Here is a 254357-nt window from a genome sequence, read left to right as displayed (position 1 = left end):
TGGGTGGACTGGTAGAGGTTGAAGGATCAGCTAAATACCTTAATGATCATAAGAAATCCAAAAATCAGGCCAGAGTAACACTGAACTACAAAACTACCACAAAGTTCCAGGAACTGTCAATGAATCATCTTGGAAGAGGCAATGTCAAGCATCCATATGTCTTTGATAAAGGAATAGCAACACACGTCGTCACAGGTATCCTTTATGGGGCACAAGCCTTCTTTGTCTTTGACCGTGAGATGTCTGAACAGGAAAATCACCAAGACATTCAGGGCAACTTGAAGGTGATGATCAAGAAAATCCCTTGCCTCGCAATAGAAGGGGAAGGTTCCTTGAAAATGGAAGACAAGGACATAGCGAATGTTGAGAAATTCTCCTGCAAATTCCATGGAGACTTTTTACTGGAGAAAACTCCAACATCCTTTCAAGATGCCATACAAGTCTACCAAAGCCTGCCAAAATTGCTGGGGGCCAATGGAGAAAAAGCTGTACCAGTGAAAGTCTGGCTGTTGCCACTGGTAAGTTTAGATTCTTCTGCTGCACAACTTGTACGTCAGATAAGTATAAGATTAGTGCAGGAATCCCAGAGTGTCCTGGAGGACTTCACTGAGCTGGAAATGAGGTGCAATGACGCAATGAGAACCCCCACTGCACAGCAGTTCCCACAGATTGGTAAAAAACTCAAAACTTTTAAAGAATTTTGCTCTGAGTTCAAGCTTGAATTCCAACGAACTTTGGCAAAGAAACTTCCGTCAATCCGGGGAGGAGGGGAAGAGGAGGCTGTGCTCTCAGAGATCCTGAAGAAGAGACATTCTTCTCCTTTCAACAGCAAAAACCTCCATGAGTGGATGGACTGTAAAGAGAGAGAAATCTGCATCTTAAAATCTTACACCAAAATGATGAAAAACACCAAGATCATCCCATCTCAAAATGATCTTCATGAGGAAATTTTCAGTGCAAAGCATGCTGTGTGTTTTGTTTTCACCTCACTGGGAAGTGCTGAACCGTACCTCTCAGCTTTATCAAACTACTTAAAAGAAACACCCAAACGAGACGACCCCCAAGATCCACATTGTCATGACATAGAGAGGGAACAATGGTACCTTTCAAACAAAGTACTTGATGCAATGACACATAAAGCAAAGGCATTCAGTGATTTTGCAGAGGCCAACAAGGAGAAGGAGAACATAAAGTTCCTGACAGTAGGTTTAACAAATGAGACGCAGAAAGGTTCAAGCATCTACCTTTATAAAGGCGGCCATTCTGTCAGTGAGAACTTTGAGCCGCCTTCAGAGCCTGAAACAGTGACAACAGGTGATGTAACCCACAACAGTGTGACACTAAAGATTTGTCCACCAAGATTTGGATCAGAGAACGTCACCTCCTACTCTGTAGAGTACTGTGTCAGTGGAGAGGATGGATGGCAACAAAAACCAGCACCAAAGGCGGAAGAAGTCACAGTGAGCGGCCTGACTCCTAACACAGAGTATATGTTCAGATGCAGAGCAGTGACCTCAGTAGGTGTTGGGCCAGCCAGTGAAATCAGCAGCTCCATTAAAACCTTACCTTGCAGCCCTCCTGGAAAACCTCAAGTTGAAACAAACTCAAGTGAGGTATCAGTTAGCTGGGAGAAACCTGCAGAGATTGGACAAGATGTTCACATTTTGAGCTACATCGTGGAGTACGCCCAAACAGACAAAGGGGTAAAAGATGAAGATCTCCGGTGGAACCACATAATGTCAAGAGCTGAGAGGGTGATCATTTCAGGGCTTCAGTCAGAGACAAAATATGCTGTTAGGGTCAGATGTGATTGTGGTGTAGCAGGCAGAAGCAAAGAAAGCATCACTGTGAATGTCTGTACAGCAAAACGTGAATTTGCATGCCTCGCTGAATTCCTGAAACATATCAGCAAGAGTACAAATTCTGAATCCAACTCACTTTACAAACTGCCCCTGAAAGAAGAAGATATGGACATAGATGGTTGCCGCAGATATAACTTTGGCAAAGAAAGTATGAGACAAAATCGTACCATAATGCTTCTTGGAGCAACCGGATCAGGAAAGTCCACTCTCATCAATGGAATGATCAACTATGTTGTTGGCGTGGAGTGGAAGGACAATTTCAGATTTAAATTAATTGATGAGGATCAGTCAAAATCACAAGCTGAAAGCCAGACCTCTGAAGTCACTGTGTACAAAATCAACCACCAAGAGGGGTTTAAAACCCCCTTCTCTCTGACCATTGTGGACACTCCAGGCTTTGGAGATACAAGAGGAGTCAGAAGAGACAAAGAGATCACAGAGCAAATCCGGAGGCTTTTCACCTCTGTGAATGGAGTCAGTGAGATTGATGCAGTGTGTTTTGTTACTCAGGCCTCTCTTGCACGACTGACAGCAACACAACGATATGTGTTTGACTCGGTGCTCTCCATTTTTGGCAAAGACGTGGCCGAGAACATTCAGATGCTGGTGACTTTCGCAGATGGCAAGCAGCCACCGGTTCTTGAAGCAATAAATGTCTCTGGGGTTCCATGCCCAAAAAATGACATAGGGCTTCCAGTTCACTTTAAATTCAACAACTCTGCATTGTTTGCAGACAAAGGATGCATCAGTGAGAGGGCCCATGATGAGGATTCTGATGAAGATGACGACAAGTTTGATCAAATGTTTTGGAACATGGGTGCCAAAAGTATGGAGAAGTTCTTCACTGCTTTGGGGAAAATGACAACCAAAAGCTTGCTAATGACCCAGGAGGTTCTGAAAGAACGCAAGCACCTTGAAACAGCTGTTGAAGGTTTGCAACCGCAAGTTAAAGCTGGATTAGCAAAGCTTGAAGAAATTAAGACAACAAAAGAAAAAATTAAAGAGCATGAAACGGTCATGACTTCAAATGAAAACTTCGAGATTGAGGTGGATATCATTAAGCCAGTCAAAAAACAGCTCACAAAGAAAGGAGAGTTCATTACCAACTGCCAGAAATGTTCAGTGACATGCCACTACCCATGTGGAATAGCAAATGATAATCGGAAACGTGACTGTACAGCAATGGATGGGGCAGGGATGTGCACTGTCTGTCCTGGAAAATGCATCTGGAGTGTGCATTTGAACCAGACATACAAATGGGATTATGTTAAAGTCAAAGAGAAGCAGACAGTGCAGGAGTTAAAAGAAAAGTACGAAAAAGCTACGAAAGAGAAGCTGACTATTCAAGACTTGATTGAGAGGCAAGAAGAAGAGATTGTTCGCCTTCAAGAGAGGATAGTGACCCTCATGGATCAGTCATCCCAATGTATAACTCGTCTGCAAGAGATCGCCCTCAGGCCCAATCCTCTGACCACTCCAGAGTACATTGACATGCTGATTGAAGGGGAAAAGTCAGAGGCCAAAGAGGGTTACCAGGCCCGAATTCAGTCTCTGGAGGCAATGAAGGACAAGGCAAAAATCATCTCCAAAGTAGCTAAAAGAGATAAGCTTGCAAAAACAGAGGAGGAATTGTCTGAAGAAAAACAGAAGAAGCAAGAAAAAGGCTTCCTGAAAAAAGTTGCAAATTTCTTTGGATATTAGGGAAAAACAAGACAAAAGGTCTGCAGCCATGTTAGCAGCATTGTGAGGTTGTAATGCAGGTGGTTTCCTATGATTGGATCATTTGAAGGGATTGCTGATGAGGGACAGCTGATAACAACCTCCCCTTCCCCTCTTCCACTTCCAACAATGGAGGCCGTTCCTCAGCAGTTTGGATTTGTGTTTATTGTGAGTGATTGTAAGTAGAAGCAGCATGGGTGTTCAGACTAGGAGCTTCTTGTAAACTTATACTGTAATAAGTTGGGTTGTTTTGGGGGTGGGGGTGGGGGGAGGGGGGGTCTGAAAATTGAAAATAATGAATTTCATGGACTAATTCATTGTAAAATGTAAATATTTCAAACTAGTAGTAGCAGTTGGTAGGAGTGAGAAGCCCTTTTCTTTTGCAATCATTTTTCTCATGTTTTCAGTTAGGAGGTTAGAGCTTTGTCATTTATTTCAATTTTGGGTTTTTGTAGGGAAGTTTAGGGTTTGGGCTTAGAAAGCTTTTGTTTGTTGTTTTGGGCATTGCTCATCTCCGAAACTTTGTTCAAAAACATAAACTGCTACTACAGTATGCTATGTTATGTCAAGGTTTCCCTTAGAAACGTAATAAACTGAAAATCATAGCATAACTGAAATCACACAGTGCTGTTTTAACTACACTCTATCATACAGGAGAATACACTGATTGAAAGATATTACAGTGTTTATGATTGTCCTATATTTTAACTTGTGATGCATTTTGGGGTATTTGTCTCTTTTATTGCTTTTTGTTGCCCAATTGTACCTTCAGTACTAGAAATGACATGTAAATAATCACAATGAAATTTGACTATTAAGATGTCAGTAATAGATTGAATTGTTATGTGACTGAGATGTGATAATAAATCAGTTTTGTTGGATATGTGTTATTTTCTCTCTCTCTTTCTTTTTCTTATTGGCTCAGACTGTTTACTACAGGTGATGTTGATATTTTGAGGCCAGGTAAAGGTTTCATATAAGTTTAACTTTCACATAGCACAAGTGCAACTATTTTAGACCTTCTATTGAATGTTATTATTGCTATTTGTGTTGTTGAAATACTTTTAAGTCTACATATTTAGGTTCTTGCTTGTACAGTTACTGTGCATTCAGTTATATGCTTGCGAGCTTAATTTTATAAGCTGTAAAGCAAAAAGAAAAAAGATAACGCACAGGTGTTTTTGTGTCTTCATACTTACAGACTTGACAAGTTCTTTTTAAGAAAATAGAGGATCTCTAAAGAGAGAGGTTGGGACATTCAACTTCTCTAATCAGTTTCTTTGAAGGTGATACAACCTATACAGTTGGCTTCATAATTACGTCACCGTACTGTGAGTTCCGAGTTACTGTAATTACCAGTTTTAAACTTGTAAGAAGGATTCACATCAACATCTAACTTGTAGTTACGATGGGGACACATGTTTCAATGAAATATGTTTCCATGACACTCTGAACACGTAACACTTTTATCAGAGAGGTGTTGGGCTGGTTTTGAATACAGGATATGTTTCTCAGTATTTAAAAACATCTGGAGAATCTTTTTTAAAAAGTGATCAGTTTTTATAGTGTAGACCATATTGAACAAAATATTGATAATGAAAGCAGTAAGACCACCTGTATTCTGACTGTTCATGATCATGGTCTCAGATTTAAGCCATCCATACAAAAGCAACACCAAGAGTTGTTCAGCAGATTTCGCCATTTCGCTGCATCAAATGCTGCAAAACTGAAACATTTTCAACACAATTGCTTCATATTGTTTCAGTACCTCAGAAAATACACTTTGACATTACTTTTAGTACTTTTGCACTGTTGTGTTGGTACTGTAACTGAGATAAAACATGTGACTTCTTCACCTCTCAGAGGAGCTAAATGTGTCTAAAGACACAAACTTTTTTTTGTCTAAGAGATAATTTAGAGGCGCTTTCTCAAAAACTCAAATACTTTTCTGTCCATCTGGCTCAAGAATTTAACATCTGCAGCACAATAAGATGTTTTTTCAAGTTATTGGTTCTTATTTCCTCAGTCAAACAAAGATGGTCACAAATAGTGACACATCTCCTCACTCTGCTTTAAGGACAGATACACACATGAACACCTTGTAGTAACTAAGACAGGTTCACAGTTTTTGTGTGTCTTTCTAGTGTGTCTTAAACCAACAGTCAGGAGCCCAAATGAACAGTGAAACATGTTTTTCTTGCTGTAATCATTCCTCCTGTTCATACTGACCATTAGAAGATCCCTTCATAATGCACTTACAATGGAAGTGATGGGGGACAAAATCCACATTTGTTGTGCTGTTTCCAAACTGTCAGGTTACATTTCATGGAAATAAGTTTAAAATAATGAACAAGACATCTGGACTTTCTCTATTTAATATAATGATGCAGCAAAAAAAACACATGCAGTCTTAGTCAGTGTAAACATTGACATTTTAACAATGTAAAGTCAATGTAAATGTGTCGGAGTTAGCTCAGTAGTTAATTTGCACCTGCAGTCCTGACACGACTAAAACATGACAAACAGATAAAACACTTCATATATAATAAAGCTGCAATCAATATAAGAGGAAAAGAAAAATTGAAGAAAATGTATCACAACTCTTTGTCCTTAAACAATCTTCAACAATCAATATAATCAAACAGGCATAAAACTGAGTCAATCTATAAAAACATCATTCATGAGTACATATCATATATAGTTACGTATATAGCTTCATGCACAATATATATGTGATACTGTCAGATTAAGAACTAGTTTAAATCAATAACAATTTAATGTTACAGAAGATGTCAAAGCAAGTAGGAGATTTAATATTTCAAATGTGAAGCATGAGAAAAATGCAGGTGTAGTTTTGATTGTTCATCTGGTGTTGTGTATATATGTGAGATGTATCATTGAATCATAGTACGTCCACACTGCAGCGGGTACATTTGAAGACGCATCTTTTTCAAATATTACCTGAAATACAAACTGTATCATATTTGATTCATAAATTTTCAACATGATATTAGGACAAAATAAAGTACATAGGCTAATGTTTTTATGCTGCTTCAATCCATTTAATTCTCATCTTAGTGAGTAAGTAAGTAAGTAAAAGTAAGTAAAAATAAAGAAATTGCAAAATAAGTAGCTTGGTAAGTCACGTGAGCTGCAGCTCAGAGGCAGACATCTTGAATTTGGTAAAAAAGGGATCTCTACATCCTGCATTGCTCTGATGATCCACTAGAGGGCAGCTAACATGAGCCTGATTGTAAACAATACATCTTTCAGGTAATCATTGATCTTGTTGATGATGTAGAGGTCTCTGAAACTCATGTATCAAATATGATACAAATGGCTTTATAGGCTTAATTATTTGATGTAATCCTTATTTATTTTCATGGCCTCTGGAGGAGTGTCTCTCCTCTCTCTCCTTTAACCATGAACTCTGCTTTTTCTCTCATGGCCATCAGAGACTGAACTCGTTGATTCCATCCTGGTTTGGCCTCAGATTTCTCTCCCTCAATAAGCATGTCAATGTACTCTGGAGTGGAGAGAGGATTTGGCTTCAGGGCTATCTCTTTGAGTCTATTTAAACACTTTGCAGACCTCTCCATTAATGTCACCACCTCCACCTGGACACGATCATATTCAGCCTTCAGTTTTTCAAACAAAGCCTGAACAGGCATCTCAGCCTCTGTGACTTTTAGGTACTTTTCTTTCAGCTCTTTCACTGTTCGTTTTTCTTTAACCTCCTTATAGTCCCATCTGTACTTCTGATTAAAATGTACATTCCAATAACATTTGCCGGGGCACTGAGTACAGTATCCACCTGATCCCATTGATGAACAGTGTTTCTTTTCTGCATCATCTGCATAGGCACAAGGATAGTGGCAGGTATAGTGACACTGCTGACAATTGGTGATGTAATTTCTAGTATCAGAAATATCTACTTGAACAGGCTTTTTGATGGTGACTTCAAACGCAAAATTCTCATTTCTGCTGATCTCTGCCTCATGCTCTTTCAGTTTTTCAGTCGTCTCTTTTATCTCCTCAAGCTTGGCTAACCCAAGTTTAACCTGCTTCTGCAAATTTTCAACTGAATTCTCGAGCGGCTCTCTTTCTCTGAGGACCTCCTTCGTCATTTTCAAGCTTTTAGTGTCTATGTCATTCAACGCAACAAAAAACCTCTTCATACTTCTTGTTCCCATGTCCCAAAACATCTGATCAAAGCCTCCATCTTCATCATCTTCATCTGTGTTTTTAGCTGCAGATGATTTGTTGTCTGCAAATAACGCTGAGTTATTGAATTTGAAGTGAATTGGCAGCCCGTCTTTTGTTTTAGGACATGGGACACCTGAAGCATTTATTGCCTCTAGAACTGGTGGGTGTTGGCCGTCTGCGAATGTCACCAGAACCCTGATGTTTTCTGCCACATCTTTCCCAAAGATTGAAAGCACAGAATCAAACACATACTTCTGTGATAGTGTGAGTCGTGCTAAACCAGCTTGAGCTACAAAACACACAGCATCAATTTCACTGACACCAAGTGTAGCAGAAAAGAGATTATGTAGCTGCTCTGTGATCTCTCTGTCTCTTTCTATGCCTCTTGCATCTCCAAAGCCTGGAGTGTCCACAATGGTCAGAGAGAAGGGGATTTTAAACCCCTCTTGGTGGTTGATTTTGTACACAGTGACTTCAGAGGTCTGGCTTTCAGCTTGTGATTTTGACTGATCCTCATCAATTAATTTAAATCTGAAATTGTCCTTCCACTCTACACCAACAACATAGTTGATCATTCCATTGATGAGGGTGGACTTTCCTGATCCAGTTGCTCCAAAAAGCATTATATTGCGATTCTGTCTCATGCTTTCTTTGCCGAAGTTATACCTCCGGCAACCATCTATGTTCATATCTTCTTCTTTCAGAGGAAGTTTATAAAGTGAGGGGGATCCAGAATTTATGCTTTCGCTTCCATGTTTGAGGATTTCCACGAGTCGTGTAAATTTTGTTGTGCAGACATTCACAGCGATGCTTTCTTTGCTTCTGCCACCTCCACCACAATCACACCTGATCCTGACAGCATATTCTGTCTCTGACTGAAGTCCTGAAATTATCCCCTTTTCAGCTCTTGACACCATTTGGTTCCACTGGAGATCTTCATCTTTCACCCCTTTCTCTTTTTGAGCGTACTCCACAATGTAGCTCAAAATTTGGACATCTTGTCCAATCTCAGCAGGTTTCTCCCAACTAACTGATATCTCACTTGAGTTTGTTTCAACTTGAGGTTTTCCAGGAGGGCTGCAAGGTAAGGTTTTAATGGAGCCGCTGATTTCACTGGCTGGCCCAAAATCATTTGCATAGTGACAATTATCATGGTAGGAATGTTGACACAGCTGACAATTGATGTAATTTCCAGTACCAGAAATATCTACCTGAACAGGCTTTCTGACGGTGAATTCAAACTCAAAATTCTCATTTCTGCTGATCGCTGCCTCATGCTCTTTCAGTTTTTCAGTCATCTCTTTTATTTCCTCAAGTTTGGCTAACCCAAGTTTAACCTGCTTCTGCAATATTTCAACTGAATTCTCAAGCTGCTTTCTTTCTCTGAGGTTCTCCTTTGTCATTGTCAAGCTTTTGGTGTCTATGAAATTCAGAGCAATAAAAAAACTCTTCATACTTTTCATTCCCATGTCCCAAAACATCTGATCAAAGCTTTCATCTTCATCATCTCCATCTGAGCTATTTGCTGCAGATGATTTGCTGTCTGCAAATAACACTGAATTATTGAATTTGAAGTGAACTGGCAGCCCGTCTTTTGTTTTAGCACATGGGACACCTGAAGCATTGATTGCCTCTAGGACTGGTGGACGTTTGCCGTCTGTGAATGTCACCAGAACCCTGATGTTTTCTGCCACATCTTTGCCAAAGATTGAAAGCACAGAATCAAACACATACTTCTGTGATGGTGTGAGTCGTGTTAACGCAGCTGAAACTACAAAACACACAGCATCAATTTCACTGACACCAAACTCAGAGGAGAAGAGATTACGCAGCTGCTCTGTGATCTCTTTGTCTCTTTCGATTTGTCTTGTATCCCCTAAGCCTGGAGTGTCCACAATGGTCAGAGAGAAGGGGGTTTTAAACCCGTATTGGTGGTTGATTTTGTACACAGTGACTTCAGAGGTCTGGCTTTCAGCTTGTGATTTTGACTGATCCTCATCAATTAATTTAAATCTGAAATTGTCCTTCCACTCTACACCAACAACATAGTTGATCATTCCATTGATGAGGGTGGACTTTCCTGAGCCGGTCGCTCCAAAAAACATTATAGTGCGATTTTGTCTCATGCTTTCTTTGCCGAAGTTATACCTCCGGCAACCATCTATGTTCATATCTTCTTCTTTCAGAGGCAGTTTGTAAAGTGAGGGGGATTCAGAATTTATGCTTTCACTTGTGTTCACTTTTGTTGTGCACACATTCACAGTGATGCTTTCTTTGCTAATGCCAGATATACCACAGTCACATCTGACCCTGACAGCATATTCTCTCTTTGAATGAAGCCCTGAAATTATCCCCTTTTCAGCTCTTGACTTCATGTGGTTCCACTGAAGATCTTCTTCTTTCATGTCTTTGTCTGTTTGAGCATACTCCACGATGTAGTTCAAAATGTGGACACCTTGTCCAATCTCTGCAGGTTTCTCCCAGCTAACTGATATCTCACTTGAGTTTGTTTCAACTTGAGGTTTTCCAGGAGGGCTACAAGGTAAGGTTTTAATGGGACTGCTGACTTCACTGGCTGGCCCAACACCTACTGAGGTCACTGCTCTGCATCTGAATATATACCCTGTGTTAGGAGTCAGACCGCTCATGGTGACTTCTTCAGCTTTTGGTGCTGGTTTTTGTTGCCATCCATCCTCTCCACTGACACAGTACTCTACAGAGTAGGAGGTGATGTTCTCTGCTCCAAATCTTGGTGGACAAATCTTCAGTGTCACACTGTTGTGGGTTACATCACCTGCTGTCACTGTTTCAGGCTTTGAGGGCGGCTCAAAGTTCTCACTGACAGAAAAGCCGTCTTTATAAAGGTAAATGCTTGAACCTTTCTGCGTCTCATTTGTTAAACCTACTGTCAGGAACTTTATGTTCTCCTTCTCCTTGTTGGCCTCTGCAAAATCACTGAAAAGCTTTGCTTTGTCCCTCATTCTATCTGATACTTCTGGTGAGGCGTACCATTGTTCCCTCTCTATGTCATGACAATGTGGATCTTGGAGGTCGTCTGGTTTGGGTGTTTCTTTTAAGTTGTTTGATAAAGCTGAGAGGTACGGTTCAGCACTTCCCAGTGAGGTGAAAACAAAACACACAGCATGTTCTGCACTGACAATGTCCTCATCAAGCCCATTTTGAGATGGGACGATCTTGGTGTTTTTCATCATTTCAGTGTAAGATTTTAAGATGCAGATTTCTCTCTCTTTACAGTCCATCCACTCATGGAGGTTTTTGCTGTTGAAAGGAGAAGAATGTCTCCTCTTCAGGATATCTGCAAGCACAGCCTCCTCTTCCCCTCCTCCCCGGATTGATGGAAGTTTCTTTGCTAAGATTTGCTGGAATTCCAGTTTGAACTCAGAGCAAAATTTTGCAAAATCTTTAAGTTTTTTACCAATCTGTGGGAACTGCTGTGCAGTGGTGGTTCTTATTGTGTCATTGCACCTATTTCCCAGCTCAGTGAAATCCTCCAGGACACTCTGGGATTCCTGCACTAATCTTATACTTATCTGATGGACAAGTTTAGCAGCAGAAGAATCTAAACTCACAAGTGGCATCAGCCAGACCTTTATTGGTACAGCATTTTCTCCATTTGTTCCCAGCAATTGTGGCAGGCTTTGGTAGACTTGTACGGCATCCTGAAAGGATGTTGGAGTTTTCTCCAGTAAAAGGTCTCCATGGAATATGCAGGAGAACTTCTCCACCCTTTCAAAGTCCTTGTCATCCATTTGGGGGAAACCTTCCCCCTCTAGTGTGAGGCAGGGGATTTTCTTGATCATCACCTTCATGTTGCCCTGAATGCCTTCATAACTTTCTTCATCAGACACCTCACAGTCAAAGACAAAGAAGGCTTGTGCCCCATAAAGGATAGCTGTGACTACATGTGTTGCTATTCCTTTATCAAAGACATACGGATGCTTCACATTGTCTCTTCCAAGATGATTCATTGACAGTTCCTTAATCTTTGTGTTTGCTTGGTACTTCAGTGTTACTCTGGCCTGATTTTTGGATGTTTTACTATCATTCAGGTATTTGGCAGATCCTCCAACCTCTACCAGTCCACTAAAGAAACTTGCCTTGAGGGATGCTTCTACATGTAATGCTGAAAATTTATCTGCAATTGATTCAGATGCAACTATGTCAAAATTTTTGTAGTGCTGTGCTCTTTCTTGTATATTCTTTACCAGGTCATCATGGTCCCACAATGCCATGCCTGCAAAAGAAGGGGCAAAAATCAAGATCAGCTTTCTTTGATGAATGAATGAATGTTCTGCCATTTCATGTCCCATCCCTTATGGAATTATAAGACACCTTTAACAGACATACAACAGAGAAGTGGTCACTGCTGATCACGAATCAGTCTAGGTGATCTAATAATAAAAAGCAATAATTGTTCATGCCTTATGTTTTATTCCTGAACTCCCATGCATTCACTAAATAAGTCAATAATTTAAAGGTCTCTTTTTCAAACAACCATCTCAGATCATGGTTGATGACTAGACAATGTGAGTATCTCATATCCAGCAACTCACTTTTATCCTTTATAACACTAAAAAAAAGACAAAAAATTCATCATTTTCTATTTCTTGTAGATCACACACAGGGAAAAATCAACTGTTTTCCTCCAAGGCAGTTTACCAACCCATTTCAATGTTCAGAGTGTTTTGGTTGTTCGTGGTTTTGGTTGTTGGGTAGTATACATTAAGTATTTCTACATGTGAATTCTTACCAGGGATGAGTGAGTCATTGCGGCAGTCATACAGCATCCCGAGGCTAAAAGGCCGGCCGAGTGCTGCCACCTCCATTGTCCCCGCGGCGCCGGAGTCCATTGCTTAGTGTGAACTGGAAAAAATGGACAAGAGCTTGTTAGTTCTCCCTGTTGTCTGTCACCTTGTAATGTGGCTGCAACACGAAGGTACTGCAGAATCTATCAACACTAAATAAAATAATAACCATAAACATACACTTATGGGATAAATATTCTTTGAGATATCACAAATACAGAGGGTCTTAGGACTTTCTAAGATTTACAAAAATCCACAGAGATACAGTGGTATGGAAGGCTTCCTAAATGGGTCAGTGGTAACACAAAAGAAAGAAAATGGAGGGGAGCTGTTTGTTACAGAAAATGGAGAAAATGTAATTGGCTCAATGTGTGTGTAAATCCAGACTAGCTGCCCATCACTTTTTGTGTTCCTTGTGCCTTTAAGTTCCTGCATATGTGCTCATGTTGAACAGATAAACTGCTCTGAATCTAATATCTCTAAAAGTATTAATTGGATTGCCATCAAGTTTTGTACAGAAATATGTGCTCCACAGAGGATGATCCTGAGTCCCCTGACTTTTCCTCTAGCACCATAAGAATTGTTGGATGAGTTGTCAAGAAATTAGTTTCACACATTCATGTTCCCCTCAGGATGTAATAACTTTGATCCTGACTTTTCATCTAGTGCCATCATCTGGTAAAAATTTTAATGCGTTTAATACTTTGGTTTATGACAAAATACATGCAAAACTAATGACACTTCCACCAGCAGTTTATTTATTCAAGTGCAGGCCTTAATAGAAGACAGAGAGCAACATAACACTGAAAAATGCCCATCATACTCTAGTATCCCAGAGCACAAGGTGACTTTATCAAATGTCTTGTTTGTCCAACAAACAGTCTAAAACTCAACGATATTCAGCAGCAATCTACCAACACAAGCCATCTGGTGGAAAGTGTTACTTCTTTTTAAGTAAATCTTGTTTATAAAATAAAAAATAACATTATTATCATCATCAGCGATCACTCAAAGTCGAGTATGATGGTCCTCCTAGGGGGTCCTTATTGTGGATCTTCAAATGACTAAAGAGGCCAATTCTGGAACCACAAACTTTCTTGTGGTGTGGGAATTGATGTGAGGTGCTGGCAGTGGAATGTGAGAGAGCCTTTTTGGTGGGGACTCTCTCTTTTCATTGCTGCTGCTTGACTCTGGCAGGTCCTCATGGAAAGTGGCTCCTTCATGTAAACTAGGTCTTCCCAGTTAGAGCTGTTTATGTGGAATTTTTTGAGGTTGTCCTGATGTTGTCCTTGAAACACTTTTTCTGACCTCCAGGTGCTGATTAACGAGCATTGAGTTCTGAGTAGAGGACGTGTTTTGGGAGACATGTATCAGGCATTCATATTAGATGGCCTGTCCATCTTAGCTGGTGTTTAATGATGGTAGTGGCAATGCTGTTGATGTCTGCTCCCTCAAGAACACCAATGTTAGTGTGCTTCTCTTTCCAGTCCAGGTCTCTGCACCATATAAAAGTGTGGACAAGATAACTGCCTTATAGACCAGCAGCTTGGTCTTTGAAAGCAGGTCAGAGATTTGAAAGACTTCTGCAGAGCTTTGCAAAAGTCCCACTGGCACAGCAAATACGATGGTGTGCATCGCTGTCGATGTCTGCCCTTGAGGAGAGGTGACTTCTGTGGTAGGGGAACTGGTCCACATTTTCAAGGCTTACAATAACAATTGTTATTGTTACCAGGGGTGTGGAGGTGGCCGGTGGGGGCTGATGGAGAACCTTGGTCTTTTTTATGTTCATGGTCAAACCAAGGAGTGTGTACATCCTGGCAAAAGCATCAAGCTCACTGAGGATCTTTTTCTGTGTGGGCAACAATGGCTTTATTATTTGTGTATTGCAGCTCCACGATGGATTGAGAAAGATCTTGGAATTGGCCTTGAAACTGTTTAAGTTTAGCAGCTTGCCCTCTGTTCTATAGATGATCTGGACACCAGGGGGTAAACTGTGACCAATTAGGTGGAGAATGGCATCCTTGTTTTACACCAGTTTCTGCCTTGAAAGATTCAGTCTCACTGCCATTGGAGAACTGTTGCTGACATGTCATTGTGAAGAAGCCTCAGAATGCTAACGACATCCACACTTCGATAGGATTGTCTAGAGGCCAGGTGGTTCACAGAGTCAAATGCTTTGGTAAGGTCGATAAAGGCCATGTATAACGGTTGTTTTTGTTCCTTGCATTTTTCTTGTAACTGACTGGCTGTGAAGATCATGTCAGGTGTGCCATAGGCAGGATGGAAACCACACTGGGATTTGTGAAAGAAAATTGAATAGTAAGTTATCATTTTATAAATCTTTTGTATATATGTTACAAACTATAGGGTCAATGTTTGTTATCAGCTGAATGTGATGTAATGCCATTGTCCTTTTGGGGATACATGCTGGTGAAGAAGTCTAGTTGAACTCTTGAACTTGTTTCTATCTGAAGACTGCTTGCTGGCCTCTGGGGTTAGCTAGAGATGTCTTTGTCTGTTTCAGAGACTGTGTGGATCATGAGGTACCTAGACAAGCTAAAGTTGAAGGATGTCCATGTTTGAAGTTATTGATTGACCATGAGGTCTCTGTTAAATTGTATGACTATACTTGTTTGTAAGGAGGTGTAACAGTTTGTGGAAGTGTCCATTTAGGGACCAGACTGTTTTTAGCTTTGCTTCTGGAGAGGTATAAAGCTGTCTAGTTTGGGTTTACAATCTTTAGAGAAAGGACTGGCTTTAGGGAAAGGACCAGTTGAACAACATGATTTCTCTCCAAAAATACAAGATGATTGTATTTTTGTTTGTGTTTGGACATTTGTATAATTGTTACTGATGATGTGATGGATTGTACAGTTGTACAGTGTCTACAACTGCTTCAACAAGTAATAATGTTTAATGCTTTCTTTATGTCTCCATGTGCCTCTTTATGAAAGAAACTTTCCCCAACAGATTCAAGGAGGATTTTTTCAGATAGTGGGAGTAGTTTTTTTAAGAGAATGCGGGCAATAATCCTCCTAGTTGTGGTCTTGTTTTGGGATGTCTGACAGGATGTTGTCTAGACTGGCGAAGAATGCTTCGTTGATGTCCTTTTGTGAGTCCAGAGTGGGAGCATATGCACTCACAACAGTGGCCATCTGGTTGCTGTCCAACTTTAGCTGAACAGTCATTAGGTGTTTGATGATCCCCTGGGGCAATTCCGTAAGATAGCTGACCAGATTATTTCTGATGGCAAAGCGAACCCCATGTATCTTGGATTCAACAGCAGACTTTCCTTTCCAGAAGAAGGTGTATCCTTCCTTTTCCTCCCCCAGTTGTCATTCTTCTGCCAATCTGGTCTCAGATAGGGCTGCAATGTCAATGTTAAACCTCCATAATTCCCTTGTTACAAAGGCTGTTCATCTCTCTGGCCATTAGCTCCTTATTTCCATGCAGTAAATCAAACTTTTCATAAAGCGATAACGTGTCTTTCTATCATAGGCAGAGCAGACGGTCACAATAAGCCTGATAGCATCCTGCTACACAACACAAGAGCCACAGACTCTGAACAAAAACCCACAGTAGCTTGCATCCTGCTAAAGTCTCCTTCTAATCTAACAGACAAACATGAACAGACGTCTTGTGCTGCACCTTAACTTGTTCAACGAGTCACCAAACAAACATTCACTGGGGAAAAGTGCACCGCTAACATCAGTTAGAAGACTAGATAGTTGGGATGTGCAGAGAGCCCAGTATTTGTACTTGTATCTATATTTGTTGAGGTAGCAAAATGATTTATATTTGTAATTGTATTCGAATAAAAGTGGAAATAAGTTTAAAAATACAGTTTTTGTTTTTATTACGCTTTTAATTTCAGGAGACTAAAGTGTTAAAATACGAAGGAGGTCCCCGAACCCGAGTCTCCCAGATCATAGACACCCATAACACAGAGACGGCACAGCATGTAACGTGTAGGGAAGAACTTCAAAGGCAATTATTGCTTCGCACTTTTCATGTATTGCCTATTTTTTTACAACCTAACTTTGTGGAAAGGAGAAGGGGAACAAAAGGTTATGGAGAGTCCCTTGAGAGCACTTCGCTTGTGTCAGTAGCTCAGCTTTATCTCTGGGGAACACCCCCCAACTCTGGGAATGATGTCCAAATAAAGAAATGTGTGTCATGTAGCAGGTGGATGTGACTCCTCTAGTTGAGACCTGTTGATAGACGTAACAGAGGAGCAGAGGAGAGAGACTGAGATAGCGATGTAACCGACCTGCGCACTGAAATTTGACGTTTTTTTTTTCTTCCCGAAAACAAATAATTTAAAAAAATATTTGTTCAAAATAAATGTTTGTGAAAAACCCACTATTTGTGCTTTGCCAGATAACGTATTTGGATTTGGGCCCATCCCCACTAGATGGCTAATTAGCTGCTCAGCTGCAGCACATTAAACAGCATCTAAACATACCTGCAAATGTCACTTCAGCTCTGTTAGATGCTGGTTTGTTACAATGTTACAATTTCATTAATCTGACGCCTTTATCCAAAGCGACCTACATCTGAGAGTTAATACAACACAAGCAAGGATCTAGTCAGGAGAAAATTATGCAAGTAAGTGCCAAAAAGCTAAATGCACAGTAGCAATGCATGGAGTACATAGAAGCAGATTGTGGAGGTGTTTGCGAAAGGGTCTTTAGCCTTTTCTTAAAGATTGAGAGGGACACTGCAGATCGAAGTGTCCCTGGAGTTTGGTAACTCATTCCACCATCAGGGAGCTACATAAGAGAAGATTCTGACTAGCGACTTAGGGCTCTGTTGTGGTAGTAGTATCAGGTGCCTTTCATTGGCAGAGCGTCATGAGCGGGAAGGAGTGTAGACCTGAATGAGGGAGTTCAGGTAGGTGGGAGCTGTTTTACTTGCTGTTTTGTGAGCGAGCATCAGGGTTTTAAATTTGATGTGGGCAGCAACTGGGAGCCAGTGGAGGGATATGAACAGCAGGGTGACATGTGCTGTTTTGGGCTGGTTGAAGACCAGACACACTGCCGTGTTCTGGATCATCTGCAGAGGTTTGAACGTGCATGGACACCTGTCAGTGAGGAATTGCAGTAGTGAATGTGTGATATTACCAGAGTCTGCACCAGGAGTTGTGCTGCATGCTCAGACAGGTAGGGTCTGATCTTCCTAATGGTGTACAGTACAAATCAACACAACCAAGCAATCAAGGCCATGTGAACCTTATAGGTTAGTCGTTGCTTTTCAGTACCACTGCTAACAACACACTGTCTGTCCATGCCTTGTAGCTACAGCAGTTTGTTTACTTTGTCTCCATTCCATATGGTGTAATACTGGCACTCAGCATGCTAGCTGCTGTCAATCAAACACAGACACCGAAATGCCCTTCCAGCTCATTTTCTTCCTTTGTAATAATAAAAAACTATTAACAATAAAATAAAATAAAAATGTTATGACATTATTGGGATGTGTAAACAGGATTTCATTTGGACATTAGGAGAGAATTCAACTTCGAGTCTCGGAGAGCATTGCAGTAAGTAATATCTTAGATTTTGTTGCAAAGTTCTCTGATAGGATCAATCTTGGATCAATTTAGCAGCTAAGGTGCAGGATTTGTCATTGATGGTCCCGTAATTCTATTTCAAAACCTAATTTGTCTTTATGACCATCGAAGAGATCATGAATATATAGAAAACATTAACACAGTTTGTCATTTACCTTACATGTATTCTGTAGGCACTGCAGAGCAACATGTTACTATGGAAGTTCAAAGTATCCAAAATCTGATGTTCCTTGATGTCTTCTAATTGGTGTTAACAGCAAAAACCTGCATGGAGTCACAAAAACAGGTCAGGGCATCAGATTATCTCTCATTTACATGCTGTTGTTTTTTTTCTGTTGTAAATTAAATCTTGATTAAAAGACAGTAATGTACCCTGGAGTTAGAATATCTTCCAATTTGCCACTGTCTGAAATTGTCAAATATTACTCTGATTACTATGATAGTGTTACATTTACCATTGTTATCACGGAAAACTACACATGTGCTGTGCTAGAATGGAAAACTTGACATGAATCGCAACAGTAACCGAGTAATTGAGTCAATTCTTTTGTAAATAAACACATTTCACATTTTCTCTTTGGGATCCTGAGAACCTGACAGTTTGGAGATGTAAAGGTTGATTTACTTCAGTCCAGCAGCTGATGGTCATGAAGTACAGAAAGAGTCTGTACATATACTAACAACATTTGCAGTCTGCAACATTTCAGCTTCTCCACTAGGATTTGTTGTACATTAACTTCACTGTTTAATGCTATATTACATTAGAACAGCACTGCAAACTGTAAGCTATAAGAAACCTGAGGCATATTAAAAAATAATACTCTATTAATATTTAAGCTGAATTTCAATTAATGACACTTTAAAGTCTTGTCCATTTTAAAGTTGATGATGATGATGAATGAATAGTTTATTTCGGTCCTACATTACAAGGAACAAAACAACAACTTGTGTTGTTATGCAACTGACAAAACATCATCATAAATCCCACAGATCAAAACCCATCCATTTCACACAATAAAATTCACACAGTCAATGACCTAAGAAGGAATAGGCCAAAGCCCACAGCATATTTTTGCCTATCCTATACAATCTATAAAATAACCCAGAATATCAGCATTTGTAACAAGACGCACACGCACACACACACACACACACACACACACACACACACACACAATGTATTAAAGGAGTAGAAAGGAGTGTGCTGGTGAGATTAAAAAACTATGGGCCCATAAAGACATGTCACCAAAAATAAATTAAACAATAACATCTAAAATCAAAGTTTATCAATGAAGAAAAAATATATAACACATAAGCAGAGCTTATAAAAAGAAAATAGCTGAAAAGTGTACCAACATGCATACACACACAAGCAGTGTGCTATAATGCTGTTCCTTAATGAAAACTGATCTAAAGATACAATATGTTCCAAATATGGAACCAGATATTTCACTGGATGTTTTAGTTATAATGTGGCAATCATCAGCAGTTTAAAGTGTCATGTGACATGGTCATTATCTGTTGCTGTTTCCAAATCGCCTTATATTTTTGGTTTTGGCAATTTAATTTGGCCTAATTAAACAATATATTACAAGCTACAGTCCTCTGGAAAAGTGGTTTAGGTCTGTTGATATGGAGACTGAGTGTAGTCAGAAAATCAGGTCAGAGAAAATTAAGTCAATGGACTTTATTAAAGGGACATAAACAGCAACATATTTGTGAGCTCCAAATTATTTAAAATAATGAGATGAAATCAGTAACACCATACATGCAGATACAAGTTTCGATCAAGTTTCATGAAATATAAATAATCTTAGTTTTAATCCATTCAAACAATTAAGACATGATCTTTGAATTTTGCATTGCTGTAAATATATATGATCCAGGGTTAAAAACTGTGATACCTGAATAAACATGGATTTAAATGTACACTGTCTGAAGAGAAGATGAATATCAGTTTCATCTCTGCGTCCAGCATTGGTTTAGCCTAGCTTAGCACTAAGACTGGATCCAGGGGGAAACTGCTAGCTATATTGGAACTTTTTATATGACAGGAATTAGGATGAAGCTCAAACTTGGCAACCCCTCTGAGGACAGAACTGTTGAGACGCCGCATGCAGTCACATCACCCAGCAGTTGTTGGCCAACGAATAACATCAAGGTTAACAGCTGCTAAAACCATAATGCCTCCTTTTCACATGTCTATTTCTACAACCATTCAATAAACAAGATGGAACATGTTAATAGTACAACTTTGGAGTTGTTATTTACATTAAGAAAAACAAACTACAAGTGTGCAGATTCTACATCATTAAGACACAATGACTTAAAAAAGTAAAACTTACATAATGTACATAAGATAATAAGTAAGCAGGAAAAAAGAAAATTGTCACAAACATAATTGAATGAGAATAAAAATACAAATTCAAAGTATGAATCACAATATCAATGTAAGAGCATTGTTGCAAAAGACAAAACAAAACAAAACAAAGAAAACCAAAACGTACAGTTAAAATGAATTAACGCCTTTAATTAAGTTCCTAAAAATATAGTGTTGAGCTTCATTTCACGTATTTCTGTGAGATCAGGTTGTGTACGTCAGGATTTATTTGTGACTGAGTGATTGATGATGATTTAAGTCTGTTTTCATGCACTTTGTCGCATTTTGCTCTTATCATTGACTTTACTGCCTCAGCCAAGTGTATTTTTCAGCATTTCCACTCACAAACTGAAACTGAAGTGTACCTAATGCAACTTGATACCATCGACAAAAAAATATAAAAAAATTGAAAGGAATTTGGCTTTTATGTGTTTTATGTGTTATGTGTCATTTGGTAGTATTACATGTTTCAATTGTGTTGACATTTTTGTGATTTTTGTGACAAATCCTGTCTTTAAGTGACAAGAGCAAGAGCTGTATACATTTAGGTTATTTATAGGGTGTATGTATTGTGACATCTGTGGCTGCCCCAACACCTGCTGAGGTCACTGCTCTGCATCTGAATATATACTGTATGGCAGGCTTCAGACTGTTCACTTTAACTTCTGCATTTTTCGCGTCTTCTCCAGCTGTTGATGCTCTTGTTTGTTGCCATTCAGCCTCTCCACTGACACAGTACTCAACAGAGTATGAGATGATGTTCTCTGCTCCATATTTGGGTGGAGAAATTTTCAGTGTCACGCTGTCCTGAGTTATTTCACTTGGTGTTTCTACTTCAGGCTTTGACGGTGGCTTAAAGTCCTCATTGACAGGAAAACCTTCTTTATAAAGGTAGATGCGTGGACCTTTCTGTGCCTCATTTGGTAAACCCACTGTTAGGAACTTAATGGTGTTGTCCTCCTTGTTGGCTTCTGCAAAATCACTGAAGAGCTTTGCTTTACGCCTCACTTCATCATCCATCACTTCATCACCTCTTGAAAAGAACCATTCCTTTTCTGCGTTTTCAGTTTGTGGTTGTTGAGTATAATCTGGGTTGTTTGACAAAGCTGAGAGGTACGGTTCAGCACTTCCCAATAAGGTGAACACAAAACACACAGCATGTTCTGCACCGACAATTTCCTTATACAAGTCATTTTCAGATGGAACGATCTTGGTGTTTTTCATCATGTTGGTGAAAGACATGAAGTTGTAGATTTCTTTCTCTTTACAATCCATCCACTTGTTCAGGTTTGTGTTTTTGAAGAGAGAAGATTGACTTTTTCTCAGGATCTCTGAGAGCGCATCCTCATCTTCCTCTCCTCCCCGGATTGATGGAAGTTTCTTTGCCAAGTCTCGTTGGAATTCCATCTTGAAATCAAAGCAAAGTTCTTTAAACATTTTAAGATTTTTGCCAACCTCTGGGAACTGCTGTGCAATTGTGCTTTTCAGTGCATCATTGCACCTCATTTCCAGCTCAGACATGTCCTCTAAGAGATTCAGCATTCTGCGTACTAACGGTGCACTTATCTGTCGTACTAGCTGAGTAGCACCTGAATTTAGGCATGTCAATGGCAACAGCCAGACCTTCAGTGGTACAACATTTTCTCTATTTGCATCCAGAAGTTTTGGCAGGCTTTGATAGACTTGTACTGCATCCTGAAAAGACATTGGGTTTTTCTCAAGGAAAAAGTCTCCATGGAATTTGCAGGTGAATTTCTCCATACTTGTACTGTCCTTGTCTTCCATATGTAGGTTCCCTTCACCTTCTATCGAAAGGCTGGGAATCTTCTTGATTGTCAACTTCAATTTGCCTTGAATGTCTTGAAGATCCTCCTCTTTAGACACCTCACGGTCGAAGACAAAGAAGGCTTGTGCCCCATACAGGATAGCTGTGACTACATGTGTTGCTACTCCTTTATCAAAGACATACTGATGCTTCACATTGCCTCTTCCAAGATGATTCATCGAAAGTTCCTGGAACTTTGTGGTAGCTTCATACTTCAGTGTTACTCTGACTTGATTTTTGGATGTCTTCTGATTCTTCAGGTATTTGGCAGATCCTTCAACCTCTACCAGTCCAGTCATGAAACTTGCCTTCAGGGATGCATCAACATTAAGTGCTGAAGATTTGCCCTCAGTTGATTCAGATGTAACTACCTCAAAGTCATTGTGGAAGTGAGGTCTTTCTCCTATATGTTCTAACAGATCATTGTGGTCCCACAATGATATGCCTGCAAGAAAAGAGAAAATCTTATCTTTCTTTCTTAACTGTAGACAATGAGAAAATCTTTTACATGCCAATGAGCCAAAAATGTGAAGATAACTTGTACTACTATAACAATCTAATCTGATTCATACAGGCAGCAATTTAGTTGATAGTCACTATGAACTTATTTAGATGCTAATTGTAATGTTTGGAAATAAGAAGTGATAATTTGTAAAGCATACAAATAATAGGTAATAACTTATTAACCTGCATCATCATCCTGATGAGTTATCATCAGAGCTCTATAAAGTTTTTGTGTTACAGCTTGACGAGCTAGAGGGCAACTGCCACTTAGAACCAGAGCCGAAGCCCAGCCTGCTATTTGGAGAGAGACACACTGAGAGCAGGCTGAGCAGGCAGAGAGTGGGAGAGTTTCTGCCAAAAACAAGCACCAATACCCAGGGAGACATGAGAGCAGCTGCTCACTAACAGCTCTGTGTGTTTACAGCAGAGAGAAGGAGGGAGGACAGACGTCTCACTCCACTACTCTGTGCCGCTACTCTGCTGCTGCTGCTGCTGCTGCTGCTACAGTTACGGAGCAGACACTTTCAGTTTATAATTGTCCAACTAAGTATTGATAACAAGCTTGGTATTTTACAAATTAGAGTTTTTTTATTTGATGAACGTGGGCACTAATACACAAAAATAAACTAAATGGGTTGTAGGAACATCCACATTTATTAATAAACCTTGTGATAGGGACACCACCTCCCAGGTTATTTTTCTTAATTGTGCTGGGAGGAAACACAGACAGTTTTTTTTATCAATCTCACATCTGAAGTAGTGTGTCATGATACAGGGATCTAATTCTCTGCTTTAAATTGAAGCCACAGACAATGCCCTGCTGATAAATCCATATTTATTTAACTGAAATGGTTAACAAGTGAATAAATGAGGTATCACTGCAAACAGCTAAATGAATAGTCAACCAGAATGAGGGTAATATGTTCTAAACAGTGTATTATAAGTTGTAATTATTCCATGGTCTGGGTGAATACTGTTTTCTGATTGGCTGGCAGGTGTCCATTATAACCGTTTAATGCACACGTTGTTCAGCTCAAGTTTAATCACCTTCTAAATTCATCCGCTACCCAACCCACAACCATAGCCACATTAAAGAGCACAGCTGTCAAGTTTTGAAGAATGGGACGCAGCAGAGGGAAAAGAGATGGAGACGAAAAAAGAAACCAAGCAAAAAATGGCAAAAGGGACTGACACCTAAAGAGCTTAAATTGATAGAGGAAGAGAACGATGAGATTAATACAGAAAAGGCAACAAAATAGGCAGTTAATATACTGAGAGACTTTCTCTACCAAAAACAAAGAAACACTGATTTTGAGACATATGCTGCGGTTATGCTTAATGACACCTTAAATGAATTTTATGCCTCAGTCCAGGCTGGTGGCCAGTACACTGTGGCAAGTTGTCATTACAATTGTAAGCTCTTGCTTCATTACCTTTCGAATTTGAGTGCAAGACTTTCACCAAAAATGTGCGAATGCTTTTACTTTACATTGTTGGCAAATGACCATGGTATAAGCAGGATAATCAGCCTGATAATCAACTTCACATTGGGTGGTTCTTGGCCTCCATGTTGTGCCATAAAACCATTTAACGCACACCAACTCATTGATTATACCTTACATGACTAATGATGAAATGTCAATGATAATGTAACTGAAAGTTAGATGAGGCTGAGGTAATTTAACGGACCAACTTCTCTAAGAATAAAACTGGAGAGGTCAATTCAAAAGACACAAACTAGTAGTACCAAAAGTTGTGACTTATGACTTAAATATTCAAAGTTTCAAAGTACATTTAGTATCTTTACATGTCAGTTCTTACCAGGGACGAGTGAGTCATTGCGGCAGTCATACAGCATCCCAATGTTAAAAGGCCGTCCAAGCGCAGCAACACTTATCGTCTTGTTGTGTTCAAAGTCCATGGCTTATTCGTAACTGGAGAAAACTGACAACAAAGAGTTAATGTTTTACTGTCTGGTGTATCACCTTGTAACATTGCTGCAACACAGAGGAGCTCCAGTGAGGTCAAGAGTAAATCAAAACATTTTCTTACTCCAGTGAGTTAAAATAAATCTCTCGCCTTTTATTATGAGTTTCCTTAACCCACCAGAAAAAGAAAAAAATGTCTCGAAATTATGATAAGTGACATTTTCAACTTTAATAGTTTGTGCAGTGACCACTGAGCTACCGTGGGGTATGTCATAAAATATTTATGAAAACAACTACAATATCTGCCTGCAATGAAATCACAATGGGAGCCAATTGATCAAAGAACTAAATTTAAACCTCATATAGTGAAAACATTTTAATCAATCAATCAATCACTATTTGTCTATATTTCTGTCTAAAAGTCTATGCTGAAAATGACCCTCCTACTGGACTTCAGCTCAGGTGGAAATTGTATTCCACTCAATCCAAAATATTTAAATCTAGTGGTTTATTGAAATGTTTCTCAAATTGTAATCAATCCCTGTTTCCATACCAATGTTTCCCTTGTTGGTCGTATTTATACTGTGGGAAATGACTGAGGTGACTGCTTCCATTCCAAGCAATAGGCAAGTTGGGCATCGACTGTCCCACCTCACAGAAAGACAAGGGTGAAATGTAGTGTTTCAGTGGCCCAATCCAATAAGAATCTGAATGGTTACCCTGCTCACAGCTTATCAAGCAGAGCTTCTGAAATATAACGCCTTCTGGATAGAGATTCTCCCAGTCTTTATATGTATGTAAATATATGTCTTTACAGATCTCATTCTCTTTCTGTCTAAAGGTGCTGTTCAGGGATAAATAAGTTTATTTATATTGTACCTTGCAAGAGCAGAATATCACAAAGTTTTTCAATATAAAAACAAAGCCACAGGCATACAACACTGACTTAAGAGGAGTAAAAATATAAATTGATAAAGATGACTACACAAAGGAAAGTCTAAACAAGTGGGTCCTGTATGAGTTCTGAAGTTCAGGAGGAGCAAGGAGCAACCAACAAACCCCGATAAGAGGAACTTGGGGACGTACTGGTGACATAGAGCTGCATTATATCTCTCATGTAGACACACACCTGATCATGCAGAGTTTTACAAGTGCTCACAAGAACTGAATTTGATGTGGAACAAGTGAAAAGAAATCAAGATCCATGCCATTTGAGACCTTTTTGATGACCTGGTCAAAGGCTTCGCAGCAGCATTGTAGGATACTTGTTAGTTGTCCAGGCATGTAACAGTGCATTATGTAATAACACCACATGATGTAATAACTTGGAAAAATGTAAAAATGTTCACTTTTTTATGTAATAACACCTGCATTTTGTAATAGTCTCCAGTTTTTATAATACACAGCTTGAATACAGAATATAATACATTTTCCTGCACTTGGGGTCCACCAGTGTGGACATCTGTCTCTATCTCAGCTTGAGACACAAAGGGCTGGAGTTTAGCAATGTTACTCAGCTAGAAGAAAACAGAAACAGGACTGGACCGAATAACTATTTAATTCAGACTGGGGAAAATATTTAACAGCAATCTGACCCAGACACCTTTAGACTGACACATCACTATCACGTCACTTCAGCTGTCATCAATCAACCACTAGTTGTCACAGTTAGCAAGGCTGTTGTCAGATGTACAAATTCCACTTAATAAAGTAAAATGGCTTTTTCAAAACTAAAAAAGAAATATTGAAAACCATGCATTTAAGGATAAAGGGACTGAGAAATATATGTTAATTTTGTCTGAGGGAAATACAAGACCATTGTGCCTTATTTGCAATGAAACAGTGTCCATAATGAAGAGTGGGAATGCAAAACACCACTACGACACCAAACATGCCTGTTTTAAACAAAACTATCCCAAAAACATGGAGATAAAAACCACAAAACTACATCAGCTGAAGTTGTGACATCAAGACTCCAGCAGAATAATTGTAAGATCAAACATTTTCAACACTGAATGTAGTGAAGAAATCATTAATGAGCACTCACACCAGTGTCTCCTGTTCATCGCACCTTTTATGCTCAAGTTTAGGGATTCCGTTACAGAGAAAAGGTGTCACTTCCCTCATTAATGCACAAATGTCTGTTCGGAGTTCTGTTTTTTCTGAGTTTTTGTTCTGAAATATCATCATGTAATGCACCCTTACACATAATTATCAGCAGCAGCTGAGAGACTCAGAGAGGTTGGAAAAGAACCACTCCAAGACTGACCCAGAGTTGGGACTTTGATTAATAGCCAGAGTGGGCCATTGGGACCTGAAATTCATTGGCTGGTGTTTGTATATTTTATGGAGTAATAAAAAATAATAATTTATCTTTCAAATTGAGTACTGCAAAGATTTTTGGTGCCAAATATCAATATAATTGTGTAAAAATAACAAAAAACTCGAGGCTCATGAGATAGTAAATAGCATTTTATTAACCCATGCATACAGTAATAGACATACTGCAGTAGTAATATCCTGAAGATCTGTGGTAACATCATGACCATGATCATGAGCTCTTGTATAATTTCCCTAAGAAAATTCCAGTTTTCTAATACGGTGGAAATTCTATATTAATTACAAAAGCATGGCCTGTAAATTGAGGAAGTGGTTCTTACCTCACAATAATGTCCACCAACAGGCAGAGGAAAATGCAGAGGAAAATACTTATTCATTTTTAAAAAATGCCTGTAAATTTATGAAGCACCCCTTAGCTCACAATTACACAATAATTTCCACTAAACAAGCAACAATTTTTTAACATTTACTCAACATTTACCTTTAATTACCTTCAATTGTACAGGAATTCTCTCTACACAATTACCAACAGTATACTATTGTGCAAATATAATTTAATTAACCAGGCATGGCCTCTAGATTTCAAAAGTAAAGTAAAAAGAGCTGATAAAGATTTATCATTACTTGTATTATGTAATGCAATGCACTTCACTTTGGAGGACAGGTGGGGATGGACACTAGCACCTCAGCTCTGTGCAGACCAGGATGACTGTAGTTTCTGCACAGGGGGTCTGCCTTAAATAAAAACTAAAATGTGTAGCTTTTTCCAACCTGCTATATAAATCAGTCATAACCAGTGACAGGGGGTATAAATTTAAGTGAGGCCAGATGCCCTGCATATACTACACATTTTATTTTCACTAAAATAATGAAAAAAAAAAAATAAATACAAATAAATGAGTACTTACTCCAGTGGCACTTGGCTCTGTGAAGGTGCCTCTCTGTGTTTTTGTCACACTGACTGTAGGTGGCAGCAAAAGCTCTATTAATGCCCAGAAGCGCATCAGGTGGTCATACCTAGGATGAAAACCTGCATAATACAATTTAATCACCATTTAATCTTCCTTTCTAACAATGCCTTACACAAGTGTTTATTCATTAATCAAAGTCATTGTCAGTGTAGTCTTGACATCTTACCCTTTGAAAAAGTGAATATCCCCGTCTGAGCCAGCAAAACGGTGGATGCCAAACCACTGCTTCAAAATGAGTTCCTCTACCCGTTTCCTCAGCTTGAGGAGGAGAAAAAAACACCGTGGCGCCTGGATGCCTGGTTACAAAAGCTCAGATGTGCACGACAAGATGCTGTGACAGCTTGTGGAGCCTTCAGGCTTGACGTGAAAGACGCGATGATGTCATTTTTGGCGTGCGCACCCTCGTGCCGGGGACACTGCGTTGAGTATAAACCAAGCTTTATTCTTGAATCAGATTATTCAGATTCATATAATAAATTTCCCAATTTTAGACTGTATTTCATTTATTTAGACACTAGGTTTTTGTATGACTGCTTATGATTAGACGGCATTTAACATTTGAGAGCTTTTTCTGTTAAATGAAAAAAAAAAAATTTGGTAGAAAACATGTTTATATTTCTGAAAGGAAGATATCATTTATTTTGAAACTCAGATACTATATCAGCATTCATAAAGAAATGTTTAAAACGATGCTACTGTGGGAGTTCTGACAGCACAGCTTTATGGCTTGTACACAGAGGCTGAAAGAAGGGTCTATCTGCAGTCTTGCAGACTTACACTTAATTTCAATAGTGAGCAAATTACTAGGTAATTAAATTAATATTTCTAAATTATTTTGCACTAAGTGATTGCAAGTTCATTTCAATAGTTGACCTATTACTGGGTAATCGTTATGTAATTGTACATGTGTACCTGTAATTTACTGGGTTACCAAACTCCACTGCCAAAAAATATAAACAAGCATACTGAAAAATGTATAGCTCATAATAACAGTAATGTATATATTTTACTAATGACCATATTAACATATCTTGAAATATTCTGTCTCAGTTGGCTAAAAGATCAACTGGTCTCTGTGGCCACAGGTCAGACCTCAGATTACACAGTACAAAATCTGAATTGATAAAACAATATTAGTGTACTTACAATGAAAAGATGCGTGCTCCATCGAGACTGCTGTGTGCTCTGTTGAGGCTGCTGTGCTGGTTCACTATTTATATCCTCTCTGCCATGACAGGTGTGACCAGCCTATGACACCATGTATAAGAAATCAGGCTGATTCTCCTCCAAAACTGCAATGATAAGGTGGAGTTTCTCTTTCAGAAAGGATTGTGGCAGAAGTATGGAGGCCCTGAGGTGCTTAACACTACAACATTGGACAAAACAAATACCAAAATACAAAACACCAACATCATTTTTGCTTTTGTGTTTTCTGTTTTGTTAATGTGTTCTTTGCACTTAGGACTACTGTGCTGAAGAGAATCAGGCTGATTTCCCAGAAAGGGTGTGATAGGCTGGTCACACCATTTCACTGCAGATAAGATTTAAAGACTGAGGCTAGCACAGTAACTTCAACGGAGTGCACAGCAGCCTCAACTGAGCACACACACCTTTTCATGTAAGTACATTAATACTGATGTTTTTCACTTCTGATGTTTAAATCCCATTTATACTGCATGTCTTTTTATATTGCCTTGTCTTTGTCTTATGTCATGTCTTAATGTCTTTTTATCACTGAATCACTTTGAATTGCCCTGTTGTTAAAAGGTGGTATATAAACTTGTCTTGTGTTGCCTTAAAAATAAGGTGGATACCTGTTTAACTTTCTAAAAGCAAAGTTAGAAAGTGGCGGTGAATTTCCGTGGCTGGAAAGCAGGACAGTCACAAGAGTAAACTAAGATGTTGTTGCCTGTGTCCCCATTTCAGATTGAAAGATGGACCCTGATGCCAAACAGACGGTACAGATGGCGGCGCTCGGCCGACCTTTTAATCTTGGGATGCTATATGACTGCCGGAAAGATTCACTCATCCCTAGTAAGGATTCACATGTATACTAAATGCATCACAATAGACTTTCTGCACAGCACATATTTGGACTTGCCACAATATTAATGTGACTCTATTACTGCGATTTTTGCAGTACAAAACAGAAATCATTGATATTGTTAGTTACACCTGTGTTTGACAAAAAAAAATATCTGCTGTGAAAAAAGTCAATGATAAAATTAAAAGTTTCCCTGTTTTAAGTCATAAGCCACACCATTTGATAGTTTGGTTTTATTAGATGAGGTTGTAAGATATCCTTCTCTTGCATTTTTACTACCACACCAGTACAGTGGAGGGCAATGGAAATGTATTTTTGATCCTCAAATAATAAATAAAAAAAATACCTCACCATGACTGCTAAGGATCAAAAAGAAACCATGTGTTAATCACAAACTGAATGTTGAAAACTACACTGAAAAAATGGTACTTTGGACCAAATTTTAAAAATTACTCTAATTTGTTACAGCCAAATGTATTAGTATATCTTAAATTATATCTATGATTTCATTGAAACCTTAAATTTTGATTTAATATCAATCAAAAATATTTCTTTTGCCAAAGACAAAAATGCACATTCATGCAATGAAAAACAAAACACAGAGAGACCATACAGCATTTTTTACTTGGTTACAACCTAATTTTTTCATGTTAGAATTACCTAATATTTATGTTTACATCTAAGTATAGTTTTTTTTTTACTTTTGAATAAACTAGTTAAAACAATCTAATTTTGTTACAGGCAATTGTATTAACTTTTTTGTTAAATGTTTGATTCAGTACAAACTATGATTTTTAATTATACCTTAATCAATACATTTTATTTAGTCACAAGCCAAAATGTTATGTAATGTAGGTCAATACATTAATATCTTTTGCCTTTTTACAACTTAAATTTTTACCATAAACTAAAAAAGCTGAATTTGCTATGATAGAAAAGTATAATTTTCACTTCAGATAAAACTAAAAAGATGTTGTTATAGTCAATGTTTAATTTAGTTTAGTTACTATGAATAAAAACAGAAATATTCTCTTCAAAACCTTTAAGTTTATTGTGATCTCCTTTTAAAATATACATTGCCTTTTCTGTTACGTACTACAAAAAAAGAAAACCACTCCAAAAAATAAATAGAAACCGCAGTGTTTTTTGCAGCCAGTAAAACTAGCCAGTATGTGTAGTATAAAAGTAAGTATAAAATTAAGTAAATTATTATAATATGCAACCTTTTTGTAACCTTAACCACATAGATTTAACCACATCTGTCCTTTAAAACTTGAGATATATAATCTAATAGCCTTTAAGTATAACAATAGAGTTTCTAACAGTGTTAAAACTTGGCTATCCTTTGATAAAATGACCAGAATGTATGAATGTCACATTATTTTGGACCATTACAAATGCAGATCAAGAGACCAAAAGAACTAACCAGGGAAAAATACAGTTCAATTGCCGGGGGTGCAATTTATGAACAAAGGTTGGTCTTTTATGCATAAGTCAGTTTAATAAAAAAAAACATTACCATTACTAGTACTATTGAATTGCTGGTCATTGTGAATTTAGTATTATTCACATTTTCAGTGTTTATTATCAGTGCCACAATAATTATACCACAGAAAGAATTCTTAACGCCTGGGCCACACAGCCGTCCTCTACCTGAGCAGGTCTAGGCGTCGCTGAATTGTGTCCACACAGACAGCTGCTACTACTGCTGCCAGCACTATCGTTCTACATAGGGTTTGACTTTGATGATGGCCATGAAATAGAGTGTTTCATATCATTTCATTATAAATTTCATCTATATTTAGTTCAGATGGTAAAAGGTTAAGAAGCGTGTGCTCAATTGTGAAAAATATATAAATAATATGTGAGTTGAAAGAGGCCTTCTTTCTGATGGGCATGGTGGGTCTGGTTGGGGCTACTTATGTGTCAGCCACATACATGCCTCACACAGGACAGGTTTTTTTTATTGATTATATTGATTATTCCCCCAGTTAAACCCCCGCTGTCACTGATCCAAGTGACCAGATGAAACCAAGTTCCCCAAATGAGCCAAACACACTCTAACAAACAAACCTCCAAATTGTCAGGAGAGAAACTGACAACAAATAAGGAAAGTAACAACACCAAATCTCTGCCTGGAAGCAGGTGAAACAACAGGCAGGTGCCCCGTTTTGAACTACTATCACAGAATGCAAGCAAGCGAGTCAAGAAAAGAACCTCCATGTGTAGGGCTGTGTGGAGACCTTTAGAGGGGCAGGTGCTCAAAGTTAAAAAGGGGCACGTGGAACAAGATTCTAGAACACCATACACCAACATAATTTATAGCATGACCTGTTGAATTATAGCAACTAATATTCAAACAGAATGTAACAAGGGATCTTACAACAAACTGCATCATACTATATCACTGTTCCCCTCCTGATGAAATCAGAGGGGGATAGTGTAGATCATAAACTGTGAGAACTGAGGTTTTGTCTTTGTAAGAGCAAATGAATGGCAGGATTAAGGCTTCAGTATTTTTGTCTGAAAGACTCAGTTTATAATGTTTGACTGAACAGCAAGACGTTTAGCATATACATATTGTTTCTAAACAAAGAATATGCTTTTGATATGGCGACAATCTCTGATCCAGAGCATGACATGTAGCTCTTCAAATCCCACAAAGACATGTTAATAAACTACAAGGCATACAACAACTGGGATGGAAAGGGGAGAATCTTTAAAGGCTGTAAAATACGGCTTCAAATAATGGAGGCAGAGTTCAAAAGTAGTGCAAGAGACAGTTAGACACAATCATGCAGCTATAAAGTCTTATCTTAAAAGACACCGACAAGTTAGATGCAAGCAGCACATGGCTGCCACTTCAAAATTATTTGAAGTTAGATCTTTTTTTCTGCAAAAGTAAAAAAAATATTCTGAGATCCATATTTAATGGCTCAAAGCAACAAGGTGGATAAATATTAATAAATCCTTGGGCACCGTTTGCGGTATTTCAGAAATTGAAATTGATTGGCTGAAATACCTTATTGGATCTGAAGCACGTGAACACGACAACATTGCTTGGCATGTTCTAAAGACCTGCACTGATATTGTAGCTCCTGTGGTCACTATACTCAACCTCTCTCAACCTCTTTAATGAGAAGTCCGTGATTCCCACTTTGACCATGTCCACTAGTATCTGTGTACCAAATAATGCTTCACCAGGCTTCCTGAACAACTACTGCCCTGTATCCTTTATCTCAGTGATCATGAAGTGCTTTGAGAAGCTTAATAAAGACTACATCTGCACCTCCATACGAAACACCACATAGCCACTACAGTTTGCTTGTCAACCAACAGATCTATCCCTCTGTGCCTGGATTTTGGACTTCCTGATGAACAGAACTCTGATTGTCAGAGTGGAAAATCACACCTTTAACTCCCTCATCCTCAGCACAGGTGCCTCCCTTAGTTGTAAAATTTGTCTCCTGCTGTACTCCCTGTACAAAGTAGACTGTGGGGATTGGAACAGTTCCAACTCTATTGTCAAACCAATGATAAGCTGTGATAGGCCGGCAATGATGAGAAGGCCTACCCGGAAGAGGTGGGGGACCTGTCACAATGGTGCAAAGATAACAACCTCTTACAACCTTCTTCGTGTGTTCTGCACCTTTCAGGCCATTTAGTGGCAACACTCAGTACTGGAAATCTTGAAATATTCAATACATTTAGAAGTCAGGACCTGGGCATACTAAGACAAATGTCACAAACACTTTCCAGTACTAGTGTATACATTGATAGGTTAACAGTGTTGAAGGTGTTTTTTTATACTTAAAATCATATCATATAACATTCATCATCATACGGTACCTGTTACTCAGACTACATTTTAACTTACCCTTTTTTTACTTTTATTGAATTAAATTTACAAATAGTTTTATTGAGTGAAATTTCTTTAAAGTAACAGTATTTTTATTTGAGTAAAAATATTCTAGTACTCTTTCCATCCCTGTCTATTGTTGGAATGGTGAGGATCCTTTCTAATCCTACTAGCTGTGGTTCTGTACCTTCTACTATTTAAATCCTGCAGATTGGGGAGTGTGGATCCGTTGGTATGTGCAACCAAGCGAACCACTTTCTCTGTAGGGCTCCACGATCTTGAGTAGAGCAGTTTCCATAGTGATGTCTCCTGTTAGGATGTTTTCCACAGCACAATAGTAGAGGGTCTTTAGGGCCCCCAGAGAGGTTTTTAGCATTGCACTTACTGAGCGTTCCCCTATCACTTCCAGGCAGGCCTTATTGATGTGTGCAGTGGAGGGGTTTAGAGGTGTGATATACCCACACTTTTCACCTGATTTTGACTGTCCAGAAGTCCAGAATCGAGACACGGAGGGAGGAGTTTAATCCTACGTCCATTAGGTTAGGAGTCAGTTTGGTGGAGATTATGTTATTGAAAGCTGAACTGAAGTCTATAAACAGCAATCTACCTGTTCAAGTGGGTGAGGGTAGGGTGTAGTACCTGGGAGTCATCTGTAGATCTGTCAGTAAGCGGTCAGTAAGCAATTTGGGTTGAGGGTGCTAGTATTTTAAATCCTGCATTGTTTAGATCCATGTTGACTAGCATGAAGTTTTCTTCCTCTCTACCTTTGCTGGCACATTGCTGCATTTCTCAATGCATTACCGCTACCTTTAGATCAGTGGAATAGTGTGAAATGACTGGTAGGACTGTGTACTGCATCACCCGCATGCACATGAGTTCAAAAACAATATTGTTCTTCACATAATATAGTATATTTTGTGAACAGATTATCTATACTTATAAAATATTATGTCCAATATCCTGTAGAACTGTTAGAGAAATGAAATGGGATTATAATTATAGAATACATGTCTCTTTCCAGCTTTATAGGAATGATTTAAGGTTTTTTAAATTCTGCCAAACTTTTTTTTATTATTATTTTGTTGAACTCTTCTCTTGCAGGCATGACATTGTGGGACCATGATGATCTGTTGAACCATATAGGAGAAAGACCACAGTGCTTCAATGACTTTGAGATAGTTGCATCTGAATCAATAGAGGACAAATCTTCATCACTAAATGTTGATGCATCGCTGAAGCTAAGTGTATTGTTTGGACTTTTAAACACTAACGGATCTGCCAAATACCTGGAAGACTGTAAGAAATCCAAAAATCAAGCCAGAGTAACACTGAAATATGAAGCTACCACAAAGTTTCGGGAACTATCGATGAATCATCTTGGAGGAGTCAACATAAAGTATCCTGATGTCTTTGATAAAGGAGTAGCGACACATGTGGTCACAGCTATCCTTTATGGGGCACAGGCCTTCTTTGTCTTTGACCGTGAGGTGTCTCAAGAGGAGAATCATCAAGTTGCTGAGGGCAATTTGAAATCCATGATCAAGATGATTCCCTGTATGAAAGGCGATGAGCCCTTGCAACTGAATGATGAGACACTTGCAAAAGTTGAGAAATTCTCCTGCAAATTCCATGGAGACTTTTTCCTTGATAAAAATCCTGTGTCTTATCAGGATGCAGTGCAAGTCTATCAAAGCCTTCCAAAACTTCTGGGTGCAAAGAGAGAAAAAGTTGTACCACTGAAAGTCTGGCTGTTACCACTGGCATGCTTAGATTCAGGTGCTACTCAACTAGTACGCCAGATAAGTACACTATTTGTACGCAGAGTGCAGACTGTCATAGAGGACTTCTCTGAGCTGGAAATGAGGAGCAATGATGCAATTAAAACCATGATTGCACAGCAGTTCCCAGAGGTTGGCAAAAAGCTTAAAACGTTTAAAAAAGTATGCTTTGACTTTAAAGAGAAATTCCAGCAAGACTTGGCAAAGAAACTTCCATTAATCCGGGGAGGAGAGGAAGAGGAGGTACTTCCGAATCCTTTCAACATGGACAAACTGATGAAGTGGATGGATTGCGCAGAGAAAGAAATCTACATTTTACAATCTTTCATCAACATGATGAAAAACATCAAGATTGTCCCATCTGAAAATGATCTGCATAAGGAAACTCTCAGTGCAGAGCATGCTGTGTGTTTTGTGTTCACCCCATTAGGGAGTGCTGAACCGTATCTCTCAGCTTTACCAACCTACCTAAATGAAACAGACAAACCAGTTCCTCTTGAAACAAAAGAAGTATTGGATGCAATGAGGCATAAAGCAAAACTCTTTGGGGATTTTTCTGAGGCCAACAAGGAGAACAAAAACATTAAGTTCCTGATAGTGGCTTTACCAAATAAGGCACAGAAAGGTTCAAGCATCCACCTTTATAAAGACGGCTTTCCTGTTACTGAGGATTTTGAGCCACCATCAAAGCCTGAAACAGTAAAAGAAAGGCACATAACTCACAACAGTGTGATGGTCAACATTTGCCCACCCCGATTTGGAGCAAAGAACATCACTTCATACTCTGTTGAGTACTGTGTCAGTGGAGAGGATGAATGGCAGGAAACAAGAGCATCAACAGCGCTATATGTCACAGTGAGCAGTCTGAAGCCAGCCACACAGTATATGTTCAGATGCAGAGCAGTGACTTCAGAGGGTGTTGGGCCAGCAAGAGAAGTTCATCATTCAATTAAAACATTACCTTCTGAGGAGCCAGAGACAGAATATGATGCCAATTGTAAGTGTGGTATACCTCTAAAAAGTAAAGAAACCATCACTATTCATGTCTGCACAAAAACATGTGAATTTCCGGAGGCAGCACAGAGTGTCCTGGAGGACTTCACCAAGCTGGAAATGAGATGCAACAATGCAATGACAACCACCATTGCACAGCAGTTCCCACAGATTGGCAAAAAGCTTAAAACTTTTAAAGAACTCTGCTCTGTGTTCAAGCTGGAATTCCAACTAACCGTGGCAGAGAAACTTCCATCAATCTTGAAAGGAGGGGAAGAGGAGGTTGTGCTTGCGGACATCTTGAAAAAGAGACATTCTTCTCCTTTTAACAACACAAACCTGAACAAGTGGATGGATTGTAAAGAGAAGGAAATAAGCATCTTAAAGTTTTTCACCAAAATGATGAACAACACCAAGATCGTCCAATCTCAAAATGATCTTCATGAGGAAATTGTCAGTGCAGGACATGCTGTGTGTTTTGTTTTCACCTCATTGGGAAGTGCTGAACCGTACCTCTCAGCTTTATCAAACTACTTAATAGAAACACCCAAACCAGACAACCTTCAAGATACACATTGTCAAGACATAGAGAAGGAACAATGGTATGCCTCACCAGAAGTATCAGATGCAATGAGGAACAAAGCAAAGCTATTCAGTGATTTTGCAGAGGCCAACCAAGAGAAGAACATAAAGTTCCTGACAGTAGGTTTAACAAATGAGACACAGAGAGGTTCAAGCATCTACGTTTATAACGATCCCCTTTCTGTCAATGAGAACTTTGAGCCGCCTTCAAAGCCTGAAACAGTGACAGCAGGTGATGTAACCCACAACAGTGTGACACTGAAGATCTCTCCGCCCAGATTTGGAGCAGAGAACATCACCTCCTACTCTGTAGAGTACTGTGTCAGTGGAGAGGATGGATGGCAACAAATACTAGCACCAAAAACTGAAAAAGTCACAGTGAGTGGCCTGACTCCTAACACAGGGTATATATTGAGATGCAGAGCAGTGACCTCAGTAGGTGTTGGGCCAGCCGTTGAAGTCAGCAGTCCCATTAAAGCCTTACCTTGCAGCCCTTTTGGAAAACCTCAAATTGAAACAAGTGAGGAGGTTCTGAAAGAACAAAAGAACCTTGAAGTCATTGAAAGTTTGCAACCACAAGTTAAAGCTGGATTAGCAAAGCTTGAAGAAATGAAGACAACAAAAGAAGAAAATAAAGACCATGAAACAGTCATGACTGAAAACATGATTGAGGTGGATATTATTAAACCCGTCCAAAAACAGCTCACAGAGAAAGGAGAGCTTATTGCCAACTGCCAGAAATGTTCAGTAACATGCTGTGCATCAGTGGATGGAACAGGGATGTGCACTGTCTGCCCTGGAAAATGCATTTGGAGTGTGCATTTCAACCAGATATATAAGTTGGAGTATGTTAAGGTAAAAGAGAAGCAGACACTGCAGGAGTTGAAACACAAGTACGAAAATGCTACTAAAGAAAAGTTGTCTATTCAAGACTTGATTGAGAGGCAAGAAGGCGAGATTGTTCATCTTCAAGACTGGATAGTGTCCCTCATGGATCAGTCAGCTCACTGTATAACTCGTCTGCAAGAGATCGCCCTCAGGCCCAATCCTCTGACCACTCCAGAGTACATTGATATGCTAATTGAAGGAGAAAAGTCAGAGGCAGAAGAGGGTTACCAGGCCCGAATTCAGTCTCTGGAGGCAATGAAGGACAGGGCAAAAATCATCTCCAAAGTAACCAAACGAGATAAGTTTACAAAAACAGAGGAAGAATTGTCTGAAGAAAAACAGGAGAGGAAAGAAACGAAAGGTTTCCTGAATGAAGTTGAAAATTTCTTTGGACTTTAAGAAAAAACAAGACAAAAGGTCTGCAGCCATGTTAGCAGCATTGTTAGATCATAATGCTTGTTAGAACCTAAACAAAACTGGTGGGTTGATGAAAAATTCAGAATTTAAAAGCATAACTGAGCCATGGTATGGCCATTAGTATGTTAAAATAATTGCAATTAATGTATACATTTTATATTATCATAGCAAAATGCTAACATTTTTAACATTTCAAGTTATCATTGTAAAGTTAGCAAGTTAGCATGATATCTTACATGTTACCACTAACACTTCAGGTTTGCATGCTGATTGGAATTCTGTGTCTCTTGAATGTACCAAATGGTTTTGTAATTGGACAAGAATCACACTGACCTGCATGATATGTTTGCAGGACCTGAATGTTTTGTTAAATATGATAAATTGCTTCTTATCTATGTTTTATGTCATTTAATGACCTCCATCAGCAGGAGCATTGGTGCCCTTAGTTGTTGGCAAACAGATGTTTGGAGGAAAATAACAGTGAAATTATTTAGAATATACTTATAATAATTAGCATAATTGTAATTTTATACTAAAAGGTTATGATTAAAGACATTTTGCAGTCACTGTAACTTTTTTGTATTTAAGATGTTGGTGTAGATAAATACAGTTATACAATTGCTGTTTATTTTACATGAATAAATTCTTGATTTGGTGTAACTTTTACACATTAAAGCTGCAATCGGATCAAACCGCAGCACAGATGGCAGAGCTTCATGTGTGCACTTTATGAAGTTTCATTGCTGTGTTTAGATGGTATAGATAATATTAAGCAGGACAAATGAGCTCCAAGTATCAACATTTCTCAGTAGAGTATGGGGAGCATCTCCAACCACTTGCATCAAGAAACTGTCCATTTCTTGCCAATGGTTAATACAGTTAGGGAGGCACAGAGCTCTTAAATAATCTGAAAGCAACCATATGCTATGACTCATAGTCATTTGTTGTGGTATTTTATTTCTAACAGATCTCTCTCTTCCTCTTGCTCAGCCTGTATATTCAGTGTTTATATGTGTGATGAGCTGCAGGTGGTGTCCTATGATTGTATCATTTGAAGGGATTGCTGCTGAGGGACAGCTGACAACAACCTCCCCTTCCCCTCTTCCACTTCAACAATGGAGGCCGTTCCTCAGCAGTTTGGATTTGTTTATTGTGAGTGATTGTAAGTAGAAGCAGCATGTGTGTCCAGACTAGGAGCTTCTTGTAGACTTATGTTAAGTCATTTTTTGGTCTAAATTTTTAAAATAAATTTCATGGACACTTTCATTGTAAAATGTAAATATTTAATACCAGTAGTAGCAGTTGGTAGGAGTGAGAGGCCTAATTCTTTTGCAATCATTTTTCAGTTAGGAGATTAGGTCAGAGCTTTGTCATTTATTTCAATTTTGGTTTTTGTATGGAAGTTTAGGGTTTTGTCTTAGTAAACTTTGGTTTGTTGTTTTGGGCATTGCTCATCTCCAAAGCTATGTTAAAAAAACATAAACTGCTACTTTTTGAACTTTGATAACTGCATTGCTGGCCAATCTCTATCATACAGGAGAATACACTGATTGAAAGATATTGCAGAGTTTATGATTGTCCTATATTTTAACCCATGACACATTTTGGGGCCTCTTTTCACTGCTTTTTGTTGCCCAGTTGTACCTTCAGTACTAGAAATGACATGCAAATAATCACATTGAAATTTGACCATTTAGATATCAGTACTAGACTGAAATGTTATGTGATTGATATGTGATAATAAAACAGTTTTGTTGGATATGTGTTGTTTCTCTCTTTTGTCTTTATTTTTAGCTCCTCTTTACCTTAAATGAACCTTATTTTTCTTATTGGCTCAGACTGTTTACTGCAGGTAATGTTGATATTTTCAAGTAAGGTAAAGGTTTCATATAAGTTTAGGTTTCACACAGCACAAGTGTAACTGTTTTAGACCTTATATGTAATGTTAGGATTGCTTTTTGTGATATATGAAATACTTTTAAGTCTGATTACTTAGGTTCATGCATGGGCATTTGTGTGTCTTCGTACAAACAGGCTCTAAAAGTCTTTTTTTTTTTTTTTTTAAAAAAGGGTCTGTAGAGAGGGGTTGGGACAATTATAAGACAGGCTCACAATTTTTCAAGTCTGTCTTTAAACAACAGTCAGGAGCCCAAATGTTTTTCTTGCTGTAATCATTCCTCCTGTTCATACTGACCATTAGAAGATACCTTCATAATGCACTTATAATGTAAGTGATGGAGGACAAAATCCACAGTCCTCCTTCTGTGCAAAACTGTATTTAAAAGATCTGAAGATAATTTGCAGCTTCAGCGTCCAAATGAGTCAAATCAAGTAGATATCTTTCAGCGTTACAGTCTTTGTAGTCCTTCTTTTTGTTACTATACTTCCACTGCAGCTCAACAAGGAAACACTGTCCGAGGAAACACAAAGAGGGAATTTGATGCTAAAAGGAAGTGAATCTTTTAGCAGGATCCTTCACCTGAATACATGGCTGACATCGGCGTGCCTCACCCATGGGATAAAGTTTATTGACAATTTCAATATCTTCTGGAACTGTAAAGCCCACTTTAAACCTGATGGGGTTCATCCCAACATCACTGGATCCAGACTCCTTGGCAACAATCTACGTCATGCCCTTCGGACACTAAACACAAACAAAAATGTATGGATAAGTGCGAGGAACAGTGCACACAACAGACAGCCTGTATATCTCCCCCCTGACCTGATAACTGAAAAGAAATTGCACTGTATGTTTTTAGTTGAGACCTGGCTAAACAGCACTACTGGTGTAGCAACACTGATAGAGGTTTGTCCTCCAAACTATCATTTCTATCAGTCAGTAAGTCAAAACAGGAGAGCAGGAAGAATTGCAGCCATTTTCTCTACACAGTTTGTCTGATGACATTTATGTCATTTGAATATCTTGCTGCGGAACTCAAGGAAAACAGAAATATCAGTACTTGTCATTAGATTATATCAGCCACCAGGATATTCTTCACTATTCCTGCAGGGATTCTCAGAGCTGATCTCACTTGGTGTCACTAGATATGATGGTTAATCCTGAATGGAGACCTGAACATTCATATTATTAAAAAGAATGAATCCAAACCTGTGGAGCTTATGAATTTAGTGGACAGCTTTGAACTCACCCAGCATGTAAATTAAGCCAAGTAATAACAAAAGGTTTAAACATTGATAATGTTTCAGTATTTGAACTACTTATTTCTGACCATCATTGTGTGTTCTTTGACGTCAATGTAACCCTAACAAAGACTAAAAGCTCATTTTTGGTTCAAAAGAGATTCCTAGATGACAAGGCTGGAACAATGTTATCTAATATTATGAGATCACTTGAGCCATATAGTTATGACTGCACTTTAAATGACATGGTTGAAAATTTCAACAACCTTGTTATCTGCTTTAAATCTGTTGCTCAACTAAAAGTAAAAAAAGAGAACTGACAGAATCTCCTCCTGGTTAAACAATAACAGTGTTAATGAGATCAAGAGAATCTGTCGGGCAGCTGAAAGAAAATGGAAGAAAACTAGACTCACAGTTTACTGTAATATATAAAAAGAAGCCCCTCCTTCCTTAGAATTGACTTTATGGTCCTCATCTTTAAATACAAAGCCCTTAATGGACTAGGACTGCGCTACATCGCTAACTCCCTTGTTAACTGCCTTCTGCCCTCAAGAACCCTGTGATCATCTGCTGCTGGTTTATTGCAGATTCCAGCAACAGCCAAAAGAAAATTGGGGATGCAGCCTTTGTCAGTTATGTCCCCAAACTATGGAACATACAACCGATAGATATCAGAGAAGCCAGCTCACTAAATCTTTTTAAAAGAAAGCTAAAAAACGTATCTCTTCACCTCTGCCTTTAACTAGCTTTTGTCCCAGCTTTGCACTTATGCTCTGCTGCACTTCTTTTAAAATGCTGAATTTTACTTGATTTTATACATTCTATGTATTCTATGTTTTAACTTTGTTTTTATTTTATTAATTTTATTTTATTTTTATTTGTAATCTTATTTTATTATGTATTCTATTTTCACTTTATCTTATCTAATATCAAAATATTTTATTTTACCTCTTACATACATTTACACGTTTTAATGTTCATTTTATGTCTTTTATGTCTTTCTTGATATGAAGCACTTTGTGCATTATTATTATTGTTATTATTATTATTATTATTATTATTATTATTATTATTATTATTATTATTATTATTATTATTATTATTATTATTATTATTATTATTATTAATAATAATATTAATATAATAACAACAATAATAATAATAACAATGATAACAACAACAACAATAATAATAATAATAATAACAATAATAATAATAATAATAATAATAATAATACATTGTCAAAAACAAAATTCATTGTGTTTGGTAATTGTAAAATCAATTCTGAAATACACATTACATACTCAGTTTGGAAATGGTCTCTTATAGTAAAGTCATTAGACCAGTCTCAGTCCATGTTCAGAATCGCATAATAATATACTATTCATACTAATTATGATATCAGACCCTGCAAACATGAAAGTGAAGGTAAAAATAACCTTCACTCATGCCCATTTTATAATCCCCCACCACATGCCGCCCCACCCACCACAAGATAAGAGAGATAAGATAAAAACTTTATTGTCCATTCACAAGAAAATGTGTCTTGCATCACAGGCTCCAACAATCATCAGAGTAACATAATACATCATAAAAGAACAACATGACCTTTACCATATGGTTAGGAATAGGTCAGGATTAAAAGTATGAAATGCATATTTTCCTACCAATTTCCTAGACAGGTAAACTTTATTTAAAATGCATATTTTTTCACACAAGTGATGAGACAATGAGTTCAACGTATATCAGAGCCAGTGAAACAGTCATGAAAACTTCGAGATTGAGGTGGATATCATTAAGCCAGTCAAAAAACAGCTCACAAAGAAAGGAGAGTTCATTACCAATTGCCAGAAATGTTCAGTAACATGCCACTACCCATGTGCAATAGCAAATGATGATGAAAAATGTGGCTGTGCATCAATGGATCGAACACGGATGTGCACTGTCTGTCCTGGAAAATGCATTTGGAGTGTGCATTTCAACCAGACATACAAGTGGGATTATGTTAAAGTCAAAGAGAAGCAGACACTGCAGGAGTTAAAAGACAAGTACGAAAATACTACGAAAGAAAAGTTGACTATTCAGACTTGATTGAGAGGCAAGAAGGCGAGATTGATCACCTTCAAGAGAGGATAGTGTCCCTCATGGATAAGTCATCCCAATATATAACTCGTCTGCACGAGAACGTGAAATCAAGGGGGCAAAAACAGGAAGGGGTGCTGCATTCAGACAGGATCAAGAAGGTCAAATCAGCAGGGGTCAAAGGCAGGAAAGACACACAGTTGGCATCTTGTTGATCAAGGAGTTGTTCCCAGACATCACTACATTATCAAGTCTCTACCCAAATGTGTATTTTCTTCTTCAGGAGGAATTGTCTGAAGAAAAACTGAAGAGGAAAGAAAAGAAAAGTTTACTGATTAAAGTTGCAAATTTCTTTGGACTTTAGGAAAAAAACAAGACAAAAGGCCTGCAGCCATGTTAGCAGCATTGTGAGGTTGTAATGCTTGTTACAACCAGAACAAAACTGATGGGTTGATGAAAAATTCAAAAAGATATGAAGCACTTTGTGCATTATTATTATTGTTATTATTGCTATTATTATTGTTATTAATATTAATATTAATATTATAACAACAATAATAACAACAACAACAATAATAATAATAATAATAATAATAATAATAATAATAATAATAATAATAATAATAATAATAATAATAATAATAATAATAATAATAAATTGTCAAAAACAAAATTCATTGTGTTTGGTAATTGTAAAATCAATTCTGAAATACACATTACATACTCAGTTTGGAAATGGTCTCTTACAGTAAAGTCATTAGACCAGTCTCAGTCCATGTTCAGAATCGCATAATAATATACTATTCATACTAATTATGATGTCAGACCCTGCAAACATGAAAGTGAAGGTAAAAATAACCTTCACTCATGCCCATTTTATAATCCCCCACCACATGCCGCCCCACCCACCACAAGATAAGAGAGATAAGATAAAAACTTAATTGTCCATTCACAAGAAAATGTGTCTTGCATCACAGGCTCCAACAATCATCAGAGTAACATAATACATCATAAAAGAACAACATGACCTTTACCATATGGTTAGGAATAGGTCAGGATTAAAAGTATGAAATGCATATTTTCCTACCAATTTCCTAGACAGGTAAACTTTATTTAAAATGCATATTTTTTCACACAAGTGATGAGACAATGAGTTCAACTTATATCAGAGCCTTTTTCATGTGAACACAGTTGATTAGAAATTTGGGGATTTTAATTTGCTGTTTGTGTAAACTGGCTTGTTGCAGCAGTAAAGGAAACAATGATTTACAGAAAACATTTAAAGATAACATTTAAAGTTTACGGTTCTCCTTTCCATAAAGGATGTCACTGGGTTTGCAGGGGTTTATTAGGTCAAAAAACATATAGAAGTTTCTCAACCAACAGGAGATCAAGTAGTCTTGAAACTTGAAAAATACAAATCATCTAAATTGTCATTATGAGGTTTTCGCCTGTTTTATTTTACTCTTGATTTCAATTTGTTGCAGCAACAAAAGGTGACAGATGACTAACAGTTTGGAAAGCAGGAGAGTCACAGGAGTGAAATAACCAAAGTCCAAATTAAACAACCACATAGGTCGATCTGAACTCCAGAAGGACTCATTGGAGTGTTTTCACAACAATCCTTTGAAGCATAGTATGATGCTCTCCAAAACCATTATGAGTCACTGTTAAAAAATAATGATGTTTTATGATGTGATCACACTGTGGTTAAGGTCTGGTTAGGTTTAGGCACAAAAACCACTTGGTTAGGATTTTGTTAAAGATCGTGATTTTGGTGAAAATGATCATTTGAAATGTGGTTAGTACTTTCTTAAATTTAGGCAAACTTTGTCATCATTGCAACAGTACACATCACAATATGGTTTGACACATGACACTCGCAGTTGGAAACAGGAAGCGAACAGTGGTCTCCTGGTCTCTTTCCACTTTTTGCCTTATCAAGGAAGTCTCCTTATATTGAGACACAGGTCATCTGAACTGTGTCTCTTCTCCAAGTTATAATTACTATGGCTGCTAGATGGGGTCTGCCACTCAAATATAACTATAGGTTGTTTTTGGCTGCTGAATTTACAAGCTATATGTTGTTTTTCTTGGGTGGACAGGCTCCAACTAACATTGTTTTCCCTACTTTAGACTTTGAGATGGATCCTGAAGCCAGTAGAATGGAGTTGGCAGCACTTGGCTGGCATTTCAGCCTCTGCACATAAATATAGTTCTCTCCAAGCAGCTCCTCTGCCTTAAAATCGCAGCATTTTGATAAGTTCCAGTTTTGTCTCAGGGTTTTGCATAGTATCAAATCAGTTTAATGAAGTTGTCGAAATCTGAACTGTGACCAACTCATGAAAAGATAAGAGAGATAAGATAAAAGCTCTCTTACATGTGCCAACAATGATCAGAGCAGCATAATCCATTGAAACTGTCTTCTTACAAAGAGATATTCCTTTGTTATCTGTTGTTTATTTTAACCACTAACATTTATCATTATCACAGAGGTGGAGTACAACTGATAAGTTTTTCCCACCCTGTACATCATGCAGGTCATTTCTGTGAAATCAGCCTGCTTCTCTTCAGTACTGCCTCCTATTCATGAATGGACACAATTTTTAAAACCAATTTGTTGTAACACACCAGTGATGAGACAATCAGTTTAAATTATATTAGAAGCTTTTTTATGTGAACATAGTTGATTATAAATTTGGGAATTTCAATTTGCTGTTTGTGTAAACTGGCTTGTTGCAGCAGGAAATGAAACAATAATTCACCGAAAATATTTAAAGATAACATTTAAAAGTTTACTTTCGATGAAGCAGAAAAATACAATAGTTTTTATAGTATGTCACTGGGTTTGCAGGGGTTTATTAGGCCAAACAACATATACCTTTTTTATATGTTTTGTTTTACTCTTGATTTCAGTGGAGTTTGTCTTTGTTGCAGCAATGAAAGGTGACAGAAAACTGACAGTTTGGAAAGCAGGAGAGTCACAGGAGTGAAATAACCAACAACCAACTCCAAATTAAACGACAACATAGGTCAATTGTACCTGCACTCTGGAACGACACCTTGAAACAGCCATTGAAGGTTTGCAACTGCAAGTGAAATCTGGATTAGCAAAGCTTGAAGAAATGAAGACAACAAAAGAGCATGAAACAGTCATGACTTCAAATGAAAACTTCGAGATTGAGGTGGATATCATTAAGCCAGTCAAAAAACAGCTCACAAAGAAAGGAGAGTTCATTACCAATTGCCAGAAATGTTCAGTAACATGCCACTACCCATGTGCAATAGCAAATGATGATGAAAAATGTGGCTGTGCATCAATGGATCGAACACGGATGTGCACTGTCTGTCCTGGAAAATGCATTTGGAGTGTGCATTTCAACCAGACATACAAGTGGGAGTATGTTAAAGTCAAAGAGAAGCAGACACTGCAGGAGTTAAAAGACAAGTACGAAAATACTACGAAAGAAAAGTTGACTATTCAGACTTGATTGAGAGGCAAGAAGGCGAGATTGATCACCTTCAAGAGAGGATAGTGTCCCTCATGGATAAGTCATCCCAATATATAACTCGTCTGCATGAGAACGTGAAATCAAGGGGGCAAAAACAGGAAGGGGTGCTGCATTCAGACAGAATCAAAAAGGTAAAATCAGCAGGGGTCAAAGGCAGGAAAGACACACAGTTGGCATCTTGTTGATCAAGGAGTTGTTCCCAGACATCACTTGATTATCAAGTCTCTACCCAAATGTGTATTTTCTTCTTCAGGAGGAATTGTCTGAAGAAAAACTGAAGAGGAAAGAAAAGAAAAGTTTACTGATTAAAGTTGCAAATTTCTTTGGACTTTAGGAAAAAACAAGACAATGCAGCCATGTTAGCAGCATTGTGAGGTTGTAATGCTTGTCACAACCAGAACAAAACTGATGGGTTGATGAAAAATTCAAAAGTCAAAAGCACAACTGAGCCAATAGTATGTTAAAATTATTACAATATCTAATGTATGCATTTTATATAATAATACTAACATTTTTAAAATTTCAATTATCATGCTTAAGTCAGCATGTTACATGTTACTACTAACACTTCTGTTAACATTAACAAGCTTTGTTGGCCAAATGGAAATATTGACTATTTGGTGGAAATTAAATAAATTCTTAAGGGATCATGAATGTAACAAATGTAAGGTCAATCCATCCAACAGTTTTGTAATTGGACAAGAAACACAGTGATCTGCATTATATGTTTGCAGGACCTGAATGTTTTGTTAAATATGATAAATTGCTTCTTATCTATGTTTTATGTCATTTAATGACCTCCATTAGCAGGAGCATTGGTGCCATTAGATGTTGGCAAACAGATGTTTGTTGGTAATAGTGAAACTATTTAGAATATACTTATAATAATTAGAATAATGGTAATTATATGCTAAAATATTATGATTATAGACATTTTGCAGTCACTGTAACTTTTTTGTATTTAAGATGTTGGTGTAGATAAATACAGTTATACAATTGCTGTTTATTTTACATGAATAAATTCTTGATTTGGTGTAACTTTTACAGATTAAAGCTGCAATCAGATCAAACTGCAGCACAGATGGCAGAGCTTCATGTTTGCACTTTATGAAGTTTCATTGCCGTGTTTAGATGGTAAAGATAATATTAACCAGAACAAATGAGCTCCAATAATTATCAGCATTTCTCAGTAGAGTATGTGGAGCATCTCCAACCACTTGCATCAAGAAACTGTCCATTTCTTGCCAATGGTTAATACAGTTAGTTATGACCCATAGTCATTTGTTGTGGTATTTTATTTCTCTCTCTCTCTCTCTCTCTCTCTCTCTCTTGCTCAGCTTGTATATTCAGTGTTTATATGTGTGATGAGCTGCAGGTGGTGTCCTATGATTGTATCATTTGAAGGGATTGCTGCTGAGGGACAGCTGACAACAACCTCCCCTTCCCCTCTTCCACTTCAACAATGGAGGCCGTTCCTCAGCAGTTTGGATTTGTGTTTATTGTGAGTGATTGTAAGTAGAAGCAGCATGGGTGTTCAGACTAGGAGCTTCTTGTAGACTTATGTTAAGTCTTTTTTTGTTCTAAAATTAAAAATAACAAATTTCATGGACTAATTCATTGTAAAATGTAAATATTTAATACTAGCAGTAGCAGTTGCCCTTTTCTTTTGCAATCATTTCTCTCATGTTTTCAGTTAGGAGATGAGGTTAGAGCTTTGTCATCTATTTTAATTTTGTGTTTTTTTTGTGAAGGAAGTTTAGAGTTATGACTGAGTAAACTTTGATTTGTTGTTTTGGGCATTGCTCATCTCTGAAACTTAAAAAATAACTGTTACGTTATGTCAAGGTTTCCACAGACTGGAAACAAAACAAATACATGTAGAAATCATGCAGTGTTGTTTTAACCACACTCTCCCATAAGATAAGATAAAGTAAGATAAGATAACACTTTTTTGATTCAATGTGTCACAACAGCAAAGATATACAGCAGATAAAAGTTACCATCAGCAACAACAAGATAAAGTGCATTAAATAATAAAAATAGTTATAAAAGTAATAAAAACTGTGCAACACAGTCAGAGCTGTCTGATGGCTGTTGGCACAAAGCGAACCGTTCCGTTTTGTACCTGGGGGGAGTGTGAGCCTCTGGCTGAAGGTGCCACAGCTCCTCATAGAGGATACAAGAGAATACACTGGTTGAACGATACTACAGATTTTATGATTTTATTTTTTTTGCCCAGTTGTACCGTTGATACTAGAAATGACATGCAAATAATCACATTGACATTTGACTATTAAGATATCAGTAGTAGATTGAAATGTTATGTGATTGAGATGTGATAATAAATCAGTTTTGTTCTTTATTTTTCTTATTGGCTCAGACTTTACTGAGCCAATAAGACTTTACTGCAGGTAATGTTGATATTTTCAGGTCAGGTAAAGGTTTTATATTAGTTTAGGTTTCATACAGCACAAGTGCAACTATTTTAGACCTTGTATTGAATGTTATTATTGCTTTTTGTGTTGTTGAAATACTTTTAAGTCTGCATATTTAGGTTCTTGCCTGTATACTTTGTTTTAAATTACTGTTTAGTTATTTGCTTGCAAGCTTAATTTTATAAGCTATTAAATAAACCTATACAATTGTCCACATAATAACATCACCATACTGCGAGTTCAGAGTTACTGTTATTACCGGTTTTCAACTTGTAGGTAGAATTCACATCAACATCTAACTTGCAGTCATGATGGAGAAACCAACTCACCACCTAATAATCCAGAAGTGCCTGAAAACTAAACATATGTGATGCCTCATGTTGGCAAACGTCCATCTTTCAAGGTTACTGAACCACCTTTAATGAGTTCTATCTTATTGTCAGTACACAGTATTTTTAAACCTCACATGACCAACTTTGCATTCATAACTGTCTTGAGTTGTTCAATAACATGAACTCTCACAAGCTGTCAACATGAGAAATATGTACTAACTGTACCATCCATCTCATATAATGTGAAGGCAGCATGAGCCTCAAGTAACAAAGCAGACTAGTAGACACAATATCGACCTTTCAAAGCAAATGTGTTATGGAAACACGTTTCAGTGAAATGTGTTTCCATGGGCTGGTTTTGAATACAGGAAGTGCTTCTCAGTATTTAAAAACATCTGAAGAATCTTTTTTAAAAAGTGATCAGTTTTTATAGTGTAGACCACATTGAACAAAAGATTAATAATGAAAGCAGTAAGACCACCTGTATTCTGACTGTTCATGATCATGGTCTCAGATTTAAGCCATCCATACAAAAGCAACACCAAGAGTTGTCCAGCAGATTTTGCCATTTCACTGCATCAAATGCTGCAAAACTGGAACTTTTTCAACACAATTGCTTCATATTGTTTCAGTGCTTCAAAAGCTAAATTTACACTAAACACTTTTACTTGTAGGATTTATACACTGAAATAAAACATGTGACTTCTTCACCTTTCAGAGGAACTAAATGTGTCTAAAGATGGAAACTTTTGTTTGTCTAAGAGATAACTTACAGGTGCTTTCTCAGAAACTCAAAATACTTTTCTGTCCATCTGGCTCAAGAATTATAACATCTGCAGCACAATAAGATGTTTTTTCAAGTTATTGGTTCTTATTTCCTCAGTCAAACAAAGATGGTCACTAATAGTGACACATCTCCTCACTCTGCTTTAAGGATAGATACACACATGAACACCTTGTAGTAATTATGAGATGGAGGACAAAATCCACAGTCCTCCTTCTGTGCAAAAATATATTTAAAAGTTTATCTGAAGCTAATATGAAGCTTCAGTGTCCAAATGAGTCAAATCAAGATGATATCTCTCAACGTTACAGTTTTTCAACAAACAAAGATCAATGTATTTAAAAGTTTTCTTTGAGCCACATTCTGTTTATAGTGTTTTCATTGTGTTCTGGTGGTGATGTAACAATTGGTAAAGTTGGTTGGTTGGTAAAGTAATATTGTTGTGCTCTTTACTTTAATATAAATGGATTTAGTACCTATACATGTAAACCCTTAGTGGTAGTATGAAGCTGGTGGTAGCTATGGTGATTTCACCAGCTGGCCCAACACCTACTGAGGTCACTGCTCTGCATCTGAACATAAAATAAAAAAAATAGCCCCAAAACTAATGCTAGGCCGAGAGCCAGGAGAAATATAGCTAGCTACACTGAACACAGGAAAGCTGATAAGATTAACCAAAACCTGAGAAATAGTCCAAAAACCACTGCTAGGCCAAGGACCAGAAGAAGAGATGCTGCTCCAGACACTATCCTGACAGGGGACTCTATAACCAAGCATGTAAAAATGGCAAGAACTGAAAATCTAACTGTGGATAGTACATCTGTCAGTGAGCTAACAGATGCTGCAAACTATCCTCTCTACACATCCAAGTACTGAGCCAACTGCAACTTTCATACTAAGGGTGTGCCCGAATACAAATACATTATCCGGCAAAGCACAAATAGTGGGTTTTATATGAATTTTTGTTTCATACAAATATTTTAAAAATTATTTGTTGGGAGTGTCATGCAACTTGAGTCCCCAACCTCTGACAAATATTTATTGAACTGTCCTTGGCCATGGAAATAGGTGAATCTGCATGCTAAAAAAGCCTCAAGTTCATAGGACAGATTGAAAATCACCCACTTCCTTTCAGAATTCCAACGATGGCTGTGATCCTCTGCAATGAGCCTCAGCAAGCCTTATCCTGAGAATACAAAAGCAGAAAATATGTATCATGCTCTTAAAAGTACCTGCACACCAACAGGTGTCAACGTTGTTGCCTGTATTTTTTTCAATGTATACAGAAAGGCAACTTTGCCTCCAACCCTCACAGCAGTGGCAGAGGGGAGCCATGAGGCTGCCGCTCTTAAGGAGTGCAGTTTGCCGCTTGAACAGGAACTGAGCATGATCAAACTTTGCCTCTTTTAGTGCAGGGACATTAAGGCCTAAGACTGTCTGACATTAAGGTTGGGGCCAGAACAAGCTGTTCTTTAAATGTGATCAACAAAATCTTAAAACCATTTGTCAGACAGATATGTTGGATAGTTGCTTGTAATTACCGTCAAATACTATTTATATACAGTAAATCCCATGGAAAAGTCTGTAGACAGTTGCTTGTTATTACTTTCAAATAATGTTTATATGAAGTAATGATTATTGAAATTATGTTTTTGTATGGATAATTCTATGAATTTACAAAAGAATACTGTATAAAACAAGCCTTTATTTAAATTAGGTAATTTTAAAGTATTTCTTCAATGTTTTTAATTTTTTTGTGCAGATTTATACATTTATTTAACACCCTAGCAATATTTTATAGCGTAAGGCTCGAAGGGGCCAGGGCTGGGGGACCTGCACAGGAGCCTCGAGCCTTACCTGCGTCGTCGTCGTCGTTTCTTCGGCCGTCTGTAGACTTACATGCAAGTGATTTGACTTTCAAGGGTATTCCATAGCTGTTAATTGAAACTCACTGTAGTCTTCACTGTTAGTAGACGATGGAGAATTCGGGGGTTGTGAGAAAATTTTAAGGAGACCAATTGTTTGGGGGCCAAGGTCAGATTTGTCGTGTGTGGTGCGTTGTGGGCTGTTGCATGAGTGAGGCTAACCCTTATAGAAGACTGGGCCACGTTCAAGGTCCTGCCGCCCTGGACCACCACACCCTGCATGCTGCCCTATAGACGGGACACAAGGGGGCTGCATACTTACCACCTGACCGCCGCAGGCCATTTGTTAACACCGCTAGGTTGCCCTAGCCTGGCCAGTCAGGTCTGAAGATCCTAGGTCTCGTGACTTTTAAAACTGGGTTGTGGAGCCTATGTCGCCTGTGTTCCATACACCGCACGACCGCGGGAATTGCTGGTTTTAAGCTAAAAACTAAGCAAAAGTAGTGGTTTTGAAGGCAATTTCCTGTGCCCTGTACACCGCACGACCTCAGGAAATGCATGCTATTTGAGAGAGCCTAATTTGTAGATTAAGATTTTGTAGAAAACTAATTGTTAAAAAGGCAAGATTCTGTGTTCCATACACCGCACAACCCCAGAATTTGCCATTCTAGACCTATGTAAAGAACTATAAAATAAAAAAGATACTGTTTTTAAAAGCAATTTCCTGTGCCCCGTACACCACACGACCCCAGGATATGCCATTATACTTACCATTATACTGCAGGAACGGAAACCAGTGTCATGCTGAAATTCAGTTTGTAGGTGCCTTTATAAATAGAGAGTAAAACTATTATTTTCTACTTTTACAGCAAAATACTGTTACAAACAGTGTAAATTCACAGTAACTTGTGTATTACTATTAATTTGAACTTTTCACAAGTGGCATATTTACAGATTTTTACCGTAAACAGCAAAATGTACGACATACTACTTGACACACTATTGTGTGACTACTAACAGTGAGGACTACAGTGAGTTTCAACTAACAACAACAACATCTGAATACTCAACAACTAGTCAAATCACTTGCATGTAAGTGCACAGTCTATTGGCAGAAACAAACACATTACTGTTCTTGGTTTCATTACATAATGTTTGTGTGGTACCTGTGTTAGTGAGGAGCTTGGTGGCCTCCGGTAGCTTCTCTGTGTAGACTCCAGGTTCATAATTATCCATTTCAGAAGTGAATGGTGGAAAACTCTGGCAGCACAGCCTTGAATAGCCCCAGCAGTGCGATCCAAACCGTTGACATCTTTCTACTGCAGAGCAATGACACTTATTCACGTCCTCTAGCATGTAGTTCTCTGGGACATAAAACAATGATGCAGTTAGTTATACATGTGTTTTTAGTCAACCACCTTGTTGCAAACATGTCTGCCTGGATACAAAGGTTAGAAGGTAGTGCAGGAATATATTCATTTTTTTAACCTGAGACATGCTTTAACCAAAGATGGAACATGTCACTGTTGAGTAGATTTGGTTTGTCAAAGACAAACTTTAACTAACTGACTGCTAACAGTGAGGACTGTGGTGAGTTTAAATTTTAAATATTTTTTCCACAAACCTTGTTACTTGACATAATTACTCAGACAGTATTTACAACAGTGAATAAACAGCCATTTGAATTGTGACTTCAAATGTTAAGACAAATTATAAAACTTCAAAGTGTTTCTTTCAAACCATGTCTCACTTTATTAACATTATAAATGAATGATGCTAAACATTTGTACACAATTATAAAGTAATAGAACAAAGCATGGAGTTTATTCAGGTAGCTAAACATTCAAAAGTCATTTAAAATGTCAATATTCAAACAAGTAGTGTAGTCTGTCTGAACATTGTACACAAATAAAGACAAAATATATCAACATGCTCCTCTAACTGTTGCATGTCAAAAAATGCTGGGACGATTGAACTGGAAAAATTATATGGTTAAAGATCAATGGGACAGCTTTAGTGGGTGTGTGTCAGTAGCGTAAGAATCTGATAGTTTGGTACAGTACATCTGTAATTGTTGCCATGTACTAATGCTCACCACATTACTATGAGTAATCAAGACTAACTCAGTGAGTAACTGAAAAGTGTGGCTAACAGACTGATTGTGTGGGTGGGTGAGAGGGTTCGCTGCCCCATTCAAGAGTCCATTAGTTTCTTTAGGAGACACACAAGGGTTGACTGGTGTCATCTTTCTCCATCTTTAGTGAAAGGATGGGTTGCCTCTCAGTGTTTATCCCTGTGAACCACCTGCAAAACAAAAACAGTGTGTATCATAAACTGTAGTAGTAGTATAAATAGCACACTTCAGTGTTGCATCCATCCGGGAATGCAACACTGAAGGACTGGGATATTGCTGCAAATTGCTGATGTGTTTCATATAGGTCACTAGAGTAATAAATTGACAAGTACACAACACTACACAGACAGCGATGGGATATTATCGACATAAAATTAAGTTATTTGGGCATGTTGTCATATAACACAAAGTAAAATGAAACTCACTGTGTAATTTAGAGCATCAGAATCAAGTCCAGCTCCGCTCTCAGAAATGTTGACTTGCTGCTGAAACAAGACATTTTAGCAACAGTACAGATGTGGTAGTTAGCAAGACTGATTTCAAAACTTAACTCCAACATCTTCAGTCCTATGCCTTTTACATTTCAACGGAATTAAATTCACTTCAGGAAAACAATTTGAGCAAAAACTCCAAATCGTCAAGATTGGTCAGTAAGTCGGAAAGAATCTCAAAGAATAGATCACAGGCTTAAGGAAAAAAATATATACCGGTAAAATACCTTTTTGTTTGATGTTGTGATCGGATGACACGGTACCAAATCGTTATCATGACAAAAGCAAGGGCATATAGCACAATTCAAACTGATTGGAAATGTAATGTATTTTGACAACGCTGCCAAGCAAAGCAAAAAGGAACTTACCTGGTGATTTGCTGGATGAAGATGGGTGAGAAAAAAAAAAAAAAAAGTCATACGCCGCTGTCCAGGTGCACATGTGCCAACTCTACTGAGAGCTGCTGCCGGCTGCTGCTACAATAGTGTGATCACTTGCAATAATTACACTAATTATCAGCCTTGACATACAGTATTACATACACACATGCTCACACTCACACAGTTTGGACATAGGGATGAAGGGACTGTTTGGTACAACCCCAGAAGTTAAGAGATATTACAGCACCGTAATGTAAAGCTGTCTGTTCCCTTTTACTCAGCATCTACTGATCACTGTCTGTCTCTCACCCCTCCTCTCCCTTTCCCTCCCTCATTTTTAGACCCACTAGTGTTCTGTTTATTTTCTTACATGAATAGGTAATTGGCAAAAAGCAAATCTCTTCATTTACATGCAATACAATTTAAAAGTTAAACCAAGTTTAACCAGAGTCGATGGTTGTAACCGTCATTGTGTTAATAAAATGAAAAACCACAGTGAACAGTGTGGAGGCTGCTGAGCAGGAACCCACACGGCCCGTCTGCTGCAGGAAAGGAAGTGTTGATTCGCTGTCAACAGTTTTATATGAGTCCTAATAACCCGAGTTTTTAGAAAAGGTGCACTTTACAGCTGGGGAGGAATGTAATAAAGTGCAATTGTGAGGTATTTTACATGAGTATTTCCATTTTATGCTTTTTTATACGTCCACTCCACTACATTTCAGAGAGAGATATTTTACTTTCTACTCCACTACGTTTACTTCACAGCTATAGGTACTAATTACTTTTCAGATTTATATTTTACTAGTAAGGCTGATGATGTATTTTATATTTGAAATACATTTAGATCACTTTGTAGAGATCTATTTTCACTTTGACATATGAGGGTCTTTTCAGTGTACAAAAGGTCACATTAAATCCCCTTTGACTCCATGTTTTGAAAAGTGAAACATGTTTTTTCTTGCTGTAATCATTCCTTCTGTTCATACTGACCATTAGAAGATCTTTTCATAATGCACTTACAATGGAAGTGATGGAGGACAAAATCCACAGTCCTCCTTCTGTGCAAAAATGTATTTAAAAGTTTATCTGAAGCTAATATGAAGCTTCAGCGTCCAAATGAGACAAATCAAGTAGAAATCTTTCAACGTTACAGTCTTTTTAGTGCCAAAGTCCCTCTTTTTGTTACTATACTTCCACTGCAGCTCAACAGGGAAACAATGTCCAAGGAAACACAAAGAAGCAGATATCCACTTGATATGACTAACTCAGACTGATGAAGCCTCATATAAGCTTCACATCAACTTTTAAATGACTGTGTGGACACATTGTGGATTTTGGCCTCCATCAATTACATTGAAAGCACATTTGAAGGATCTTTTAATATCCAGTATGAACAGGAGGAATGATTACAGTGAGGAAAACTTCTTTCACTGCTCATATAGACACCTGACTGATGTTTTAATACAGAATTAAAAAATTATGAACCTGTTCTTTAAGTCAGATATGCAAAAATAAATAATTATGTAATATTAAAAGGAAAAAAAATAGGCTATACAAGGCATAATTTTACAAGAACTTTGCATTCTTACTGATTGTTTTAGAATTTTTCTAGTAGTATATAATATCAGAGAAAAAAAACCTGAGCCACCACCATTTTATTTAAAAATAAAGTGTCTTAAATCATTTCAAAGGGCTTTTACAGTGCTTCATTCTTTCTTTCAAGATCAGTATTATGTTGTTTTATCTACTAGATGTCACTCCTGATTGAAGAATTAAAGGAAAAGCATCATGTTGCCATGGTGACCATAGATGGCATTGTCTGGATCCCTTTGTGTTTCATCTGAATGACCACAGGGTGGCGGTCTTTCTCTTTGATTTTTAATTTCAGAACTCACCATGAGGTACAGTAACTACTCGGCCACAACACAGTTCAGTTCCTGTCTCAGTTAAATCCATCACACAGCCATAATGTACGCTTCTTTTATTGTTGTTATGCCTATTTAAGACTGTAAATAGATGTTGTTGTTTGGTGATAAGTTTGCAACTTCTTGTCAATCTTCTATGACAAGATATTAAGATATTATCAGGACTTTAAGGGCCTTTCATTGGGAAAGATCAAACTGTTCAGAGTTAGTTAAAGTTAGAGTCAGTTCAGAGTAAATATGGGAACTGTTTAGATGATAGAAAAGCAGCAGAACAAACATTTCTTAGAATAACATTAAATGTATCCCAGCTGATTATGAAGCTTCTTAAAGGAACAGTCTGGCTTTTGTCTGGTTTGGTTTCATGTATTATTCCATTAAAAGTAGATTTGAGAATAACTTTTCAGAAAGATCTAATTAAGCAAATACGCTGCTCTTTGTGTTAATGTAACGTGCCATGTTAGATCAAATTAGTTCAACTAATTCAAAATATAAGGCACCACAACACTAAGACCTAAATTCCCTAACCCTAACTCCAAAATTGTTAATTAAATAATACAATTAAAATACAATTACTATTATTGATTTCCAAAAGCTGTTTGTGTCAAAGTTAAAAACTTTGAACTTCAGTTCAAAGACTCAGATTGCAATAAAAACAAATCAAACTGAAAATAACAAAAATATATATACAAAAAATCTGCACCAAAATGTTTTACATTGTCCAAAAATTGAATTTTAAAAAGAAATAATAGACCTTTTCTTCTATTTTCACCTTCTTTTTTGTTTTTTTTTCCTTTATTTGACAGTTGAAAGTGCAGAGAGACAGGAAACAGGGCAGAGAGAGGGGCATGATAGCTGGAATCAAAATGCAGATGGTATGGTTTTGTGCAGTGGTTAGCACTGTCACCTCACAGAAAGAAGCTTCTGGCATCAGACCCGCTGGCTGTGTGAGGTTTTTCTGTGTGGAGTTTGCATAATCTCCCTGCAATGTTCCTTTTCCCCACACAGTCCAAAGTTCACTAAAAATAAACTAACTCTAAATTGCCTGTGAGTCTTAATAGTTGACTCTGTGGGGGCCAAACCATCTGTTGCAGGACTCCTTGTTCTTCTTGTTGCTGAAGATAGTTCTTTATGACTCTGGTTGAATGTTTGGGTTCGTTGTCATGCCTACAAATCCAGAATCTCTGAATCTGTATATTGTTCATTTCTAAAGTTTTCCTGCTGAGCATCAGATGTCTCCTCCTTCACTATGAAGTCATTTTCAGTGTTTATGTACTGGAGGCTTCAAGTTTCCACATCACACTTGTGTAAGTTGCATATTGGATCATGATTGACTCCAAACTAGTTGTGATGTCATAAATCCTGCTCGTAGGTAAAAGTGTTAAACTGAGATTTAAGGTGATACAGAGAAACTTTCAGAACAAACTCAAACATCCAACTGAAGGAAAAAGAAGAAAACATATTTTTAAGTTGAGGGGGATTTTAAGGTTATTAGTAACAATCTGCTTTTCAAATACAAATCAAAATGTCTACTATGAAAAGGTCTACTGTCAGACAGCAGCCTTATCTGTCCGCCGCAGGGGCTGATGGGAGGTTTGAGGAGCTGTTAGAAACCACGTGGCCCTCGTCTGATCTCACAGCTCGTCCTTGTTTGGCCTCAGCTGCATCAGAGCGCCACTTCTCCCCAGGTTCACCAGAGGAAACACCACTGCACAAAATGCTTTTCCTCCCAGCTGCTGCTCTGTGCTGTCTGTGTTCAGGTTAGTGTTTCCAGCCAATCAAGAGCCAACAAACTCAACCTTTAACAAACACTGTCACACTCACCTTCATCTGTGTGTCTGTTTCTCTACAGCGCTGGTCGCCATGGCAGCAGAGCTGATTCAGGATGATTTGACATTGACCAGGAGAGCTGGTGAAAAAGTCTCCTTCAGCTGTGGAGGAACTGACCAGTGTTACAGTGGACGCCCATTTGTATACTGGTTACAGAAGAAAGACACAGAAACATTCACATTTATTCTTGATATTGACATGACGAATGGTAACATAGATAGAAGTTACAATCATTCTCAGAAAGATGATTTCTCAGCTGTAAATAAACAGAACAGCAGTGAGTTGTTGATCCAGACAGTTAAACTCTCACATTCAGCCACCTACTACTGCCTCTGTGAGAAAGTTGATACCCACAGTGAGAAATGATCCCTGCAGCCTGAACAAAAACCTCCAGATGAACAGATGTCAAACAGTGTTTGTGACAGGAAGAGAGCAGTAAACCACAGCCCAGGTTCACATATTTCACCTCCATCTCAGCCAGAGTCACTAACAAACTGAGCTGAGGACTAAATGTTTGTCTGTTGGTGTCAGGATTTTGATTTAAACATTATATTTCATTGATATTATTTATCAGCTATTTCAGCAGGTTTCCTGTTGTTCCACACAGTGAGAACAAAGGAGCAACACAGAAGCACAATGATACAACAAGATGAAGACAAACAAACAAACAACAATATAACACAGATAAAAGATATTGGAAAGATCAAAAGTTAAACTTTAGTAATTTTTTATTTAATAACAAAAATTGAGAAAATAATAAATAGAAAAAGATGTTTGACAGAGTTGAAAGTTTGAGATGAAGATAAAAATGGTCTTCTTTGACCTGCTGCTGGAATAAAGTTCATTCCTCCTTCACAATAATAATCTGCTGTTAATGAAAACACTTCCTGTGGCTCTTTCACAATAAAAGGCTTCAGGCAGGATTCTTCACGTCACATCTTTGAGCAGATTTCAACAGATAATTTCACTTTAGTAAAAGATTCAACACAATTCTTGGATTTATGACAATTTCCCCTCAACAGAAATGTGGTAAATGTAAATGGATTTTGCTCTGTGAGCAGCTGAGACTGTCTTCACAAGAGAAACGACAGCAGACACTGTTTTTCTTTTAACACGACCACCATCATTTCCTAACTTTAACCACGTGTTTATTATTGTAACCATGACGACACAGCTCCCCTCATCGTAAGGAGGAAGTCATTTTAACCAAAACCATGATCTTTACCTAAACCTAACTAAAACTGAACCACAGGTTCTGATGTTTACTGTCCATATTCTAATACAAATGGCTCCACTACAGCATTTACTATTAGAAATTTAATCCTTTATGTGATTCAAAATGTTAAACATCAATTGATTGACAAACAAGCAAAAACTACGGCTCCTATTAAAATGTACCTGCATGGCAGCACAGGTACTAATGTCATCCTAACTTGGTTTAGTTCATAATACTCAACAAATCTCCTCAAATTTGAACTTTACAACTTTTGAACTTTGATCAAAAACAATAATATTTTATTTTAGTCCATCATTCTTATCTAAACATCTGGAGTGAACCACACAACAAACTGTTGTAATGTTAAGTTGTAGGGAAGGATTTTACACCTGCATTTACTGATGTTTTGTCCACTAGTTTTCATCAGAAACAAGTAGTGACCAACACTGACACATCATCAGCTTTTAAGTTGATATGTTGAACTTGTTAGCAAACACTTGCTTATTTCCACATCCAGCAGTTACGGAGCAACATTATCATTCATTTGGAGTCGTGTTTCTGTCCACCTGGTGAATGTAAGTCCAATATTCACTCTCTTTTAGCTCTGTTTTTACTCTCTACCAACTCCTGAGGGAAATATCAGGCTCTTTAGCTGCTAAATGCTCCACTATGTTCAGCAGCTAGTCTACAGCTAACTGTGTCTGTTTGCCGTTTGGTACTGAGCAGGTAGTGTACAGTGGTTTTTTACAGCTTTTTCTCTGAAAACAGCTGCCTGCTGCGGCCCAAAACGACACTATGAGAGCGCTGAGAGTGAACCAAAACAGTAAAGTTGCAGCCGGACAGATAAACAATGAACTGAAACTCACTATAAAGCTCCGTAAAGCCGAGAGGAGCTGCAGAGTCACTGATAATTCTCTGTAGGTTCATCACTACGAGCCACGACCAACACATTACACACTGACACATCATGGTTATTATGAAAAATATTGATTATAGCAGCTTTAAGTAATTTGCATCATTACAAATATCAGTTTGATTTTAAATGAGTTCTTAGTTGAGTTTAAATGTTGACCTGATGGTGGCGCTAGAGGAAAAGTCAGAGGATCAAAGTTATTATAATTCATCCTGAAGGGAACATGAATATTTCTACTAAATTACATGACAATCCATCCAATAGATGAAAAGATATTTCAGTCTGGACCAAACATGTCAACCTGCTGGTGGCGCTAGATTCAAAGTTAGAATCAATCAAGTCAAATAAATAATTGAATCCTCTGGGGACCGTGAACGTCTGCACAACATTTCATGAACAATCCATCCGTCCTTTGATCCACAATCAGATCCAATCGATCTGCACTTAAGTGGTGGAGCGACCAACCGACTGACATTAGCATCCATATAGTCACACTGCTAATGTGGCTAAAATCAAATAAAAGAAGAGACAGTCATGTTGATATGAACATTAGAGAAACACATCATGGAGATGAAATATGATACTGGTTCATAATTTGGATTCATTCACCTCAGCTGACACATTCAACAGCAGACAGGTTTTTGTCACAGTCTCATTCACTGTGAGCGGCTGGGACTACGACATCTTTGGCTCTGGAACTAAACTGTATGTAGGTAAGACTAAACTTTCATTTTCCTTCAGTTGTTTTATTGAACAAGTTGAAAATGTGTTTTTAGTTTTAGTTTCTGCTGCTTCAGGCTTTACATGTTAGTTTTTTCATATTTAGTAGAGAATTCTTGATGCAGCCATTCTTCCATAAAACAAATCAATAACTCCTGAAATGAGCTTCAAATCTCACTGCACACCACAAGTTCTTCTTTATTTATGCATCACATCAAAGTTTTTTTACAGCCAAAAAGTCTGATATCAGTAATGTTACAAATAAACAGTATTTAATAATCTCACTGATTCAGCAGCAGCTCCTGTTTATTAAAAACAAGATGATATATGATGTGAAACATCATTTAATAAATGTTCCTAAATGTAATTTTAGAAGCAAATAATGATAAATATATTGTGTGTTAAATATACAGTATATATTTGTAAATGGTAAAATGTATCTCATGATAATTGTGTGTTTATGATGATAAATATGTCTTTTAGTGGAAGATAAATTAATGCATGAAGGCAAACTCATTTTAAATGTGTGATTAAGCTAAATATAATTTATAGATAAAATGTATAATTGTATATCTTAATTCACATCTAATATAAATCAAATTGTTATATGAAATCAACATGATGTCAAATATATAATGTCAAAAATATTTTAGAAAGTGTTTGGTAGAAAATATAATGAATCAGATAATTTACTTGTTATAATTTAATTATATTTATATTATTATATTATATTTTATTTACATATCTGAACATGTTGTGGTAATTGTGTTTTATATAAAAGCTAAAACTCTTTAAAAAGTTGTTAAAAGTATTGATGTATTGTGTGTCTGATTAGAGTAAAGTATATGCTGGTAAATATACTTCATATAAAATACTATTATCATTTACAAATGTAAAATAAATATAATATATTTTAAAGGAGTAACAAAACTATAATTAAAATTTTACTGAGACAAAAGTCATCATATTATATTATATTATATTATATTATATTATATTATATTATATTATATTATATTTGAAATACATATGTACATATTGTGGTAATTGGCTTTTATGTAAAAGACAAAGCTCTTAAGTTAAAATTATTGATTGATTCTTACTAATTAAAGTATATGGTGGTAAATATATTTAATATAAAACACTATAATCATCAGCAAATGTATTTTATATGAGGCTGTTATGTCATGATATATTTTATATTTTATAAACTCTATTATATTAGTAACTAATGTTGTGGTAAATATTGATAAAGTGTTAAATGATGTTTTAATCTTTATATATGACATATGATGAGCTTCCATGATGCTTTAGTTTGATATGATTATTGATACAGTGTCCAGTAGATGATGTTTGTGGTGTATTGATGAGTAGTTTAGTGATCATGTAGTTTCCAGGATCAGACTGAATGCAGTGCAGTGCTGTAAGCTGCTGTTGACTGTGTGAATGTGTGTCTGTGCTGCTTGTTGCTGCTGTCAAACTTCAGATGAGCAGGTAGTGAAGCCCGTGGTGAGCGTGTACCCAGCAGCCCACCTGGAGGGGAGGAGCTCCCTGCTGTGTCTGGCCTCAGCCATGTCTCCTCCTCTAGTCCAGTTCTCCTGGAAAAGACAGAAGAAGAGCGGCACGCTGGAGGATCTGACCCCTGCTGAGGGAGAGCAGCTGGAGCTCAGAGAGCCGGGACGCACCGTCTCCATCCTGCTGCTCCATCGGCAAGAGAACAGCACATATAAATACCACTGCTATGTCAAGCACGAGGGGATAACAGTGGAGGCCCAAACAGAACAAGGTAATGAAGGCTTGGTGACTGTGTTCAGCAGTGATTCAGCTTCATCTGGAGATGCTGTCAGAGAGAGCAGAGGAGCAGAGCACTGACATTTGTTTTTTTCCTGTTTCAGAGGTTTCTGTTCTTCCTCCACCTGTCCCGTCTCAGTACCAGGTGAAGCTGCTCTGTGTGCTGTACACAGTGCTGATAGTGAAGAGTCTGGTGTACTGCTGTGGAATCTCTCTGCTGATGATCCTCAGGAACAAGGGACCTTCCACCAACTGCACACATGCTGACTGACTGTTTTCTGCTCGTCTTTTCTCACCATCACATCTCATCAATTCATCTCATTTATCACTTTGATCAGTGTTCAGAAATGTCAGTAATGATGTCTTTTGGTTGGTTTTACATTTTCTCATTGAAAATAGTTTAGACACAGTTGTCCTGAAAACATAAATACATATATAAACATATACAGTATATTTGCAGTTGCTAAGTATACATTCTGTAGAATATTAATATCTTGATGCTCTAGTTTAATTGCACTTTTAATCGTGACTTATATAATAGTGTAAAATGAAGTTGAATCATTAGCTACTTGGTAGATATTTAAGTGCTTACAGTATTTTTTCTTTCTTGTGTATTTTCTTTTTAATACATTATGCAGAGGGTGGCAGGTTTGTCAAAGTCATTCAGAGTAACATTCTCAATAAACTGAAACATCACAGTTTCTGTCTTTTATAATCGTCCATGTTTTCATTGATCTCAGTTTGGTTTCAAATAATGTAAATCATCGGACACAGAATCCACTATATTGGCCAAGTTTGTTGATACCTACAAGTAATTTGACTCTTGTCGTCAGTAGATCTCAGTAAACTTTCACATAGTGCTGAAAACAAATATACAGGAAGATACAAAGAAAAGTTTACAGCTAAACAGAAACAACAAAGTAAAGAGAAGCAAACATAAACATAAAGTTATTAAATGCAAGCAAGTAGGTGTGGTGTGCCAAGAGGTTGGTATCATCTTGTAATATAGTTTCAGTGTGGATGTACGACTCTACGCTGATGAAACTGTTGTTTACACACATGAAGAAACAGCAGAGAGCTGCTTTGAAGAGCTGCTATAAAAATGATCACACAGCGGCTTGATTAGTTTGCACTGAAGCCTGAATGTTGTCAAAATGATGGGTGTGTTTTTTGATTTCTTTCTAAATCACCAAAATACTGATTAGCTCTTGCAGTTTTATCAAGACAAAATTAATTGGTACATTTTCACATGATATGACTATAAGAAAACTAAGTTAATTTAGATTTATACAACAGAAAGAAATAGAAAAGTGATTCAGTGTAGAAAAGATGACTTGTTTGTCTCAGTGTGGTTTGTGTTCTGCTGCTCTGGTTGATGATAACAAATGTCGGATGTATTTATTAAACGTTGAAGAGAGGAAGTGAATGTTAAAAATGTTCTTACAGTGTGAATTTAAACACTCTGCAGGCAAAAACCTCAATTTAGAAGAAGATGAAAGATTTCAAAAACACCACAATTTAAAAATGTGTTTGTTTTATGAACAAAAACAACTTCATAAGAGAAACTGATAATCAAACAAACAGCAACAAGAAAGTAAAACAAATATTAATTATAAAATCTATATTATGAAATAATCTGTATTAATTATTAAATTAGCACAAGTAATTACATACAATATTAATAGTATTATTAATTTGGGTTTTGTTATTTAATGAGTCATTTATTGTAATTAAGGTGGAATATGTGAGAAAATGAACTTTGTTCACACCAACATACGTATATGTGTATATGTGCACTTGTATTTTTGCTAAATGAGAAACATTTCTTTGCTCTCTTCATTAAAAATGAACAGGAGAGGGGTTTTTTTTACATACATCTGATGTTTCTTTTTGTTTTGTAAATACATATCACATATGCTTGTTTGTGTTTGGTATTCAATAAAAATATAAAAAATATGATTTAAGTTAGGTTCTTAGTATCAAAATTATTACAAAAAGTATTATTAGTATTATCTATTAGGACTATTACTATTCAACTGTTTTATTTTTATCTATTTGTTTAAACTTATTGAGTAATGTATTTGTGAACTCAGTACAGACTGTGGGACCTGAGCAGACTGCAGGAGTTTGAATGTCTCCCTTTATTTAATGATGTCAGTTTCTCAGCTCTGAGTTTAGGATTTCAGCTGCTTCTCTCACACATTAATAACACAGATTAAAACTGAGACAGCGAGCGCTGAATTCATACTGAAGTTCCTGAAACGATTCTTTAACCAGAGTCGATGGTTGTAACCGTCATTGTGTTAATAAAATGAAAAACCACAGCGAACAGTGTGGAGGCTGCTGAGCAGAAACCCACACGGCCCGTCTGCTGCAGGAAAGGAAGTGCTGATTCGCTGTCAATAGTTTTATATGAGTCCTAATAACCCGAGTTTTTAGAAAAGGTGCACTTTACAGCTGGGGAGGAATGTAATAAAGTGCAATTGTGAGGTACTTTACATGAGTATTTCCATTTTATGCTTTTTTATACATCCACTCCACTACATTTCAGAGGGAGATATTTTACTTTCTACTCCACTACGTTTATTTCATAGCTATAGGTATTAATTACTTTTCAGATTTATATTTTACTAGTAAGGCTGATGATGTATTTTATATTTGAAATACATTTAGATCACTTTGTAGAGATCTATTTTCACTTTGACATATAAGGGTATTTTCAGTGTACAAAAGGTCACATTAAATCCGCTTTGACTCCATGTTTTGAACAGTGAAATATGTTTTTCTTGCTGTAATCATTCCTCCTGTTTGTACTGATCATTAGAAGATCTTTTCATAATGCACTTTCAGTGTGAGTGATGGGGGACAAAATCCACAAAATCCACAGACTTCCTTCTGTGCAAAAATATTAATAATTATAATATATATAAGTTTATCTGAAGCTAATATGAAGGTTTTTATTCTCCTTGTTTTGTTATCCAGTTGTGGAGAGCAACTTATAGAAAAATCTTGGCTTCCACCAAAGGCCAGGTTGTGTAATTTTACAAAAGAAACATTTAGCAAAAATAAATAAATAAATAAACAAAAACAAAACTCAGTACTTTTTCCAGTACAGAAAACACATCACTGAAATTGTGACAAAAGCGGCACAAAAAAGTCGTTCAAATACGTCACAAATACAGCATAAATACGGCAGTGGCCCCTCTATAAACAGAGGAGCACAAAAACATTCACCGCACTGCCATGTAACATATCAGTGCTAATGCATCAAATTTAGCAGCCTTTTCAGTTCACAAAAAAGCAACGTTCATTTTCCTTTATACATTTGATGAACAAATACAAAACAGTAAAACAGAAATAAACTGTTTCATACCAAATTCACGGATAGCAAGCTATGCTCCGCATGTGTGGCTTTCAATCCACCAACATCTGCAATCCTACCAAAACAATCGCACAACATGTGGCTTTTATATAAGTGCATCCAACATCATTAAATCACTATTTTACAGAGTCATGCATAACAACCTCAAAACAAGATAAGGTACTTGAGAAATAATCTCACAGTTGGAACCAGTGGCTATTCTCAGCAGAAAGTAGTGCGTTATGTTGTACTTCCTGTATTTTTCCCAGCGTTCCCTGTCCACTCAGCAGGCATACCGCTGCACTAAACGATAAACTCACACACCCTGCTGTCCAACGTTAGCATCCCCAGCTAGAGAGCAACAGTGGAGAAGTTCTTCAGCATGGATTTCATTTCCGTAAATATTATTATTTTACTACCTGGTTACACCGTCTTTTTAGTGCCAAAGTCCCTCTTCTTGTCACTATACTTCCACTGCAGCTCAACAGGGAAACACTATCCAAGGAAACAAAAATTTGAAGACTGTAAATGTGTCAGATATCCACTTGATATGACTAACTCAGATTATTGAAGCCTTATATAAGCTTCACATCAACTTTTAAATGACTGTGTGGACACACTGTGGATTATGGCCTCCATCAATTACATTGAAAGCACATTTGAAGGATCTTTTAATATCCAGTATGAACAGGAGGAATGATTACAGCGAGGAAAGCCTCTTTCACTGCTCATATAGACACCTGACTGATGTTTTAGGACAAAATTAAAAAATTATGAAGCTGTTCTTTAAGTCAGATATGCAAAAGTAAATAATTATGTAATATTAAACAGAAAAAAAATAGGCTATACATTGCATAACTTTACAAGAACTTTGCATCCTTACTGATTGTTTTAGAATTTTTATAATAGTATATAATATCAGAGAAAAAAAAAAATGAGCTACCACCAATTTATTCAAAAATAAAGTGTCTTAAATCATTTGAAAGGGCTTTTACAGTGCTTCATTCTTTCTTTCAAGATCAGTATTATGTTGTTTTATCCACTAGATGTCACTGCTGTTTTGACAACAGAATTAGAGGAAAAGCATCATGTTGCCATGGTGACCATAGATCGCATGGTCTGGATCCCTTTGTGTTTCCTCTGAATGACCACAGGGTGGCGGTCTTTCTCTTTGATTTTTAATTTCAGAAGTCACTATGAGGTACAGTAACTACTTGGCCACAACACAGTTCAGTTCCTGTCTCAGTTAAATCCATCACACAGCCATAATGTACGCTTCATTTATTGTTGTTATGCCTATTTAAGACTGTAAATAGACGTTGTTGTTTGGTGATAAGTTTGCAACTTCTTGTCAATCTTCTATGACAAGATATTAAGATATTATCAGGACTTTAAGGGCCTTTCATTGGGAAAGATCAAACTGTTCAGAGTTAGTTAAAGTTAGAGTCAGTTCAGAGTAAATATGGGAACTGTTTAGATGATAGAAAAGCTTGGCAGCAGAACAAACATTTCCTAGATTAACATTAAATGTATCCCAGCTGATTATGAAGCTTCTTAAAGGAACAGTCTGGCTTTTGTCTGGTTTGGTTTCATGTATTATTCCATTAAAAGTAGATTTGAGAAAAACTTTTCAGAAAGATCTAATTAAGCAAATACGCTGCTCTTTGTGTTAATGTAACGTGCCATGTTAGTTCAAATTAGTTCAATTAATTCAAAATATAAAGAAAACTTGTATTATTATTAGTAGTAGTAGTATTAGTTTTCGTATTATTAATTACACACTGTATATACTGTTTACACTGAACATTTGTACATTCTGGTCAATATTTTGTACATTTCACTTCTTTCCCTTCAATGTAAAATTTAAACCTGTAGCAGCTCTTCTTACTTAGAATTTATTTGACATATTTCATACTGTAAATTTCTTTCTTTTTTATGTTATTCAGGATTACTTAATTCTGTGTATATTTTTGACTGTTAGGCACCACAACACTGAGGTAAATTCCTTGTATGTACAAACCTGCTTGTCAATAAACCTGGTTCTTATTTTGATTTTGATAAAAGCAACTCCAAAATAGTTAATTAAATAATACATTTAAAATACTATTACTATTATAAATTTACAAAAGCTGTTTTGTTTCAAACAAAGTTAAAATGAACTTCAGTTCAAAGATTCAGATTGCAACAAAAACAAAATGTACACAAGATTCAAACTGTAAATAAAAAAAACTAAACGTTTCACTTTGTACAAAAAGTGACAATAAATAAATAAATAAATAATAGACCTTTTTTATACTTTTTACACCTTCTTTTATGGGCATTTTTTTCCTTTATTTGACAGTTGGAAGTGCAGAAACAGGGCAGAGAGAGGGGCATGATAGCTGGAATCAAAATGCAGATGTCATGGTTTTGTGCAGTGGTTAGCACTGTCACCTCACAGAAAGAAGCTTCTGGCATCAGACCTAATGGCCGATCGATGTTTTTCTGTGTGGAGTTTTCATAATCTCCCTGCAATGTTCCTTTTCCCCACACAGTCCAAAGTTCACTAAAAATAAACTAACTCTAAATTGCCTGTGAGTCTTAATAGTTGACTCTGTGGGGGCCAAACCATCTGTTGCAGGACTCCTTGTTCTTCTTGTTGCTGAAGATAGTTCTTTATGACTCTGGCTGAATGTTTGGGTTCGTTGTCATGCCTACAAATCCAGAATCTCTGAATCTGTAAATATTCTTCATTTCTTAAGTTTTCCCGCTGAAAATCAGATGTCTCCTCCTTCACTATGAAGTCATTTTCAGTGTTTATGTACTGGAGGCTTTAAGTTTCCACATCACACTTGTGTAAGTTGCATATTGGATCATGATTGACTCCAAACTAGGTGTGATGTCATAAATCCTGCTCGTAGGTAAAAGTGTTAAACTGAGATTTAAGGTGATACAGAGAAACTGTCAAAACAAACTCAAACATCCAACTGAAGGAAAAATAAGAAAAACATATTTTTAAGTTGAGGGGGATTTTAAGGTTATTAGTAACAATCTGCTTTTCAAATACAAATCAAAATGTCTACTATGAAAAGGTCTACTATCAGACAGCAGCCTTATTTGTCCGCCGCAGGGGCTGATGGGAGGTTTGAGGAGCTGTTAGAAACCACGTGGCCCTCGTCTGATCTCACAGCTCGTCCTTGTTTGGCCTCAGCTGCATCAGAGCGCCACTTCTCCCCAGGTTCACCAGAGGAAACACCACTGCACAAAATGCTTTTCCTCCCAGCTGCTGCTCTGTGCTGTCTGTGTTCAGGTGAGTGTTTCCAGCCAATCAGGAGCCAACAAACTCAACCTTTAACAAACACTGTCACACTGACCTTCATCTGTGTGTCTGTTTCTCTACAGCGCTGGTTACCATGGCAGCAGAGCTGATTCAGGATGATTTGACATTGACCAGGAGAGCTGGTGAAAAAGTCTCCTTCAGCTGTGGAGGAACTGACCAGTGTTACAGTGAACGCCCATTTCTATACTGGTACCAGAAGAAAGACACAGAAACATTAACACGGATTCTTGATATTGACACGACGAATGGTAACATAGATAGAAGGTACAATCATTCTCAAGAAGATGATTTCTCAGCTGTAAATAAAGGGAACGGCTGGGAGTTGTTGATCCAGACAGTTCAAGTCTCACATTCAGCCACCTACTACTGCGCCTGTTGGAAGTATGATACCCACAGTGAGAAATGATCCCTGCAGCCTGAACAAAAACCTCCAGATGAACAGATGTCAAACAGTGTTTGTGACAGGAAGAGAGCAGTAAACCACAGCCCAGGTTCACATATTTCACCTCCATCTCAGCCAGAGTCACTAACAAACTGAGCTGAGGACTAAATGTTTGTCTGTTGGTGTCAGGATTTTGATTTAAACATTATATTTCATTGATATTATTTATCAGCTATTTCAGCAGGTTTCCTGTTGTTCCACACAGTGAGAACAAAGGAGCAACACAGAAGCACAATGATACAACAAGATGAAGACAAACAAACAAACAACAATATAACACAGATAAAAGAGACAAATAATGGAGAGATGAAAAGTGAAACTTTGTTAACTTTTGATTTAATAACAAAAATTGAGAAAATAATAAATAGAAAAAGATGTTTGACAGAGTTGAAAGTTTGAGATGAAGATAAAAATGGTCTTCTTTGACCTGCTGCTGGAATAAAGTTCATTCCTCCTTCACAATAATAATCTGTTGTTAATGAAAACACTTCCTGTGTCTCTTTCACAATAAAAGCCTTCAGGCAGCATTCTTCACATCACATCTTTGAGCAGATTTCAACAGATAATTTCACTTTAGTAAAAGATTCAACACAATTCTTGGATTTATGACAATTTCCCCTCAACAGAAATGTGGTAAATGTAAATGGATTTTGCTCTGTGAGCAGCTGAGACTGTCTTCACAAGAGAAACGACAGCAGACACTGTTTGTTTCTTTTAACATGACCACCATCATTTCCTAACTTTAACCACGTGTTTATTATTGTAACCATGACGACGCAGCTCCCCTCATCTTACTTAAACCTCACTAAACCTTAACTACAGGTTCTGATGTTTACTGTCCATATTCTAAGACAAATGGCTCCACTACAGCATTTACTATTAGAAATTTAATCCTTTATGTGATTCAAAATGTTAAACATCAATTGATTGACAAAAAAGCAAAAACTACGGCTCCTATGAAAATGTACCTGCATGGCAGCACAGGTACTAATGTCATCCTAACTTGGTTTAGTTCATAATACTCAACAAATCTCCTCAAATGTGAACTTTACAACTTTTGCACTTTGATCAAAAATAATATTTTATTTTAGTCCATCATTCTTATGTAAACAACTGGAGTGAACCACACAACATACTGTTGTAATGTTAAGTTGTAGGGAAGGATTTTACACCTGCATTTACTGATGTTTTGTCCACTAGTTTTCATCAGAAACAAGTAGTGACCAACACTGACACATCATCAGCTTTTAAATTGATATGTTGAACTTGTTAGCAAATACTTGCTTATTTCCACATCCAGCAGTTACGGAGCAACATTATCATTCATTTGGAGTCGTGTTTCTGTCCACCTGGTGAATGTAAGTCCAATATTCACTCTCTTTTAGCTCTGTTTTTACTCTCTACCAACTCCTGAGGGAAATATCTGGCTCTTTAGCTGCTAAATGCTCCACTATGTTCAGCAGCTAGTCTACAGCTAACTGTGTCTGTTTGCCGTTTGGTGCTGAGCAGGTAGTGTACAGTGGCTTTTTACAGCTTTTTCTCTGAAAACAGCTGCCTGCTGTGAACTGAAACTCACTATAAAGCTCCGTAAAGCCGAGAGGAGCTGCAGAGTCACTGATAATTCTCTGTAGGTTCATCACTACGAGCCACGACCAACACATTACACACTGACAGATCATGGTTATTATAAAAATATTGATTAAAGCAGCTTTAAGTAATTTACATCATTACAAATGTCAATTTGATTTTAAATGAGTTCTTAGTTGAGTTTAAATGTTGACCTGATGGTGGCGCTAGAGGAAAAGTCAGAGGATCAAAGTTATTATAATTCATCCTGAGGGGAACATGAATATTTCTACTAAATTACATGACAATCCATCCAATAGATGAAAAGATATTTCAGTCTGGACCAAACATGTCAACCTGCTGGTGGCGCTAGATTCAAAGTTAGAATCAATCAAGTCAAATAAATAATTGAATCCTCTGGGGACCGTGAACGTCTGCACAACATTTAATGAACAATTCATCCGTTCTTTGATCCACAATCAGATCCAATCGATCTGCACTTAAGTGGTGGACCGACCAACCGACTGACATTAGCATCCGTATAGTCACACTGCTAATGTGGCTAAAATCAAATAAAAGAAGAGACAGTCATGTTGATATGAACATTAGAGAAACACATCATGGAGATGAAATATGATACTGGTTCATAATTTGGATTCGTTCACCTCAGCTGACACATTCAACAGCAGACAGGTTTTTGTCACAGTCTCATTCACTGTGGGAGGAGATGAGTACGGCATCTTTGGCTCTGGAACTAAACTGTATGTAGGTAAGACTAAACTTTCATTTTCCTTCAGTTGTTTTATTGAACAAGTTGAAAATGTGTTTTTAGTTTTAGTTTCTGCTGCTTCAGGCTTTACATGTTAGTTTTTTCTTATTTAGTAGAGAATTCTTGATGCAGCCATTCTTCCATAAAACTAATCAATAACTCCTGAAAAGAGCTTCAAATCTCACTGCACACCACAAGTTCTTCTTTATTTATGCATCACATCAAAGTTTGTTTACAGCCAAAAAGTCTGATATCAGTAATGTTACAAATAAACAGTATTTAATAATCTCACTGATTCAGCAGCAGCTCCTGTTTATTAAAAACAAGATGATATATGATGTGAAACATCATTTAATAAATGTTCCTAAATGTAATTTTAGAAGCAAGTAGTGATAAATATATTGTGTGTTAAATATACAGTATATATTTGTAAATGGTAAAATGTATCTCATGATAATTGTGTGTTTATGATGATAAATATGTCTTTTAGTGGAAGATAAATTCATGCATGAAGGCAAACTCATTTTGAATGTGTGATGAAGCTAAATATAATTTATAGATAAAATGTACAATTGTATATCTTAATCCATATTTAATATAAATCAAATTGTTATATGAAATCAATATGATGTCAAATATATAATGTCAAAAATATTTTAGAAAGTGTTTGGTAGAAAATATAATGAATCAGATAATTTACATGTTGTAATTTAATTATATTTATATTATTATATTATATTTTATTTATATATCTGAACATGTTGTGGTAATTGTGTTTTATATAAAAGCTAAAACTCTTTAAAAAGTTGTTAAAAGTATTGATGTATTGTGTGTCTGATTAGAGTAAAGTATATGCTGGTAAATATACTTCATATAAACACTATAATCATTTAAAAATGTAAAATAAATATAATATATTTTAATTAAGTAATAAAACAATAATTTAAATTTTACTGAGACATCATCATCATCATATTATATTATATTATATTATATTATATTATATTATATTATATTTGAAATACATATGTACATATTGTGGTAATTGGCTTTTATGTAAAAGACAAAGCTCTTAAGTTAAAATTATTGATTGATTCTTACTAATTAAAGTATATGGTGGTAAATATATTTAATATAAAACACTATAATCATCAGCAAATGTATTTTATATGAGGCTGTTATGTCATGATATATTTTATATTTTATAAACTCTATTATATTAGTAACTAATGTTGTGGTAAATATTGTTAAAGTGGTAAATGATGTTTTAATCTTTATATATGACATATGATGAGCTTCCATGATGCTTTAGTTTGATATGATTATTGATACAGTGTCCAGTAGATGATGTTTGTGGTGTATTGATGAGTAGTTTAGTGATCATGTAGTTTCCAGGATCAGACTGAATGCAGTGCAGTGCTGTAAGCTGCTGTTGACTGTGTGAATGTGTGTCTGTGCTGCTTGTTGCTGCTGTCAAACTTCAGATGAGCAGGTAGTGAAGCCCATGGTGAGCGTGTACCCAGCAGCCCACCTGGAGGGGAGGAGCTCCCTGCTGTGTCTGGCCTCAGCCATGTCTCCTCCTCTAGTCCAGTTCTCCTGGAAAAGACAGAAGAAGAGCGGCACGCTGGAGGATCTGACCCCTGCTGAGGGAGAGCAGCTGGAGCTCAGAGAGCCGGGACGCACCGCCTCCATCCTGCTGCTCCATCGGCAAGAGAACAGCACATATAAATACCACTGCTACGTCAAGCACGAGGGGATAACAGTGGAGGCCCAAACAGAACAAGGTAATGAAGGCTTGGTGACTGTGTTCAGCAGTGATTCAGCTTCATCTGGAGATGCTGTCAGAGAGAGCAGAGGAGCAGAGCACTGACATTTGTTTTGTTTCTGTTTCAGAGGTTTCTGCTCTTCCTCCACCTGTCCCGTCTCAGTACCAGGTGAAGCTGCTCTGTGTGCTGTACACAGTGCTGATAGTGAAGAGTCTGGTGTACTGCTGTGGACTCTCTCTGCTGATGATCCTCAGAAACAAGGGACCGTCCACCAACTGCACACATGCTGACTGACTGTTTTCTGCTCGCCTTTTCTCACCATCACATCTCATCAATTCATCTCATTTATCACTTTGATCAGTGTTCAGAAATGTCAGTAATGATGTGTTGTGGTTGGTTTTACATTTTCTCATTGAAAATAGTTTAGACACAGTTGTCCTGAAAACATAAATACATATATAAACATATACAGTATATTTGCAGTTGCTAAGTATACATTCTGTAGAATATCAATATCTTGATGCTCTAGTTTAATTCCACTTTTAATCGTGACTTGTATAATAGTGTAAAATGAAGTTGAATCATTAGCTACCTGGTGGATATTTAGGTGCTTACAGTATTTTTTTCTTTCTTGTGTATTTTCCTTTTTATACATTATGCAGAGGGTGGCAGGTTTGTCAAAGTCATTCAGAGTAACATTCTCAATAAACTGAAACATCACAGTTTCTGTCTTTTATAATCGTCCATGTTTTCATTGATCTCAGTTTGGCTTCAAATAATGTAAATCATCGGACACAGAATCCACTATATTGGCCACGTTTGTTGATACCTACAAGTAATTTCATTCTTGTCGTCAGTAGATCTCAGTAAACTTTCACATAGTGCTAAAAACAAATGTACAGGAAGATACAAAGAAAAGTTTACAGCTAAACAGAAACAACAAAGTAAAGAGAAGCAAACATAAACATAAAGTTATTAAATACAAGCAAGTCGGTGTGGTGTGCCAAGAGGTTGGTATCATCTTGTAATATAGTTTCAGTGTGGATGTACGACTCTACGCTGATGAAACTGTTGTTTACACACATGAAGAAACAGCACAAAGCTGCTTTGAAGAGCTGCTATAAAAATGATCAGACAGCGGCTTGATTAGTCTGCACTGAAGCCTGAATGTTGTCAAAATGATGGGTGTGTTTTTTGATTTCTTTCTAAAACACCAAAATACTGATCAGCTCTTGCAGTTTTATCAAGACAAAATTGATTGGTACATTTCCCTATAATATGATTATAAGAAAACTAAGTTTATTTAGATTTATACAACAGAAATAAATAGAAAAGTGATTCAGTGTAGAAAAGATGACTTGTTTGTCTCAGTGTGGTTTGTGTTCTGCTGCTCTGATTGATGATAACAAATGTAGGATGTATTTTTTTAAACGTTGCAGAGAGGAAGTGAATGTTAAAAATGTTCTTACAGTGTGAATTTAAACACTCTGCAGGCAAAAACCTCAATTTAGAAGAAGATGAAAGATTTCAGAAACACCACAATTTAAAAATTGGTTTGTTTTATGGATAAAAACAACTTCATTGGAGAAACAGCAACAAGAAAGTAAAACAAGTATTAATTATAAAATCTATATTATTAAATAATCTGTATTAATTATTAAATTAGCACAAGTAATTATGTACAATATTAATAGTATTATTAATTTGGGTTTTGTTATTTAATGAGTTATTTATTGTAATTAAGGAGGAATATGTGAGAAAATGAACTTTGTTCACACCAACATACGCATATGTGTATATGTGCACTTGTATTTTTGCTAAATGAGAAACATTTCTTTGCTCTCTTCATTAAAAATGAACAGGAGAGGGTTTTTTTTTTACATACATCTGATGTTTCTTTTTGTTTTGTAAATACATATCACATATGCTTGTTTGTGTTTGGTATTCAATAAAAATATAAAAAATATGATTTAAGTTGGGTTCTTAGTATCAAAATTATTACAAAAAGTATTATTAGTATTATCTATTAATACTATTAGTATTCAACTATTTTATTTTTATCTATTTGTTTAAACTTATTGAGTAGTGTATTTGTGAACTCAGTACAGACTGTGGGACCTGAGCAGACTGCAGGAGTTTGAACGTCTCCCTTTATTTAATGATGTCAGTTTCTCAGCTCTGAGTTTAGGATTTCCGCTGCTTCTCTCACACATTAATAACACAGATTAAAACTGAGACAGCGAGCGCTGAATTCATACTGAAGTTCCTGGAACGATACTTTAACCAGAGTCGATGGTTGTAACCGTCATTGTGTTAATAAAATAAAAAACCACAGCGAACAGTGTGGAGGCTGCTGAGCAGAAACCCACACAGCCCGTCTGCTGCAGGAAAGGAAGTGTTGATTCGCTGTCAACAGTTTTATATGAGTCCTAATAACCCGAGTTTTTAGCAAAGGTGCACTTTACAGCTGGGGAGGAATGTAATAAAGTGCAATTGTGAGGTACTTTACATGAGTATTTCCATTTTATGCTTTTTTATACGTCCACTCCGCTACATTTCAGAGGGAGATATTTTACTTTCTACTCCACTACATTTATTTCACAGCTATAGGTATTAATTACTTTTCAGATTTATATTTTACTAGTAAGGCTGATGATGTATTTTATATTTGAAATACATTTAGATCACTTTGTAGAGATCTATTTTCACTTTGACATATAAGGGTCTTTTCAGTGTACAAAAGGTCACATTAAATCCCCTTTGACTCCATGTTTTGAACAGTGAAATATGTTTTTCTTGCTGTAATCATTCCTCCTGTTCGTACTGACCATTAGAAGATCTTTTCATAATGCACTTTCAGTGTGAGTGATGGGGGACAAAATCCACAAAATCCACAGTCTTCCTTGTGTGCAAAAATATTAATAATTATAATATATATAAGTTTATCTGAAGCTAATATGAAGGTTTTTATTCTCCTTGTTTTGCTATCCAGTTGTGGAGAGCAACTTATAGAAAAATCTTGGCTTCCACCAAAGGCCAGGTTGTGAAATTTTACAAAAGAAACATTTAGCAAAAATAAATAAATAAATAAACAAAAACAAAACTCAATACTTTTTCCGATACAGAAAACACATCACTGAAATTGTGACAAAAGCAGCACAAAAAAGTGGCTCAAATACGTCACAAATACAGCATAAATATGGCAGTGGCACCTCTATAAACAGAGGAGCACAAAAACATTCACCGCACTGCCATGTAACATATCAGCGCTAATGCATCAAATTTAGCAGCCTTTGCAGTTCACAAAAAAGCAACGTTCATTTTGCTTTATACATTTGATGAACAAATACAAAACAGTAAAACAAAAATAAACTGTTTTATACCAAATTCACGGATAGCAAGCTGTGCTCCGCACGTGTGGCTTTCCATCCACCAACATCTGCAATCCTACCAAAACAATCGCACAACATGTGGCTTTTATATAAGTGCATCCAACATCATTAAATCACTATTTTACAGAATCATGCATAACAACCTCAAAACAAGATAAGATACTTGAGAAATAATCTCACAGTTGGAACCAGTGGCTATTCTCAGCAGAAAGTAGCACATTATGTTGTACTTCCTGTATTTTTCCCAGCATTCCCTGTCCACTCAGCAGGCATAGCGCTGCACTAAACGATAAACTCACACCCTGCTGTCCAACGTAAGCATCCCCAACAAGAGAGCAACAATGGAGAAGTTCTTCAGCATGGATGTTATTTCCGTGAATATTATTATTTTACCACCTGGTTACACCGTCTTTTTAGTGCCAAAGTCCCTCTTTTTGTCACTAAACTTCCACTGCAGCTCAACAGGGAAAAACTGTCCGAGGAAACAAACATTTGAAGACTGTAGATGTTTCAGATATCCACTTGATATGACTAACTCAGACTACTGAAGCCTCATATAAGCTTCACATCAACTTTTAAATGACTGTGTGGACACACTGTGGATTTTGGCCTCCATCACTTACATTGAAAACACATTTGAAGGATCTTTTAATATCCAGTATGAACAGGAGGAATGATTACAGTGAGGAAAACCTCTTTTACTGTTCATATGGACACCTAACTGTTGTTTTAAGACACAATTAAAAAATTATGAAGCTGTTCTTTAAGTCAGATATGCAAAAATAAATAATTATGTAATATTAAAATGAAAAAAAAACTGGGCAATACAATGCATAACTTTACAAGAACTTTGCATTCTTATTGATTGTTTTAGAATTTTTATAGTAGTATATAATATCAGAGAAAAAAAACCTGAGCTACCACCAATTTAATTAAGAATAATGTGTCTTAAATCATTTCAAAGGGCTTTTACAGTGCTTCATTCTTTCTTTCAAGATCAGTATTATGTTGTTTTATCCACTAGATGTCACTCATGATTTGACAGCAGAATTAGAGGAAAAGCATCATGTTGCCACAGTGACCATGGATGGCATGGTCTGGATCCCTTTGTGTTTCCTCTGAATGACCACATGGTGGCGGTCTTTCTCTTTGATTTTAATTTCAGAACTCACCATGAGGTACAGTAACTACTTGGACACAACACAGTTTAGTTCCTGTCCCAGTTAAATCCATCACACAGCCATAATGTACGCTTTATTTATTGTTGTTATGCCTATTTAAGACTGTAAATAGACGTTGTTGTTGTTTGGTGATAAGTTTGCAACTTCTTGTCAATCTTCTATGACAAGATATTAAGATATTATCAGGACTTTAAGGGCCTTTCATTGGGAAAGATCAAACTGTTCAGAGTTAGTTTAAGTTAGAGTCAGTTCAGAGTAAATATGGGAACTGTTTAGATGATTTAAAAGCTTGGCAGCAGAACAAACATTTTTTTAGAATAACATTAAATGTATCCCAGCTGATTATGAAGCTTCTTAAAGGAACAGTCTGGCTTTTGTCTGGTTTGGTTTCATGTATTCTTCCATTAAAAGTAGATTTGAGAATAAATTTTCAGAAAGATCTAATTAAGCAAATACGCTGCTCTTTGTGTTAATGTAACGTGCCATGTTAGATCAAATTAGTTCAACTAATTCAAAATATAAAGACAACTTGTATTATTATTATTAGCAGTAGTATTAGTTTTAGTATTATTAATTACATACTGCATATACTGTTTACACTGAACATTTGCACACTCTGGTCAATATTTTGTACATTTCATTTCATTCTCTTCAATGTAAAATTTAAACCTGTAGCAGCTCTTCTTACTTAGAATATATTTGACATATTTTATACTGTAAATTTCTTTCTTTTTTATGTTATTCAGGATTACTTAATTCTGTGTATATTTTTGACTGTTAGGCACCACAACACTGAAGTATATTCCTTGCATGTACAAACCTGCTTGGCATTAAACCTGGTTCTTATTTTGATTTTGATAAAAGCAACTCCAAAATAGTTAATTAAATAATACATTTAAAATACTATTACTATTATAAATTTACAAAAAGCTGTTTTGTGTCAAACAAAGTTAAAATGAACTTCAGTTCAAAGATTCAGATTGCAACAAAAACAAAATGTACACAAGATTCAAATTGTAAATAAAAAAACTAAAAATGTATATTAAAAAAACTGCTCCAAAAAGTTTCACCTTGTACAAAAAATGACAATAAATAAATAAATAATAGACCTTTTTATTCTTTTTACACCTTCTTTTTTGGGCATTTCTTTCCTTTATTTGACAGTTGAAAGTGCAGAGAGACAGGAAACAGGGCAGAGAGAGGGACATGATAGCTGGAATCAAAATGCAGATGTTATGGTTTTGTGCAGTGGTTAGCACTGTCACCTCACAGAAAGAAGCTTCTGTCGTCAGACCTGCTGGCCGATCGAGGTTTTTCTGTGTGGAGTTTGCATAATGTCCCTCCAATGTTCCTTTTCCCCACACAGTCCAAAGTTCACTAAAAATAAACTAACTCTAAATTGCCTGTGAGTCGTAATAGTTGTCTGTTTTAGCTCCCTTTTCCATCTACAAAAGATAAGTAGATATACAGTACTGTATATTTAGATTTTAGGTACTAGTGTAAAGTGAGGATCTTTTAATGCCATGAATAGTTTTTATTTATCAATTAACTTGATACAAAGTTGAGTCAACAGCAGAAAGCTAAAGCAAATCAATATTTGCTGTGTGCAGTTTTGCCTTTAAAACAGCAGCAGTTCTCCTCAGTTCACCTGCACACAGTTTTTCAGGCGTCTCAGCTGCTTCTGTGTCTTCATGTTAATCCCAGACTGACTCCATGATGTTGAAATCAGGACTCTGTGGGGGCTCTCTGTGTGTGTCTCCTCCTTCACTATAAAGTCATTTACAGTGTTTGTAAACTGGAGGCTTCAAGTTTCCACATCACACTTGTGTAAGTTGCATATTGGATCATGATTGACTCCAATCTAGTTGTGATGTCATAAATCCTGCTCGTAGGTGAAAGTGTTAAACTGAGATTTAAGGTGATACAGAGAAACTTTCAGAACAAACTCAAACATCCAACTGAAGGAAAAAGAGGGAAAACATATTTTTTAAGTTGAGGGGGACTTTAAGGTTATTAGTAACAATCTGCTTTTCAAATATAAATCAAAATGTCTACTATGAAAAGGTCTACTGTCAGACAGCAGCCTTATCTGTCCGCCGCAGGGGCTGATGGGAGGTTTGAGGAGCTGTTAGAAACCACGTGGCCCTCGTCTGATCTCACAGCTCGTCCTTGTTTGGCCTCAGCTGCATCAGAGCGCCACTTCTCCCCAGGTTCACCAGAGGAAACACCACTGCACAAAATGCTTTTCCTCCCAGCTGCTGCTCTGTGCTGTCTGTGTTCAGGTGAGTGTTTCCAGCCAATCAGGAGCCAACAAACTCAACCTTTAACAAACACTGTCACACTCACCTTCATCTGTGTGTCTGTTTTTCTACAGCGCTGGTTGCCATGGCAGCAGAGCTGATTCAGAAAGATTTAACATTGACCAGGAGAGCTGGTGAAACAGTCTCCTTCAGCTGTGGAGGAACTGACCAGTGTGACAGTGAACGCCCATTTCTATTCTGGTTACAGAAGAAAGACACAGAAACATTCATACTGATTCTTGATATTGACACGACGAATGGTAACATAGATAGAAGGTACAATCATTCTCAAAAAGATGATTTCTCAGCTGTAAATAAAGGGAACGGCTGGGAGTTGTTGATCCAGACAGTTAAACTCTCACATTCAGCCACCTACTACTGCGCCTGTAGGAAGTATGATACCCACAGTGAGAAATGATCCCTGCAGCCTGAACAAAAACCTCCAGATGAACAGATGTCAAACAGTGTTTGTGACAGGAAGAGAGCAGTAAACCACAGCCCAGGTTCACATATTTCACCTCCATCTCAGCCAGAGTCACTAACAAACTGAGCTGAGGACTAAATGTTTGTCTGTTGGTGTCAGGATTTTGATTTAAACATTATATTTCATTGATATTATTTATCAGCTATTTCAGCAGGTTTCCTGTTGTTCCACACAGTGAGAACAAAGGAGCAACACAGAAGCACAATGATACAACAAGATGAAGACAAACAAATAAACAACAATATAACACAGATAAAAGAGACAACTAATGGAGAGATCAAAAGTGAAACTTTATTAACATTTGATTTAATAAATAAAATTGAGAAAATAATAAATAGAAAAAGATGTTTGACAGAGTTGAAAGTTTGAGATGAAGATAAAAATGGTCTTCTTTGACCTGCTGCTGGAATAAAGTTCATTCCTCCTTCACAATAATAATCTGTTAAAGAAAACACTTCCTGTGTCTCTTTCACAATAAAAGCCTTCAGCAGGATTTCTCACATCACATCTTTGAGCAGATTTCAACAGATAATTTCACTTTAGTAAAAGATTCAACACAATTCTTGGATTTATGACAATTTCCCCTCAACAGAAATGTGGTAAATGTAAATGGATTTTGCTCTGTGAGCAGCTGAGACTGTCTTCACAAGAGAAACGACAGCAGACACTGTTTGTTTCTTTTAACACGATCACCATCATTTCCTAACTTTAACCACGTGTTTATTATTGTAACCATGACGACGCAGCTCCCCTCATATTAACAAGGAAGTCATTTTAACCCAAACCATGATCTTTACCTAAACCTAACTAAACCTTAACTACAGATTCTGATGTTTACTGTCCATATTCTAAGACAAATGGCTCCACTGCAGCATTTACTATTAGAAATTTAATCCTTTATGTGATTCAAAATGTTAAACAACAATTGATTGACAAGCAAACAAAAACTACGGCTCCTATGAAAATGTACCTGCATGGCAGCACAGGTACTAATGTCATCCTAACTTGGTTTAGTTCATAATACTCAACAAATCTCCTCAAATGTCAACTTTACAACTTTTGAACTGTAATCAACAGGAATATTTTATTTTAGTCCATCATTCTTATCTAAACATCTGGAGTGAACCACACAACATACTGTTGTAATGTTAAGTTGTAGGGAAGGATTTTACACCTGCATTTACTGATGTTTTGTCCACTAGTTTTCATCAGAAACAAGTAGTGACCAACACTGACACATCATCAGCTTTTAAGTTGATATGTTGAACTTGTTAGCAAACACTTGCTTATTTCCACATCCAGCAGTTACGGAGCAACATTATCATTCATTTGGAGTCGTGTTTCTGTCCACCTGGTGAATGTAAGTCCAATATTCACTCTCTTTTAGCTCTGTTTTTACTCTCTACCAACTCCTGAGGGAAATATCTGGCTCTTTAGCTGCTAAATGCTCCACTATGTTCACCAGCTAGTCTACAGCTAACTGTGTCTGTTTGCCGTTTGGTGCTGAGCAGGTAGTGTACAGTGGCTTTTTACAGCTTTTTCTCTGAAAACAGCTGCCTGCAGGGGCCCAAAACAATGCTATAAGAGCGCTGAGAGTGAACCAAAACAGTAAAGTTGCAGCCGGACAGATAAACAATGAGCTGAAACTCACTATAAAGCTCCGTAAAGCCGAGAGGAGCTGCAGAGTCACTGATAATTCTCTGTTGGTTCATCACTATGAGCCACGACCAACACATTACACACTGACACATCATGGTTATTACAAAAATATTGATTATAACAGCTTCAAGTAATTTGCATCATTGCAAATGTCAGTTTGATTTTAAATGAGTTCTTAGTTGAGTTTAAATATTGACCTGATGGTGGCGCTAGAGGAAAAGTCAGAGGATCAAAGTTATTATAATTCATCCTGAGGGGAACATGAATATTTCTACTAAATTACATGACAATCCATCCAATAGATGAAAAGATATTTCAGTCTGGACCAAACATGTCAACCTGCTGGTGGCGCTAGATTCAAAGTTAGAATCAATCAAGTCAAATAAATAATTGAATCCTCTGGGGACCGTGAACGTCTGCACAACATTTCATGAACAATCCATCCGTCCTTTGATCCACAATCAGATCCAATGGATCTGCACTTAAGTGGTGGACCGACCAACCGACTGACATTAGCATCCATATAGTCACACTGCTAATGTGGCTAAAATCAAATAAAAGAAGAGACAGTCATGTTGATATGAACATTAGAGAAACACATCATGGAGATGAAATATGATACTGGTTCATAATTTGTATTCGTTCACCTCAGCTGACACATTCAACAGCAGACAGGTTTTTGTCACAGTCTCATTTACTGTGGGAGGATATGGCTACTTCATCTTTGGCTCTGGAACTAAACTGTATGTAACAGGTAAGACTAAACTTTCATTTTCCTTCAGTTGTTTTATTGAACAAGTTGAAAATGTGTTTTTAGTTTTAGTTTCTGCTGCTTCAGGCTTTACATGTTAGTTTTTTCATATTTAGTAGAGAATTCTTGATGCAGCCATTCTTCCATAAAACAAATCAATAACTCCTGAAAAGAGCTTCAAATCTCACTGCACACCACAAGTTCTTCTCTTATGCATCACATCAAAGTTGGTTTACAGCCAAAAAGTCTGATATCAGTAATGTTACAAATAAACAGTATTTAATAATCTCACTGATTCAGCAGCAGCTCCTGTTTATTAAAAACAAGATGATATATGATGTGAAACATCATTTAATAAATGTTCCTAAATGTCATTTTAGAAGCAAATAGTGATAAATATATTGTGTGTTAAATATACAGTATATATTTGTAAATGGTAAAATGTATCTCATGATAATTGTGTGTTTATGATGATAAACATGTCTTTTAGTGGAAGATAAATTAATGCATGAAGGCAAACTCATTTTAAATGTGTGATGAAGCTAAATATAATTTATAGATAAAATGTATAATTGTATATCTTAATCCATATTTAATATAAATAAAATTGGTATATGAAATCAACATGATATCAAATATATATTGTTAAAAATATTTTAGAAAGTGTTTGGTAGAAAATATAATGAATCAGATAATTTACATGTTGTAATTTAATTATGTTTATATTATTATATTATATTTTATTTACATATCTGAACATGTTGTGGTAATTGTGTTTTATATAAAAGCTAAAACTCTTTAAAAAGTTGTTAAAAGTATTGATGTATTGTGTGTCTGATTAGAGTAAAGTATATGCTGGTAAATATACTTCATATAAACACTATAATCATTTAGAATTGTAATATAAATATTGTATATTTTAAGCAAGTAATAAAACTGTACTTTATGTTTTACTGAGACAAATTTTACCTTATTATATTTTATTTTGATTTTATTTTATTATATTTGACATATCCAAACATATTGTGGTAATTTGCTTTTATGTAAAAGCTAAAACTCTTATTTTAAAATGAATGATTAAAGTATATTGTGGTAAATACATTTTATATAAACCATTATAATCATTAGCAAATGTATTTTATATGCGGCTGTTATGCCATCATATATTTTCAATTTTACAAATTCTGTTTTATTATATTAGAATTCAATGTTGTGGTAAATATTGATAAAGTGTTAAATGATGTTTTAATCTTTATATATGACATATGATGAGCTTCCATGATGCTTTAGTTTGATATGATTATTGATACAGTGTCCAGTAGATGATGTTTGTGGTGTATTGATGAGTAGTTTAGTGATCATGTAGTTTCCAGGATCAGACTGAATGCAGTGCAGTGCTGTAAGCTGCTGTTGACTGTGTGAATGTGTGTCTGTGCTGCTTGTTGCTGCTGTCAAACTTCAGATGAGCAGGTAGTGAAGCCCGTGGTGAGCGTGTACCCAGCAGCATCCAGAGCCCACCTGGAGGGGAAGAGCTCCCTGCTGTGTCTGGCCTCAGCCATGTCTCCTCCTCTGGTCCAGTTCTCCTGGAAAAGACAGAAGAAGAACGGCCCGCTGGAGGATCTGCCCCCTGCTGAGGGAGAGCAGCTGGAGCTCAGAGAGCCGGGACGCACCGTCGCCATCAGGGTGGTTGATCGGGATGCTCTCTACACATATAAATACCGCTGCTCCGTCAGGCATGAGGGGGGAAAAGTGGAGGCCCAAACAGAACAAGGTAATGAAGGCTTGGTGACTGTGTTCAGCAGTGATTCAGCTTCATCTGGAGACGCTGTCAGAGAGAGCAGAGGAGCAGAGCACTGACATTTGTTTTGTTTCTGTTTCAGAGGTTTCTGCTCTTCCTCCACCTGTCCCATCTCAGTACCAGGTGAAGCTGCTCTGTGTGCTGTACACAGTGCTGATAGTGAAGAGTCTGGTGTACTGCTGTGGACTCTCTCTGCTGATGATCCTCAGAAACAAGGGACCGTCCACCAACTGCACACATGCTGACTGACTGTTTTCTGCTCGCCTTTTCTCACCATCACATGTCATCAATTCATCTCATTTATCACTTTGATCAGTGTTCAGAAATGTCAGTAATGATGTGTTGTGGTTGGTTTTACATTTTCTCATTAAAAACAGTTAAGATACAGTTGTCCTGAAAACATAAATACATATATAAACATATACAGTATCTTTGCAGTTACTAAGTATACATTCTGTAGAATATTAATATCTTGATGCTCTAGTTTAATTCCACTTTTAATCGTGACTTGTATAATAGTGTAAAATGAAGTTGAATCATTAGCTACTTGGTAGATATTTAAGTGCTTACAGTATTTTTTCTTTATTGTGTATTTTCTTTTTAATACTTTATGCAGAGGGTGGCAGGTTTGTCAAAGTCATTCAGAGTAACATTCTCAATAAACTGAAACATCACAGTTTCTGTCTTTTATAATCGTCCATGTTTTCATTGATCTCAGTTTGGCTTCAAATAATGTAAATCATCGGACACAGAATCCACTATATTGGCCAAGTTTGTTGATACCTACAAGTAATTTGACTCTTGTCGTCAGTAGATCTCAGTAAACTTTCACATAGTGCTGAAAACAAATATACAGGAAGATACAAAGAAAAGTTTACAGCTAAACAGAAACAAGAAAGTAAAGAGAAGCAAACATAAACATAAAGTTATTAAATACAAGCAAGTAGGCGTGGTGTGCCAAGAGGTTGGTATCATCTTGTAATATAGTTTCAGTGTGGATGTACGACTCTACGCTGATGAAACTGTTGTTTACACACATGAACAAACAGCAGAGAGCTGCTTTGAAGAGCTGCTATAAAAATGATCACACAGTGGCTTGATTAGTCTGCACTGAAGCCTGAATGTTGTCAAAATGATGGGTGTGTTTTTTGATTTCTTTCTAAATCACCAAAATACTGATTAGCTCTTGCAGTTTTATCAAGACAAAATTGATTGGTACATTTCCATATAATATGATTATAAGAAAACTAAGTTCATTTAGATTTATACAACAGAAAGAAATAGAAAAGTGATTCAGTGTAGAAAAGATGACTTGTTTGTCTCAGTGTGGTTTGTGTTCTGCTGCTCTGATTGATGATAACAAATGTAGGATGTATTTTTTTAAACGTTGCAGAGAGGAAGTGAATGTTAAAAATGTTCTTCCAGTGTGAATTTAAACACTCTGCAGGCAAAATCCTCAATTTAGAAGAAGATGAAAGATTTCAGAAACACCACAATTTAAAAATGTGTTTGTTTTATTAACAAAAACAATTTCATAAGAGACACTGGTAATAAAACAAACAGCAACAAGAAAGTAAAACAAATATTAATTATAAAATCTATATTATTAAATAATCTATATTAATTATTAAATTAGTACAAGTAATTACGTACAATATTAATAGTATTATTAATTTGGGTTTTGTTATTTAATGAGTCATTTATTGTAATTAAGGTGGAATATGTGAGAAAATGAACTTTGTTCACACCAACATATGTATATGTGTATATGTGCACTTGTATTTTTGCCAAATGAGAAAGATTTCTTTGCTCTCTTCATTAAAAATGAACAGGAGAGGTTTTTTTTTTCTTACATACATCTGATGTTTATGTTGTTTTGTAAATACATATCACATATGCTTGTTTGTGTTTGGTATTCAATAAAAATATAAAAAAATTTGATTTAAGTTGGGTTTTTAGTATAAAAATTATTACAAAAAGTATTATTAGTATTATCTATTAGGACTATTACTATTCAACTACTTTATTTTTATCTATTTGTTTAAAGTGAATTGAGTAATGTATTTGTGAACTCAGTACAGACTGTGGGACCTGAGCAGACTGCAGGAGTTTGAATGTCTCCCTTTATTTAATGATGTCAGTTTCTCAGCTCTGAGTTTAGGATTTCAGCTGCTTCTCTCACACATTAATAACACAGATTAAAACTGAGACAGCGAGCGCTGAATTCATACTGAAGTTCCTGGAACGATACTTTAACCAGAGTCGATGGTTGTAACCGTCATTGTGTTAATAAAATGAAAAACCACAGTGAACAGTGTGGAGGCTGCTGAGCAGAAACCCACACGGCCCGTTTGCTGCAGGAAAGGAAGTGTTGATTCGCTGTCAACAGTTTTATATGAGTCCTAATAACCCGAGTTTTTAGCAAAGGTGCACTTTACAGCTGGGGAGGAATGTAATAAAGTGCAATTGTGAGGTACTTTACATGAGTATTTCCATTTTATGTTTTTTTATACGTCCACTCCACTACATTTCAGAGGGAGATATTTTACTTTCTACTCCACTACATTTATTTCACAGCTATAGGTACTAATTACTTTTCAGATTTATATTTTACTAGTAAGGCTGATGATGTATTTTATATTTGAAATACATTTAGATCACTTTGTAGAGATCTATTTTCACTTTCACATATAAGGGTTTTTTCAGCGTACCAAACGCCACCTTAAATCCCCTTTGACTCCATGTTTTGAGCAGTGAAACATGTTTTTCTTGCTGTAATCATTCCTCCTGTTCATACTGACCATTAGACGATCCCTTCATAATGCACTTACAATGGAAGTGATGGAGGACAAAATCCACAGTCCTCCTTCTGTGCAAAAATGTATTTAAAAGTTTATCTGAAGCTAATATGAAGCTTCAGCATCCAAATGAGACAAATCAAGTAGATATCTTTCAACGTTACAGTCTTTTTAGTGCCAAAGTTCCTCTTTTTGTTACTATACTTCCACCTACAGCTCAACAGGGAAACACTGTCCGAGGAAACACAAAGAGGGAATTTGATGCTAAAAAGACTGTAAATGTGTCAGATATCCACTTGATATGACTAACTCAGACTACTGAAGACTCATATAAGCTTCACATCAACTTTTAAATGACTGTGTGGACACACTGTGGATTTTGGCCTCCATCACTTACATTGAAAACACATTTGAAGGATCTTTTAATATCCAGTATGAACAGGAGGAATGATTACAGCGAGGAAAACCTCTTTTACTGTTCATATGGACACCTGACTGATGTTTTAAGACACAATTAAAAAATTATGAACCTGTTCTTTAAGTCAGATATGCAAAAATAAATAAATATGTAATATTAAAAAGGAAAAAAAAAGGCTATATAGTGCATAACTTTACAAGAACTTTGCGTTCTTATTGATTGTTTTAGAATTTTTATACTAGTATATAATATCTGAGGAAAAAAAACTGAGCTACCACCAATTTAATTAAGAATAAAGTGTCTTAAATCATTTCAAAGGGCTTTTACACCGCTTCATCCTTCTTTTCTAGATCAGTATTATGTTGTTTTATCCACTAGATGTCACTGCTGTTTTGACGGCAGAATTAGAGGAAAAGCATCATGTTGCCATGGTGACCATGGATGGCATGGTCTGGATCCCTTTGTGTTTCCTCTGAATGACCACAGGGTGGCGGTCTTTCTCTTTCATCTTTAATTTCAGAACTCACCATGAGGTACAGTAACTACTCGGCCACAACACAGTTCATTTCCTGTCTCAGTTAAATCCATCACACAGCCATAATGTACGCTTCATTTATTGTTATTACGCCTATTTAAGACTGTAAATAGACATTGTTGTTTGGTGATAAGTTTGCAACTTCTTGTCACTCTTCTATGACAAGATATTAAGATATTATCAGGACTTTAAGGGCCTTTCATTGGGAAAGATCAAACTGTTCAGAGTTAGTTAAAGTTAGAGTCAGTCCAGAGTAAACATGGGAACTGTTTAGATGATAGAAAAGCTTGGCAGCAGAACAAACATTTCTTAGAATAACATTAAATGTATCCCAGCTGATTATGAAGCTTCTTAAAGGAACAGTCTGGCTTCTGTCTGGTTTGGTTTCATGTATTATTCCATTAAAAGCAGATTTGAGAAAAACTTTTCAGAAAGATCTAATTAAGCAAATACGCTGCTCTTTGTGTTAATGTAACGTGCCGTGTTAGATCAGATTAGTTCAACTAATTCAAAATATAAAGACAACTTGTATTATTATTATTAGCAGTAGTATTAGTTTTAGTATTATTAATTACACACTGCATATACTGTTTACACTGAACATTTGCACATTCTGGTCAATATTTTGTACATTTCATTACATTCTCTTCAATGTAAAATTTAAACCTGTAGCAGCTCTTCTTACTTAGAATATATTTGACATATTTTATACTGTAAATTTCTTTCTTTTTTATGTTATTCAGGATTACTTAATTCTGTGTATATTTTTGACTGTTAGGCACCACAACACTGAGGTAAATTCCTTGTATGTACAAACCTGCTTGGCATTAAACCTGGTTCTTATTTTGATTTTGATAAAAGCAACTCCAAAATAGTTCATTAAATAATACATTTAAAATACTATTACTATTATAAATTTACAAAAGCTGTTTTGTGTCAAACAAAGTTAAAATGAACTTCAGTTCAAAGATTCAGATTGCAACAAAAACAAAATGTACACAAGATTCAAACTGTAAATAAAAAAAAACTAAAAATATATATAAAAAAATCTGCACCAAAAAGTTTCACTTTGTACAAAAAATGACAATAAATAAATAAATAATACACCTTTTTATGCTTTTTACACCTTCTTTTTTGGGCATTTCTTTCCTTTATTTGACAGTTGAAAGTGCAGAGAGACAGGAAACAGGGCAGAGAGAGGGGCATGATAGCTGGATTCAAAATGCAGATGTTATGGTTTTGTGCAGTGGTTAGCACTGTCACCTCACAGAAAGAAGCTTCTGGCGTCAGACCTGCTGGCCGATCGAGGTTTTTCTGTGTAGAGTTTGCATAATCTCCCTGCAATGTTCCTTTTCCCCACACAGTCCAAAGTTCACTAAAAATAAACTAACTCTAAATTGCCTGTGAGTCTTAATAGTTGTCTGTTTTAGCTCCCTTTTCCCTGCAAAAGATAAGTAGATATACAGTACTGTATATCTAGGTTTTAGGTACTAGTGTAAAGTGAGGATCTTTTAATGCCATGAATAGTTTTTATTTATCAATTAACTTAATACAAAGTTGAGTAAACAGCAGAAAGCTAAAGCAAATCAATATTTGCTGTGTGCAGCTTTGCCTTTAAAACAGCAGCAGTTCTCCTCAGTTCACCTGCACATAGTTATTCAGACGTCTCAGCTGCTTCTGTGTCTTCATGTTAATCCCAGACTGACTCCATGATGTTGAAATCAGGACTCTGTGGGGGCTCTCTGTGTGTGTCTCCTCCTTCACTATAAAGTCATTTTCAGTGTTTGTAAACTGGAGGCTTCAAGTTTCAACATCACACTTGTGTAAGTTGCATACTAGACAATGATTGACTTAAAACTAGGTGTGATGTCATAAGTCCTGCTCATGGGTAAAAGTGTTAAACTGAGATTTAAGGTGATACAGAGAAACTTTCAGAACAAACTCAAACATCCAACTGAAGGAAAAATAAGAAAAACATATTTTTAAGTTGAGGGGGATTTTAAAGTTATTAGTAACAATCTGCTTTTAAAAGACAAATCAAAATGTCTACTATGAAAAGGTCTACTGTCAGACAGCAGCCTTATCTGTCCGCCGCAGGGGCTGATGGGAGGTTTGAGGAGCTATTAGAAACCACGTGGCCTTCGTCTGATCTCACAGCTCGTCCTTGTTTGGCCTCAGCTGCATCAGAGCGCCACTTCTCCCCAGGTTCACCAGAGGAAACACCACTGCACAAAATGCTTTTCCTCCCAGCTGCTGCTCTGTGCTGTCTGTGTTCAGGTGAGTGTTTCCAGCCAATCAGGAGCCAACAAACTCAACCTTTAACAAACACTGTCACACTCACCTTCATCTGTGTGTCTGTTTTTCTACAGCGCTGGTTGCCATGGCAGCAGAGCTGATTCAGAAAGATTTAACATTGACCAGGAGGGCTGGTGAAAAAGTCTCCTTCAGCTGTGGAGGAACTGACCAGTGTTACAGTGAACAACCATTTGTATACTGGTTACAGAAGAAAGACACAGAAACATTCACAGTGATTCTTGATATTGACATGAGGACTGGTGACAAAGATAATGATTACAATCATCCTCAGAAAGATGATTTCTCAGTTGTAAAAGCACAGAACGGCTGTGAGTTGCAGATCCAGAAAGTTCAACTCTCACATTCAGCCACCTACTACTGCTCGTGTTTCCCACAGTGAGAAATGATCCCTGCAGCCTGTACAAAAACCTCCAGATGAACAGATGTCAAACAGTGTTTGTGACAGGAAGAGAGCAGTAAACCACAGCCCAGGTTCACATATTTCACCTCCATCTCAGCCAGAGTCACAAACAAACTGAGCTGAGGACTAAATGTTTGTCTGTTGGTGTCAGGATTTTGATTTAAACATTATATTTCATTGATATTATTTATCAGCTATTTCAGCAGGTTTCCTGTTGTTCCACACAGTGAGAACAAAGGAGCAACACAGAAGCACAATGATACAACAAGATGAAGACAAACAAACAAAAAAACAACAATATAACACAGATAAAACAGACAAATAATGGAGAGATCAAAAGTGATACTTTATTAACATTTGATTTAATAACAAAAATTGAGAAAATAATAAATAGAAAAAGATGTTTGACAGAGTTGAAAGTTTGAGATGAAGATAAAAATGGTCTTCTTTGACCTGCTGCTGGAATAAAGTTCATTCCTCCTTCACAATAATAATCTGCTGTTAATGAAAACACTTCCTGTGGCTCTTTCACAATAAAAGCCTTCAGGCAGCATTCTTCACGTCACATCTTTGAGCAGATTTCAACAGATAATTTCACTTTAGTAAAAGATTCAACACAATTCTTGGATTTATGACAATTTCCCCTCAACAGAAATGTGGTAAATGTAAATGGATTTTGCTCTGTGAGCAGCTGAGACTGTCTTCACAAGAGAAACGACAGCAGACACTGTTTGTTTCTTTTAACACGACCACCATCATTTCCTAACTTTAACCACGTGTTTATTATTGTAACCATGACGACGCAGCTCCCCTCATCTTAAGGAGGAAGTCATTTTAACCCAAACCATGATCTTTACCTAAACCTAACTAAACCTTAACCACAGGTTCTGATGTTTACTGTCCATATTCTAAGACAAATGGCTCCACTACAGCATTTACTATTAGAAATTTAATCCTTTATGTGATTCAAAATGTTAAACAACAATTGATTGACAAGCAAACAAAAACTACAGCTCCTATGAAAATGTACCTGCATGGCAGCACAGGTACTAATGTCATCCTAACTTGGTTTAGTTCATAATACTCAACAAATCTCCTCAAATGTGAACTTTACAACTTTTAAAGTGTAATCAACAACAATCATATTTTATTTTAGTCCATCATTCTTATCTAAACATCTGGAGTGAACCACACAACATACAGTTGTAATGTTAAGTTGTAGGGAAGGATTTTACACCTGCATTTACTGATGTTTTGTCCACTAGTTTTCATCAGAAACAAGTAGTGACCAACACTGACACATCATCAGCTTTTAAGTTGATATGTTGAACTTGTTAGCAAACACTTGCTTGTTTCCACATCCAGCAGTTACGGAGCAACATTATCATTCATTTGGAGTCGTGTTTCTGTCCACCTGGTGAATGTAAGTCCAATATTCACTCTCTTTTAGCTCTGTTTTTACTCTCTACTCTTACTCTCTTACTCTACTCTTTACCCTAGTCCTGAGGGAAATATCTGGCTCTTTAGCTGCTAAATGCTCCACTATGTTCAGCAGCTAGTCTACAGCTGACTGTGTCTGTTTGCCGTTTGGTGCTGAGCAGGTAGTGTACAGTGGCTTTTTACAGCTTTTTCTCTGAAAACAGCTGCCTGCTGCGGCCCAAAACGACGCTATGAGAGCGCTGAGAGTGAACCAAAACAGTAAAGAACCGTGAACGTCTGCACAACATTTAATGAACAATCCATCCGTCCTTTGATCCACAATCAGATCCAATCGATCTGCACTTAAGTGGTGGACCGACCAACCGACTGACATTAGCATCCATATAGTCACACTGCTAATGTGGCTAAAATCAAATAAAAGAAGAGACAGTCATGTTGATATGAACATTAGAGAAACACATCATGGAGATGAAATATGATACTGGTTCATAATTTGGATTCGTTCACCTCAGCTGACACATTCAACAGCAGACAGGTTTTTGTCACAGTCTCATTCACTGTGAGCGGCTGGTACTACCCCATCTTTGGCTCTGGAACTAAACTGTATGTAACAGGTAAGACTAAACTTTCATTTTCCTTCAGTTGTTTTATTGAACAAGTTGAAAATGTGTTTTTAGTTTTAGTTTCTGCTGCTTCAGGCTTTACATGTTAGTTTTTTCATATTTAGTAGAGAATTCTTGATGCAGCCATTCTTCCATAAAACAAATCAATAACTCCTGAAAAGAGCTTCAAATCTCACTGCACACCACAAGTTCTTCTTTATTTATGCATCACATCAAAGTTGGTTTACAGCCAAAAAGTCTGATATCAGTAATGTTACAAATAAACAGTATTTAATAATCTCACTGATTCAGCAGCAGCTCCTGTTTATTAAAAACAAGATGATATATGATGTGAAACATCATTTAATAAATGTTCCTGAATGTAATTTTAGAAGCAAATAGTGATAAATATATTGTGTGTTAAATATACAGTATATATTTGTAAATGGTAAAATGTATCTCATGATAATTGTGTGTTTATGATGATAAATATGTCTTTTGGTGGAAGATAAATTAATGCATGAAGACAAACTCATTTTAAATGTGTGATGAAACTAAATATAATTTATGGATAAAATGTATAATTGTATATCTTAATCCATATTTAATATAAATCATATTGGTTTATGAAATCAACATGATATCAAATATATAATGTCAAAAATATTTTAGAAAGTGTTTGGTAGAAAATATAATGAATCAGATAATTTACATGTTGTGATTTAATTATATTTATATTATTATATTATATTTTATTTACATATCTGAACATGTTGTGGTAATTGTGTTTTATATAAAAGCTAAAACTCTTTAAAAAGTTGTTAAAAGTATTGATGTATTGTGTGTCTGATTAGAGTAAAGTATATGGTGGTAAATATACTTCATATAAACACTATAATCATTTAGAATTGTAATATAAATATGGTATATTTTAAGCAAGTAAAAAAACTGTATTTTATATTTTACTGAGACAAATTTTACCTTATTATATTTTATTTTGATTTTATTTTATTATATTTGACATATCCAAACATATTGTGGTAATTTGCTTTTATGTAAAAGCTAAAACTCTTATTTTAAAATGAATGATTAAAGTATATTGTGGTAAATACATTTTATATAAACCATTATAATCATTAGCAAATGTATTTTATATGAGGCTGTTATGCTATCATATATTTTCAATTTTACAAATTCTATTTTATTATATTGGAAATTCATGTTGTGGTAAATATTGATAAAGTGTTAAATGATGTTTTAATCTTTATATATGACATATGATGAGCTTCCATGATGCTTTAGTTTGATATGATTATTGATACAGTGTCCAGTAGATGATGTTTGTGGTGTATTGATGAGTAGTTTGGTGATCATGTAGTTTCCAGGATCAGACTGAATGCAGTGCAGTGCTGTAAGCTGCTGTTGACTGTGTGAATGTGTGTCTGTGCTGCTTGTTGCTGCTGTCAAACTTCAGATGAGCAGGTAGTGAAGCCCGTGGTGAGCGTGTACCCAGCAGCATCCAGAGCCCACCTGGAGGGGAAGAGCTCCCTGCTGTGTCTGGCCTCAGCCATGTCTCCTCCTTTGGTCCAGTTCTCCTGGAAAAGACAGAAGAAGAACGGCCCGCTGGAGAATCTGCCCCCTGCTGAGGGAGAGCAGCTGGAGCTCAGAGAGCCGGGACGCACCGTCGCCATCAGGGTGGTTGATCGGGATGCTCTCTACACATATAAATACCGCTGCTCCGTCAGGCACGAGTGGGGAACAGTGGATGCCCAAACAGAACAAGGTAATGAAGGCTTGGTGACTGTGTTCAGCAGTGATTCAGCTTCATCTGGAGATGCTGTCAGAGAGAGCAGAGGAGCAGAGCACTGACATTTGTTTTTTTCCTGTTTCAGAGGTTTCTGCTCTTCCTCCACCTGTCCCGTCTCAGTACAAGGTGAAGCTGCTCTGTGTACTGTACACAGTGCTGATAGTGAAGAGTCTGGTGTACTGCTGTGGAATCTCTCTGCTGATGATCTTCAGAAACAAGGGACCGTCCACCAACTGCACACATGCTGACTGACTGTTTTCTGCTCGCCTTTTCTCACCATCACATGTCATCAATTCATCTCATTTATCACCTTGTTCAGTGTTCAGAAATGTCAGTAATGATGTGTTGTGGTTGGTTTTACATTTTCTCATTGAATACAGTTTAGACACAGTTGTCCTAAAAACATAAATACATATATAAACATATACAGTATCTTTGCAGTTACTAAGTATACATTCTGTAGAATATTAATATCTTGATGCTCTAGTTTAATTCCACTTTTAATCGTGACTTGTGTAATAGTGTAAAATGAAGTTGAATCATTAGCTACCTGGTAGATATTTAAGTGCTTACAGTATTTTTTCTTTCTTGTGTATTTTCTTTTTAATACATTATGCAGAGGGTGGCAGGTTTATCAAAGTCATTCAGAGCAACATTCTCAATAAACTGAAACATCACAGTTTCTGTCTTTTATAATCATCCATGTTTTCATTGATCTCAGTTTGGCTTCAAATAATGTAAATCATCGGACACAGAATCCATTATATTGGCCAAGTTTGTTGATACCTACAAGTAATTTGACTCTTGTCGTCAATAGATCTCAGTAAACTTTCACATAGTGCTGAAAACAAATATACAGGAAGATACAAAGAAAAGTTTACAGCTAAACAGAAACAACAAAGTAAAGAGAAGCAAACATAAACATAAAGTTATTAAATACAAGCAAGTAGGTGTGGTGTGCCAAGAGGTTGGTAACATCTTGTAATATAGTTTCAGTGTGGATGTACGACTCTACGCTGAAGACACTGTTGTTTACACACATGAAGAAACAGCAGAAAGCTGCTTTGAAGAGCTGCTATAAAAATGATCACACAGCGGCTTGATTAGTCTGCACTGAAGCCTGAATGTTGTCAAAATGATGGATGTGTTTTTTGATTTCTTTCTAAAACACCAAAATACTGACAAAATTGATTGGTACATTTCCCTATAATATGATTATACGAAAACTAAGTTCATTTAGATTTATACAACAGAAAGAAATAGAAAAGTGATTCAGTGTAGACAAGATGACTTGTTTGTCTCAGTGTGGTTTGTGTTCTGCTGCTCTGATTGATGATAACAAATGTAGGATGTATTTTTTTAAACGTTGCAGAGAGGAAGTGAATGTTAAAGATGTTCTTAAAGTGTGAATTTAAACACTCTGCAGGCAAAAACCTCAATTTAGAAGAAGATGAAAGGTTTCCGAAACACCACAATTTAAAAATTGGTTTGTTTTATTAATAAAAACAAACAGGTAATAAAACAAACAGCAACAAGAAATTAAAACAAATTTTACCATTTTAACTATTAAATTAGTACAAGTAATTATGTACAATATTAATGGTATTATTAATTTGGGTTTTGTTATATAATGAGTCATTTATTGTAATTAAGGTGGAATATGTGAGAAAATGAACTTTGTTCACACCAACATACGTATATGTGTATATGTGCACTTGTATTTTTGCTAAATGAGAAACATTTCTTTGCTCTCTTCATTAAAAATGAACAGGAGAGGTTGTTTTTTTTCTTTTTTTACATACATCTGATGTTTATGTTGTTTTGTAAATACATATCACATATGCTTGTTTGTGTTTGGTATTCAATAAAAATAGTATCAAAATTATTACAAAAAGTATTATTAGTATTATCTGTTAGGACTATTACTATTCAACTATTTTATTTTCATCTATTTGTTTAAACTTATTAAGTAATGTATTTGTGAACTCAGTACAGACTGTGGGACCTGAGCAGACTGCAGGAGTTTGAACGTCTCCCTTTATTCAATGATGTCAGTTTCTCAGCTCTGAGTTTAGGATTTCAGCTACTTCTCTCACACATTAATAACACAGATTAAAACTGAGACAGCGAGCGCTGAATTCATACTGAAGTTCCTGGAACGATACTTTAACCAGAGTCGATGGTTTTAACCAACATTGTGTTAATAAAATGAAAAACCACAGTGAACAGTGTGGAGGCTGCTGAGCAGAAACCCACACGGCCCGTCTGCTGCAGGAAAGGAAGTGTTGATTCGCTGTCAGCAGTTTTATATGAGTCCTAATAACCACTGAGAACAGATTCACACCTGCTGCTGTACACTCATGAACTTCCCTCCCTCTCATTTGTCATGTGGGTCTTTTCTCTTGTTGTCTGTAAACCTTTTTTCCACTGAGCCCTCCACCCACACAGTCAAACTGAGCCCAGCCACCAACAAAGGCCACACATCTGGAGGTCTTGTCACTTTTTCTTTTTTGGAGTTTTTAGCAAAGGTACACTTTACAGCAGGGGAGGAATGTAATAAAGTACAATTGTGAGGTATTTTACATGAGTATTTCCATTTTATGCTTTTTTATACGTCCACTCCACTACATTTCAGAGGGAGATATTTTACTTTCTACTCCACTACATTTACTTCACAGCTATAGGTACTAATTATTTTCAGATTGAGATTTTACTAGTAAATCTGATGATGTATTTTATATTTGAAATACATTTAGATCACTTGATAGAGATCTATTTTCACTTTGACATATAATTGTCTTTTCAGTGTACAAAAAGCCACATTAAATCCCCTTTGACTCCATGTTTTGAACAGTGAAACATGTTTTTCTCGCTGTAATCATTCCTCCTGTTCATACTGACCATTAGAAGATCCCTTCATAATGCACTTACAATGGAAGTGATGGAGGACAAAATCCACAGTCAAATCAAGTAGATATCTTTCAACGTTACAGTCTTTTTAGTGCCAAAGTCCCTCTTTTTGTTACTATACTTCCACTGCAGCTCAACAGGGAAACACTGTCCGAGGAAACACAAAGAGGGAATTTGATGCTAAAAAGACTGTAAATGTGTGAGATATCCACTTGATATGACTAACTCAGACTGATGAAGCCTCATATAAGCTTCACATCAACTTTTAAATGACTGTGTGGACACACTATGGATTTTGGCCTCCATCACTTACATTGAAAACACATTTGAAGGATCTTTTAATATCCAGTATGAACAGGAGGAATGATTACAGCGAGGAAAACCTCTTTTACTGTTCACATGGACACCTGACTGATGTTTTAAGACACAATTAAAAAATTATGAACCTGTTCTTTAAGTCAGATATGCAAAAATAAATAATTATGTAATATTAAAAAGAAAAAAAATAGGCTATACAAGGCATAACTTCGCAAGAACTTTGCATTCTTACTGATTGTTTTAGAATTTTTATACTAGTATATAATATCAGAGAAAAAAAAAACTGAGCTACCACCAATTTAATTAAGAATAAAGTGTCTTAAATCATTTCAAAGGGCTTTTACAGTGCTTCATTCTTTCTTTCTAAATCAGTATTATGTTGTTTTATCCACTAGATGTCACTGCTGCTTTGACAGCAGAATTAGAGGAGAAGCATCATGTTGCCATGGTGACCATAGATGGCATTGTCTGGATCCCTTTGTGTTTCCTCTGAATGACCACAGGGTGGCGGTCTTTCTCTTTGATTTTTAATTTCAGAATTCACCATGAGGTACAGTAACTACTTGGACACAACACAGTTCAGTTCCTGTCCCAGTTAAATCCATCACACAGCCATAATGTACGCTTCTTTTATTGTTGTTATGCCTATTTAAGACTGTAAATAGACGTTGTTGTTGTTTGGTGATAAGTTTGCAGCTTCTTGTCAATCTTCTATGACAAGATATTAAGATATTATCAGGACTTTAAAGGCCTTTCATTGGGAAAGATCAAACTGTTCAGAGTTAGTTAAAGTTAGAGTCAGTCCAGAGTAAACATGGGAACTGTTTAGATGATAGAAAAGCAGCAGAACAAACATTTCTTAAAATAATATTAAATGTATCCCAGCTGATTATGAAGCTTCTTGAAGGAACAGTCTGGCTTTTGTCTGGTTTGGTTTCATGTATTATTCCATTAAAAGTAGATTTGAGAATAACTTTTCAGAAAGATCTAATTAAGCAAATACGCTGCTCTTTGTGTTAATGTAACGTGCCATGTTAGATTAAATTAGTTAAACTAATTCAAAATATAAAGAAAACTTGTATTATTATTATTAGCAGTAGTATTAGTTTTAGTATTATTAATTACATACTGCATATACTGTTTACACTGAACATTTGCACATTCTGGTCAATATTTTGTACATTTCATTTCATTCTCTTCAATGTAAAATTTAAACCTGTAGCAGCTCTTCTTACTTAGAATATATTTGACATATTTTTTACTGTAAATTTCTTTCTTTTTTATGTTATTCAGGATTACTTAATTCTGTGTATATTTTTGACTGTTAGGCACCACAACACTGAGGTAAATTCCTTGTATGTACAAACCTGCTTGGCATTAAACCTGGTTCTTATTTTGATTTTGATAAAAGCAACTCCAAAATAGTTAATTAAATAATACATTTAAAATACTATTACTATTATAAATTTACAAAAGCTGTTTTGTGTCAAACAAAGTTAAAATGAACTTCAGTTCAAAGATTCAGATTGCAACAAAAACAAAATGTACACAAGATTCAAACTGTAAATAAAAAAACTAAAAATATATATAAAAAATTTGCACCAAAAAGTTTCACTTTGTACAAAAAATGACAATAAATAAATAATAGACCTTTTTATTCTTTTTACACCTTCTTTTTTGGGCATTTCTTTCCTTTATTTGACAGTTGAAAGTGCAGAGAGACAGGAAACAGGGCAGAGAGAGGGGCATGATAGCTGGAATCAAAATGCAGATGTTATGGTTTTGTGCAGTGGTTAGCACTGTCACCTCACAGAAAGAAGCTTCTGGCATCAGACCCGCTGGCCGATCGAGGTTTTTCTGTGTGGAGTTTGCATAATCTCCCTGCAATGTTCCTTTTCCCCACACAGTCCAAAGTTCACTAAAAATAAACTAACTCTAAATTGCCTGTGAGTCTTAATAGTTGACTCTGTGGGGGCCAAACCATCTGTTGCAGGACTCCTTGTTCTTCTTGTTGCTGAAGATAGTTCTTTATGACTCTGGCTGAATGTTTGGGCTCGTTGTCATGCCTCCAAATCCAGAATTTCTGAATCTGTATATTGCTCATTTCTAAAGTTTTCCTGCTGAACACAAGATGTCTCCTCCTTCACTATGAAGTCATTTTCAGTGTTTAGTGTTTATGTACTGGAAGCTTCAAGTTTCCACATCACACTTGTGTAAGTTGCATATTGGACCATGATTGACTTCAAACTAGTTGTGATGTCATAAATCCTGCTCGTAGGTAAAAGTGTTAAACTGAGATTTAAGGTGATACAGAGAAACTTTCGGAACAACTCAAACATCCAACTGAAGGAAAAAGAAGAAAAACATATTTTTAAGTTGAGAGAGATTTTAAGGTTATTAGTAACAATCTGCTTTTAAAAGACAATTCAAAATGTCTACTATGAAAAGGTCTACTGTCAGACAGCAGCCTTATCTGTCCGCCGCAGGGGCTGATGGGAGGTTTGAGGAGCTGTTAGAAACCACGTGGCCCTCGTCTGATCTCACAGCTCGTCCTTGTTTGGCCTCAGCTGCATCAGAGCGCCACTTCTCCCCAGGTTCACCAGAGGAAACACCACTGCACAAAATGCTTTTCCTCCCAGCTGCTGCTCTGTGCTGTCTGTGTTCAGGTGAGTGTTTCCAGCCAATCAGGAGCCAACAAACTCAACCTTTAACAAACACTGTCACACTCACCTTCATCTGTGTGTCTGTTTCTCTACAGCGCTGGTTGCCATGGCAGCAGAGCTGATTCAGGATGATTTAACATTGACCAGGAGAGCTGGTGAAACAGTCTCCTTCAGCTGTGGAGGAACTGACCAGTGTGACAGTGAAGAACCATTTGTATACTGGTACCAGAAGAAAGACACAGAAACATTCACATATATTCTTGATATTGACACGAGGACTGGTAAAGAAGATAGAAGGTCCAATCATCCTCAGAAAGATGATTTCTCATTTGTAAATGGCTGGGAGTTGTTGATCCAGACAGTTAAACTCTCACATTCAGCCACCTACTACTGCTCCTGTGTGAAGTATGATACCCACAGTGAGAAATGATCCCTGCAGCCTGTACAAAAACCTCCAGATGAACAGATGTCAAACAGTGTTTGTGACAGGAAGAGAGCAGTAAACCACAGCCCAGGTTCACATATTTCACCTCCATCTCAGCCAGAGTCACAAACAAACTGAGCTGAGGACTAAATGTTTGTCTGTTGGTGTCAGGATTTTGATTTAAACATTATATTTCATTGATATTATTTATCAGCTATTTCAGCAGGTTTCCTGTTGTTCCACACAGTGAGAACAAAGGAGCAACACAGAAGCACAATGATACAACAAGATGAAGACAAACAAACAAACAAACAACAATATAACACAGATAAAAGAGACAAATAATGGAGAGATCAAAAGTGAAACTTTATTAACTTTTGATTTAATAACAAAATTTATAGATAGAAAAAGATGTTTGACAGAGTTGAAAGTTTGAGATGAAGATAAAAATGGTCTTCTTTGACCTGCTGCTGGAATAAAGTTCATTCCTCCTTCACAATAATAATCTGCTGTTAATGAAAACACTTCCTGTGTCTCTTTCACAATAAAAGCCTTCAGGCAGGATTCTTCACGTCACATCTTTAAGCAGATTTCAACAGATAATTTCACTTTAGTAAAAGATTCAACACAATTCTTGGATTTATGACAATTTCCCCTCAACAGAAATGTGGTAAATGTAAATGGATTTTGCTCTGTGAGCAGCTGAGACTGTCTTCACAAGAGAAACGACAGCAGACACTGTTTGTTTCTTTTAACACGACCACCATCATTTCCTGACTTTAACCACATGTTTATTATTGTAACCATGACGATGCAGCTCCCCTCATCTTAACAAGGAAGTCATTTTAACCCAAACCATGATCTTTACCTAAATCTAACTAAACCTTAATCACAGGTTCTGATGTTTACTGTCCATATTCTAAGATAAATGGCTCCACTACAGCATTTACTATTAGAAATTTAATCCTTTATGTGATTCAAAATGTTAAACAGCAATTGATTGACAAGCAAACAAAAACTACCTGCATGGCAGCACAGGTACTAATGTCATCCTAACTTGATTTAGTTCATAATACTCAACAAATCTCCTCAAATTTGAACTTTACAACTTTTGAAGTGTAATCAACAACAATAATATTTTATTTTAGTCCATCATTCTTATCTAAACATCTGGAGTGAACCACACAACATACTGTTGTAATGTTTAGTTGTAGGGAAGGATTTTACACCTGCATTTACTGATGTTTTGTCCACTAGTTTTCATCATTCAACATTATCATTCATTTGGAGTCGTGTTTCTGTCCACCTGGTGAATGTAAGTCCAATATTCACTCTCTTTTAGCTCTGTTTTTACTCTCTACCATCTCCTGAGGGAAATATCTGGCTCTTTAGCTGCTAAATGCTCCACTATGTTCAGCAGCTAGTCTACAGCTAACTGTGTCTGTTTGCCGTTTGGTGCTGAGCAGGTAGTGTACAGTGGCTTTTTACAGCTTTTTCTCTGAAAACAGCTGCCTGCTGCGGCGCAAAACAACGCTATGAGAGCTCTGAGAGTGAACCAAAACAGTAAAGTTGCAGCCGGACAGATAAACAATGAGCTGAAACTCACTATAAAGCTCCGTAAAGCCGAGAGGAGCTGCAGAGTCACTGATAATTCTCTGTAGGTTCATCACTACGAGCCACGACCAACACATTACACACTGACACATCATTATTATTATAAAAATATTGATTATAACAGCTTTAAGTAATTTGCATTACTACAAATGTCAGTTTGATTTTAAATGAGTTCTTAGTTGAGTTTAAATGTTGACCTGATGGTGGCGCTAGAGGAAAAGTCAGAGGATCAAAGTTATTATAATTCATCCTGAGGGGAACATGAATATTTCTACTAAATTACATGACAATCCATCCAATAGATGAAAAGATATTTCAGTCTGGACCAAACATGTCAACCTGCTGGTGGCGCTAGATTAAAAGTTAGAATCAATCAAGTCAAATAAATAATTGAATCCTCTGGGGACCGTGAACGTCTGCACAACATTTCATGAACAATCCATCCGTCCTTTGATCCACAATCAGATCCAATGGATCTGCACTTAAGTGGTGGACCGACCAACCGATTGACATTAGCATCCATATAGTCACACTGCTAATGTGGCTAAAATCAAATAAAAGAAGAGACAGTCATGTTGATATGAACATTAGAGAAACACATCATGGAGATGAAATATGATACTGGTTCATAATTTGGATTCATTCACCTCAGCTGACACATTCAACAGCAGACAGGTTTTTGTCACAGTCTCATTCACTGTGGGAGGATATGGCTACTACATCTTTGGCTCTGGAACTAAACTGTATGTAGGTAAGACTAAACTTTCATTTTCCTTCAGTTGTTTTATTGAACAAGTTGAAAATGTGTTTTTAGTTTTAGTTTCTGCTGCTTCAGGCTTTACATGTTAGTTTTTTCATATTTAGTAGAGAATTCTCGATGCAGCCATTCTTCCATAAAACAAATCAATAACTCCTGAAAAGAGCTTCAAATCTCACTGCACACCACAAGTTCTTCTTTATTTATGCATCACATCAAAGTTTGTTTACAGCCAAAAAGTCTGATATCAGTAATGTTACAAATAAACAGTATTTAATAATCTCACTGATTCAGCAGCAGCTCCTGTTTATTAAAAACAAGATGATATATGATGTGAAACATCATTTAATAAATGTTCCTAAATGTAATTTTAGAAGCAAATAGTGATAAATATATTGTGTGTTAAATATACAGTATATATTTGTAAATGGTAAAATGTATCTCATGATAATTGTGTGTTTATGATGATGAATATGTCTTTTAGTGGAAGATAAATTAATGCATGAAGGCAAACTCATTTTAAATGTGTGATGAAGCTAAATATAATTTATAGATAAAATATATAATTGTATATCTTAATCCATATTTAATATAAATCATATTGGTTTATGAAATCAACATGATGTCAAATATATAATGTCAAAAATATTTTAGAAAGTGTTTGGTAGAAAATATAATGAATCAGATAATTTACATGTTGTAATTTAATTATATTTATATTATTATATTATATTTTATTTACATTTCTGAACATGTGGTATTTGTGTTTTATATAAAAGCTAAAACTCTTTAAGAAGTTGATAAAAGTATTGATGTATTGTGTGTCTGATTAGAGTAAAGTATATGGTGGTAAATAAACTTCATATAAAACACTATAATCATTTAGAATTGTAATATACATATAGTATATTTTAAGCAAGTAATAAAACTGTACTTTATGTTTTACTGAGACAAATTTTACCTCATTATATTTTATTTTATTTTATTTTATTTTATTTTATTTAATTATACTTGACATGTCGAAACATATGTTGGTAATTTGCTTTCATGTAAAAACTAAAACTATTATGTTTAATTTAATGATTTTTTAATTTTAAATTTACTAATTAAAGTATATTGTGGTAAATATATTTTACATAAACCATTATAATCACTAGCAAATGTATTTTATATGCGGCTGTTATGTCATGATATATTTTCAATTTTACAAATTCTCTTTTATTATATCAGAAATTAATGTGGTAAATATTGATAAAGTGGTAAATGATGTTTTAATCTTTATATATGACATATGATGAGCTTCCATGATGCTTTAGTTTGATATGATTATTGATACAGTGTCCAGTAGATGATGTTTGTGGTGTATTGATGAGTAGTTTAGTGATCATGTAGTTTCCAGGATCAGACTGAATGCAGTGCAGTGCTGTAAGCTGCTGTTGACTGTGTGAATGTGTGTCTGTGCTGCTTGTTGCTGCTGTCAAACTTCAGATGAGCAGGTAGTGAAGCCCGTGGTGAGCGTGTACCCAGCAGCATCCAGAGCCCACCTGGAGGGGAAGAGCTCCCTGCTGTGTCTGGCCTCAGCCATGTCTCCTCCTGTGGTCCAGTTCTCCTGGAAAAGACAGAAGAAGAACGGCCCGCTGGAGGATCTGCCCCCTGCTGAGGGAGAGCAGCTGGAGCTCAGAGAGCCGGGACGCACCGTCGCCATCAGGGTGGTTGATCGGGATGCTCTCTACACATATAAATACCGCTGCTCCGTCAGGCACGAGTGGGGAAAAGTGGAGGCCCAAACAGAACAAGGTAATGAAGGCTTGGTGACTGTGTTCAGCAGTGATTCAGCTTCATCTGGAGACGCTGTCAGAGAGAGCAGAGGAGCAGAGCACTGACATTTGTTTTTTTTCTGTTTCAGAGGTTTCTGCTCTTCCTCCACCCGTCCCATCTCAGTACAAGGTGAAGCTGCTCTGTGTACTGTACACAGTGCTGATAGTGAAGAGTCTGGTGTACTGCTGTGGACTCTCTCTGCTGATGATCCTCAGAAACAAGGGACCGTCCACCAACTGCACACATGCTTACTGATTGTTTTCTGCTCGCCTTTTCTCACCATCACATCTCATCAATTCATCTCATTTATCACTTTGATCAGTGTTCAGAAATGTCAGTAATGATGTGTTGTGCTTGGTTTTACATTTTCTCATTGAAAACAGTTTAGACACAGTTGTCCTGAAAACATAAATACATATATAAACATATACAGTATATTTGCAGTTACTAAGTATACATTCTGTAGAATATTAATATCTTGATGCTCTAGTTTAATTCCACTTTTAATCGTGACTTGTATAATAGTGTAAAATGAAGTTGAATCATTAGCTACCTGGTGGATATTTAGGTGCTTACAGTATTTTTTCTTTCTTGTGTATTTTCTTTTTAATACATTATGCAGAGGGTGGCAGGTTTGTCAAAGTCATTCAGAGTAACATTCTCAATAAACTGAAACATCACAGTTTCTGTCTTTTATAATCATCCATGTTTTCATTGATCTCAGTTTGGCTTCAAATAATGTAAATCATCGGACACAGAATCCACTATATTGGCCAAGTTTGTTGATACCTACAAGTAATTTGACTCTTGTCGTCAGTAGATCTCAGTAAACTATCACATAGTGCTGAAAACAAATGTACAGGAAGATACAAAGAAAAGTTTACAGCTGAACAGAAAAAACAAAGTAAAGAGAAGCAAACATAAACATAAAGTTATTAAATACAAGCAAGTAGGTGTGGTGTGCCAACAGGTTCGGTAACATCTTGTAATATAGTTTCAGTGTGGATGTATGACTCTACGCTGAAGACACTGTTGTTTACACACATGAAGAAACAGCAGAGAGCTGCTTTGAAGAGCTGCTATAAAAATGATCACATAGTGGCTTGATTAGTCTGCACTGAAGCCTGAATGTTGTCAAAATGATGGGTGTGTTTTTTGATTTCTTTCTAAAACACCAAAATACTGACAAAATTGATTGGTACATTTCCACATAATATGATTATAAGAAAACTAAGTTCATTTAGATTTATACAACAGAAATAAATAGAAAAGTGATTCAGTGTAGAAAAGATGACTTGTTTGTCTCAGTGTGGTTTGTGTTCTGCTGCTCTGATTGATGATAACAAATGTAGGATGTATTTTTTTAAACATTGCAGAGAGGAAGTGAATGTTAAAAATGTTCTTACAATATGAATTTAAACACTCTGCAGGCAAAAACCTCAATTTAGAAGAAGATGAAAGATTTCAGAAACACCACAATTTAAAAATGTGTTTGTTTTATTAACAAAAACAACTTCATAATAGAAACTGATAATCAAACAAACAGCAACAAGAAAGTAAAACAAATATTAATTATAAAATCTATATTATTAAATAATCTATATTAATTATTAGTAATTAGTACAAGTAATTACGTACAACATTAATAGTATTATTAATTTGGGTTTTGTTATTAAATGAGTCATTTATTGTAATTAAGGTGAGAATATGTGAGAAAATGAACTTTGTTCACACCAACATACGTATATGTGTATATGTGCACTTGTATTTTTGCTAAATGAGAAACATTTCTTTGCTCTCTTCATTAAAAATGAACAGGAGAGGTTGTTTTTTACATACATCTGATGTTTCTTTTTGTTTTGTAAATACATATCACATATGCTTGTTTGTGTTTGGTATTCAATAAAAATATAAAAAATATGATTTAAGTTGGGTTCTTAGTATCAAAATTATTACAAAAAGTATTATTAGTATTATCTATTAGGACTATTATTATTCAACTATTTTATTTTGATCTATTTGTTTAAACTTATTGAGTAATGTATTTGTGAACTCAGTACAGACTGTGGGACCTGAGCAGACTGCAGGAGTTTGAACGTCTCCCTTTATTTAATGATGTCAGTTTCTCAGCTCTGAGTTTAGGATTTCAGCTGCTTCTCTCACACATTAATAACACAGATTAAAACTGAGACAGCGAGCGCTGAATTCATACTGACGTTCCTGGAACGATACTTTAACCAGAGTCGATGGTTGTAACCGTCATTGTGTTAATAAAATGAAAAACCACAGCGTACAGTGTGGAGGCTGCTGAGCAGAAACCCACACGGCCCGTCTGCTGCAGGAAAGGAAGTGTTGATTCGCTGTCAACAGTTTTATATGAGTCCTAATAACCCGAGATTTTAGCAAAGGTGCACTTTACAGCTGGGGAGGAATGTAATAAAGTGCAATTGTGACGTACTTTACAGGAGTATTTCCATTTTATGCTTTTTTATATATCCACTCCACTACATTTCAGAGGGAGATATTTTACTTTCTACTCCATTACTTTTACTTCACAGCTATAGGTACTAATTACTTTTCAGATTTATATTTTACTAGTAAGGCTGATGATGTATTTTATATTTGAAATACATTTAGATCACTTTGTAGAGATCTATTTTCACTTTGACATATAAGGGTCTTTTCAGTGTACAAAAGGTCACATTAAATCCCCTTTGACTCCATGTTTTGAACAGTGAAACATGTTTTTCTTGCTGTAATCATTCCTCCTGTTCAAACTGACCATTAGACGATCCCTTCATAATGCACTTACAATGGAAGTGATAGAGGACAAAATCCACAGTCCTCCTTCTGTGCAAAAATGTATTTTAAAGTTTATCTGAACCTAATATGAAGCTTCAGTGTCCAAATGAGTCAAATCAAGTAGATATCTTTCAAGACTTTTTAGTGCCAAAGTCCCTCTTTTTGTTACTATACTTCCACTGCAGCTCAACAGGGAAACACTGTCTGAGGAAACACAAAGAGGGAATTTGATGCTAAAAAGACTGTAAATGTGTCAGATATCCACTTGATATGACTAACTCACACTGCTGAAGACTCATATAAGCTTCACATCAACTTTTAAATGACTGTGTGGACACACTGTGGATTTTGGCCTCCATCACTTACATTGAAAGCACATTTGAAGGATCTTTTAATATCCAGTATGAACAGGAGGAATGATTACAGCGAGGAAAACCTCTTTCACTGTTCATATGGACACCTGACTGATGTTTTAAGACACAATTCAAAAATTATGAACCTGTTCTTTCAGTCAGATATGCAAAAATTAATCATTATGTAATATTAAAAAGAAAAAAAAGGCTATACAATGCATGACTATACAAGAACTTTGCGTTCTTATTGATTGTTTTAGAATTTTTATAGTAGTATATAATATCTGAGAAAAAAAACCTGAGCTACCACCAATTTAATTAAAAATAAAGTGTCTTAAATCATTTCAAAGGGCTTTTACATCGCTTCATTCTTCTTTTCTAGATCAGTATTATGTTGTTTTATCCACTAGATGTCACTGCTGTTTTGACAGCAGAATTAGAGGAAAAGCATCATGTTGCCATGGTGACCATAGATGGTATGGTCTGGATCCCTTTGTGTTTCCTCTGAATGACCACAGGGTGGCGATCTTTAATTTCAGAAGTCACCATGAGGTACAGTAACTACTTGGACACAACACAGTTCAGTTCCTGTCTCAGTTAAATCCATCACACAGCCATAATGTACACTTCTTTTATTGTTGTTATGCCTATTTAAGACTGTAAATAGACGTTGTTGTTTAGTGATAAGTTTGCAACTTCTTGTCACTCTTCTATGACAAGATATTAAGATATTATCAGGACTTTAAGGGCCTTTCATTGGGAAAGATCAAACTGTTCAGAGTTAGTTAAAGTTAGAGTCAGTTCAGAGTAAATATGGGAACTGTTTAGATGATAGAAAAGCTTGGCAGCAGAACAAACATTTCCTAGAATAACATTAAATGTATCCCAGCTGATTATGAAGCTTCTTAAAGGAACAGTCTGGCTTTTGTCTGGTTTGGTTTCATGTATTATTCCATTTAAAGTAGATTTGAGAATAACTTTTCAGAAAGATCTAATTAAGCAAATACGCTGCTCTTTGTGTTAATGTAATGTGCCATGTTAGATCAAATTAGTTCAATTAATTCAAAATATAAAGACAACTTGTATTATTATTAGTAGTAGTAGTATTAGTTTTAGTATTATTAATTACACACTGTATATACTGTTTACACTGAACATTTGCACATTCTGGTCAATATTTTGTACATTTCACTTCTTTCCCTTCAATGTAAAATTTAAACCTGTAGCAGCTCTTCTTACTTAGAATTTATTTGACATATTTTATACTGTAAATTTCTTTCTTTTTTATGTTATTCAGGATTACTTAATTCTGTGTATATTTTTGACTGTTAGGCACCACAACACTGAAGTATATTCCTTGTATGTACAAACCTGCTTGGCATTAAACCTGGTTCTTATTTTGATTTTGATAAAAGCAACTCCAAAATAGTTAATTAAATAATACATTTAAAATACTATTACTATTATAAATTTACAAAAGCTGTTTTGTTTCAAACAAAGTTAAAATGGACTTCAGTTCAAAGATTCAGATTGCAACAAAAACAAAATGTACACAAGATTCAAATTGTAAATAAAAAAACTAAACGTTTCACTTTGTACAAAAAGTGACAATAAATAAATAAATAAATAATAGACCTTTTTATTCTTTTTACACCTTCTTTTATGGGCATTTTTTTCCTTTATTTGACAGTTGGAAGTGCAGACAGACAGGAAACAGGGCAGAGAGAGGGGCATGATAGCTGGAATCAAAATGCAGATGTTATGGTTTTGTGCAGTGGTTAGCACTGTCACCTCACAGAAAGAAGCTTCTGATGTCAGACCTGCTGGCTGATCGATGTTTTTCTGTGTGGAGTTTGCATAATCTCCCTGCAATGTTCCTTTTCCCCACACAGTCCAAAGTTCACTAAAAATAAACTAACTCTAAATTGCCTGTGAGTCTTAATAGTTGACTCTGTGGGGGCCAAACCATCTGTTGCAGGACTCCTTGTTCTTCTTGTTGCTGAAGATAGTTCTTTATGACTCTGGCTGGATGTTTGGGTTCGTTGTCATGCCTCCAAATCCAGAATCTCTGAATCTGTAAATATTGTTCATTTCTAAAGTTTTCCTGCTGAACACAAGATGTCTCCTCCTTCACTATGAAGTCATTTTCAGTGTTTAGTGTTTATGTACTGGAGGCTTCAAGTTTCCACATCACACTTGTGTAAGTTGCATATTGGACCATGATTGACACCAAACTAGGTGTGATGTCATAAATCCTGCTCGTAGGTAAAAGTGTTAAACTGAGATTTAAGGTGATACAGAGAAACTTTCAGAACAAACTCAAACATCCAACTGAAGGAAAAAGAAGAAAAACACGTTTTTAAGTTGAGGGGGATTTTAAGGTTATTAGTAACAATCTGCTTTTAAAAGACAAATCAAAATGTCTACTATGAAAAGGTCTACTGTCAGACAGCAGCCTTATCTGTCCGCCGCAGGGGCTGATGGGAGGTATGAGGAGCTGTTAGAAACCACGTGGCCTTCGTTTGATCTCACAGCTCGTCCTTGTTTGGCCTCAGCTGCATCAGAGCGCCACTTCTCCCCAGGTTCACCAGAGGAAACACCACTGCACAAAATGCTTTTCCTCCCAGCTGCTGCTCTGTGCTGTCTGTGTTCAGGTGAGTGTTTCCAGCCAATCAGGAGCCAACAAACTCAACCTTTAACAAACACTGTCACACTCACCTTCATCTGTGTGTCTGTTTCTCTACAGCGCTGGTTGCCATGGCAGCAGAGCTGATTCAGGATGATTTAACATTGACCAGGAGAGCTGGTGAAACAGTCTCCTTCAGCTGTGGAGGAACTGACCAGTGTTTCAGTGGACGCCCATTTCTATACTGGTTACAGAAGAAAGACACAGAAACATTCACATTTATTCTTGATATTGACATGACGAACGGTAAAGTAGATAGCAAGTCCAATCATCCTCAGAAAGATGATTTCTCATTTGTAAATAAAGGGAACGGCTGGGAGTTGTTGATCCAGACAGTTAAACTCTCACATTCAGCCACCTACTACTGTGGCTGTGTGAAAGTTGATACCCACAGTGAGAAATGATCCCTGCAGCCTGAACAAAAACCTCCAGATGAACAGATGTCAAACAGTGTTTGTGACAGGAAGAGAGCAGTAAACCACAGCCCAGGATCACATATTTCACCTCCATCTCAGCCAGAGTCACAAACAAACTGAGCTGAGGACTAAATGTTTGTCTGATGGTGTCAGGATTTTGATTTAAACATTATATTTCATTGATATTATTTATCAGCTATTTCAGCAGGTTTCCTGTTGTTCCACACAGTGAGAACAAAGGAGCAACACAGAAGCACAGTGATACAACAAGATGAAGACAAACAAACAAACAAACAACAATATAACACAGATAAAAGAGACAAATAATGGAGAGATCAAAAGTGAAACTTTATTAACTTTTGATTTAATAACAAAAATTGAGAAAATAATAAATAGAAAAAGATGTTTGACAGAGTTGAAAGTTTGAGATGAAGATAAAAATGGTCTTCTTTGACCTGCTGCTGGAATAAAGTTCATTCCTCCTTCACAATAATAATCTGTTAATGAACACACTTCCTGTGTCTCATTCACAATAAAAGCATCAGGCAGGATTTCTCACATCACATCTTTGAGCAGATTTCAACAGATAATTTCACTTTAGTAAAAGATTCAACACAATTCTTGGATTTATGACAATTTCCCCTCAACAGAAATGTGGTTAATGTGAATGGATTTTGCTCTGTGAGCAGCTGAGACTGTCTTCACAAGAGAAATGACAGCAGACACTGTTTGTTTCTTTTAACACGACCACCATCATTTCCTGACTTTAACCACGTGTTTATTATTGTAACCATGACAACACAGCTCCCCTCATCTTAAGGAGTCGTGTTTCTGTCCACCTGGTGAATGTAAGTCCAATATTCACTCTCTTTTAGCTCTGTTTTTACTCTCTACCAACTCCTGAGGGAAATATCTGGCTCTTTAGCTGCTAAATGCTCCACTGTGTTCAGCAGCTAGTCTACAGCTAACTGTGTCTGTTTGCTGTTTGGTGCTGAGCAGGTAGTGTACAGTAGCTTTTTACAGCTTTTTCTCTGAAAACAGCTGCCTGCTGCGGCCCAAAACAACGCTATGAGAGCGCTGAGAGTGAACCAAAACAGTAAAGTTGCAGCCGGACAGATAAACAATGAGCTGAAACTCACTATAAAGCTCCGTAAAGCCGAGAGGAGCTGCAGAGTCACTGATAATTCTCTGTAGGTTCATCACTACGAGCCACGACCAACACATTACACACTGACACATCATGGTTATTATAAAAATATTGATTATAGCAGCTTTAAGTAATTTGCATCATTACAAATGTCGGTTTGATTTTAAATGAGTTCTTAGTTGAGTTTAAATGTTGACCTGATGGTGGCGCTAGAGGAAAAGTCAGAGGATCAAAGTTATTATAATTCATCCTGAGGGGAACATGAATATTTCTACTAAATTACATGACAATCCATCCAATAGATGAAAAGATATTTCAGTCTGGACCAAACATGTCAACCTGCTGGTGGCCCTAGTTTAAAAGTTAGAATCAATCAAGTCAAATAAATAATTGAATCCTCTGGGGACCGTGAACGTCTGCACAACATTTCATGAACAATCCATCCGTCCTTTGATCCACAATCAGATCCAATGGATCTGCACTTAAGTGGTGGACCGACCAACCGACTGACATTAGCATCCATATAGTCACACAGCTAATGTGGCTAAAATCAAATAAAAGAAGAGACAGTCATGTTGATATGAACATTAGAGAAACACATCATGGAGATGAAATATGATACTGGTTCATAATTTGGATTCGTTCACCTCAGCTGACACATTCAACAGCAGACAGGTTTTTGTCACAGTCTCATTCACTGTGGGAGGAAAGTGGTACCCCATCGTTGGCTCTGGAACTAAACTGTATGTAGGTAAGACTAAACTTTCATTTTCCTTCAGTTGTTTTATTGAACAAGTTGAAAATGTGTTTTTAGTTTTAGTTTCTGCTGCTTCAGGCTTTACATGTTAGTTTTTTCATATTTAGTAGAGAATCCTCGAAGCAGCCATTCTTCCATAAAACTAATCAATAACTCCTGAAAAGAGCTTCAAATCTCACTGCACACCACAAGTTCTTCTTTATTTATGCATCACATCAAAGTTTGTTTACAGCCAAAAAGTCTGATATCAGTAATGTTACAAATAATCAGTATTTAATAATCTCACTGATTCAGCAGCAGCTCCTGTTTATTAAAAACAAGATGATATATGATGTGAAACATCATTTAATAAATGTTCCTAAATGTAATTTTAGAAGTAAATAGTGATAAATATATTGTGTGTTAAATATACAGTATATATTTGTAAATGGTAAAATGTATCTCATGATAATTGTGTGTTTATGATGATAAATATGTCTTTTAGTGGAAGATAAATTAATGCATGAAGGCAAACTCATTTTAAATGTGTGATGAAGCTAAATATAATTTATAGATAAAATGTATAATTGTATATCTTAATCCATATTTAATATAAATAAAATTGTTATATGAAATCAATATAATATCAAATATATAATGTTAAAACATATTTTAGTATACGGTAGAAAATATAATGAATCAGATAATTTACATGTTGTAATTTAATTATATTTATATTATTATATTATATTTTATTTACATATCTAAACATGTTGTGGTAATTGTGTTTTATATAAAAGCTAAAACTCTTTAAAAAAGTTGTTAAAAGTATTGATGTATTGTGTGTCTGATTAGAGTAAAGTATATGCTGGTAAATATACTTCATATAAAACAGTATAATCATTTACAATTGTAATATAAATATAGTATATTTTAAGCAAGTAATAAAACTATACTTTATATTTTACTGAGACAAATTTTACCTCATTATATTTTATTTTGTTTTTGTTTTTTTTATTTTATTTTATTTTATTATATTTGACATATCCAAACATGTGGTAATGAGCTTTTATGTATTAAGCTAAAACTCTTATGTTAAAATTAATGATTGATTTTTACTAATTAAAGTATATTGTGGTAAAAACATTTAATATAAAACAGTATAATCATCAGCAAATGTATTTTAAATGTGGCTGTTATGTCATAATATATTTTCAATTTTACAAATTATATTTTATTATATTAGAAATGAATGTTGTGGTAAATATTGATAAAGTGATAAATGATGTTTGAATCTTTATATATGACATATGATGAGCTTCCATGATGCTTTAGTTTGATATGATTATTGATACAGTGTCCAGTAGATGATGTTTGTGGTGTATTGATGAGTAGTTTAGTGATCATGTAGTTTCCAGGATCAGACTGAATGCAGTGCAGTGCTGTAAGCTGCTGTTGACTGTGTGAATGTGTGTCTGTGCTGCTTGTTGCTGCTGTCAAACTTCAGATGAGCAGGTAGTGAAGCCCGTGGTGAGCGTGTACCCAGCAGCCCACCTGGAGGGGAAGAGCTCCCTGCTGTGTCTGGCCTCAGCCATGTCTCCTCCTGTGGTCCAGTTCTCCTGGAAGAGACAGAAGAAGAACGGCACGCTGGAGGATCTGCCCCCTGCTGAGGGAGAGCAGCTGGAGCTCAGAGAGCCGGGACACACCGCCTCCATCCTGCTGCTCCATCAGCAAGAGAACAGCACAGATAAATACCACTGCTACGTCAAGCACGAGGGGATAACAGTGGAGGCCCAAACAGAACAAGGTAATGAAGGCTTGGTGACTGTGTTCAGCAGTGATTCAGCTTCATCTGGAGACGCTGTCAGAGAGAGCAGAGGAGCAGAGCACTGACATTTGTTTTTTTCCTGTTTCAGAGGTTTCTGCTCTTCCTCCACCTGTCCCGTCTCAGTACCAGGTGAAGCTGCTCTGTGTGCTGTACACAGTGCTGATAGTGAAGAGTCTGGTGTACTGCTGTGGACTCTCTCTGCTGATGATCCTCAGGAACAAGGGACCATCCACCAACTGCACACATGCTGACTGACTGTTTTCTGCTCGCCTTTTCTCACCATCACATCTCATTTATCACTTTGATCAGTGTTCAGAAATGTCAGTAATGATATGTTGTGGTTGGTTTTACATTTTCTCATTAAAAACAGTTAAGACACAGTTGTCCTGAAAACATAAATACATATATAAACATATACAGTATATTTGCAGTTACTAAGTATACATTCTGTAGAATATTAATATCTTGATGCTCTAGTTTAATTCCACTTTTAATCGTGACTTGTATAATAGTGTAAAATGAAGTTGAATCATTAGCTACCTGGTAGATATTTAAGTGCTTACAGTATTTTTTTCTTTCTTGTGTATTTTCTTTTTAATACATTATGCAGAGGGTGGCAGGTTTGTCAAAGTCATTCAGAGTAACATTCTCAATAAACTGAAACATCACAGTTTCTGTCTTTTATAATCGTCCATGTTTTCATTGATCTCAGTTTGGCTTCAAATAATGTAAATCATCGGACACAGAATCCACTATATTGGCCAAGTTTGTTGATACCTACAAGTAATTTGACTCTTGTCGTCAGTAGATCTCAGTAAACTTTCACATAGTGCTAAAAACAAATATACAGGAAGATACAAAGAAAAGCTTACAGCTGAACAGAAACAACAAAGTAAAGAGAAGCAAACATAAACATAAAGTTATTAAATGCAAGCAAGTAGGTGTGGTGTGCCAACAGGTTGGTATCATCTTGTAATATAGTTTCAGTGTGGATGTACGACTCTACGCTGATGAAACTGTTGTTTACACACATGAAGAAACAGCAGAGAGCTGCTTTGAAGAGCTGCTATAAAAATGATCACACAGCGGCTTGATTAGTCTGCACTGAAGCCTGAATGTTGTCAAAATGATGGGTGTGTTTTTTGATTTCTTTCTAAATCACCAAAATACTGATTAGCTCTTGCAGTTTTATCAAGACAAAATTGATTGGTACATTTCCCTATAATATGATTATAAGAAAACTAAGTTCATTTAGAATTATACAACAGAAATAAATAGAAAAGTGATTCAGTGTAGAAAAGATGACTTGTTTGTCTCAGTGTGGTTTGTGTTCTGCTGCTCTGATTGATGATAAAAAATGTAGGATGTATTTTTTTTAAACGTTGAAGAGAGGAAGTGAATGTTAAAAATGTTCTTACAGTGTGAATTTAAACACTCTGCAGGCAAAAACCTCAATTTAGAAGAAGATGTAAGATTTCAGAAACACCACAATTTAAAAATGTGTTTGTTTTATGAACAAAAACAACTTCATAAGAGAAACTTGTAATCAAACAAACAGCAACAAGAAAGTAAAACAAATATTAATTATAAAATCTATATTATTAAATAATCTGTATTAATTATTAAATTAGCACAAGTAATTATGTACAATATTAATAGTATTATTAATTTGGGTTTTGTTATTTAATGAGTCATTTATTGTAATTAAGGTGGAATTTGTGAGAAAATGAACTTTGTTCACACCAACATACGTGTATGTGTATATGTGCACTTGTATTTTTGCTAAATGAGAAACATTTCTTTGCTCTCTTCATTAAAAATGAACAGGAGAGGGGTTTTTTTTACATACATCTGATTTTTCTTTTTGTTTTGTAAATACATATCACATGTGCTTGTTTGTGTTTGGTATTCAATAAAAATATAAAAAATATGATTTAAGTTGGGTTCTTAGTATCAAAATTATTACAAAAAGTATTATTAGTATTATCTGTTAGGACTATTAGTATTCAACTATTTCATTTTGATCTATTTGTTTAAACTTATTGAGTAATGTATTTGTGAACTCAGTACAGACTGTGGGACCTGAGCAGACTGCAGGAGTTTGAACGTCTCCCTTTATTAAATGATGTCAGTTTCTCAGCTCTGAGTTTAGGATTTCAGCTGCTTCTCTCACACATTAATAACACAGATTAAAACTGAGACAGCGAGCGCTGAATTCATACTGAAGTTCCTGGAACAATTCTTTAACCACAGTCGATGGTTTTAACCAACATTGTGTTAATAAAATGAAAAACCACAGCGAACAGTGTGGAGGCTGCTGAGCAGAAACCCACACGGCCCGTCTGCTACAGGAAAGGAAGCGTTGATTCGCTGTCAACAGTTTTATATGAGTCCTAATAACCCGAGTTTTTAGAAAAGGTGCACTTTACAGCTGGGGAGGAATGTAATAAAGTGCAATTGTGTGGTACTTTACATGAGTATTTCCATTTTATGCTTTTTTATACATCCACTCCACTACATTTCAGAGGGAGATATTTTACTTTCTACTCCACTATGTTTATTTCACAGCTATAGGTACTAATTACTTTTCAGATTTATATTTTACTAGTAAGGCTGATGATGTATTTTATATTTGAAATACATTTAGATCACTTTGTAGAGATCTATTTTCACTTTGACATATAAGGGTCTTTTCAGTGTACAAAAGGTCACATTAAATCCCCTTTGACTCCATGTTTTGAACAGTGAAACATGTTTTTCTTGCTGTAGTCATTCCTCCTGTTCGTACTGACCATTAGAAAATGTTTTCATAATGACCTTACAATGGAAGTGATAGAGGACAACATCCACAGTCCTCCTTCTGTGCAAAAATGTATTTTAAAGTTTATCTGAACCTAATATGAAGCTTCAGCGTCCAAATGAGACAAATCAAGTAGATATCTTTCAACATTACAGTCTTTCAGTGCCAAAGTTTTTCTTTTTGTTACTATACTTCCACCTGCAGCTCAACAGGGAAACACTGTCCGAGGAAACACAAAGAGAGAATTTGATGCTAAAAAGACTGTAAATGTGTCAGATATCCACTTGATATGACTAACTCAGACTGCTGAAGCCTCATATAAGCTTCACACCAACTTTTAAATGACTGTGTGGACATACTGTGGATTTTGGCCTCCATCAGTTACATTGAAAACACATTTGAAGGATCTTTTAATATCCAGTATGAACAGGGGGAATGATTACAGCGAGGAAAACCTCTTTTACTGTTCATATGGACACCTGACTGATGTTTTAAGACACAATTAAAATATTATGAACCTGTTCTTTATGTCAGATATGCAAAAATAAATAATTATGTAATATTAAAAAGAAAAATAAAAAGGCTATACAATGCGTAACTTCACAAGAACTTTGCATTCTTATTGATTGTTTTAGAATTTTTATAGTAGTATATAATATCTGAGAAAAAAAACCTGAGCTACCACCAATTTAATTAAAAATAAAGTGTCTTAAGTCATTTCAAAGGGCTTTTACAGTGCTTCATTCTTTCTTTCAAGATCAGTATTATGATGTTTTATCCACTAGATGTCACTGCTGTTTTGACAGCAGAATTAGAGGAAAAGCATCATGTTGCCATGGTGACCATAGATGGCATGGTCTGGATCCCTTTGTGTTTCCTCTGAATGACCACAGGGTGGCGGTCTTTCTCTTTGATTTTTAATTTTAGAACTCACCATGAGGTACAGTAACTACTCGGCCACAACACAGTTCAGTACGCTTCATTTATTGTTATTACGCCTATTTAAGACTGTAAAAAGACGTTGTTGTTTGGTGATAAGTTTGCAACTTCTTGTCAATCTTCTATGACAAGATATGAAGATATTATCAGGACTTTAAGGGCCTTTCATTGGGAAAGATCAAACTGTTCAGAGTTAGTTCAAGTTAGAGTCAGTTCAGAGTAAATATGGGAACTGTTTAGATGATAGAAAAGCTTGGCAGCAGAACAAACATTTCTTAAAATAACATTAAATGTATCCTAGCTGATTATGAAGCTTCTTAAAGGAACAGTCTGGCTTTTGTCTGGTTTGGTTTCATGTATTATTCCATTAAAAGTAGATTTGAGAATAACTTTTCAGAAAGATCTAATTAAGCAAATACGCTGCTCTTTGTGTTAATGTAACGTGCCATGTTAGATCAAATTAGTTCAACTAATTCAAAATATAAAGACAACTTGTATTATTATTATTAGCAGTAGTATTAGTTTTAGTATTATTAATTACATACTGCATATACTGTTTACACTGAACATTTGCACATTCTGGTCAATATTTTGTACATGTCATTTCATTCTTTTCAATGTAAAATTTAAACCTGTAGCAGCTCTTCTTACTTAGAATATATTTGACATATTTCATACTGTAAATTTCTTTCTTTTTTAAGTTATTCAGGATTACTTAATTCTGTGTATATTTTTGACTGTTAGGCACCACAACACTGAGGTAAATTCCTTGTATGTACAAACCTGCTTGGCATTAAACCTGGTTCTTATTTTGATTTTGATAAAAGCAACTCCAAAATAGTTAATTAAAAAATACATTTAAAATACTATTACTGTTATAAATTTACAAAAGCTGTTTTGTTTCAAACAAAGTTAAAATGAACTTCAGTTCAAAGATTCAGATTGCAACAAAAACAAAATGTACACAAGATTCAAATTGTAAATAAAAAAAAACTAAAAATATATATTAAAAAATCTGCTCCAAAAAGTTTCACTTTGTACAAAAAATGACAATAAATAAATAAATAATAGACCTTTTTATTCTTTTTACACCTTCTTTTTTGGGCATTTCTTTCCTTTATTTGACAGTTGAAAGTGCAGAGAGACAGGAAACAGGGCAGAGAGAGGGGCATGATAGCTGGAATCAAAATGCAGATGTTATGGTTTTGTGCAGTGGTTAGCACTGTCACCTCACAGAAAGAAGCTTCTGGCGTCAGACCCGCTGGCCGATCGAGGTTCTTCTGTGTGGAGTTTGCATAATCTCCATCCAATGTTCCTTTTCCCCACAAAGTCCAAAGTTCACTAAAAATAAACTAACTCTAAATTGCCTGTGAGTCTTAATAGTTGACTCTGTTGGGGCCAAACCATCTGTTACAGGACTCCTGGTTCTTCTTGTTGCTGAAGATAGTTCTTTATGACTCTGGCTGAATGTTTGGGTTCGTTGTCATGCCTCCTAATTCAGAATTTCTGAATCTGTATATTGTTCATTTCTAAAGTTTTCTCCATTTCTAATGTCTCCTCCTTCACTATAAAATCATTTTCAGTGTTTGTAAACTGGAGGCTTCAAGTTTCAACATCACACTTGTGTAAGTTGCATACTAGACAATGATTGACTTAAAACTAGGTGTGATGTCATAAATCCTGCTCGTAGGTAAAAGTGTTAAACTGAGATTTAAGGTGATACAGAGAAACTTTCAGAACAAACTCAAACATCCAACTGAAGGAAAAAGAAGAAAAACATATTTTTAAGTTGAGGGGGATTTTAAGGTTATTAGTAACAATCTGCTTTTAAAAGACAAATCAAAATGTCTACTATGAAAAGGTCTACTGTCAGACAGCAGCCTTATCTGTCCGCCGCAGGGGCTGATGGGAGGTTTGAGGAGCTGTTAGAAACCACGTGGCCCTCGTCTGATCTCACAGCTCGTCCTTGTTTGGCCTCAGCTGCATCAGAGCGCCACTTCTCCCCAGGTTCACCAGAGGAAACACCACTGCACAAAATGCTTTTCCTCCCAGCTGCTGCTCTGTGCTGTCTGTGTTCAGGTGAGTGTTTCCAGCCAATCAGGAGCCAACAAACTCAACCTTTAACAAACACTGTCACACTCACCTTCGTCTGTGTGTCTGTTTCTCTACAGCGCTGGTTGCCATGGCAGCAGAGCTGATTCAGGATGATTTAACATTGACCAGGAGAGCTGGTGAAACAGTCTCCTTCAGCTGTGGAGGAACTGACCAGTGTGACAGTGGACGCCCATTTCTATACTGGTACCAGAAGAAAGACACAGAAACATTCACATATATTCTTGATATTGACATGACGAATGGTATCGAAGATAGAAGGTCCAATCATCCTCAGAAAGATGATTTCTCATTTGTAAATAAAGGGAACGGCTGGGAGTTGTTGATCCAGACAGTTAAACTCTCACATTCAGCCACCTACTACTGCTCCTGTAGGAAGTATGATACCCACAGTGAGAAATGATCCCTGCAGCCTGTACAAGAACCTCCAGATGAACAGATGTCAAATCGTGTTTGTGACAGGAAGAGAGCAGTAAACCACAGCCCAGGTTCACATATTTCACCTCCATCTCAGCCAGAGTCACTAACAAACTGAGCTGAGGACTAAATGTTTGTCTGTTGGTGTCAGGATTTTGATTTAAACATTATATTTAATTGATGTTATTTATCAGCTATTTCAGCAGGTTTCCTGTTGTTCCACACAGTGAGAACAAAGGAGCAACACAGAAGCACAATGATACAACAAGATGAAGACAAACAAACAAACAAACAACAATATAACACAGAAAAAAGAGACAAATAATGGAGAGATCAAATGTGAAACTTTATGAACATTTGATTTAATAACAAAAATTGAGAAAATAATAAATAGAAAAAGATGTTTGACAGAGTTGAAAGTTTGAGATGAAGATAAAAATGGTCTTCTTTGACCTGCTGCTGGAATAAAGTTCATTCCTCCTTCACAATAATAATCTGTTAATGAAAACACTTCCTGTGTCTCTTTCACAATAAAAGCATCAGGCAGGATTTCTCACATCACATCTTTGAGCAGATTTCAACACATAATTTCACTTTATTAAATGATTCAACACAATTCTTGGATTTATGACAATTTCCCCTCAACAGAAATGTGGTTAATGTGAATGGATTTTGCTCTGTGAGCAGCTGAGACTGTCTTCACAAGAGAAACGACAGCAGACACTGTTTGTTTCTTTTAACACGACCACCATCATTTCCTGACTTTAACCACGTGTTTATTATTGTAACCATGACAGCACAGCTGCCCTCATCTTAAGGAGTCGTGTTTCTGTCCACCTGGTGAATGTAAGTCCAATATTCACTCTCTTTTAGCTCTGTTTTTACTCTCTACAAACTCCTGAGGGAAATATCTGGCTCTTTAGCTGCTAAATGCTCCACTATCTTCAGCAGCTAGTCTACAGCTGACTGTGTCTGTTTGCGTTTGGTGCTGAGCAGGTAGTGTACAGTAGCTTTTTACAGCTTTTTCTCTGAAAACAGCTGCCTGCTGCGGCCCAAAATGACGCTATGAGAGCGCTGAGAGTGAACCAAAACAGTAAAGTTGCAGCCGGACAGATAAACAATGAGCTGAAACTCACTATAAAGCTCCGTAAAGCCGAGAGGAGCTGCAGAGTCACTGATAATTCTCTGTAGGTTCATCACTACAAGCCACGACCAACACATTACACACTGACACATCATGGTTATTATAAAAATATCGTTTAAAGCAGCTTTAAGTAATTTGCATCACTACAAATGTCAGTATGATTTTAAATGAGTTCTTAGTTTAGTTTAAATGTTGACCTGATGGTGGCGCTAGAGGAAAAGTCAGAGGATCAAAGTTATTATAATTCATCCTGAGGGGAACATGAATATTTCTACTAAATTACATGACAATCCATCCAATAGATGAAAAGATATTTCAGTCTGGACCAAACATGTCAACCTGCTGGTGGCGCTAGATTCAAAGTTAGAATCAATCAAGTCAAATAAAGAATTGAATCCTCTGGGGACCGTGAACGTCTGCACAACATTTAATGAACAATCCATCCGTCCTTTGATCCACAATCAGATCCAATGGATCTGCACTTAAGTGGTGGACCGACCAACCGACTGACATTAGCATCCATATAGTCACACAGCTAATGTGGCTAAAATCAAATAAAAGAAGAGACAGTCATGTTGATATGAACATTAGAGAAACACATCATGGAGATGAAATATGATACTGGTTCATAATTTGGATTCATTCACCTCAGCTGACACATTCAACAGCAGACAGGTTTTTGTCACAGTCTCATTCACTGTGGGAGAAAAACGCTACAGGATCTTTGGCTCTGGAACTAAACTGTATGTAACAGGTAAGACTAAACTTTCATTTTCCTTCAGTTGTTTTATTGAACAAGTTGAAAATATGTTTTTAGTTTTAGTTTCTGCTGCTTCAGGCTTTACATGTTAGTTTTTTCATATTTAGTAGAGAATTCTTGATGCAGCCATTCTTCCATAAAACAAATCAATAACTCCTGAAAAGAGCTTCAAATCTCACTGCACACCACAAGTTCTTCTTTATTTGTGCATCACATCAAAGTTTGTTTACAGCCAAAAAGTCTGATATCAGTAATGTTACAAATAAACAGTATTTAATAATCTCACTGATTCAGCAGCAGCTCCTGTTTACTAAAAACAAGATGATATATGATGTGAAACATCATTTAATAAATGTTCCTAAATGTAATTTTAGAAGCAAATAGTGATAAATATATTTTCTGTTAAATATACAGTATATATTTGTAAATGGTAAAATGTATCTCATGATAATTGTGTGTTTATGATGATAAATATGTCTTTTAGTGGAAGATAAATTAATGCATGAAGGCAAACTCATTTTAAATGTGTGATTGATTAAATATAATTTATAGATAAAATGTATAATTGTATATCTTGATCCATAATTAATATAAATCAAATTGGTATATGAAATCAACATGATGTCAAATATATAATGTCAAAAATATTTTAGAAAGTGTTTGGTAGAAAATATAATGAATCAGATAATTTACATGTTGTAATTTAATTAAGAATACATATTATTATATTATATTTTATTTACATATCTGAACATGTTGTGGTAATTGTGTTTTATATAAAAGCTAAAACTCTTTAAAAAGTTGTTAAAAGTATTGATGTATTGTGTGTCTGATTACAGTAAAGTATATGGTGGTAAATATACTTCATATAAAACACTATAATCATTTAAAAATGTAAAATAAATATAATATATTTTAACTGAGTAACAAAATTATAATTTAAATTTTACTGAGACAAATGTCATTATATTATATTATATTATATTATATTATATTATATTATATTATATTATATTATATTATATTATATTATATTATATTTAGAATACATATGTACATATTGTGGTAATTGGCTTTTATGTAAAAGACAAAGCTCTCAAAATTATTGATTGATTCTTACTAATTAAAGTATATGGTGGTAAATATATTTAATATAAAACACTATAATCATCAGCAAATGTATTTTATATGAGGCTCTTATGTCATGATATATTTTATATTTTATAAACTCTATTATATTAGTAACTAATGTTGTGTTAAATATTGATAAAGTGATAAATGATGTTTGAATCTTTATATATGACATATGATGAGCTTCCATGATGCTTTAGTTTGATATGATTATTGATACAGTGTCCAGTAGATGATGTTTGTGGTGTATTGATGAGTAGTTTAGTGATCATGTAGTTTCCAGGATCAGACTGAATGCAGTGCAGTGCTGTAAGCTGCTGTTGACTGTGTGAATGTGTGTCTGTGCTGCTTGTTGCTGCTGTCAAACTTCAGATGAGCAGGTAGTGAAGCCCGTGGTGAGCGTGTACCCAGCAGCCCACCTGGAGGGGAAGAGCTCCCTGCTGTGTCTAGCCTCAGCCATGTCTCCTCCTCTGGTCCAGTTCTCCTGGAAGAGACAGAAGAAGAACGGCCCGCTGGAGGATCTGCCCCCTGCTGAGGGAGAGCAGCTGGAGCTCAGAGAGCAGGGACACACCGCCTCCATCCTGCTGCTCCATCAGCAAGAGAACAGCACAGATAAATACCACTGCTACGTCAAGCACGAGGGGATAACAGTGGAGGCCCAAACAGAACAAGGTAATGAAGGCTTGGTGACTGTGTTCAGCAGTGATTCAGCTTCATCTGGAGACGCTGTCAGAGAGAGCAGAGGAGCAGAGCACTGACATTTGTTTTTTTCCTGTTTCAGAGGTTTCTGCTCTTCCTCCACCTGTCCCGTCTCAGTACCAGGTGAAGCTGCTCTGTGTGCTGTACACAGTGCTGATAGTGAAGAGTCTGGTGTACTGCTGTGGACTCTCTCTGCTGATGATCCTCAGAAACAAGGGACCGTCCACCAACTGCACACATGCTGACTGACTGTTTTCTGCTCACCTTTTCTCACCATCACATCTCATCAATTCATCTCATTTATCACTTTGATCAGTGTTCAGAAATACCAGTAATGATATGTTGTGGTTGGTTTTACATTTTCTCATTGAAAACACACACACTGTGTTAAGACACAGTTGTCCTGAAAACATAAATACATATATAAACATATACAGTATCTTTGCAATTACTAAGCATACATTCTGTAGAATATTAATATCTTGATGCTCTAGTTTAATTCCACTTTTAATCGTGACTTGTATAATAGTGTAAAATGAAGTTGAATCATTAGCTACCTGGTAGATATTTAAGTGCTCACAGTATTTTTTCTTTCTTGTGTATTTTCTTTTTAATACATTATGCAGAGGGTGGCAGGTTTATCAAAGTCATTCAGAGTAACATTCTCAATAAACTGAAACATCACAGTTTCTGTCTTTTATAATCGTCCATGTTTTCATTGATCTCAGTTTGGCTTCAAATAATGTCAATCATCGGACACAGAATCCACTATATTGGCCAAGTTTGTTGATACCTACAAGTAAGTTGACTCTTGTCATCAGTAGATCTCAGTAAACTTTCACATAGTGCTAAAAACAAATATACAGGAAGATACAAAGAAAAGCTTACAGCTGAACAGAAACAACAAAGTAAAGAGAAGCAAACATAAACAAAAAGTTATTAAATACAAGCAAGTAGGTGTGGTGTGCCAACAGGTTCGGTATCATCTTGTAATATAGTTTCATTGTGGATGTACGACTCTACGCTGATGAAACTGTTATTTACACACACGAAGAAACAGCAGAGAGCTGCTTTGAAGCTACAGCTGCTATAAAAATGATCACACAGCGGCTTGATTAGTCTGCACTGAAGTCTGAATGTTGTCAAAATGATGGGTGTGTTTTTTGATTTCTTTCTAAAACACCAAAATACTGATTAGCTCTTGCAGTTTTATCAAGACAAAATTGATTGGTACATTTCCATATAATATGATTATAAGAAAACTAAGTTTATTTAGATTTATACAACAAAAATAAACAGAAATGTGATTCAATGTAGAAAAGATGACTTGTTTGTCTGAGTGTGGTTTGTGTTCTGCTGCTCTGATTGATGATAACAAACGTAGGATGTATTTTTTTAAACGTTGCAGAGAGGAAGTGAATGTTAAAAATGTTCTTACAGTGTGAATTTAAACACTCTGCAGGCAAAAACCTCAATTTAGAAGAAGATGAAAGATTTCAGAAACACCACAATTTAAAAATGTGTTTGTTTTATGAACAAAAACAACTTCATAAGAGAAACTGATAATAAAACAAACAGCAACAAGAAAGTAAAACAAATATTAAGTATAAAATCTCTATTATTAAATAATCTACATTAATTATTAGTAATTAGTACAAGTAATTACGTACAACATTAATAGTATTATTAATTTGGGTTTTGTTATTTAATGAGTCATTTATTGTAATTAAGGTGGAATGTGTGAGAAAATGAATTTTGTTCACACCAACATACGTATATGTGTATATGTGCACTTGTATTTTTGCTAAATGAGAAACATTTCTTTGCTCTCTTCAATAACACAGATTAAAACTGAGACAGCGAGCGCTGAATTCATACTGAAGTTCTTGGAACGATACTTTAACCAGAGTCGATGGTTGTAACCGTCATTGTGTTAATAAAATGAAAAACCACAGCGAACAGTGTGGAGGCTGCTTAGCAGAAACCCACACGGCCCGTCTGCTGCAGGAAAGGAAGTGTTGATTCACTGTCAGCAGTTTTAAATGAGTCCTAATAACCCGAGTTTTTAGAAAAGGTGCACTTTACAGCTGGGGAGGAATGTAATAAAGTGCAATTGTGAGGTACTTTACATGAGTATTTCCATTTTATGCTTTTTTATACGTCCACTCCACTACATTTCAGAGGGAGATATTTTACTTTCTACTCCACTATGTTTATTTCACAGCTATAGGTACTAATTACTTTTCATATTTATATTTTACTAGTAAGGCTGATGATGTATTTTATATTTGAACTACATTTAGATCACTTTGTAGAGATCTATTTTCACTTTGACATATGAGGGTCTTTTCAGTGTACAAAAGGTCACATTAAATCCCTTTTGACTCCATGTTTTGAACAGTGAAACATGTTTTTTCTTGCTGTAATCATTCCTCCTGTACATACTGACCATTAGAAGATCTTTTCATAATGCACTTACAATGGAAGTGATGGAGGACAAAATCCACAGTCCTCCTTCTGTGCAAAAATGTATTTAAAAGTTTATCTGAAGCTAATATGAAGCTTCGGTGTCCAAATGAGACAAATCAAGTAGATATCTTTCAACGTTACAGTCTTTTTAGTGCCGAAGTCCCTCTTTTTGTTACTATACTTCCACTGCAGCTCAACAGGGAAACACTGTCCGAGGAAACCCAAAGAGGCAGATATCCACTTGATATGACTAACTCAGACTGCTGAAGCCTCATATAAGCTTCACACCAACTTTTAAATGACTGTGTGGACACACTGTGGACTTTGGTCTCCATCACTTACATTGAAAACACATTTGAAGTATCTTTTAATATCCAGTATGAACAGGGGGAATGATTACAGCGAGGAAAACCTCTTTCACTGTTCATATGGACACCTGACTGATGTTTAAAGACACAATTAAAAAATTATGAACCTGTTCTTTAAGTCAGATATGCAAAAATAAAGAATTATGTAATATTAAAAAGAAAAAAAAGGCTATACAATGCATAACGTTACAAGAATTTTGCGTTCTTATTGATTGTTTTAGAATTTTTATAGTAGTATACAATATCAGAGAAAAACAAACCTGAGCTACCACCAATTTAATTAAAAATAAAGTGTCTTAAGTCATTTCAAAGGGCTTTTACAGTGCTTCATTCTTTCTTTCTAGATCAGTATTATGTTGTTTTATCCACTAGATGTCACTGCTGTTTTGACAGCAGAATTAGAGGAAAAGCATCATGTTGCCATGGTGACCATAGATGGCATGGTCTGGATCCCTTTGTGTTTCCTCCGAATGACCACAGGGTGGCGGTCTTTCTCTTTGATTTTTAATTTCAGAACTCACCATGAGGTACAGTAACTACTTGGCCACAACACAGTTCAGTTCCTGTTTCAGTTAAATCCATCACACAGCCATAATGTACGCTTCATTTATTGTTATTACGCCTATTTAAGACTGTAAATAGACGTTGTTGTTTGGTGATAAGTTTGCAACTTCTTGTCACTCTTCTATGACAAGATATTAAGATATTATCAGGACTTTAAGGGCCTTTCATTGGGAAAGACCAAACTGTTCAGAGTTAGTTAAAGTTAGAGTCAGTTCAGAGTAAATATGGGAACTGTTTAGATGATAGAAAAGCTTGGCAGCAGAACAAACATTTCTTAGAATAACATTAAATGTATCCCAGCTGATTATGAAGCTTCTTAAAGGAACAGTCTGGCTTTTGTCTGGTTTGGTTTCATGTATTATTCCATTTAAAGTAGATTTGAGAATAACTTTTCAGAAAGATCTAATTAAGCAAATACGCTGCTCTTTGTGTTAATGTAACGTGCCATGTTAGATCAAATTAGTTCAACTAATTCAAAATATAAAGAGAACTTGTATTATTATTATTAGCAGTAGTAATAGTTTTAGTATTATTAATTACATACTGCATATACTGTTTACACTGAACATTTGCACACTCTGGTCAATATTTTGTACATTTCATTTCATTCTCTTCAATGTAAAATTTAAACCTGTAGCAGCTCTTCTTACTTAGAATATATTTGACATATTTTATACTGTAAATTTCTTTCTTTTTTATGTAATTCAGGATTACTTAATTCTGTGTATATTTTTGACTGTTAGGCACCACAACACTGAAGTATATTCCTTGTATGTACAAACCTGCTTGGCATTAAACCTGGTTCTTATTTTGATTTTGATAAAAGCAACTCCAAAATTGTTAATTAAATAATACATTTAAAATACTATTACTGTTATAAATGTACAAAAGCTGTTTTGTGTCAAACAAAGTTAAAATGAACTTCAGTTCAAAGATTCAGATTGCAACAAAAACAAAATGTATACAAGATTCAAAATTTCAATAAAAAAACTAAAAATATATATTAAAAAATCTGCACCAAAAAGTTTCACCTTGGACAAAAAGTGACAATAAATAAATAAATAATAGACCTTTTTATTCTTTTTACACCTTCTTTTTTGGGCATTTCTTTCCTTTATTTGACAGTTGAAAGTGCAGAGAGACAGGAAACAGGGCAGAGAGAGGGGCATGATAGCTGGATTCAAAATGCAGATGTCATGGTTTTGTGCAGTGGTTAGCACTGTCACCTCACAGAAAGAAGCTTCTGGCGTCAGACCTGCTGGCCGATCGAGGTTTTTCTGCGTGGAGTTTGCATAATCTCCCTCCAATGTTCCTTTTCCCCACACAGTCCAAAGTTCACTAAAAATAACTCTAAATTGCCTGTGAGTCTTAATAGTTGTCTGTTTTAGCTCTCATTTCCATCTGCAAAAGATAAATAGATATACAGTACTGTATATCTAGGTTTTAGGTACTAGTGTAACATGAGGATCTTTTAATGCCATGAATAGTTTTTATTTATCAATTAACTTGATACAAAGTTGAGTAAACAGCAGAAAGCTAAAGCAAATCAATATTTGCTGTGAGCTGCTTTGCCTTTAAAACAGCAGCAGTTCTCCTCAGTTCACCTGCACACAGTTATTCAGGCGTCTCAGCTGCTTCTGTGTCTTCATGTTAATCCCAGACTGACTCCATGATGTTGAAATCAGGACTCTGTGGGGGCTCTCTGTGTGTGTCTCCTCCTTCACTATAAAGTCATTTTCAGTGTTTATGTACTGGAGGCTTGAAGTTTCCACATCACACTTGTGTAAGTTGCATATTGGACCATGATTGACACCAAACTAGGTGTGATGTCATAAATCCTGCTCGTAGGTAAAAGTGTTAAACTGAGATTTAAGGTGATACAGAGAAACTTTCAAAACAAACTCAAACATCCAACTGAAGGAAAAAGAAGAAAAACACGTTTTTAAGTTGAGGGGGATTTTAAGGTTATTAGTAAAATCTGCTGTTCAAATACAAATCAAAATGTCTACTATGAAAAGGTCTACTGTCAGACAGCAGCCTTATCTGTCCGCCGCAGGGGCTGATGGGAGGTATGAGGAGCTGTTAGAAACCACGTGGTCCTCGTCTGATCTCACAGCTCGTCCTTGTTTGGCCTCAGCTGCATCAGAGCGCCACTTCTCCCCAGGTTCACCAGATGAAACACCACTGCACAAAATGCTTTTCCTCCCAGCTGCTGCTCTGTGCTGTCTGTGTTCAGGTGAGTGTTTCAAGACAATCAGGAGCCAACAAACTCAACCTTTAAAGAACACTATCACACTCACCTTCATCTGTGTGTCTGTTTCTCTACAGCGCTGGTTGCCACGGCAGAAGAGCTGATTCAGGATGATTTCACATTGACCAGGAGAGCTGGTGAAAACGTCTCCTTCAGCTGTGGAGGAACTGACCAGTGTGACAGTGAAGAACCATTTGTAATCTGGTACCAGAAGAAAGACACAGAAACATTCACAGTGATTCTTGATATTGACATGAGGACTGATAACGTAGATAATGATTACAATCATCCTCAGAAAGATGATTTCTCAGTTGTAAAAGAACAGAACGGCTGTCAGTTACAAATCCAGACAGTTAAACTCTCACATTCAGCCACCTACTACTGCTCCTGTTGGAAGTTAGATACCCACAGTGAGAAATGATCCCTGCAGCCTGTACAAAAACCTCCAGATGAACAGATGTCAAACAGTGTTTGTGACAGGAAGAGAGCAGTAAACCACAGCCCGGGTTCACATATTTCACCTCCATCTCAGCCAGAGTCACTAACAAACTGAGCTGAGGACTAAATGTTTGTCTGTTGGTGTCAGGATTTTGATTTAAACATTATATTTCATTGATATTATTTATCAGCTATTTCAGCAGGTTTCCTGTTGTTCCACACAGTGAGAACAAAGGAGCAACACAGAAGCACAATGATACAACAAGATGAAGACAAACAAACAAACAACAATATAACACAGATAAAAGATATTGGAAAGATCAAAAGTGAAACTTTAGTAATTTTTGATTTAATAACAAAAATTGAGAAAATAATAAATAGAAAAAGATGTTTGACAGAGTTGAAAGTTTGAGATGAAGATAAAAATGGTCTTCTTTGACCTGCTGTTGGAATAAAGTTCATTCCTCCTTCAAAATAATAATCTGCTGTTAATGAAAACACTTCCTGTGGCTCTTTCACAATAAAAGCCTTCAGGCAGGATTTCTCACATCACATCTTTGAGCAGATTTCAACAGATAATTTCACTTTAGTAAAAGATTCAACACAATTCTTGGATTTATGACAATTTCCCCTCAACAGAAATGTGGTAAATGTAAATGGATTTTGCTCTTTGAGCAGCTGAGACTGTCTTCACAAGAGAAACGACAGCAGACACTGTTTGTTTCTTTTAACACGACCACCATCATTTCCTAACTTTAACCACGTGTTTATTATTGTAACCATGACGACGCAGCTCCCCTCATCTTAACAAGGAAGTCATTTTAACCCAAACCATGATCTTTACCTAAACCTAACTAAACCTTAACCACAGGTTCTGATGTTTACTGTCCATATTCTAAGACAAATGGCTCCACTACAGCATTTACTATTAGAAATTTAATCCTTTATGTGATTCAATATGTTAAACAGCAATTGATTGACAAACAAACAAAAACTACGGCTCCTATGAAAATGTACCTGCATGGCAGCACAGGTACTAATGTCATCCTAACTTGGTTTAGTTCATAATACTCAACAAATCTCCTCAAATGTCAACTTCACAACTTTTGAAGTGTAATCAACAACAATCATATTTTATTTTAGTCCATCATTCTTATCTAAACATCTGGAGTGAACCACACAACATACTGTTGTAATGTTAAGTTGTAGTGAAGGATTTTACACCTGCATTTACTAATGTTTTGTCCACTAGTTTTCATCAGAAACAAGTAGTGACCAACACTGACACATCATCAGCTTTTAAGTTGATATGTTGAACTTGTTAGCAAACACTTGCTTATTTCCACATCCAGCAGTTACGGAGCAACATTATCATTCATTTGGAGTCGTGTTTCTGTCCACCTGGTGAATGAAAGTCCAATATTCACTCTCTTTTAGCTCTGTTTTTACTCTCTACCAACTCCTGAGGGAAATATCTGGCTCTTTAGCTGCTAAATGCTCCACTATGTTCAGCAGCTAGTCTACAGCTAACTGTGTCTGTTTGCCGTTTGGTGCTGGGCAGGTAGTGTACAGTGGCTTTTTACAGCTTTTTTGTCTGAAAACAGCTGCCTGCTGCGGCCCAAAATGACGCTATGAGAGCGCTGAGAGTGAACCAAAACAGTAAAGTTGCAGCCGGACAGATAAACAATGAGCTGAAACTCATTATAAAGCTCCGTAAAGCCGAGAGGAGCTGCAGAGTCACTGATAATTCTCTGTAGGTTCATCACTACGAGCCACGACCAACACATTACACACTGACAGATCATGGTTATTATAAAAATATTGATTCAAGCAACTTTAAGTAATTTGCATCAATACAAATGTCAGTATGATTTTAAATGAGTTCTTAGTTGAGTTTAAATGTTGACCTGATGGTGGCGCTAGAGGAAAAGTCAGAGGATCAAAGTTATTATAATTCATCCTGAGGGGAACATGAATATTTCTACTAAATTACATGACAATCCATCCAATAGATGAAAAGATATTTCAGTCTGGACCAAACATGTCAACCTGCTGGTGGCGCTAGATTCAAAGTTAGAATCAATCAAGTCAAATAAATAATTGAATCCTCTGGGGACCGTGAACGTCTGCATAACATTTAATGAACAATCCATCCGTCCTTTGATCCACAATCAGATCCAATCGATCTGCACGTAAGTGGTGGACCGACCAACCGACCGACATTAGCATCCATATAGTCACACTGCTAATGTGGCTAAAATCAAATAAAAGAAGAGACAGTCATGTTGATATGAACATTAGAGAAACACATCATGGAGATGAAATATGATACTGGTTCATAATTTGGATTCGTTCACCTCAGCTGACACATTCAACAGCAGACAGGTTTTTGTCACAGTCTCATTCACTGTGGGAGCAAACAAGAACTACGACATCTTTGGCTCTGGAACTAAACTGTATGTAACAGGTAAGACTAAACTTTCATTTTCCTTCAGTTGTTTTATTGAACAAGTTGAAAATGTGTTTTTAGTTTTAGTTTCTGCTGCTTCAGGCTTTACATGTTAGTTTTTTCATATTAAGTAGAGAATTCTTGATGTAGCCATTCTTCCATAAAACAAATCAATAACTCCTGAAAAGAGCTTCTTCCACATCACAAGTTCTTCTTTATTTATGCATCACATCAAAGTTTGTTTACAGCCAAAAAGTCTGATATCAGTAATGTTACAAATAAACAGTATTTAATAATCTCACTGATTCAGCAGCAGCTCCTGTTTATTAAAAACAAGATGATATATGATGTGAAACATCATTTAATAAATGTTCCTAAATGTAATTTTAGAAGCAAATAGTGATAAATATATTGTGTGTTAAATATACAGTATATATTTGTAAATGGTAAAATGTATCTCATGATAATTGTGTGTTTATGATGATAAATATGTCTTTTAGTGTAAAATAAATTAATGCATGAAGGCAAACTCATTTTATCTTTTATCTATTATTTTTATCATCTTAATTCACATCTAATATAAATCAAATTGTTATATGAAATCAACATGATGTCAAATATATAATGTTAAAAATATTTTAGAAAGTGTTTGGTAGAAAATATAATGAATCAGATAATTTACATGTTATAATTTAATTATATTTATATTATTATATTATATTTTATTTACATATCTAAACATGTGGTAATTGTGTTTTATATAAAAGCTAAAACTCTTTAAGAAGTTGTTAAAAGTATTGATGTATTGTGTGTCTGATTAGAGTAAAGTATATGCTGGTAAATATACTTCATATAAAACACTATAATCATTTACAATTGTAATATAAATATAGTATATTTTAAGCAAGTAATAAAACTGTACTTTATGTTTTACTGAGACAAATTTTACCTCATTATATTTCATTTTATTTTATCTTATTTTACTTTATGTTATTTTATTCTATTTTATTATACTTGACATGTCGAAACATATGTTGGTAATTTGCGTTTATGTAAAAGCTAAAAGTATTATGTTTAAATTAATGATTTTTTAATTTCAAATTTACTAATTAAAGTACATGGTGGTAAATATATTTTATATAAACCATTATAATCATTAGCAAATGTATTTTATATGAGGCTGTTATGTCATGATATATTATATATTTTATAAACTCTATTATATTAGTAACTAATGTTGTGGTAAATATTGATAAAGTGGTAAATGATGTTTTAATCTTTATATATGACATATGATGAGCTTCCATGATGCTTTAGTTTGATATGATTATTGATACAGTGTCCAGTAGATGATGTTTGTGGTGTATTGATGAGTAGTTTAGTGATCATGTAGTTTCCAGGATCAGACTGAATGCAGTGCAGTGCTGTAAGCTGCTGTTGACTGTGTGAATGTGTGTCTGTGCTGCTTGTTGCTGCTGTCAAACTTCAGATGAGCAGGTAGTGAAGCCCGTGGTGAGCGTGTACCCAGCAGCATCCAGAGCCCACCCGGAGGGGAAGAGCTCCCTGCTGTGTCTGGCCTCAGCCATGTCTCCTCCTCTGGTCCAGTTCTCCTGGAAAAGACAGAAGAAGAACGGCCCGCTGGAGGATCTGCCCCCTGCTGAGGGAGAGCAGCTGGAGCTCAGAGAGCCGGGACGCACCGTCGCCATCAGGGTGGTTGATCGGGATGCTCTCTACACATATAAATACCGCTGCTCCGTCAGGCACGAGTGGGGAACAGTGAATGCCCAAACAGAACAAGGTAATGAAGGCTTGGTGACTGTGTTCAGCAGTGATTCAGCTTCATCTGGAGACGCTGTCAGAGAGAGCAGAGGAGCAGAGCACTGACATTTGTTTTGTTTCTGTTTCAGAGGTTTCTGCTCTTCCTCCACCTGTCCCGTCTCAGTACCAGGTGAAGCTGCTCTGTGTGCTGTACACAGTGCTGATAGTGAAGAGTCTGGTGTACTGCTGTGGACTCTCTCTGCTGATGATCCTCAGAAACAAGGGACCGTCCACCAACTGCACACATGCTGACTGACTGTTTTCTGCTCGCCTTTTCTCACCATCACATCTCATCAATTCATCTCATTTATCACTTTGATCAGTGTTCAGAAATACCAGTAATGATATGTTGTGGTTGGTTTTACATTTGTCCTGAAAACATAAATACATATATAAAAACATATACAGTATATTTGCAGTTGCTAAGTATACATTCTGTAGAATATTAATATCTTGATGCTCTAGTTTAATTCCACTTTTAATCGTGACTTGTATAATAGTGTAAAATGAAGTTGAATCATTAGCTACTTGGTAGATATTTAAGTGCTTACAGTATTTTTTCTTTCTTGTGTATTTTCTTTTTAATACTTTATGCAGAGGGTGGCAGGTTTGTCAAAGTCATTCAGAGTTACATTCTCAATAAACTGAAACATCACAGTTTCTGTCTTTTATAATCGTCCATGTTTTCATTGATCTCAGTTTGGCTTCAAATAATGTAAATCATCGGACACAGAATCCACTATATTGGCCACGTTTGTTGATACCTACAAGTAATTTGACTCTTGTCGTTAATAGATCTCAGTAAACTTTCACATAGTGCTAAAAACAAATATACAGGAAGATACAAAGAAAAGTTTACAGCTAAACAGAAACAACAAAGTAAAGAGAAGCAAACATAAACATAAAGTTATTAAATGCAAGCAAGTAGGTGTGGTGTGCCAAGAGGTTGGTATCATCTGGTAATATAGTTTCAGTGTGGATGTACGACTCTACGCTGATGAAACTGTTGTTTACACACATGAAGAAACAGCAGAGAGCTGCTTTGAAGAGCTGCTATAAAAATGATCACACAGCGGCTTGATTAGTCTGCACTGAAGCCTGAATGTTGTCAAAATGATGGATGTGTTTTTTGATTTCTTTCTAAATCACCAAAATACTGATCAGCTCTTGCAGTTTTATCAAGACAAAATTGATTGGTACATTACCATATAATATGATTATAAGAAAACTAAGTTCATTTAGATTTATACAACTGAACTAAATAGAAAAGTGATTCAGTGTAGAAAAGATGACTTGTTTGTCTCAGTGTGGTTTGTGTTCTGCTGCTCTGATTGATGATAACAAATGTAGGATGTATTTTTTTAAACGTTGAAGAGAGGAAGTGAATGTTAAAAATGTTCTTACAGTGTGAATTTAAACACTCTGCAGGCAAAAACCTCAATTTAGAAGATGAAAGATTTCAGAAACACCACAATTTTAAAATTGGTTTGTTTTATTAACAAAAACAACTTCATAAGAGACACTGATATTAAAACAAACAGCAACAAGAAAGTAAAACAAGTATTAATTATAAAATCTATATTATTAAATAATCTGTATTAATTATTAAATTAGCACAAGTAATTACGTACAATATTAATAGTATCATTAATTTGGGTTTTGTTATTTAATGAGTCATTTATTGTAATTAAGGTGAGAATATGTGAGAAAATGAACTTTGTTCACACCAACATACGTATATGTGTATATGTGCACTTGTATTTTTGCTAAATGAGAAACATTTCTTTGCTCTCTTCATTAAAAATGAACAGGAGAGGGTTTTTTTTTTTACATACATCTGATGTTTCTTTTTGTTTTGTAAATACATATCACGTATGCTTGTTTGAGTTTGGTATTCAATAAAAATATAAAAAATATGATTTAAGTTGGGTTCTTAGTATCAAAATTATTACAAAAGGTATTATTAGTATTATCTATTAGTACTATTAGTATTCTACTATTTTATTTTTATCTATTTGTTTAAACTTATTGAGTAATGTATTTGTGAACTCAGTACAGACTGTGGGACCTGAGCAGACTGCAGTTTGAACGTCTCCCTTTATTTAATGATGTCAGTTTCTCAGCTCTGAGTTTAGGATTTCAGCTGCTTCTCTCACACATTAATAACACAGATTAAAACTGAGACAGCGAGCGCTGAATTCATACTGAAGTTCCTGGAACGATACTTTAACCAGAGTCGATGGTTGTAACCGTCATTGTGTTAATAAAATGAAAAACCACAGCGAACAGTGTGGAGGCTGCTGAGCAGAAACCCACACGGCCCGTCTGCTGCAGGAAAGGAAGTGTTGATTCGCTGTCAACAGTTTTATATGAGTCCTAATAACCCGAGTTTTTAGAAAAGGTGCACTTTACAGCTGGGGAGGAATGTAATAAAGTGCAATTGTGAGGTACTTTACATGAGTATTTCCATTTTATGCTTTTTTATACGTCCACTCCGCTACATTTCAGAGGGAGATATTTTACTTTCTACTCCACTACGTTTATTTCACAGCTATAGGTACTAATTACTTTTCAGATTTATATTTTACTAGTAAGGCTGATGATGTATTTTATATTTGAAATACATTAAGATCACTTTGTAGAGATCTATTTTCACTTTGACATATAAGGGTCTTTTCAGTGTACAAAAGGTCACATTAAATCCCCTTTGACTCCATGTTTTGAACAGTGAAACATGTTTTTTCTTGCTGTAATCATTCCTCCTGTTCATACTGACCATTAGAAGATCTTTTCATAATTCACTTTCAGTGTGAGCGATGGGGGACAAAATCCACAAAATCCACAGTCTTCCTTGTCTGCAAAAATATATTTAAAAGTTCATCTGAAGCTACTTCAGCGTCCAAATGAGACAAATGAAGTAGATATCTTTTAATGTTACAGTTGAAGCCGGGGATTAAGTCAACATACAACTTCAAATGCAAATTTGTGGGGTTTTTATTCTCCTTGTTTTGTTATTCAATTATGGAGAGCAACTTATAGAAAAATCTTGGCTTCCACCAAAGGCCAGGTTGTGAAATTTTACAAAAGAAACATTTAGCAAAAATAAATAAATAAATAAATAAATAAACAAAAACAAAACTCATTACTTTTTCCAGTACAGAAAACACATCACTGAAATTGTGACAAAAGCAGCACAAAAAAGTGGCTCAAATACGTCACAAATACAGCATAAATACGGCAGTGGCACCTCTATAAACAGAAGAGCACAAAGACATTCACCACACTGCCATGTAACATATCAGCGCTAATGCATCAAATTTAGCAGTCTTCAACATTCATTGTGCTTTATACATTTGATGAACAAATACAAAACAGTAAAACAGAAATAAACTGTTTAATACCAAATTCACGGATAGCAAGCTGTGCTCCGCACGTGTGGCTTTCGATCCACCAACATCTGCAATCCTACCAAAACAATCGCACAACATGTGGCTTTTATATAAGTGCATCCAACATCATTAAATCACTATTTTACAGAATCATGCATAATAATCTCAAAACAAGATAAGATACTTGATAAATAATCTCACTGTTGGAACCAGTGGCTATTCTCAGCAGAAAGTAGCGCGTTATGTTGTACTTCCTATATTTTTCCCAGCGTTCCCTGTCCACTCAGCAGGCATACCGCTGCGCTAAATGATAAACTCACACACCCTGCTGTCCAACGTAAGCATCCCCAGCTAGAGAGCAACAATGGAGAAGTTCTTCAGCATGGATTTCATTTCCGTAAATATTATTATTTTACCACCTGGTTACACAGTCTTTTTAGTGCCAAAGTCCCTCTTCTTGTCACTATATTTCCACTGCAGCTCAACAGGGAAACACTATCCAAGGAAACAAAAATTTGAAGACTGTAAATGTGTCAGATATCCACTTGATATGACTGACTCAGACTGCTGAAGACTCATATAAGCTTCACATCAACTTTTAAATGACTGTGTGGACACATTGTGGATTTTGGCCTCCATCACTTACATTGAAAACACATTTGAAGGATTAAAAAATTATGAACCTGTTCTTTAAGTCAGATATACAAAAATAAATAATTATGTAATATTAAAAAGAAAAAAATAGACTATACAATGCATAACTTTACAAGAACTTTCTTACTGATTGTTTTAGAATTTTTATAGTAGTATATAATATCAGAGAAAAAATAAACCTGAGCTACCACCAATTTAATTAAAAATAAAGTGTCTTAAGTCATTTCAAAGGGCTTTTACAGCACCTCATTCTTCTTTTCTAGATCAGTATTATGTTGTTTTAACCACTAGATGTCAGTGCTGTTTTGACAGCAGAATTAAAGGAAAAACATCATGTTGCCATGGTGACCATAGATGGCATGGTCTGGATCCCTTTGTGTTTCCTCTGAATGACCACAGGGTGGCGGTCTTTCTCTTTGATTTTTAAATTCAGAACTCACCATGAGGTACAGTAACTACTCGGCCACAACACAGTTTAGTTCCTGTCTCAGTTAAATCCATCACACAGCCATAATGTACACTTCATTTATTGTTCTTATGCCTATTTCAAATTGTAAATAGACGTTGTTGTTTGGTGATGAGGTTGCAACTTCTTGTCACTCTTCTATGACAAGATATTAAGATATTATCAGGACTTTAAGGGCCTTTCATTGGGAAAGACCAAACTGTTCAGAGTTAGTTAAAGTTAGAGTCAGTTCAGAGTAAATATGGGAACTGTTTAGATGATAGAAAAGCTTGGCAGCAGAACAAACATTTCTTAAAATAACATTAAATGTAGCCTATCCCAACTGATTATGAAGCTTCTTAAAGGAACAGTCTGGCTGTTGTCTGGTTTGGTTTCATGTATTATTCCATTAAAAGTAGATTTGAGAATAACTTTTCAGAAAGATCTAATTAAGCAAATACGCTGCTCTTTGTGTTAATGTAACGTGACATGTTAGATCAAATTAGTTTAACTAATTCAAAATATAAGGCACCACAACACCAAGGTAAATTCCCTAACCCTAACTCCAAAATTGTTAATTAAATAATACAATTAAAATACAAATACTATTATTGCTTTCCAAAAGGTGTTTGTGTCAAAGTTAAAATGAACTTCAGTTCAAAGACTCAGATTTCAATAAAAACAAATCAAACTGAAAATAACAAAAATATATATACAAAAAATCTGCACCAAAATGTTTTACATTGTACAAAAAAGTGAATTTAATAAACAAATAATAGACCTTTTTTTCTATTTTCACCTTCTTTTTTGTTTTTTTTTCCCTTTATTTGACAGTTGGAAGTGCAGAGAGACAGGAAACAGGGCAGAGAGAGGGGCATGATAGCTCGAATCAAAATGCAGATGGTATGGTTTTGTGCAGTGGTTAGCACTGTCACCTCACAGAAAGAAGCTTCTGGCGTCAGACCTGCTGGCTGATCGAGGTTTTTCTGTGTGGAGTTTGCATAATCTCCCTGCAATGTTCCTTTTCCCCACACAGTCCAAAGTTCACTAAAAATAAACTAACTCTAAATTGCCTGTGAGTCTTAATAGTTGTCTGTTTTAGCTCCCTTTTCCCTGCAAAAGATAAGTAGATATACAGTACTGTATATCTAGGTTTTAGGTACTAGTGTAAAGTGAGGATCTTTTAATGCCATGAATAGTTTTTATTTATCAATTAACTTGATACAAAGTTGAGTAAACAGCAGAAAGCTTAAGCAAATCAATATTTGCTGTGAGCAGCTTTGCCTTTAAAACAGCAGCAGTTCTCCTCAGTTCACCTGCACACAGTTATTCAGGCGTCTCAGCTGCTTCTGTCTCTTCATGTTAATCCCAGACTGACTCCATGATGTTGAAATCAGGACTCTGTTAGGGCCAAACCATCTGTTCGGGCCAAACCATCTGTTCCATCAGATGTCTCCTCCTTCACTATGAAGTCATTTTCAGTGTTTATATACTGGAGGCTTCAAGTTTCCACATCACACTTGTGTAAGTTGCATATTGGACCATGATTGACTTAAAACTAGGTGTGATGTCATAAATCCTGCTCGTAGGTAAAAGTGTTAAACTGAGATTTAAGGCGATACAGAGAAACTTTCAGAACAAACTCAAACATCCAACTGAAGGAAAAAAGAAGAAAAACATATTTTTAAGTTGAGGGGGATTTTAAGGTTATTAGTAACAATCTGCTTTTAAAAGACAAATCAAAATGTCTACTATAAAAAGGTCTACTGTCAGACAGCAGCCTTATCTGTCTGCCGCAGGGGCTGATGGGAGGTTTGAGGAGCTGTTAGAAACCACGTGGCCCTCGTCTGATCTCACAGCTCGTCCTTGTTTGGCCTCAGCTGCATCAGAGCGCCACTTCTCCCCAGGTTCACCAGAGGAAACACCACTGCACAAAATGCTTTTCCTCCCAGCTGCTGCTCTGTGCTGTCTGTGTTCAGGTGAGTGTTTCCAGCCAATCAGGAGCCAACAAACTCAACCTTTAACAAACACTGTCACACTCACCTTCATCTGTGTGTCTGTTTCTCTACAGCGCTGGTTGCCATGGCAGCGGAGCTGATTCAGGATGATTTAACATTGACCAGGAGAGCTGGTGAAACAGTCTCCTTCAGCTGTGGAGGAACTGACCAGTGTATCAGTGAACGCCCATTTGTATACTGGTACCAGAAGAAAGACAAAGAAACATTCACATATATTCTTGATATTGACACGACGAATGGTATCGTAGATAGAAGGTCCAATCATCCTCAGAAAGATGATTTCTCATTTGTAAATAAAGGGAACGGCTGGGAGTTGTTGATCCAGACAGTTAAACTCTCACATTCAGCCACCTACTACTGCTCCTGCGTGAAAGTTGATTCCCACAGTGAGAAATGATCCCTGCAGCCTGAACAAAAACCTCCAGATGAACAGATGTCAAACAGTGTTTGTGACAGGAAGAGAGCAGTAAACCACAGCTCAGGTTCGCATATTTCACCTCCATCTCAACATTTGATTTCTTAACATTTGATTTAATAACAAAAATTGAGAAAATAATAAATAGAAAAAGATGTTTGACAGAGTTGAAAGTTTGAGATGAAGATAAAAATGGTCTTCTTTGACCTGCTGCTGGAATAAAGTTCATTCCTCCTTCACAATAATAATCTGCTGTTAATGAAAACACTTCCTGTGGCTCTTTCACAATAAAAGCCTTCAGGCAGCATTCTTCACGTCACATCTTTGAGCAGATTTCAACAGATAATTTCAATTTAGTAAAAGATTCAACACAATTCTTGGATTTATGACAATTTCCCCTCAACAGAAATGTGGTAAATGTAAATGGATTTTGCTCTGTGTCTTCACAAGAGAAACGACAGCAGACACTGTTTGTTTTTTTTAACACGACCAACATCATTTCCTAACTTTAACCACATGTTTATTATTGTAACCATGACGACGCAGCTCCCCTCATCTTAAGGAGGAAGTCATTTTAACTCAAACCATGATCTTTACCTAAACCTAACTAAACCTTAACCACAGGTTCTGATGTTTACTGTCCATATTCTAAGACAAATGGCTCCACTGCAGCATTTACTATTAGAAATTTAATCCTTTATGTGATTCAAAATGTTAAACAACAATTGATTGACAAACAAGCAAAAACTACCGCTCCTATGAAAATGTACCTGCATGGCAGCACAGGTACTAATGTCATCCTAACTTGGTTTAGTTCATAATACTCAACAAATCTCCTCAAATGTGAACTTTACAACTTTTGAACTGTAATCAACAACAATCATATTTTATTTTAGTCCATCATTCTTATCTAAACATCTGGAGTGAACCACACAACATACTGTTGTAATGTTAAGTTGTAGTGAAGGATTTTACACCTGCATTTACTGATGTTTTGTCCACTAGTTTTCATCAGAAACAAGTCGTGACCAACACTGACACATCATCAGCTTTTAAGTTGATATGTTGAACTTGTTAGCAAACACTTGCTTATTTCCACATCCAGGCGTTACGGAGCAACATTATCATTCATTTGGAGTCGTGTTTCTGTCCACCTGGTGAATGTAAGTCCAATATTCACTCTCTTTTAGCTCTGTTTTTACTCTCTACCAACTCCTGAGGGAAATATCTGGCTCTTTAGCTGCTAAATGCTCCACTATGTTCAGCAGCTAGTCTACAGCTAACTGTGTCTGTTTGCCGTTTGGTGCTGAGCAGGTAGTGTACAGTGGCTTTTTACAGCTTTTTCTCTGAAAACAGCTGCCTGCTGCGGCCCAAAACGACACTATGAGAGCGCTGAGAGTGAACCAAAACAGTAAAGTTGCAGCCGGACAGATAAACAATGAGCTGAAACTCACTATAAAGCTCCGTAAAGCCGAGAGGAGCTGCAGAGTCACTGATAATTCTCTGTAGGTTCATCACTACGAGCCACGAAATGAGTTCTTAGTTGAGTTTAAATGTTGACCTGATGGTGGCGCTAGAGGAAAAGTCAGAGGATCAAAGTTATTATAATTCATCCTGAGGGGAACATGAATATTTCTACTAAATTACATGACAATCCATCCAATAGATGAAAAGATATTTCAGTCTGGACCAAACATGTCAACCTGCTGGTGGCGCTAGATTAAAAGTTAGAATCAATCAAGTCAAATAAATAATTGAATCCTCTGGGGACCGTGAACGTCTGCACAACATTTCATGAACAATCCATCCGTCCTTTGATCCACAATCAGATCCAATGGATCTGCACTTAAGTGGTGGACCGACCAACCGACTGACATTAGCATCCATATAGTCACACTGCTAATGTGGCTAAAATCAAATAAAAGAAGAGACAGTCATGTTGATATGAACATTAGAGAAACACATCATGGAGATGAAATATGATACTGGTTCATAATTTGGATTCGTTCACCTCAGCTGACACATTCAACAGCAGACAGGTTTTTGTCACAGTCTCATTCACTGTGGGAGGAAAAGGCTACTGGATCTTTGGCTCTGGAACTAAACTGTATGTAGGTAAGACTAAACTTTCATTTTCCTTCAGTTGTTTTATTGAACAAGTTGAAAATGTGTTTTTAGTTTTAGTTTCTGCTGCTTCAGGCTTTACATGTTAGTTTTTTCATATTTAGTAGAGAATTCTTGATGCAGCCATTCTTCCATAAAACTAATCAATAACTCCTGAAAAGAGCTTCAAATCTCACTGCACACCACAAGTTCTTCTTTATTTATGCATCACATCAAAGTTGGTTTACAGCCAAAAAGTCTGATATCAGTAATGTTACAAATAAACAGTATTTAATAATCTCACTGATTCAGCAGCAGCTCCTGTTTATTAAAAACAAGATGATATATGATGTGAAACATCATTTAATAAATGTTCCTAAATGTCATTTTAGAAGCAAATAGTGATAAATATATTGTGTGTTAAATATACAGTATATATTTGTAAATGGTAAAATGTATCTCATGATAATTGTGTGTTTATGATGATAAATATGTCTTTTAGTGGGAGATAAATTAATGCATGAAGGCAAACTCATTTTAAATGTGTGATGAAGCTAAATATAATTTATAGATAAAATGTATAATTGTATATCTTAATCCATATTTAATATAAATCAAATTGTTATATGAAATCAACATGATATCAAATATATAATGTTAAAAATATTTTAGAAAGTGTTTGGTAGAAAATATAATGAATCAGATAATTTACATGTTGTAATTTAATTAAGAATATATATTATTATATTATATTTTATTTACATATCTGAACATGTTGTGGTAATTGTGTTTTATATAAAAGCTAAAACTCTTTAAAAAGTTGTTAAAAGTATTGATGTATTGTGTGTCTGATTAGAGTAAAGTATATGCTGGTAAATATACTTCATATAAAACACTATGATCATTTAAAAATGTAAAATAAATATAATATATTTTAACTGAGTAACAAAACTATAATTTAAATTTTACTGAGACAAATGTCATTATATTATATTATATTATATTATATTATATTATATTATATTATATTATATTATATTATATTTGAAATATCCAAACATATTGTGGTAATTGGCTTTTATGTAAAAGACAAAGCTCTTAAGTTATAATAATTGATTGATTCTTAGTAATTAAAGTATATGGTGGTAAATATATTTAATATAAAACATTATAATCATCATCAAATGTATTTTATATGAGGCTGTTATGTCATGATGTATTTTATATTTTATAAACTCTATTATATTAGTAACTAATGTTGTGGTAAATATTGATAAAGTGGTAAATGATGTTTTAATATTTATATATGACATATGATGAGCTTCCATGATGCTTTAGTTTGATATGATTATTGATACAGTGTCCAGTAGATGATGTTTGTGGTGTATTGATGAGTAGTTTAGTGATCATGTAGTTTCCAGGATCAGACTGAATGCAGTGCAGTGCTGTAAGCTGCTGTTGACTGTGTGAATGTGTGTCTGTGCTGCTTGTTGCTGCTGTCAAACTTCAGATGAGCAGGTAGTGAAGCCCGTGGTGAGCGTGTACCCAGCAGCCCACCTGGAGGGGAAGAGCTCCCTGCTGTGTCTGGCCTCAGCCATGTCTCCTCCTCTGGTCCAGTTCTCCTGGAAAAGACAGAAGAAGAACGGCCCGCTGGAGGATCTGCCCCCTGCTGAGGGAGAGCAGCTGGAGCTCAGAGAGCCGGGACGCACCGCCTCCATTCTGCTGCTCCATCAGCAAGAGAACAGCACATATAAATACCGCTGCTACGTCAAGCACGTGGGGGTAACAGTGGAGGCCCAAACAAAACAAGGTAATGAAGGCTTGGTGACTGTGTTCAGCAGTGATTCAGCTTCATCTGGAGATGCTGTCAGAGAGAGCAGAGGAGCAGAGCACTGACATTTGTTTTTTTTCTGTTTCAGAGGTTTCTGCTCTTCCTCCACCTGTCCCGTCTCAGTACCAGGTGAAGCTGCTCTGTGTGCTGTACACAGTGTTGATAGTGAAGAGTCTGGTGTACTGCTGTGGACTCTCTCTGCTGATGATCCTCAGAAACAAGGGACCGTCCACCAACTGCACACATGCTGACTGACTGTTTTCTGCTCGCCTTTTCTCACCATCACATCTCATCAATTCATCTCATTTATCACTTTGATCAGTGTTCAGAAATGTCAGTAATGATGTGTTGTGTTTGGTTTTACATTTTCTCATTGAAAACACACACACTGTGTTAAGACACAGTTGTCCTGAAAACATAAATACATATATAAAAACATACAGTATATTTGCAGTTGCTAAGTATACATTCTGTAGAATATTAATATCTTGATGCTCTAGTTTAATTCCACTTTTAATCGTGACTTATATAATAGTGTAAAATGAAGTTGAATCATTAGTTACTTGGTAGATATTTAAGTGCTTACAGTATTTTTTCTTTCTTGTGTATTTTCTTTTTAATACATTATGCAGAGAGTGGCAGGTTTATCAAGTAAGTCATTCAGGGTAACATTCTCAATAAACTGAAACATCACAGTTTCTGTCTTTTATAATCATCCATGTTTTCATTGATCTCAGTTTGGCGTCAAATAATGTAAATCATCGGACACAGAATCCACTATATTGGCCAAGTTTGTTGATACCCACAAGTAATTTGACTCTTGTCGTCAGTAGATCTCAGTAAACTTTCACATAGTGCTGAAAACAAATGTACAGGAAGATACAAAGAAAAGCTTACAGCTGAACAGAAACAACAAAGTAAAGAGAAGCAAACATAAACATAAAGTTATTAAATGCAAGCAAGTAGGTGTGGTGTGCCAACAGGTTCGGTATCATCTTGTAATATAGTTTCAGTGTGGATGTACGACTCTACGCTGATGAAACTGTTATTTACACACATGAAGAAACAGCAGAGAGCTGCTTTGAAGCTACAGCTGCTATAAAAATGATCACACAGCGGCTTGATTAGTCTGCACTGAAGTCTGAATGTTGTCAAAATGATGGGTGTGTTTTTTGATTTCTTTCTAAATCACCAAAATACTGATTAGCTCTTGCAGTTTTATCAAGACAAAATTGATTGGTATATTTCCATATAATATGTTTATAAGAAAACTAAGTTTATTTAGATTTATACAACAAAAATAAACAGAAATGTGATTCAATATAGAAAAGATGACTTGTTTGTCTCAGTGTGGTTTGTGTTCTGCTGCTCTGATTGCTGATAACAAATGTAGGATGTATTTTTTTAAACGTTGCAGAGAGGAAGTGAATGTTAAAAATGTTCTTACAGTGTGAATTTAAACACTCTGCAGGCAGAAACCTCAATTTAGAAGAAGATGAAAGGTTTCAGAAACACCACAATTTAAAAATGTGTTTGTTTTATGAACAAAAACAACATCATAAGAGAAACTGATAATCAAACAAACAGCAACAAGAAAGTAAAACAAATATTAAGTATAAAATCTCTATTATTAAATAATCTATATTAATTATTAGTAATTAGTACAAGTAATTACGTACAACATTAATAGTATTATTAATTTGGGTTTTGTTATTTAATGAGTCATTTATTGTAATTAAGGTGGAATATGTGAGAAAATGAATTTTGTTCACACCAACATACGTATATGTGTATATGTGCACTTGTATTTTTGCCAAATGAGAAACATTTCTTTGCTCTCTTTAATAACACAGATTAAAACTGAGACAGCGAGCGCTGAATTCATACTGAAGTTCCTGGAACGATACTTTAACCAGAGTCGATGGTTGTAACCGTCATTGTGTTAATAAAATGAAAAACCACAGTGAACAGTGTGGAGGCTGCTGAGCAGAAACCCACACGGCCCGTCTGCTACAGGAAAGGAAGTGTTGATTCACTGTCAGCAGTTTTATATGAGTCCTAATAACCCAAGTTTTTAGAAAAGGTGCACTTTACAGCTGGGGAGGAATGTAATAAAGTGCAATTGTGAGGTACTTTACATGAGTATTTCCATTTTATGCTTTTTTATACGTCCACTCCACTACATTTCAGAGGGAGATATTTTACTTTCTACTCCACTATGTTTATTTCACAGCTATAGGTACTAATTACTTTTCAGATTTATATTTTACTAGTAAGGCTGATGATGTATTTTATATTTGAAATACATTTAGATCACTTTGTAGAGATCTATTTTCACTTTGACATATGAGGGTCTTTTCAGTGTACAAAAGGTCACATTAAATCCCTTTTGACTCCATGTTTTGAACAGTGAAACATGTTTTTTCTTGCTGTAATCATTCCTCCTGTACATACTGACCATTAGAAGATCTTTTCATAATGCACTTACAATGGAAGTGATGGAGGACAAAATCCACAGTCCTCCTTCTGTGCAAAAATGTATTTAAAAATTTATCTGAAGCTAATATGAAGCTTCGGTGTCCAAATGAGACAAATCAAGTAGATATCTTTCAATGTTACAGTCTTTTTAGTGCCGAAGTCCCTCTTTTTGTTACTATACTTCCACTGCAGCTCAACAGGGAAACACTGTCCGAGGAAACCCAAAGAGGCAGATATCCACTTGATATGACTAACTCAGACTGCTGAAGCCTCATATAAGCTTCACACCAACTTTTCAATGACTGTGTGGACACACTGTGGACTTTGGCCTCCATCACTTACATTGAAAACACATTTGAAGTATCTTTTAATATCCAGTATGAACAGGGGGAATGATTACAGTGAGGAAAACCTCTTTTACTGTTCATATGGACACCTGACTGATGTTTTAAGACACAATTAAAAAATTATGAAGCTGTTCTTTAAGTCAGATATGCAAAAATAAATAATTATGTAATATTAAAAAGAAAAAAAAGGCTATACAATGCATAACTTTACAAGAATTTTGCGTTCTTATTGATTGTTTTAGAATTTTTATAGTAGTATACAATATCAGAGAAAAACAAACCTGAGCTACCACCAATTTAATTAAAAATAAAGTGTCTTAAATAATTTCAAAGGGCTTTTACAGTGCTTCATTCTTTCTTTCTAGATCAGTATTATGTTGTTTTATCCACTAGATGTCACTGCTGTTTTTACAGCAGAATTAGAGGAAAAGCATCATGTTGCCACGGTGACCATGGATAGCATGGTCTGGATCCCTTTGTGTTTCCTCTGAATGACCACAGGGTGGCGGTCTTTCTCTTTGATTTTTAATTTCAGAACTCACCATGAGGTACAGTAACTACTTGGCCACAACACAATTCAGTTCCTGTCTCAGTTAAATCCATCACACAGCCATAATGTATGCTTCATTTATTGTTATTACGCCTATTTAAGACTGTAAATAGACGTTGTTGTTTGGTGATAAGTTTGCAACTTCTTGTCACTCTTCTATGACAAGATATTAAGATATTATCAGGACTTTAAGGGCCTTTCATTGGGAAAGATCAAACTGTTCAGAGTTAGTTAAAGTTAGAGTCAGTTCAGAGTAAATATGGGAACTGTTTAGATGATTTAAAAGCTTGGCAGCAGAACAAATATTTCTTAAAATAACATTAAATGTATCCCAGCTGATTATGAAGCTTCATGTATTATTCCATTAAAAGTAGATTTGAGAATAACTTTTCAGAAAGATCTAATTAAGCAAATACGCTGCTCTTTGTGTTAATGTAACGTGCCATGTTAGATCAAATTAGTTCAACTAATTCAAAATATGAAGACAAATTGTATCATTATTATTAGTTTTAGTATTATTAATTACATACTGCATATACTGTTTACACTGAACATTTTCACACTCTGGTCAATATTTTGTACATTTCATTACATTCTCTTCAATGTAAAATTTAAACCTGTAGCAGCTCTTCTTACTTAGAATATATTTGACATATTTTTTACTGTAAATTTCTTTCTTTTTTATGTTATTCAGGATTACTTAATTCTGTGTATATTTTTGACTGTTGGGCACCACAACACTGAGGTAAATTCCTTGTATGTACAAACCTGCTTGGCATTAAACCTGGTTCTTATTTTGATTTTGATAAAAGCAACTCCAAAATAGTTAATTAACTAATACATTTAAAATACTATTACTATTATAAATGTACAAAAGCTGTTTTGTGTCAAACAAAGTTAAAATGAACTTCAGTTCAAAGATTCATATTGCAACAAAAACAAAATGTACACAAGATTCAAAATGTAAATAAAAAAAACTAAAACTATATATTAAAAAATCTGCACCAAAAAGTTTCACTTTTTACAAAAAGTGACAATAAATAAATAAATAATAGACCTTTTTATTCTTTTTACACCTTCTTTTTTGTTTTTTTTCCCCTTTATTTGACAGTTGGAAGTGCAGAGAGACAGGAAACAGGGCAGAGAGAGGGACATGATAGCTGGATTCAAAGTGCAGTGGTTAGCACTGTCACCTCACAGAAAGAAGCTTCTGGCGTCAGACCTGCTGGCCGATCGAGGTTTTTCTGTGTGGAGTTTGCATAATCTCCCTCCAATGTTCCTTTTCCCCACACAGTCCAAAGTTCACTAAAAACAAACTAACTCTAAATTGCCTGTGAGTCTTAATAGTTGTCTGTTTTAGCTCCCTTTTCCCTGCAAAAGATAAATAGTTATACAGTACTGTATATCTAGGTTTTAGGTACTAGTGTAAAGTGAGGATCTTTTAATGCCATGAATAACTTTTAATAATCAATTAACTTGATACAAAGTTGAGTAAACAGCAGAAAGCTAAAGCAAATCAATATTTGCTGTGTGCAGCTTTGCCTTTAAAACAGCAGCAGTTCTCCTCAGTTCACCTGCACACAGTTATTCAGGCGTCTCAGCTGCTTCTGTCTCTTCATGTTAATCCCAGACTGACTCCATGATGTTGAAATCAGGACTCTGTGGGGGCTCTCTGTGTGTGTCTCCTCCTTCACTATAAAGTCATTTACAGTGTTTGTAAACTGGAGGCTTCAAGTTTCAACATCACACTTGTGTAAATTGCATATTGGACCATGATTGACTCCAATCTAGGTGTGATGTCATAGATCTTGCTTGTAGGTAAAAGTGTTAAACTGAGATTTAAGGTGATACAAAGAAACTTTCAGAACAAACTCAAACATCCAACTGAAGGAAAAAGAAGAAAAACATATTTTTAAGTTGAGGGGGATTTTAAGGTTATTAGTAACAATCTGCTTTTAAAAGACAATTCAAAATGTCTACTATGAAAAGGTCTACTGTCAGACAGCAGCCTTATCTGTCCGCCGCAGGGGCTGATGGGAGGTTTGAGGAGCCATTAGAAACCACGTGGCCCTCGTCTGATCTCACAGCTCGTCCTTGTTTGGCCTCAGCTGCATCAGAGCGCCACTTCTCCCCAGGTTCACCAGAGGAAACACCACTGCACAAAATGCTTTTCCTCCCAGCTGCTGCTCTGTGCTGTCTGTGTTCAGGTGAGTGTTTCCAGACAATCAGGAGCCAACAAACTCAACCTTTAACAAACACTGTCACACTCACCTTCATCTGTGTGTCTGTTTCTCTACAGCACTGGTTGCCATGGCAGCAGAGCTGATTCAGAAAGATTTAACATTGACCAGGAGAGTTGGTGAAAACGTCTCCTTCAGCTGTGGAGGAACTGACCAGTGTTACAGTGAACGCCCATTTGTATACTGGTTCCAGAAGAAAGACACAGAAACATTCACATATATTCTTGATATTGACATGACGAATGGTATCGAAGATAGAAGGTCCAATCATCCTCAGAAAGATGATTTCTCATTTGTAAATAAAGGGAACGGCTGGGAGTTGTTGATCCAGACAGTTAAACTCTCACATTCAGCCACCTACTACTGCTCCTGCGTGAAAGAAGATACCCACAGTGAGAAATGATCCCTTCAGCCTGAACAAAAACCTCCAGATGAACAGATGTCAAACAGTGTTTGTGACAGGAAGAGAGCAGTAAACCACAGCCCAGGTTCACATATTTCACCTCCATCTCAGCCAGAGTCACAAACAAACTGAGCTGAGGACTAAATGTTTGTCTGATGGTGTCAGGATTTTGATTTAAACATTATATTTCATTAATATTATTTATCAGCTTTTTCAGCAGGTTTCCTGTTGTTCCACACAGTGAGAACAAAGGAGCAACACAGAAGCACAGTGATACAACAAGATGAAGACAAACAAACAAACAAACAACAATATAACACAGATAAAAGAGACAAATAATGGAGAGATCAAAAGTGAAACTTTATGAACATTTGATTTAATAACAAAAATTGACAAAATAATAAATAGAAAAAGATGTTTGGCAGAGTTGAAAGTTTGAGATGAAGATAAAAATGGTCTTCTTTGACCTGCTGCTGAAATAAAGTTCATTCCTCCTTCACAATAATAATCTGTTAATGAAAACACTTCCTGTGTCTCTTTCACAATAAAAGCATCAGGCAGGATTTCTCACATCACATCTTTGAGCACCTTTCAACAGATAATTTCACTTTAGTAAAAGATTCAACACAATTCTTGGATTTATGACAATTTCCCCTCAACAGAAATGTGGTAAATGTAAATGGATTTTGCTCTGTGAGCAGCTGAGACTGTCTTCACAAGAGAAACGACAGCAGACACTGTTTGTTTCTTTTAACACTACCACCATCATTTCCTCACTTTAACCACATGTTTATTATTGTAACCATGATGATGCAGCTCCCCTCATCTTAACAAGGAAGTCATTTTAACCCAAACCATGATCTTTACCTAAACCTAACTAAACCTTAATCACAGTTTCTGATGTTTACTTTCCATATTCTAAGACAAATGGCTCCACTGCAGCATTTACTATTAGAAATTTAATCCTTTATGTGATTCAAAATGTTAAACATCAATTGATTGATAAGCAAACAAAAACTACGGCTCCTATGAAAATGTACCTGCATGGCAGCACAGGTACTAATGTCATCCTAACTTGGTTTAGTTCATAATACTCAACAAATCTCCTCAAATGTGAACTTTACAACTTTTAAAGTGTAATCAACAACAATCATATTTTATTTTAGTCCATCATTCTTATCTAAACATCTGGAGTGAACCACACAACATACTGTTGTAATGTTAAGTTGTAGGGAAGGATTTTACACCTGCATTTACTGATGTTTTGTCCACTAGTTTTCATCAGAAACAAGTAGTGACCAACACTGACACATCATCAGCTTTTAAGTTGATATGTTGAACTTGTTAGCAAACAGTTGCTTATTTCCACATCCAGTAGTTACGGAGCAACATTATCATTCATTTGGAGTCGTGTTTCTGTCCACCTGGTGAATGTAAGTCCAATATTCACTCTCTTTTAGCTCTGTTTTTACTCTCTACCAACTCCTGAGGGAAATATCTGGCTCTTTAGCCGCTAAATGCTCCACTATGTTCAGCAGCTAGTCTACAGCTAACTGTGTCTGTTTGCCGTTTGGTGCTGAGCAGGTAGTGTACAGTGGCTTTTTACAGCTTTTTCTCTGAAAACAGCTGTCTGCTGCGGCCCAACACGACGTTATGAGAGCGCTGAGAGTGAACCAAAACAGTAAAGTTGCAGCCGGACAGATAAACAATGAGCTGAAACTCACTATAAAGCTCCGTAAAGCCGAGAGAAGCTGCAGAGTCACTGATAATTCTCTGTAGGTTCATCACTACGAGCCACGATCAACACATTACACACTGACAGATCATGGTTATTATAAAAATATTGATTATAGCAGCTTTAAGTAATTTGCATCATTACAGATGTCAGTTTGATTTTAAATGAGTTCTTAGTTGAGTTTAAATGTTGACCTGATGGTGGCGCTAGAGGAAAAGTCAGAGGATCAAAGTTATTATAATTCATCCTGAGGGGAACATGAATATTTCTACTAAATTACATGACAATCCATCCAATAGATGAAAAGATATTTCAGTCTGGACCAAACATGTCAACCTGCTGGTGGCGCTAGATTAAAAGTTAGAATCAATCAAGTCAAATAAATAATTGAATCCTCTGGGGACCGTGAACGTCTGCACAACATTTAATGAACAATCCATCTGTCATTTGATCCACAATCAGATCCAATCGATCTGCACTTAAGTGGTGGAGCGACCAACCGACTGACATTAGCATCCATATAGTCACACTGCTAATGTGGCTAAAATCAAATAAAAGAAGAGACAGTCATGTTGATATGAACATTAGAGAAACACATCATGGAGATGAAATATGATACTGGTTCATAATTTGGATTCGTTCACCTCAGCTGACACATTCAACAGCAGACAGGTTTTTGTCACAGTCTCATTCCCTGTGGGAGGATATGGCTACCTCATGTTTGGCTCTGGAACTAAACTGTATGTAGGTAAGACTAAACTTTCATTTTCCTTCAGTTGTTTTATTGAACAAGTTGAAAATGTGTTTTTAGTTTTAGTTTCTGCTGCTTCAGGCTTTACATGTTAGTTTTTTCATATTTAGTAGAGAATTCTTGATGCAGCCATTCTTCCATAAAACTAATCAATAACTCCTGAAAAGAGCTTCAAATCTCACTGCACACCACAAGTTCTTCTTTATTTATGCATCACATCAAAGTTGGTTTACAGCCAAAAAGTCTGATATCAGTAATGTTACAAATAAACAGTATTTAATAATCTCACTGATTCAGCAGCAGCTCCTGTTTATTAAAAACAAGATGATATATGATGTGAAACATCATTTAATAAATGTTCCTAAATGTAATTTTAGGAGCAAATAGTGATAAATATATTGTGTGTTAAATATACAGTATATATTTGTAAATGGTAAAATGTATCTCATGATAATTGTGTGTTTATGATGATAAATATGTCTTTTAGTGGAAGATAAATTAATGCATGAAGGCAAACTCATTTTAAATGTGTGATGAAGCTAAATATAATTTATAGATCAAATGTATAATTTTATATCTTAATCCATATTTAATATAAATCATACTGGTTTATGAAATCAACATGATGTCAAATATATAATGTTAAAACATATTTTAGAAAGTGTTTGGTAGAAAATATAATGAATCAGATAATTTACATGTTGTAATTTAATTATATTTATTTTATTTATTAATATTTTATTTACATATCTGAACATGTTGTGGTAATTGTGTTTTATATAAAAGCTAAAACTTTTTAAAAAGTTGTTAAAAGTATTGATGTATTGTGTGTCTGATTAGAGTAAAGTATATGCTGGTAAATATACTTCATATAAACACTATAATCATTTACAAATGTAACATAAATATAATATAATTTAAGCAAGTAATAAAAATGTACTTTATGTTTTACTGAGACTAATTTTTACCTTATTTTATTTTTTTTTATTTTATTTTATTTTATTTTATTTTATTTTATTATACTTGACAGGTCGAAACATATGTTGGTAATTTGCTTTTATGTAAAAGCTAAAAGTATTATGTTTAAATTAATGATTTTTTAATTTTAAATTTACTAATTAAAGTGTATGGTGGTAAATATATTTTATATAAACCATTATAATCATTAGCAAATGTATTTTATATGCGGCTGTTATGTCATGATATATTTTCAATTTTACAAATTCTCTTTTCTTATATGAGAGATTAATGTGGTAAATATTGATAAAGTGGTAAATGATGTTTTAATCTTTATATATGACATATGATGAGCTTCCATGATGCTTTAGTTTGATATGATTATTGATACAGTGTCCAGTAGATGATGTTTGTGGTGTATTGATGAGTAGTTTAGTGATCATGTAGTTTCCAGGATCAGACTGAATGCAGTGCAGTGCTGTAAGCTACTGTTGACTGTGTGAATGTGTGTCTGTGCTGCTTGTTGCTGCTGTCAAACTTCAGATGAGCAGGTAGTGAAGCCCGTGGTGAGCGTGTACCCAGCAGCATCCAGAGCCCACCTGGAGGGGAAGAGCTCCCTGCTGTGTCTGGCCTCAGCCATGTCTCCTCCTGTGGTCCAGTTCTCCTGGAAAAGACAGAAGAAGAACGGCCCGCTGGAGGATCTGCCCCCTGCTGAGGGAGAGCAGCTGGAGCTCAGAGAGCCGGGACGCACCGTCGCCATCAGGGTGGTTGATCGGGATGCTCTCTACACATATAAATACCGCTGCTCCGTCAGGCACGAGTGGGGAAAAGTGGATGCCCAAACAGAACAAGGTAATAAAGGCTTGGTGACTGTGTTCAGCAGTGATTCAGCTTCATCTGGAGATGCTGTCAGAGAGAGCAGAGGAGCAGAGCACTGACATTTGTTTTTTTCCTGTTTCAGAGGTTTCTGCTCTTCCTCCACCTGTCCCGTCTCAGTACCAGGTGAAGCTGCTCTGTGTGCTGTACACAGTGCTGATAGTGAAGAGTCTGGTGTACTGCTGTGGACTCTCTCTGCTGATGATCCTCAGAAACAAGGGACCGTCCACCAACTGCACACATGCTGACTGACTGTTTTCTGCTCGCCTTTTCTCACCATCACATCTCATCAATTCATCTCATTTATCACTTTGATCAGTGTTCAGAAATGTCAGTAATGATGTGTTGTGGTTGGTTTTACATTTTCTCATTGAATACAGTTTAGACACAGTTGTCCTAAAAACATAAATACATATATAAACATATACAGTATCTTTGCAGTTACTAAGTATACATTCTGTAGAATATTAATATCTTGATGCTCTAGTTTAATTCCACTTTTAATCGTGACTTGTGTAATAGTGTAAAATGAAGTTGAATCATTAGCTACCTGGTGGATATTTAAGTGCTTACAGTATTTTTTCTTTCTTGTGTATTTTCTTTTTAATACATTATGCAGAGGGTGCCAGGTTTATCAAAGTCATTCAGAGCAACATTCTCAATAAACTGAAACATCACAGTTTCTCTCTTTTATAATCATCCATGTTTTCATTGATCTCAGTTTGGCTTCAAATAATGTAAATCATCGGACACAGAATCCACTATATTGGCCAAGTTTGTTGATACCTACAAGTAATTTGACTCTTGTGGTCAGTAGACCTCAGTAAACTTTCACATAGTGCTGAAAACAAATATACAGGAAGATACAAAGAAAAGTTTACAGCTAAACAGAAACAACAAAGTAAAGAGAAGCAAACATAAACATAAAGTTATTAAATACAAGCAAGTAGGTGTGGTGTGCCAAGAGGTTGGTAACATCTTGTAATATAGTTTCAGTGTGGATGTACGACTCTACGCTGAAGACACTGTTGTTTACACACATGAAGATTCAGCAGAGAGCTGCTTTGAAGAGCTGCTATAAAAATGATCACACAGCGGCTTGATTAGTCTGCACTGAAGTCTGAATGTTGTCAAAATGATGGGTGTGTTTTTTGATTTCTTTCTAAAACACCAAAATACTGACCAGCTCTTGCAGTTTTATCAAGACAAAACTGATTGGTACATTTCCCTATAATATGATTATAAGAAAACTAAGTTTATTTAGATTTATACAACAGAAATAAATAGAAAAGTGATTCAGTGTAGAAAAGATGACTTGTTTGTCTCAGTGTGGTTTGTGTTCTGCTGCTCTGATTGATGATAACAAATGTAGGATGTATTTTTTTTAAACGTTGCAGAGAGGAAGTGAATGTTAAAGATGTTCTTAAAGTGTGAATTTAAACACTCTGCAGGCAGAAACCTCAATTTAGAAGAAGATGAAAGGTTTCCGAAACACCACAATTTAAAAATTGGTTTGTTTTATTAATAAAAACAACTTCATAATAGAAACTGGTAATAAAACAAACAGCAACAAGAAATTAAAACAAATTTAACTATTTTAACTATTAAATTAGTACAAGTAATTATGTACAATATTAATAGTATTATTAATTTGGGTTTTGTTATATAATGAGTCATTTATTGTAATTAAGGTGGAATATGTGAGAAAATGAACTTTGTTCACACCAACATACGTATATGTGTATATGTGCACTTGTATTTTTGCTAAATGAGAAACATTTCTTTGCTCTCTTCATTAAAAATGAACAGGAGAGGTTGTTTTTTTTCTTTTTTTACATACATCTGATGTTTATGTTGTTTTGTAAATACATATCACATATGCTTGTTTGTGTTTGGTATTCAATAAAAATAGTATCAAAATTATTACAAAAAGTATTATTAGTATTATCTATTAGGACTATTACTATTCAACTATTTTATTTTGATCTATTTGTTTAAACTTATTGAGTAATGTATTTGTGAACTCAGTACAGACTGTGGGACCTGAGCAGACTGCAGGAGTTTGAACGTCTCCCTTAATTTAATGATGTCAGTTTCTCAGCTCTGAGTTTAGGATTTCAGCTGCTTCTCTCACACATTAATAACACAGATTAAAACTGAGACAGCGAGCGCTGAATTCATACTGAAGTTCCTGGAACGATACTTTAACCAGAGTCGATGGTTTTAACCAACATTGTGTTAATAAAATGAAAAACCACAGTGAACAGTGTGGAGGCTGCTGAGCAGAAACCCACACGGCCCGTCTGCTGCAGGAAAGGAAGTGTTGATTCGCTGTCAGCAGTTTTATATGAGTCCTAATAACCACTGAGAACAGATTCACACCTGCTGCTGTACACTCATGAACTTCCCTCCCTCTCATTTGTCATGTGGGTCTTTTCTCTTGTTGTCTGTAAACCTTTTTTCCACTGAGCCCTCCACCCACACAGTCAAACTGAGCCCAGCCACCAACAAAGGCCATACATCTGGAGGTCTTGTCACTTTTTCTTTTTTGGAGTTTTTAGCAAAGGTGCACTTTACAGCAGGGGAGGAATGTAATAAAGTACAATTGTGAGGTATTTTACATGAGTATTTCAATTTTATGCTTTTTTTATACATCCACTCCACTGCATTTCAGAGGGAGATATTTTACTTTCTACTCCACTACATTTACTTCACAGCTATAGGTACTAATTATTTTTCAGATTGAGATTGTACTCGTACATCTGATGATGTATTTTATATTTGAAATACATTTAGATCACTTGATAGAGATCTATTTTCACTTTGACATATAATTGTCTTTTCAGTGTACAAAAAGCCACATTAAATCCCCTTTGACTCCATGTTTTGAACAGTGAAACATGTTTTTCTCGCTGTAATCATTCCTCCTGTTCATACTGACCATTAGAAGATCCCTTCATAATGCACTTACAATGGAAGTGATGGAGGACAAAATCCACAGTCAAATCAAGTAGATATCTTTCAACGTTACAGTCTTTTCAGTGCCAAAGTTCCTCTTTTTGTTACTATACTTCCACTGCAGCTCAACAGGGAAACACTGTCCGAGGAAACACAAAGAGGGAATTTGATGCTAAAAAGACTGTAAATGTGTCAGATATCCACTTGATATGACTAACTCAGACTGATGAAGCCTCATATAAGCTTCACATCAACTTTTAAATGACTGTGTGGACACACTGTGGATTTTGGCCTCCATCACTTACATTGAAAACACATTTGAAGGATCTTTTAATATCCAGTATGAACAGGAGGAATGATTACAGCAAGGAAAACCTCTTTTACTGTTCACATGGACACCTAACTGATGTTTTAAGACACAATTAAATAATTATTAAGCTGTTCTTTGAGTCAGATATGCAAAAATAAATAAATATGTAATATTAAAATGAGAAAAATAGTCTATACAATGCATAACTTTGCATTCTTACTGTTTGTTTTAGAATTTTTATAGTAGTATATAATATCAGAGAAAAAAAAACCTGAGCTACCACCAATTTAATTAAAAATAAAGTGTCTTAAGTCATTTCAAAGGGCTTTTACAGTGCTTCATTCTTTCTTTCAAGATCAGTATTATGTTGTTTTATCCACTAGATGTCACTGCTGTTTTGACAGCAGAATTAGAGGAAAAGCATCATGTTGCCATGGTGACCATAGATGGCATGGTTTTGTGTTTCCTCTGAATGACCACAGGGTGGCGGTCTTTCTCTTTGATTTTTAATTTTAGAACTCACCATGAGGTACAGTAACTACTCGGCCACAACACAGTTCAGTTCCTGTCTCAGTTAAATCCATCACACAGCCATAATGTACGCTTCATTTATTGTTGTTATGCCTATTTAAGACTGTAAATAGATGTTGTTGTTTGGTGATAAGTTTGCAACTTCTTGTCACTCTTCTATGACAAGATATTAAGATATTATCAGGACTTTAAGGGCCTTTCATTGGGAAAGATCAAATTGTTCAGAGTTAGTTCAAGTTAGAGTCAGTTCAGAGAAACATGGGAAATGTTTATATGATTTAAAAGCTTGGCAGCAGAAAAAATATTTCTTAAAATAACATTAAATGTATCCCAGCTGATTATGAAGCTTCTTAAAGGAACAGTCTGGCTTTTGTCTGGTTTGGTTTCATGTATTATTCCATTAAAAGTAGATTTGAGAATAACTTTTCAGAAAGATCTAATTAAGCAAATACGCTGCTCTTTGTGTTAATGTAACATGCCATGTTAGATCAAATTAGTTCAACTAATTCAAAATATAAAGAAAACTTGTATTATTATTATTAGTAGTAGTATTAGTTTTAGTATTATTAATTACATACTGCATATACTGTTTACACTGAACATTTGCACATTCTGGTCAATATTTTGTACATTTCATTTCATTCTCTTCAATGTAAAATTTAAACCTGTAGCAGCTCTTCTTACTTAGAATATATTTGACATATTTTTTACTGTAAATTTCTTTCTTTTTTATGTTATTCAGGATTACTTAATTCTGTGTATATTTTTGACTGTTAGGCACCACAACACTGAGGTAAATTCCTTGTATGTACAAACCTGCTTGGCATTAAACCTGGTTCTTATTTTGATTTTGATAAAAGCAACTCCAAAATAGTTCATTAAATAATACATTTAAAATACTATTACTATTATAAATTTACAAAAGCTGTTTTGTGTCAAACAAAGTTAAAATGAACTTCAGTTCAAAGATTCAGATTGCAACAAAAACAAAATGTACACAAGATTCAAATTGTAAATAAAAAAACTAAAAATGTATATTAAAAAATCTGCTCCAAAAAGTTTCACCTTGTACAAAAAGTGACAATAAATAAATAAATAATAGACCTTTTTATTCTTTTTACACCTTCTTTTTTGGGCATTTCTTTCCTTTAATTGACAGTTGAAAGTGCAGAGAGACAGGAAACAGGGCAGAGAGAGGGGCATGATAGCTGGAATCAAAATGCAGATGTTATGGTTTTGTGCAGTGGTTAGCACTGTCACCTCACAGAAGGAAGCTTCTGGCGTCAGACCTGCTGGCCGATCGAGGTTTTTCTGTGTGGAGTTTGCATAATCTCCCTGCAATGTTCCTTTTCCCCACACAGTCCAAAGTTCACTAAAAATAAACTAACTCTAAATTGCCTGTGAGTCTTAATAGTTGTCTGTTTTAGCTCCCTTTTCCATCTGAAAAAGATAAGTAGATATACAGTACTGTATATTTAGATTTTAGGTACTAGTGTAAAGTGAGGATCTTTTAATGCCATGAATAACTTTTATTAATCAATTAACTTGATACAAAGTTGAGTAAACAGCAGAAAGCTAAAGCAAATCAATATTTGCTGTGTGCAGCTTTGCCTTTAAAACAGCAGCAGTTCTCCTCAGTTCACCTGCACACAGTTTTTCAGGCGTCTCAGCTGCTTCTGTGTCTTCATGTTAATCCCAGACTGACTCCATGATGTTGAATTCAGGACTCTGTGGGGGCTCTCTGTGTGTGTCTCCTCCTTCACTATAAAGTCATTTACAGTGTTTGTAAACTGGAGGCTTCAAGTTTCCACATCACACTTGTGTAAGTTGCATATTGGACCATGATTGACTCCAATCTAGTTGTGATGTCATAAATCCTGCTCGTAGGTAAAAGTGTTAAACTGAGATTTAAGGTGATACAGAGAAACTTTCAAAACAAACTCAAACATCTAACTTAAGGAAAAAGAGGGAAAACATATTTTTTAAGTTGAGGGGGACTTTAAGGTTATTAGTAACAATCTGCTTTTCAAATATAAATCAAAATGTCTACTATGAAAAGGTCTACTGTCAGACAGCAGCCTTATCTGTCCGCCGCAGGGGCTGATGGGAGGTTTGAGGAGCTGTTAGAAACCACGTGGCCCTCGTCTGATCTCACAGCTCGTCCTTGTTTGGCCTCAGCTGCATCAGAGCGCCACTTCTCCCCAGGTTCACCAGAGGAAACACCACTGCACAAAATGCTTTTCCTCCCAGCTGCTGCTCTGTGCTGTCTGTGTTCAGGTGAGTGTTTCCAGCCAATCAGGAGCCAACAAACTCAACCTTTAACAAACACTGTCACACTCACCTTCATTAGTGTGTCTGTTTCTCTACAGCGCTGGTTGCCATGGCAGCAGAGCTGATTCAGAAAGATTTAACATTGACCAGGAGAGCTGGTGAAAACGTCTCCTTCAGCTGTGGAGGAACTGACCAGTGTTACAGTGGAGAACCATTTGTGTACTGGTACCAGAAGAAAGACACAGAAACATTCACGTTTATTCTTGATATTGACATGAGGACTGGTAAAGATGATAGAAGGTCCAATCATCCTCAGAAAGATGATTTCTCATTTGTAAATAAAGGGAACGGCTGGGAGTTGTCGATCCAGACAGTTAAACTCTCACATTCAGCCACCTACTACTGCTCCTGTTTGAAGAGAGATACCCACAGTGAGAAATGATCCCTGCAGCCTGTACAAAAACCTTCAGATGAACAGATGTCAAACAGTGTTTGTGACAGGAAGAGAGCAGTAAACCACAGCCCAGGTTCACATATTTCACCTCCATCTCAGCCAGAGTCACAAACAAACTGAGCTGAGGACTAAATGTTTGTCTGTTGGTGTCAGGATTTTGATTTAAACATTATATTTCATTGACATTATTTATCAGCTATTTCAGCAGGTTTCCTGTTGTTCCACACAGTGAGAACAAAGGAGCAACACAGAAGCACAATGATACAACAAGATGAAGACAAACAAACAAACAACAATATAACACAGATAAAACAGACAAATAATGGAGAGATCAAAAGTGAAACTTTATTAACTTTTGATTTAATAACAAAATTAATAAATAGAAAAAGATGTTTGACAGAGTTGAAAGTTTGAGATGAAGATAAAAATGGTCTTCTTTGACCTGCTGCTGGAATAAAGTTCATTCCTCCTTCACAATAATAATCTGCTGTTAATGAAAACACTTCCTGTGTCTCTTTCACAATAAAAGCCTTCAGGCAGCATTCTTCACATCTCATCTCTGAGCAGATTTCAACAGATAATTTCACTTTAGTAAAAGATTCAACACAATTCTTGGATTTATGACAATTTCCCCTCAACAGAAATGTGGTAAATGTAAATGGATTTTGCTCTGTGAGCAGCTGAGACTGTCTTCACAAGAGAAACGACAGCAGACACTGTTTGTTTCTTTTAACACGATCACCATCATTTCCTAACTTTAACCACGTGTTTATTATTGTAACCATGACGACGCAGCTCCCCTCATATTAACAAGGAAGTCATTTTAACCCAAACCATGATCTTTACCTAAACCTAACTAAACCTTAACTACAGATTCTGATGTTTACTGTCCATATTCTAAGACAAATGGCTTCACTACAGCATTTACTATTATTATTAATCCTTTATGTGATTCAAAATGTTAAACAACAATTGATTGACAAGCAAACAAAAACTACGGCTCCTATTAAAATGTACCTGCATGGCAGCACAGGTACTAATGTCATCCTAACTTGGTTTAGTTCATAATACTCAACAAATCTCCTCAAATGTCAACTTTACAACTTTTGAACTGTAATCAACAGGAATATTTTATTTTAGTCCATCATTCTTATCTAAACATCTGGAGTGAACCACACAACATACTGTTGTAATGTTAAGTTGTAGGGAAGGATTTTACACCTGCATTTACTGATGTTTTGTCCACTAGTTTTCATCAGAAACAAGTAGTGACCAACACTGACACATCATCAGCTTTTAAGTTGATATGTTGAACTTGTTAGCAAACACTTGCTTATTTCCACATCCAGCAGTTACGGAGCAACATTATCATTCATTTGGAGTCGTGTTTCTGTCCACCTGGTGAATGTAAGTCCAATATTCACTCTCTTTTAGCTCTGTTTTTACTCTCTACAAACTCCTGAGGGAAATATCTGGCTCTTTAGCTGCTAAATGCTCCACTATGTTCACCAGCTAGTCTACAGCTAACTGTGTCTGTTTGCCGTTTGGTGCTGAGCAGGTAGTGTACAGTGGTTTTTTACAGCTTTTTCTCTGAAAACAGCTGTCTGCTGCGGCCCAAAACGACGCTATGAGAGCGCTGAGAGTGAACCAAAACAGTAAAGTTGCAGCCGGACAGATAAACAATGAGCTGAAACTCACTATAAAGCTCCGTAAAGCCGAGAGGAGCTGCAGAGTCACTGATAATTCTCTGTAGGTTCATCACTACGAGCCACGACCAACACATTACACACTGACACATCATGGTTATTATAAAAATATTGTTTATAACAGCTTTAGGTAATTTGCATCACTACAAATGTCAATTTGATTTTAAATGAGTTCTTAGTTGAGTTTAAATGTTGACCTGATGGTGGCGCTAGAGGAAAAGTCAGAGGATCAAAGTTATTATAATTCATCCTGAGGGGAACATGAATATTTCTACTAAAGTACATGACAATCCATCCAATAGATGAAAAGATATTTCAGTCTGGACCAAACATGTCGACCTGCTGGTGGCGCTAGATTAAAAGTTAGAATCAATCAAGTCAAATAAATAATTGAATCCTCTGGGGACCGTGAACGTCTGCACAACATTTAATGAACAATCCATCCGTCCTTTGATCCACAATCAGATCCAATCGATCTGCACTTAAGTGGTGGACCGACCAACCGACTGACATTAGCATCCATATAGTCACACTGCTAATGTGGCTAAAATCAAATAAAAGAAGAGACAGTCATGTTGATATGAACATTAGAGAAACACATCATGGAGATGAAATATGATACTGGTTCATAATTTGGATTCGTTCACCTCAGCTGACACATTCAACAGCAGACAGGTTTTTGTCACAGTCTCATTCACTGTGGGAGGATATGGCTACGGCATCTTTGGCTCTGGAACTAAACTGTATGTAACAGGTAAGACTAAACTTTCATTTTCCTTCAGTTGTTTTATTGAACAAGTTGAAAATGTGTTTTTAGTTTTAGTTTCTGCTGCTTCAGGCTTTACATGTTAGTTTTTTCATATTTAGTAGAGAATTCTTGATGCAGCCATTCTTCCATAAAACAAATCAATAACTCCTGAAAAGAGCTTCAAATCTCACTGCACACCACAAGTTCTTCTTTATTTATGCATCACATCAAAGTTGGTTTACAGCCAAAAAGTCTGATATCAGTAATGTTACAAATAAACAGTATTTAATAATCTCACTGATTCAGCAGCAGCTCCTGTTTATTAAAAACAAGATGATATATGATGTGAAACATCATTTAATAAATGTTCCTAAATGTCATTTTAGAAGCAAATAGTGATAAATATATTGTGTGTTAAATATACAGTATATATTTGTAAATGGTAAAATGTATCTCATGATAATTGTGTGTTTATGATGATAAATATGTCTTTTAGTGGAAGATAAATTAATGCATGAAGGCAAACTCATTTTAAATGTGTGATGAAACTAAATATAATGTATAGATAAAATGTATAATTGTATATCTTAATCCATATTTAATATAAATAAAATTGGTATATGAAATCAACATGATATCAAATATATAATGTCAAAAATATTTTAGAAAGTGTTTGGTAGAAAATATAATGAATCAGATAATTTACGTGTTGTAATTTAATTAATTTTATATTATTATATTATATTTTATTGACATATCTGAACATGTTGTGGTAATTGTGTTTTATATAAAAGCTAAAACTCTTTAAAAAGTTGTTAAAAGTATTGATGTATTGTGTGTCTGATTAGAGTAAAGTATATGCTGGTAAATATACTTCATATAAAACACTATAATCATTTAGAATTGTAATATAAATATAGTATATTTTAAGCAAGTAATAAAACTGTACTTTATATTTTACTGAGACAAATTTTACCTTATTATATTTTATTTTGATTTTATTTTATTATATTTAACATATCCAAACATATTGTGGTAATTTGCTTTTATGTAAAAGCTAAAACTCTTATTTTAAAATGAATGATTAAAGTATATTGTGGTAAATACATTTTATATAAACCATTATAATCATTAGCAAATGTATTTTATATGAGGCTGTTATGCCATCATATATTTTCAATTTTACAAATTCTGTTTTATTATATTAGAAATCAATGTTGTGGTAAATATTGATAAAGTGTTAAATGATGTTTTAATCTTTATATATGACATATGATGAGCTTCCATGATGCTTTAGTTTGATATGATTATTGATACAGTGTCCAGTAGATGATGTTTGTGGTGTATTGATGAGTAGTTTAGTGATCATGTAGTTTCCAGGATCAGACTGAATGCAGTGCAGTGCTGTAAGCTGCTGTTGACTGTGTGAATGTGTGTCTGTGCTGCTTGTTGCTGCTGTCAAACTTCAGATGAGCAGGTAGTGAAGCCCGTGGTGAGCGTGTACCCAGCAGCATCCAGAGCCTACCTGGAGGGGAAGAGCTCCCTGCTGTGTCTGGCCTCAGCCATGTCTCCTCCTGTGGTCCAGTTCTCCTGGAAAAGACAGAAGAAGAACGGCCCGCTGGAGGATCTGCCCCCTGCTGAGGGAGAGCAGCTGGAGCTCAGAGAGCCGGGACGCACCGTCGCCATCAGGGTGGTTGATCGGGATGCTCTCTACACATATAAATACCGCTGCTCCGTCAGGCACGAGTGGGGAACAGTGGAGGCCCAAACAGAACAAGGTAATGAAGGCTTGGTGACTGTGTTCAGCAGTGATTCAGCTTCATCTGGAGACGCTGTCAGAGAGAGCAGAGGAGCAGAGCACTGACATTTGTTTTTTTTCTGTTTCAGAGGTTTCTGCTCTTCCTCCACCTGTCCCGTCTCAGTACCAGGTGAAGCTGCTCTGTGTGCTGTACACAGTGCTGATAGTGAAGAGTCTGGTGTACTGCTGTGGAATCTCTCTGCTGATGATCCTCAGAAACAAGGGACCGTCCACCAACTGCACACATGCTGACTGACTGTTTTCTGCTCGCCTTTACTCACCATCACATCTCATCAATTCATCTCATTTATCACTTTGATCAGTGTTCAGAAATGTCAGTAATGATGTGTTTTGTTTGGTTTTACATTTTCTCATTGAAAACAATTAAGACACAGTTGTCCTGAAAACATAAATACATGTATAAACATATACAGTATCTTTGCAGTTACTAAGTATACATTCTGTAGAATATTAATATCTTGATGCTCTAGTTTAATTCCACTTTTAATCGTGACTTGTGTAATAGTGTAAAATGAAGTTGAATCATTAGCTACCTGGTAGATATTTAAGTGCTTACAGTATTTTTTCTTTCTTGTGTATTTTCTTTTTAATACATTATGCAGAGGGTGGCAGGTTTATCAAAGTCATTCAGAGCAACATTCTCAATAAACTGAAACATCACAGTTTCTGTCTTTTATAATCGTCCATGTTTTCATTGATCGCAGTTTGGCTTCAAATAATGTAAATCATCGGACACAGAATCCACTATATTGGCCAAGTTTGTTGATACCTACAAGTAATTTGACTCTTGTCGTCAGTAGATCTCAGTAAACTTTTACATAGTGCTGAAAACAAATATACAGGAAGATACAAAGAAAAGTTTACAGCTAAACAGAAACAACAAAGTAAAGAGAAGCAAACATAAACATAAAGTTATTAAATACAAGCAAGTAGGTGTGGTGTGCCAAGAGGTTGGTAACATCTTGTAATATAGTTTCAGTGTGGATGTACGACTCTACGCTGATGAAACTGTTGTTTACACACATGAAGAAACAGCAGAGAGCTGCTTTGAAGAGCTGCTATAAAAATGATCACACAGAGGCTTGATTAGTCTGCACTGAAGCCTGAATGTTGTCAAAATGATGGATGTGTTTTTTGATTTCTTTCTAAAACACCAAAATACTGACAAAATTGATTGGTACATTTCCCTATAATATGATTATAAGAAAACTAAGTTCATTTAGATTTATACAACAGAAATAAATAGAAAAGTGATTCAGTGTAGAAAAGATGACTTGTTTTTTCAGTGTGGTTTGTGTTCTGCTGCTCTGATTGATGATAACAAATGTAGGATGTATTTTTTTTAAACGTTGCAGAGAGGAAGTGAATGTTAAAGATGTTCTTACAGTGTGAATTTAAACACTCTGCAGGCAGAAACCTCAATTTAGAAGAAGATGAAAGGTTTCCGAAACACCACAATTTAAAAATTGGTTTGTTTTATTAATAAAAACAACTTCATAATAGAAACTGGTAATAAAACAAACAGCAACAAGAAATTAAAACAAATTTAACTATTTTAACTATTAAATTAGTACAAGTAATTATGTACAATATTAATAGTATTATTAATTTGGGTTTTGTTATATAATGAGTCATTTATTGTAATTAAGGTGGAATATGTGAGAAAATGAACTTTGTTCACACCAACATACGTATATGTGTATATGTGCACTTGTATTTTTGCTAAATGAGAAACATTTCTTTGCTCTCTTCATTAAAAATGAACAGGAGAGGTTGTTTTTTTTCTTTTTTTACATACATCTGATGTTTATGTTGTTTTGTAAATACATATCACATATGCTTGTTTGTGTTTGGTATTCAATAAAAATAGTATCAAAATTATTACAAAAAGTATTATTAGTATTATCTATTAGGACTATTACTATTCAACTATTTTATTTTGATCTATTTGTTTAAACTTATTGAGTAATGTATTTGTGAACTCAGTACAGACTGTGGGACCTGAGCAGACTGCAGGAGTTTGAACGTCTCCCTTAATTTAATAATGTCAGTTTCTCAGCTCTGAGTTTAGGATTTCAGCTGCTTCTCTCACACATTAATAACACAGATTAAAACTGAGACAGCGAGCGCTGAATTCATACTGAAGTTCCTGGAACGATACTTTAACCAGAGTCGATGGTTTTAACCAACATTGTGTTAATAAAATGAAAGACCACAGTGAACAGTGTGGAGGCTGCTGAGCAGAAAACCACACGGCCCGTCTGCTGGAAGTGTTGATTCGCTGTCAGCAGTTTTATATGAGTCCTAATAACCACTGAGAACAGATTCACACCTGCTGCTGTACACTCATCAACTTCCCTCCCTCTCATTTGTCATGTGGGTCTTTTCTCTTGTTGTCTGTAAACCTTTTTTCCACTGAGCCCTCCACCCACACAGTCAAACTGAGCCCAGCCACCAACAAAGGCCACACATCTGGAGGTCTTGTCACTTTTTCTTTTTTGGAGTTTTTAGCAAAGGTGCACTTTACAGCAGGGGAGGAATGTAATAAAGTACAATTGTGAGGTATTTTACATGAGTATTTCCATTTTATGCTTTTTTTATACATCCACTCCACTGCATTTCAGAGGGAGATATTTTACTTTCTACTCCACTACATTTACTTCACAGCTATAGGTACTAATTATGTATAGATAAAATGTATAATTGTATATCTTAATCCATATTTAATATAAATAAAATTGGTATATGAAATCAACATGATATCAAATATATAATGTCAAAAATATTTTAGAAAGTGTTTGGTAGAAAATATAATGAATCAGATAATTTACGTGTTGTAATTTAATTAATTTTATATTATTATATTATATTTTATTGACATATCTCAACATGTTGTGGTAATTGTGTTTTATATAAAAGCTAAAACTCTTTAAAAAGTTGTTAAAAGTATTGATGTATTGTGTGTCTGATTAGAGTAAAGTATATGCTGGTAAATATACTTCATATAAAACACTATAATCATTTAGAATTGTAATATAAATATAGTATATTTTAAGCAAGTAATAAAACTGTACTTTATATTTTACTGAGACAAATTTTACCTTATTATATTTTATTTTGATTTTATTTTATTATATTTAACATATCCAAACATATTGTGGTAATTTGCTTTTATGTAAAAGCTAAAACTCTTATTTTAAAATGAATGATTAAAGTATATTGTGGTAAATACATTTTATATAAACCATTATAATCATTAGCAAATGTATTTTATATGAGGCTGTTATGCCATCATATATTTTCAATTTTACAAATTCTGTTTTATTATATTAGAAATCAATGTTGTGGTAAATATTGATAAAGTGTTAAATGATGTTTTAATCTTTATATATGACATATGATGAGCTTCCATGATGCTTTAGTTTGATATGATTATTGATACAGTGTCCAGTAGATGATGTTTGTGGTGTATTGATGAGTAGTTTAGTGATCATGTAGTTTCCAGGATCAGACTGAATGCAGTGCAGTGCTGTAAGCTGCTGTTGACTGTGTGAATGTGTGTCTGTGCTGCTTGTTGCTGCTGTCAAACTTCAGATGAGCAGGTAGTGAAGCCCGTGGTGAGCGTGTACCCAGCAGCATCCAGAGCCTACCTGGAGGGGAAGAGCTCCCTGCTGTGTCTGGCCTCAGCCATGTCTCCTCCTGTGGTCCAGTTCTCCTGGAAAAGACAGAAGAAGAACGGCCCGCTGGAGGATCTGCCCCCTGCTGAGGGAGAGCAGCTGGAGCTCAGAGAGCCGGGACGCACCGTCGCCATCAGGGTGGTTGATCGGGATGCTCTCTACACATATAAATACCGCTGCTCCGTCAGGCACGAGTGGGGAACAGTGGAGGCCCAAACAGAACAAGGTAATGAAGGCTTGGTGACTGTGTTCAGCAGTGATTCAGCTTCATCTGGAGATGCTGTCAGAGAGAGCAGAGGAGCAGAGCACTGACATTTGTTTTTTTTCTGTTTCAGAGGTTTCTGCTCTTCCTCCACCTGTCCCGTCTCAGTACCAGGTGAAGCTGCTCTGTGTGCTGTACACAGTGCTGATAGTGAAGAGTCTGGTGTACTGCTGTGGAATCTCTCTGCTGATGATCCTCAGAAACAAGGGACCGTCCACCAACTGCACACATGCTGACTGACTGTTTTCTGCTCGCCTTTACTCACCATCACATCTCATCAATTCATCTCATTTATCACTTTGATCAGTGTTCAGAAATGTCAGTAATGATGTGTTTTGTTTGGTTTTACATTTTCTCATTGAAAACAATTAAGACACAGTTGTCCTGAAAACATAAATACATGTATAAACATATACAGTATCTTTGCAGTTACTAAGTATACATTCTGTAGAATATTAATATCTTGATGCTCTAGTTTAATTCCACTTTTAATCGTGACTTGTGTAATAGTGTAAAATGAAGTTGAATCATTAGCTACCTGGTAGATATTTAAGTGCTTACAGTATTTTTTCTTTCTTGTGTATTTTCTTTTTAATACATTATGCAGAGGGTGGCAGGTTTATCAAAGTCATTCAGAGCAACATTCTCAATAAACTGAAACATCACAGTTTCTGTCTTTTATAATCGTCCATGTTTTCATTGATCGCAGTTTGGCTTCAAATAATGTAAATCATCGGACACAGAATCCACTATATTGGCCAAGTTTGTTGATACCTACAAGTAATTTGACTCTTGTCGTCAGTAGATCTCAGTAAACTTTTACATAGTGCTGAAAACAAATATACAGGAAGATACAAAGAAAAGTTTACAGCTAAACAGAAACAACAAAGTAAAGAGAAGCAAACATAAACATAAAGTTATTAAATACAAGCAAGTAGGTGTGGTGTGCCAAGAGGTTGGTAACATCTTGTAATATAGTTTCAGTGTGGATGTACGACTCTACGCTGATGAAACTGTTGTTTACACACATGAAGAAACAGCAGAGAGCTGCTTTGAAGAGCTGCTATAAAAATGATCACACAGAGGCTTGATTAGTCTGCACTGAAGCCTGAATGTTGTCAAAATGATGGATGTGTTTTTTGATTTCTTTCTAAAACACCAAAATACTGACAAAATTGATTGGTACATTTCCCTATAATATGATTATAAGAAAACTAAGTTCATTTAGATTTATACAACAGAAATAAATAGAAAAGTGATTCAGTGTAGAAAAGATGACTTGTTTGTCTCAGTGTGGTTTGTGTTCTGCTGCTCTGATTGATGATAACAAATGTAGGATGTATTTTTTTTAAACGTTGCAGAGAGGAAGTGAATGTTAAAGATGTTCTTACAGTGTGAATTTAAACACTCTGCAGGCAGAAACCTCAATTTAGAAGAAGATGAAAGGTTTCCGAAACACCACAATTTAAAAATTGGTTTGTTTTATTAATAAAAACAACTTCATAATAGAAACTGGTAATAAAACAAACAGCAACAAGAAATTAAAACAAATTTAACTATTTTAACTATTAAATTAGTACAAGTAATTATGTACAATATTAATAGTATTATTAATTTGGGTTTTGTTATATAATGAGTCATTTATTGTAATTAAGGTGGAATATGTGAGAAAATGAACTTTGTTCACACCAACATACGTATATGTGTATATGTGCACTTGTATTTTTGCTAAATGAGAAACATTTCTTTGCTCTCTTCATTAAAAATGAACAGGAGAGGTTGTTTTTTTTCTTTTTTTACATACATCTGATGTTTATGTTGTTTTGTAAATACATATCACATATGCTTGTTTGTGTTTGGTATTCAATAAAAATAGTATCAAAATTATTACAAAAAGTATTATTAGTATTATCTATTAGGACTATTACTATTCAACTATTTTATTTTGATCTATTTGTTTAAACTTATTGAGTAATGTATTTGTGAACTCAGTACAGACTGTGGGACCTGAGCAGACTGCAGGAGTTTGAACGTCTCCCTTAATTTAATAATGTCAGTTTCTCAGCTCTGAGTTTAGGATTTCAGCTGCTTCTCTCACACATTAATAACACAGATTAAAACTGAGACAGCGAGCGCTGAATTCATACTGAAGTTCCTGGAACGATACTTTAACCAGAGTCGATGGTTTTAACCAACATTGTGTTAATAAAATGAAAGACCACAGTGAACAGTGTGGAGGCTGCTGAGCAGAAAACCACACGGCCCGTCTGCTGGAAGTGTTGATTCGCTGTCAGCAGTTTTATATGAGTCCTAATAACCACTGAGAACAGATTCACACCTGCTGCTGTACACTCATCAACTTCCCTCCCTCTCATTTGTCATGTGGGTCTTTTCTCTTGTTGTCTGTAAACCTTTTTTCCACTGAGCCCTCCACCCACACAGTCAAACTGAGCCCAGCCACCAACAAAGGCCACACATCTGGAGGTCTTGTCACTTTTTCTTTTTTGGAGTTTTTAGCAAAGGTGCACTTTACAGCAGGGGAGGAATGTAATAAAGTACAATTGTGAGGTATTTTACATGAGTATTTCCATTTTATGCTTTTTTTATACATCCACTCCACTGCATTTCAGAGGGAGATATTTTACTTTCTACTCCACTACATTTACTTCACAGCTATAGGTACTAATTATTTTTCAGATTGAGATTTTACTAGTACATCTGATGATGTATTTTATATTTGAAATACATTTAGATCACTTGATAGAGATCTATTTTCACTTTGACATATAATTGTCTTTTCAGTGTACAAAAAGCCACATTAAATCCTCTTTGACTCCATGTTTTGAACAGTGAAACATGTTTTTCTCGCTGTAATCATTCCTCCTGTTCATACTGACCATTAGAAGATCCCTTCATAATGCACTTACAATGGAAGTGATGGAGGACAAAATCCACAGTCAAATCAAGTAGATATCTGTCAACGTTACAGTCTTTTTAGTGCCAAAGTCCCTCTTTTTGTTACTATACTTCCACTGCAGCTCAACAGGGAAACACTGTCCGAGGAAACACAAAGAGGGAATTTGATGCTAAAAAGACTGTAAATGTGTCAGATATCCACTTGATATGACTAACTCAGACTGATGAAGCCTCATATAAGCTTCACATCAACTTTTAAATGACTGTGTGGACACACTGTGGATTTTGGCCTCCATCACTTACATTGAAAACACATTTGAAGGATCTTTTAATATCCAGTATGAACAGGAGGAATGATTACAGCAAGGAAAACCTCTTTTACTGTTCACATGGACACCTAACTGATGTTTTAAGACACAATTAAATAATTATTAAGCTGTTCTTTGAGTCAGATATGCAAAAATAAATAATTATGTAATATTAAAATGAGAAAAATAGTCTATACAATGCATAACTTTGCATTCTTACTGTTTGTTTTAGAATTTTTATATTAGTATATAATATCAGAGAAAAAAAAACCTGAGCTACCACCAATTTAATTAAAAATAAAGTGTCTTAAGTCATTTGAAAGGGCTTTTACAGTGCTTCATTCTTTCTTTCAAGATCAGTATTATGTTGTTTTATCCACTAGATGTCACTGCTGTTTTGACAGCAGAATTAGAGGAAAAGCATCATGTTGCCATGGTGACCATAGATGGCATGGTTTTGTGTTTCCTCTGAATGACCACAGGGTGGCGGTCTTTCTCTTTGATTTTTAATTTGAGAACTCACCATGAGGTACAGTAACTACTCGGCCACAACACAGTTCAGTTCCTGTCTCAGTTAAATCCATCACACAGCCATAATGTACGCTTCATTTATTGTTGTTATGCCTATTTAAGACTGTAAATAGATGTTGTTGTTTGGTGATAAGTTTGCAACTTCTTGTCACTCTTCTATGACAAGATATTAAGATATTATCAGGACTTTAAGGGCCTTTCATTGGGAAAGATCAAATTGTTCAGAGTTAGTTCAAGTTAGAGTCAGTTCAGAGAAACATGGGAAATGTTTATATGATTTAAAAGCTTGGCAGCAGAACAAATATTTCTTAAAATAACATTAAATGTATCCCAGCTGATTATGAAGCTTCTTAAAGGAACAGTCTGGCTTTTGTCTGGTTTGGTTTCATGTATTATTCCATTAAAAGTAGATTTGAGAATAACTTTTCAGAAAGATCTAATTAAGCAAATACGCTGCTCTTTGTGTTAATGTAACGTGCCATGTTAGATCAAATTAGTTCAACTAATTCAAAATATAATTATTATTATTAGCAGTAGTATTAGTTTTAGTATTATTAATTACATACTGCATATACTGTTTACACTGAACATTTTCACACTCTGGTCAATATTTTGTACATTCCATTTCATTCTCTTCAATGTAAAATTTAAACCTGTAGCAGCTCTTCTTACTTAGAATATATTTGACATATTTTTTACTGTAAATTTCTTTCTTTTTTATGTTATTTAGGATTACTTAATTCTGTGTATATTTTTGACTGTTAGGCACCACAACACTGAGGTAAATTCCTTGTATGTACAAACCTGCTTGGCATTAAACCTGGTTCTTATTTTGATTTTGATAAAAGCAACTCCAAAATAGTTCATTAAATAATACATTTAAAATACTATTACTATTATAAATTTACAAAAAGCTGTTTTGTGTCAAACAAAGTTAAAATGAACTTCAGTTCAAAGATTCAGATTGCAACAAAAACAAAATGTACACAAGATTCAAATTGTAAATAAAAAAACTAAAAATGTATATTAAAAAATCTGCTCCAAAAAGTTTCACCTTGTACAAAAAGTGACAATAAATAAATAAATAATAGACCTTTTTATTCTTTTTACACCTTCTTTTTTGGGCATTTCTTTCCTTTAATTGACAGTTGAAAGTGCAGAGAGACAGGAAACAGGGCAGAGAGAGGGGCATGATAGCTGGAATCAAAATGCAGATGTTATGGTTTTGTGCAGTGGTTAGCACTGTCACCTCACAGAAAGAAGCTTCTGGCGTCAGACCTGCTGGCCGATCAAGGTTTTTCTGCGTGGAGTTTGCATAATCTCCCTGCAATGTTCCTTTTCCCCACACAGTCCAAAGTTCACTAAAAATAAACTAACTCTAAATTGCCTGTGAGTCTTAATAGTTGACTCTGTTTTAGCTCCCTTTTCCATCTGAAAAAGATAAGTAGATATACAGTACTGTATATTTAGATTTTAGGTACTAGTGTAAAGTGAGGATCTTTTAATGCCATGAATAACTTTTATTAATCAATTAACTTGATACAAAGTTGAGTAAACAGCAGAAAGCTAAAGCAAATCAATATTTGCTGTGTGCAGCTTTGCCTTTAAAACAGCAGCAGTTCTCCTCAGTTCACCTGCACACAGTTTTTCAGGCGTCTCAGCTGCTTCTGTGTCTTCATGTTAATCCCAGACTGACTCCATGATGTTGAATTCAGGACTCTGTGGGGGCTCTCTGTGTGTGTCTCCTCCTTCACTATAAAGTCATTTACAGTGTTTGTAAACTGGAGGCTTCAAGTTTCCACATCACACTTGTGTAAGTTGCATATTGGACCATGATTGACTCCAATCTAGTTGTGATGTCATAAATCCTGCTCGTAGGTGAAAGTGTTAAACTGAGATTTAAGGTGATACAGAGAAACTTTCAAAACAAACTCAAACATCTAACTGAAGGAAAAAGAGGGAAAACATATTTTTTAAGTTGAGGGGGACTTTAAGGTTATTAGTAACAATCTGCTTTTCAAATATAAATCAAAATGTCTACTATGAAAAGGTCTACTGTCAGACAGCAGCCTTATCTGTCCGCCGCAGGGGCTGATGGGAGGTTTGAGGAGCTGTTAGAAACCACGTGGCCCTCGTCTGATCTCACAGCTCGTCCTTGTTTGGCCTCAGCTGCATCAGAGCGCCACTTCTCCCCAGGTTCACCAGAGGAAACACCACTGCACAAAATGCTTTTCCTCCCAGCTGCTGCTCTGTGCTGTCTGTGTTCAGGTGAGTGTTTCCAGCCAATCAGGAGCCAACAAACTCAACCTTTAACAAACACTGTCACACTCACCTTCATTAGTGTGTCTGTTTCTCTACAGCGCTGGTTGCCATGGCAGCAGAGCTGATTCAGAAAGATTTAACATTGACCAGGAGAGCTGGTGAAACAGTCTCCTTCAGCTGTGGAGGAACTGACCAGTGTTACAGTGAACGCCCATTTGTGTACTGGTACCAGAAGAAAGACACAGAAACATTCACGTTTATTCTTGATATTGACATGAGGACTGGTAAAGATGATAGAAGGTCCAATCATCCTCAGAAAGATGATTTCTCATTTGTAAATAAAGGGAACGGCTGGGAGTTGTCGATCCAGACAGTTAAACTCTCACATTCAGCCACCTACTACTGCTCCTGTTTGAAGAGAGATACCCACAGAGAGAAACGATCCCTGCAGCCTGTACAAAAACCTTCAGATGAACAGATGTCAAACAGTGTTTGTGACAGGAAGAGAGCAGTAAACCACAGCCCAGGTTCACATATTTCACCTCCATCTCAGCCAGAGTCACAAACAAACTGAGCTGAGGACTAAATGTTTGTCTGTTGGTGTCAGGATTTTGATTTAAACATTATATTTCATTGATATTATTTATCAGCTATTTCAGCAGGTTTCCTGTTGTTCCACACAGTGAGATCAAAGGAGCAACACAGAAGCACAATGATACAACAAGATGAAGACAAACAAACAAACAACAATATAACACAGATAAAACAGACAAATAATGGAGAGATCAAAAGTGAAACTTTATTAACTTTTGATTTAATAACAAAATTAATAAATAGAAAAAGATGTTTGACAGAGTTGAAAGTTTGAGATGAAGATAAAAATGGTCTTCTTTGACCTGCTGCTGGAATAAAGTTCATTCCTCCTTCACAATAATAATCTGCTGTTAATGAAAACACTTCCTGTGTCTCTTTCACAATAAAAGCCTTCAGGCAGCATTCTTCACATCTCATCTCTGAGCAGATTTCAACAGATAATTTCACTTTAGTAAAAGATTCAACACAATTCTTGGATTTATGACAATTTCCCCTCAACAGAAATGTGGTAAATGTAAATGGATTTTGCTCTGTGAGCAGCTGAGACTGTCTTCACAAGAGAAACAACAGCAGACACTGTTTGTTTCTTTTAACACGACCACCATCATTTCCTAACTTTAACCACATGTTTATTATTGTAACCATGACGACGCAGCTCCCCTCATATTAACAAGGAAGTCATTTTAACCCAAACCATGATCTTTACCTAAACCTAACTAAACCTTAACTACAGATTCTGATGTTTACTGTCCATATTCTAAGACAAATGGCTTCACTACAGCATTTACTATTAGAAATTTAATCCTTTATGTGATTCAAAATGTTAAACAACAATTGATTGACAAGCAAACAAAAACTACGGCTCCTATGAAAATGTACCTGCATGGCAGCACAGGTACTAATGTCATCCTAACTTGGTTTAGTTCATAATACTCAACAAATCTCCTCAAATGTCAACTTTACAACTTTTGAACTGTAATCAACAGGAATATTTTATTTTAGTCCATCATTCTTATCTAAACATCTGGAGTGAACCACACAACATACTGTTGTAATGTTAAGTTGTAGTGAAGGATTTTACACCTGCATTTACAAATGTTTTGTCCACTAGTTTTCATCAGAAACAAGTAGTGACCAACACTGACACATCATCAGCTTTTAAGTTGATATGTTGAACTTGTTAGCAAACACTTGCTTATTTCCACATCCAGCAGTTACGGAGCAACATTATCATTCATTTGGAGTCGTGTTTCTGTCCACCTGGTGAATGAAAGTCCAATATTCACTCTCTTTTAGCTCTGTTTTTACTCTCTACCAACTCCTGAGGGAAATATCTGGCTCTTTAGCTGCTAAATGCTCCACTATGTTCACCAGCTAGTCTACAGCTAACTGTGTCTGTTTGCCGTTTGGTGCTGAGCAGGTAGTGTACAGTGGCTTTTTACAGCTTTTTCTCTGAAAACAGCTGCCTGCTGCGGCCCAAAACGACGCTATGAGAGCGCTGAGAGTGAACCAAAACAGTAAAGTTGCAGCCGGACAGATAAACAATGAGCTGAAACTCACTATAAAGCTCCGTAAAGCCGAGAGGAGCTGCAGAGTCACTGATAATTCTCTGTTGGTTCATCACTATGAGCCACGACCAACACATTACACACTGACAGATCATGGTTATTACAAAAATATTGATTATAACAGCTTCAAGTAATTTGCATCATTGCAAATGTCAGTTTGATTTTAAATGAGTTCTTAGTTGAGTTTAAATGTTGACCTGATGGTGGCGCTAGAGGAAAAGTCAGAGGATCAAAGTTATTATAATTCATCCTGAGGGGAACATGAATATTTCTACTAAATTACATGACAATCCATCCAATAGATGAAAAGATATTTCAGTCTGGACCAAACATGTCAACCTGCTGGTGGCGCTAGATTAAAAGTTAGAATCAATCAAGTCAAATAAATAATTGAATCCTCTGGGGACCGTGAACGTCTGCATAACATTTAATGAACAATCCATCCGTCCTTTGATCCACAATTAGATCCAATGGATCTGCACTTAAGTGGTGGACCGACCAACCGACTAACATTAGCATCCATATAGTCACACTGCTAATGTGGCTAAAATCAAATAAAAGAAGAGACAGTCATGTTGATATGAACATTAGAGAAACACATCATGGAGATGAAATATGATACTGGTTCATAATTTGGATTTGTTCACCTCAGCTGACACATTCAACAGCAGACAGGTTTTTGTCACAGTCTCATTCACTGTGGGAGCAAACAAGAACTACGACATCTTTGGCTCTGGAACTAAACTGTATGTAACAGGTAAGACTAAACTTTCATTTTCCTTCAGTTGTTTTATTGAACAAGTTGAAAATGTGTTTTTAGTTTTAGTTTCTGCTGCTTCAGGCTTTACATGTTAGTTTTTTCATATTTAGTAGAGAATTCTTGATGCAGCCATTCTTCCATAAAACAAATCAATAACTCCTGAAAAGAGCTTCAAATCTCACTGCACACCACAAGTTCTTCTTTATTTATGCATCACATCAAAGTTTGTTTACAGCCAAAAAGTCTGATATCAGTAATGTTACAAATAAACAGTATTTAATAATCTCACTGATTCAGCAGCAGCTCCTGTTTATTAAAAACAAGATGATATATGATGTGAAACATCATTTAATAAATGTTCCTAAATGTAATTTTAGAAGCAAATAGTGATAAATATATTGTGTGTTAAATATACAGTATATATTTGTAAATGGTAAAATGTATCTCATGATAATTGTGTGTTTATGATGATAAATATGTCTTTTGGTGGAAGATAAATTAATGCATGAAGGCAAACTCATTTTAAATGTGTGATGAAACTAAATATAATGTATAGATAAAATGTATAATTGTATATCTTAATCCATATTTAATATAAATAAAATTGTTATATGAAATCAACATGATATCAAATACATAATGTTAAAAATATTTTAGAAAGTGTTTGGTAGAAAATATAATGAATCAGATAATTTACATGTTGTCATTTAATTAATTTTATATTATTATATTATATTTTATTTACATATCTGAACATGTTGTGGTAATTGTGTTTTATATAAAAGCTAAAACTCTTTAAAAAGTTGTTAAAAGTATTGATGTATTGTGTGTCTGATTAGAGTAAAGTATATGCTGGTAAATATACTTCATATAAAACACTATAATCATTTAGAATTGTAATATAAATATAGTATATTTTAAGCAAGTAATAAAACTGTACTTTATATTTTACTGAGACAAATTTTACCTTATTATATTTTATTTTGATTTTATTTTATTATATTTGACATATCCAAACATATTGTGGTAATTTGCTTTTATGTAAAAGCTAAAACTCTTATTTTAAAATGAATAATTAAGGTATATTGTGGTAAATACATTTTATATAAACCATTATAATCATTAGCAAATGTATTTTATATGAGGCTGTTATGCCATCATATATTTTCAATTTTACAAATTCTGTTTTATTATATTAGAAATCAATGTTGTGGTAAATATTGATAAAGTGTTAAATGATGTTTTAATCTTTATATATGACATATGATGAGCTTCCATGATGCTTTAGTTTGATATGATTATTGATACAGTGTCCAGTAGATGATGTTTGTGGTGTACTGATGAGTAGTTTAGTGATCATGTAGTTTCCAGGATCAGACTGAATGCAGTGCAGTGCTGTAAGCTGCTGTTGACTGTGTGAATGTGTGTCTGTGCTGCTTGTTGCTGCTGTCAAACTTCAGATGAGCAGGTAGTGAAGCCCGTGGTGAGCGTGTACCCAGCAGCATCCAGAGCCCACCTGGAGGGGAAGAGCTCCCTGCTGTGTCTGGCCTCAGCCATGTCTCCTCCTGTGGTCCAGTTCTCCTGGAAAAGACAGAAGAAGAACGGCCCGCTGGAGGATCTGCCCCCTGCTGAGGGAGAGCAGCTGGAGCTCAGAGAGCCGGGACGCACCGTCGCCATCAGGGTGGTTGATCGGGATGCTCTCTACACATATAAATACCGCTGCTCCGTCAGGCACGAGTGGGGAACAGTGGAGGCCCAAACAGAACAAGGTAATGAAGGCTTGGTGACTGTGTTCAGCAGTGATTCAGCTTCATCTGGAGACGCTGTCAGAGAGAGCAGAGGAGCAGAGCACTGACATTTGTTTTTTTTTCTGTTTCAGAGGTTTCTGCTCTTCCTCCACCTGTCCCGTCTCAGTACCAGGTGAAGCTGCTCTGTGTGCTGTACACAGTGCTGATAGTGAAGAGTCTGGTGTACTGCTGTGGACTCTCTCTGCTGATGATCCTCAGAAACAAGGGACCGTCCACCAACTGCACACATGCTGACTGACTGTTTTCTGCTCACCTTTTCTCACCATCACATCTCATCAATTCATCTCATTTATCACTTTGATCAGTGTTCACAAATGTCAGTAATGATGTGTTGTGGTTGGTTTTACATTTTCTCATTGAAAACAGTTAAGACACAGTTGTCCTAAAAACATAAATACATATATAAACATATACAGTATCTTTGCAGTTACTAAGTATACATTCTGTAGAATATTAATATCTTGATGCTCTAGTTTAATTCCACTTTTAATCGTGACTTGTGTAATAGTGTAAAATGAAGTTGAATCATTAGCTACCTGGTAGATATTTAAGTGCTTACAGTATTTTTTCTTTCTTGTGTATTTTCTTTTTAATACATTATGCAGAGGGTGGCAGGTTTATCAAAGTCATTCAGAGTAACATTCTCAATAAACTGAAACATCACAGTTTCTGTCTTTTATAATCGTCCATGTTTTCATTGATCTCAGTTTGGCTTCAAATAATGTAAATCATCGGACACAGAATCCACTATATTGGCCAAGTTTGTTGATACCTACAAGTAATTTGACTCTTGTCGTCAGTAGATCTCAGTAAACTTTCACATAGTGCTGAAAACAAATATACAGGAAGATACAAAGAAAAGTTTACAGCTAAACAGAAACAACAAAGTAAAGAGAAGCAAACATAAACATAAAGTTATTAAATACAAGCAAGTAGGTGTGGTGTGCCAACAGGTTGGTATCATCTTGTAATATAGTTTCAGTGTGGATGTATGACTCTACGCTGATGAAACTGTTGTTTACACACATGAACAAACAGCAGAGAGCTGCTTTGAAGAGCTGCTATAAAAATGATCACACAGTGGCTTGATTAGTCTGCACTGAAGCCTGAATGTTGTCAAAATGATGGGTGTGTTTTTTGATTTCTTTCAAAATCACCAAAATACTGATTAGCTCTTGCAGTTTTATCAAGACAAAATTGATTGGTACATTACCATATAATATGATTATAAGAAAACTAAGTTTATTTAGATTTATACAACAGAAAGAAATAGAAAAGTGATTCAGTGTAGAAAAGATGACTTGTTTGTCTCAGTGTGGTTTGTGTTCTGCTGCTCTGATTGATGATAACAAATGTAGGATGTATTTTTTTAAACGTTGCAGAGAAGAAGTGAATGTTAAAAATGTTCTTACAGTGTGAATTTAAACACTCTGCAGGCAAAAACCTCAATTTAGAAGAAGATGAAAGATTTCAGAAACACCACAATTTAAAAATGTGTTTGTTTTATGAACAAAAACAACTTTATAAGAGAAACTTGTAATCAAACAAACAGCAACAAGAAAGTTAAATAATCTGTAATAATCTGTATTAATTATTGAATTAGCACAAGTAATTATGTACAATATTAATAGTATTATTAATTTGGGTTTTGTTATTTAATGAGTCATTTCTTGTAATTAAGGTGGAATATGTGAGAAAATGAACTTTGTTCACACCAACATATGTATATGTGTATATGTGCACTTGTATTTTTGCCAAATGAGAAACATTTCTTTGCTCTTTTCATTAAAAATGAACGGGAGAGGTTTTTTTTTTCTTTTTTACATACATCTGATGTTTATGTTATTTTGTAAATACATATCACATATGCTTGTTTGTGTTTGGTATTCAATAAAAATATAAAAAATATGATTTAAGTTGGGTTCTTAGTATCAAAATTATTACAAAAAGTATTATTAGTATTATCTATTAGGACTATTAGTATTCAACTATTTTATTTTGATCTATTTGTTTAAACTTATTGAGTAATGTATTTGTGAACTCAGTACAGACTGTGGGACCTGAGCAGACTGCAGGAGTTTGAACGTCTCCCTTTATTTAATGATGTCAGTTTCTCAGCTCTGAGTTTAGGATTTGAGCTGCTTCTCTCACACATTAATAACACAGATTAAAACTGAGACAGCGAGCGCTGAATTCATACTGAAGTTCCTGGAACGATACTTTAACCAGAGTCGATGGTTGTAACCGTCATTGTGTTAATAAAATGAAAAACCACAGTGAACAGTGTGGAGGCTGCTGAGCGGAAACCCACACGGCCCGTCTGATGCAGGAAAGGAAGTGCTGATTCGCTGTCAACAGTTTTATATGAGTCCTAATAACCCGAGTTTTTAGCAAAGGTGCACTTTACAGCTGGGGAGGAATGTAATAAAGTGCAATTGTGAGGTACTTTACATGAGTATTTCCATTTTATGCTTTTTTATACACTCCGCTACATTTCAGAGGGAGATATTTTACTTTCTACTCCACTATGTTTATTTCACAGCTATAGGTACTAATTACTTTTCAGATTTATATTTTACTAGTAAGGCTGATGATGTATTTTATATTTGAAATACATTTAGATCACTCTGTAGAGATCTATTTTCACTTTGACATATAAGGGTCTTTTCAGTGTACAAAAGGTCACATTAAATCCCTTTTGACTCCATGTTTTGAACAGTGAAACATGTTTTTTCTTGCTGTAATCATTCCTCCTGTTCATACTGACCATTAGAAGATCTTTTCATAATGCACTTTCAGTGTGAGCGATGGGGGACAAAATCCACAAAATCCACAGACTTCCTTGTCTGCAAAAATATATTTAAAAGTTCATCTGAAGCTACTTCAGCGTCCAAATGAGACAAATGAAGTAGATATCTTTCAATGTTACAGTTGAAGCCGGGGATTAAGTCAACATACAACTTCAAATGCAAATTTGTGGGGTTTTTATTCTCCTTGTTTTGTTATTCAATTATGGAGAGCAACTTATAGAAAAATCTTGGCTTCCACCAAAGGCCAGGTTGTGAAATTTTACAAAAGAAACATTTAGCAAAAATAAATAAATAAATAAATAAATAAACAAAAACAAAACTCATTACTTTTTCCAGTACAGAAAACACATCACTGAAATTGTGACAAAAGCAGCACAAAAAAGTGGCTCAAATACGTCACAAATACAGCATAAATACGGCAGTGGCACCTCTATAAACAGAAGAGCACAAAGACATTCAACGCACTGCCATGTAACATATCAGCGCTAATGCATCAAATTTAGCAGCCTTTTCAGTTCACAAAAAAGCAACGTTCATGTTGCTTTATACATTTAATGAACAAATACAAAACAGTAAAACAGAAATAAACTGTTTCATACCAAATTCATGAATAGCAAGCTGTGCTCCGCACGTGTGGCTTTCAGTCCACCAACATCTGCAATCCTACCAAAACAATCGCACAACATGTGGCTTTTATATAAGTGCATCCAACATCATTAAATCACTATTTTACAGAATCATGCATAATAATCTCAAAACAAGATAAAATACTTGATAAATAATCTCACTGTTGGAACCAGTGGCTATTCTCAGCAGAAAGTAGCGCGTTATGTTGTACTTCCTGTATTTTTCCCAGCATTCCCTGTCCACTCAGCAGGCATACCGCTGCGCTAAACGATAAACTCACACACCCTGCTGTCCAACGTAAGCATCCCCAGCTAGAGAGCAACAATGGAGAAGTTCTTCAGCATGGATGTTATTTCCGTGAATATTATTATTTTACCACCTGGTTACACAGTCTTTTTAGTGCCAAAGTCCCTCTTTTTGTCACTATACTTCCACCGCAGCTCAACAGGGAAACACTGTCCAAGGAAACAAAAATTTGAAGACTGTAAATGTTTCAGATATCCACTTGATATGACTAACTCAGACTGCTGAAGCCTCATATAAGCTTCACATCAACTTTTAAATGACTGTGTGGACACACTGTGGATTTTGGCCTCCATCAATTACATTGAAAGCACATTTGAAGGATCTTTTAATATCCAGTATGAACAGGTGGAATAATTACAGCGAGGAAAACCTCTTTCACTGCTCATATAGACACCTGACAAAATTATGAACCTGTTCTTTAAGTCAGATATGCAAAAATAAATAATTATGTAATATTAAAAGAAAAAAATAGGCTATACATTGCATAACTTTACAAGAACTTTGCATTCTTACTGATTGTTTTAGAATTTTTATAGTAGTATATAATATCAGAGAAGAAAACTGAGCTACCACCAATGTATTTAAAAATAAAGTGTCTTAAGTCATTTCAAAGGGCTTTTACAGTGCTTCATTCTTTCTTTCTAGATCAGTATTATGTTGTTTTATCCACTAGATGTCACTCCTGATTTGACAGCAGAATTAGAGGAAAAGCATCATGTTGCCATGGTGACCATAGATGGCATTGTCTGGATCCCTTTGTGTTTCCTCTGAATGACCACAGGGTGGCGGTCTTTCTCTTTGATTTTTAATTTCAGAAGTCACCATGAGGTACAGTAACTACTTGGCCACAACACAGTTCAATTCCTGTCTCAGTTAAATCCATCACACAGCCATAATGTGCACTTCATTTATTGTTAATACGCCTATTTATGGCGTATTTAAGACTGTAAATAGACGTTGTTATTTGGTGATAAGTTTGCAACTTCTTGTCACTCTTCTATGACAAGATATTAAGATATTATCAGGACTTTAAGGGCCTTTCATTGGGAAAGATCAAACTGTTCAGAGTTAGTTAAAGTTAGAGTCAGTTCAAAGTAAATATGGGAACTGTTTAGATGATAGAGAAGTTTGGCATACTTACAGATTTGTGCCATAAAGAGCAAAATGTACAACTCGACACACAATTGTGTAACTGACTACTAACCGTGAGGACTACAGTGAGTTCCAATTAACCACAACTACCAAATACTCTCTAAAGTCAAATCACTTGCATGTAAGTCTACAGTCTTGATTGTTTGGGGGCCAAGGTCAGATTCCTCGTGTGTGGTGCATTGTGGGCTGTTGCATGAGTGAGAAGACTGGGCCACGTTCAAGGTCCTGCCGCCCTGGACCACCACACCCTGTGTGCTGCCCTATAGTCGGGACACAGGGGGGGCGCATACTTACCACCTGACCGCCGCAGGCTATTTGTTAACACCGCTAGGTTGCCCTAGCCTGGCCAGTCAGGTCTGAAGATCCTAGGTCTCGTGACTTTTAAAACCAGGTTGTGGAGCCTATGTCGTTTGTGTTCCGTACACTGCACGACCCCAGGAATTGCTGGTTTTAAGCTAGAAAATAAGCCAAAGTAGTGGTTTTTAAGGCAATTTCCTGTGCCCCGTACACCGCACGACCCCAGGACGTGCCATTATACTGCAGGAACGGAAACCAGTGTCATGCTGAAATTCTGTTTGTAGGTGCCTTTATAAATAGAGCATACAATTGTTATTTTCTACTTTTACAGCAAAACACTGTTACAAGCAGTGTAAATTAACAGTAACTTGTGTATTACTGTTAATTTGAACTTTTCACAAGCGGCATACTTACAGATTTTTACCGTAAACAGCAAAATCTACGACATACTACTCGACACACTATTGTGTCACTGACTACTAACAGTGAGGACTACAGTGACTTTCAATTAACAACAACAACTGAATAATCACTCGTATTGAGTGCACAGTCTATTGGCAGAAACAAACACATTACTGTTTTTGGTTTCATTACATGATGTTTGTGTGGTACCTGTCGTAGTGAGGAGCTTGGTGGCCTCCGGTAGCTTCTCTGTGTAGACTCCAGGTTCATAATTATCCATTTCAGAAGTGACGGGGTGGAAAACTCCGGCAGCACGGCTTCGGATAGCCCGAGCGGTGCGATCCAAACTGTCAACATCTTTCTCCTGCAGAGCGATGACACTTCTGACACGTCCTCTAGCAAGTGGTTCTCTGGGACATAAAACAATGATGCAGTTAGTTGTACATATGTTTTTAGTCAACCACCTTGTTGCAAACATGCCACGTGCCTGCCTAGATACAAAGGTCAGAAGGTAGTGCGGGAATATATTCATTTTTTTAACCTGAGACATGCTTTAACCAAAGACGGAACATGTCACTGTTGAGTAGATTTGCTTTGTCAAAGCCACTAGGAGAGCAATAAAATAAGCACGGCAGAAACGTCAGCTCGGACCACTGTGTTTAACTAACTGACTGCTAACAGTGAGGACTACGGTGAGTTTAAATTACATTTTTTTTTCCACAAACCTTGTTACTGTACATAATTACTCAGACAGCAACAGTGAATAAACAGCCATTTGAATTGTGACTTCAAATGTTAAGACAAATTATACAACTTCAAAGTGTTTCTTTCAAACCGTGTCTCACTTTATTAACATTATAAATGAATGATGCTAAACATTTGTACACAATTAGAGAGTAATAGAACAAAGCATGGAGTTTATTCAGGTAGCTAAACATTCAAAAGTCATTTAAAGTGACAAAATATATCAACATGCTCCTCTAACTGTCACATGTCAAAAAATGCTGGGAAGACTGAACTGGAAAAATGATATGGCTAAAGATCAATGGGACAGCTTTAGTGGGTGTATGTCTGTAGCCTAAGAATCTGCTGGTTTGGTACAGTACATCTGTAATCGTTGCCATGTACTAATGCTCACCACATTATTGTAACCAAATAACTGCATCTAATATCAGTGCCTGTTTGTTTTTTTTAAATTGGTATTTTCCATTAAAAAACCCTAATTAATGTCCCTCTAATGCAAGTTGTAACCAGACTGTCCAAGTGTGTGTTTATATAAAAGTTTGTAATGAGCGAATGACTGACTGAGAAAGTGACTGAGTCACTATGAGTAACCAAGACTAATTCAGTGAGTATCTGAAAAGTGTGACTAAGAGACTGATTGTGTGGGTGGGTGAGAGGGTTCACTGTCCCATTCAAGAGTCCGTTAGTTTCTTTAGGAGACTGAACACACAAGGGTTGACTGATGTCATCTTTCTCCATCTCCAGTGAAAGGACAGGGTGCCTCTCAGTGTTTATCCCCGTGAACCACCTGAAAAACAAAAACAGTGTGTATCATAAACTGTAGTAGTATAAATAGCACACTTCAGTGTTGCATTCCCAGATGGATGCAACACTGAAGGACTGGGATATTGCTGATGTGTTTCATATAGGCCACTAGAGTAATAAATCTACAAGTACACAACACTACACAGACAGCGATGGGATATTATCGACATAAAATTAAGTTATTTGGGCATGTTGTCATATAACACAAAGTAAAATGAAACTCACTGTGTAATTTGGAGCATCAGAATCACAAGTCCAGCTCCGCTCTCAGAAATGTTGACTTGCTGCTGAAACAAGACATTTTAGCAACAGTACAGATGTAGTAGTTAGCAAGACTGATTTCAAAACTTAACTCCTGCATCTTCAGTCCTATGCCTTTTACATTTCAACGGAATTAAATTCACTTCAGGAAAACTATTTGAGCAAAAACTCCAAATCGTCAAGATTGGTCAGTAAGTAGGAAAGAATCTCAAAGAATAGATCACAGGCTTAAGGAAAAAAAAATATATACCAGTAAAATAGCTTTTTGTTTGATGTTGTGATCGGATGACACGGTACCAAATTGTTATCATGACAAAAGCAAGGGCATATAGCACAATTCAAACTGATTGGAAATGTAATGTATTTTGACAATGCTGCCAAGCAAAGCAAAAAGGAACTCACCTGGTGATTTGCTGGATGAAGATGGGTGAGAAAAAAAAAAAAAAAGTCATTCGCCGCTGTCCAGGTGCACATGTGCCAACTCTACTGAGAGCTGCTGCCGGCTGCTGCTACAATAGTGTGATCACTTGCAGTAATCACACTAATTATCAGCCTTGACCTACAGTATTACATACACACATGCTGACACTCACACAGTTTGGACATGGGGATGAAGGACTGTTTAGTACAACCCCAGAAGTTAAGAGATATTACAGCACCGTAATGTAAAGCTGCCTGTTCCCTTTTACTCAGCATCTACTGATCACTGTCTGTCTCTCACCCCTTCTCATTTTTTGACCCACTAGGGTTCTGTTTATTTTCTTACATGAATAGATAATGGGCAAAAAGCAAATCTCTTCATTTACATGCAATACAATTTAAAAGTTAAATTAAATCCTAAAGGATTTTGGATCAAAAAGACAATTGACAAGATAGGAAACAAGAAAAATGAAACATTTCTGCAACCCTTTCTGGCTTTGTACAATTATTTGCTGTTTTACTGTGAAATAAAGTTTTACCTGTGAGGAAGCTTTGCCAGAGTGTCAAGGACGGTGATAAGGGACAGACTGAGAGACGACCAAATGAAAACAAGCAAAATCAAACTTACCTTCACACAGCTACACTGACATCCTCTTTGGTTTCTGCTCTCTTCTAAACTAACATCTCTCCCTTTAAATAGGCCCTGAAATCTGTCTAGGCAGAACTATATTTCTATCAGGGGTGTCCTTTCCCTTAGACCAACAACTGGTGAATGACAATGTCACTTGTATCGGTTAACATTGTTTACACAAACATCAACAACAGCATTGTTCCTTATCGTAAACCAAATTAAGTACAAATAACATAAATACAAAACCAAACATTTAACTAAATAAAATAAGTTCCCCTCACACTTGGTCTAACCCATGACATCACTGGTGATGTCAGCAAGATCTTAAAACCAGGAAGTGGTTCAGTGCCTCCATTTTGTCTCCTGGCCGCATGTTGGGTGAATATGGTAGCTTAGAAGCTAAGCTAATCTATAACTCAAGAAACAATAAATAATGACCTTCAATACTTTTCTGTCTTGATTGAACCATAAATGACAGCGATGTGACTGGCTAAACGAACAAATGACAAGTATGGCAGGAAATGCAAAGTTTAATGGAGACAAAATGGAGGTCTCAGCCTCTAAAAACTATTCAGACAAAACAATCCTAGAACTACTTTCCTCCTCTGATCTTAAGATTTGATATATTTGATACTGACATAGTCAAAACTCTTTTTTTAACCAGGAAAAATTAAGCTAAATAATTTGGTTTTGGATATAAATAGCTTGACTCAACCCGTGAATACTGAACTGTGTTACTATTGAACATACTGTATGTTTGTATGCTAAGTCCTTCATATATTTTAAGTTAACATCCGTTGTCATTTCTCTTTTCTCTTAGACTCAAGTGAAACATGCGTGCTGAGGTTCCTTGAGCTTCAAAGAAATCTCGGTATGATGTATGCTGAAATACTGTTGGTATTGCTTGAATGATTCCAACGATTATTTCTTGACTCATCAATTAATTGTGTTGTCTATAAACTGTCAATGTTAGTGTCATTTGCAGAAGCCCAAGGGAACTTCTTCAAATGTCTTGTTTGGTCTGACCAACAGTCCCAAACCCCGAGATATTCAATTCACAGTGATGTAACATAAAGAAAAGCAGCAAATCCGCATATTTGAGAAGCAGGAACAAACACATTTTTGGCATTTTTTCTTGTGAAACAATTATATAAAATTAAGATATTATTGCTGATTCATTTTCTATTGATCAACTTTATCAATTTAACATTGTAGCTCCACTTCAAACCCTGCCCATATTACATTTGAAGTTTTTACTTGACTGTTATTTTGTAAACTAATCAAAAGTTCATATTCATGTGTTTTGTACACATTTAGGACTAAATCACTCACTCACCAGAAAGGTGCTATTGTATTGGTAAGTCAGATAAATATTTATATTTTGCATTTTAAAAAGTCACTTAAGCATTTCATTGTGAAGTCCTTGTTAACTGGAATAATTAGCAATTAGGACTGTAACACAAATTATTTCATGTTTTTTGATAAATCTGTTCCTGCAGGATCTAATTGACTGAGTGACATTGCCCCTTGTACAGCAATCAGAGGTATGTTTTAAATTTGATTTTCTCTGCATCAGGAGCAGTATATTTGTATATATGTATTGAATTATTCAAGAATATGTAGACTCAGTGCTTTTTATGTACTGAGCTATTACCAGACTGAATATCTGTCTGAACCCTGTTCAGACCAAAAATGGTCTGTATCAGTGTTGGCATGATGCTTCAGGTAGCAGTGAGATGATGAAATATGATACAAGAAGTCCAGTTTGAGGGATAGATCCATGCGTTTTGAGACTATTCAGATGCCAAAACACTGCATAGCACTTTATAATACTGCAAGTCAGTATTTTACAACCCTGGCAAGTTTGTAAAGTCTGGAAACATGACCGCAAACATTTTTATACATATATATAATTCTCAAACACTGGCTTTGGCAACAATGGTTGTTTGAAAAAAAAAAATGTTTTAAAAAAAAAATAGAACCATCATAATATTATTTTTTTGGAAATTACATTAGTCGAACTGTTACACTGTTTTGTGCTTGATGTTTGTGTGATGTATAATTATTTGTGTAATAATTATTACTTTTTCATTTTCAGTCTAGAACAAAATGTTCATGAAAATGAGATGCACTCTGGCCCTTCGTAGTCTTCCGGTGTATCAGCGCGAGAGGTCTCTGAGTTCTTCAAGACCAGCAGTGTAACTTCTCAGTACACTCAAAGAAATGTCAATATCTATCAGTACAGTGTTGACATAACATATTGTATGGGAAACGAACTTGAACTCCTCCTGTAGCATTCTCAAAATTTAAGTAGACTCAAGGATAGGTTTGGACTTTTTCAAGTCTATCTCAATACAATATTCATGTGTCAAATGTAAATCGACAAAGTTATTAGTGGGCGGAAATTATTCGTCCTATCTCCATAATAGCCGCAAAGCAGTCCCTTCCTATCAGGTAGGATGAGTCTCTAACCGGTCTGCAGAATTACATTGAGTGTGTTTTGCCAGTTATCAAGTGGCTCCACATGATCACAGCTGATGGAGGCTACTGTCCAGTGAGAGCTTGATTCTAACTGATGCTACCTGGATGAGATGTCCCAAACTGATTTACTGCACAATAGTTGATGCTTCATATGATGGTCACTGTCTGTGTAGATTAGTCACTGCATAAATGCCTATCTATAGATGCCTGTTTTTTGTCTAACTGTCAACATATCCACATTTCTATTTACTTTTTGAGACATTGAGTGTACAAACATGTTGATGAGGAGGTTCACTCAGTGTGACACCTGCTGGTCATTTTTTGTAACTACTTTTGGCATGCTTGCTGTTGGTTCTATGCCATTGATCTCTGTAATTATTGAGAGCTCATAGTACCCTAATACCCCACTAGGAAACTGCACTCCCAGAATGCAGCTTACTGGTGGTTCCTACAGTCTCCAAAAGTAGAATGGGAGGCAGAGCCTTCAACTATCAGGCTCCTCTCTTGTGGAACCATCTTCCAGATTCGGTCCGGGGGGGCAGACACCCTGAAAACTTTCCTTTTTGATAAAGCTTATAGTTAGGGCCGACCAAGCTCACCTTGGACCAGCCCTTAGTTATGCTGCTGTAGGCCTAGACTGCCGGGGACTTCCATTGATGCACTGAGCTCCTCTCTCCTCCTCCTCCTCCTCTCTATCTGTTTGTATTCATTTACCATTAATGCATGTTACTAACTTGACTTCTTCCCCGGAGTTCTTTGTGCTTTCTCATCTCAGGAAACCCCATGGACCGCACTGACGTGGGGATGTCCTTCTCCTGCTGTTCCTGCTGTTGCTAGTCATCTATCTATTGTTATTGTTGTTGCTGTTGTTGTTCTGCTTCTCTGACCCACTGTGTACAGTATTGTAAATATATTTAATAGCCCAGTTTCTGTAAGGGTGGATGGCATTTTTTTTTAAATATCTTTCCTCCTCTTTCTTTTAAGTTAGGAGTTATGTTAGTGATTTGTATTTTTGTTTCTTTATGTTTAAATAGGTCATTTTATTTTGATTAGCTTTAGTTTCCTTTTGTTTTTTTGCTGTTAACTCACCCTGAAACCACAACTATGAAATAAACATGTAAAGGCTGCAAAATCCCTTGTTGCTGCTGTTTTTTTTTTTTTGGCAGCTGGGGAGAGGGACTGTCATTTTCATGTTGCTCCAGGGTTTCGTTTCATCTTATTCTTTTGCTTCTCCCAGTTTAAAGGCCCCTAATGATAGACCCACATAGATGTTTTTGCCTATTTTGCTTGATTAGACCTCTACTTAGCAGTGTGTGGGCCTGTATATACTGTCTTTGATTGACATCTCGCCTTTCCAATCCACTGGAGATAGAAATATGAACGTATATTCAGACTATACAATATATATCTAAAAAACACAGCAGTAGAGTGGACAAAAGAGTCATTAAGTTTCATTCAGTGTATTCTGCTCATTCATCATTCACCACAGTTGGATCACTCATTCAGTATACAGCAGTTTTAAATGTTTAGTGTGTTCATAATGGAAAAGTGACAAAATTGACTTTTGATTTATTTTTGTGTGTGCTATTGATGGATAATATTCTCCCACAATGCAATGCTCAAAACAAATTGAGGGAGCTACAAAAAATATCCCTCTGAAGGAGAGTGTCAGATTGATATATTGGTTAGTTGCTTGTAATTACTGTCAAATACTATTTATATACAGTATATCTCATACATTAATTGGAAAAGTCTGTAGATCTATTGGACAGTTGCTTGTAATTACTTTCAGATAATGTTTATATAAGGTAATGATTATTAAAATTATGTTTTTGTAAGCCATTTTCGCATGATCCTATTTTTTTGTACAGTATCAAACCAATATTTTTACCATGAATTTACTGTAAATAGATGAGATAATCACATACAATTAAAGCCTAAAGCTCTCAAGATACTCCTTATTGTTAAAGGAGGATAATTATTTAATTAATTGTTATTGAATATAATTTTACATAATTGTTTTGTGTTTTACATCCAGAAATTTGTGCTTTGATGGGGCAGTCTTGAGGATAAATTGGATAATTCTATGAATTTACAAAAGAATACTGTATAAAACAAGACATTATTTAAATTAGGTAATTTTAAAGTATTTCTGCAATGTTTTTCATTTTTTTGTGCACATTTATACATTTATTTAGCATTCCAGCAATATTTTATATTTTTTTGTTTTTATTTTATAACAGTTGGACTTTAAAAATGCAGATAATGTCTACAGTAAATATCTGTATTTTTAAAAAAATTCTTTGTAGAATAACTAAAGGTTTTTTCTTAACATTATTTGACGGTAAGTGTTTTTTTTTACTTGTTTAACTTTTTTTTAACTTTTTTTTTTTTTACATTAAATTTAAAGTGAAAAAACAGAAAGTTGCCTTAATTTTACATTCAGTAATAGGATGTGTATTATTTGTATTTTTACATAGAATTCAATGTAACGTAACATTCAAGACCATTAAGTAACTGAAAAATCATGTTAAAAAAACTATAATATTGCATTATATTAATTTACAGATTACAGCCTTTATTTTATGGTGAATATTTTTAATAAAAATAATTTACTGTGTTCTTATGGCATTTACACTTAATGTAGAAAAAAAAAACTGTAAAATAATACAGTAAATTTCTGTGAAATAACTTTTTTTACAGTGTAGCTTTTGTCTCAGCTTTGCACTTATGCTCTGCTGCACTTCTTTTAAAATGCTGAATTTTACTTGATTTTATACATTCTATGTATTCTATGTTTTAACTTTGTTTTTATTTTATTAATTTTATTTTACTTTTATTTATTTTGTAATCTTATTTTATTATGTATTCTATTTTCACTTTATTTTATCTCATATCAAAATGTTTTATTTTCCCTCTTACATATATTTAAATGTTTTAATGTTCATTTTATGTCTTTCTTGATGTGAAGCATTTTATGCATAATTATTATTATTATTATTATTATTATTATTATTATTATTATTAATAATAATAATAATAATAATAATAATAATAATAATAATAATAATAACAATGATCATAATGATCACAATCATAATCATACTACTACTACTAATAATAATAATAATAATAATAATAATAATAATAATAATAATAATAATAATAATTTGTCATTAAATTTAAGTGAAACAAAATTCATTGTGTTTGGAAATTGTAAAATCAATTCTGAAATACACATGTCAATCCATCCAACAGTTTTGTAATTGGACAAGAATCACACTGACCTGCATTATATGTTTGCAGGACCTGAATATTTTGTTAGATATGATAAATTGCTTCTTATCTATGTTTTATATCATTTAATGACCTCCATCAGCGGGAGCATTGGTGCCATTAGATGTTGGCAAACAGATGTTTGTTGGTAATAGTGAAACTATTTAGAATATACTTATAATAATTAGAATAATTGTAATTATATGCTAAAAGGTTATGATTAAAGACATTTTGCAGTCACTGTAACTTTTTTGTATTTAAGATGTTGGTGTAGATAAATACAGTTATACAATTGCTGTTTATTTTACATGAATAAATTCTTGATTTGGTGTAACTTTTACACATCAAAGCTGCAACCAGATCAAACTGCAGCACAGATGGCAGAGCTTCATGTTTGCACTTTATGAAGTTTCATTGCTGTGTTATAATATTAACCATAATAATAATCAGGACAAATGAGCTCCAGTAATTATCAGCATTTCTCAGTAGAGTATGGGGAGCATCTCCAACCACTTGCATCAAGAAACTGTCCATTTCTTGCCGATGGTTAATACAGTTAGGGAGGCACGGAGCTCTTAAAGAATCTGAAAGCAACCATATGTTATGACCCATAGTCATTTGTTGTGGTATTTTATTTCTCTCTCTTGCTCAGCTTGTATATTCAGTGTTTATGTGTGATGAGCTGCAGGTGGTGTCCTATGATTGTATCATTTGAAGGGATTGCTGCTGAGGGACAGCTGACAACAACCTCCCCTTCCACTTCAACAGTGGAGGCCATTCCTCAGCAGTTTGGATTTGTGTTTATTGTGAGTGATTGTAAGTAGAAGCAGCATGGGTGTTCAGACTAGGAGCTTCTTGTAGACTTATGTTAAGTCTTTTTTTGTTCTAAAATTAAAAATAACAAATTTCATGGACTAATTCATTGTAAAATGTAAATATTTAATACTAGCAGTAGCAGTTGCCCTTTTCTTTTGCAATCATTTCTCTCATGTTTTCAGTTAGGAGATGTTAGAGCTTTGTCATTTTATTTTGTGGGGTTTTTTGTGAGGGAAGTTTACTGTTTTTACTGTTTTGACTGAGTAAACTTTTGTTTGTTGTTTTGGGCATTGCTCATCTCTGAAACTTAAAAAAAAAAACTGCCACTATGCTATGTTATGTCGGGGTTTCCAATGACCGGAAACAAAACAAATTCATGTAGAAATCACACAGTGCTGTTTTAACCACACTCTCCCATAAGATAAGATGAAGTAAGATAAGATAACACTTGATTCATGGTGTCACAACAGCAAAGATATACAGCATATAAAAGTAACCATCAACAACAACAACATTAAATAATAAATATAGTAATAAAAGTAATAAAAACTGTGCAACACAGTCAGAGCTGTCTAATGGATGTTGGCACAAAGTGAACCGTTCCCTTTTGTACCCGGGGGGAGTGTGAGCCTCTGGCTGAAGGTGGCACAGCTCCTCATAGAGGATACAAGAGAATACACTGGTTGAACGATACTACAGATTTTATATTATTATATTTTATGTACATATATAATTATATGTATATGTAGAAAGTACATGTTCTTGCTCTATACCATACAAGAGCTATACAACAACTATTCATAAATACCCATAACTCCTTTGTAAAAAGATGAAATTTGAATCTTTATTTGGTTTAATCAGGTAACTAAAACAGTGTATAAATAATAATAATAATAAGCATTATTAACAGCAAAGAAATGATGATGATAATTTAGGGATTTAAAGACATATTATCTGAAATACATACTGTATCACATTTGATTCATACATTTTCAACATGACATCGGGACAAAATAAAGTGCACAATGTTTTTATACTGCTTCAATCCAGTTAATGCTCATCTGTCGTAAAACTAACAAAATATAAAAATGAGTAGCTTGGTAAGTCACGTGAGCTGCAGCTTAGAGGCAGACATCTTGAATTTAGTAAAAAAGGGACCTCTACTTCCTGCATTGCTCTGATGATCCACTAGAGGGCAGCTAACATGAGCCTGATTGTAAACAATACCTCTTTCAGGTAATTATTGATCTTGTTGATGATGTAGAGGTCTCTGAAACTCATGTATCAAATATGATACAAATGGTGCTATAGGCTTAATTATCTGATGCAAAATTTAGCCATTTTAGTGGACTCTGGAGGAGTTTCTCTCGTTTCTCTACTTTAGCCTTGATCTCTGCTCTTTCTCTCATGTCCTTCAGGGACTTAACTCGTTGATTCCATCCTGGTTTGGCCTCAGATTTCTCTCCCTCAATAAGCATGTCAATGTACTCTGGAGTGGTGAGAGGATTTGGTTTCAGTGCTATCTCTTTGAGTCTGTTTAAACACTTTGCAGACCTCTCCATCAATGCCACCACCTCCACCTGCACACGATCATATTCAGCCTTCAGTTTTTCAAACAAAGCCTGAACAGGCATCTTAGCTTCTGCAGCTTTTAGGAACTTTTCTTTCAGCTCTTTCACTGTTTGTTTTTCTTTAACCTCCTTATAGTCCCATCTGTACTTCTGATTAAAATCTACATTCCAATAACATTTGCCGGGGCACTGAGTACAGTATCCACCTGATCCCATCACCCTGTGTTTATATTTATCTGCATCATTTCCACAGGCACAAGGATAGTGGCAGGTATAGTTACACTGCTGATAATTGCTGATGTAATTTCTAGTACCAGAAATATCTACTTGAAGAGGCTTTCTGAAGGTGACTTCAAACTCAAAATTCTTATTTCTGCTGATCTCTGCCTCATGCTGTTTCAGTATTTCAGTCATCTCTTTTATCTCCTCAAGCTTGGCTAACCCAAGTTTAACCTGCTTCTGCAAATTTTCAACTGAAATCTCAAGCTGCTTTCTTTCTCTGAGGACTTCCCTCATCGTCATCAAGCTTTTGGTGTCTATGAAATTCAGAGCAGCAAAAAACCTCTTCATACTTTTTGTCCCCATGTTCCAAAACATCTTATCAAATTCTCCACCTTCATCATCTTCATCTGTGCTGTTTGCTGCAGATGATTTGTTGTCTGCAAATAACACTGAGTTATTGAATTTGAAGTGAGCTGGCAGCCCGTCTTTTGTTTTAGGACATGGGACACCTGAAGCATTGATTGCCTCTAGAACTGGTGGACGTTTGCAGTCTGCGAATGTCACCAGAATCCTGATGTTTTCTGCCACATCTTTCCCAAAGATTGAAAGCACAGAATCAAACACATACTTCTGTGTCGGTGTGAGTCGTGCTAAACTAGCTTGAGCTACAAAACAGACAGCATCAATTTCACTGACACCAAGCTCAGCAGAGAAGAGATTACGTAGCTGCTCTGTGATCATTCTGTCTCTTTCTATGCCTCTTGTATCTCCAAAGCCTGGAGTGTCCACAATAGTCAGAGAGTGATCGATCTTAAAGCCTTCCTGGTGGTTGATTTTGTATGCTGTGACTTCAGAAGTCTGACTGTGAGCTTGTGATTTTGACTGACCCTCATCAACTAACTTAAACCGAAATGAATCATCCCATTCAACACCTAAAATGTAATTGATCATTCCATTGATCAGAGTTGACTTCCCAGCCCCAGTTGCTCCAAGAACCATTATGGTACGATTATGTTTAGTGGACTCTTTCCCAAAACTGAAACGCTTGAACCCAGGAACATTGATTTGTTCCTGTGTGAGGGGGACTTTATAAACAGGAAGAGGCTCTGTCTGTGGTTCTAGCAGTGTGCTTTGTTCTTGAACAGCATCAGCAAGCCGAACATCTGATTTTGATCTTTCAAAGTCTAATGGAATAAAAGATGCCATTATGGTGAAGGTAAGCAATTATGCCTGTAATATTACATTAATGTTTACAATTTTCAGTTGGTAACAGGATCAGCCCTTTGGAGAGGTAAGTTATTTCATATGAGAAAATGAAAACACACTATTGTTGGAGAAGTTCATCCATCTGGTTGGTGAGTGTTGCCTCTGTTGATCTCTGCTCTGAATCTGTATAAAATGAAATATACAAAACAATATTACAGGTAATTCAACCCAAAGTTAGAGCTGCCATGACAGTGAACCACTTTGTGATCATATTGCTTGTAGTCTAAAACTGTCCAACAGCTGCTTTAGTGATGGATGGTAAAATAAACTTTGTCGAGTTCATCTCTCACGTAATAATTGCCAGATGACAGTTGGAGTTTTTCAACACTGTAATGAACATGAAATTCTCAGTGTTGAATCATCATTGAAAAAACGTCAATAAACCCCAGATTAAGTCAGAATATGACGTTATAATTGTGAGAGAAAGTCTCATGATTAATTTTGGATCAATTTAGCAGCTATGGTGCAGGTTTTATTCCTGATTGCAGCTGCTAACCATTCTAGTCAAAATGTTAGTATTACATTTCTAAAAAGCTGCTGGAGATGAATTACAGTAACAAACCTCTGTTGGCTGTTCTCAGTCCAGTCGTCTGACTCAGGATCCAACAGCTGTTGGGATTCAAAATGCTGCTCGTGGTTTAAACCATCATCTCCAAAACTCCTAGAATACAAAATGAATAAAGTGTCTTAGAAAAGCAAGAAATACTGATGATCCTGTAAATCTATTTTAAATCCTAATTTGTCTTTATGACCATAGTATGGATGATGAATATATAGAAAACATTCACACATTTTGTCATTTACCTTACATGTCATCTGTCATAGGCACTGCAGAGGAACACGTCACTATGGAAGTTCAAAGTGTCCAAAATCTGATGTTACTTGATGTCTTCTAATTGGTGTCAACAGCAAAAACCTGCATCACAAAAACAGGGCAGACAGGACATCAGATTATCTCTCATTTACATGTTTTTATTTTCTTTACATTAAAAGACAGTAATGTATCCTGGAGTTAGAATGCCTTCCCATCAGAGCTGCTCTTTAAATCTGCCAAAACCAAGATGCATGTTTTGTCTTCCTCTGTCTGAAATTTATTTTAATAATTACTTTGATTTTTTAGTGTTAAATTGACCATTATTATCACTGAAAACTACACATGTGCTGTGCTTGAATGGAAAGCTTGACATGAATAGCAACAGTTTTTCATCAGTTGTTTTTGTAAATAAACTGTAGAACAAGGCAAAGGGCAACACGAAATGTTTGTGCGTAACGAGCAGCAGAAAAGTGACGTGTGAGCGGAGCAGAGGAAAAGGTTTGCAGTAAGTTGTCAGTCTGGCGGTAAATGTACAGAACAGGCTGCAGTGTGTCAGTTAATAAATGCTGCAGCTTCTCAAGACTAAGATAAGACTCGTCTATCGAAGGAACCTGTCCAGGCTCACTGAAGGTGGACTGACCTTTAAGGGGAACCAGTTATTCTCTATTCACTACAGTAACCTAATGTAGACAAATAGTAAGAGATATTCAAAAACAAATGCTTGCAGGAATCACACAAACGAACAAAAACTAAAATAATTCTAAATTCTAAATCATGCAATTTATATCTTCAACATCACAGACAGTGAAACAACATAAAGTATGAAGTGGACTAACAGTTCAATGAATTCAGCAACTTACCACTCAGTTTGCCTCTGAACAGAAAGGAAGGATGAGTTGTGTTTCGGTTTCTCCTGCTGCGGCTGTCTTTATACTCCCCCCCCCCCCACCCCTTCCTCTACAAGACTCTTCCCAGAAACCAGAGCCTGCAAACCTGAAAGTGAAAGTAAATAAGCTTCCTTCATGCACAATTTATAACACCCCAGCCTCCAATAATTTTCAGTGTGCAAAATCTAGTTTCATATGAGCACCTGCCTGTACATATTGTTCTCTTCCAGCAGCTCATCTACTTTAAAATCACATCATTTTGATGAGCTTCAGTTTGGTTTCAGGGTTTTGCAAAGTATCAAATCAGATTTAAGAGGTTGTGAAAGTCTGAACTGTGACCAACTCATGACCTTTAGCATGTTATTAGGGAATATATGTATAAAATTCATATTTTTCTACCCATTTTCTAGACAGGTAAACTTTTTCATTTAAAATGTATATTTTTAATCCAGCTTCCTGGTAGTTAAGCAGAGTTTCAGGAAGTTATTCTGGATAATCCACAGAAAACACTGAGAGGAATTTTCATTGAAACTTCCTTCTACCAAAGAAATATTCCTTTGTTGTCTGTTTTTTATTTCATCCACTGACATTTATCATTATCACGGACATGGTGTACAACAGTACACTGCTCCTCTTCACTACTGCCTCCTACTCATGAATAAAGATCAGGGGGGTGTTTCTCTCTCAGATGGGATATAAAGACTGAAACTGCAGCACTGCTTCACACATGGGGCACTTTTCATTACGCTAATGTGTCTCCTTGCATTAATTACATAACTAATAATGTTTTGAGAGGAAATAAGTTAATATTTTGTTTCTTCAGTTGAAAAACTGAACTTGAAACTTGGTTTTAGGGTTAAAGTTAGAGCTAAAATCTCATGTTTTTATCCTTTTTTAAACTCATGTGTCTTACTCCAAAGTTATATCTGATTTGTATGTTTATTGAAACTTAGCTTGTTTTCATTTATCAGTTAGTTTGTTCATACGGACACCTGACTGTTGCATACTTGAAAAACTGTGAACCTGTCATTGAAACTGACTGTGAATAAGACATTAGAGAATAAGACAGAGATAAATGATATTGTGGTTTTGCTTCTTACAGAACAAGTTTGGATAAATGATCATCGTCACTGTTCAGGTAAAACAAAAAGAGCTTCAGGCAGAGTTCTGGGAAGGTGACCAAGTTTATTTGTGTTCAGGAATGTCAGAGAGCACAATAAGTCAACATCAAAGCTGCCTGAAGGATACTGCAGTCAGTGATTCAATACAGAGGTGCAAGGGGTGGACAAAATAACAGAAACACTGTTTAAAGAGCTCGGCAGCAAAAAATCAGTTTGGTGAATTTCTCTTTTTTTCTTGGAAACAGTTTGAGGTGGTGACTGGACTCGATGGTCACTTTATTACCAACTGTTGCACCAAGTAATTGTGGTGTTTCAGTAGTCAGTGTTGGTGAAGGTGTATTTTTAATGGAGGCCGGGTGGTCGAAATGTTTTGCAACTGGTGAAAATGATTCAAGAGGTAGTGACAACAAAACACCTTAATTTGCCAAATAAAAACATATTTTGTACAAAAAAAAAAAAAGAAAAACAAGTATCATTTTTACAGAAAAATATACAAGACATTTGCCGAAATATAACACAGTGCAAACTTACTTAATTTGGTCTGATCTGTAGTGTAACGTGGGGCTGCTTTTTAAAAAAAAAAAAAAAAATAGGAGTTGAGTAAGAAGCTGTAAATATATACCGTTTCTCAGCTGTAGCAACAACATTACGCTTTTTTAAACATTGACAATGATTTTTTTTTCTGCATTTTAACATGTTTGGGAATAAAAGTCGACATTTTATAGATGTATAAATGTCACACATCATGGACTCAGTCAGGACATTTTGCTGCAAACTTTCAGTACTTGATCGTTTTTTTTTTATACTACATGATACAACTCACTTCATACACACTTTGCTTTATTCACCAAACATCTTTGGCTTTCTTGCCTTCAGGAAACGTAGCACAAAACGGTTTGGAGAATAAATCTTGTTATCTCTGAGAAGAGCTGTGCAACATGTTTAATTGAGGAATTGAGGAACTTGTACTGAAACTAGAAACATGCTGCAGAAGTTCATTTTTTTTTTTTTTTAAATTTCCTCTTGTTGTCAGTTTCAGTTGGGGTCTGATGATCCTTCTGACACGATGTTAAGTTTAACAACAACAACAAACCGCAGCCTGAAAAATGACCATCGGGTCAAATCAGCAACTCTGATCATTTTCAATAAAAACCAAACATCATGAATTACTTACACAGCTGTTAGATTATTTTATCCACCTGCTGTCGTTCCCTCCATGAACAAAATTCATTTCAAACACTTTTTGTTTTAGATAAAAAAAAAAAAAACAAATAGGAATAATTCCCTCCTTTTTCTTAGATTCAAACACATTAATTGAAACAGTGATGAATTTAAGTCGAGACTCTTCACAACAAACAGCACAGAAAGTGAAACTACAGTCAACAAATGAAATGTACTTGTACAGTATTGTACATAAATATATACATACAGTATAATATTGTACATGAAATATACACAGTGAGGTTTACATCTGGATTCAATTTGATTTTTGTAGTTTTCTGAGCTGTTAAAAGTTGTTTGTTTTTTTTTTCAAATGACAGAAAAGAACTTTTGACATGAAGGAACCTTTGACCTAAACATCAGAGACTCAAGAATACAAAAAACCATTCAAACTGACTTCATGCTGGACATTTATACTTTGACATGTGTTCCTGCTGTGATAATAATAAAAAAAAAAAAAAAAAACATTCAAACTGAACAGGAGTAATATTGTAACAAAGGTTGTTTTTTGTTTTTTTTTTTGAGCTGCCACGCCAACTCTCCGACTGTAACAATACGATAAAAAAATAAATTAAACAAAAAAAAAAATACATTAAAGCAAACCGTCTAGCTGCTGAGTTTCCCCTCTTTTTTCTTTCAATAAATGGTCTTCAGTTGTTTTAGTGGATCTCCTGAGAGGGTCGCATATGAGGAACTTGTTCGTAAGACGTGTCGTCCGGACGCGTCAGATAATCGTCAGGAAGTGTTTGGTTGTTTCCGAACGGCCACGAATGAAAAGTGGAGTGAAAAGTCGGCCTTTTTGTTTTAAATATGGGAATAACACACATGTAGCACAGACTCTGTCTCTCCTGGAAGACATTCATAATGTTGCTGCACTCTGATGTTCACATGAACAGTGATAGAAGAACAAACAGTGGCGGGGGAAAAAAAAAAAAAAGAGCTGAGAGAGAAGTTCAACCCCCTGACTCACAGCTGACCAATCACAGAGCGAGGTGAATGCAGGAGTGTCAGTTTTTTTAAAAAAAAGTTATAGAAAGTGTCAGACCGTAGAGGGAGAAGCTGTTCCGACAGACTGGACTGACTCAAACCCATCGTCGATCGTTGTTGAACTAAATGTAAACTGTTATGAAGTTCATCTAAAACCTTCAATAACCTCAGATTAACAAGACTTATTATTATCTTTTGACCTTTTTGTCACAAGAAAAAAACGCTCTTAAGATCATAATTAACTTCTATCTTGTTCTTGTCCAGTCATGAATCAAGAACAGGTCAAAGTTCAAAACTGACTTTCAACATGTTGAAACAGGCAAAGCTTGACATCAAAAAAAACAACAAATGACCTCCCAGCGACTGAAAGCGCATTATTTAAAAAGACTAACTCATATCACTATTAATATCTATTTCAAGTCTGAAGCCTCGACTCTACGCAGCTGCATCTTTCTGTCTCTTTTTTTTTTTTTTTTTTGTTAAACTAAACATTATAAGATATTCTTCCTCACACATCAGAACTAACAGCAAACTCTTTCAAAAGCATTTAAACTGTAACAGCCGACTGTGGTTTTTACGTGTTTGTACCCGGCGAGTCTTCATTTTCAAACTGATAAGAAACTTTTTTTTTTTTTTTTTCCTTCATCTGGCTGAACTCGAGCTCGTTTAACGGACGGATTTCCTGCTGATGTAGCTGAACGTACGACGTACCGACTCAAACGTTTGAGGATGTGAGTGTGAGTGTGTAACACGTTGATGATTCGTACCAGAGAACTCTTCACAGTGAGTTTGATGATCCCGACGAGGCTCCTTCTGCAAGACACCAAAGGTAGATCGTTATTGAATAAAACGCTGCGGGTTACTGTCGGGCACTTAAGATTCACCTCCACACACGTCCTCCTGTAAGAAGGAGGACGTGTGTAACAAAGCAGCTTCGTATTCTCAGTCTGGTTTTACCTGCTGATCACCTGACTCTTATTTGTGGCGCCGGACATCTTTTCTATGTCTATTAAGTGCAGATTGAAACCACGTGGAGATTCGCCGCTGTCCTGTTTTCCCAACGTCAACACTCGATTTTTTTTTTTAAATCACATTGGCTCATTTCCGGGATCTTTACATTCCTGGTTAGCGGCGTACAATAACTACTTCTTCTTCTGTTTCTAACAAGCGTTAAACGACGCTACGAGACGAGGTCGGTGTGTGTTGCTCTTTATGGCAAATGATCCTTCCTGGGTAACACTTTTTATAAGTCCCCTCTATGAGCATTTAGAAGTCATCCCTGTGACATACACACACACACACACACACGGCAGTTTATTAGGTACAGCTAGCTAAAACTAAATGCAACTAACGCAACAACTCTGATTATCGAATAATCGTTTCGTCTTTTTTTTTTTTAAGCAGAAACGACAAATTCTCTGCTTCCAGCTTCTGCTTTGTGAAGATTTGCTGCTTTTCTCTGTTTTCTGTTTCTGTATCATTATAAACTGAATATATTTCAGTGTTGTGATCTGTGATGGACATTTTTTTTTCCCACTGTTTTATGATTTTATATTGATTCATTGCGATAATCAGCCAATTAATCGATAATTGCAGCTCTCTGGGCTGCACGTTACACTGACAGGTGTTTATTATTTGGATTATTTTGTCCACCCTATATGCATCAATGAAGGTAAATCTAAAACTAAATAACCAAAACTCTTCTCTGAATGATGCACTGTTGTGTTAGATTGTGTTATTTTCAGCTGGTTGTACCTAATAAACTGGTAACTGTGTGTACATTTATGGAATATTTGTAGTTTTTATTACCGTTGCAATAAGCAACAACACCACAAACTGTGGACTGGATGGTCTCTTAGGAATGTTGACAATTAGACTCAAAAACCATTAAACCATCAATTCTCATAAACGATTCATCATTTTAAGTTATTTTGCAAAGAAGAGCTTCTGAAATGTGAATATTTTGTGGTTTCGGAGCATCAGAACGGGATGTTTTTGACTAATTTCTGACATAAAAAAAAAAAAATCGATGATAATCGTTAAGTCACAGCTTTAAATCAGGATAATAGTGCACGCAGAGAATAACTGTGGCAAAAGATCGAGGCTTAAAGTTTTCGTACCTTTAGTTCTTTAGAGGAGGAACGTTAAAAATGTTACCCGGCACAGCGTTGTATGAACAGTCGGGCTGTTATGGCACTTTGGTCTCTACTGTAATACTGATGTGGTTCCATTCAGCAGCAGAAACACGTCCAACACATCAGATAAAGTAAATATCACACATAATGGAGGAAATAAATCAATCAAGTGACGTCATGGGGGAAACAGATACCATTTTTTTTCGCTGCTTTCACGTCTTACTGGATTTATCGTAAATATAGACTGAAAACTGATCGAACGAGCGATTTGGACGGGGGGGGGGGCATTTTATAGACTCTTATCTCCCACTTGGGAATCACAAGTTTGTTGACACAGGAAGAAATGCTGCATGTTTTTAACTGTAGTCCAAGAAAATGTTAAAAAAAAACAAAACAACTTTGTCAGTTATTCTTGGACTAATTCTCAGTTTGAGCTGCAGATATTTGAGCCTCAGAAGCTCCTACATGTGTACCTTCTGTTTCAGCTACGACGACCGAGATGAAAACATAAAACTAAAAAAAAATCAAGCTCTGAATTGTCTAGAACAAGAAATTTAAAAAAACAAAACAAAAACAAAAAAAAAAAAAAAACACTACACTTCTGACACAGACACTGGAATGCAAGGTGGGAGCTCAGGATCGAAACACCTCTGCTTTCAGTATCCCAGGTCCAGCTGGATTTTGTGCTCGAAAATGGCGATTAGCAGCATTATGCAGAAGCCCAGCAGGATGCCGGCGTTCTGGAGCAGGAAGAAACCCCAGTGGCTGAAGCCGTGGTCCCCGGCGTCGTTGTGCAACATCTCCGGCACCTGAAGGAGGAGGAGGAGGAGGAGGAGGAGGAGGAGGAGGAAGACAGAAGACAGAGGATTACTGTTTTACAGTAGTCAGTGGACAGAAAGACTAAACTGGAGGAAGAACAGCAAAAAAAAAGTGCTTCCCTTTCTGTTTATTCAACTGAGAATCAATTCTAAATCCAAATGTGTCGCCAAGTATCTGAACTGTGGGTTTGTTTTGTTTCTGTGGTTTTATATATTCATGTAATGCTGTAATGTGGCCACAAGAGGGCAGACATGAGCAACACAAGTTGTTTTTTTTCCTCCTGTGTTTTCCAGACAGCAGCTGATTGTGACAGCTCACCTCTCCTCTGTTTGCTTTTTTTTTTTTTTTTTTATAAAACCAGCATGTTTTTTATAAAGTGTGTGAGTGTGAGAAGAGGCCATCTGGTCGTGAAGGCCGTCTGCCGTCTGCACTCACAGAGACGTTCAAGACGGAACAGATGCTGCTGACTGCATGAAAACAATCGGTTTCATTTCTCCTGACTCACTGGGAACCAGCTGAGTAGTTTCTTTTAACACCATGTGGAGGGAATAAAGAGTCATTTCTGTACTTGACTGCTTCCTAAATATAAAAAGTTTATTCTGGTAGATTTAACTTTCAACCTTTATCAAACGAGGGATATTTGCTTTGCAAGCAGTTGGTAGGAATCCCATGAACATGCTTAAAGACTTATCACGTGTTATTTTCCGTCACGCAGCTGCAGAACAAACGTGCATGTTCGCGGTCAGCTGTACGGTCCGCGATGCGTTCAGGTGCACGAGACGTTAACTCACCATGTCCACCAGAGCCACGTACATGAAGAGTCCCGCCGTGAGGGCGAATATCCACGTGGCGATGTTCTCTGCGTAATGTCCGATCAAGATGCCCGTCACCATGCCCAGGTACGCCATCATGGCCGACAGCACGTTGTAGAGGATGGCCTGACGCACCGTCATACCGGCCTTCAGGAGCACCGCAAAATCACCTGGGAAACGGTGTGGTGTATTTTCATTAAAAGTCATTGGTGTGCTTAAAGACAATATTAAGCTGCAGATTGATTTTATAAGTTTATAAGCAATAAGGGCTAGTGGGATACAATTTGTATTGGTGTAGTTATAATCTCATGAACCATATTTAATCACACTGTACGTATAGAGGCACGATAGAAGAATCATAATCATACATGTATGTATGATTATAATTACATGTCACTTTGCTTGGGTCTGCTAAAGTCTTCACCTTTCAAACATACTCTCTGGAGGAGATCAAGAAATAAGGGTGTAAAATGACTAGAATAACTTATAAAATAATAAAAGGCCAGAAGACAACTTGGCAATAATGGTGTAAAATGATTCCCAATACTTCTATATAAAAATTGGATATAATCAGGTAGAATTGAATATGCCAGTACATATCCTCAAACACCTCCAAACCTGTTTTGAAGAGTTTTGACCAACAACGAGTGACGGAGATAAAAGATACATAATAATTGGTCAAAAATTAGGGAGGGTGGATGATAAGGTGTGACCTAAGCCGACCCAAGGACATAAAAACAATGAACCCCAAAGAAAAAACCTTTGGAGCGATTTGGTTCTTTGTAAAAGTGCTACTTGCTCTCCTTTCATGCCGGCATTAAAGAACACTTTGCTGCTTGGACCTCTGACTCCCTTTTTATTTTCAAGAGAGAGTTTTTTGCTCTGATACCCATTTCTGCAACAATTTGATACAAAAATGGAGTCCGACATTTAGATTTCTTATTTATTTTCATTTGTTTGCAGTTGAATCATTTAATCGTTGAAGTATTGGTTTCTGTTCTGCATTTATTGTATTTTGTTTTTACTTACAATCTATTTGTAATGTGTGTTACGCATGTATATAAAGTATACTGAACATTTAAATAAACATACTTATATTACTTTTATGTGCGTAAAACACTAAAAATCTATTTGACTGAGATAAACCTTAGTTTAGCCTTTTTACTAAGCAATTTTGAATAGTTTTATGAACGTTTTCACATATAAATCAAGATATTACTGTGATAATAACATTATGTTTATGTTAAAACTTCACTTTAAGTGGCTTTAAGTAACTAACGCTGGATGAGAAATGTGCTCTTACCCAACTCGTGAGGCAGCTCGTGACAGAAAACAGCCACAGACGTGCTGAGACCACTGGACAAACCCTCAGTGAAGGCAGCTCCTGCAGAACAACATAAAAAACATACAATTATTATTACTGGACTACTTCTAACATCTGAGAGGTGTTTTCCTAAGCTAATTGGTATTTCCGTTGAGCTTAAAGCTGCTATAATCAATATTTTTATAATAACCATGATGTGTCAGTGTGTAATGTGTTGGTCGTGGCTCGTAGTGATGAACCTACAGAGAATTATCAGTGACTCTGCAGCTCCTCTCGGCTTTACGGAGCTTTATAGTGAGTTTCAGCTCATTGTTTATCTGTCCGGCTGCAACTTTACTGTTTTGGTTCACTCTCAGCGCTCTCATAGCGTCGTTTTGGGCCGCAGCAGGCAGCTGTTTTCAGAGAAAAAGCTGTAAAAAGCCACTGTACACTACCTGCTCAGCACCAAACGGCAAACAGACACAGTTAGCTGTAGACTAGCTGCTGAACATGGTGGAGCATTTAGCAGCTAAAGAGCCAGATATTTCCCTCAGGAGTTGGTAGAGAGTAAAAACAGAGCTAAAAGAGAGTGAATATTGGACTTACATTCACCAGGTGGACAGAAACACGACTCCACATGAATGATAATGTTGCTCTGTAACTGCTGGATGTGGAAATAAACAACTGTTTGCTAACAAGTTCAACATATCAGCTTAAAAGCTGATGATGTGTCAGTGTTGGTCACTACTTTGTTTTAATAGTAAGTAATAAGTTTTAATCCCAGCAGTGTGTTCGTGTCAAGCTACTTTTCTTATCGAGGAAACATTTATAACATGAAGCCAAAGTCAGCAGGTCACCACACTGACGTCTCAGACCGATCATGAGACGCATCATCCGCTCACCAATAGCGAGGCCGTCGCTGAAGTTGTGCAGTCCGTCTCCCATGATGACCATCCAGGCGAGCGTGGCCACGCCGGCCTGCTGGAAGTGCTGCTCTGAGTAGGAGTGGGAGTGGCTGTGAGGGTGGTGGTTCTGGGAGTGGTGGTGGTGCAGGATGTGGTGGTAGTCGTGGTGATGGTGGTGCATGCTGTCGGCCTGGCCCACCGTGTCGTGGAAGTGCGAGTGGCATTTGTTCTCGCAGTCCTCGTCGGTGTAGGCGGCGGCGGCGCCCGACGCTCGGCCGTAACCCTGCGGCGAGACGACGGACACCTGCGGCGCCAGCATCACCTGCTCCTCCTCCGCCACGCTGCTGCCGTGCAGGCCGCTGGAGTGGTCACCGAACGTACCGGCGCCGTTAGTTTCCACGTCTGCAGGAAGACAAACAGGAATACTGAAATCAACCAACTGTTCAAACTACACAGTCTCACGTACAAACGGCGAAGCAGCTCGTTTATTCTTAACGACTACATTTACATACATTACATTACATAGTCTCTGATGTAAACTATGTACTGTCTATTTGAGCTCATAAGTTCACATACCTTGGCAGAATCTGAGAGATATGAACCATTCATAGTGTCTGTAGTTGTGACCATGAAGTTAAAGTTTGGTCTCATCACTCTAAATAACTTTGTTCCAGATGTTTTGAGGTTTGTCTCGGTGCTGTTTGGCATATTGTTAGCAGGCTGTTTTGTGGCGTTGGCATAGTAACGGCTTTTTTCCGGCAACTTCACTGTGCAGCCCATTTTTGTTCGAGTACCTCCTTGTTGTGCATCTTGAAAACAGCCACATGCAACTTTCAGCTGAAGTTGCAACTTTCAGCTGAAGTTGCAACTTTCAGCTGTAAGTTGCAACTTTCAGCTGTAAGTTGCAACTTTCAGCTGAAGTTGCATGTGGGTTTTTCTTTGCAATATGAACAATTTTTCTGGCACTTGTGGCTGAAATCTTTGTTGTTCTACCTGTCTGTCGCTTAGTATCAACAGAACCCTTCATTTTCCACTTCGTCATCAGAGCTTGAACACTACTGATTGGTGTTTTCAAATCTTTGGATATCTTTTTATATCCTTTTCCTGATTTAATAAAGTTTAACTCCCTTTTTCTCGTAGGTCCTTTGACAGTTCTTTTGCTTTCATCATGGCTCAGTATCCAGTAAAGTCAGAGCAGCCCTGGATGAAATGTGCAGAAACTCATTGACTATTTATACACAGACACTAATTACAATCAAACAAGTCACAGGTGTGGAAACTTACCTTTCATAGCCATTTAAACCTGTGTGTGTCAACTTGTGTGTTTATTATCAGGTCAAACATTCAAGGGGATGTAAACTTTTGATCAGGAGCCATTTTGGTGATTTCAGTTATTATTATGATTTAAAAAGGGGAAATATAATCATGTGAAAATAAATGGCTTCACTTGACCACTATCCCTAAAGATAACAAAAGTTTCCAGCATGATCAGTCATATTTTCTTATGACTTATGAGCACAACTGTGTCTATATATATATATATATATATACCAATATATCTGCAACAAGCTAATGTCAGCTTTAGCAGAAACGCAGCAGAAAACAAAACTGTTGGATAAAAATAGGTTATTTTGTTATTCTTAGTGGACAGGAAGTGGTTTGCTGTGAGCAAAGGTCATGTTGAGGTTTTTGTTCAGCTTGTCCGGTTCAGCTCTACTTTCATCAGATTTACTTGAATCTAGTCTCAGCTGAATTCTAACAGACATTTTGGACAATTTTATAATTTTAGGAAGTTAAACTCCTGGTTTTCTCAGAGAAAAAAGTTAAAACAGCTTCAGTGTGTTTGTTTCGTGTTGCGTCTCACCTTCGGTTGGCTTCAGGTCGTTCTCTTCCAGAGCCGGTTGCTTCTCCGGATCCGCTTTGTCGTTCTGATCCCACTTCTTCTGGATCTGTGACAACGACAGGACAACATTAAAGACGTTTGCAGTATCCAGATGGAAACGTTTTGACTTCAGCTGGTATCAATGTGAAGATAAATCTCTAGCTATTATGATAATCCATCAACAGTTTTGAGTCATTCTTTTAAGAAAATAAAAGTCCAAATTCTCTGATTCAAGCTTCTCAAATGCAAATATTTTCACAGACGTCTTAAAGAAACTGATCGACCTTTTGTTTCTTGTCTTTGTACATTTTTCCGAGCGTCAGGAAGTGTTCGATGAGAAACATGACGTAGACGCCGCTCAGAGCCGTCAGACCTTTCCACACGCCGTCCAGGTTTTCCTCGTGTTCATCGTGGAGGTGATGATGTCCCTCCATATTCATCCCGGAGACGTCGTGGTGGTGATGGTGTCCTCCCTGAGACTGAGGCGTAAAAACACATAAAGAGAATGAAACCAAACAACACCGAACAACTCTTCAACCCAGTTTCCCGACATTTTGGGGGAAAAAATACGCTGACTCGCTTTCTTGCTTAGAGTTGAACAAAAAGACTGACACCACTTTCATGGTCTTAAATATGAAACTAAAGCCAGCAGCCGGTTGGATCAGCTCTGTCCGCTTGTAACAAAATCCATCTGCTAGAGCCGCAACCATTAGTTTATTAACAGAAGATGAATCAGCAACTTTTCTGATAATCAATTAATCGCTTCAGTCACTTTTCAAGCAAAAATACCAAAAATATGATGATTTCCAGCTTCTTAAATGTGAGCATTTCCTATTTTTCTTTGACATAAATAACAGTTAACTGAATATTTTTCATTTCTGGTCTGTTGGTCGGACAAAGTAAGACAATTAAAGGCATCACTGTGGGTGAATGTAATTTCTTTTTACTGGTTGCAGCTCCACCAACTACCAGCACCTCCTTAGCTCACTAATTAACATGTTATTATTTTGTTTGTTTCAGTCTGAAGCACTATAAAAGTATTCCTCATGTAAGCACTAATATTGGCAGAACTGGTTTCAGGCACCTTTCGAAACGAATGAACTGTTATTAATCATTATTGCTTTGTTCCTTTTTGCATGTTTTGGGAGAATAAAAACCCATTTTTTGAAGCTACAAAGACCTGCAGGCTCGTACGGGTGTTTTGTCGTCCTGTCAGTCGTGTTCACGTTGTTTTTAAATCAAACGGGTAGCTGCCGATCTGAAAAGTGAAGCCAATGCGTCAAGTGCCTCAAACCTGCATTCTCTCTAATGGCCAGCAGGGGGCGACTCCACAGTCAGTTTGTATACAAGTCTATGAGAAAATGACCCTTCTTCTCACTGGATTTATTACTACAGTAAACACTTTCCTGATGAGTTTATGATCTCAATCTCTAGTTTCAAGTCTTCAATACAGCATGATGTTCATTTTGAAAATTATGGTCTCATTTAGAGTAAAATAAGACGATAAAGCAGCGTATGAGAGGTGAGGTGCTGCAGTAGGACCCTGGGGAGCTCTTCTCTTGCTCCACGCTCTCCTCAAAATATGATCACTTTTGGCTCCAAAAAAACAAGATGGCGACGGTCAAAAAGCCAAACTGGAGGCCTTCAAACCAGTGGGTGACGTCACGGTGGCTACGTCCGTTATTTTTATACAGTCTGTGGTTTTAATGCTAAAACAGGCCTGAAGAAAGACGGGACACTCGGGTGACAACTGACTCAAATTACATAAAGTTCGACTCGAACTTGAACTACACAACCGGATATCTGCCGCCTCGCCGACTCACGTGTGGTATGAGATGCAAGAAGGCGTCGCCGCTCAGCGTGCCGACGGCCAGCGCCACCAGGAAGCTGAGGAGGAACTTGAAGAAAACCCTGTTCATGAGCGGGATGAGGACGACTCCGGCCAGAGACAGCAGGCTGATGATCGTGATGGACACGAACCCGCCGACCCACGCTGCAACACACCGATCAAAACACCAGACTTCATCTCGCTCTTCAGAAATAGAACTTCACACTTTAATAAAAACTTACAGATAAAAATATAAAACTACTACTTTTTATCATCACTAGCAACAAAAATGCATTTATTTCGTCAGTTGAGGTCTCACCTGTCGCGATGTTTCGGCCACTTTCTCCACTTTCTCGACCGCTGTGGTCGTGGTCCGAGTGGTTGTGGTCACCATGGTGATCGTGAGCATGTTTATGATGTTTGTGGTCTAGAACAAAAACAAAAAAGGAAGTTATTAGCATTAGGCATCATAAAGGGATCCAGTATTTGGAGGACTGTTACAAACAAGGACTTGTCAATATGACTTCTCCAGCAAGACCTTCTTCTTCTTCCTCTTCTTCTTCTTCTTCTATCGTCAGTTAAGATCTTTTCTCAGAACTGTGGAACGGCTTTATCTGCATTTACCGTTGTGGAGAAACAGCTTCATGAGGGAAATGTATACAGATGTTTTTCTAAAATGTTCTCCTTGCTGCTGATTGAAGGCCCAAAGTTGGATTTGCTCCAATCTAGAGCGAGATGGGAATCAGATCTGAACATCAAAGCGGTTCGTCAGCTACCGTTAATGCCCAGTACAGACTGGTGGACTTTAACTTCCTCCATCAACTGTACCTCATCCCACAGAAACTCCATAAATCCAAACCTGAACTGTCAGAAATCTGCTTCGGATGTGTTATAAAGGTCGTGAACTGTACCCGGCTTTGCACTAAGGTGAGACCCTTTCAGTACGACCTCTGTGACACCGCGACCAGGAGTCACCTTCCCATTAGATCCTGAGCTTTGTTTACTAGGAAATTTCACAACTGTCAGTAGATCTTTGACTAATTCCCAAATTAAGTTTATGGAAACCTGATTCCCCTTCTCCTCACAGATAGATGGTCTTTGATGATCTTCCTCTTGAAAAGATCACATGTAGTCTTAGAAAAAGGATAAAATACCTTTCTGAATATATATAGAATATATAAGCACATCACTGACGCCACCGTAGCAATGTGATCACTTCTGTTTAGCCAGAAGGCCTCTTTGAAAGGACACAACACTGTGTCTCTTTGTGTTTCACTCTATGAACTGACCTTTTTCTGTCTTTCTTTCCTTTTTTTTTCATTTTTCTAACTGGGTTTATAAAGGACGGGTTTCTGTTCTGTCTAATTGTTGACAATAAATCTGAAAATAAATATAAAATATTCCAAAAAAAACAAGGAGCTGCATTTAATGAACCCTGTTTCATCATGTCACTGAACTGCTATAAAAATATAAGCATATACGAGGTAAAACAAACGTATTAAACCTTTATTATTCAGCCACATCCTTGTTAATACTAAATAATATGTAGACATTACTTCTCATGTTAACAGTCTGTGAGGGTTTACAGTGTAACATTATCTTGGATATAAACACAAAGTCAAAGGTTGAAACTATTTTAAAAACCTGAAAGCCAACTCAAATTTTTATTCTCCCGATCAAACAACGTTTTCGTCCGTAAAATAAAAACAATAAATCTCAGTCCAGCATCCGGTCGATGGGACGTTTTTCTCTCACCTCTGTCTCCGTGTTTGGCGGCGTCTCTGTGCAGGATGCACGCTCCGCCGTCAATCTGGTTGAGGAGGGCGGGACAGAGGAAGCTGAAGTCACCGAGGGTCATGTTCATTTCCTGAGACATCCCGTGTGAGGAGAGGATGCTGGAGGCGTTCAGACACTGAGGATTAAAACAAAACAAGTCTCTTAAAACCAGGATTTGTTTCTTCATTTTACTCACATCTTCATTTCAATTTTTATACAATATATTCTCCTAATCTTTATTTATCCAGAGCGGGTTTTGTTTCTCCCCCAAAACTCATTTCACAACCTTTCGCAGGGTCTGACATTAACAGCCTCCAAGCGCCAAATGCGGGTAGATTTTCTATTTGGCAAGTAAATCTCGGGAGGCCGACGGGTAAATGTTTGTACCAAAATAGTCACGTCATAAAATATCTGGCATGACGGCTCAGAGGAAATGACTCGTGTCACCGAAACAATGACTAAGATTTAAAGATAGAGCGTTATGAACTCATCATTGTTCTCTGCATTGCAACGTTGGTTGGACTTCCTTACAGCCAAGAAGAAAAATAGATCTCGTGTTATTCGTCTATAAAGCTTCCAAACTGCCTCACATCTCCTCTCATTTAAATCCAGTAAATCCAGTAACTACTGAACCTCCTTCATGTTCACACTAGTGTTGGCTGAACTGGTTTCAGGTCATTTATTATTTATTATCTGATATTTTTTATGATTCTTGCGACTGTTTTATTAATTCCTTGTTTATTGTGTAGTTGTGTTGTTTCTGTCCACTGATTGTGTTCTTATGAGTGTTTTCTTTTGTTCTTAGGTTTCTTTTAGAAAACAGATCTTAATCTCAGTGAGACTCCCTGATTAAACAAAGATTAAATAAAATGAAAAGGAGGAATAATTACAGCAAGAAAAACATGTTTCAGTGTTCATTATTTGGGCTCTTGGCTGTTTTAAAAAAAATACTTATAAAAAAATGTGAACTCGTCCTTTAAAGTTGTGCCGCTCAGTTTTGAAGGAAGTTTGACATTTAGCGAAATACGCTTGTTGGCTTTCTAGAGAGTTAGATAATAAAAACAATAATAATAATATTAACAATAATGAATAAAGGTGAGATCAAATTTAAATAAAGTTATGATAAAATATGTAAAAACTTGTGGTGTAACGGATCGTCCACGGTTCAACACGCACGTGAACTGCGGATTAATTGCAAAATATAACATCTCATTTAAAATAAAGTAAACAAACTGCTGTTAGTGGACGTCATAGCAGACAGCGTGTCGCTAGCAGGGATTTTGAAGGGTAACATCTGCAGGTATGTTTACACGCTGTTTGATGTGCTGCAGCTGAGCAGCTAATTAGCATCTAGCTGCTAACTGACGTTAGCGGTGAACGTTTGTTTGTTGTCTCGTTCAACAAGCTGCAGGACGGGACGTGTGTTTATGTTTCATCATCAAGTGGACATCAGGCTGTTTCATTCACTACCGTGTTTAAAAGAGGAAGGTGTCATGTTTCATATTTAATTTAACAATTGAGCTTTGAATATTTTATAGATTTTATAGATTTTAAGATGCTGTTTTCATTTAAGACCATGGGCATTAGTTCTTTGCTGTAAATGTTTTACAGAATATATGGAAAGCAAAGTTTTGTCTCCTCCTTTTTTTTTTTGCTGATCCGAAAAAATGATCCGATTCGAATCGTGAGTTTTGTGATCCGTTACAAGTAAAAACACAGTAAAGAAAAGCTAGAAAGACAATAAAAAAGATAAAAAGATGACAAGAAAGATCCTTTTGTAAGCTAAATATGAAGTCTAACTGTCGTTAAGACTGAAAAAAAAGGTTAAAACATGTTTATATTGTGCAAAATATGCAATAAAATACTGAAAAGTTAGTATTAAAGAAGTATTATTAGTTATTTATGATTAATAATCCTTACTATTAATAGTAGTAGTATTTTTGGTATATTTTGAGTATTGTTTGCAGATATTCACAACTTTTAGAATTGCAGTTATTAGTCGATTAATCAACTTACAGAAAATTAATCTGAAACTATTTTGATAATTGTTTATGTCATTTTACAGACAAACTTTTGACACTTCGAGCTTCTTGAACGTGAGAACCGTCTGCGTTTACACGTCTTACTTCTACATTTAATATCTTTTGGGTTTTGGAGAGCTGCTTTGACAAAAAACACGACGACCTTTGACGACCTCTCTTGGTTTTTCTGATGTTTTACAGACCGAGATTCAATCGAGAAAACAAAAGGACAGATTCATCGATTCATCGCTGTAGACGTGGTACCTCAGCAGCGGGGAGGCTTCGGTTGTGAAGGAGATCATGGTCCGTGTGGTCGTGCGTGACCGCAGCCTCCTGCGTCTGAGTTTCAGTGACCAGTCTGGCTGCGGTGGGTTCCTCTCCTGCGTCCATTTTCACCATCAGCTGTGCGCTGGACGCCGCCGTGGTGCCGACCTCCTGAGCCACCGCCGCCGCCGCCGCGCTCTTCTTGTCGTACAGACTGTTATGGCTGTCCGGGTTCTCCGCTTTCTTCCCCGTCGTGCCCTCTTTGGTGACGTCGGGGGTCTTCGGGGACTTCCCGGGCTGCGAGGGTTCGCCGTGTTTCTGGTGATGCGAGTTGTCGTCGCTGTCGTCATGGGGATGGTGGTGGTGGTTGTGGCCCTTGTGGTTGTGGTGGTGGTGGTGGTGATGGTGGTGCGGGTGGTCGCGGTGGCCCGGTTGCTCGTGATGTTGCGCCGTAACGGTCCTGATGCGACCCAAGCCCACGTTCTGTAAGAGACGCTTTAAACCAGCCAGAGAGATGGTGCCGTTTTCTCCGTATCTGTCAGATCAATAAAACAAATAAACAATAATCATCACAATACGACTCATTTATTCTCAGCAACTTATGTAAAAACATTTAATACATTTCAGGACGCAACATTTTAAACTATTTAATGATCTTTACAGATTAATAACAGCCAGTTCTACTGTATTAAAAAGAAGAAGAAAGATTTTACAGATCGCAATTTTCGATGCTTTAAAAGTCTGACCAACGTGCACGTGTGTGTGTGTGTGTGTGTGTGTGTGTGATGTTACTGTCTGTGCCGCTGTGTGCACGTGTGTGTGTGTAAATTTGATCGGCAGCTGATCGATCGCTGCATCTCTGAAGAAAACTTTTAATAACATGTTTGTATGAAACTGAAAAGTGAAGTTTTAAACACGAGTTTATATAAGTTCATACGCGACACAAATGTAATAATCAGCACATTAATCAATAATGAAAATAACTGTTAGTTGCAGCCTTTTATACTTACTGTTACATCATTTTTATTTTCTAATTTCCTGTGTGCGTTAGTCTCAAGTTGCTTTAATGTTTACATTAGTTTTGTTACTAAAATAATTAATTGATTAATTGTTTTGTCCTTAAAATGTCAGCTAATTATAATTTTCCAGGTTCAAAGGTCAACTGTCATGTTTGACAAAGACAAACATTACATCATCTGAGAGGCTGAAAGCAGCAAACATTCAGAGTTAAAAGCCTCTAAAGTGATCAGTCGCCACATAAACTCTTCTATGATGTCATCAAACAAAATCTTTGTCTCTTGAAATAATAAAACTAAATAAACTGACAGTAATCAGTGAGTTTTCTGCGTAGAGGGTCTCACCTGTTGAACAGAGCCTCCAGGTGTTGTCTCTGGCTCTGCTCCGCTCTGTGTGTGTCCACTACAGCCGTCAGTAAACACGCCGCGCCGTTCGTCTCCGCGGCGGACGAGCTGCTGCTGCTGCTGCTGCTGCTGCAGTCCGGACCGGTCAACCCGTCGCCGCCGGACAAACTCACGGCGAGGAGGAACATCATGACCCGGACGGCTCGACTCTTCGCCTCAGTCATCATCTCTGCTGCCGGGGAAAACAACAACAACAACAACAACAACAACAACAACAACAGGTAAGTTACAACATGTTTAAAACCAAGACGACACGTTTAAAAAGGATAAAAATGATGAAAAACTTCAGAACAAACTAGTTTAAAAAGACACCAAACACATACTACAGAGTTCATGAATCATGTTTCTGTGACTCTAAATGTTGAGTCACTCTTAAAAGTTTCTTAATCCCGCCCTGACGTGACATCATCACATCCTTTCATCCAAACAACCCAAAAACTCAAAGATACAGTTTATTATCACATAAAAACAGCAACAGCTGCAATTTCATACAAAAATGACTTAAAACTATTAATCAATCATCTAAATAGTGATCATTTCCTCAACTTCTCAACAAACATCCTCCTCATGCTTTGGTTTCCTGTACAGGAACAAATCCTGCCCCCCGCCCCCCCCCCCCTCGCTGATTAAATCCTGCGTATTAACACTTTGTGGCTGCGGTGACTCCGTTAACCGCTCTGCTGCTGAGTCTCCTGGCTGAATACGACTCATTACCTCACTACGTCCTCAGATTTGCAACAGGAGCTCCTCGTCATACCCGCCATTGTGCAACATACACCACAAACCCCCCCCACCCCTCCCACCGGTCTCCTGCCTCTCTCTCAATCTGTCAGCAAACACTTATTTACTCGACCCTGATTGGATAAATCCCCACATATCTTCCTAAACTCCTCTCCCTGCTCGCCGTCTACCTGCAGCCAACCTTCCAGCAACTGATACTAATATTTACCATCTGTCAATTATTTTTTTTTTTCCATTAGTTGTTCGGGTTCGTAAAATGTCAGAAAATGGTGAAACATGTCTCACAAAACCCGAGACGACGTCCTCAAATGTCTTGTTTTGTCCACAACACAAAAGATATTCAGTTTACTGTCGTAAAAGGATTAAAGAAAGCAGAAAATATTCACATTTAAGAAGCTGGAAGCAGAGATTTCCATCTGGACAAAACTAAAAACTACCGGACATACAGACAGGGGACAAATTAAAGGAAAAACCGGTCCAGGTCTGAATGTTTGACCCCTACAGTGAGGGGATCCGGTGGCTCTGTGATGCTTTGGGGGGGCACGAGGGGTCGCTGGATGGTTTGATGAGTATGAAGATGATGTGAATCATATGTCATCAGATCTCAACCCAACTGAACATCTATGGTAGATTTTGCACTGATGTGTCAGACACGTCAGTCCAAAATCTCCCATAGGTGTTCAAAATGCCCCCCCCCCAGATCAGAACAGAGCCACCAGATCCTCTCACTGTATGTAGGGGTCCAGCTTTCAGACCTGGACTGGTTTTTCCTTGAATTTTTCCCCTCGTCTGTATGTTTTAATAGTCATATAATAGTCTACGTTTTTTATTATATTACATAATAGCCTCGCTGTTGTTACTTTAATGCAGCCATGCAGGCAGCCTGCAGCTCCACCTCCACCTCTCACCAGGGCCGTACTGGGAAAAGTTAAACCTCCTACTGGTCACTTACATGTTATTTAACTGCAGAGCTGCCGGCTGATTCACAGTCATGTTAACTGGTGTCGAGCCACAGCGCAGGACTGTACTGGTCTGAATCCAGCTTCAGTCACATCTGACTAAATCTCTCAATGTCTTAACAGCAAAGGCAAAAACTCATTTTTTTTCATAATATAAGTTTATATTTAAGTTGCCTTGGCAACAGATCTTACAGGTCACACTATATTAGGCTATTTAATGAACTGACTCATTTATTTCTTTGGCATCTGCTGGACAACTACACCAGCAGAAAGCACATGCTACGGCTAACGTAAACCCTGCAGTAGATCAGGTAGAGCATCCTGATAATGACTGAAGCCTGAATAAAGCACAAGGTTCATTAGTTCAACTTTAAAAGAGTTTATTAATATAAAAAAATAGAATAACATAACGCAAAAATGTTTTATCTGCCAGACAAAACAATACAAGTTAGCTTGACTTGTCACTTAATAAAATAATGTAAATGAAACTAAAAGCTGTGACAACTATCACATCAAACTCCTTACAGTTTTAGAGGCAGATATCTGAGTAAAAAGTGCAAAATGCTACACCTTATATATATATATATATATATATATAACACCAGTATCTATAGGTGTTAAATACCCTAAATGACATTTATAAAGTTTTAAAGACAGATTTATAAAGTAGCATTAAATTAAAATACTCAAATAAAGCAAAGCAAGTTCTGCAAAGTTGCCGTAATTACCGTGATTTGAAAGAATTATTACACAACTGAGAGCATGACGACAGATGTCAGCGCAGAACATCTATTATTCACTGATTATGGTTAATTCCGGATATAGTAATTACAATAAAAAAACACCAGTTATTCAATTAATCCTATTAGTCTAGCAGCTAAGCTGAAGCACAGTCGTGTTTTAAAGCCAAATTTGACCTAATTTTTTACATTTGAGAGCAGCAAAGACACTTTTCTTTCCTTTAGCCTAACATTTTTGTGAAGCTGATACACGTTTTCGTAGAGAAATGACCCACATTTATTACAAAATAAATGAATATCACCATTCAAAAATATTATTGCATTCTTCACATTTAATATAAATCGTTGAAACTGTTATGTTCTCCTGTTTTGTGTGATATATGACAATTATTATACAGTGTGACTGTAAATACTTTTTCTCCATAAACAAAAAGTGTAAAAACTAAAGAATAAATTCTCTGCTCTCTGAAAGCTTCATTAAGGATTAATCATATATTTATGTATTAATCATCTATTTATGTATTTATGACGTATTTCTGAATAATTTCTAATTATGAGGGGATACAGTGAAGGGTCAGACTATGAACTGTGTCTAATATGATGAGAATTAAATGGATGATAAAACTAGAAAAACGGTTTCCTTGTTAGTTGGGTTGAAAGCCGAATTGAAGAACAACGTCTAATCAATAATTATACGAACATTTAATGGATGTTGTGATGATGTTCGCGCACTGAGAGGAAATTAAATATTAAATTGACAGGTTTTCTAAACGGAGTTTGGCGCCCGGTTCATCTAAATTAACGGATGGCTGTTTAAAACGCTGGATAAACAAACGGCTCGTCATTTGTACTGACGATTAATGTAAATCCGTGATGGTTTGATATTCAGGAATAAGTCATGTTGATGCTAACACGTTTAAACCTTCCTCACCTCTTCAGTTTAGGTTAGCCAGCAGCTAGCTTAGCCGCGGGTTTATTTCGTCAAACTTCCCGGAGGATGCGGAGAGAAGTCATCCGCGGCCCAGGTTCGGGCCTGGTGCTGCCCGCCCGAAGGCTCGGCCTCGGCTTCACGGCGATATTAAGCCATTAAACATATAAAAATCTACCTCCATACGTGTCCGTGTGAAGAACTGAATGTGTCTGACTGGATATAAACAGAAACACGTTGGATCTCTGCGCGCTGCACCAGCCCGGTGCCGTGTGCACAAAGACGGCAAACCCGGAAACTGAGCCGCTGCCGCCGCCGTGCCGTGCGGAGCGGACACGCTTCATCTCTACTCAGCTACAGATCACACATAAACAAACCTTTAAATGTGTGGAATTACTCACAGGTAATGTAAGTGTGGTGTTTGGTCCTCTCCGGTTGGTATGTGAGCTTCACGGCGCCGCTCGGTATTTCTCCGCTCTGATAATCAATGTGGTAATGTTGCATTCAAGGACTTCCGGACATCTGAATGACTCCTGAGTGGAGGAGGGAAAAAAGCAGAGTAAACGCAACACAAACCCCTGTAGGGCAGACAGTGGTGGAGGAAGTATTACGATCCTTTACTTAAGCAAGGAGTATCAATACTGCAATGTAGAAATACATTACAAGTACAAGTACATTACAAGTACATAACTATTATGAGCCTGATGTAGTTAAAGTATTGCAGTAAAAGTACATAAGTATTATGGGCTTGATGTAGTTAAAGTATTGCAGTAAAAGTACATAAGTATTATGGGCTTGATGTAGTTAAAGTATTGCAGTAAAAGTACATGAGTATTATGAGTTTGATGTAGTTCAAGTATTGCAGTAAAAGTACATAAGTATTATGAGCCTGATGTAGTTAAAGTACTGCAGTAAAAGTAGTGGTTTGGTCCCTCTGACTGATATATTATTATAGGGTGATGTCAGGTAATTTGGGACATCAGGTATAATGGGACATAGAAGCTTTGAGGCACTCTGCTCTTTAAATATTAGCAGCCAATCACTGGAAAGGTCATTGAATTGTTGCTACAATACTACTTAACATAAAACAATCATTTTGTATCTGTGGTACCCAGGAAGTGTGTGGCAAAACCTTCAAGGTCATCAGGTCAGGCAAATCGCTCAGTAAGTGCTGTGACATACTGAATTGTACTTTTGCATAATAAGGGTGCTAAGCCAATAACAGACTAATTAACAATTTGCAGAACTGTATTATGATGAAGTGTTTTAGGAAGTTTTCTAATTATAATAGACATATTTGCCAAATACATATTGTTTTTTTGTGAATAAGCATTTGAAGCACCGTCCCATTTTATCAAACAGCGTTTGGTAAAATGGGACAAGAATTTCAGCTAAATTGGGACAGTTGTTTAAGTGTTAATATTTGCAATAAGATTGTGATTTAATCAATTTTATAGGCTTTTTCTTGTATTATTTTGACCATGTCACACATTTTGCCTCACACATATACACAACACGCTAAGCTAATGTACATTAGCCTAGGCTAAAGTGTGTACATTAGCCTAGGCTAAAGTGTGTACATTAGCCTAAGCTCATGTGTGTACATTAGCCTAGGCTAATGTACACACATTAGCCATGTCACACATTTTGCCTCGCACAGATACACAATATGCTAGGCTAATGTGCATTAGCCTAGGCTAATGTAGGTAATAAAAGTTGATCAGAGTTTATTCATTCATGCTAGCTCTGTTCACTTGCTAGCTCTGAACAGTTTAGTAGCCTAAAATTAATATTTTGTAAAACTATTTATTACAGACATGGTACCAAGGAGAGAGACAGGGAAGAAAAGACAGGGAGAGAATATCAAGATAAAATACAATCAGTGGAGAGAGGACAGGATGGAGGGTGCTATTAAAGAATATAGGGAGACAGTGGAGGCAGGGCAGAATCCCAAACTAAGATTCTTGGCAAGGGCATGGAACGTGCCAAAGTCAAATTTGGAAAGAGGGGTCAATGGGAAGATCAGTGGCTCCAAACATGCCTCTGGCAGGAAACCCTACCTGTCAGAGGCAGCAGAAAAAGAAGTTTCCAGCATAGTAAAAATGCTATCTCATTGTGGTTTCCCCTCGGGCAAGAAAGATATTCAAAAGCTTGCTTTTAGCTTTGCCAAAGTTAATGGCATTAAATGCTTTTTGGAAGCTAAGGGTTCAGCTGGTTACCACTGGTTCAACAATTTCATGAAACATCACAAAGAACTGAAGATCAAAAAACCTGAAGCACTGTCTGCAGCAAGGGCTGCAGGCCTGAACCCAGTGGTGGTGGGAAAATGGTTTGAGGAGTATGAAGCCCTGCTCACAGAGCTAAATATTGTGGATGTTCCCTCACATCTGTGGAACTGCGATGAATCAGGACTACAAGACCAGTTCTGCTCCACACGGGTAGTTGGGGAAGTGGGGAAACAGTGTGTGGAAATAACAGCTGGGGAGAAAGGAGAAACCACAACAGTGCTGGCAGCATTCAAAGCTGTGGGCCAGTACAGTCGCACACTTGTAATTTTCAAAGGAAAACGACTGAGGATGGAATGGCTGTATGGGTGCCCAAGTCATGTGATTGCCAGTGTCTCAGAGAATGGCTGGATAAACAGCGAGCTCTTCGTTGAGTGGGGTAAGCTGTTTGTGCAGCAGCTGCCGAAGGACTACTCAACGGCCACAGCAGCCATGTCTATAACATGCCTTTCATCCAGCTGATGAAGGACAACAATGTTCACGTCATGTGCTATCCATCCCACACGACACATGTCCTGCAGCCAGCTGACAAGGCACTTTTTAAGAGGAAATTGGTACGAGGAAGGGAGAAGGTGGACCAGAGAGAGAGCAGGACTCAAGCTGCCAAAAATGGAGTTCTTCTCCCTTTTCAACAAGGCATGGCAGAAGACTGCCACAGTTGAGAACGCCCAGGCTGGCTTCAGGGGAACAGGAATGTTTCCCCTGAACAAAAACATTGTCCCTGCTGAGGTCTATGCTCCAAGTACCACCACGGAGAGAGCCGTGCCACTGCCACCCACTGTAGCACCCGCCCTGCCACCCTCACCCGCTGTGCCACCCACAGACGCCATGCCACCCTCACATACTGAGATGACTTTGAGCATGGAAGATCTGGGTGCAGAGGAAATCATCATGTCTCCACTTGATGATACCTCCTTCCTCTGCTTTACCCCAATGCCAGAGGACCCAACCACCCAAAAGGATGATGAGCAGCCATCAACCTCAACGGTGGGTAGCCTAGATAACCTGTAAAACATTACCCACTATAGGCAAGAACACTCAAAACCATTGGTATGGTCCTTTACCTGTCACTGTAACCTGTCACTTACCTGTATCCGTCACCTAAGTCAACCTTCTGTCTTCTGTCTCTTGATTCCCCTCAGGCCAAGCCAGTGACATTCATTGACCTGATTCCCATTCCAAAGAGAGAGAGAGGGATCCAAAAGAGGGCTAAACCCCCCAGCTATTGACTTACCAGCACAGAACATTTCGACTATGTTTCTGCAAAAGCAAACAAGAAGCCAACAAAAACCAAGAAGCCAACAAAGGCTAAGCAAGCAGCCAGCTAAGCAGAAAGCCAAACCTGCAGCAGCCACCCCTGTCTGTAGGAAAATGTATGGGGACAAAAGTGACCCCAAGGTTGCTGGTTCCACAAGAGCTGTGGGGAAGACTATGGCATAATGGAAGATGAGGGGTTTGTCTGCAAAGACTGTGTATAATTTCACAGTAGCAGTAGGCTACGCACAGTAGGCCTATGAATGGTTTCATAACCAGTATTCTGGCTTGTTTCACTGGGAAGTTCAGCCCTTTTAAGTTTTAACAATTAAAATTAAAACCCAAATAACATAGTGGGATGAAATATGAAACATTTAAGAGTTATGTTAAGGTTTAAGGTTAAATCATTTTTTAATTATTTTTGTATTAATACAACACCTGATTCCCTATTTTACTCTGTTCAGCCCTTCTATTACTATGTTCAATTGTACTATATACTATATGTTCAAATAAAAAAAATATTTCAGCTGAAAATGAATGTCCCAATTTACCTTACCAGTTGTCCCATTTTACCTGAACATGCCAACAACGTGAGAGAAGGTGTCTTGGTGTGTTTGAAGGTCTGTAGTTTCTAAACAACACTACTACTTTACAACATAATTTCAAAAGAGGAATACTGTAGAGATTCGTGATAATTTATAAAAACATTGGCGAAGTGAGTAACTAGCTTTTTTGATGGTCTCCTGGTAATTTTACCAAAAAGTGTCCCAAATTACCTGATTCCACCCTATATGACATCATTAGATTATTAATAGTGAAGCATCAGTGTTAGAGCAGCATGTTACTGTTGTATGTAAGTATGTAATTTCCTGTATGATGCAAGATGTTTCCTACTTCAATGTAAAGTACATTCTCAGTGTGGAGACTTCAAGTTTCCACATCACACTTGTGTAATAAGTTGAATATTGAACCACGATTGGCTCCAAACCAGTTGTGATGTCACAAATCCTGCTTATAGACCCGCCCCTTAAAAAATATGATTTTTCAGTGAGCTCAGAGAAACTTTCCACTTTCAGCAGATGAATGTGAAAACAAACTCTGCACCGAGAAGAGAACAAACATCCAACTGAAGGAACAAGATAGAAAAACATTTTTTTGAGTGGAAGGACAGTTACAAAGTGCTCCACTAATATAAATAAAAACAGAAATAAAACAAAGATTTTGTACATACGTCCATGTATATACATGCACATAAACAATATATACACATAAACAAATATAAAAGAAAGAAACAGACATAAAATATACATTACAAAAAACACTTTCCAATAAAAGAACGTTTTAATTTCATAACGGGGCTCAAACAGCAAACACATAATCTCCTCTAGTGGCAAGACGGGACTTCAGAAGGGTTAATCTGGCCCTCCAACGAAGATATTTGGCCCCTAATGGAAGCTGAAGTTTCCTCTTTTATGGATTAAAGCATGTCTTTTACATTAGGGTAAGATGGGGGAAAATGTCTCCTTTAAGGACATTGTGTATAAGACACACGAGGGGTTTGAATGTGATCATACAGAATCATTCAAAGCAATTCATCAATCAACATTTATTTACGATTCATACAGTGGAAGTAATTGAAAGTGCTTCACATAAAAACAAAGCTAAAAACTTTAAAAAGAGAAGTTTTTAGCTTTTAAAGGAAACTACTCAGGTTGCCTGTTTGATGTCTGCTGGTCAGCTGTTCCACAGTTTAGGGGCGTATATGGAAAAAAAAACTTAATCTCAGCTGGATATTCGAGGACCTATAAGTTCCTGCAGGAATGTATGGATTTAAGAGTTGTGTTAAAGAGGCCAGACCTAAGCCGTACAAAGCTTTGTAAACCGACAAGAGGATCATAAAAATCAATTCTAAAAGCTACAGGGAGCCAATGTAATGAAGCCAGGAACAGCATGATGTGATCTCTCTTCTTTATTCGGGTTAAAAGCCCAGCAGCAGAGTTCTGAATTAGTTGCAAACCTGTTAATTGATGTGGTAGCACAATAAACCGTTGCTTGATGAGTTCTTCTGCATCATGTTGAGTTAAGAAAGGCCGTACCTTGGCAACATTCCTAAGATGATAAAAACAAGAAGTTTTGGTGATTTTCTTTATATGAGAGGTTCAGGTTAATGTGTTAGTAGAGTATTAAATGTAGTTATTATAGCAAATACAAAAAAAAGCGAAAGGGGTTTCTGAAATTGATTGATTGATTGATCAGTGAGCGTATAACCCCGACTGCAGGATACAACAACAAAGTTTACCTTCACTGGGATGGAAACTGCAAATGCTACAAGTAAATACAAAACAACAATAGAGTATTCATTTTGGAGCTAAGAAACTCTGAGGAAGTATTTTACGAGGAGCACTTGAAGGCACCACAGGAGGACCTGCAGCAGATGCTGTGAAGGAGGATAGCAGGCAGAACATGTGACTGGGCTTTAGTAGCATGTGACAGTGGTACCAGTGTCCAGGTTTGTGTCTGATGGCAAAAAAAAAAAAAAAAGTGAGGGGAAAAGGATTAGCTGGAAAAAAATTCTCAACATTAGTTGGTTGTACAGAGAGCTTTCTAGGAGTCAGGAAGAGATCACTCCCTCTAATTAGTCATTTGTGCCCTCAAATTATAAACATAGATGAGTTTCTTAATTTGATTAATTAAAAAAGTCCTCCCTCTGAGCAAAAATGTATTTAAAAGTTTATCTGAAGCTAATATAAAGCTTCCAAATGAGTCAAATCAAGTAGATATCTTTCAACGTTACAGTATTTTTAGTGCCAAAGTTCCTCTTTTTGTTACTATACTTCCGCCTGCAGCTCAACAGGGAAACACAAAGAGGGACTTTGATGCTAAAAAGACTGTAAATGTGTCAGATATCCACTTGATATGACTAACTCAGACTGCTGAAGCTGAATAGAAGCTTCACACCAACTTTTAAATGACTGTGTGGACACACTGTGGATTTTAGCCTCCATCACTTCCATTGAAAGCACATTCTAAGGATCTTTTAATATCCAGTATGAACAGGAGGAATGATTACAGCGAGGAAAACCTCTTTCACTGATCATATGGACACCTGACTGATGTTTTAAGACACACTTGAGAAACCGTGAACCCCGTCCTTTATTCTCTTGTTTAACTTTTCTCTCAGTGTGAAGTTATCTGGTTCGGTATATCGTGTATTAAGATAACAACAAATCTACTGGAGCTGCTGCGGCTGTAATCTGCTGGTAAAAGCCACAGCTGAGATAACACCCAACAGAGCAGAAAACTGAGCCCATGTAGGTGGATCCCAACAATCACCTGCTGCCAAAAATCTGCAACCAAACCCACCTTCAAAACAAACAGAAGGAGGTCATTCTGCCGACATCTTTCTCTCTATTTTAACACCAACAAGGACAAAACGAGGAGGTAAAACACACCTTTAAAGAGAAGCTACCTGCTTATGTTTGTGACGTAAATCCAAGAACATAAGACATGAATCTGTTTGTTTTTTAGGTGGTTCTCACTGCTATTTGTTGTTTACATCCCCTCAAGGTAATATTTACCTGGACTTCATGTCTAAACTGTGTCAGGTGAGATATTTAGACTAACAAGGCTTCAAGGCCAAATGACCTTAAACAAATTTCAGTTCACGTCAGGAAATGAAGCTGTTGAAGTAAAAAAAAAAAAAAAAAGCAAATGAAGCAGAGTTAAAGGATTAATCTGTCATTATTACAACAAATCCTGTCAAAACACCCAAACCAACAATGTGTCAGTCTGTCCCTCAACACTTTTCCTCCTTTCCAACTCTGTCCGAAGCTCATTGGTTCTTAGTGTAAAGCTTTAAAAACATCTCAGTAATATATAAGCTCAGTAATGTCCTAAAACATTACTCAAAGCAGGAGGAAACGGTGCGTTTGTTGGGGACTATTTTCAGCGGCGGATGAATTTGTCACTCTAGTGAGTGTTTCTGACAGCAGGATGGTGTGTGTGTGTGTGTGTGTGTGTGTGTGTGTGTGTGTGTGTGTGTGTGTGTGTGTGTGTGTGTGTGTGTGTGTGTGTGTGTGTGTGTGTGGGATTGAGCCAAAATAAACTACAGTGTGTGTGTGTGTGTATGTGTTCATGGTACTGAAGGAACATGTCACCAGTGCAGCGATGTGGCTCACTGATGTGTTTTTAAAAGCTTTCGGACAACAAAGGAGCTCTTTAGAGAGCCAAAGTCAGAACCAGAACATCCGGATTTCGTTTCAGAAGTAGGAAAACCAAAATTCAAAACATGTTTAACAATGTTAATAAGTTAAAAATCCAGCCTTGGATTCTGGAAGGATGGGAGTTTTCTGAAAAACCGTCTTATATTGTTGTTTATCCAATAACAAATGTTTCCCATAAATCCACTGAATTGCACGGCTGAACAGGAAAGACTAGCGGAGGGGTCGCAGTGAGTTCAGGCATGATTATAACTAAATAGCACCTTTAAAAACACAGTCTACAAATTGCTTTGACAGACAAAGCACAAGCAGGATACTCAGAAGGCAAAATAAGAGCAGAAAGCCAAACAAAAGCAAGACCAGACACGTCTGTAATAACAACAGGACGCTGTACAAGTCACAAACATGAACAATGACTTTAGCAGAAACCGTCGGGGAGTTTTATGGATGTTTTATGGAGACCAAGTCATGGTGACGCATGTATCCGTGCTGCCAAGCTGGTTGTTATTTTAACGGGAGGTGTAGTTCTTTCTGTTGTTCAACTTTGTTAAAATAACAATGGTTTAAATTTGTGATAGCAGCTGCTGCGGTGGAGCCGAACGGTCTGCAAATATGGAGAATAAACTCCAGGAACACGCTTCACTGTTTCAGAAAGACCGACAGTACCTACAGGAAGTGATGTCACGACTTCGGCTCGCTATGACGTGTGTGACATGTTTCTTCAGTAAGACAAATATAGAATATCAGCAGCCTTATCCTTTAAACTCGTGTGATTTTAAATAAACAACTTAAATAGATGATGTGTCAGTAAACTTCTGCAACTCAACTCAACCGGTTACAGTATTTTATCCCGCAGAGAAACTTTTGCTCCTACTTTTTTTTTAAAACTCATAAACCCATCAGGACATACAGGGGTCAACACGCAGGTCCAAGCCTCCCCTGGAAAGCTTTTAATCCGCCCCTCAAATGTTGAAACGAGGCTGAAGGCTCCTCTCACCCAGCCCACAAGAACAATATTGGTTTTGGATGGAGTTGTGGCTGCTGGGCAGGTGTGTTTCTGTTTTTCTACAGTATGAAATGTTGCTGCACTGTAGACTGAGTTACACCAAGCTGATCAGGCACAATGCTTTATTTGGACTTCCAGCTCCTTCAAATATTTGAAAATTATTATTATTATTATTATTATTATTATTATTATTATTATTATTATTATTATTATTATTATTATTATTATTATTATTATATACTATTCTAAAGTATGATGAATTGACAGAAAACCAGACATCAGAAAAAGAAAGAGGAAAACTGCACACATATTTTTATTTTACTTTCTTTCAATCATCATTTTGGTAAATCTAATCATCTGACTGACATAAACAGTGTTTAGAAGTGTTAGAAATCACCTGGTGCATAAAGAGGTGATTCATAGAATCTCACACAATATTTCTTCAAACCAAAAAGACATGAATAAATGTCTGAGTAAATGTATAAATATATAGATTAAAACCCGTAATTATATTGAGATTTTTCTTTAATTAGATTACAAAGAAGCAAAAACATTATAGAAATGTTGTAATCATGGAAGAAGTATTCAGATCCTTTATTTAAGTAAAAGTACCAATACAGCAATGTAGAAATACTCCATTACATGTAAAAGTCCTGCATGAAAAATCCTACTACAGTAAAAGTACATAAGTATTATGAGCTTGATGTAGTTAAAGTATTGCAGTAAAAGTACATAAGTATTATGAGCTTGATGTAGTTAAAGTATTGCAGTAAAAGTACATAAGTATTATGAGCTTGATGTAGTTAAAGTATTGCAGTAAAAGTACATAAGTCTTATGAGCTTGATGTAGTTAAAGTATTGCAGTAAAAGTAGTGGTTTGGTCCCTCTGACTGATATATTATTATATATGACATCATTAGATTATTAATAGTGAAGCATCAGTGTTAGAGCAGCATGTTACTGTTGTAGCTGCTGGAGGTGGAGCTAGTTTACACTATTTTATATGCAGTTAGCTAGTTTAGTCCAGTGGTTCCCAACCTAGGGGTCGGGCCCCTCCAAAGGGTCAGCAGATAAATCTGAGGGGTGGTGAGATGATTAATGGGAGAGGAAAGAAGAAAAAACAAAGTTCTGATACACAAATCTGTTTTCAGTTTTTGGACTTTTTCTCTAATCTTTGGTTTTTGCTGAAATATTGGATCATTTGAACATTTATTGAAATGAAAGCATGTGAGAAGTTTAGAGGGAAAAATCACTATTTGGTGGAGCTGTTAACAACTCATAGACATGTGAAATGTGACCCCGACTACACACTGCTTTTTGTAAGACGTCAAAAGACAAAAAGGTTGGAAACCACTGGTTTCATCTTTAACAATGTGTTGTATTTTAAAAGCTTGTTATATTATCCATTGTGTCAAATCTTCATCTGAAAAGTAACTAAAGCTGTCAAATAAATGTAGTGGAGTAGAAAGTACAATATTTCCCTCTGAAATGTAGAAAGTAGCATCACATGGAAATACTCAAGTAAAGTACAAGTATCTCAAAATTGTGCTTAAATACAGTAAATGAGTAAATGTACTTAGTAACTTTCCACCAGTCTGCCTGTAAAGATGTGTTAAAACATTGTTATGACTGTTCATATTGTTTTTCACACCTGCTTCTGACTCTTCAGCTCCCACTGAGTCACTTAACGAACAGGAAGATTACATCAGTTGAAAGTTTCCTCTTTAGTGGTTCACCGTTTTATTTTTGACTTCAGGGCTTTTCTCAGACGGTGTGGAAAGACCAAGAGGACGGAGTCATTTCCATATAAATGAGTGGCTGTGTAGTCTGCTCTGAGCCAGCGGAGAGATTACAGTCAGGTCAGCCACGAGGCGACCGGTCCGTCATTAACTATTAAAGTTTAGCTGCAGGGTTTAAACTCGTGGGACAGGTTCAACCGCCAAGACATTCCCACAATGCTCCACTTCATGAACGTCTCACAGCTCAGTCCTAAACAATGTTATAAATCAATTTGATTCTTAAATGAATTAAAAGAAACAAACAGAACATGTAACTGCACACCAAATGAAAAATCCTGAAAAATCTGGCCCATGGTTGAACCTAATTGCTGAACTCTGGCTTTGTGCAGTCGTTCCTTTCAGGTTTCAGATGTTCTTGAGGAGGTTTCAGCAGTTTTGGGGACTTTTGGTGAGCTCTTGTTGGGGATCTATACATTAGGTCCTGGAGTTGGCTGAAGCAGCTGTATGGAAGTTCAAATTTGGCCTCGTTATAATGTCAGTGTAGATTTACATGTCACTAAATTAAAAGCACAAACTAGTTGCTATAATGAATTGTTACTATAATGAATTTACAGCTACTAACTGCCAGGTTAAGTTGCGTAAGCTAGCTGAATGAACCGACTGACAAAGCTAACGTTAAAAGAGGTAATATGAAATATAGCTGACATATCTTACCTGACACTTTACATTTAAAAGAAAAAACACAATATACCTCAAATTACAAAACTTTATGCTACTATCGTTTGACTAAATGACAAAACAATGATTGTTAGCTTAGCATAATCAGATATTAACCTCTCACTGTAAACTGTATTGATACTATTGATTCTAAAACACATATTTCTGCAGCTATGTAGATAGAAATAAAACAAAATCAGACCTACATTCACAAAGTATTGGCAGTTAAGTTTATTTTATCTTTTGGCTCCTAAAACTGTTATTCTATGTTACAGCTCATGATGATACAGTCACTTCCTGTTGGTTGCTTCTTCTTGGACGGTTTTACAGATGTTTCCTAGCAACCAATTTACACATTACTAAAGTCTTAACTTGCTAAGAAATTTCTTGCGTTTTAATGGTGCAACCTGATTAAGTAAATCACTAGTTTGAAACTAGCTAGCTAGTAGTTACTAAGAACTTAGTGATGGATTTACAAACAGCTGGTCCAGCACAGTCCTGGTCTTACATAGGACTTAAATAAGTTCTAAAGGATTGAGAACTGAGAATGTCAATCAATGATGATCTTGAAGATGTTCTGTAGACTCCAGAGGTTCTTTAGAGGTCTAAGGATTCTTGAAATGTTTCCAAGAGTCCTGAAGAGAAAGGCAGATGTTTTTTCAAAGGTTCTGTAGATTGTTGAGGATGTTCTGTAGAGCTGTAGGATCCTGCTTTTATTGTTTTAGAGGCCCTGAGTTGATGTAGATGTTCCCTGAGTCCTTTAGAAACTTCCAGGTGTCATTTGGTGTTTTGGCGTGGGTTTATGGAGGTTCTTAGAAGTGCTCTGTAGGCTGTTGAAGGTGTCTCATGGGTCCTTTATGTTGTAGAGTTCTCAAAGCAATTCCAGGAGTCCTTAAGAGAACTACAGATATTCTTGAGGTGGGTCTCAAAGGCTCTAGGGGAAACCACAGGTTCTACAAGTTCTGTAGACTCTTAAGTGTGCTCCATAGGTCTTTTAAAGGTCTAGGGATTCTTGAAATGTTTCCAAGTGTCTTGAAGAGAAAGACAGATGTTAAATAAAGGTTCTGTAGACTCATTAGGATGTTGCTTTGGGTGTTTTAGAGGTTTTGAGTGAGCTGGAAATTCTGCTGTGTTACGTTTATTATAGTAGAACATTATAACTTTTAAGAGAATAAATGTATGTCCAAGTTCACGTTTATGTGCCAACACCACATAGACTGAGACTATAGAACTGTCTCTGTGTTTACTGGTGTATTACTTTAAATGTCCACCAGAGGGCGACTCTTTACAACAAACCTTCCTGACTGCAACATGAGACACAGGAGATACCACTTCAGCTCATTTCAGAATACACTTATATATCCTGTGTCTGAAGACATGGGGGTATTTTGCTGCTTATGTTGCTCGTCTCTTCATCCGATATTCTTTCTTCAGTTTTCCTCAGTTGCTTCAGCACAAGAGTCATGAATTGCAGTTATCTGTCATTTCAGTGGTGTCAGCTGAAGATATTTGTAGAACAAGATAGACTGTTGCGATAAAATAACTATGAATTTGAGAATTTTCCTTCGAGGGGTTTGTGACAAAGCAAATGACAAAAACTGTAACTTGTTGAATGGTTGTGGTAACACTTTACTCAAAGTCCCCTGATCTAGCATTTATAGTAGCATATATATATATATATACATATATATATATATATATATATATATATATATATGTATATAGTGTTGAGATTTAAGGAGAGTAAAAGCTTTTAGCTTCGTGCATCTGCTGCACAAGTGTTTGTTTAGTTTAAACTTATGTAGAGATGAACAAATGTATGCAAAAACATGTATTTATATATAATATAAAAATGTCTGTGTGCACATATAAAATTTTAGATTATTTTACAAAAAATGTATTTAATGTGCAAATAAATAAAAAAGAAATAAAAATAAAAGGGACATTGGATGATGAATTTATTGAGTTAAATGTTTTGAGTGACTGGCAGCATTTTGCACGACAAATGAAAAGTATAAACCAATTTGGTTTTCTTCTTTGTTCTGATGAAGGAAATTCTCATCTTTCAGCTTTTATTCAAAACCGTTATTCATTTGGAAAGTGATGAATGACCCACTTCTCTGTTGAAATATACATTGATTATTTCCCAGTGAAAGGTTTTACAGTGTGTCTGCCAGTTTCATCAACTTTCTTTTTAAGCCATTTAATACGATATATATGATGAAATGTGTATGGCATGATATGATGAAACTGTATTTTCTGCTCCAGATGTCTATTTTAACCTTTTTAAGAATTATTTTCCAGGCTTTTCAGACTCGTATTCCACATCTCTCTTGGTTTTCTGACAGCTGAGTGTTCCTTTGTTTTTCACAGGTCTTGTTAGTCACATCACTGCTTAATCTGAATAATAAACCTTATGACAAGGCTTCAGAAGCCTCTTCTGTGATCAAAGAGGAGAGAAATTGGATTTTTACCGACACACAGCAGATACGATGACCATAATATATTTATGGGCATTGACGGTTTCAATCGATGTCAGTGACTCAGTAGCTTCTTGCTCAGCAGCTGAGATTTCTGGCTTTTAAAATTCACTTTCCAGCTCACCTTTAAAAGCTAAAAACCCTCCTTCTGTCACGCCAAATGTGTGTTTCCACATTCTGCGGGTTTGTTTTTCTACAGTAAAATAGCATATAAACTAAATAAATAGCTTATACGGCGGAGATTTTCCTAAGTGGATTTGGAGGAAATCCACCTTCTGTTATTTATTTCTACTATCTCTGTGTCAGTGGGGTTCAGCTCTCAAGATAAGAAACATCCTATCTGTCTGTCTATCTATCTCTCTTTTTTTCTTTCTTTCTGGGAGAAACACTGGATGCAGGGCAGGGCTGAGGAGGGAAAAACAGGCTGGAGAGACATACAGGAGGCTAGTCTACAAGAAATAACACAATAATGACAGGAATGACAGGACGGTGACAGTATCGTGACAGATTGTATCAGCTTTAATGTAGGAACTCCAGTTTAGGACCAACTTGTAATGCAATGACTCAAGTGTGAGAGAATCATCGCATGCATGTACAATTTTGCAGCCTAGATGCTGCTTTTAAAACTTGTTTCTAAAATATTTATCTATTTTGTGGTAGTAGAAGTGATTTCTGAGCTAGAGCAGATAAAAATGATCCAGATCGTAGCATCAGTCCACATTTTCAGATTTCAGTCTCTCAGCATGGCAGATCTGGACAGACATCTGCCCAACAAACCAACCGAAATAGACAAACTATTAATGTTCAACACGACAGTAAGATGTAGCTGACCAAACTCTGCAGAAAAACAGCACACACAAACACACAGACAATCCTGTATTGTCCTGTATTACACTCCATCTTGTCTGCTCTGCCTGTTATTTGAGTGACTGGACTGATGATCAGTCAGAGCTCAGGTGAGCCGCCGCGCGCCGCCAGACTGACGGACTCATCACAGAGCTGCTGTTGTATCATTAATATTCAGATATTCAGCTGTGTGTTTTCTGTGACAGCTGTACGAGCCTCCACCAGCGGTATTTGTTCAGACTTTGAGAGGAATGGAAGACATTATGCATGTGAGAGACAACACAATGGATGGCTTTTAGCTGAAATTGTTCGCCCACGCATGTTGTTTTTATATATATATATATATATATATATATATATATATATATATATATATATATATATATATATATATATATATATATATATATATATTTCTTTTTCTGCCATGTTCTCAAGAAATGCACTCAATATGTAAACGAGTCTGACACTCAAAACAATTATCCAACTCAGTGATCCAGAAGCATGCTGTGAAATGTAGTGGCATTAAGTCTCATATTCAGGTGTGTTCGTGTGCTGTTTTTTCGTCTTTTGTTTGCTATTTGAGTTTTTTTTAGTTTCATTACAACATGTTAAAGGGAAGCTCTGCATGACACTGGTTTTAATTAATTTGTGACCCAGCTGGAAAGCCTGGTAGTCAGCCTCTTTACTCAAGTAAAGTCCTGTACTTAAAATCCTACTTAAGTAAAAGTACATAAGTATCATCAACTAAAAGTACTTCAAGTATCAGCCATGAAAGAGCTCATTATATATAATTGTATATTATTATATATGACATCATTAGATTATTAATAGTGAAGCATCAGTGTTAGAGCAGCATGTTACTGTTGTAGCTGCTGGAGGTGGAGCTAGTTTACACTACTTTATATACAGTTAGCTAGTTTAGTCCAGTGGTTCCCAACCTAGGGGTCGGGCCCCTCCAAAGGGTCAGCAGATAAATCTGAGGGGTCGTGAGATGATTAATGGTCTAATCTGTTTTTGGACTTTTTCTTTGATTTTTGCTGAAATATTGGATCATTTGAACATTTATTGAAATGAAAGCATGTGAGAAGTTTAGAGGGAAAAATCACTATTTGGTGGAGCTGTTAACAACTCATAGACATGTGAAACATTACAAGAAGACACAACTACTCACTGATTTTACACAAGAGAAACACCCCTATGTTTCCTGTTTTCTGGAGTCACATGGTCAGCAGACGTAAAAACCAATGCTCCCCTTTTTTTGTTTGAAGAAGCTGAATTTAAGACTTTTCAAGACCTGCAGACACCCTCTCTTATATAAAAAAAACAAATTGGCAGAATGAATGAACAGATAATGCAGATATAGTAGGAACAGCAACATGCAAAATGTACAGTACAAGTGAATGCAGGTGTGATGTGTCAGTAAGGTAAATATAATTAGCACAGTATGAACAGAAACCAATGAAGAGTATAACAGTAGAGCGAGTTTAACAGCTGCAGCAGTCATAAACACACTATGAAGTCTTGAGATAATTATTAAATGTCATGTTATATTTCCGTTGTCATTTTGGAAAGTGGTATTTTTTGACCTGATGTGACTTCCACCAGCAGCTCTCAGACTCATATCATGTTCAGTTTCCTCTCTAGTTTCTCTTCTAACAAGCAAACACAGCCAGTGGTTGCACACTGAAGTCCTTGAGCAGCTGATGAGCGGTGACACAACTGCTGTCAATATCATTTAGTCTGACGATGAACAGATTCCCATCAGCCTCCCTGCTCAACATCAGAGACACACAGTCTGACAGCCTGATGAGAGTCAAACACCCTCTGTGCTTTTTTAAAAAATTTTAAATATTTATTTAACCAGTGTCATGTGTCCGAGCCCTAATTTGTCCTACTAATTTCATACTTCATCCATTCATTTATTTTGGCACTTATTTTTTTGATTGCTTGTTTCTATTAAAAACATATCAATGAGCCACACAGCTGCACTGAGTCACATGTTTCTTCATCATGAAGAGTTTCATCATGTTAGTTTGTTTAAAAAACGGCTCCAAAGACAAATAACAGCGATTGTGTTTTCAGTCTCCGGAGAGTAGTTCTGTGTAAGGCACCACTGAGCATGTGCGAGAATGTGATTCTCTTTACAGCTTTGCTAGTTTGTTGCGCTGCATATCACAACCTCTTGACTTTGTACTGAAGTTCTTTGACATATTTACAGAGTAATACGTGGGATTCATTCACAATAAGAACAGTATAGAAAATCTCTAGCCATATTTTTGATTGATTGATTGATTGAATTGTTTATTTAAGTGGGCTTACAAGACACTAGACAAAAATAACCAGGATGGCCACATGACATATCATATTGTACAGTTCCACAAATTCAGAAATAAAGCATTTCAGAACATTTAGTTTACATGGGAGAAATGTCTTGTTATGATGGATACAATGATCTCTGTCTTACCTGCCCAGCATCTCCTGTAAATCTCGCTAAAATAAAAATTTCCATATCAAAAAGCCAACTCAACACATCAGCATCAGATAACCAAAACAAATCAGGGTTTTTCAATTCTATCTTTTCAAACAAACAATTCCTCAAGTCATTGTACATCTCACAGAAAACCCTGGGATGCAGGCCGAGCATTCGCGGTCCTTCGTGGTCCTGTTGGTGTCCTTCCCTGGCTATTGCTGCTGTTGTTGTTGCTATTGTTGTGATTGCTGTAATTCTGTCCCCCCCTATCTTTCTTCCTCTCTCAACCCAACTGGTCAAAGCAGATGGCCGCCCACCAAGAGCCTGGTTCTGCTTGAGGTTTCTACCCGTTAAAGGGGAGTTTTTCCTTACTGCTGTCGCCAAGTGCTGCTCATGGGGGGAATTGTTTGGTCTCTGTAAATTAAAGAGTACGATCTAGACCTGCTCTATGTGAAAAGTGCCCTGAGATGACTTTTGTTGTGATTTGGCGCTATATAAATAAAAACTGATTGATTGATTGATTGAAAGGGCAATAGAATACAAAATGAAATTCATCCTCGACAACACCAAGATCACAAAAAACACATTAACGTTCCTCTTAAGGAATACCTTTATATCTGCCTACCTCAATTGCCAATGGTAAAGTACCAGTTCTTAACTAAGCACACAGGGACCTTTGCCTTCTCTGTAAGTTTAGCTTTATATATGGTTCTGTATAATAATCGTCTATCCTTCAAATGCATCCATGTTTCTCCACTTGTGTTCTTTCTTTGCGTCATAGTCCATCCTACTGAAGAAGTGAAGAGAGAAGAATCAAGGAAACATGTTTTTAGAGAGATGAGATATTGTGGCTGTTGCAACACCCACACTTATAGTCTTGAGCACTTAAGTGCACGTTGATGCACCACCAGGCAGTAGACAGGTGTGTCCCATGTCTGAAATATGCCAACAGTTGTAACTCAGATGTGATGCACACTTCAAACACTGATTCAAAGCGATATTCAAAGCCAAGTGTATCCCACTATTCACCACAGTATATTGCACAACATCAGTCCAGCTGTTGGAGACTGTCCTCCCAAGAAAAACAACACAACAGGTCATAATATCAGTCGGCCACAGAAGAGGTTAGCTCTGTGTTATTACTGCCAAACCCGCAAATTAAAGCAAATATCAAGAAACTTGAAATGATTTGGCGTTCCACCAAACTGGAGGAATCTCACTTAGTCTGGCAGAGATAGTCTTAAAACATTTAGGAAGGCCCTCTGTAATGCCAGAGTTGCCTATTACTCATCATTAATAGCGGAGAATAAAAACAGCCCTAGGTTCCTTTTCAGCACTTTGGCCAAGCTGACAAAGAGTCATAACTCTATTGATCCGTGTATTCCTATAGCTCTCAGTAGTAATGGCTTAATGAGCTTCTTTAATGATAAAATTCTAACTATTAGAGACAAAATTCATCACCTCCTGCCCTCAACAGGCACCGATTTATCCTCAAATACAGGACCCTTAGGAACAGCTGTAAAACCTGATATATACTTAGTCTGTTTTTTTTTCCAATTGAGCTTCCTGAACTAACTTCAGTGATTTCTTCATCTAAACCTTCAACGTGTCTCTTAGACCCCATCCCAACTAGGTTGCTTAAGGAAGTCTTACCCTTAGTTAGCACTTCTTTACTAGATATGATCAATCTGTCTTTAGTAACAGGCTATGTACCACAGTCCTTTAAAGTAGCTTTAATTAAACCTCTTCTTAACAAGCCTACTCTTGATTCAGGTGTTTTAGCCAACTATAGACCTATATCCAATCTTCCCTTTCTCTCTAAGATCCTTGAGAAAGCAGTCACCAATCAATCGTGTGACTGTCTACACATCAATAGTTTATTTGAGGATTTTCAGTCAGGATTTAGAGCGCATCATAGCACAGAGACAGCACTGGTAAAAGTTAGAAATGACCTTTAGAGTCACATGGTCAAACCTCATATTTGGTTGTTTAATTTGTCTGATTTTAGGACTATTGACATCTTTGATTCAGGCTGAATATTATTATTAATGTCCAAACACTACACAGTCATGACAGAACCTCCACAGATGGTTATCACAATCTGTTCTTTCTGATGGGAGTGATAAGACCCATATCTTGTATCTGAGACTGTCAAGATAATCATTATATAAATTGATATCCATTGATCAAATATTTTGATACATACGTTTTTATTTAGAGCCATCATGGCTGAATACTCAACTACAACAGAATTATTATGTGAAAAACATCAGATGTTTATATAAAATAGTTGAGGGGACACTTTTCCTTCCCGTGTGGTCACTTTTTCTTTATTTTTGTTCATTCAGAAACATTTTAGATGAATATTTGCAGCAGTCCTTATCACCACGCCGCAGCACTCAGTGTTTTCTGAGCCTCTGATGCAGCTTTTCAACCATGTTATTACCAGGTAGTATCTATTTCTCTGATCCATGATTACTGTGGACCGACTTGTTTCTTATAGGTCAAGACTGAATTGACTTCATAACATGTTGGGGGGTCAAATCAATACAAGCTGCTTTGGTAAGCTTGCTCTCTGATCCGTGGCTTGGCTAAATCGATTGTCACTAGGAGGCAGATTCAGAGGAAGCTGTTGGCATGGGGGTGGGGGTGTGGGGGGGGGGTCATGTGACAACCCCAAAAAAAACCCTCCATGGAGCCGGTGTGAGGAGAGCTCCGTCGATAACGCTCCTGCTGGACCGAAGGATTAAATCTGCAGGTCTCAAATAGGTCCTCTTCATTAACCGATTGACAGCCTGATCGAGTCAGAATGGTGATCAATGAAGCGAAGCGGTGAGTACTGTACACCCACAGTGAGGGAGAGCAGGGGCTGATGGGAAACAGTCACACAGGGTTTGTATGGACACGGACAGAAAAATCATTCATCAGCATCACAGACTGAAGAGAACACAAGCAAAAAAAAGAAAAATCTGTCTTGAATTGGAATCAATAAACGTATATAAAACTCTTTTTTAAAAACATGTTAATATTTTACTTCTGCTTGAAGACATAGATGAGAGACGGCAGTGTAGTGATGCCACCATGATTAAAAAAAAACGTTTCTTGCTCAGTTTCTTGACATAATGAGAAAGTATCACATTATAACAAGATCATCCTTCTCATTACAATCAGAATAACAACTAGTTATAACCAGATGCTTGTTCATGTTAAAACTAGTACATTTTCTCGTTATAAGGAGAAAGGTGTTTGAAATATTAGACTGTATCTGTATCTCATAAAACAGCAGTGTCGCTGCCACTGAAATGGATGCGTGTGAATGTTTGAATATATTGATCAAATCATACTTTCTTCTGGGGTGAACATACAATGAAATTCTGCCACAAGGAACATCATGAGCATGCAAACACTGAAGGATATTTTCTGCTTCTCTATTGGAGAAACAACCGAGCCCACGGGATGTGTTTGTCACAAGAAATTTATTAACAAAATATGTATTGGAATATATTTTTTTCTTATAATAAGAATTGTCATCATAACTAAAATGTATCTCATGAAAACGTGATATTTCCTGTTATAATGAGACATATTTTTCACTAAGGGTGGTCAGTAACGTTCACTGTGGAGTTTGGTACAGTCCACAGCCCAGGTGCAGGTATTTAACAGTGTTTAATGGATCAGATAATCTTTAAATGATGGAGGTCAGACGTCTCCTGGACCAGCAACACGCCAACTGAAAGGATAGAAAATGTTAGTACAACTTAAAGATAACAGAACTTAAGTGTTGACGATACAAAATGAACTAAAGGTGTGTGCTTCATCTAGAAATTATGTATGTCAAAAATACTAATTCAAAATGAGAATGTAACCAAATATTTGAATCTGCTGCTGTGGCCATCATACCAACAAACCTCCATAAATCCATTTAAAGATCAGAGAAAACAGAGACTTCAGAACTTGCCTGAGAATCCAACATGATCTCATGGGATGGCGTATAAATAGAACGCCACTTTTAAATACATTTCACATGTCATGTCTATGCAGTTTAAGCTTTTCGCACATCATTTAACACCACATTTTAGATTTTTTGCTTGTCATTTAACACTTTTGGTTAGGTTAGGTTAGGTTAAAATGTCCTGACGTGACAGTAAAAATGTCTGGTTAGTGGTCTCGACAATGCTCTCCTGCTGCTTTTGCAACTTTTGCCAACTAAATATCTAGCAAATCACCCAACTTGCCTCCACCTAATAAGTCAAAATCACCTTATAAAAGAAAAGAAAGTCACATTATATCGACATCCTCTGAAATGCATCACTTCCCCTGTCAATCAAACTTAACTATAGGTCATTTTTGGCGACTGAATTTATGCCCTAAATGGTGTAAAATGTCACACGAAAAGCAAAAAAAATGCGTAGTCATAATAGGTGAAAAGACTTACGAAACTGGCATGGTATTCATATGCCATTTGGTGATACCAGACTGGAGAATCCATTTGACAAAATGTGTGAACAAACATGACATTACAAAAGCACATTTGATGAGCTTTTATGGGGTCTTGCTCTCCTGATGCTTTTATTTTTTTCTGTCGTCATATTGGTTCCCAAACAGGCCTAATAATTTGGTGTTTTTGCTGTCAGATTAGCAAAAACAAAAGTCAAATTTCACACTGAGCTGATAAAAGAGTAGTAGTAGGAGGAGGAGCGGCGGGTTCACTGAAAAACAGTCGGTCATTGAAGCTGTAATTATAACTGAGGTGGAGGTGAAAAATGAGCCACATACGGAGAGGGACTGGATTAAAATTACTGACTTGCAGGTAATGTTCAAATCACCACACTTCCCCTACAGACGTATGAATATGCTTGTGTGACATTTATAGAGACCATGTTTGTGTGTCTGAACAGTATGTTCTTGTGCGAAAGAGAAACGAAGAACATCTGTTCATGGTGAAGCGTATCCTGCCATGTCTGTTTGACAATCACGCATAGATTAGTCACAACAAACTCCTAAAGGTTGGTGAGAAAGAGATAAAGGAGTATTCTCCTCACTCTTCAGGGCTCGCTACTCTGCAGCAGCTTGAATGTCTGTGTTGGGTGTGAATGCTCTGAGCATTAAAGAAAGCGTGACAATACTGTATTGAGAATTGCTTTTTTCCTCACTGAAGTCAAGTGCAAGAGGTATATTGACAATTCGGGGGCTCGTCCAGGACACCAATCTCATTCCCTCTTTCAACTATTCTCCAAACAGGTTGAATCTGTGCAGCTGAAGACCCTGAGGAAGGTTTGTAAATGACTCCTGTGGCAAGAAGAGACTGCCTGGGAGGATTATAGACGACAGTTTGAATGATACGGTATCTAAAATTAAATGAGAATACAGTATTGAAGACCACAGAAGACATCCGAAATGTAATTATAACATTCCATAAGGGGTGACGACCCACTGACAAAGGAAATAATGAATAATGTCCACATGGAGCTTAAAGGGGACCGATTATGCTTTCCCTTATTTTCAGATGTATATATATATAATGTTACAATGTCGGATGTTCATATTAAATATGGCCAAAGTGTCAAATAATGAGGTAAATGTGTGAAGAAATCCCAGTGTGTGTTGAGAGATAAAGAGGGAGGGGTAGAGGGGTGAAAGAGACACAGAGAAGCATAATAACAACACTAATAACAATAACAATGATAATAATAATAATAATAATAATAGAAATATGACAAGTAATAATAATAGCAATAACAGTAGGAGAAGGTGTCGAGGCAGGAGAGGACACCCATGGGACCACGCCACCATCACCACAGCCATCAACGTCTGGTTTTCCTGTGAGACGAGAAAGCACAAAGACTACGAGGAAGAAGCCAAGTTAGAAACACGCATTAATGGTACATGAATGTGTACAAATAATGCAAAGCTACACTAGTGGAGTCTCAGAATAAAACATATTCGATGGCCAAAATGCAAAACCTCCTATCTGCAGAATTTTCTGATTGGCGGATTTCACTTTGGATGATGAGAACAAGGAAGGCTGCTCATATTCAGTCTGTCTTCAACATAATCCTGCCCTTCGTTGTGACAGAAAAGTCACACAACAAAACAAAAACACAACGCAGAGTCCCTGGATGTGTAGAGAGGCTGCAGCACGAGTGAGTTACACAATCACTGAACATTCATTTCCAGTGGATGAGGAAGCAAATACACTGAATTTAAGGATTTCTGACCCTAGTATACTACAATGTAGTAACTATTACATTTACGACATCTTTTTACCTGAAAACAAACTTAATTTTATTTTTAATTTAATTTTAATCATTAACTTAATTTAGAGCATCGTTTTGTAGAACCTCTTCCAACTTGCACCAAGCGCAAAATCTCCTATCTGCACTTTATGAGGCATTGTTAACACATAGTATAATAATATAGTCCAAAAACAGTTTATTATGTATTGGGTGTCCTTAACAAATAAACAAGTTTTTTTTAGTTTTCTCCAAAAAGTGCATTTTTCAGAGGTTTTGCTCTTCGGCCATCGATATAAAGCTGGAAATGAGCATAATAGGTCCCCTTTAAGAAAGTTGGTTATTTCATTCAACTTCAGGCAGCTTCACAGATTTTGTTCAGTGTTCTGTGATCAATCAGTAGCTGATGGTAATTTGTGTCATTAATGTCTGAATGTTACTGAGAAGTGTAATTTGTACCTCATCACACCCTTTAATTAGACCGTAGGCTGAAATCAAAGGTAAAGTTACAAAGGGGGCCTCCTGCGCTGAACGTTCTCTGTGGCTCACCTTGATTTAATTTTTGTAATGAGATTCATCAACTATTGTGATCAGACAGGTGTGTGTGGGAATGGAAATGTGGCTTCTTTTGAACCGATCCATGCTTTCAACTTTCAATTAGAATGGCAGCGCGGTGTCAGCCGGAGGAAAAGTCATTTCCTCTTAGAGCCGTGATGTGAGTAAAAGGAGAGCAGCACCGGGGGGCGAATGAATCCTGAGATGTGCTTCAGTCCAGTTGGATGTTCTCAGAGAAAGATGACTGATGTCAGGTTTTTATTTATAGTTCTCCAAAAGACCATATCACTGTGAAGCTTTTTCATGATATTTTGACCTGTGACCCTCTTTACTACTGGTTTCTAGACAAGTTACGGTAACCACTGTCTTCATGGTGATGGAACATGTCACTCAGTGCAGTGGTGTGACGTGTTTTTAATAGTTTTTAGACAACCGTGGAGGTCTATGGCACAGAGGAATAAGATATATCAGGCTTTGGATACACACACACAATACTTGTTAGTAGATCCTTTTGTTGACAAGAAGAAAAATATAGAAAATTGCCAGAGTTATCCTTTAAGAACAGTGTTATTGTGAGATTTTGTGACATTTTACAGTCTGAAAGAGCAAAAATAATCAGCACATTAATCATAATTAAAATAATTTATGAGTTTTTATCTTTCTTTCTTTTCCTCAGGGACACAGCATATTAATAAAAATCACTGTAAATGTGCCAGCGTGAGGCAGAAGGCTAATTTTCAACTGTTGTCCTTTAACCAGATGTTATATCAGCCGTTAAGACAACAATAAAGCAAACAGCGTGTCAGATCAAAATAGGAGAGAGCAGGGGAAAAACATGAAGCAGCTGAACGGAGGATAAAAAGGCAGGAGACATGAGCTTATCTCACATCGAATCTACAATCAGTAAAATCTGAATCTTAGTCACTCCAGCTGTCAGAGTGGAGATTTATCTCTGATGTGTGGTGGAGAAAAAGGAGAAACGCTGGAGGGGCGAGAACCTCTGAACTGAACCGGACTTCCATCACTAAAATCATTTCATCTGATGTCTTACTTTAAAAAAGTGACGTTTTCAACTGCCGCATAAAAACTGATTTATAACATGTCATTCATGCGGTTTTATGAACTTGTCATTTTCACAGTTTATGGCCTTCATATATTGTCTTTCAGGGGTGGACAAGGTCAACTTATTAAAATGTTATTGCAGTCATTAATTATGTAAAATCAGCCCTCGCTACAGAGGAAGATGATTCTACAGTTACTTTCCACTGTTGTAGCTGAATAAGTGGAGGACAGGTGTCCTGTTACTGGGGATGTGCAGAGAGCCCAGTATTTGTATTTGTATCTGTATTTGTTGAGGCAGCAAAATTATTTGTATTTGCATTTGAATTAAAGTAGAAAGAGGCTTAAAAATCCTGTTTTTGTTTTAATGACACTTTTAATTTTAGAAAATTTAAGTGTTCATGAATAAACTACCTTATAAAGGAGCTTTATCTCTGGGGAACAGCCCCAACAAATAATTTTTTAAATATTTGTATGAAACAAATATTTGTATAAAACCCACTATTTGTGCTTTGCCGAATAATGTATTTGTATTCGGACACACCCCTACCTGTTACAACCAACACTCTACACTCACACAGGGAACCAAACTCTGTGCGAAATGTTCAGTTTTGTCTCTAAAACAGGTTAAACAACAATCAATACATATGTATCTAAAACAGGAGAAAAAAGGATTTTTCATGCAGTCTGATGTTACAGGTCAATAAACTGATTTTTACTTTGTTGGTCTGGAAGCTGATTTATCAACATGAACATTTTACCCAAATATGTAAAATCACAATCACATACATCATAATCACATAAAGTGAGTGCCTCAAGGCTCTCTCTTGGCTCCATCTTCAATAAGCATAATATCTCCTATCATTGCTATGCAGATGATACACAGCTATACCTCCCATTAGAACCTGGTGATAACAATAATGACGCAGTTAGGTCCCTTCTTGACCGCGTCCAGGATGTACAAAATTGGATGGCACAAAACTATCTTCAGTTAAATGCTAGTAAGACAGAAGTGGTTTTATTTGGTCCCTCCGATGCCAGCGGGGGTATAGCAAATCACTTAGGGCCCCTGGCAATTAACTCTGTTGTCAAAGGTTGTTTTTTCCAGCTACGTAACATTGTCAAACATGATTTGAAGACTGTCACAAATGCTTTGATTTCCTCTCGTCTGGATTACTGCAATGCCCTTTATTTGGGTGTTAGCCAGTCATCCCTGTCTCGCTTGCAACTGGTGCAGAATGCTGCTAATAACTGGTACAAGGAAGAGAGACAGCATCACACCTGTACTGGCGTCCCTGCATTGGTTACCAGTCAAGTATCGGACTGAGTTTAAGGTCCTTTTATTTGTTTTTAAGGCTCTACACGACCTGGCGCCCCAGTACATCTCAGAGCTCCTCTGCCCCCTTCACAACACCAGATCTCTCAAATCCTCAGACCATCTGATGTTTTATTGTACAGCACTTTGGTCAACTGAGGTTGTTTTTAAATGTGCTTTATAAATAAATTTGATTTGATCTGATTTGATAAAGCATAACACGTTCCCCTTTAAGTGGAGCATTAACGCGGTTAAAGAGGACTCGACCTCCTCTTAAATGAATGACATCATTGTGTGACACCGAATGAACCTCGAGAAAACAGAAACTCTGAGGACACAACCTCCTTGTTTCCAGCAGAAGTTCAAACTGATCACTGAGCACTTTGAGATTAAATGGCTGGTTAAGACTTTTTTCCAGCACTTTAAAGGGTTGTGCAGTGATTAGCGAAGGGTTAAACTGAACCCCCTCCACCCCCCCACCCCCTCTCTCCCTGCCCGGCCCTGCAGGATGGTTTGGATTATCCCTCCTCGTTACCAGCAGCAGAGGGGTCGACCCTCCCCTGTAGAGGAGCTACAGATGGCGGTGTGAATTAGAGTCTGCACGCTACGATCAGGATCAGAGCTAAAAAAGCCCCCGAAACCAGCCGTGTCCCCCTCAGGTGGAGGTTTCTAATAATCAGGGAAGCCTCTGCGCTTCATTAACATTTAATTTGACTTCATTTTATTTCACTCTGCAGGTTCTTACATGAGTTAAAGCTCCAGTGAGTGACATTTTAATTGATGTGGCAACAGATCTGAGTATTTTTCTGATTTCCTGCGTTTTTATATCATCTTACAACAAAACCTCTCAGTGTCACAGCTCTGAGACGACGGGCTCCCAGAGTCTGCAGATCCACAACAATCGCAGTAAGCCAATTAGAGATAACTATCATGGAACTTAATCGAATTAGCATTGCTGATTTGCCATCCCTGTACTCCATTTAGCACACGACATCCCCTCCGTCCCTCCCATTTACACTCCATCACAGCAGCCAGACAGCTCACCTTCAAACGCCTTGTGCTTTAATAATAACTTTATTAGAGGCAGGAGCTAAAACGGCCTTTTTCAGGCAGAGGCTGAACTGAGGGGCGGCATGAAGAGCCAGTAGAAGATAAATAAGGAGTTTTTAACTGGAAATCACGCAAAGAATATAAATATAGAGCTGGAAATGTGCAGAATACGTCCTCTTTAAACACAGCGTTGTCACATCATAAAACATACATGTTCCAACAGTGATGTGTGACAGTTTTGGAAGAAATGATATGGTCCTGCTGATCAGGGCGTCAGATGAAATGGACCAACCACACATTTTGTTTTTTTGGACACATTTGGAGAAACAAAAAGTCAAAAGCAACACAACTCGATGTAGATTCTCGACGGCGTTTCGCCTCTCATCTGAAAAACTTCTTCAGTTCTGAACTTTACAGAAGTGAAAAAGCTTTTTGGATAAGTGGTGAAACATCTCCAACATCACATCCAGCTGCTTTTGACTTGTTGTACTTCTAGATATCCCGTGATGTGAAAGACTGAGACTCAGAATCTTCAAGCTAACACTACATGGTCATGTTTTATACCTGCTCAGCCACAAGTTATAAGCTTGAAACTCCTGTTTTATACATCCTGCAGACTCTGC

General features: G+C 36.5%; 18 protein-coding genes, 3 long non-coding RNA genes and 1 pseudogene across 28 annotated transcripts in view; 17 read left to right on the top strand and 5 right to left on the bottom strand.

The window, feature by feature from the left end:
* LOC122994449 overlaps positions 1–4471 on the top strand; it is a 12020-nt gene extending 7549 nt beyond the window's left edge. For both annotated transcript variants that reach the window (XM_044369145.1, XM_044369144.1), the window contains exon 3: positions 1–4471. This exon is cut by the window's left edge and continues 147 nt beyond it. In XM_044369145.1, the coding sequence (XP_044225080.1) occupies positions 1–3563 (3563 nt within the window). In that variant the 3' untranslated portion in view covers positions 3564–4471.
* A 1940-nt stretch (positions 4472–6411) lies between these two features.
* Positions 6412–12658, bottom strand: LOC122993437. The gene is made up of 2 exons (XM_044367589.1): positions 12559–12658; positions 6412–12042 (listed from the first exon to the last, which is right to left on the bottom strand). Exons 1-2 carry the CDS (start codon positions 12656–12658, stop codon positions 6962–6964), a joined length of 5181 nt encoding a protein of 1726 aa, XP_044223524.1. The 3' UTR covers positions 6412–6961.
* Positions 12659–20634: 7976 nt separating this feature from the next.
* On the bottom strand, positions 20635–24832 carry LOC122994452 (stonustoxin subunit alpha-like). The gene is made up of 2 exons (XM_044369147.1): positions 24716–24832; positions 20635–22835 (listed from the first exon to the last, which is right to left on the bottom strand). Exons 1-2 carry the CDS (start codon positions 24813–24815, stop codon positions 21115–21117), a joined length of 1821 nt encoding a protein of 606 aa, XP_044225082.1. The 5' UTR covers positions 24816–24832; the 3' UTR covers positions 20635–21114.
* A 5235-nt stretch (positions 24833–30067) lies between these two features.
* Positions 30068–41342, top strand: LOC122993436. The gene is made up of 3 exons (XM_044367588.1): positions 30068–30167; positions 35138–38562; positions 41256–41342. Exons 1-3 carry the CDS (start codon positions 30068–30070, stop codon positions 41340–41342), a joined length of 3612 nt encoding a protein of 1203 aa, XP_044223523.1.
* A 16352-nt stretch (positions 41343–57694) lies between these two features.
* Positions 57695–65104, top strand: LOC122994494 (immunoglobulin kappa light chain-like). The gene is made up of 6 exons (XM_044369210.1): positions 57695–57751; positions 59315–59532; positions 59625–59945; positions 62403–62444; positions 63938–64237; positions 64347–65104. The coding sequence occupies exons 1-6, from the start codon at positions 57747–57749 to the stop codon at positions 64511–64513; spliced, it is 1053 nt and encodes a 350-aa protein (XP_044225145.1). The 5' UTR covers positions 57695–57746; the 3' UTR covers positions 64514–65104.
* A 3594-nt stretch (positions 65105–68698) lies between these two features.
* LOC122994492 lies at positions 68699–75759 on the top strand. Its single transcript, XM_044369207.1, has 6 exons — positions 68699–68804; positions 70713–70892; positions 70985–71317; positions 73658–73699; positions 75184–75483; positions 75593–75759. The coding sequence occupies exons 2-6, from the start codon at positions 70850–70852 to the stop codon at positions 75757–75759; spliced, it is 885 nt and encodes a 294-aa protein (XP_044225142.1). The 5' UTR covers positions 68699–68804; positions 70713–70849.
* A 6084-nt stretch (positions 75760–81843) lies between these two features.
* LOC122994462 (immunoglobulin lambda-1 light chain-like) lies at positions 81844–87279 on the top strand. Its single transcript, XM_044369163.1, has 6 exons — positions 81844–81865; positions 82141–82320; positions 82413–82731; positions 85153–85235; positions 86695–87003; positions 87113–87279. Exons 2-6 carry the CDS (start codon positions 82278–82280, stop codon positions 87277–87279), a joined length of 921 nt encoding a protein of 306 aa, XP_044225098.1. The 5' UTR covers positions 81844–81865; positions 82141–82277.
* Positions 87280–92899: 5620 nt separating this feature from the next.
* LOC122993500 (immunoglobulin lambda-1 light chain-like) lies at positions 92900–98042 on the top strand. Its single transcript, XM_044367710.1, has 5 exons — positions 92900–93058; positions 93151–93472; positions 95502–95551; positions 97014–97322; positions 97432–98042. Exons 1-5 carry the CDS (start codon positions 93016–93018, stop codon positions 97596–97598), a joined length of 891 nt encoding a protein of 296 aa, XP_044223645.1. The 5' UTR covers positions 92900–93015; the 3' UTR covers positions 97599–98042.
* A 7721-nt stretch (positions 98043–105763) lies between these two features.
* Positions 105764–108183, top strand: LOC122993499. Its single transcript, XM_044367709.1, has 3 exons — positions 105764–106026; positions 107521–107829; positions 107939–108183. Exons 1-3 carry the CDS (start codon positions 105891–105893, stop codon positions 108103–108105), a joined length of 612 nt encoding a protein of 203 aa, XP_044223644.1. The 5' UTR covers positions 105764–105890; the 3' UTR covers positions 108106–108183.
* Positions 108184–113179: 4996 nt separating this feature from the next.
* On the top strand, positions 113180–128069 carry LOC122993495 (immunoglobulin lambda-1 light chain-like). The gene is made up of 6 exons (XM_044367704.1): positions 113180–113205; positions 123457–123636; positions 123729–124061; positions 125937–125984; positions 127494–127793; positions 127903–128069. Exons 2-6 carry the CDS (start codon positions 123594–123596, stop codon positions 128067–128069), a joined length of 891 nt encoding a protein of 296 aa, XP_044223639.1. The 5' UTR covers positions 113180–113205; positions 123457–123593.
* On the top strand, positions 113535–118124 carry LOC122993502. The gene is made up of 5 exons (XM_044367711.1): positions 113535–113659; positions 113752–114071; positions 115966–116005; positions 117498–117797; positions 117907–118124. Exons 1-5 carry the CDS (start codon positions 113617–113619, stop codon positions 118071–118073), a joined length of 870 nt encoding a protein of 289 aa, XP_044223646.1. The 5' UTR covers positions 113535–113616; the 3' UTR covers positions 118074–118124.
* A 2924-nt stretch (positions 128070–130993) lies between the features above and the next one.
* LOC122993497 (immunoglobulin lambda-1 light chain-like) lies at positions 130994–149287 on the top strand. Its single transcript, XM_044367707.1, has 7 exons — positions 130994–131184; positions 144465–144644; positions 144737–145056; positions 145146–145149; positions 147175–147213; positions 148712–149011; positions 149121–149287. The coding sequence occupies exons 2-7, from the start codon at positions 144602–144604 to the stop codon at positions 149285–149287; spliced, it is 873 nt and encodes a 290-aa protein (XP_044223642.1). The 5' UTR covers positions 130994–131184; positions 144465–144601.
* Positions 133415–139624, top strand: LOC122993496. Its single transcript, XM_044367706.1, has 5 exons — positions 133415–133457; positions 133550–133882; positions 136327–136377; positions 137849–138157; positions 138267–139624. Exons 1-5 carry the CDS (start codon positions 133415–133417, stop codon positions 138431–138433), a joined length of 903 nt encoding a protein of 300 aa, XP_044223641.1. The 3' UTR covers positions 138434–139624.
* A 3027-nt stretch (positions 149288–152314) lies between the features above and the next one.
* Positions 152315–170845, top strand: LOC122993503 (annotated as a pseudogene).
* Positions 157251–160048, top strand: LOC122993498. The gene is made up of 3 exons (XM_044367708.1): positions 157251–157533; positions 159037–159345; positions 159455–160048. The coding sequence occupies exons 1-3, from the start codon at positions 157398–157400 to the stop codon at positions 159619–159621; spliced, it is 612 nt and encodes a 203-aa protein (XP_044223643.1). The 5' UTR covers positions 157251–157397; the 3' UTR covers positions 159622–160048.
* Positions 170846–177776: 6931 nt separating the features above from the next.
* On the top strand, positions 177777–185681 carry LOC122993761 (immunoglobulin lambda-1 light chain-like). Its single transcript, XM_044368178.1, has 6 exons — positions 177777–177858; positions 179949–180128; positions 180221–180540; positions 182996–183041; positions 184505–184813; positions 184924–185681. Exons 2-6 carry the CDS (start codon positions 180086–180088, stop codon positions 185088–185090), a joined length of 885 nt encoding a protein of 294 aa, XP_044224113.1. The 5' UTR covers positions 177777–177858; positions 179949–180085; the 3' UTR covers positions 185091–185681.
* Positions 185682–186712: 1031 nt separating this feature from the next.
* LOC122993692 lies at positions 186713–207902 on the top strand. Its single transcript, XR_006406425.1, has 3 exons — positions 186713–186724; positions 204245–204250; positions 207673–207902. It is a non-coding gene; the product is annotated as an uncharacterized LOC122993692 (long non-coding RNA).
* Positions 191365–192735, bottom strand: LOC122993693. Its single transcript, XR_006406426.1, has 3 exons — positions 192658–192735; positions 192220–192278; positions 191365–191977 (listed from the first exon to the last, which is right to left on the bottom strand). It is a non-coding gene; the product is annotated as an uncharacterized LOC122993693 (long non-coding RNA).
* LOC122993691 lies at positions 194427–196672 on the top strand. Of its 2 annotated transcripts, XR_006406424.1 has the most exons (4): positions 194427–194663; positions 194806–194850; positions 195405–195531; positions 196563–196672. It is a non-coding gene; the product is annotated as an uncharacterized LOC122993691 (long non-coding RNA). The 2 variants fall into 2 exon arrangements; XR_006406423.1 differs by lacking the exon at positions 196563–196672 and having other exon boundaries at positions 195405–196237.
* Positions 200736–204653, bottom strand: LOC122993690. Of its 2 annotated transcripts, none has more exons than XM_044368065.1 (4): positions 204613–204653; positions 203743–203854; positions 203501–203599; positions 200736–203061 (listed from the first exon to the last, which is right to left on the bottom strand). In XM_044368065.1, the coding sequence occupies exon 4, from the start codon at positions 202876–202878 to the stop codon at positions 201193–201195; it is 1686 nt and encodes a 561-aa protein (XP_044224000.1). In that variant the 5' UTR covers positions 202879–203061; positions 203501–203599; positions 203743–203854; positions 204613–204653; the 3' UTR covers positions 200736–201192. The 2 variants fall into 2 exon arrangements, with proteins under 2 accessions (XP_044224000.1, XP_044224001.1); XM_044368066.1 differs by having other exon boundaries at positions 203748–203854; positions 204613–204648.
* Positions 207903–208447: 545 nt separating the features above from the next.
* On the bottom strand, positions 208448–227265 carry slc39a6 (solute carrier family 39 member 6). 4 transcript variants are annotated; one of them, XM_044368060.1, is made up of 12 exons: positions 226904–227265; positions 223075–223306; positions 221714–222248; positions 219408–219564; positions 217972–218079; positions 217648–217817; positions 216109–216303; positions 215807–215891; positions 213940–214344; positions 213038–213118; positions 211714–211904; positions 208448–210912 (listed from the first exon to the last, which is right to left on the bottom strand). In XM_044368060.1, the coding sequence occupies exons 1-12, from the start codon at positions 227004–227006 to the stop codon at positions 210760–210762; spliced, it is 2415 nt and encodes an 804-aa protein (XP_044223995.1). In that variant the 5' UTR covers positions 227007–227265; the 3' UTR covers positions 208448–210759. The 4 variants fall into 4 exon arrangements, with proteins under 4 accessions (XP_044223995.1, XP_044223996.1, XP_044223998.1 ...); XM_044368061.1 differs by having other exon boundaries at positions 226506–226997; XM_044368063.1 differs by having other exon boundaries at positions 223075–223303; positions 226506–226997.
* Positions 227266–228380: 1115 nt separating this feature from the next.
* On the top strand, positions 228381–230100 carry si:rp71-1d10.8. Of its 2 annotated transcripts, none has more exons than XM_044368642.1 (2): positions 228381–229774; positions 229930–230100. In XM_044368642.1, the coding sequence occupies exons 1-2, from the start codon at positions 229262–229264 to the stop codon at positions 230014–230016; spliced, it is 600 nt and encodes a 199-aa protein (XP_044224577.1). In that variant the 5' UTR covers positions 228381–229261; the 3' UTR covers positions 230017–230100. Both variants share the same exon structure in this region; 1 of them encodes a protein (XP_044224577.1).
* Positions 230101–254357: the final 24257 nt, after the last annotated feature.

Source organism: Thunnus albacares, chromosome 12 (assembly GCF_914725855.1).
Source record: "Thunnus albacares chromosome 12, fThuAlb1.1, whole genome shotgun sequence".
NCBI classification, from domain to species: Eukaryota; Metazoa; Chordata; class Actinopteri; order Scombriformes; family Scombridae; genus Thunnus; species Thunnus albacares.
This window is presented reverse-complemented; position numbering and strand designations above follow the sequence as displayed.

Coding starts and splice junctions, on each gene's coding strand:
- LOC122993690 (XM_044368065.1), bottom strand. CDS start 202,878: ATGGCATCTTTTATTCCATTAGACTTTGAAAGATCAAAATCAGATGTT.
- LOC122993502 (XM_044367711.1), top strand. CDS start 113,617: ATGCTTTTCCTCCCAGCTGCTGCTCTGTGCTGTCTGTGTTCAG. Junction 113,660..113,751: donor TCTGTGCTGTCTGTGTTCAG/GTGAGTGTTTCC, acceptor GTTTCTCTACAG/CGCTGGTTGCCATGGCAGCA. Junction 114,072..115,965: donor ACTACTGTGGCTGTGTGAAA/GTTGATACCCAC, acceptor GTGGGAGGAAAG/TGGTACCCCATCGTTGGCTC.
- LOC122993498 (XM_044367708.1), top strand. CDS start 157,398: ATGATACTGGTTCATAATTTGGATTCGTTCACCTCAGCTGACACATTC. Junction 157,534..159,036: donor TGGAACTAAACTGTATGTAG/GTAAGACTAAAC, acceptor GTCAAACTTCAG/ATGAGCAGGTAGTGAAGCCC. Junction 159,346..159,454: donor GGATGCCCAAACAGAACAAG/GTAATAAAGGCT, acceptor TTCCTGTTTCAG/AGGTTTCTGCTCTTCCTCCA.
- LOC122993496 (XM_044367706.1), top strand. CDS start 133,415: ATGCTTTTCCTCCCAGCTGCTGCTCTGTGCTGTCTGTGTTCAG. Junction 133,883..136,326: donor TTGGAAGTTAGATACCCACA/GTGAGAAATGAT, acceptor TCACTGTGGGAG/CAAACAAGAACTACGACATC. Junction 138,158..138,266: donor GAATGCCCAAACAGAACAAG/GTAATGAAGGCT, acceptor TTTCTGTTTCAG/AGGTTTCTGCTCTTCCTCCA.
- LOC122994494 (XM_044369210.1), top strand. Junction 59,946..62,402: donor CTACTGCCTCTGTGAGAAAG/TTGATACCCACA, acceptor CTGTGAGCGGCT/GGGACTACGACATCTTTGGC. Junction 62,445..63,937: donor TGGAACTAAACTGTATGTAG/GTAAGACTAAAC, acceptor GTCAAACTTCAG/ATGAGCAGGTAGTGAAGCCC.
- LOC122993497 (XM_044367707.1), top strand. CDS start 144,602: ATGCTTTTCCTCCCAGCTGCTGCTCTGTGCTGTCTGTGTTCAG. Junction 144,645..144,736: donor TCTGTGCTGTCTGTGTTCAG/GTGAGTGTTTCC, acceptor GTTTCTCTACAG/CGCTGGTTGCCATGGCAGCG. Junction 147,214..148,711: donor TGGAACTAAACTGTATGTAG/GTAAGACTAAAC, acceptor GTCAAACTTCAG/ATGAGCAGGTAGTGAAGCCC.
- LOC122994462 (XM_044369163.1), top strand. CDS start 82,278: ATGCTTTTCCTCCCAGCTGCTGCTCTGTGCTGTCTGTGTTCAG. Junction 82,732..85,152: donor TACTACTGCGCCTGTAGGAA/GTATGATACCCA, acceptor ATTCAACAGCAG/ACAGGTTTTTGTCACAGTCT. Junction 87,004..87,112: donor GGAGGCCCAAACAGAACAAG/GTAATGAAGGCT, acceptor TTTCTGTTTCAG/AGGTTTCTGCTCTTCCTCCA.
- LOC122993500 (XM_044367710.1), top strand. CDS start 93,016: ATGCTTTTCCTCCCAGCTGCTGCTCTGTGCTGTCTGTGTTCAG. Junction 95,552..97,013: donor AACTAAACTGTATGTAACAG/GTAAGACTAAAC, acceptor GTCAAACTTCAG/ATGAGCAGGTAGTGAAGCCC. Junction 97,323..97,431: donor GGATGCCCAAACAGAACAAG/GTAATGAAGGCT, acceptor TTCCTGTTTCAG/AGGTTTCTGCTCTTCCTCCA.
- LOC122993499 (XM_044367709.1), top strand. CDS start 105,891: ATGATACTGGTTCATAATTTGGATTCATTCACCTCAGCTGACACATTC. Junction 106,027..107,520: donor TGGAACTAAACTGTATGTAG/GTAAGACTAAAC, acceptor GTCAAACTTCAG/ATGAGCAGGTAGTGAAGCCC. Junction 107,830..107,938: donor GGAGGCCCAAACAGAACAAG/GTAATGAAGGCT, acceptor TTTCTGTTTCAG/AGGTTTCTGCTCTTCCTCCA.
- LOC122994492 (XM_044369207.1), top strand. CDS start 70,850: ATGCTTTTCCTCCCAGCTGCTGCTCTGTGCTGTCTGTGTTCAG. Junction 70,893..70,984: donor TCTGTGCTGTCTGTGTTCAG/GTGAGTGTTTCC, acceptor GTTTCTCTACAG/CGCTGGTTACCATGGCAGCA. Junction 71,318..73,657: donor TTGGAAGTATGATACCCACA/GTGAGAAATGAT, acceptor CTGTGGGAGGAG/ATGAGTACGGCATCTTTGGC.
- si:rp71-1d10.8 (XM_044368642.1), top strand. CDS start 229,262: ATGTTCACGTCATGTGCTATCCATCCCACACGACACATGTCCTGCAGC. Junction 229,775..229,929: donor AGCAGCCATCAACCTCAACG/GTGGGTAGCCTA, acceptor GATTCCCCTCAG/GCCAAGCCAGTGACATTCAT.
- LOC122994452 (XM_044369147.1), bottom strand. CDS start 24,815: ATGGACTTTGAACACAACAAGACGATAAGTGTTGCTGCGCTTGGACGG. Junction 22,836..24,715: donor CAATGACTCACTCGTCCCTG/GTAAGAACTGAC, acceptor CTTTTCTTGCAG/GCATATCATTGTGGGACCAC.
- LOC122993761 (XM_044368178.1), top strand. CDS start 180,086: ATGCTTTTCCTCCCAGCTGCTGCTCTGTGCTGTCTGTGTTCAG. Junction 180,129..180,220: donor TCTGTGCTGTCTGTGTTCAG/GTGAGTGTTTCC, acceptor GTTTCTCTACAG/CGCTGGTTGCCATGGCAGCA. Junction 180,541..182,995: donor ACTACTGCTCCTGTTTGAAG/AGAGATACCCAC, acceptor GTGGGAGCAAAC/AAGAACTACGACATCTTTGG.
- LOC122993495 (XM_044367704.1), top strand. CDS start 123,594: ATGCTTTTCCTCCCAGCTGCTGCTCTGTGCTGTCTGTGTTCAG. Junction 125,985..127,493: donor AACTAAACTGTATGTAACAG/GTAAGACTAAAC, acceptor GTCAAACTTCAG/ATGAGCAGGTAGTGAAGCCC. Junction 127,794..127,902: donor GGAGGCCCAAACAGAACAAG/GTAATGAAGGCT, acceptor TTCCTGTTTCAG/AGGTTTCTGCTCTTCCTCCA.
- LOC122993436 (XM_044367588.1), top strand. CDS start 30,068: ATGGACCCTGATGCCAAACAGACGGTACAGATGGCGGCGCTCGGCCGA. Junction 30,168..35,137: donor GAAAGATTCACTCATCCCTA/GTAAGGATTCAC, acceptor CTTCTCTTGCAG/GCATGACATTGTGGGACCAT. Junction 38,563..41,255: donor GGGCAAAAATCATCTCCAAA/GTAACCAAACGA, acceptor GGAACTGTAAAG/CCCACTTTAAACCTGATGGG.
- slc39a6 (XM_044368060.1), bottom strand. CDS start 227,006: ATGCAACATTACCACATTGATTATCAGAGCGGAGAAATACCGAGCGGC. Junction 222,249..223,074: donor CTGGAGGCTCTGTTCAACAG/GTGAGACCCTCT, acceptor TTGATCTGACAG/ATACGGAGAAAACGGCACCA. Junction 216,304..217,647: donor TCTTGCATCTCATACCACAC/GTGAGTCGGCGA, acceptor TTTACGCCTCAG/TCTCAGGGAGGACACCATCA.
- LOC122993437 (XM_044367589.1), bottom strand. CDS start 12,658: ATGGACTCCGGCGCCGCGGGGACAATGGAGGTGGCAGCACTCGGCCGG. Junction 12,043..12,558: donor CAATGACTCACTCATCCCTG/GTAAGAATTCAC, acceptor CTTCTTTTGCAG/GCATGGCATTGTGGGACCAT.